Source organism: Sceloporus occidentalis, unplaced genomic scaffold (assembly GCF_023333645.1).
Source record: "Sceloporus occidentalis isolate IW3139 unplaced genomic scaffold, rSceOcc1.0.p SCAF_3, whole genome shotgun sequence".
Classification (NCBI taxonomy): Eukaryota; Metazoa; Chordata; class Lepidosauria; order Squamata; family Phrynosomatidae; genus Sceloporus; species Sceloporus occidentalis.
In genome coordinates, this window is record NW_028316983.1 from 42,083,341 (window position 1) to 42,371,698 (window position 288,358).

At 40.4% G+C, this 288,358-nt stretch overlaps 2 protein-coding genes across 14 annotated transcripts in view; both read right to left on the reverse strand.

Moving 5' to 3' along the window:
• Nucleotides 1–9,666: 9,666 nt before the first annotated feature.
• CHD6 (chromodomain helicase DNA binding protein 6) lies at nucleotides 9,667–167,476 on the reverse strand. Of its 9 annotated transcripts, XM_089514137.1 has the most exons (41): nucleotides 167,389–167,476; nucleotides 151,197–151,341; nucleotides 144,298–144,363; nucleotides 101,430–101,555; nucleotides 100,504–100,559; nucleotides 85,073–85,584; nucleotides 73,183–73,333; nucleotides 70,372–70,521; nucleotides 68,904–68,969; nucleotides 59,791–59,849; nucleotides 59,114–59,231; nucleotides 55,359–55,445; nucleotides 53,837–53,971; nucleotides 53,389–53,510; nucleotides 52,000–52,243; nucleotides 50,667–50,843; nucleotides 49,850–49,993; nucleotides 48,639–48,894; nucleotides 47,914–48,124; nucleotides 44,864–45,059; nucleotides 43,458–43,622; nucleotides 43,102–43,281; nucleotides 42,023–42,133; nucleotides 38,215–38,417; nucleotides 37,598–37,797; nucleotides 34,136–34,295; nucleotides 32,765–32,854; nucleotides 32,384–32,487; nucleotides 31,747–31,876; nucleotides 31,160–31,229; nucleotides 30,769–30,823; nucleotides 30,264–30,483; nucleotides 27,890–28,098; nucleotides 25,764–27,359; nucleotides 24,601–24,749; nucleotides 20,546–20,752; nucleotides 18,902–19,348; nucleotides 15,753–15,935; nucleotides 15,551–15,670; nucleotides 13,446–13,550; nucleotides 9,667–12,729 (listed from the first exon to the last, which is right to left on the reverse strand). In XM_089514137.1, exons 5-41 carry the CDS (start codon nucleotides 100,534–100,536, stop codon nucleotides 11,830–11,832), a joined length of 8,265 nt encoding a protein of 2,754 aa, XP_089370263.1. In that variant the 5' UTR covers nucleotides 100,537–100,559; nucleotides 101,430–101,555; nucleotides 144,298–144,363; nucleotides 151,197–151,341; nucleotides 167,389–167,476; the 3' UTR covers nucleotides 9,667–11,829. The 9 variants fall into 9 exon arrangements, with proteins under 9 accessions (XP_089370263.1, XP_089370268.1, XP_089370264.1 ...); XM_089514142.1 differs by lacking the exons at nucleotides 144,298–144,363; nucleotides 151,197–151,341 and adding an exon at nucleotides 89,614–89,737; XM_089514138.1 differs by lacking the exon at nucleotides 151,197–151,341.
• A 56,267-nt stretch (nucleotides 167,477–223,743) lies between these two features.
• The window catches only part of LOC149315809 (ral GTPase-activating protein subunit beta), a 69,251-nt gene continuing 4,636 nt past the window's right edge, over nucleotides 223,744–288,358 (reverse strand). Inside the window, exons 4-31 of one of the 5 annotated variants that reach the window (XM_089514147.1) lie at nucleotides 288,267–288,358; nucleotides 285,898–286,084; nucleotides 283,376–283,507; nucleotides 282,340–282,518; nucleotides 278,617–278,765; nucleotides 278,268–278,484; nucleotides 267,478–267,513; nucleotides 265,047–265,248; nucleotides 262,575–262,742; nucleotides 260,113–260,227; nucleotides 259,284–259,431; nucleotides 257,200–257,264; nucleotides 256,928–257,060; nucleotides 247,994–248,115; nucleotides 247,089–247,271; nucleotides 243,347–243,498; nucleotides 242,731–242,918; nucleotides 239,368–239,474; nucleotides 237,388–237,540; nucleotides 236,563–236,772; nucleotides 234,730–234,888; nucleotides 233,591–233,756; nucleotides 232,224–232,346; nucleotides 230,685–230,821; nucleotides 229,812–229,920; nucleotides 229,531–229,609; nucleotides 228,730–228,878; nucleotides 223,744–228,060 (exon numbers count right to left, since the gene is read on the reverse strand). The exon at nucleotides 288,267–288,358 is cut by the window's right edge and continues 72 nt beyond it. In XM_089514147.1, coding sequence (XP_089370273.1) covers nucleotides 227,867–228,060; nucleotides 228,730–228,878; nucleotides 229,531–229,609; nucleotides 229,812–229,920; nucleotides 230,685–230,821; nucleotides 232,224–232,346; nucleotides 233,591–233,756; nucleotides 234,730–234,888; nucleotides 236,563–236,772; nucleotides 237,388–237,540; nucleotides 239,368–239,474; nucleotides 242,731–242,918; nucleotides 243,347–243,498; nucleotides 247,089–247,271; nucleotides 247,994–248,115; nucleotides 256,928–257,060; nucleotides 257,200–257,264; nucleotides 259,284–259,431; nucleotides 260,113–260,227; nucleotides 262,575–262,742; nucleotides 265,047–265,248; nucleotides 267,478–267,513; nucleotides 278,268–278,484; nucleotides 278,617–278,765; nucleotides 282,340–282,518; nucleotides 283,376–283,507; nucleotides 285,898–286,084; nucleotides 288,267–288,358 — 4,054 coding nt within the window. In that variant the 3' untranslated portion in view covers nucleotides 223,744–227,866. Of the gene's footprint in view, nucleotides 228,061–228,729; nucleotides 228,879–229,530; nucleotides 229,610–229,811; nucleotides 229,921–230,684; nucleotides 230,822–232,223; nucleotides 232,347–233,590; nucleotides 233,757–234,729; nucleotides 234,889–236,562; nucleotides 236,773–237,387; nucleotides 237,541–239,367; nucleotides 239,475–242,730; nucleotides 242,919–243,346; nucleotides 243,499–247,088; nucleotides 247,272–247,993; nucleotides 248,128–256,927; nucleotides 257,061–257,199; nucleotides 257,265–259,283; nucleotides 259,432–260,112; nucleotides 260,228–262,574; nucleotides 262,743–265,046; nucleotides 265,249–267,477; nucleotides 267,514–278,267; nucleotides 278,485–278,616; nucleotides 278,766–282,339; nucleotides 282,519–283,375; nucleotides 283,508–285,897; nucleotides 286,085–288,266 lie in introns of all 5 variants that reach the window. The other 4 variants (XM_089514146.1, XM_089514145.1, XM_089514150.1 and 1 more) reach the window with 4 other exon arrangements.

Below are 288,358 nucleotides of genomic sequence, written 5' to 3' on the forward strand. Positions count from 1 at the left end.
TATGGAATATTTCCAAGCTGTGGATGCTTGAATCCGTGGATTAAAAAAATCCATGGATAAGGAGGGGCAACTAACTGTATGTACATTATGTGTGTGAGTGTGTGTGTATATATATATATATATATACACACACACATTAAAAAGGAATTAATTACGATATTAAAAGTTATTAAAAGAATAAAACACATTTAATATATATATAATAAACTATATGTATATATATAGAGAGAGATTTATCTTTTTAAAATGTGTTTTATTCTTTTAATAACTATCTTGTTTTAATATTGCAATAATTTAATTCCTTTTTAATGTACAGTCAGCCCTCCTTATCCACAGATTTTGTGTTTATCCACTGATTCAAGCATCCGCGGCTTGAAAATACTCCCCCCCCCCCAAAAAAAAAGTATAAATTTCTAATACCAAACCTTGATTTTGCTGTTTTATATCAGGGACTTATATAAATGCTGTGCCCTTGTATTTCATGGGACTTGAGCATCCAGAGATTTTGGTATCCACAGTGAATCCTGGAACCAAACCCCAGCAGATAACAAGGGCCCACTGTACTTTAGCTATGTTTTTAATTGTACTGCTTTTTTAATGTGAAGCCGCATTGAGTCCCAGTTCTGGGGAAAGAGTGGGATACAAATAAATATAATACACATCATGATCATCATCTCCTTCGTGTGATAAACTATGACACAGTTGGAAGAGGCCCCAAGCAAGGCCATCCAGTGCAACCTCATTCTGCCATGCAGGAAGACAACAGTATAGTGTCTAGATCAAGGGAAGTAATAGTGCCACGCTATTCTGCTCTGGTCAGGCCCCACCTGGAATATTGTGTCCAGTTCTGGGTATTACAGTTTTAAAAGGGTGTGGAGAAACTGGACTGTGTCCAAAGGAGGGCGACTAAAATGGTGAAAGGTCTGGAAACCATGTCCTATGAGGAACAACTTAGGGAGCTGGGGATGTTTAGCCTGGAGAAAAGAAGGGTAAGAGGTGCTATTATAGCCCTGTTTAAATATTTGAAGGGATGTCATGTTGTGGAGGGAGCAAGCTTATTTTCTGCTGCTCCAGAGAACATAACAGAACAATGGATGCAAGCTACAGGAAAAGAGATTCCACCTCAACATTTGGAGGAACTTCCTGACAGTAAGGGTGTCAAGAGTGTAGTGGAGTCTCCTTCCTTGGAGGTCTTTAAGCAGAGACTGAATGGCCATCTGTTGAGGATGCTTTGATTGGGAGTTCCTGCATGGCAGGGGGTGGACTGGATGGTCCTTGCAGTCTCTTCCAACTCTATGATTCTACCCTATTATAGTGCTGATATTCCCTTTACTGCCCTGGCTGCCTGCTGTTGCATTCTGGTTTCTGTAGTTCAGTGAGGCCTAAGAGCTCTCTGGCTGAGAATTCTAAATGCCCCCTCCTTAAACTGCAAGTCCCAGAATGCAACAGGAGGCAGCCAGAGCAATTAAAGTGGAGTAGCAGCGCTATAACCGCGTAGTACTAGTTTGTCAAAGCACCCTCTGTGACAAAACAGCCATCCAGCTTCTGTTTAAAGGAGGAGGCTCCACCACTCTGAGAGCGTGTCTGTTGGGATATAGAGTCACAAGGAAAATGTACAACGTGGGTTTTAATAGTAACCAGGCATTAAAGGGTTAGTGTGATCCATAATGATTAGGCATTTAAACAGGAAGTGGCATCAAAAAGATAGTCAGCAAGTGCTGTAAAGTACAGTGGTACCCCGGGATACGAATTGATCGCGTTACGAAATTTCCGGGGTACGAAAAAGTTAGATTGGAAAAAACTGTTCCGGGTTACGAACTATTTTTCGGGTTACGAAATTCGTTTCGGCGCGTTTCGGCGCGAAATTCAAATGCGAAGCGCGGCTAGCGGCTTTCCAGCGCTAACGGAAAGCCTTTTCGGGTTGCGAAATGTATCGGGTTACGAACGGAGCCGCGGAACGAATTAATTTCGTAACCCGAGGTAGCACTGTACAGAGTGCTGCCAGTCTGAAAAGTCACTCAGGAGGGTGGCTGGGTCCTTTGTGGCACAGAGGGAGAGGCATGGCCTAACAGGCCTCATGGAGCCTTCGCTAGAGTAGTGACGAGAGGGTTGCGACTAGTGTGGATGGTGGGTGGTGTCGATGTATGTATTGTTGTACACAGTGGAACTTCTTCTAAGAATAAAAGCCTCATCTGAGAGACGTTTACAGTGTCTCTTTGCTCATTCAGAAAGGGAGAGGTGTTTCTCCAGCTCACAAGCTGCTGACTACAGTCATGAAGGTGGAAAATCTGATGCCAAGTGTTGACCTGTTGCCTTACTCACTGCACAACATCAAAAGCATTTTAACAGTGTCTTCCACTGTCCAACAGCTCTCCTTGTCAAGAAGTTCCTCCTAATAGTGAGGTGGAATCAAATTAGATTCCATTTTAATTGCCATGACACCATACTACAGAATTTTGGAATTCTCAGGCCATTTTGCAAAGAAAAGGTGCTCAGACATTTGATCAGAACTGTTGGAATCCTAGAATTGGAAGAGACCCCAAGGGCCATCCAGTCCAAGCCCATTCTGCCATGCAGGAAGACACGGTATCAAAGCACCGCTGACAAATGGCCACCCAGCCTCTTGTTTAAAAACCTCCAGAGAAAGGTGGACTTGTTTTAAAAATTTCAACTATTTGGAACTCCATACATCAAACAATTGGGGGGGGGGGGGGAATTTAAACCTAAAATTAAAAATGAAATTGTACTTATTAGGAATGATTAATGAAAATATTGATAAAAAGTAATATATGACAACAGCTGTGTGTGGCTTCGAATCGCACAGAATTGGAAAGGAAAGACTATTGGTTCAATACAGGATTGGCTACTAAAACTCTTAGAGATGACTGAACTAGATAAATTAACATGTCTCTTAAACGATGGAAAAATTAATCATTTTGTGAAAGTATAGGAACAAGTAATATGATATATTAGCAATGTGTGGGGTGGACTGTCAGTTATTGGTTCTATGGATTAATAAAAACAGATTATACAGTACAGTTGGTCCTCTGTTTTCGCAGATCCATTCCGGACCCCCCCCCCCCACGCAAATGGAGGCTCGCGCATATTCAAGCCTCATAGGCTTGAATGGGGCATGGCCTAGGCACACAAAAGTACAAATCTCAGAATTCCATAGCATTGATCCATGGCACTTAAATGAATTCTGCAGTGGACGCTGCAATGCTGTGTGCCTTCAAGTCATTTCTGACATAGGTGATCATGAGGTTTTCTTGGCAAGATTTCTTCAAAAGAGAATTGCCCTTGCCTTCCTCTGAGACTGAAAAGGTGTGACTTGCCCAAGATCACTCAGGCTGCATCTGCACTGCAGAAATAATGCAGTTTGTCACCACTTTAACTGCCATGGCACCATCCCATGGGATCCTGGGGTTGTGGCACTCCCCCTCCCTCTGGCAAAGAATACTAAATATCTCAAAACTACAAATACCAGAACCCCATAGCCTTGAGCCAAGGAAATTAAAATGGTGTCAATTTGCATTATTTCTGCAGTGCAGATGCAGCCCCATTGGGTTTCCATTCCTGAGTGGGGATTCAAACCCTGGTCTAATAAAATGTGACATATGCCTCATGTAGTGTGTTGGGGAACGAGGAGAGGTAGATGCTGTGGTAAATAGTAGATCCAGCGTGGCATAGTGGTTTGAGTGTTGGAATATGACTCCAGAGACTAGGGTTCGAATCCAGGCTTGGCTGTGAAAGCCCACTTGGTGACTTTGGTCAAGTCACACCCTCTCACCCTCAATGGATGGCACTGGCAAAAGCTCTCTGAAAAAACGTGCCAGGAAAACCCAATGACAGGTCCGCCTTAGTGTCACCATAAGCCAGAAAAGACTTGAAGGCAAACAACTAGTAAATAGCAGTTTTGAGCCTGTGTAATAGATGTATGCATGTTGTGTGCCTTCAAATCCAACCTATGGCAACCCTAAGGGGAGACTACAATAGGGTTTTCTTGGCAAGTTTCGCCAGAGGGGTATTACCATTGTCACCCTCTTGAGGGCCAGAGAGTGGGACTTGTCCAAGGCTACCCAGTGGGTTTTCATGGCCAAGAAGGGATTCAAACCTTGGTCTCCAGTCATACAGTTCAACACTCATTTTGTCACACACAATACAAAGAGGAGGGCAAGCAACTGTAGTACTGGCTGACACCACTGTCTCATTTGATGGTCTGCCCCCTCTTCTATATACCAGGGACTGATACCATATTATTGCGTCTGCAGTTTCCTGGACATTCAGACTGGCCCTGGTGAAGAAGCATTTTGAGTAGCATCAGTATAAACAGCCTAATCCAGAGAAAGATTGTCTAAGGCATTAGAAGGAATGGAAAATCAGTTAATTTCTTCATTTCAACAGGAAATTCTGTAACCCTGTCCCCCAGCCTAAGTGTCTTTTTTAAAGTGTTTAGGAATAGCAGCATCAGAGAAGTATAAAATTAATATTTCTTTCAAGGATTTGAATTCTTCACCTACATATGGCAAAGGCCTCCCCATTGTTTGAATAACTGACTCCCCCCCCCCCCCGATTCAATTCAGCATGGTATTAAAATAATGGACACGCACATCCATTAGTCTACATACATCACGGTGATCCAGTTTATGGTGATCCAAAAGGCAAACCTATCATGGGGTTTTCTAGGGCTGAGAGTGTGACTTACCTAAGGTCACCCAGTGGGTTTCCATGGCTAAGCAGGGAACTGAACCCTGATCTCCAGTTGTAGTCCAACATTCAAATCACTAAACCACTATGGCTCTCCAGCCATTGTCTACTAAAATACTTAACCTTTTTGACCCTAGGAAAAATATATAGGTTGTGTCTCCCTTATCCTGAATTCCAAAATCGTTCACCTTTGCTGAAGGTTCAGTGTACATAATTTTGTTTCATGCATAAATTTAAAATGTTATACATAAAATTACTTTCATGCTATGTGTATAAGGTGTACAAACATTTAGACTTGGGTCCTATCTCCAAGATATCTTATGAATATGCAAATATTCCAAAATCTAAAAACATTTGAAATCCAAAACACTTCTGGTCTCAAGCATTTCAGGTAAGGGAGACTCAACCTGTACCACAAGGGCTTTTTAGAGATACCGTGTGCCATCTTGTTTTAACCTGAGCTGAGTGCATAGAGGAGGGTTTCATTCCCGATAAGCTTATACCACTACATAAGCAGCCATGGAGCAACAGGAAGGCAGGACTAGTTTTCAATTCTGTACACTCTTACATATCTTAGGATAGCTACAGTTCATCTTCAGCAGAACCACTGCATGTTCTTTTATACTTTGATTTTTATACTATGCCTTACTGCTCGTATTACGGATCTCACACGCTTTTTGGTTTCACTGTTAGGTTTTTGAAAACTGGCTCTGTGGCACTGTAAATACAGGATGCTTATTTTTGAAATAATCTCCCACCAAGGATTGCTTACATCCAAAAGAAACTCTCACTGGTCATCTGAAGACACCATGGATTTAATTAAACAGATAGGCTTTATGCAAAAAGTGATCAGGCACTAATGAAAGAACTATGATGGGGGCACAATAATATATTTTTGACAGCCTTGGTCTTCAGGGAAATGTGGAATTTCTACACTTTATTTCAAGAGATTTCTGCACCACAGTACCTGATCATCAGTTGCTCTGTTTATTTGTATTTCACTGTGCTCTCCAAACTCTTAATGCACTAACAGCATGTATAAGATAATTCACTTGATTGCTAAACACAATCATGAACACCTGTTTTTAAAGATATATCCAGTGCAGGAACAATTAAGCATCATGTCACTGAACAAATACCATTTCTGAAAGTAGTCATCTCCATGAGAACCTGGTGTAACTTACCTGGAATGTATGAACCAGATTATTATGTGCCCTGGAGATGCCCACAGAAGCTACAGAGCTTGTTTAAAATATTCTGCAGGCTAGGTCCTTGCAGAAAATTTGCTTTAGATTTACCCTAGCCAGGCAGTCAAAATGACAACTAAACCTCATACACATTTTTCTTTCCTCAGTCATGTTTTGTTGCAGAATTTACACAATGAGTAGCATTTTCACTTGAAACGTTAATTCTCCAAAATTCTAGTCACTTGCCATGTGCAGGTTTTGTTTTAACAAACATATGTCAGGACAAAAGCAAATATTATATTTCACTGAGTTATTTTTCCTAGCCAATGTCATATATGGGAACCAAAAAATAAAAAAAAATAAAAAAAAATTCCAGTGCCAATTTCCACTGAACCAAAGTGCAACAAAGCTGAAGGGATGTGCTCTAATTATCATCAGGTTGATCCCCTATGTAGGGATGCTAGAATTCTCACTGAGGTCAGAAAAAATAAGTAGACTCTAACTCTCAACACATTGGAAGCCTCACTGAGGTCAGAAAAGGGCTCTCTGGGCCCGGTGCTATTCAAAATTTTTATCAATGACTTGGATGACAGAATTGGGGACATACTTATCAACTTTGCACATGACACCAAATTAGGAGGAGTAGCTAATACTACAAAGGACAGGATCAAGATTCAAAATGACCTTGATAGATTGGAAAACTGGGCCAAAGCTAACAAAATGAATTTCAACATGGAGAAATGTTAGGTACTGCACTTAGGGCAGAAAAATAAAATGCAGAGATATAGGATTGGGGACACCTGGCTGAACGAGACTACGTGTGAAAGGGATCTAGGAGTCCAAGTAGAGCACAAGTTGAACATGAGTGAACAGTGTGATGCGGCAGCTAAAAAGGCCAATGCTATTTTAGGCTGCATCAATAGAAGTATAGTGTCTAGATCAAGAGAAGTAATAGTGCCACTGTATTCTGCTTTGGTCAGGCCCCACCTGGAATATTGTGTCCAGTTCTGGGCACCACAATTCAAAAAGGACATTGAGAAACTGGAGCGTGTCCAGAGGAGGGTGACTAAAATGGTGAAGGGTCTGGAAACCATGTCCTATGAAGAACGACTTAGGGAGCTGGGGATGTTTAGCCTAGAGAAAAGAAGATTAAGAGGTGATATGATATCCCTGTTTAAATATTTGAGGGGATGTCATATTGAGGAGGGAGCTACAGTGGTACCCCGGGATACGAATGCGCCGCCTTACGAAATTTCCGGGTTACGAAAAAAATCCATTTAAAAACATTTTTCCGGGTTACGAAGGTTATTTCGGGTTACGAAAAAAAATTTGGTGCTTTTCGGTGCGATTTCACACGGAATCGCGGCTTTCGCTATTAGCGCCTACGGGCATTTCGGCTAGCGAAAGTTTCCGGGTTACGAAAGCGGCGGCGGAACGAATTAATTTCGTAACCCGGGGTACCACTGTAGCTTGTTTTCTGTTGCTCCAGAGACTAGGACCCGGAACAATGGATGCAAGCTACAGGAAAAGAGATTCCACTTCAGGAGGAACTTCCTGACAGTAAGGGCTGTTTGACAGTGGAACAAACTCCCTCAGAGTGTAGGGGAGTCTCTTTCTTTCGAGGTCTTTAAGCAGAGGCTGGATAGCCATCTGTCAGGGATGCTTCGATTGAGAGTTCCTGCATGGCAGGGGTTGGGGCTGGATGGCCCTTGTGGTCTCTTCCAACTCTACGATTCTATGACTCTATGATTCTAAAATACCCTCAGCACATTTAGAATTCAGTATCATGTCCCCCAAAATTACTAAATCCTAGCATATTGTCATAGTGCCCTTCTGGAGGAAATTATTTGGTTGTCTGCCTTCTCTTTTATATATACTTTCTCAGGAAATATGATCTATAGATGAAAATTACCCAAAAATTACTGTAACTCTGTGGCATGGTTGTGGATGGACTAAGGAATGCTTTTGTTAAAGAAAAAAAATTATCCAGAAGAGAATGTATTGAGTGTAGAAATAAATTTTCTGAGATTATTTTTCTGTGATGGCAGCAAAGACAATGGTACAGTTCTTGATTTGTGGTACTACAGTTGAATAAAAATTAATACTTAAAATAACAGAGCATGGGCAGCCTAGTAGGATGTCTCTTTCCTATGCTGGCTAATGTCCCTGCTTCTAATCCTTAATCTTGTCCTGCCTCAAAGAAATATTCTCCTACCTCCTGAAATGAAAGGACATTTACCAGAGAAGAGACAATTCACATTGTTGTAAACACTGAGGATGATTGATATATTATATCATTACAATTGTTTCTGGACATTAAAAACTGTTTACAATGTATAAACATCTGTATGCTGAAACAGAATTTCCTAAAAGTTTTATGTTTCAATAGAACACTGCATAGCAAAATATTCTATGTCCAAAGCCTCTAGAATTTAGGTCCTTGTATGCTGGTCAGTCTTTGGCCCCCCAATAATTATGTGAATAGCCTGGAAATTGATGCTGAATTATATTGCTAGTCTATCTGTAAATAAGAGTAGCAAATTTAAGAAATAATGGCATTTGTGGTCACTAGAATATTCACACAAGAGCACAAGGATGACCTCTTAAAGAATGTTAAAGGTAATTTTCAGAAGCCTAATTAATGTTGCAGCAAATATTACATTGATATTCTCAGAGTCTTAAAGACTGCCCTTACATGTTTAATTTTGCTAATTAAATACAGTCCATCCTCCTTATCAACGGACTTACCATCCACAGATTTAGCCATCCATGGACAGCAAGCCCCCATTTTGGTTAATGGCAGTGTGTGCACACAACCACACTAGCAGGTGCGCACACATCATGCTGCCACTACTTTCAATGGGACTTGAGCATGCATGGATTTTCCTATCCACGGGGGCGGGTAGGTCCAGAATGGTCCCCCACAAATACAGAAGTCTGACTGTATGTCAGCAAATTTACCTTATGATGCGTGTAAAGTACTAGATTATTATTGTAACATGAATCTCCTTAAAGAATCTGCTGACTTTGGAGCAGGGAACATTTCTAGCTGTATAACTTGGATTGATTAAAGACAATGGTAGCTAAGTAATATGGAACAGAATGCTATATTTGTTTCCCAGTGTTGGAAAAAAGTAAGACATTAAAAAAAAATTGAAAAGACTATCTGATATTTGGAATGGTTTAAACAGTACTGCAGTTTGGTTTCTTGGAGTATGTAAATACAGTGCAATTATTCAGTCTGCTATCCAGCTCTAAACTGATGCATAGTTTATACAGCAGGGACTTCTTGGGTAAAAGGTATAGTAATAGGGAAAAAGGTAAGCTACAGGCCAAAACAGTGCTCATGCTGAGAAACAGGCAAATCATGTTTAGTTCCAAGTCAAGCAAAACAATCAGAAATATATTTCCTAGAAAAAAGTATTTACATCTTTTGCAAGGCTCTGTGGAAGTTTTAAAAACGCATAGTATAGGCACTAAATTAAAAAATTAAAAATCTAATTTTTAAATCTATTTATCCATGTTTACAAACACAGACAATTTTATTTTAATAGCACAGTTGATGAAGCATCTATGTTTGTGTGTTTATGAATTAAGTGTGAAATTTGCAATTGTTTTTGAAGATGGTTATGGTTTAAAAAGCCATTTATGTCTCACTGTAAATAAGCCATAACAGCTTCATCACTGCCAACGGATCACACATTAAAAGTCAAACAGAATCCTACATATTCAGACATACACACACATGTTAAATAAGAAAGAACAAAGAATATAGAACAAGCTGACAAACTAAATTTCATTCTCAACCCTGTTCCTTACAAGCAAAGCCCTGGCAGGTAATCCTTATTTATATATTACATATAGATTTCAGAGAGAGATCTGCATCCATTCAGAGTAAGGCTTTCAAGATATATGAAGTTTTATAGCATTTGTATTTTAAGGATTTAGGGCAAGTACATGTTCTTCTGCTAAATAAAAAGTTAGTACTTAAGAGGTTCAAAAATATATCAAGTGATTTTTTTTTTACATAAATAAATTATATTGATTTTGGATTTAACAGCTGAAAAAAACCTCTCTGCTTCCACTGGAGGCAAAACTGAACAAAATGTTAAACAGAGATAGCAGCATTTCTAAGAAATCTGTCAACAGCAATACAGTATCTATGCTACAAGGTGGTATTAAACAGGCATATGACATCCATTTATATATCTTTTTTGCAATAATATAGCCAATTGTATAAATCATTGAAACTGATGTGTACCCCAAAAATGAGAATTCACTGCAACATAAGAGACTCATTCTGTGGGTAACAGACTTCTTTGAGATGCTAATTTTAACATGTACATACTTTATAATTCCAAATGTATAAAAGACAATGAAAAACGCATCATAAATAAATAATGCAAACTGAAATAGTTATGTCAAAACATTTGGACCATTTGATAAATTAGCAAAACTGTAACAGAAAAAAGTAAAAAAATACAGTAAATTGTAACAAACCAAATGTGAAACTGAATAATAGTATACACTCCCACACCCCTCTAATGGTCAGCCATTTAAACATCGCACCACAAAGTGTTTTTTTTTTTCAAGTCTCGAACCATGAGTTGCAAATTAGAACAAGCCCAAGTAAACGAAAAATAAAATAGGAGTGGGAATAAAAAAAAATTACATAAGAATTGCTTGTGGAGCATGTTTCAAGACACTGGGCTTTGGAAACCTATTAGTATGTTTTTCAAAAGATCCATTAAAAACATTTACACAAAATATATGCAGAGGCTAGGAAATACCATTTAACAATGAAAGGGATCAAGAGAGATGGAACAAAGAGCAAAAAGGTTTTCACAGTCTAATACTAGAAATGGATGATAAACTCAAGCTTTGAATCAGTCAACACTCTTTGCCAAAGGCCACCTAAAATGAAAAAGCCCATTCTACAGCTTTTTAAATTGTTTTCAAAAACATTTCTCAGAGAAGGACAAGAATTGATAAAATTCAGATCCAGTTCCTACATAAAAAAATTAGAATCCATTATTTGTTCTTCACAAGAAAAAAATTCTTTGTGAAAAATCAATGATATCAAGATGGGAAAAAAAGGTAGTATGAAGCCCCTTCCTGTCAGCTGCACTCCCTCCCCCAAATACTGTCCCCCAAGTCATGCAAGATGTGCGTCAGTATTTCAGCAGGAGCTGGAAATGGCCTAAGAATCAAAGAAGGACAACTGAAATGCACCATCAACATAAAACATAATTTGGTTTTAGAAATATAAAAGTTCAGATAATCTGTCGACTTACAGCAGTCTGTTTCCAAAACATTGTAGTGTGGAGAAAATTATATATCTACTATTAATGCCTTTTAAAAAAGAAATGAATATATGCATTTTCAATCGTTAATTATATACTTTTGTCTATACTACTATTCTAGTAACCATGATAAAATAGGGAAATACTTTAAATCAAAAAATACACATTAGCACTTACTATAACTGTGCTTTTTACCCCAAAATACAAGTTTTTTAAATTCAGTGTCATAGTAAAAACATCTACCCTTTCTTGTGTTTTTCTTTGTTTCCATCATAACAGAAGCACTTTCTTTTACTCAGATTTCCCCCTCTTCAAACAAACAAGCAGTTTGAGAATGACCAAATACTTATTTACTACTGTTTGGGAGAAGAAAGGGAGGAACATCTGGACAAATGAACAAGAATTCTGCACCTTCCCTACTAATGATAGAACAATGCTTATCTCTATGGCAAGACCCTGCAACTATTAACATGCCACCATAGTTTTCTTACTGGAACTTAGGTAGGTTATATTACCTATAGAAACACAGGTTTGTATGAAGGTCAAATGGGGACAAAGGGCAATAACAGATTATTTACGTGATGAGAATTTACAAGCCACAACATTATTGTTTTCAGAAAGAAAGAAATGTTCTAATTGATATCTTTAACTTCTTTTAACTCTTCTTCCTCCTCCTCTGCTGGTACATTGCATTCATTCTCTGCTGACACGTATGATGTTTGTTCTGTACAGTTTTGATTGTTTGCATGTTCCTTGTCAGACAATGAAAGAGTTTCTGGTTCTGGATTTCCTGATTCCCCTTTAGTTTTCTTTCTTTTTCGTTTCTGGTTTTCTACATTTGTTGCTTCTGAGTGTCTGGTTTGCTGAAGGCTTGACAATGCCATGCCAATACCAGGAGAAAGAAACATTGAGGGATAGAGCAATCCAGATGACATTCCTGGAATAAGAAATGGGTTAAAAGCTACAGGACTACTGGTAGTTATTGCAGGTTCAGACTGATCAGAAAACGAACCAGGACTTGACTTATCTTCAGAAATAGTTTCTGGTTTTGCACCTTGGCCACTTTGTTTGTCTTCAGCATCTTTGTCTGCATGTGAAGTACCACTTTTAGCTGTGTTTGCTAATGAAGCTGAAGCAGGTGAAGTACAAGTAGTTGTCACTGATGGGTTGAGAATTCCTCCAACTCCAAACATTTGTGGTACTGCAGCCATTCCTGGCAGCATCATTGGCAACATACTCAGAGTGTTTTTGACATCCTCCCCAGCTGGTACTGCTGCGAATCCAGCTGGAAACCCAACCAGCCCAGTTAAAGGAATGCCTTGCATGCTCCTGATATTCTGAAGTCCTACTAAATCCATTCCAGCAATAAGTCCATTCATGAATAATGGTCCCATTCCAGAAGAAACATCTGCTACTATGCCTGGAGATTTAAACACTTCACTTCTTGGCCTTCTTCCTCTTCTTCGGGGCCCTGCATCTCGGAGTACAGGCTCAGTGAGAATACGATTAAATTTGCTTTCAGGTAAAAAACCCTGAAAATGTAAGGAACAAAACAAAATTCCAAATGTTATTACCATTTTAAAGATTTCAGTCACGTGCATTCTGCTCTGTCAATCCACAGAATCAATTCCCACATCTTATTCTCTGTTACTAAAAATCAAGATGAATGTGGAGTACAACAACAAGAACAACACACAATTTTGTAACAAAATGTGTCCCTGGATTTTGTAGGTAAAGTTGGCACTCCAATTAACCAAATATGTTTGGTCCATTTTAACAAATGTACAGTACTGTCATAATAAACATGTGCACTGAGAAGTATTTCACAAATACAGTAAGACTTCAGAGGAAAGTTGCATATGATAGTGGTTTGAATATCGGATTAGGATTCTGGAGGAGTACTAATCCAGGGGTTCAAATACCCCTGCTCAGAAAAAAAAAACCTCTGGTGACCTTGGGCAAGTCACACACTCTGAACAAATCTTGCCAAGAAAACCCATGACAGAGTCCTTGTAAGTCAGAAATGACACAGCAACAAAAAGCTTCAGGATTTATTCTGAATGATATTTTGCCCAATTGTTCACAGAAATGAAATCTGACTGCTAATTATTAGTCCTACAGTTGTATAATCTAGTTTTGCCACCAGTTCAGTAAAAATCATCTGGAAACAGGATACAGAAGGAATACTTTAAAAAAAAAGGTGGGGGGGGGAGGGAAGATGGTAGAAGAGATTTCTCCAAAAACTTACTGAAAGCTTAACAATGTCAGACCAATCTGCTGCAACTGCATATTCCATGTTTGCGTCAAGCCACCTTGGCAGTTCCTTCAATGCTGGTGCCATGGCTCCTCCTAACTTTAAAATGCAAGTTTAAGGATCACATTGGTTGCAGAAAATACAAAGCTGCATATACATGATTAAAGATCAGGAAGAGTTAAGTTCCACATTTTTTTTTAAACAATGCTTCTAGTCATTTGTATTAAAGATAAAGATGTATGTCATTACGAATTACTTCTCAATAACTATGATCACAATATATGCTCTGAAGAATATGCTACCTTATCCAATACATATCATCAACTTGCTCAGTCTAGTTTATAAAGTACAAAATGTGCACAATAACACTTATTACCCTAAGATCTGCTCAGTTACATCTCCTTTAACATTATTTCAAGATTTAGTCAACAAAGTAGAACAATAGCCAATTCAGCTTGGAGAAAACTATGACGGAAAAACATGTTAAGTTGACAACAGGCAAAAAATAAGAGAGAGTGTGTTTAAGACAGGAGTGGTCAACTATAACTAGTGTGAGGCTCATTTTCAACACTGGCTAATTGCTAAGAGGAGCACTTCTGTTGTTGCTTAAAATTCTTAGGGTTTCTTTTGGGGGGTGGGTGCTAAAATATAGAACAGTTGGCTAGGCTAAATGGAGAGTGGATACCCCCTCTCCTTCCCTTCCCCCATTGTAATATACCATGTTAAGTCTAAATAAATAGATATGGGGCTTATTTCTAATTAAACATGCACAAGAGAGTGCTGGAAGAGGACAAAGGTAAAGGAGAGTGAGTGAGTGAGTGAGTGAGTGAGTGAGTGAGTGAGTGAGAGATTGTTCACTTTTCCTTGGTTTCCTCTCCATACCTGCTTCAGAAGATACATACATCTTCTAAAAGTGCACATCTAAAATAGAATCATTCAGCTAGTCATGTTGGTTTTCTCAGAAGCATCTATCAGAAACTCAAAAGAAGCTCATGCACCATGATCTGTCTCCCTCAGCACATTTAGTAACAGATGAAGTGCCAGCATTACTCAAACCTGGATATCCCCCTCACTGTGGAAAGAGGTGATGGGGAAACTGGAGGAGATGGGGAAACCCCTATACACTGTTGAAATAGGGGGTGGGACATATTTTTCCAACGTGTTGCTTGATCACAGGATTCCTGAAAGTAAAGGCACTTCAGACAATGATCACAACAGGAAAATTCCCTCTGCAGTTAAGAGGAAAGCAGCTGCAGCTGCAAACCTTCTGTAGCAAGATATTGCACCGGAGAATCTTTACCTGCCTTTTTTTATCCTCATGGGCTAAAGTGGATTTAAGAGTGCTGTAAGAAAGGAGTGAGTTATTCTAACCCAGATTTAAATCTTATAAGGAACAGACAGGAAGTTTTTAAATAACACTAAAATTGACTTTAAAAAGTAAAAGCTACAACTTTCCATAGGATGCAACAAGCTGCAGACTTCCAGCTTTTAAAATCAATTTGTCAGTAAGGAAGTTCTAAACTGCCATTTCTGATAACAGATGACAATCCTTTATTACTCATCTATCTGCTTATGAGAAATGTGTGCAGTTTAAAACAACAGGATTGATTTTTTCCCTGTAAGGAGATTTCTTGGTAGGAGAGTAGTTTATGCTCATGTTAGGGGTGAAACAGACGGCCCCAATGGGGCGTCTTGGAGCTGTCCCATTTAAGGCTGGATTGGGGCCATGGCCCCAATCAAGCTAGCTTCTATCCCAAACAGGAGCAGAAAAAATCAGCTCCTATTTGGGGTTGAGAAAAGCCACCCCTTTGCCTCTGGAGCCAGCTTTTCACTGGCTCCAGTGCGTGTGGTGTCTAAATGCCATGTCCCCAAGTCGCCCTGAAGCCATCCAGCGTATAATCACTGGTGCAACTTCTGGGCAACTTGGGGGTGTGACGCATATAAATGCCATGCCCCCAACCCAGCTTGAAGCCAGCTGAAGCTGTCCGTTTGTTCCAGCCCTAACTCAAGTGATGCTTTTTACATATGCACAGTTTGTTTAGAATTAACATAAACAGCAAATTACTTTAAATGCAAGTAGAGTAAATGCTTCTACTTACCCGCCGTCCTGTACTCTTATGGACTACAGGCACTCGCTCCTCTCCTGTGAGAGAATTTATATCCAATTTACTAGGATCCTTACAGCGCTGCCTCCTTTGTTTAGGCTTTTCTGAAAAATTCTGATGAGAGTAAAAGTGAAATATAAGTGGAAGCTAATCCCAAACAGACATATGCAAGATGGTATTTTTTATTTCTACTTACTGTGCCAAAACCAGGGATTTCAAGAGTATAGTCAGACTGCTGTCTTAGCCAGTCCAGAAGACTCTTGTTTGGAACAATGTTCTCTGCCTCAGTATTAGTGGCTGGAACTGTTTGTTGACTTGAGGTAGTAATTGCTGGCTCATCAGGACTGGAATTACTTGGTATGGTTGAGGCTTGATCTTCCTGAATTACACGAGAGAAAGAAAATGGGGAGCCACTTCTGAGTTGTAAAAGGAATACCACATCTTCCAAATAAGATCACTATTACTAGATCACAAATCCTGGCCACATTGCTGCTGGGCAGTACGAAGTCCCAAACTCATCCTTTTTGATCTCTCCTTCCATCACAATGCAATGTAGCAGTTGGCATATTCAGAGTGCATCTTGGATTTAAAACAGACACTCCGTATAAAGCAAAAAATAAAAATAATAAAAAATCATGAAATTTTGCATAGCTGCAGAGAGCTCTAAGGAATCCTATCACTTCACATAAATACCTATGAATCAGAAGCCAAGCTCTACAAGTACTATTTGTTATAATATGTCTAATGTTGTGGAGCTACAAGCTTTCTTCTCTGCTGTTTTTCCTTCCAAAATACAAAAAAGGGCCCTTCTTCTTTAACTTTCTTTCACTTTATTTCCTTCTCTTTCATATCTCTTCCTCTGCAGTGAACCATTTGATGCAGAAATCTATAGGGATATTTTTTCAGACTCCTATATCCAAGGTGCACAAGTCTCTTCCAAATAGGATTGACATATGCCGCCAGTAGGCAGGACTGTCCCGTTTTTTGGGGTACCGGGATGGTCCCGTCCCAGTTGCTGCCAATTCCTGGGTTTGGGCCCGGCCTCTGGGCCCAGCCTGCTCATGCGGGCAGCTGGCCACCCACCTCCTCCTGCATGTGGGCATGCTGCCCACGACACTTGCCCAGGCAGCGGCCAGTGGCAGCTTGCGCGCATGGTTAAAAAAGAGGAGCTCCTCCCCTTGAGGCTGGCTGGCTGGCCAATAGCAGAACAGCGGGGATGGGGCTGTTTTCAGCCCCAGTCTGCCATTAGCCAGCCTCAAGGAGGAGGCGGAGCTTCTCTGTATTTAGTCCTGTGACTGCTGGCAGGGGGTGGGGCTGTTCCAGCTCCAGTCTGCCCCCACTGGCCAGCCAGCCTCAAGAGGAGGAGCTTCTCCGCTATTTAGTCCCCGCGTGGGCCGGCGGCCGACAACCAATGCAGAGGAGGAGGACCACCGAGGGTAGACCTCTGGGCCATGGGTAGGGGTAAGGGCCCTTTCCTGGCACCACATTGCGCCTAGGCCACAGTGGGTTAGGGGAAGGAAGAAAACGGCCCTCTACTTAATTTTTTGATGATGATGATGATGATGATGATGAAAATGTCCTCCATTCTGAGCATGCCTAAGAAACATGCGTTTATATTAATGCTTTTTAAAATTATTACATTTTTTTAAGTTGTTCGCATGCCCTTCATTTAAAAAATATATCCTACATTTGGGGCTAAATTTTGTCCTATATTTTTCCTACTTTTTTTACATTTGTCCCAGTTTGGAGGTTGACAGTTATGGCAACCTTACTTCCAAGGCATGCCACATGGTTCCGACTGTCTCGAGAAGTAATTAAGATCCACACAGCAAACTCTCTTCATCCCTTTCATGCCTTCTCTAGGTCCAGAAACTTCTGATACTTTATGCCAACACAGACCAGATGCTGCTTTCCACCTAGGCCCCAAGAAATTGAGCCCAGCCTTTTGGGGCAAAGAAGAGACTCCCTTCCCCCAACAGCCTAGATGGGTAATTTTAATAATAATAATAATAATAATAATAATAATAATAATAATAATAATTTTTATTTGTATACCGCTTTTCCTGCAGATCAAAGTGGTTCACAACATACAAGCTACATGTCACATGCTATAGCACAAAGCAATACAATACATCAATAGTGACATCAACGATCTCATACAATTGAACAAAAATCCTCAAAAACCATGTACAAAGCAGTCAAAGCCATCAGTTGAGGCCTGTTGTTGCTGGCCTGCCTCTCTCCCCCTCAAGATGGTGGTCGGAATTTTCTCAAACATTAAACCACTGCATGTCCATTTCACCATATCAGCTGCTATCTCTGCAATATTTTTCACTAATGGTCCTCTTGGGGAAATCTGCAGGGCAGCAGCATGGAAAAATCCCTAAACATTCACTAGGCGCTGTAACAAGCTTGTCTCTTCAGAAGCTGCCTTTGGCAAATGGGTCCTTCAGAAGGTCCTCCCTCCCTAGCTTGCCACCAATCTCCCTAAATTTTCCTGATTGAGCTGATAGTCATAACAACCTGTTTTCCTGGGGCTCTCAAGACTAAGAGAGTATGTGAAAAACAGTCCCCAAAATTGTTGATCATAATATTACTCATTCAACAGAAACATACCAAAATGATTGAAATATATAATCACAATTTTATATCAACAACGCAACAGAAAAATAAAGCTCAACAAGTTTACTGAATTTAAATTTAGGTGCACAACCCCATGGCTTCCTATATCAGAAGAAAAAAGTAATTTGCACAAAAAAAGCTAATCCAGAAAAATCAGGGGAGAAAAGCTAGTGCTGATAAATGGAGCCACCCTGCCCCTATGGGAAAAGCATGAAAACAAAAACAAAAAGGCTTATAGAATGCCTCAACTGTGAACTGTAACTACAGTAACTTGCATCCTCAGTTTTTCCTGTAATGGCATCCAGAATTTGGAATACTAACCACATATGTCAAGTGGCTTCAAGTGTTCATTATGACATGCCATTTTTTAAATTTTTAATTTTTTTGCTAGAATTGGGTGTTAGTTCTATATTCCATTTTACTGTATATAAGCTGTTGTTTGCTTCTTTGTTTTTGCTTTTTATTGATATGAACCATTATTAACTACTAATTGTGAAATACTTTTTAATGCTTATTCAAGTGAAATATACTTTAAATAAAATGAAAGAGGTTGAAAGGTTCATTAATGATTGTTTCACTCTTTTCCAAGTGTTACTGCCAACTCTCAATAATTTAAAAATCCAGTAATACAAAATAAAGGACAATAGATTTTGACATACTACTAGGCAATCAAAGAACAACGAGAGAGTAGAGGGACAAGCGAAGGTTGAAGTTAGTACTTACCGACAGCCCAGTCTGGAGACTTCTCTCCTTCAAAAAGATGAGATCTATCCCTTCCACATTTTTTCTCCTACCCCGTCTTCTCCTCATGGCAGCATCATCTCTTCGTAGACTCCCATTGACAATCTGTCCTGTGACAGGATGAATTAACCCTGCCTGAAGAATACCAGATAAATCCATGCCAAGGGAACCTTGCAGGGCATTCACTGTCCCTAGCTTAGGTATACCTGTGCTCAAAGTAAAAGGAGAGCTGGTTGTTGGGGATCCATCAGATACTCTTGAGAGGTCCACTGCTGCATCCCTCCAGCCATTCAGCACTATTGAAGGATGGGGATGGGATGCAACCAATTGTTCAAGGTTTTGTTGCTTCGCATCTGTCTCCATTTCAAATTCATATGGGTGCTGATGTTTGGGCTCATCTTTGACAAAGGTGGGAGCCAGAAAACCTTCCTGTGTTTAAAAACAATACCAGATAGGTGGTTATGATAATATGTCATGACTGAGATTATATAAGACTTATTCTGAATAACTATTCATATTCTGAAGAGACTCTGAATCCAGCACTTATAAAAGGGATATTTTGGCAGGTTACAGTCTGCCGAAAAGCGGCAGCCTGACCCGCCCCTTTCCCCGGTGTATCAGGGCCTCAGCGGCCAGAACAGCAGCCACTGAGGCCCTGATCCGCCGCTTTCCAGACCGCGGGGAAGTGGGAAAAGGCCGCTTCCCCGCAGCCTGGAAAGGGGTGTCCTGAGGACGTCCCTTATGGCCATTTGTAATACGCTTTTGTGTTGCTAAGAGCTACAAATTTTTACTTTCAGCCCAACATAGCTTCTACTTGTTTACTGAAGATGGCTAGCATCCAGCACTGCCATTATCAATTCATAACCTAGAACTAACAATCAGTAACTAGTCAGTATTCAGATATGCTAGAAATGTATGATCATAGCACTATTACCATAATTATAAATACCCCCCCAGAACACACCTTAAACCCGAAGGAGCTGCTCTGAGCAACATAGGTCAGGATGATGAAGGCACAGTGCAAAGATCAGAAACTTCTGCCCATTGCACCATAGCTCAAGGGCTTGAGGAAGCTCATTATGCTGCAACTTTGGGGCAGGAGGGGGAATAGCTGAGTTTCTGAAGTGCTCCACTCACCCTCTATTGCTCAGAGAGGCTCTCTCAAGTTTAAGGTAGGTTCCAGGAGTCAATTCTTTAGGTTATTCATAACACAGTTATTAATGTGATAATGGGCTGACTGCCTTGGAAAAGGTGATAACCTGTCCTAAAGTAGTAGCATCTCAATCAAAGTTAGAATGAATCCTTTCAAAAAGGAACAGGATCAACAACTCTCTGCATTCATATCCTATGCACACACTTCCCATGGCCTAGATCAATGGTTTCCCAACTTTGGTCCTGCAGGTGTTTTAAACCAACTCCAAGGAGACCCAGCAAGTCTAGCCAACAGTCAGCAATACCGGGAACGGAAGTCAAAAACACCTGGTAGACCAGAGTTTGGGAACCACTCTTCTAGTTAAAACCTACAATTTAATTCCTCAGAAAGATTATCATTACTGGCAAACAAACCAAAGCCAGTATTACCATTAACAGCTTTCTACAGTCAGGAAAATATCTATCCAAACTTACCTTTGGAGACTGTGTAGCTGTCCGTCCATTGCTGAAACTGAGTTCAGAAGTTTCGGGCTCAGTGTAGCTGTTCCTATTGCCTGTATTGCTAGCTAATTCAGGAGTAGGCATTGTGCTTTGTACTTCATATGGCTGGCTGGAAGAAGGCCACTTGCCCTTTAAGATGACATGGCAGATGTTCTCTATCCGGTTAATGATCACTCGATCCTACAGAAGAATCAGATATACTTTATCTGGCTGCAAATATCTGCAGTCTCTTACATTGTAGCACTTTGGTGAATTAAAGCTAATAATATTTGGTATTAGGACTCCTACTGTTGGTGACACAAAGGAAGTCAAGGAGTTTGCTATTCTGCCTTAGGATAGCTGTCTTCAGGGATAATGGGCCTCAGTCCTGGGCACGTCAGTTAGAGACAGCTAGGTGTAGAGGATACTTATTAGATTTTCTTTTACAGCTTTTATCCAAGAAAATAATAGGAACAGTTTTTGATATTATTGCTGTACGTATTTTTAAAATCTCTTTGAAGTGGTGAATGTACAGACATAAACCAAAGGAAGAAGCCTAAACATAAATTTATGCAGTATATTCTACTATCACAAAGTGCTTGCCCCTTTGTCTCCATAATAACTCAAAGCTGTTCTTAAATTGCATATACATGAACAAACTAGGGCGGGTTACAGACTGCCCGTTTCCCCACTGTATCGGGGCCTCAGCTGCCAGACCGGCAGCCTCCGAGGCCCTGATCCGCCGCTTTGCAGGCCGCGGGGAAGTGGCAAAAGGCTTATTGCAGGCCCCGGCGACAGCGGGAAGGAGGAGAAAGGGGCCGCTTGGTCCCTTTTTCCTCTGTGTCGCTGGGCGCAGCCATGTAAAGGCTGTGCCCAGCGACACAAACCCCAGAAGGAGCTCCATTTCCGAGCTCCTTCTTACACCGCGGAAAGGGCACTCTAGGCGCCCTCATGTGGCGCAAAGATGTCACGTCCGCGCCGCCTAGTTTGGAGGCGGCGCGGTCATGACGTCGTAATGGCGGCAGCTGTGTGGAACGGCCGCCACCATTTTGTACAGACTCAGTCGTGCTAGGGTTAGGGGCGTCTGGAAGAGATGCCCCTTTCTAACCCTAGCACAGACTGAGTCCGTCCTAGGGTGCCCGTCTGTAACGGGCCTAAGAATAGCTTTAACATCAGTAGTATTCCAGTTGGGTTTTAACTCCTCTCCACAGTTTATCCAACAAGGACTGATACAAACAAGAGAGGGTGTTGTTTCAACCTTGTAACAGAAGTAATTGTTGACTTTTAGTGGGGGGAAAAACCTTCATTAGACCTCCCTAGTAACTATCAGCTAGTCACTAATCTCCTCTTTCTAAGGAAGGTCCTAGAATGAGTGGTGGAAACACAATTCCAGGCTTGCCTGGATGAAACCAATTACCAGGACCATATTCCTGTCTGGGTTCAGGCTTGGGTATGGGATGGAAACAGCTTTAGTTGCCTTGGTACATAACCTACACCAGGAGTTGGACAGGGAGAGTGGGTCCCTATTGGTCCTCTTGGATCATTCTGCGGCATCTGATAGCAATAACTGATATCTGATGGTATTGTTCTGGATTGTCTGGCTGATATGGGACTTGGGAGCATTGCTCTGCAGTGATTCTAGTCTTTATATACAGTACTAAACATTCTCAGAGGGTGGTGCTGGGGGACTGTTATTCAGCCTTTTGGTCATTGGCCAATGGTGCTCCACAAGGGTCAATGCTGTCCCCTATTCTTTTCAACATTTTCATGAAGCTGAGAGAAGTCATCAGAAGCTTTGGAGTTGGGTGTCATCAGTATGCTGATGATACCCAGCTCTATTTCTCCTTTACAATGAATGTCAGAGCAGCTGTGATAATACTGAATTATTGTCTGGATGTAGTAAAGAACTGGATGTGGGTGAACAGACTGAGGTTTAATCCAGAAAAGACAGAAGTGCTGCTGGTCAGTAGGAAAACCAAACTGGGACTGGGATCACAGCCTTTTCTAGATGGGGTTGCACTCCCTCTGAAAGATCAGGTTTATAACTTAGAACCAGCTCTGCTCCTGGAAAGCCAGGCTGCTGCAGTGTCCAGAAGAGCCTTTGCCCAGTTTTGGGTGGTGCACCAGTGGCATTTTTCCTTGGGGAACACAGTTCTGGCCACAATGGTTCATGCCTTAGTTACCTCTTGATTAGGCAACTGTAATGCACTCTGTGTGGCACTGCCCTTGAAAAGTGTTTGGAATTTGCAGCTAGTGCAAAATGCAGCAGCCAGACTGGTTATCAGCCATGCATTTTAGAGACTATATAACACTGGTCTTGCAAGAGTATACTGGCTTCCAATTTACTTCCACGCTCAGTTCAAGGTGATCTACAAAGCCTTAAATGATTTAGCGCCAAGATATCTGAAAGACCACCTCCTCCCATATGAGCCTGCCAGAAATTTTATAATCTTTATATAGAAGGCACTGTTGCACATCTCAACATCTGTGAAGTTAGGTTGGTCTGTACAGAGTTTTCTCTGTAGCACAGCCTCAGCTGTGGAACTCCCTACCCAAAGAAGCTAGGCTGGCTCCATCTCTATCTCAGCCAAAACAATGCTGTTCTGCATAGAATCCAATGTTTCAAACTGCTTTTTTAACTGTTTCAAAACTGGATTATAGTATTGTTTTTAGACTGCTTTTAGAAGGGTGTTTGAATGTATTTTCAAAATGTTCTTACCTTTGTACTGTTTTAACTGGTTATTTGTTATTTGGGATTTGATAACAGGAATAAAATAAATAAATAAATATCAGCTATATGACATCAGGACCCATTTTCTCCCAAATAAGAAAGAAGATAGAATAGGGTAACAATTCAGCTGAAATGTTGTTTGATTACAAGCTCAACACACGAGGCCAATGACTAACAGATAGAACCACTTTTTTCCCCTTCAGGGCAACCTCAAATAGCAGCTTTAAATGTTCAAGCACACTTTTCAGAAGGAAATGTCCAGACTTTTAGTAAGATATAATATGTGAAGTTAACCCCATTGGCATCACACACATAATGAAGATACAGGATAGTTAAATAGATTAACACCCTATTTGAGAAAACATGAGAATAGAATGCAATAAGTATACACAGTGAGCCCGCACCATACAGGGGCTCGTTATAGGCAGCTTTCAGCTTACGGGGAAGCCGCCGGGAGAATGATGCGCGCGCAGCTGCACAGCAACCACAAGCCCCATTATATCTAACAGGGCTTGAGCATACGCACTTTCTGCCTTACGTGGGGGAGGGCAGGGGCGGAATGGATCCCCCGCATAAGGCAAGGGCGGACTGTATAGACAAATATTAAGCTTAGGAAAACTCCAAAGCTGTTTCTAAAATGTTACTAGATAAATCTCTCTTAGAAACAGACATCCGTATTCTACTTCTCACATTATATTGTCAAAGAAACCCAAAGACCTGCCAGGATGTATGTGTGTCTTAAAAAACGAAAAACCAAATTTATATATACTCATATATAAGTCTAGTAAAATAAACTGACCCAGAAATCTGGGTCCACTTATCCACAGGTCAATGTAAGTGACATACTTTAATGCTTATTTTTTTTTAAAAAAAGAACCATTCCCTTCTCTGAGTGGCAAAAGATGTGACCTTAGTTCATCCTGAGACCACTAAAAGAAGCACTGATCCCCTCTACTCTCTCTACCATGCTGCTGGTTCTGAACATTTTGAATGCATAGTTAGGAAAATAGCACAGCCATGATTTACCATAGTTCCCTCCTCATCCATCCAGCCTTTAAGTTGAGTACAAACAGTAATGCCTGCCAGAATTTTGTTAAGTTTTTCTTTGCTTTGTCTTACATACCCTTTGTTACATGCCCCTACATTTTACCATTGAATTATCCACAGGTCATATCAAAATTCATAATTTTGGCCCCCAAACCTCTTATACATGAGGTCAACTTATAGTCGAGTATATACGGTATATTAATAAAACTGCAGTCCCTGCTGAACATCACCCTAACACCCTTATCCATGCATACTTAAGCTACCAAGCCACCTTAGGCCACTCTGAGAAAGAGTAGAGTGTCTTCTCTTGCAAAAGTTGAGCTATGGTGGGTGCCCGGACATCTTGTAGTTCATCGATCTCTCCGTGTACAGGACATATGGAACTTTTACTTTCATCTTCTAAAAATTTCTCAAAGTGATCTAGACACAGTACAAAACAACATACTAATTAAGACCATGAATTATTCTTCTTTTCATCCTATTCTAGCTATCACACGTGTGCCCCCGCCCCTAAAACAATGCACCAGGCTGTCTAGGAGCCCAAATGGAGAAACTTGACTGCCTGAGATTCTTTAGCAATTCTCACATTCTGGAAAGACAAGTTACTACTTTTAAGAGCAAACAGGTATGCACTATTGTATGGACTACTTATGCCAAAAGTTTGAAATGTGACACTTGTATGGATATCCCAAAGCCCATAACTGAAGGATCCTGCAGTGTCACAACATTCATGATAAAAACAAAACAAAAAATAAACCCAAAACCGACTATTTCAACTACTAGGATTTGGTAATCTGTTCTCGCTTGCACCTAGACTTCAGGTAATATAGCTAAGAGCTGATTTGCATACTGAACTAATGCACATTAAAGGACGTAAGGATAACGTGCATCAGTTTTACAAAGTTACAATTTATTAATTGTCATACAGGTATAGGTTGAATATCTCTTATCTGGAATTATGAAATTCAAAATACTACAAAATCCAAAATTGTCCACAAGGGTGGCTGAGACAGTGACATCTTTGCTTTATGATGGTTAAAAAACTTTATTTCATGTACAAAATTATTAAAAATTACCTTCAAGCTATGTGTATAAGATTTATACAAAACATAAATGAATTTCTTGTTTAGGCTTGGATTGTAACTCCAAGGTATCTCATTATGTATATGTAAATATTCCAAAATCCATAACACTTCTGGTCCCAAGCCCTTTGGATAAGGGAGACTCAACCTGAACCTATTTAAAATACAATATTTATCTTACTATCACTAATACAGGTGGTCTTCTTCCCTCATATAAAACTCACTAAATGCATTTTTACAACGTACATGAAGCAATTCTCACTTTGGATTTCTTTGCCATTGTGAACCATAAGATGGCATTTAGATACATGAAATGCTCACTAACAGAAAGCCATTCATTAGCATACTCTACCTTGATTTTGGCTGGTTCCATCTTTGTTCTCTAGATTTTGATTTTCACAATCTTCCTCTTCTCTCTTCATTTCATTCAGAGCAATAGGACTGTGCCCCTTCTCCTCAGTGTCATCTCCCCAAGGGTCTGCTTCAATGCAAACAGGATGTGACTTAAGGATCTCCATCTGAGTCACTGAAGCCTGGTTTTGTGCAGAGTGTTGATAGTGGTGAGGGCAAGTCTGAATCTCCTGCATGGCTGGGATGTGTTCCTCAAGGCTCTCGCATTCAGCTTGATCATCGTCCCCCACCCCAACCTCACTATCACATTTGGATGCAACCTGCTCACTTGAGGTTGACTCAACCAACTCCTTGTTCCTCTCTTCCATGAAGGCATCCAGGGCAGAGAAAATACAGGAACCATGCTTCTGCTCCTCTTGGACACTAGATTCGACTTTGCCACCATCTAGGGTTTTTAAGCAGCCTCTCAAATCTTGTACAGTGTCAGCTGATGCCTCCAGATGATCATCATCTTCCTCATCTTCCTCCTCCTCCTCTTCTTCACTGTGGCTCTGACTCTGCACTGATTTCTCTTCCAAGCCTTTTTCATGCAACATCCCCAAGAATCTCTTTTCAGGATGGACTTTGATATCAAAGTTATGAAGACTAGGGCCATATACTCCTATACTTAGGACCCTTTCCATTCCATTTCTTTCAAATGGGACTGGACCTGGGCTAGCATACTGACTCTGTAAGTGATGAAGTTCATTACATGGTTCCATAGTAAAGCTGTCAGAGAGCTTCGTCTCTTTGACTGAAGGCTCCTTCAGTGGTGCACTTTGATCCTCCATCTGGTCACTGCCAAACTGCAAATGATCCAAGTAGGAGGGTTCTCTTGTGGTCTCAGCATCACAGCTCGATAGATCTTCATCTCCATCTATTTTACTGTCAGCCATTTTGGTAGTATTGCTGCTGATGTCTGTGCAGCTGGGACTGTCACGGGCAAGAGAGCTGTGCTCACTGTTGCAGGCCTTCTCATCATACATCATACACATTAGCGAGTCAGGCAAAGAACTCTCATCATAGTTAAGGGAAATCATACCCTGGATTTTAATGTTTTCACAACTCCCATCCTGAGAAATATTTTCTGTCTGCAAGAGACTGTTGCCTGAATTAATTAGCTTGATACAGCTCTCATTTTCAGGCTCTACACATGCATGCTTACTTTCCACTTGATTGTATGCAGGAGAGCAATATAGTTTAGAATTCCTTTGATGGTGGCAACACAGGTTTTCTGCTCCAAGGACCCCTGTTCTTTTGTGCTGAGCATAGTTTCTGTAGGCATCCAGAAATGATAACTGGGGGTCATTCATGATATAATAGTCTGTGCGGTTTAGACCGTGTTTAGCTGTACCAATTAGCAGATCCCGGTCATGCTTACCACATTCCCACCACACAGGAAGATACAGGCTTGGGCGGCAAAGTTTGAGTCGTTCATGCAGCTGTGGACACCTCAATACCTGTTCACGGACCTTACGTAGGAGCTCAATTCGATACAGTGTCCTTGCAGCACGCTCCTCTGTGATTGGTTCCACATAAACACTAGGATCTACTGGACCTACAGGTAAAGAAAAAAAGACAAAGCTTGGTAAAAACCATGAAGGGCAATAAAGAAGTAGAATGCATTTTGGACTGTAGCAGAAGAGGAGTCAAAGTGTTTGCAAATGTGTTATATTCAGGCATTTAGGATTTAATTAGTTGGTTCCGTGCCAAAACATGTAAGAAGAATGCTGAGAAATGTCCTTGGACAATGTGCACAGTTTTTCACATGGAAGTCTATTCAAGCTTATGAATGGCACTGCCTATGTCACCAAACAACCCACACAAGAGGAATGTATCAAGAGGCCTGGCAGAACCCTAAGAGATGCAAAAGATCTCTAGGGGGGGAAGTCTGAAGTCTAATAAGACTTGGGCAAACCAAATGGCCACTGAACGCTTCCTGCAGTGGAGGAACCAGTATGGGGCAGGGTGAATGGACTGGAGTGGTTTTGAGTCATGAACAAATAGTATTTTCCCCAAAATATTTTGAAGCAGATCCTACTTGTGTTCATATTACAATTTTACAGACTTTGAATGGTTCCCACTCACCATCATCTTTCCAGTGGGGCAAGCGACAGACGTTCCTGCACATTGCAACAAAGCTATGGAAATATTTTTCAAGGCTCTCATCATTTTTTTTCTCCAAGCGTGAAATAGATCGAAACTGGGTCCAGTCAAAGACCTTCTTCTCTGGATCATAAACAACCCCAAATGAGGAGACAGTACGATAGAAATCCGCTTGTTCCCTTCTGGTCCACCTGCAGGATGAACAAGGAATACAGACATAATTAAAAATTTTCTTAATATTTCAAATATCTGTAATTATGCATTTTATTTTTCTGTGTTACAGTCCATTTGTAATACAGTGTACAAAGTCAAACATAATATTGAAAGCAGCCCAGGGCTAGCAACTATGAAGAACCCAGCTTTCCACAGGAGAGTTACTCCAAGTGATACCAGTTTATCAGAGGCTCATTACTACTGAACCAGTTATTAGTCTCCTCCTTCATATACTAACAAGAAGAGCACCTTCTGCCCCTTCATACAGAGAGTTTATAAACAGAAATCATTCCTCATGATTCAGTCCCTTTTCAAAGCACATCGGAGCAGCCACATTATTGGCAATTATACCTTGCTGTTTGTTACATACAAGATTTTTTCTCTGTTCTTTATTTCTTTATTCTATTTTTTACAATTATGGTGTTTTTAATAATTTGCACTGCACTGAAAGCATTGAATGCACTAAATTGTACAGTATTTTGAAGTGCTCCCCCCCATCCCATTATTTAGAAGTTGGATAATCCTAACTTGAAAATTGTTCTTTGGGGCTAGATTTAATAGCTCTCTTTGTTTGTCCTACCAGACATACTTCACAGTCCAGCCACCTTCACAGGTATGGTAGGAGAGAGGAATCACTTCTGTGCTGCTGTCCAAAGGCATATGGCTTGCCTTCAGATATTGGTGTCCACCACTCCACCTCATCTTTCCATGAAGGGAAGGCTAGGCAGTTCAGTAGACATGTGCTACTGGGACACCATGTTTCAGGCAGCAATATATACTTTTCCTGTATGCCATACCTGTTCTAAAGCAAGGGAGATATAATTGATTGTAGTTGTCAACTAATCCCCATCCCTTCTCTCAATTTTGAAGCTGAGGAGGTGGTGGGAATTGTCATGCAGCTAACTAGATGATATCACTCACCTCTTCAGCTTTATATCTGGGAAAGAGGCTCAGTGCTTGGCATACTTTCCAGAGGGCAGAACCACTCACCACATATGACAAGCATATTTATTTAGTCATTTAATTTATATCCTGCCTTTCTCCCAGTGTGCAACCCAGATGGCTCAGTACAGGTTAGAGTACAAGGTAAAACAAATTAGAGCTAAAATGAAATATAAACATTACTTTGGTTATTACTCTATATATTCATGTATAAGTCTGGAAATTCAGGTCCAAAAAATTGGCCCAAAAAAACTGAGTCGACTTATCTACGGGTCAATGTAAATACTGTATCTTAACTCTTATTTAAAAGAAAGAACCATCCCCTGGTGAAAATCAAGAGTATAATCTGTCCTGGAAGCACTGACTCTCTCTACTCTCTCATCCATCCAACCCTAAGAGTAAGCACAGTTATGTCTGCTGGAATTTTGTTACGTTCTTTGACATTGTTTTGCTTTGCTTCATCATTTAATCCTTTGCTACATGCCCCTAAGTTTTACCTTTGACTTATCCACGTCATAACAAAATCCATAATTTTGGCCCCTAAACTTGCCCTCAACTTATACATGAAATCAACTTATAGTCGAGTATATACCGTATATATATATATATATATATATATATGTATATATATATACTGTATATATATATATACTGATGAGTATATACAGTGTATATATATATATATACACACACACACACACACACTGATGACTTATTTATATATACAAATTAAAACACATAGTTATAAATTACCAGCACATAAAAGTTAAGATACAATTAAACCATCATAAAATTTGAAACCAGTTAAATTAAAACATTGATTTAAAGCAGTTTCAAAAGTATTTAAAGCATAACTGTAAAGACTCAAGTACAGCACACCCCATTAAAATATTCTTCTGCAATGGCCTGTGAACAACTAAGAGCATATCCAAACCAAAACATCTTTGTCTGCTGGTAGAAAGACAGCATATCTGTTGAGAGGTCATTCCTTGTCTAGGAGGACTATATTTGGTCTTTGTCTGTGTTGAGTAAGCATCTGAAACCAGAATATGTATTATTTCAGGTAATAATATGGCCTACAAGACTGCAATCAAGAAGACAACAAACAGAACACCTGTTCAAGCACATGTTCTCTGTGGATTTTGACCATTTATGAAAAATTGTACCAACAATATCCAAACAAGCCCGTGTTCCGCATTACCTTTTCTGCATCTCCTTGTTTATAGGATCCATCTCATTGGCTCTCCTAAATATCTCCTCTTGTAGCCAATACCCATGGTTGCAAGGCCCTATGAATTCAGGCCTAGAAGGTAGCTCTTTACGGTTGCAGCGCTGATAGACTGTGACAAGACGCCGTAATCTAGCAGTGAGGGCAGATGATACAGGCCAGCTGGATTTGTCTGCATCCAAGCCATCCTGGGCTTCAAACATCAGCATAGTCATTAGTATTTAATGAAATCTCTGCAGACTACACACACACACTTCTTGATTCACTAAATATTTCCTTGTACTTATAAATGCAGTTTGCCCTCCTTATCCACATATGCAAGCACCCACAAACATTTAAAAAAACTGGCATTTAATTAATTATCTTTTGCAATATATGATTCTAGAAACAGATATTTTATTTTGTTTAGAAGTTATGATTCTAGCCCACAACTTTACCACAACTGTATTTCCTAAAACATCTAGATGTACAGTCTCACCTGCTGCACTGTCATCCTTCTTCTCAGTGACTTCCCCACAAGAATCTGAAGTCTCCTATGAGAAAGGAGGGGGATGCATTATTAACAGAATTTACTTTATGGACACTGACTTCCTTGAAAAAATACAATATATAGAACAAGCCTGATGTATTAGCCCATTTGTACAGACGTTTGAAACAATCACTAAGAAAATAATCTACTTTTCCTTCACTATCGTATGTATTTCAACTAGTTACTACAAGCCCAATTGAACAACACTTTTTATATCTAACACAATCCAAAACCAAACTTCGAGAGATGTGAAACTGACAAGGGTGACACTGGGCTTTTCTCTCTTTGTAAGCTTACTGTTTACCATTTGCAAATGCTTCCTTTTGCAAATCAAACTTACCTGTTGTTCCTCCTGTTTCTGCACTTCATCCAGCTTGTCTGCACTATTCTCTTCTTTATCCATGTTCCCTCTAGAGAAAACAATCCAACAAGAGCTTAGTATGTGGAAGTTTCATAACACAAGTTAATTCCAGCAGAGCTCTCCATACATTCATGTCATAAAAATAGTACAGACTACACTACCTGTGCTGTAAATAAATATACATTACATGTACTATAAATTCCATCTTCACTTTCTACAGACTTAATGCAGAAGTAAAACCCAGCTTTCAAACACCATGTATATGACTGCCTGTGGTTGAATGGAAGCACGCTCATGCATGGTCTCCACTAGTATATGAGAAGAACTGTTCAAGTATATGCCCTTATATTTTATATAAGCCAACCCTCGGCATCTGCGAGTTAAAAGCATCATCATAAATAGCTAATGCCTTTCCAATAAAAGATGTCCTTTGGGCATTGCTTCTATAGTGGCTTGAACATTCAGGAAGGCAGTAATTCCTTTGTTGAAACTTGGACTGTACTTGCCTTGCATGTAATTCTGCTTGTGTAACAGACTGCCCATGCCCCTGCCCAGCATTGGCTTACCTTTCTGGAGCATCCTGCACTCCATCAATGATATTCTGTTCTGCAGACAGCAGCTTCTCATCTGGCATGCCTACTTTCTCAAGGAAGCACAAGGCTGGGTCAGCTCGCATAGCATTGTATCGTTCATAACCTGAAAAAAATCACAATGATCAGTAATTGTCTTTCAAGCATTTAAAGCCACAGCCTCTTCTATAATTCCTGAATGTTCATGTAAACAGCAAGAAATGGTGAAAGGTAGAAGAGATTCCCTTGCTATTTTACATTGCATAGTGATGTTGCTGAAAATGTTAACATCACTATGCCATATAAAAAATTAGATTATAACCTAGTAAGCAAGAATTGTTTCTTTCCTGATATTTTTAAATTGCTCTGTCAACCTTTTTAGGAGAAGAGTGGGATAAAAATGTGCTTAAACAAATGAAGTAGGCAAAATATGTGGACAATGCACCTTCTGCAAAACCAGAGGCGATAAGAACTTTAACTCTACCCCCGTCTACACAGAAAAAACGAGTAATTTAGTTCTGTGCAAAGAAGTTACACTCTGGAAGAAAAAAAAACCCAACAAAGCAAGCAAATTATTTTCATTCCTCATTCCTAGTCATACCCTTATACCAAAGGAATATATGAAATGGAATACCATGTTTGAAAACTCCAATGAGGAGGGATTTGTCTGCATCAGCATTCCACCAATCCACAGGGATCTCCACATAGTCAATGTCTGGCAACAGGACATCCAAATCTCTGGGAAGGACAAGCAGTGATTATATTCCTGGAGGGCCCTGCAGAGGTATTCCATAAACTACAGGATGCATTTTAAAAGGTATTAACACTGATACCACAGAAAGGAAAACGAAGAATAGGTTACAAAGACACACTGATCTCTTTCAAATCTAATTTTGTTTGTGTTGTGTGTGTGCGTGCATGTATTTCAAGCGCTATCACCTTCACATGAGTGGGGGGAAAACACTGTAGCAAAGAGGATTGTCAAGCAAATTTTCAGGATGCTAGTGTAACTTACTTGGCTGGAGTCCCTTCAAAGGCTTTGTCAGCTGCCTCCCCCAGGACTTCAGCTTTCAAGTAGTAGAGCATCCGTACCCGCAACAGCACTCTGACAAAAGAGAAAGTAGCAGATGATTCAAAAAGCAAATGTGAGCTTCCAATATTCCATTCAGATCTACTGAGACATTAAGCAGGTCCACAGGATGTGCTAGTTCTTTTGCCGGCAGTGGGAACTGCCATTACACCCTTTGAAAGCTGATACTACAAGGGTCAAATCTCATTTCTAGGCAGAAACCACTAGAATGCTTGTAGATAAATAAATAGCAGTGATTAAGTAACATGCCATCTCCTATATAAATCTACCCGAATGTCAAGCTAGGGATATATAAAGCCACTGAGAAAGTATGGGATAATAGAAGGGCATGTAAATACAATGCAAATCAAAAGATACCCTAACTGAAGTTATTATCCAACACATGTGCACAGAAAGATAAAGAAAATTCAGACAAGTTATGGAATTTGTGGATGAGATTATATACGGTCAACAACTAAAACAAGTATAATTGTGATTGGGCGGGATACAAATAAATCAGTTGTTGTTATTATTATTATTATTATTATTATTATTATTATTATTATTACCCTGAAATCCAACAAAAAAACAAGACTTGCAAAAAGGCAAACAGCTAACAGAAGAGCACACTTCTTTGCTATGTCCATGCTGACTATTAAAGGCATTTAAGACAGAAGGGAACAGAGGTTTACCATTGTATCTGCTGTGTACTAGAGACAATATAAAAATTTACCAGTTGCTAACTTCACTCAGAAAACCACAAAATCTTGCAAAAAAACCCAAAAACCCAAACAACCAACCCACAAGGCTTTTATTAAATCTGTTCCATACCAGTAAATGACCTGAACTTATCTCAATGACATCTAGATGAATAGAGAAGGTGGTACAAGTTGTAAATTGAGAGAGTAGCAATTTACCCTGCTCCTGGCTTGGGACAATAGGTTTGGGAATAGAATTTCCTTCAGGAATTATTCAGGTTGCAGCGTCTTCCCTGTTTTCCACACAGGGAAAGTGTGGAGAGGGGAGTGAGTTTTTGTCTTGCACGTTCCAGACTTTGCTGTTCTCAATTTTTGTGGCTGTGTGGTAAGAAATGATGCCCCTATCCTGCTCATGAAGATTTTTCAAACTGTAACCTCAACTTGCCCAGCTTCAACACCAGCTCAGAGGTTGAGGGCAGGGGGAAGTTTTGTCTCCTGCTTTCAGTGAAATGAAAGCAGCAGTGGGTGCTAAAAGAATGATTTGCGACATATTTACAGCATAAGTGCACAGCTGTTCACAGTCAATGAACATTACTTGATCAGGCCCCTATTTGCTCACTTGTTGCAATGCTGTTTTAGATGCTTTTTGTAGCTGTCATCATGTAGTACGATTTCAGGATTGCACGTGGTAAGCCAGTCAGCATTCTTGATCTCAGGGAGAAGCATCTGGTTCTTAGTTTTCTTTCCCTTCCTCCCTCTTGGCACTGGGGCTGACAAGCCTGCAACAGCCAAGGGGGAGCACATGAGCAGCACTGCAGGCTCAGGATGGTTCTGTATACTTGTAAATCCACATAGAAAAAGCAATGAACAAATTCTAGATGCTGCCAAGATATGGTGAGGATAAACTCTTCTCCTTGTCTACATACCTAAATAGAGCATATGGAACTAATGACGCCAGGCGAAATAAGGGATAAGGATCCTCTCTCTGTTATGGTTGTGTAGAAGAAGGAATTTCAGCAGCTGTTGCATGTCATCCCAACAGCATCTGCTGAAATTGCACCTTCTACATAAAAATTAAAGAGAAAAAAGCCTTGATGCTTGTTTCACCTGGCAATCCTACATAGCACGCAGGTTGATCAACTGTAACACTAAGGCCCATGTTAAGCACTTTTGATGGCAAAAGGTCAGGTACAAAGGCAGGCTTGTGGATGCTTCTGAAGGGCCCTCCCTATCATGCAACACCGCACAGCCTGTTTGCAGAGATGTCATCTTGTACAATACACAGCCTGGCAGGTTCCTCATCCTGAATTCCAAGAGGTATGTACTCATGTTTCTTGGAAAAAAGTGAGGGATATATGGAACAGTCAGAAACATTTGTTTCTCTGTCCATCAGTAACAACTCAATATCTAAAAACACACCCATCTACCCAGTGAACTCTGTTATTTTCTAAATACCCTTCAAAATAAAAAAAATGAATCCCTTACCCTATATACAAATCTATTCCTTTGTGGTGGACCCCTTTTATGCCAATTCACATGTGTTATACATCTATGCTCCGCAATTCAGATAGGTTGTATACCTATGCTCTCAAAAGATGGTACCAACTAAATGCCCTGAAGGTTTTCCTCATTCACGGTATTGAAAGCTGTTAAGAGATCAGAAGAAGCAAAAGAAGCATACTGTACTTCCTATATCAAATTCCTAATATAGGCCATCCACCATCAAGTCAACCACAGCGGTTCCAGTTTCAAAACTGGGACTGAACCCAGACTACAAAGGTTTTCATCTGATTAGCCTAATCCAATACTGCCTGGAGTTGATTTGCTACCACTAGCTCTAACACCTTACTCAAAATAGCCCATATATATATATATATATATATATATTTAAAAAGAGTCCAAAAAGAGTGTTTAAGTTGCAGCCTTACAACCTCTGGATCATCTAGTAGAACATGAACACAGCCCTTAACCTGGAAAGTATTACCTATCTTCACTACCCATATGGCAACACCCCCCCCCAGCTCTATTAATTAGCAAGAATAGGCATGAATTCTGGAAGCAATAGATTGGCTTCTGTCCTTCAAACAACCTGACCACATTGTCAGACTGTATAAACTTAAATATATTCCTCAAAGTAGGACAGGAAGACATCTAGATCACAGCCAGAGAAGTTATTCTAAGAAGTCAGAATGGAAGCAATTAATTTTACTAGCAAAGTATTTTTCAAACTCTTTATAGCAGATTGCTGACAGGCAATCCCACTGGGCAGATATTGAGCTAACATAATGACAATTGTGAAGTATAATTTTCTTTATCATGATCACCACCATGGAGTTCTCCTTAAAAAACAGGGATGGGAAAGTAAAATAGACTGGGTTCGAACATTCAAGCCTTCTATAATCCAAACAACATCATAGAATGTGTCCATGCCATCTGATATGGCTGATCCTGCTGTATGTGGGTCTCCCCCAGGGCAGAAAGCATACATTCTGCAAATAATGACCACAGGAGCATTCCTGCAGCCACTGCTTTGGTGAGGGGATGAGCATAATCAGCTTCCTCCATTGGGAAAGACAATCATGGGTAGCCACCCAACCCTATGATTCAAGCACCAGCTGCAAGAGCATTCTTGCTGGTGGTGCTCAGGTCTGAGTTGCTGCACACTCCCCTTGCTTCTTTTTCTGCCAGAACAAATCACTTTCAGCTGGCATTCCTGTAAATGATAGATACGTTTCTGCTGGATCACCACTCTATGTGAAGAAAGAAACGAAAGGTAATCCACTCTCTGTCAGCTGCTCCTTTCTCATTCAGGGAAGCAGCAGGAGGAACTATGGGCTGTCTTCTAAAGCACAATAGCAACAGCAATAGCAGCTTCATTTATATACCACTTCCTACTGCACTAAGCAGTCTTCTAAGTGGTGTACAACTGTAAGTTAATTGCCCCCAACAAGCTGGGTACTCATTTTAGCAACCTTGGAAGGATGCTAGGCTGAGTTGACCCTGAGCCCCCGGCTGGGATTGTACCTCACAACCTTATGATTTGTGAGTGAGTAGCTGCAGTGCCAGCATTTAACCACTGTGCTACCATGGCTCTTTAAGCTGAGAGAATGGGAGATATTTCTTATTATTATCTGCAATCACAGTTTGGACCTAACCACAAAGACCCAAGAAGAAATGGTGCTTTGGGAAGGAGAAGAGATCAACAGGAAACCTCTGGCAGGCCAAATTCTGACCTTCCATGAGTCTATAGGCCCACAGGTTGGAAGGCCCCTCCTCATCTTATAACACTGTCAAATTTGTCTCACATTTTCTCCATCGTTACTTTAACTATTTTCTTTGCTGTTTTACTGTCCCACATGTTCCAAAACATCAAGGAGTCAAGATATATCTATGGCGAATGAGTTATTAGGAGCAAATTTATCAACCACCAAGACATTTCCTGATTCCAGAGGTCACACCAAAAAAACAATCAGTGCTGCTGGCAGGGACATTCCCCAGAACATCTGGGAATCTATCAAGATCCATTAGTCTCCAAAGGTGGATCATCTCAACAGACTCATTTCCACAGCCTTAAAAATATTAGGAGTCTTGGTAAATCTAAACCCTACCAGGTCCATGAAAACTGAATACTCCAATCCCCAATCCCCACCCATTGTGTTGATACCTGGGTAAACACCAAATTAAAAGGTATCCTTCAGAATATGTTGGGTGAGATATTGAGATATGACCCCAGTTGACATGGAGATATGAAATCCAGAGCAACTTAAGGCAAGGGAGGTTCAGCCTGACTGTTGAAATTCCTCTGGGTAGAAGAAGTCAATATGCCTTGCCAAGACTATCTCCACCAGTTCAGACAGGGATAACTATTACTGAACTGATCAGAGATCTTTCCCAAGTTCCCTGTTCTGGAGCAACTATATATTCATAGATGAGATTTTATCACCCTTTCTTTACTACCATGTTTGTCTCATCATAGAGTTGTCCGCTCAACATCTGATTCAATTATTGCTTTAATGGCATATAAGACAAAGCAGCAGCTTACAATCCAATGAAAAGCACAGAAAAAATGAGTCTGTTGTACCTGAATGGTTCTGCAGGGCCTGGTTCTGTCCATCCTTTGTTGGAGTAATCAAATCCCATATAAAACTCTTAATCTTCTCATCTCCCCTATAATGTCTGACACAGTAGACCAAGAGTGCTCGACAGATCATTTCCATATCTTTTTCATTGAGATGCCATTTAAACCGCCCATGGTTCAAGATGTCCTTCCAGCGCCCCCAGCTTGAAAAACAAACATATACCCATATGCTAATAAGGAATCTTGAAATTTATCCTCCATTTTCATAAGTTACACTTTTACCTGCAATGCTTCAATGGAGATTGCTATGCCTCAAGGGAAGAAACCCACAAAAGGGAAGCTAGAGACATGAAAATGGGCAGGTGAAAACAAGCAACTAAAGAGTGAAAGGGGCTGTTCTATCATAGAAGTAATGATTCTTCCCACAACTTACCCTCTAACTGTAACAGATAATACCACTGGAGAAGGTTAGACAATTAATCTGATGTTAACACTCCAAAGATTGCTAGGAAAAAAGATCCTGACTTCTAGCAAATGACAAAACCTTTGGAAAAAAACACCTTGTTTTCCTATTTAATACTAGTCTGAACATCCAAGGAAGGCACAACAAAAGGACACACCCAAATATAAGTAGGTTCTTCTCCACACGGAAACATTCTGCCCGTAAGTAACGACGTGTTCTTTCATTGAGACGCCGTGAGCGTGTGGGCCGCTCATCAGAATCACTGTCTAGCTCAGAGAACTCCATAAGTTCATCTTCCTCAAAGGAATTGTAGTGTTTCGTCTGTTTTCTAACACGGGGTCTGTCAATCACTAGGCTCTCCTGTAGGTTTAACAAAAAACAAACACAAAACAGAACTTTTTGTTCCTATACCCACAATCTGAGATAGTCAGCTTTTCTCTTTTTTCCTATATAGGTGCTGAATTAATTTCATAGTTACGGATAAAAGGGCTCCATTATGAGAGTGGACTCCAACTGTTGGTCCTCCAGATGTTTTGGATTTCAATTTTCAGAAGCCCAGCCAGCATGGCCTAAGGTCAGGAATTCTGGGAGTTGAATTCCAAAATATCTGAAGGGCCAAAGATGGCAAACCCATAACATTATGACATCCTTCTATGGACAATAAATATAATGAGCAGATTTGTAACAATCATCAGATATCAAAATTACTTAGCATTCATAAAATACATTTATTAGCTTTGAGAATTAATGTGTTTGTTTTATCTGGTGGATCTCAAATACCTTTGCAGTGTTTACTAGATCCCAAGGTATGTATTAATTTTACAATTTTATATGAAAGGTGATTTCTGAGCTGTATGTTATATGAACATGGTATGCATTTGTTCTTAGTTTTGATTTTTAAAAAGCATTCAGTTTAAATAGGTTATTGGCATTCAAGCTTCATCTGACCTTAGAGTATTGCTTCAAAGCTAAGAGAAACCGAGAGTCAAATTGAAACTGATTGTAGGGACACTAATCACTGTGTCCATATACCATCCAGTTTTCATGCAGATAACAGGTGACACAATGAGAAGAGGCTGAAAACTAGATTCTGAGAACTGAGAGATTGAAAATGAACTCTTAAAATCATAAATCTATAGATTTTTTTCAGAGGTAAACACCAATATATTCTTTCTTTAAAACAACAACAAAGAGCCCACTCATTTCACTGCTAGAATGCCCATTAGTTGGTATATCTATTTATAAGAGCTTGCCACACATAAATATAAAGACTTTGCTAAAACTCGCACTTTCCTGTTTGTCACAGTGATTTCTGATTCTTTCTATGAAAGAAGAGAATCTTTTCATAGTTTAGTTTTTTGCTTTGATCCTGTCTTTCCCCAACACAAAATTCATGTGAGGATTTTGCTGTCGTTGTGTGCCTTCAAGTCATTTCTGATTTATGGCAACCCTAAGGTGACCCTATCATGGGGTTTTCTTGGCACGATTTGTCCATAGGGGGATTGCCTTTGCCTTCTTCCGAAGCTGGAAGAGTATGACTTCCATAAGGTCACTCAGTGGGTTTTCTTTGTCAAGCAGGGATTCAAAACCTGGTCTTCAGAGTCTTAATCCAGTGCTCACACCACTATACCACACTGGCTGTGTGTAAGGATTTACCTCACTCTGTATATGTTAACCTCACTCTCACAGCAGCAAAATAATAATAAAAACCCACTGTGACTTTTTGCTTAACACTCTCACTTGTGCTGCTCTCTAAGCTCTTTCTGCAATGTTAAGCCTGTTGCTACTGCATGAGCTGGAGTTTTAGAAGGCAGGACCCCAAGGGTATATGCCAAGGCAAACATCACACATCTGTTTTCTCCAGAGCAGAACAAACCAGCTGTTTGATTGAACGAGCAGGCACTGGAAGAGGAGATGTAAGGGGCCACATATGATGTCTTTTTCTTACAGGTATATAAACTGTTTAGTTGTCTTCCCTTCCCACAAAATATGCAGCATTGACATTCTTCGTTTTCAGTGCTCCTGGCTAGAAAGACTGTGCATATGCTAAAACTGCCTGAAACCTCAGTTTCACTGTCAATGGCAAAGAAAAGCTCACATATTTAGACATGAAATAGAGGAAGGGAAATTCTTTGCTTACAATGGAAGCAACTGCTTTTTAAGTAAATACAGAAGGATAGGAAAATGGGAAAGAGGGAATTTTCTTGGGGATGCAACAGTCTTGCCTCTGGCAGGGCACAGATTGTGAAGGTGAGAATAAATTTAGTTGATAGAACTCATGCCACTATCAAAGCAGAACAATGCAGTGAAAGGCTGCCAATATCCTGAGGCAGAATCAGTGACTTTATTTTGCCCTGGCTCAGTTCAAAGGGACTAGTTCCTTTCATTCCCTGCTCTTCTGGAAAAGCTGCAGCTGTTGACTTGAGCTTCAAGACACAAAGTGTGAACGTTCACTACCCAAATGTTAAAAATAAACTTGGATTAATTTATTAATAGTTAATTCCTCAGAGCTGTTTCCGAATTTTAAATAAAACCTGAAAGTGGTAGTATTACTACCCCAAGTGGTAAATGTCTGTTAAAAAATTAACAAAACTTAAAAGAAGTATTATCTTGTTGCAATAATGAGGTTTCCCCCTGGATCCTGCTGTTTGCATTGGCTTATGCCAGTTTTTCACTTTAAAAATAAGAATGTTGAAGAAATCAGCAAATGAAAAAGAGGGAGGAAAAGACAGTAGGACAGTTTTTAAAGGAAAAACAGTTAATTATGTACTTGAATTTACATTTACACAGTGTCAGTTGATTTGATTTGACAGCAGAAAATATCTAAATTGCTAAGTGTGGAAGCTAAAGATAAATTGCATCTGATGCTTAATGTAGAGACTGGTTTAAATTGAAAAAGGTACTGAATGATCAGTTGTTAAAACTGTACCAGTTTCATTCAGAATGTTAATACCAACTTCAAGCACTGTGTTTCTGTCTTGCTATGTCTCTTGAAGTAGTTACATTTACTTGATTTTAAAACCCATTATTTCTCCTACTGAAATTCATGAACTTAAACTGGATTTCTTAAGTTAAAAATACACAGGAAAATTGAGGACTCTTCTGCACAAGCCCCATTCTCACAGCAGTCACACTAGTTTAAAAAAAATGTAACATACTGCTTTTGCGGCAGCCATCACTGCAGCTCTCTCCATAATGTAACTGGGGCTGCTGTCCCCATCACACCATCTTCCTCACCTCTCCCTTAACCCTGCCTTATGCCCTACCAGCATGGCTTTAGCTGTTTTTTGTTTTGTCACACAGTTCTGAAGCTTTAAGTCTTAAAAAGATTGAGGAGGAGCAGGAAAAAATAATAAAGGTAACCAGGGTACTTGGAGTAGCAAGGGGACAGGGGAAGGAGGAGACACTGATGCCATGTGACTTGCAATTGTGCAACTGCTCTGGGAGCGGGATTTTACACCTGGGAACTTGCACGACTGCCAAGTCATTCACAGGTTTCCCCCATCAATGAAAAGGGATGGGTTGGAGACAGGGCAGCTATGGGTTAGGTTGTGTAGGTTCTGTGAAGCTGGGTCCAGTGAAGGCTGGAAGCAGCTGAAGCTAAGCCAGTGCAGAGTTCTTCAGTTTGTCAAATGAGAAACTGCTGCCATTCCTGTGTAAGACCAGTACAAACATATAATAAATAAAACATTCAAGGGCTGTGTTATGTTCTTGGAGCTGTATCTGATTCAGTTTCCAAAGGTCAAACTCAGGCAGCAGAATTTAGCTTCTAAGATGCTTCAGGAAGTACAAGAACAAGAATTCATGTACAAGAGATTCTCACACAATCTGCATCTAGTTCTTATACTATAGTTACAATCCTTAATTCTAACACAGAAGTGAACAGAGCTAGCTCTAAACAGCTAAGTATGCATATAACTCAATACATTATATTTTTATTTCCAGAATAGTAACATTATGATTACCTTTTCATTCTTTGCATCTGTATCCAGCTCTGCTATTTTTGCCCATTTCTGCCAGAAGTTTGGATCATCTAAGGAAATGTCAGTTCTGTTTCCAGAAGCAACAAAGCTGGCCTGTAAGTACAATGAAAGGTAACAGACTGCACGTCACACAGCAGAACAAGTAGCCATGCAATTCTTATGCAAGGCCCCAATAATGCGCTTTATTTGCTATTAAAACCAAAGTACAATAAAAAAATTGACAGGTGAATTAGAAAGCAGGAATGGGGAACACTGTTTGAGTTTATGTTAGTACAGTACTTTTTAATTTAATGCAGGTTGGTATTTTTTAACTCCCACCTAAGGTGGAAAACTGTGTTGGGCCTGTGGCCAATTCTGAGCCCTAGAATTCTCTAAGAATGGTACAGACTGTCAAAAATACTAAATAAATAAATAAATAAATAAATAAATAAATAAAATTTTAAAAAAAGAAAAGAAGGCAGAACAACAAAATGGCCACAAATCTATTTTTGGTTTTGAAAACAATGGCGCAGTTCAGATGGCGCTAAAGCACCATGCTGGCACTGTACTAGGGTTAAGGGACCACGCAGCAACCACTTTTTGCGTTTTCTTTTTCTTCCACAGGGAAGTCGCGTGGTTTGGCGGCTGCAGCTTCCCTGTGCGGGGGAGGGGGAGCCACTGCCACTCCAGACATCAAGTCAGGTATGTACCGGGCCAACGTTTGGGAGTGAGAGGGATTGCACCTTCTTTGAAAGGTGTACTGGCTTTCTTGAAGTCTTCCAGAAGAAGTAATTCATTATTTTGGGAATGTAGAAAAGAGCAATCTCAGGAGAGATTACGAGCCACTGAAATAGTCTTGGCAGCCACATAACTTGGTGTACCATGGCAAAAATAAATACTTGTCAAAAAAGAGAGGCTTTATACAAAACAATGACGAACAAGAGCTGGGAAATTTTGCCACCTTGTTCTGTTCAAAAGTATGTTTTCTTTTGCCTGTACCCTATTCATGGAAAGAAAAAAATGCATTCCGCACCCTGGTGCTTAACTAGTTTCATTCCCATCACCTGACAAAACATGCCAACCTTAGAAAATGTGGAGCCCTTCCCTTCAGTCTGGATAGTGATGGTCTGGGTTCTGCGCTGCAGGATTTGGTCAATATCCTCCTCACAGAACTTGGAGCCTTCATCTTCTTCATCCATCAGAGCTCCATAAGCTCCTTTGCGTAGTAAGTCTTCAAGTTCCATCTTGGAGAGCTGCTGTACCTTCCAGAGACAGACAGACAGACACACCCTGAGCCTGGCTGCAGAACAGAAAAAACAAAGGGCAGGAACTCTGGCAACTTCTGGAAGGAAGTTGCCATGGAAGTCTATGGACAGGAAGATGAATGAAAACCAGTGGAGAGTCCAAGTTCCCGACTCCACAAGGTCCTCACTCTTACCCCGTTGGTGCTCCCTTTGCGGTTAATGTCCTGCAGTACAGCTTTGTCTAAGCCTAGTTTCAAGCTGGCTTTGTCAAACATCTCTCGTTCATAGGAATTCCTAGTGATGAGGCGATAGACCTTTACCGCTTTACTTTGTCCTATTCGATGACAGCGAGCTTGAGCCTGCAGGAGAAAGACATCACTCAAAACAGAGTTGACAAAATGAGATGGAAAGAGGGGATGAGATGTAGCTTCCATTGACAGGTGAAGTGCAGATCACAGGCCATAGGTGGCCTCCTAGAACATTTCCACATAAGTGGGGGGGGGGGGGGGGGGGAATGAATCCTTAAAATGCTGAATCATAGCCCTTCACATGTCTCTAGGAACAAAATTTGCCTTCCAAATATTATTTTGTCTCCCAAGCCCCCACGTTTTCACCCAAAATAGGCAAGGGGGGTTGCATTTAGAAAGGTCAGTGCCTGGTGGTAGGCAATTTGCCTTTTTAAAAAGTACTTACTTCTAGAGTTCACAGGGGATAAACTGAAATCCGCAAACATCCATGAGAAGGTAAAAATGGAGCCTGTACCTCCAGACATTACCCATTCCTTCCATCCTTGAACAGATTCATCTCATAGACCCAATCAATGAAGGATGAGCTAGTAAATACTGTTGCCAAGTGTCCCTTATTATGAGGGATGTCCCTTATTTGAGGGGCAGAATGCCTGTCCATTATAAGACTGGTAGGTGCCCCATACCATAAAGGATGCCCCTATCTGAAAGCCGGAGCCCCTTTTCTTCCATATAGACTGAATGAGGCTAAAGAAATCCCATTATTTTGGATGTGGGCCCTGCATAGAGACTGAAAGGTGTATATTATGTAATTTATAAATGTGGACAAATTCTGTGTACTGTATATATGGAGAAACTGGGTACAAAAATAATTAACTAGGAGACTAGCATATCAGAATGTATGAATTTCACATTTCTTCCAATGTACGTTGTACACATTTAACCCTACGCATACATTTCTCTACATATTTTCCCCAATGCGTGCATTTGCATACACACACACACACACATATAGGGAGAAATGTGTACAGAATTTGTGTACAAAGAAAAAAGTATACAAAAAGATATGCACTGGAGAAATTGTGCACAAAAAATACAAATGTTAACTTTTTTTTACTAAAAACAAATTTGTACACTGATGCAAATGCACAACGAAATAAACCTGTTAAAAACTCCCACAAAAGTTAAAAAAGCAAACCAATTATAGAAAACCTAAAATTTGTTCAAATGTAACCCTATGTCAGAACAAATGCATTCATATTTTACATAGCTGAATTCCCTCAGAAAGAACTAAATTTTAAGCTTTAGTCAGTCCATTGTACCACCCATTTTTGTTCCAAGGTTAATCACAGTACCTGAAGATCATTCTGTGGATTCCAGTCAGAGTCGAAGATGATGCAAGTGTCAGCTGCAGTAAGATTGATACCCAATCCCCCTGCCCGTGTACACAGCAGGAAGACAAAGCGGTCTGAATCTGGCTTGCAGAAGCGATCAATGGCAGCTTGACGTAAATTTCCACGAACCCGTCCATCTATGCGCTCATACGTGTATCTGTGTAAACAGAAGATCACCAGATATAGAATTTACAGAAACAAGAATACCTACAGAGCTGTAGAATTAAAAGATATACCCATGTTAGTCTGCAGAATCAATATGTAAAGAGATCTTGTAGCATTTTTGAGACTAACTGAAAGAAAGAAGTTGGAAGCATGAGCTTTCATAGACTTTGGCCTACCTCCTCAGATGCATCTGAGGAGGTAAAGTGAACTCTACAAAAGCTCATGCTGCCAACTTCTTTCTTTCAAACAGTCTCAAAGATGCTACAGAACTGTAGGAATATCTACAGAACTAGGACCTTCTGCTTCCAATTGTGACTAACACAGCAAAAGAGCTGTGGTAGTAATGATAAACTAAGCTTAAACACTAAACTTATTCTAGTGCTTAATGGCACTAATCATGACATAATCATCTTTTTCATATTGCAAGCCAGGTATTATCTCTTGATTTATCTGCATAATGCTGTATATATATATCACACTTTTTCAGGGTGGTTTACAAGACAGTATTTCTTAACCTCAGCCTAATATCTATAATATAAGAAAAATACTACCGACCTTTCATAAGGTCGTCACAAAGGTCATTGTAATTTACTGATTCTGTGCTTCAAAGATATGCTCAGGACCCAGGAAATGCCCTGATACCAGCAAATGTTCCTTCCATACATATCAAGACCACCACCTTCCTTTGCAATTCCCTAAGAGACCAGCAAAAGTAATGTCTTCAAAATTAATCCCTGGTCTTCAATACCTTCAGAGTTCCCTATTTTTCTCCAGGTTATTGCAAGGTTTGGCAGTTACAGAATTACATGTTTTCTGAGCCACTACAAAACGTGGAAGAGTTTTAGAACAATCTCATCTACAACAACATCCAGAATTGGTACATCAGCACAAAAAAGTACAGTTCTGAAGAGTAAACTGGCAATTCTAGTTGTTCCACAAACTGCAAGCTGTTCATTTCCCAAAGCCAGAATCCCACTCTCTTTGAGAAAATATCAATTTTCAAAAAGTAGTTCTGCCACCAGATTGCAAAGAGTTGGAAAAAATATTTCAATTCTATCAATATTTAGCCACAAGTTCTACGTAGGTTTCATTCCAGGTCCCAGAATCAGGTTTCTAAGCTGACAGGAAACCTGATGATCAGGATTTTCTGCTGTACCACACTGTAACTTGTGATGCTCCTTCTAGCACTTCTGGGTGCTGGAGGTGATACAAGATGGACAGCGTTGTCTCATCATCCCTCATCACTGGTCATGTTGATTAGAATTACTGGGAATTCCTGCCCAATAAATATGGAGGGCCCACACCAATAACAAAAGCATCAGTATTGCTCCTCTGTCAAGGAGGCAGTTTTAAGGTAAAACTAGCTGATCTACATAGAGATAACAGTCCACACGATAAAGAATTAACAAACTGCAAAAGGGAACACTACTGAAGCCATCTACGCTCACAATGAGGAAGAACCTTTGTACAGACAGAGTGAATTGGCACAATTTTAAGTGTATAGCAGCAAAAACAAGGGAGTTGAGTCTGAAAGACTAACCAATATATTATGGCACAACCTTTCATGAATTACAGCCTGCTTCACCAAAACGAACTGTAGTCCAAGAAAGCTTATTCCATAATGAAGCCAGAAATGTGGCACACAGCTCTTTGTTTTAGATCAACAATGGACAACATGCTTCTTGTGACCTGTATGCACACACACCATCTGTGCAGCCCTGAATCCCCTTGCCAAGAGATGTGTCACAGGGAGATGATACACCTTATTTTAAAGAAGAATTGCATATCTGCAATTCTCCAGGAAATCAGGCTTCCCTTTAAAAGAAGACGTATGTTTTATTTTCAGCAGAAAAATAAAATAAAATAAAAATAGAATTTTTTTTTTAACCTTATGTGTCAAATTTTAGTAGTACTTAAAAATGGGGACTGCAGTCTGCAGAAGTTTCCAAAAAGAGAACTGTTCCCAGGACTCACCTAAGTGGTTGGATCCCATTTTATAATGACCTAGGAATTAGAGGGATTTTTCTTAATTGGAAATAGCTGCCTTATACCAGGCCAAGACTGAAAGGGGGGAAGGCCTTCTTAGTAGCTGCTCCCAGTCTTTGGAAATCTCTTGCTAGGGAGGCCAGGATGTCTCCTTCCTTCCGTTGGTCAATGAAACAATCTTGTGTTACCAGGCTTTTCAACACTGAATGGGATGAGCTTTTAATGATGTGCTGTTCTGTTTTATGGTTGGAACTGTTTTTAATGAATTTTAATATTATAACATTACAAGTTACTGTATTTAATTGATTTTTATATAATTTTAATATTTATACTTTGATTGAGGTTTTTGTATAGTTTTTTTACCTGTACAGTTTTTAAATGTGTTGTTAGTCCCATTATTGGGGAAAAGGCAGGATATAAAATCATCATCATTCACATTCTTACTCTTTTTGAGCAGAGAGGACAGGGACTAAATGTGGGACTATCTGGATGCAAGGCATCCTATCATTCTTCTATGGACCCTGCACTCGACAGACACAAAAATGTCTGCTGACTTGCATAGTATTGAGTTGGGACCTAATGATTCATATACAAAGAAAAGGCTAGATGCACTGAAAGTGGTATGCAGCAGCTTTCACAACACAGCCCTTCACTTCCCCCCTCAAAAGTTAAAAAGAAAAGGTGAAAAAGAGTGTGCAGACTGGAAGGGAACCTGAGGAGACAAGAAAAAGCTAAGAAGAAAATGCTGCCTATGGATGCACAGGAAGGTAACATCCATCCTATCAATGTAGCAAGCTCTGGAAGAACATCACTCATCTAGGTGATGCTCTCTGTGGTGAAAGCTCCTGGACTGTACTGACCGCCTCTGGATGAGATAATCCTCCAGGATATCAAGGCAGCGCACCATCTGGGAGAAGATCAGCACTTTGTGACCACCTGCAATCAGCTTCGGCAGCAGCTTATCAATCAACACCAGCTTGCCTGCTGCCTGGATCATTGCTTGAAGCTGAAAGTCAAGAGCATCTGGGCTGTGTGCTTTACGGAAATCCTCCAGGATCTTCTCTTCTGCCCCTGGCCCAAAAAGAGAGAAAACATTTCACTGGGTGTTCAAGTTGTGTAAACAACATTCACAGTATTCCTGTTATTACCATCTCTAGCCACAAACAGCATTTGGTACTGCTTTTTATTGAAGTTTGATAGAAAGTTCAAGGTATAATTCTCAGCCCTCCAGAAATGAAAATAAATGCTTTCCATGTGGATACTCAATCTGACATACTTTTCAAATAAACTTGCCTGAGTGCATATATATGCACGCGCGCGCACATACACACACACAGTATTTCTGGAAATCATAGTCACTGTCTGATAAGTGTGTCAGTGCTGCCAGACTGACTGCACAGATACTAATAAAGTTGTCATGATCCCAGTCATACTGAACACCTCATTTATGAAAAGCGATGAACTTTCTGCACAAAGGAGAGACGCTTTTCATCCCACATCTATTTCCCATAGATGGGAGAGAGAAAATTGCAGTGATGTCACTTTTCTCTCACAGAGTCAAGGGTGCTTCCAGCCTGCCTCTTACCATTGATGAGGTAGGGGTGGTTGCAGCACTTGCGCAGTTCCATCATGGTGTTGATAAGGTTAGGCATGTTGTGCTGGTTGGCACCCTTGGACAGAAAGCTGAAATTCTTCTCCAGGATGGCCCGATAGTATTTTTTCTGGATGTTGGTCAGCTCTACCTCAATGATGGTCTCCTGTTTGGGTGCCAGATTCTTCTCCACATCATCCTTCAACCGTCGCAGCATCATGGGTTTCAAGAGGGACTGGAGCTTCTTTACCTGTTGAGATGAGAAGAAAGACTATGGTTACAGGGTCTCTGAGGCCTATGAGCTCAGCTGAGACAGTGGTTCTGGAAATTCACCTAGAAAGAACCAATATGTTCATGAATGCCAGGCCCAGCATGCTCCTGAAATAAATTACTGTCCAGAACTCAGGCTTGCAAATTGTAAAAAAACCATATAAGAACAAATCACCATACTACCATACTACCTTTTCCTTTTCTTTATCTTGAGCAGAAAAACCTGCACATATCACTGATGTGCAATGGTACCCTTATATGGGGGAGAAAGAAGGCATATACATGGTTAGATGGTTCTATGATTACTTATTTTTTTTGTAATTGCTGGTGAGTAAAAAAAATAGTAACAAGTAAATAAGGTATACATGCAATGAAAAGAAAAGGCTTCCAGTATGATTGAGTATGGTGATTTGTTGGACACATTTTAAACATACAATGTGTAATTGATGAGAGGTACAATATTTCCACAAAAGAGGTGAGGATATGTTGATATGTTGCATGCATGTGTAAGTTTACACATATATGCAGAGATACTTTGAAGAAGTATGTTCCATTCAAGAATAACAGAAGAGAATAGAAAAGCAACCACTAGAGATCTGCCTTACCCAAGGAAATAAGGAGTGAACAACAACTTGGACAATTCTCTGCTTTGCAACATGTTAGTTTAATTTTATATCATTTTGCCCGTTCACAAACAAACATAATGGTAAGCTGGCACCTAAGAACATCTAGCTACTTATGTTTTATTTTGGATGGATTCAGCATTTCAATATATTCATTCTTAAAAATAAGTTTCCATAGTTTGCTTCTTCTAATGCAGAATGCATCATTAAGCCACTACTAATTCCACCTTAACTGCTTTTCTAAGTACTTTAATTTCTAAGCCCAAGATCAACAAACCAGGCAAGACCCGGTACTGAAACTCTTCCTATTACCTGTTCCTCTGTCTTGAGGTCCCCAAACTCCTCTAAGAAGGCTGTCTCAGATGGGAATTGCTGTGGTTCCAAGAAGTTCAGAAGACTAAAGAGTTCTTCCACTGAGTTCTGCAGAGGTGTCCCAGTTAGCAGTACTTTGTGTTCCTATTTACCATGCAGGGACAGATTAAAACAGAACATTTGTAAGACAACATGGTAAACTAGATATTTCTCCAGCATTTTTCCTTGCAGTGTTTTTGCTCTGGAAAACAGAAAGCTGGTTACGAGTTACTCTGTCAGTCAACGTGCCTGCTTTTAGCTCTGGAGGAAGACAGCTTCTGACTGACCATTCTCATATCTTTATAGTCATAGCCATTACTATTGCCATCGAGAGGTACACAAACCTAACTTTCCCAAGACAGATGGCTCCAAACCATCTTCCTACAAGAAATATTCCAATGTTTGAAGCTGTTTGCTGTAAAAGCACTCGAGGCCATAAGTTTTGACTGATACTATGATTCTTCTAAGGGTACAACTTAAAACATTGTACAGAAAAGTTATGCTGGGCTTGCTTCTTCTACATTTCTAACTTCATGTGGAAGTTAACACAATAGTAGCTAGACAACAATTAGCAATACCGATAACTAGGAAACAATGGCACAACGTACTGCAGTGGAACAGTGTCCTGGATACAAACTACAGCAATACATTCAAATACAGAAATGTACACTTACACCCATAATTTGCATACTGGTCAGTATCCATCATGCATTCCTGTTATCTGCAAGGTCAGATTACCACGCAGCTCAAAAGGGTAACACAATGAGGAAATTCTCACCAGACACATGAGTTTCAATCCTTCCAGCAATTTGCAGTTTCTGTTCTTTAACCGATGGGCCTCATCAATGACTACACAGCGCCACTGGATCTTCTTCAGCTCTGGGCAGTCAGCCAGGATCATCTCAAAAGTGGTGATAACTACATGGAACTTGAAGACCCCAGGAAGTGGGTTGCCCTAAGCATACCAGAACAAGAGATAGGAATTTACAGCAACAGTTACAGCTGATCAGTTAAGATTACTTCTTTTGCAGCTCTTGCCCACTTTAACATAGTTTCTAACTATCATGACTTGATTTCTGTAATGCACTCTACATGGGGCTACCCTTGTGCCTAGTCCGGAAGCTTCAACTTGTCCAAAATATGGCAGGCAGATTAGTCACAAGGACAGCTAAAGGTGACCACATTATTCCCATCTTAAAATGTCTTCACTGACTACCTATCAGTTTCCAGGCACAGTACAAGGCGTTGGTTATGACCTTTAAAGCCCTACATGGCTTGGGTCCAACCTATTTGCGGGATCGCCTCTTTCCATACAATCCACCCAACACATTTAGGTCCTCTGGGAAGAACCTCTTACAACCAATAAAGACCAGGTTGGATGTGGTTACCCAGAGGACCTTTTCATCTGCCACTCCCAAACTATGGAATAGCCTGTTGGAGGAGATCCAGAACATTTTAAAAAGCTGTCAAGACAAATGTCTTCCGATAGGCCTTCCCTGAGTAATCCACCCGGTCTCCCATGGACACAGACCATTACAGAAAATGCCCAAAATTGTCCACCACTCTGTCTGACTGGTTTGATTGCATGATTATTTTAATTTTAATTGTTTTAATGATATTTTAACTATGGTATAGTTGGGGAGAGGGGAAGAGAATGGATTATAATGTATGATGTATTTTATACTGTATTTTATTTGATGTAAGCTGCCTCAATCCTGTGGGAGAGACTGGGTAAAAATAAAATTTTATTATTTATTATTATATAAAAGAACCACTCTCAAAACTCTACAAATATGGATTTGTTGATTCCCATGTATGGCTGAGACCATGGGGGCTACATCACAGTACTACTAACACTAGTAGCTTCCTCCTTACCTAGGACATTCAGCAGCAGCCTGTACCCAACTTATCTCCACTATCTCTAGAGAACTCACTAGTATAGAAAAGGCACTACTCAAGGCTGTCTTAATGCACAGCTATGATAGTGGGACAAGCAGCCCTTGCCAGCAAAGCTTCTCTCCCAGGTTTCCAGGAGGCTGAGCTCAACTCTTTGCTTTCCAGCTTCTAAACAAGCAACAGCCATTGGCTTAAGGCCAGAGAATATTACAAACCTGTGCATCCCGGTAAACCATCTCATACTGATGGATCATCTGGCGGCTTATTTGGCTACCATGGTATACAATGGCATTCATCTCTGTCCATGTTCGAAATTCCCGTTCCCAGTTTGTAATGGTTGAGAGGGGGGCAATGATGAGGAATGGACCCCGAAGACCCATCAGGTAAATCTCAGAGAGGAATGTAATGGACTGGATCGTTTTCCCCAAACCCATTTCATCAGCCAGAATGCAGTTCTTCCTGTAGAAATACCATGAGTAGGCATTACAAACCTAGAAAGCACTCCACTGGCTAAGAAGTTCTGCAAATTGTACCTGTTTGCTTTTGTTTTTTTTAATTTTTATTTATTTCACTTCCACAAAGAACATTAAATCAACAACAACAATAAAATGTTTAAAAAGGCTTAGAATATGAGTTAACATATAAGGGATGCTAAACAGGAAATTCCAGTAGGGTAGTTATCCAGGTGGCATTGTATGATTAGGATGAATACAGAAGTTCATTGGGGAAGCCTCTCACAATGGTTTATGGCAGGGGTAGGCAACTTATTTGAGCCGGGGGCCGGGTTGCTGTCCCTCAGACAACTGGGGGGCTGAAGCCAAAAAATAAATAATTAAATAATTTAAAAAATAAATAAATATATAAATAAACCAGGACAAATGTAGGACAACATTTTCAAATGGAGGGCACTTTTTTTTTTTTAAATGGAGGACACACAAAAAAAATTGATTTTTTAAAAAATGTTAATATAAATTCATGTTTCTGGGGCTTCTATAGACAATTGCCCCCCAAAGGCCCCGGCAGCAATCGGCAGCAGGACCAGGCTGGGGCCGGTCCCAAGGCCTCACTGGGCCGCATCCGGCCCGCGGACCGCAGGTTGCCTATCCCTGGTTTATGGGGAGAGACTTTCTACTTTCACAAGCAGAAAGTCTCTCCCCATATACCAGCAATTCCTGATGGTGGTCTGGGCAAATGTGAGGTAGCAGTAACATCAATATAATGGGTTACCTAGACAAGAAATTTTTATCCATTTGGCTCTTTTCCTAATTTGTCTAGTTTGAAATAGTATTGTTTGTTCCTAGTCTTCATATTTATGTGTCAGGTTGTACGTGCTACATGTCAACAATGCATCAGATACATCTACCACTAGATTAACTTCCTCTATTGCCTATTTGCAACACTACACATTTCTCCAAATTACTTATATAAGTTATAAGCACATTTGCACTAGACATCCTGCTACTGACTAGAAAGGCAAACCAACTGCATTCCCAAACCCCAGCTCTACTTTTGCAGCTTCTGAAAACTGTAACAGTGGTCTAGGAAAAAACATTTGTTTATTGGTCAAATGCACTGAAGGTGCCTCTGTTCTATCTGCAACTCACCTGTTATACCAGTTAAAAAGAAGCCAATTCATTCCCTCCAGCTGGTATTCTCGCAGTTGATTATTGTTCTTATAGTCACGTGATTTCACTAGCTTTTGCCAGGTTTCAGAGGCTGGGCGCTCCTGGAAGGAAAACCAGAATGGTGACTAGTGTAAAGACTAAATTTCCTGTGGTCAAATTATCTCCAAAATTGACTGCAACTGCTGACCAGCTCATCCTTATGGCTGCTTCACATTCCACAGCAAGGTACATTTTATGTATATGTACCCCTGTGAAAGGAAGACAAGAAGCCTTAGTAACATGACTGATCACAGGGATGAATGACCTCAAAATAGCATCAGGAAAAGACTCAGGTAACAACACCACTGTAAGAGAGAATAAGTGATCAATTCACTTTTAAATACTTTCCCCCTTCCTCTTAGGAAAGTGACGTTCTCCTTATTCTCACCAATGATTTGATCTCTGGTAGTATTTGCAGAGCTTCAAATTCTTTGATTTTTCCAGGATCAACATCTTCCTCCAGCTCCCAAGTGCTTTCCTCATAAGGCAATGAGCACCACTTCACCAGGTAGTGTGTCACCTCCTGCATTCCAGGAAAAACAATGGAGATACAATAAGAGGTCACAAAAGAAGTGACAAAGAGCAAGTGACAAAAAACTCCCTGGGGAAAACATGTACAGTTTGTACACAGACTAAGAAATCAGTTAACCTATGCAAGCTAAAGCACGTAAAAATCTGCTACATAGAATCACAGCGTTGGGAGAGACCACAAGGCTCATTCAGTCCAACTCCCTGCCATGCAGGAACACAAAAAATCAAAGCACCCCTGACAGATAGCCATCCAGTCTCTGTTTAAAGACCTCCAAAGAAGGAGACTCTGCCATATTCCAAGGGAATAAGTTTCACTGTTGAACAGCTCTTACTGTCAGGAGGTTCTTCCTAATGTTAAGGTGGAATTGCTTTTCCTGTAGTTTGAGTCCACTGCTCCAGATCCTATTCTCTGGATATGGACATGGATACGGGAAGGGAATTTGGCTGGAGCAGAATGGAGTTGCACCCAAAGCAATCTAACTCTGATGAAGATCAATAAATAACACAACAAAATCTGAAAAACACGTAGGTCTTTGTATAAAACACATATCTTCACTTCAGAGAGCAGAGGATAGCTATCAGCCAACAGGTGGCTCATCTGTACCTGGCTGTGGATGATAACTTGGGGCATCCTTAATTATTTTTTCCTGGCTTGGCATTCTTTGATCTAGTCATCTTTTCAATTTTCCCAATTCCTCTACTCAAGTATGGATAGATTAAAAGGGTGGCTAGACGCAGCCATCAGAAGCTGCCTGAAGAATTTCTACTTCAGACAGTCATGCTCACCAAGGCCCTCTAAGAGAGGGAAGGCCCTACCAGAGGATAATCTGTACAGGGGAGTGATCTGCCACCAAACTTCTGCCCTTTCCATGAACAATTATGTGTAGTTCTCAAATGTCTTTCCTGCTCCTGTGATGGGCCTCCATACCCCTGCAGGACTTGAGGCCTAATTCGCAGTACTTACATATATCAAGAACAATTTATTTTTAACCTATTTATTTAATATCAGGAACCCAATTCTTCATCTCTAACTACAGAAAAAACTTGTCAACATAGACTCAGTGCTGGACTTAGACAATCACTCCATTTAATTCCTTTTTTTTTCTGGCAATACGCTTGATGTGTCAGCAGAACAAACAGCATGGCCTTATGCAATTACCAGGCTGTAACACACCTGGCAACTCACAGACAGTTGGTGGGTGGGGAAAACTGTATTTCTGCATTTTGCTAAATATATCCCTCTACTTCCTGTTCTATGGTTTGCAATGAAAACAGAGGGACTGGGGAACTATGAATGGCAAATAGCAATCATGCTGAGAATAATGTACATGCACATTAATGGCACTGCATCAGTAAAGAAGAGGACCAGCAGCATCTACCTCTCCAGTGTCCGAGTCCTTTGTGTGAGCTACCTCCAATATTCTATCAACCTCCACATAGTCTGGATTGAACAGATCTTCATCAGGCTAGCAGAACAGAAAATAAATTGATAAAGACACATTAAAAATTATATTGTGATGTACTGAAGACTAATACATATTATATGGCATAACATTTTGTGGGCTACAGCTCACTCCATGGAATTGTCAAAAGAGGTTTCTTTTTTTAATGACAGTGATCAATGACAACCCCACAAATCTAAATGTGTCACCTTCCAATGTAAGAATTTCCAAAAGGCTCCCATGTCAGTCTGCTGCATCAAAGAACAGAGTCTTGTGGCACCATAAAAACTAACAAATGTTATTTAATGCCAAATTTTGTAGACTGCTACTCACTTGATCAGATACCTATGGAATTCTACTCTACACTGCTAAATTTGGTGCTTTACACTGTAACAATTTCTAGTAATGAAGCGTAATATGCATTATCTTACAGGTAGGGAATGGGGGAAGATGCCTCATCAGATAGCCTACAGTCCATGAATGCTTATGCCAACTATAATTTGCCAGAGTCTTTAAGATGCCATAAAACTCATTGCTATTTTTGCTCAGTGGCATCATCAGGGTTGGCATTACCCAATGTAGTAACTCATGGTGGCTGTATCCACACAGCAGAAATAATCCAGTTTGACACCACTTTAACTACCATGTCTCAGTGCTATGGAATTCTGGGAATTCGGACTTCTTTGTCAGAGAGCTTTGGTGCCACAACAAATTGCAGTTCCTAGAATTCCGTAGCACTGACTCACAGCAATTAGAGTGGTGTCAAACTGAATTGTTTCTGCAGAGCAGATGGAGTCAGTGCCATCCCCCATTGATCTCCTCCCATACCACACCATATAGAATCCTTAGAAATGTTTTTGTACTAATGTTACTCATAAATCCTAACTGCCATACATCACTGAATATAGAGGCAATAATTGTGACACAACTGCCAAAATTAAAATTACACCTTTCAATTGCAGTATCATAAGCACAGCCTAAATGTATTTGTATTTACATAATACCATTTGATCAAAGTGAATATTTAGTAAGATGTGATGTTTTTTAAAAAAATTAAACGAATAATTAAAAAAAAAAAAACTCTTGAAGCCTCTTCCTTCTCCACCCAGTGAACCTTGCCTTCTCCTAAGACTTTCTCTTCTGCTGAACCCCAGGGTTTTAAAGGAATGTGATTGAACACCACAGCCCATTTCTGCCAAAAGCAGACATTTGGGGAGCAGTGGTGTCACCCTCACTTAGGGTGTCACCCAGTGCTGCCTACACCCCCCTCACACCCACAGTAATACCCCTGTTATTGCTGCAGGAAACTAACCACCCTCGAAAGAGGTACCTGAAAACAGGCTGGGAACTGATGAATATCCAGAAAGACTAAAACTGGCTACTAGCTAAAAAGGAGGAGAAGGAGGAGGAGCTACTAGCTGAAAAATGCTAGAAGGCATGTTAGCATGTTCTCTCTCACAGTTTCTGGTGGAAACGCCAAAGTGTTTGGCAACAAAAGCATTGGCAGAATGTTTTCCTTTAAGTCTTTCAGCTGCCAATTTTGGTGCATGATCCACGATGCTGGCAAATGGAAGTGTGCAGCTGAGAGACATAAAAGTAGAATTTTGCCCAAGCCTCTTAGTGTTCATGATGGGCAGGAGAAGAGTCAAAAAGTCATTGCCTGCATCTGGTATATAGAGATGTGAACATTCATGGGGTGGGAGTGGGGGAGGGACTCATCAAAGGCTTCTTTTCCTCAGTTCCACAATTACTTCCTTTTCCGAGGTAAAATTAAAAGTGGAAAAATAGAAAGACACCACAATTTCACTACCACCTGATCTTTTCTGGTTTTTCTCAGCTTCAAGGCTGCACATTCCAAGAACAATAAAGGCACATAAATTTAAATGGGGGAGAGGTGTTCTTTGGAATCTGGAGCTATGTAGGGATTAGGATGGGAAAGACGAATGCCATTAGACTTTGAACATAAGATGCTCTTAATACGAACTCTCTCTGGGTTTCAGTACTTCAATTTCAAGCAAGGTCTGTCTCCCTTCAAAGTGAATGCTGCATTCATCCATATACCAGCACCTGAAGTGGAGATTTTTGTATATACCTCTCTCTAATATACACTTTTTTGCAAGCAGTTTTCATTTGTATAATTCTGGTACATACAGTATTCTCTCAATATACGCATTTCTGAGTACTATGCACTGTTCCTATATATGCACTTCTGTAAATATATTTGTTCCGATACCTGAATCACAAAGTTTAGAGAAGTACAAATACAAAAAAAAGGGATATTCACATTCAGTTATAGGAAGTGTAGATTCTGTAATTTCTTATCAAAATGCAAACTAAACAAAGTTCTCCCCCATTCCCAGGTGCAATGAATCAACTTCCTACGCTTGATTTAGGAGAAATTAATCCTCTCCCATCCTAGTTCCATAATATATGCCTCAGGTATGTCATTTTATTAAAATATGCTAAAGAGGAGCATCCAAAATCTTATTTCAGAACATAAATTTGCACTACCTTGGGTCCTGGCAATATGATATCACAGAGAATGTGGCCATGTTCTCCCTTGTGCCAAATGTGACAAGTCTGTATTTTTATCAAAAAGGCTACTCACACATATTACTCTTTACAAGTTACTACAGCTCATGGATCATATGGGGGAGAATCCCTCAAATTTAAGGTGCCCCCCCCCCCCATGAACCATCTGTTCAAGTTATGAATGAAATCTTGGGGCAACAACTCATTTCCAGAATGAAGCTTTGGAAGTGTAAATGCTTACACAGTAAGTATTAAATCATTAAATGAAAGTAATTTAGCATTAAACCATAAAAACTAATACAATGATTTGTTGCTCAATTCATTGACAGGTTTTGTTTTTAAAAAAACAAACATTTAAATTTAGTAATGGATCAGTTTAAAATTACCATAATCAGAAACAAAAACTGTTCCTCACAAATACATGGCAGGTACCAATTAAATTTTAAAAATTCAAAATTGCTATTGAAATTTGTCATGAATTTATTTCTAAGCTCTGGTTCATACTATCAGCAACATTTGTCCTTGTCTGTGCTTCTTCTTTCTCCACTTCAGGTGCTGATATATGGATGAATGCAGCAGTGTGATTGTTTAACAGCAGTATCTCATTTAAAAATAAAAAAGCCAAGTGCTTCTGTATGAAAGAATATGGAACTTAGAGACAGAACTGGCTTTCTTACTAGAAGGCTGGTGGAGAGGACATCACTCTGTCAAGAAGAGAAGCAGCTGCTCATCCTAGACTACAGAGAGAATGAGGTTCTACCAAAATCATTTCACATTTGTGCCAAAAACCTGTACAAAGAGCTGAAAATACTATGGATTTATGGCCACAGTTAGAAAGCAATTTCAATTTCATATTGCCCTGATTTACACCCACCAGGGATGCACCGAGAAAGCTGCAGGTAATAAGCCTGTCAGGAGAACAATAAATTCATATTACATTTGATATTAAATGAGACCAATCTCCAAACAAAGCTTATACACATGTACATGAACAAGATGCCTACTAAAACTCCAGCCATTCATGGAACCCTTCTCTGTGACAGACATTCCTGCTTCAGAAGATAGTAGTGATCCTGCATGCATGCATATAACCACTAACGCTGGAAAAAGTGACCCCAGATAAAGTCTTGACAAAGTGGCCCCATGAGCTCTTTGCTTACCTCAGTGAAAATGTGCTTCATCTGGGCTTGCTTATTGCGGAAGCGTTTAATCTTCTGGGCAATGCGTGGGTCTTTCTCCAGCTCTTCCATTGTGGCCCATTTACAGTGCAAGTAAGAACTGTGAATTTACAAAGAATTATTAACTAAATAAACTAATCCTGTCTCCCCAAAAATAATAAGGGAAAGGGCACTTCAGACATCACCAGGCAGGACCAGAATTTGAAATAGCCAAACCAGAAACAGAAGGAAGAAAAAGAATACTATTTAGTGTTATACTTGTTTCTGATGGCAGTAATGACCAGAGCTTGGAAACATTACTTTCCAAACTACAGTTCTCAGAATCCAAGCCAGCATTGTCAATTCTCAGCACTGTGACCCAAAAAAGTTACATTTCCAATGTCTAGAGAAGAATCAAGATGACCCATGCAGTTGAAGGGAAGTTCAGGCAAACTATAAATATGGAATGAGGTTCCTGGCATCAGCTTTTTCACCCAAGCAAGATCAACACCACAGGACAATTAACTCTTGAAGCTGGGAAATTAAAAGACAGGAACAGAAAGGGGACATGTTCTTGGTAGTTGTTCCCTCAAAACAGATGCACGGAAGAAAGGGTGGATGGATGAAATAATGTGTGTTCTAGACAAAAAACAGCCCCATAGTAAGAAAAATATACGTACAAATTGCGGTATTTTACGTAGAATTCCTCCTGTTCATGAGTTTCTGCTCCAGGGAAAGTCTAGAACAATGGCAAGTACTCAGTAAGGAACATTTGCACACAAGCAAGGGCAACACAGTCAGTATGATCTCACCTGAACTGGGCTTTGACTTAACATAAGAGATTGCTCCTGGATATTGGATATTCTTGCTCAATTAGCAAGAAAAGCAGGAGTGGACAGCCTACAAGGGGTATGTTAAATAAATAAATGAATAGCAAAACAGATAGGATTTGTGTTCTATACTATGTTTTCCCCATGTTCACCAGGCTAACCAACATTTGTCAGTTCTCCACTCAGTACTACAGTCGGCCCTTCTTATACATTGATTTTTTATACACGGATTCAAGCATACACAGTTTGAAAATGTTCCAAAAAAGTATAAATTTACCTTGGTTTTCCATTTTTTATAAGGAACACCAATTTGCTATGTCATTATATTTAATGGGACTTGAGCATACACGGATTTTGTTATACACGGGGGATCTTGGAACCAAACCCCAGCGTATAACAAGGGTCCACTGTAACTGTATGTAAACCCCTTGACAAATCTTTGTCAGCCTAGACACAGCAATCAAAGGTTTTAGAATTTATGAGCTAAGCTCCTCAAACAGGTGGTTATCTTCAAGATAATACTAACATCAAAATATAAATACAGGGTTCTATAATCTCACACGAACATATTGTTTTGCCATGGAGCAAGTTTTCTGGTTGGTGTGAGGGGAGCCAGGCTCTGGGGGGTACAATGTACTTGAATGAGGAGGCAGAGATAAATAGCTGCACATTAAAATGGCTGCATACCCACCTCCTGCTTCAGCTCAGAGATGAAAGGCAGAGCTGCATAGATTTCCCTCTCTGTCACTGTCATACTCTGAAAATGTCACACTCACAAGATGCAAAGCCTCAGGAAGCTGATGCATCTCTGCCTCCTCATTCAGCTCCAGCCTTAAGACCTGCCTCTGTCCAATACTACCTGAATGCAGAGCATCCTTTAAGCACAGAAGCAGAGCTTGGATTGAAGGGTAAAGGTACTGATCACACCTGAACTAAGTGCTCTGCAGTCCACTATAGCTGCAAAGCTTCACTACCTTCTTGACCACTAAGCTGTTAAAGGGAGGGACTGCTTTCTACTATCCCTCCTCAGCCCCAAGCTTAAGTCTGGAAAGAAGAGCAGACTGTTGTTGTCCCCCTCCCCCCGGCGCATCCCTTTCTGCTTCATTTGAGACTTAGCAAACACTGTCCTTTGGGGGAAGAGAAGTTCTAGCAACAACAAATTTTAGTTGGGCAATAAAAGAGTGCCAAACTTTGCTACCCTTGAACAAATAGCTGACTAAAACCATAATGGAAAGCCTAAATCTCTTGAAAACTTTTTAAAGAATAAAATTAAAAACTACAAGTTTTGCAGAAAGGATCACAATGGTAAAAGTATCTTCTCTCTCCCCCCATTATATACTCAACTACCAAAACTGACATTGATGTTTTATAAAGCCTGCCATGCACCACTCCTTCTCCACATTGTGTAGTTACCCTGTGAAAATGGAATTGTTGCTCTGGTAAGATATTTTTCTTCTTTACACACACTCTCTAAAACCTTCACCAGTTGCTACTACTATTAATAGTTTATTGTTGCTGTTGTATGCCTTCAAGTTATTTCTGAATTATGGTGAGCCTAAGGAGAGCCTACCACACGGATTTTTTGGCGAAATTTATTCAGAGGTAGTTTGCCTTTGTCTTCCTGTAAGGCTGAGAAAGTATGAATTTCCACAGTCACTCAGTGGGCTTCCAGGGCCAAGAGGGGATTCAAAACCTGGTCTCCAGAGATGGAGCCCAACACTCAAACCAGTACACCACACTGGCCTTCCCATTAATGGTACTGAATATTTATTTAAGGCAAATTATATACAAAACAAAGAAATGACAGAACTCTAGCCCATAGATTAAATAACATGAAGCAGATGCTTGCAGATTTACATTATAGGAAAGATGGAGAAGCTGTAACCCTGAACTACAGCTCCCAGCATCCCTGGCCACTGATCATGCTGATTAGGCCTTATGGGAAACGGAACGTTGGACCTACATGAGAGACGTCCCTTTCCAGCAGAGAAGGTCCGAGCATCCTGACTTCAGGTGGCTCCGCCCACATGGCTCCTGATAGGCAGGTAGAAAACAAAGACGACAATAGGGGCCCGAGCCCCGCCCCTTTGGGTGGAGCTACCCCAGAAACCCCAGTCGATTACAAGCTGAGGAGAAGACTTGTCCAACTGTATAGAGAAAAACAGAAAAGGTCACCCACCCGCGCCAGTAGGCAAGTTAGGGTGGGGAGGATGCTCGGACCTTCTCTGCTGGAAAGGGACGTCTCTCAGGTAGGTCCAACGTTCCGTTTCCCAGCAGAGAAGGGGCGAGCATCCTGACTTCGGGATGTAGAAAAGCAGGCCAAATACTAGGGCGAGCCGGCTGGCGCGGGGGGCAAATCTGGCACCACCTGCTGTAACACCCTCCGGCCAAAGGCCGCCTCGGCTGACTGGAAAAGATCAAGCTTGTAGTGCCTGACGAAGGTGGAAGGGGACTTCCAAGTGGCTGCTCTGCAAATCTCGGCCAGCAGGGCATCGGTGGCCAACGCCGCAGAGGTAGCTGCACTCCTGGTTGAGTACGCTGTGATACCCCCTGGCGGTGGTAGGTTCAACGCTTTGTAGCAGAGGACAATTCATTCTCTAATCCACCTGGCCAGGGTTGAGACTGACACCTTTTTACCCTTAGAATTAGGTCTAAAGGAGACGAACAGGGCCTCTGATTTCCTGAAGGTGGTCGTCCTCTTAAGGTAGATCTTTATGGCCCTGCGGACGTCGAGAGTATGCCAGATCTTCTCCAAGTCTCTGGAGGGTCGCGGGCAGAAGGAAGGGAGCACAACGTCCTGGGATGTGTGGAAGACAGAGTTGACCTTAGGGACGAAGGTCGGGTCGGGTCTCAGGAGGACTGAGTCTGCCCTGAAGATGCACAATTCTTTGCGGACTGATAGGGTGCCTATCTTGGAGACTCGCCTTGGCGAGGTGAGTGCCATCAACATCAATGTCTTGAGGGTTAGAAACTTGAGGGGCACCTCTCTCAAAGGCTCAAAGGGGTGACCTGTCAAAGCCTTAAGGATTTTGTGCAGCTGCCAGGAAGGGAACCAATGTTTGGTTGGAGGTGCCCTGTTGGCGACCCCCTTGAGCAATCTGCGGATATGGGGGTGTAGAGCTATCCTTGCCACGTTGTCATGGGGAAGGATGGAGGTGATAGCTGCCACCTGTCTCCTTATGGTATTTGGTCGCAGACCCTGGAGAAATCCGTCTTGGAGAAACTGAAGGACCGTAGAGACTGAAAAGTTGATGAAATCCTTGTGTTTGCGTTTACACCATCTTTTAAATGCCCTGAAGGTGTACTCGTAAATTCTCAGGGTGGACTGACGCCTGGATGCCAGTATGGATTCCACCACCTCTGGAGTGTAGCCGTAGCCCATCAGCATGTGGCGTTCAATTTCCAGGCGTGAAGCAGAAGCCAGGTTGGGTCTGGATGGTGGATCTGTCCCTGGGCTAGGAGGTCTGACCTGGCAGGTAGGGGGAAACTCTGGGTTGCCATGCTGAGGATTTCGGAGAACCAGGGGTGCCGGGCCATGCTGGGGCCACTAGTAAGACCTGAGCTCGGGTCCTGCGAATTCTGGACAGCAGTTGTGCGAGTAGCGGGGTTGGCGGGAACGCGTAGAGGAGCCCCTCCGGCCATGGGCAGTTGAGGGCGTCTATGTCTTCAGCCCCTTCCGTTCGGAACCTGGAGAAGAACCTGGGTGTCTTGGCATTGGATGGGGAGGCAAAGAGGTCCAGTATTGGCTTGCCAAATCTGTCTGTTATGGCCTGAAATATCTCTGGATGTAGGCTCCGCTCTCCTGGTCTATGTCCGTCCGGCTTAGCCAGTTGGCTTTGGAGTTTAGGGATCCTTGAAGGTGTTCGGCCTCCAGAGCTGTGAGGTTGGCCTCGGTCCAGCTCAGAAGGGACTGAGCTTCGACCATCAGGGACTGGGACCTGGTCCCTCCCTGACAATTGACGTGAGCCTTTGCTGTGATGTTGTCCGTTCTTATGAGCACAGGTCTGTGACGAACCCTCTGCTTGAAGGCCTGAAGAGCTAGGTGAATCGCTCGCAATTCCAGCCAGTTGATGCTGTGGGCCTGCTCCCCTTGGCTCCAGCAGCCTTCGGCTAACTCCGTCCCACAGACAGCCCCACATCCGCGGAGACTGGCGTCCGTAGTTATCTGGACCTTGGGGGGTTTCCAGATCAGGAGGCTGCGGTGAATTGGTTCGGACGTCCACCAACGAAAGGATTGTCGCACTTCGCTGGAGAGATGAATCATCTTGGGCCTCTTGAGGGCAATGGCTCGCTGGTGGGGCAGGAGAAGCCACTGCAATGGCCTGGCATGGAATCTCGCCCACGGCAGACACGGGATGGCCGCAATCATGAGGCCCTGGAGGTGAGCCAGGAGTTGGAGGCTGGCTCGCGGGACTGAGAGGGCCTTCGAAATGGCTTCGTGAAGAGCTCGGATCCGGTCCGGAGGTAATCGTACCATTCCCAACTGAGTGTCTATGAGGGCTCCCAGGTGGTGGATCTGCTGGTCTGGGACTAGGGTGCTCTTTTCCAAATTTACCAGGAATCCGTGTTTTTGCAGGGATGTGAGGACCTGGTTGGTGTCGAGGAGTCCCTGACTTCTGGAAGCTGACCGGATCAGCAGGTCATCGAGGTAGGGGTAGACTTGGAGCCGGAGCCTCCTCCAATGGGCAACCAATGCTACCATGCCTTTGGTAAAGACCCTGGAAGCTGAGGCTGAGGGGAGCGCACGGTATTGGAAATGTCGGTTGCCATATCTGAAGCGGAGGAAACGACGCAAGGAAGGGTGAATCAAAATGTGTAGATAGGCATCCTGTAAGTCCAGCGAAGAAAGAAACTCCCCGGGTTGGAGGCTGTCTAGAATGGTCTTCAGCGCCTCCATCCTGAATCTTTTCTTGAAAATGAATCGGTTGACGCCCCTCAGATTCAAGATGGCCCTCCAAGAACCGATCTTCTTGGGTACAAGGAAGAGGGTGGAGTAGCACCCCTGGCCTTTTTCTTCTGTGGGCACCGGCTCGATGGCGTGAATGGCCAGTAGGCGGTCAATGGCTTCCAGCAAGAGGCGGTATTTGTGAGGGTCGGCCGATCTGGGAGAAGGCGAAAACATGTCGTCGGGCTTGTGATGGAACTGTATCTTGTAGCCCTGATGGATGGTGTCTATAACCCACCTGTCTGAGGTGGATCCCTCCCAGATGTGGCCGAACTCCCGAAGCCTGCCCCCTACTGGAGGGACCCCGTCATTGCGAGGCATTTTTGCTGGGCTGCTTGGATCCTCCGCCGTCCTTGGCTGGAAAGGAGGACTTGCCCTGCTTGGGGAACTTGGAGTCTCCCCATCTGGACCTGTTGGGTCTGGACTCTCTGGCTCAAAAGGATTGGGAGTTGGGGGGGGGGGGTAGAAGGACTGAGCAGAACGAAAGGAAGAGCGGTATCTATACTGTCTCTTGTCGTCTCTTTTCTTAGCTGAGGGAAGAGACCTTTTCTTATCTTTGCCCTCTACCAGCACTGGATCTAAGGACTCCCCGAAAAGTTTGGACCCAAGGAAGGGTGTAAAGGCTAGGTTCTGCTTGGATCTGGAGTCAACACTCCAGTTTTTAAGCCAGAACTGTCTGCGAACTGCTACGGCTGAGGCCTGGGCTCTGGCGCACTGTTGGATAGTATCCAGGGTGCCATCAGCTGCAAAGGCTGCGGCCTTGGTCAATTTATTGATGGTTTGTCTGACCTTGGTGTTAGGATTGGGTAGGAGGTCTAGGAGTTGGCGGGACCACTGTAGGCTGGCATGCATCACCATAGAGACTGTGGTGGCTGCCCTAATGGCTATGGACATGGCTTCGTGGGCCTTCTTGAGCGCCCCTTCAGCCCTTCTGTCCTCTGGGTTACGGAGGGCGTCCTCACCATCCCTACTGAACACGGCGGACGAAACAAGCGCCGAGACGGGAGCGTCAACCAATGGGACTTTGAGCTTCTCCATGACTGTTGGCTGGAGAATGTAGTGTTTACGGATCACGCTATGGTTGGACCTGGAAGAGGCAGGTCTGGCCCATTCGTCTTGGACAATCTGCATGATGTTGAGGGGGCATGGGATTTGTTGGACGGACGAGGAGGAGACTGGGAACAGATCTTCGCTCATCCTGGGGAGATCAGAATCTGCGGGGATGGGCTGCCCTGGGGGCAAGGAAATGCCCAGGGTCTTGGTTGTTTTTCTAATGAGTGGGGCATAGTCCTCTGGCTTGAATAGGCAGGAAGAAACCTGGAGGTCCGCATTGTCATCTCCCTCATCCTGTGACAACTCGCCCTCCTCCGCCTCAGAGGCTGAGGATTCCTGGGTACATACAGAGACCTCTTCATCCGAAGAGTGGGAAGAGCGGGGGCGTTTGCGGGAAGAGTCCCTGGCAAACTTGGGCCGTTTGGATGGAGGCCGATAAGAGACCTCAGAGTCGGAGAAGGAGCAGGCTTCATCCTCCTCTGCCCCCGAGCTATGGGGCAACTCTAGAGGGACTGGTTGGCTGGTTGAGGCCTCTGATGGCCTGTTGCCACTAGATGGCACTGCGGCGTCTCCGTTGCGCCCCGCTCGCCCCCCGCGCTGGCTGTGCTCCTTAGTGGAGCGGGTCTCCTGGAAGGTGGTGGAGGAATCTCCCCCGCCCCCCCCGGAAAGGCCTCCCTCGGTCATGGCCCCTACGGCTTGTCTGTGGGGGAGGGCGTCCCGAAGCTGGCGGTGTCCCTGGTCAGCCGCGCGGCCCAGATGGCATCACCCGTCAGGGCCTGCGCGGCCAAGATGGCGGTGCCCATTGGAGGCCGCGTGGCTAAGATGGTGGCGCCCAGCGGAGGCCACATGGCCAAGATGGCGGCGCCCATCTGTGGCTGCATGGCCAAGGTGGTAGCGCCCATGGGTAGCCGCATGGCCAAGATGGCCGACTTCCAGGTCATCCAGAAGTGGGCGGGTCGACCCGGGGCAAGATGGCCGCCTCCATAGGCGGCCGGCATGAAGCCTGGGCCACTTTGCCAGTCGTCCCCGGCTCCCGGCATCCCCCACCCTCCAAGAAAAAGGGGCCCTGGCCACATCAGGAAGGGGGACCCCCCCGCAAACGGCATGCCTCCCCATGTGGGAGGCGCACAGGCAGGGTCGCTGTCTCCCCGGGAGACCCCGCGGAGGTGCGGGGCTTCCCTGGTGAGGAGGGACCTGAACCACCGCCGCATCTGCAGCGGTGGGGGGCCACTTACATCCTCCTCGCAGTCCTCCGGTGTCTCTGGTGAGGGCTCTCACTCTTCTGACCGTGGCCGGGTCATTTGGGGGGCCCTGGCTCCGTCAGCGGGAGGGAGGGTGGGCTCCTCCGGCCGCTGCGGGCGCGCCTCTGCCGTCGTTGGTGTGGGGGAAGCCGCTCGGTCAGCAGCTGGCAAAGCCGGGGCTGGCCTGGGCTGGGCGGAGGCTAGCTCCCCTAAGGCCCACTCGTCCTCGCTGGTCAAGGCTGGTCCAGCCATTGGTACAAAGAAGGGGGGGAGAAGGAAAAAACAGAGAAGAGCTTTTTTTTAAGGCAGAGGAAGGAGAGAGAGAGAGAGAGAGAGAGAGAGAGAGAGAGAGAGAGAGAGCCAGGCGAGTTTAGGGGAGCTTAGAAGGAGAAAGCTTAGGAGAGAAGGGAAAATCCGTCCTACCAGGAGCGAGGCAGGAAGAAGACTGGGGTTTCTGGGGTAGCTCCGCCCACAGGGGCGGGGCTAGGGCCCCTATTGTCTTCTTTGTTTTCTACCTGCCTATCAGGAGCCATGTGGGCGGAGCCACCCGAAGTCAGGATGCTCGCCCCTTCTCTGCTGGGAAATGAAGCCTAAAAATTCTGGTGATCCACACACCTGGATCCTTGCACTGATGAAAAAATTCTGTCACTCAGAAGATCATACAGCAAGCACCTTTTTGCTGCCCACACAGCGAACTCCCTTAACTTCCTCTCCCCATTCCCAGCATTCCACTAGAGATGTGAAGTATAGCAATCACAATAGCAGCTTCATTTGTATAACACTTAAGCAGTCTCTAAGCGGTTTACAACTGTAAGCTAATTGCCCCCAACAAGGTGGATATTCATTTTAGCGACCCTAGAAATATGTAAGCCTGAGTCAAGCAAGCCTGAGCCCTGGCTGGTACAGAACTCACCACCTTATGGTTTGTGAGTGAGTGGCTGCAGTGCACTGCCAGGGCTCTGTGTATATTAGAGTATACTTTTTAATATTAAAGTATACTTTTTAATATTCACATTCTCAACAACAGCAGCAACAAAAAGGAGACTAGTTGTAAGATGCTTTGGGGGTTCACCGTGGGAAATTCATTCACATAAAAATGCACATGGCTTTCCTATTTGAGGCAGAAAATGTGTGTTTTGTGCAAAATTGGCATGAAGACATTTCCACAAAACAGTGTGTATGTTTTTTGCATGTATTTTTTGGGCAAAGAACAGTATTTTGCAAAGAGTATTGTAAGACCTTACAATTAAAACTAACATTGTACAAAATACATAGTAAATTTTCTGCCCCAAAATATGTTTTCTGTATAGGAAAACTATGCCTATTTTTTTCACAAATGTATCTTCCCCAGTGAAGTTTGAAGTACAGCTAGTGCTCAAAAATTGTATTCTCACAGTGCAGGGGAGAAATAGCTTAAATTAATTTTTGTTAGCTGTAGGAAAAATTATAAGCAAAGATTTACATCCTTATACCATGGCAATCAAAACTCTGTTCTGGAGGATTTCCTGTCCTTCCAAAACAGTGACTGAAGGTGCAACGGGGCTTAGCAGGCGAGATTTGTTAACAGTTTTCTTCCATCAGCACACAGACCCAGCTGAATCCTGGTCAGATTCTCCCCTCTTGTCTTTTAGTATAAAAACGTAAGAGCCTAACTAATCATTATAAACAGTTTCCTCACTTACTGCAGCCTTTGGTTAAGGCTCAAAAGACAAGACAGTACTTACCTCCTTCTGCACCATTCTGGAGGCAAGGATTTTCTCAATGATGTTGGCATCATCCTCAGGAGGCTCCTGTGGATCCCAAGACAAGACAAAGAGTGATCATCTATCTTGGTATAACAACAGTATCAATATTGTCTCAAATATCATTCAAAGTCTCTCTTAGAATTAAGAAACCCCAGAGTAATCCTGACTTCTGCCTTTACGAAATCTTAAAGGGAAAAAAGAATACAAGGCAGTCATGCTCCAGATTAAATATTCCCCCTAGTACACAGAAACAGCCATTGACTGCATTCACACAAAACAACAGGTAACAAGCAAGTATGAGGGGACAGTGTACCCAGGAACATACCATGGTAGAAAAGCTTAATATTACCTTCAGGACTGTAAGGTCTGTCTCTCCTCTAATAACCTTACAGTCAGCTTACAGATCTTGATATGTCAACAAAGAGATTCAGACACAACATTATGTCTTCTCAGACTGGTAATTTCCTGGTTATTTTAGCCATTTCCCCTTGCAGAATGGGCTAAGAGGGAATGAATGGTCAACATGAATACTTGCTTGCGGCCAGTGTTTTACAACATGAATGCAACCACTGTGTGGTAATAGGGAATTACAGCCTATGTGAGTTCCCTAGTAAATACACCTGTAAAACATACATGTTTACAAATATATTCTTGTTATATCAGTTCTAATGTTTTGTTCTATCTACCTGTTAAAAAAAAATTAAGTAATGTGTGAGAGCAATATTCAGTATTAATGGAAACAAAAGGAAATTAAAAACTGTTAATAGTTTACATGTTTCTGTTACCTGTATATCTAGAATATACAGTCAGCCCTCCCCATAGGCTTTGAGCTTATGCGGAAGGCAAACCCCAGCAGAAATAATGGGGCGTGGACATGCAACACGCGCCCGCATGCCGCTGCTAGCACACACCCCATTATTTTTTATGGGGCTTGAGCATATGCTCTTTTCCCCATACGCAAGGGGGGTCCAGAATGGATCCCCCACATATGAGGAGAGCGGACCATATAATTTTAGGAAATTATAACTTTCCCAGGCAGCATGGCCAACAATTAGGGATTATCCAAAAACATGGGAAGGTGCCAGGTTGTCCACTCCTGATAAAGCTATTGACTTCTCCTCTGATCATGCACTTATTCTATCTTAAAAATTAGAGTTTTCCTGACAGTTTTCAATTCTATTTCACCACATTCAAAAGGCCCTTGTCTGGTAAACATAACTGGACACACTTGCTTGCTCATGAAATCTAAGTTGGCAAAACAAATGGACTCAGCCACAGCATCATCATATATGCAATTCTCTTCCAAGCTTTTGAAAATATCCATCCATATCTTGATGTAAGTCATGTAGCTACTGCTTTTTTCCTCCACCTAAACCAGTGTTTTCACTACCAAATTTCCAAGAGGGAACCTTTGTTTTACCACTACAACCGATGACTACAGTTATACCTCTGCCTGCCAGGCCAAGGTAGATGCAGAGAGTGCAGAAGCCCTGCCAGCTCCCAGTACAGCTATTGTTTCACCATCATCATCCACCACCTTGAAATCCAGGTCTTCATTGTACTTCCTGCGCTTCACCTGACGGCCAGAACGGCGCTTCTGCATATAAAACACAAGGTCAAATAAGATTCCTTGTCTGAGGTTTAACATCAGCAAAGCTAATACAAAAAGAGGTACACTGCTCAACATTTGGTCAATAGGCTTCCAGGCCTTGCAAAACAAAAGCATGGATGGGAGGAGCTCAGCAGAATGATACTGACAAATGCTCGTAAGTATGTCACACTTTTGATCACCCTAGGCCAAAAGTAAACCTCCTAAAGCCCATCACTCTAGCCCCAGATGTGAGACTGGAAAGGCAAACCATATAGATCACAGATTCACATCTACAGAAAGTGCAAATAAATCTCAAATAGTTTTTTGTGGGTTTTTTGGGCTATGTGGCCATGTTCTAGAAGAGTTTCTTCTTGACGTTTCACCAGCATCTGTGGCTGGCATCTTCAGATAATGCTTGCCTGGAAAAAGTTGGGTGTATATATACTGTGTGAGCCTGGGAATGCAGGAGTGATTTGCATGTGTATTGTTCTGTTGCTGATGGCAGGCTTCAGGCTGAGAGGCTAATGCAATACTAATCATCTTTTGCATTAGCCTCTCAGCCTGAGGCCTGCCATCAGCAACAGAACAATACACATGCAAATCACTCCTGAATTCCCAAGTTCACACAGTATATATATATACCCAACTTTTTCCAGGCAAGCTAGCCTCAGATGCTGGCAAAACGTCAGGAGGAAACTCTTCTAGAACATGGCCACATAGCCCGAAAAACCCACAAAAAACTATGAATTCCAGCCATGAAAGCCTTCAACTTCCAATCTCAAATAGCACATAAAAAACAAATCAAAGCCCAGTCAGGTCACAAGCCAGGTAAAGAATATGAATCTGGGTGGAAAGAATCCATTCTTACTCTTGAGCTTAAAGAATTATTTTGAAAAAGTAACTTATTAGTGTTTAAAATGACTGCACAGTAGTGTTACAGACTGTTCATTTTCTTCATGTACGTGTTATGCTTCCTATTTAAAAAAAACTATCAAATCACTGGTAATTTTGTTATTACCTTTGCTTCCAAATTCTAATTTTGTCAAATCTCATCTTGGTCAACTCATCTTGACCCTAATACTTCCCCATCCAGCCCCTGAGACAGTATTGGACTGCAATTCTAAGCAGCCCTAGCCAATGACAAGAAATAAAGTCAGCCCTCCATATCCACAGATTTAACCATCCATAGCTTGAAAAGATTTCCCCCTCCTCCCGACAATATATTTTTAAAAAACAAACCTTGATTTTACCATTTTATTTAAGGAACACCATTTTATTATGCCACTGTATATAAGAAGACTGGAGCAGCCACAACTATTGGTATCCATGGGGGGGGGGGGTCTTAGAACCAAACCCCACTGAATACCAAGGGCCTATTCACAAAATCTAGTGAATCACGTGATTCCCACCTTTGGCCCAGCTCTTAGTTCCCAGACATGTTAATTAAATTCCTTGGCAGCACTATGGGGAATGAAAGGGAGAGAAAGGCTCATACTAAGTATTGCATGTCTGAATTCTGTGCAGCAAGACGTATCTTTTTTCCAGAAAATCCCTTCACTACATTTATTTCTTCTGGAGTTCCCTAGGAACAAGCCATCACTTTTATCATGCTGAAATACTCTCCAAGCAAACTCTCTGTTTAGCTCACTAATTCCTTTTAGACAGTACTCTTCCCACCAACTGAATCCTTGATTTAAATGTCCCAGAAAATTATCCCTAACTGGTTTTAGATCCTCTTGCCCTCAAACCTTTCTGATCTATGTCAGTGCACTCAGGAACTTGTTCACATATAAACAGGTATGTCTTATGATTTCCAACTGGTTCATTACTTGGCCTTTATGATCTCACAACTGTGCTGCTGAAATGAAATGCTTTAGGTCAACATGAAGATATATGAATGCTTCATCTGTGATGGCTTGTTTAGCTACATGTGTGTCATCAATGGCTGAAATGATGATCAAGTGGTGAACATGCAAATGTGAACATGCCTCAAGTCCTCTTTGGTGAGATTCTAAATAGTTGCTGTCCAACTCCATACCAGTCCTTTAATTACTTCACCCTTAACATTTTTCATCTACCTCAAAAGTGGGGAACTTGCAGCCCAGAGGCTACAACTCTCAGCTCCCATAACCATTGGCCCCACTGCCTGGAATTGATGGATGTTCAAATCCAACAACCCCTGGAAGGCAACAGCTCCCCCATGTTCTATCTATATGGGACATTTGCATTCCCTAGCAAGATTCCATACAGGGAAGTGCTTCAAGTGCATGGGAAATGAAAAGAGAACTTTCTATTCCTGATATTTTTTGGCTATGCTATATAAGCTCTTCAACTATCTACGTCACTCCCACCTGTAAAAAAATATAACTGACTGCAGCAATGAGGAGGGGTTGTGTAAATATGAAAATGAAGCCTTTCAATGTGAATGTGTGCAGGCTGTTACCTTCCTGCACTTATGATTTTATTCTCAAGCTGCCATTCAGATTGATCCTTGAAAAGGCTCCCAACATACAAAATTCATTGTAAAAGAGGAGATCCACAACCAATGAATGGAATAGCAACTGGCTGCATACTGACAAAATCATATATGGCTTGTAGTAATAGTACATGTCCCTCTATTTTAAGAGGGATCTTCTTGTACCCACAGAGTGAGAGGTCCAAGCATACCTGGCTATCAGCTGATTCAGCAGACTCCTCAGGGCTCTGCCCAGACATTGAAAGAAGACTTTGATCTAGTTCTAGGCTGTCCACTGGAGTGTCACTTTTCCTTTTCCCTTTTTTCTTCTTCTCAACAGGAGTTGGTCCTTGCTCCATGCTGCTGATACAAATGGGAAGCATCAGAAGAATATCAGAGCACATATGACAGCAAGTGGGCTCAGCATGTAACCCTTTGATTAGTGCTTCTGACTGAAATGCCTCCCTTTGTGTCATTGTTCCTCCAAGAGCACTATGTCTCTTGCTGTCAACAGCCAGGATCCAAAGGAGCTTACACAACCCACAATTCTTGAGGGCCTCTTCACACAATCATTTCTTATTCTTCCCAAAAATGCAATTCTGAAGGCCAAGGTGATTACTCTCCTCTCTACAGAACAATATTCAGAGATATGCATGGGATGCAGTTGGAAGAGAAAACTGTAATATAAACACTCAAGGATTGAGAGAACTTGGATCTCAAGGGAAGCATCTCTTTTTTTGTCTTGGTAATGGAACTTTTTTTTCCTAGAGTACCCACATGGTCAGAAGGAGGGGCCAGCCTGCATGAATGTTTCTTCAACAACACTTGAACTGAGAACAGTAATTTTTTTAAATGCAGGTTTGTGACTAACATCATAATTTTCTACTGTATGTTTTTTAACATCTTTGCTTGATGAAGAAACTAGTGAGCTTCAAAAGCTCATAACATCTATTTTGTGTATTTGTTTGGCCAATAAAGGTATCACTGTTTTGTAGATTTTGGGTTTTATTGAATTTAAGGCATGTCCACTTTGGATCTTGGCAACCATTCTTTTAATATAATTATGATAATTATAGATGTGTCATTTCTGGTTCCTGGTAGACAAAGGCAGTGAAAGAGAGTCAAAACTTTTTTCACAGGCACAAAAGATGGAAGCTGTGATGGATGCATTGACATGAACTGCTTTCCTTGAAGCACATCAGACCCATAATGGGCCCTGATCAAGTATCGCTAGCATACCACATGGAGGTTATTTGAATTCACAATTGCTTTCTACCATTTAATGGGAGAGCTTTCAGTTATTGCTAATCCTAAACATTCATCACACATGTCATGAGTTCATAAGAATTCATGCTATTCTAACTGATAATATTAAAAACATTTGGAGGCAATTTCTTTTCTCTCATGCCCCTGTTATCCTTAACTAAACTTCATTAACACATTGGCGCAAGGGCCTTTGTAAAGCACCATGCACTGATGGTGCTATATAAATAATAACAGCATCAGCAATTAGTCATCGCCATGATCCTTAGAATATGAGCCGCTGGAGAAGTGAGTTTCTTATTACCTTCAAAACCACTAATGTATGTCATGATCTACCATTTAAAATAAGAGTGAAGGTTTTCATTCAGTAGCATAACACTAGAAGCTGTGTATCTTATACAAACATTAAAACATAGGCCAGAATCAAATGTGGTTTTTTCACTGGGTTTCCTTGCTTCAACTAAAACAAGTGACATCTTGCATGCTGTAGACCTTCCCCTCCCCCAGACAATATAAAAATCTAATCCAGAGAATGGTTAAACTATAGTTTTTTGTGGGGTTTTCGGGCTATGTGGCCATGTTCTAGTAGAGTTTCTTTCTGACGTTTCGCCAGCATCTGTGGCTGGCATCTTCAGAGAAATGGTGAAACTCTTTGGGTATTTTGGCACCATGGAGATGTACAGGAATGAAAGACCCAAAACTGCAAACATGGGATAACACTGCTGGATCTTGGCCATAGGATTTGTGCATTTTTTTTAAAATAAGCAAGGTATAAATTAATTTTGAAGGCTAAAATAGATAGATTGGCCCTCTTTTAAATGAAAAACTGGAGAAAGAACAGAATCAGATGAGGCCTTGACAGAAGTAATACAAGCTAAAGGTTACAGGCTGAATTAGTTCCATCTTAAGAAGGCCATAAAGCTCTAGCTAAAGATATCAGTACCACTTTACATCCAGCTCTGCCTGGTCCCCACCGAACGGCAGGACTGCTAGGCTAGCAAACACAGAAGGATGTCACAGCCTGGATTTACCTTTTACCCCAGATCAAATCTGGGTCAATATTTTAATCAGAGCTGACCAGCTGGCAGCCTGAAACCCTTTTACTGTACTTAGTGTTCCCAGAAGACCAAATAAAATGCTAATCAAGGTATGATTATTTTTTTTAAAAAAAGAAAAGTGCCCAGAGTTTTACTCATAAGGAATCTCCCCCCCACCCAATAGTTCCAATTTTATGTTACATCTCTTTTTGGTTTTGCATACAATGCCACAACTAATAGCCAACTACTCAGAAAAGCAAATGAAACACTATGTGTTTTCTATAACTTTTTATTATATACTCTCTCATGCAAAAGGACCATGGCCAATTTGTCTCTTGAGGAGATCTGTGGGAGGTAAAATTGTTCCTCAGTCTTGTCACCCATACAATTATCTCTTCATACTCATGGTATCTGTTCCATAGTTGTATGATGCCTCTTCTCCTAGTTGGGCCCCAAGAGAATCAGGCTGTGTAAGATGTAAAACACATCTAGCCCATATTCCATTGTCTGCAGGTTCTGAAAACACAGTTCTGAGAACACATAATTTTCCATCCCTGTTGTATATCACAAATCTCCTAAGGGTACACACAGAAGCAAAATCTCCAATGAAGGCTGTCTGGCTTGAGGTTTCTTCTCCACTCTGTAATGGAAAATAGTCGGGCACAGATTACTTGACTGAATTACCTAGGTCCCACTACAACAGACTTTCTGTAATAGTTCCAATAACATAGAACATGAAACAATTCCATTTCCCCCCTGCTGATCAGAGCTGCAGCACAAGCTCTCTATATAAAATTGGTTGCAAAAATCACCCCTCTCATCCTTCCAATCCAACTGGATATACAGTAGTATGTTTCTTTTCCCCTTATGCAGCCTATTTCAGTCCTGGTTGCTCGGAAATTGTGCTAGCCTTCTGGTGAAGGTGAATCAAAGATCCAGAATAAGTTTTGTTAAAGTATAGGTTCGGGTGTTTGGGCTTGGAAAGAATGGATTTCACTACTAATAAATAACAAAAATGAAATTAAAGAAACTTCTGCATGGAAATATAGCACTTAAATGTCATGGAATGGTTTAGAAGTAAAGCAAAACCACAGTTTGTCATGATATCTGAACCAACAGCATTCAGTAAATGTCACCAATTCAAGATCTAGAACAAGCTGGTTTGTTAACTTCACATACATACATAGCTTTTTTACAGTCATAAACCACCCTCACTTGCAAATCTTTGGTCATACTGATTGAAAATCTATGGTGTGAGATGAAGCACTGTTCTTGAAAGCCACTGTTAGACATAATGTTAGGGGGAGGGAGACGAAAAGGAAACTAGTTCTGAATCGTGATATACAAATGATGGTTGTTTTTGTTGCTGTGTGCCTTCAAGTCATTTCCAACTTATGGCAACCCTTAGGTGAATCTATCATGGGGTCTTCTTGACAAGATTTGTTCAAAGGAAGTTTGCCATTGCCTTCTCCTGAGGCTAAGAGTGTGACTTTCCCAAGGTCATCCAGTGAGTTTCAAGACCAAGCTGGGAACTGAATCCTGATCTCCAGAGTTGCAGTCCAACACTCAAACCACTATGCCACATGGAAATCATGGTATGGAATCTAAACTGATACAAACCATGGCTTCACATTACATCTCCACAAGCCCATCATGTTTGCTTCAGCCATGATTAAGTGTTGTGTCTTAATACCTAAACAATGGTAAGGATCGGCATCAACACATGAGGAAAAATGGTTTGAAAAGAATGGTTTGTTCTAATTGTGGTTAAGCACAGTATCTGCACTAACAAACCACACTTCAATTTCTAATTTCTATAGTCTTTCTATTTCCAAGGTAGCAAAGATGTTTTGCAGGCATTTCCCTGTCCACACACCCCAGAGAGCAGGTTCAACTAAGCAAGTTACACATAGTGTAACTTTTAAAATTACCTGTAACCCAACTACAAACCACCTTGGCTGGGGATTCTGGGAACTGCAGTACAAGTTCTGTTTCACTGTGCATTTGGGAGCTTAATATGGATTCAGAGCAACAAATAATTAACCAACAAATAAGGGTCAACACCAACAAATCAAAATGTATATATTAGCACTTAAAAAACAAAGGAACAAGCAAAAGCAACTAATTTCTATGGAACCATCTCATGTTCAAAATGGCGACAAGTCATACTACAAGAAGCTCTTCTATAGAATTCAGTGTTCAAAGGAATAAGTTGGGGGGAATGGGTGGGAAAAGGTGACAATATTACATGACAGGCAGTTGGTCTGGCACAGTTGGGTTTTCTTCAAAGGGAAACAAGGCTAAACAAGAATTATGTTAATTGGATTACAAACTGTCTGGCCTCAATGGCAATATCAGGTTATACCTCCTCTCACTCTAGGAACAGGATAGCAAAGGATGGCTGAAAACCATTTCCAACAAGGTACAAAAAACGTAATCTAACATGGAAATACAGCAATGATTGCACAGCACATTCCTATCTTGGTTCTGGAAGGAGAACCTTGCAGGTGCCAATGTTTTCAAAACTGTTGCTACAATAAGACAGTACATATAGTGCACGTATTAATAAAAAAGTTGAGCCTCTCTTTCCTAAAATGTTGGGACCAGAATTGTTTGGGATTTTTCGGATACTAGAATATTTGCATATACATCATGAGGTATCTTGAAGATAAGGACCCAAGTATGAACATGAAATTAATTTGTGTTTCATATACACCTTATACACATAACCTGAAGGTAATTTTATACATAGTATTTTTTAACAATTTAATGCATGAAACAAAGGGCCCGAACAAAAAGACCAAAATAAAGCTGCTTTGGGTCAATTTGGAGGTCTGCTGTTTAAATGACACAGGCCTCTTAAGAGGCCGGAAGCTGGAATGTAACTTTGGCGTGGCTTCCGGACTCTTAGGATGCATGCATCATTTAAACAGCATACCTCCAAAGTGACCTAAAGTAGCTTTATTTTGGCTTGTCTGTTTGGGCCCAAAGTCTGTGTACACTGAACCATCAGAAAGCAAAGGTGTTACTATCTCAGTCACCCATGTGGACAATTTTGGATTTTGAAATGTTTCAGATTTTAAAATTCCAGAAAAGGGATACTCAACCTGTAATACAGTAAGCAAATGGATCTTGCAGCATCCTTGAGATTAAGGCCCTGTTCAGCCTGGCCATTAAGGCTGGCCTGGGGGTGGAGTTGGGGGCATTGCCCCGATTCCCCCCTCAGGATGCCAGGACGCCATACATCACTCCACACAGTGTGTGGCATCATGGCGCTCCTCCTGCTCTGCGTCCATACAACACAGCACTGAAGGAGCACTGTATAGCCACAGTGCTGCAGCTATGGCACCCTTTCCAGGACACAAAAAGGAGCCGCTTTTTGCGCTCTCAAAAGGCCAGATTAGGGCCGTGGCATGTGGTTACTGTGGCCCTGATCTAGCTGAAGAAGGGGCGGCTGGAGGCTGCCCCTTCTGGGCTGTTTGTACAACCCCTAACTGAAAGATAGAAGTGGGTAGCATGAGCTTTTGTAGACTTGAGCCTACTTTCTCAGATCCATCGTCTATCTTTTAGTTAGTCTCAAAGATGCTGCAAGATCTCTTTGCATAATGATTCTCCTGACTAACACAACTATGTCTTTGAATTGTAATACAGTGTGTGTATGTGCGCGCGCACGTGTGTGTGTGTTTGAATGAGTCCAATATTATACAGAATAGCATAAGCAACATTTCATTCAGTGTGTCTACTCATTATTCATTATTTATCAGTTTGCTCTCTGCAAATTGTATCTGCAGTGGTGCTGCATCGTCTTCCATTTGGTTGCTAAATAGATACTAGAAGTCTTCAAAACACTCTTATTTTGGACAATGACGATATCTGTGATCCACTGGTTATTTTTTTCTACTTTTGCTCAGTTCATTCTCATTTTTTACCCTCTGTCCTATTATATAAGCTTTTAAAAGACTGGGGAAATTATTATTCTCAGCTCCCATCATGGCTTGAGAGCTGCACCAAATGAAGAAGACAGGAATAGTAGTTTATCAACATCTGGAGGGATAAGGGTTCCTCATATTTGAGACAGGCCTATTATATTATATTATATTATATTATATTATATTATATTATATTATATTATATTATATTATATTTAATAATAAAATTTATTTATATCCCGCCCCATCTGCACTCAGGCAATTGGGGCGGCTTACAGCATTAAAATTTACATATCATATCCCCCAACCCTCTCTCCCTTAAAATACAATTAAAACATGTTTTAAAAGATCAATAACAATTTCAACCATAAATAAATAAAAACAAACAAACAACAATGGACAGGCAAACAGCAGCTGGATCAGTCCATTACTTTCTCTTTTTGGTGGCCAGGCGTCTATTCAGGAAAGGCCTGCCGGAATATCCTGTTTTTCTCCCATGTGGGACCCAAATCAATTTACACTGTACATTGAAACAAATCCGCTAAAACTATCTGTAATACAAGGTTTTTTTAAAAAAAAAGCATTAAACACCAGTCCACTTAAAACCATCAATTTCAAATAGTTAAAAATACATTAAAACTTATTACAGATTAAAACCAGCACACCCATTGCACTAGCCCAACAAGTTAAAAGATTAAGGCTTGTTTAAATAAGAAAGTCTTTGCTAGCCAGCAAAAAGAGAATAGAGAAGAGACCAACCGAGCTTACCTTGGAAAAGAATACCATAACTTCAGGGCACCCACTGAGAAGGTCTTTTCTCAAGTCCTCACCAGACATACTGGACTGAGAGAAAGCCTGCTCTCAAAGGTCTTAAAACTTGGGTAGGCTCATATGGAAAGTTATACTATTTTCAGATAGTCTTTACCTAAGCCACTTCAAGCTTTATAGGTCATAACCAGCACTTTGAATTCTGCCTGAAAATGGACTTGATACTCAAGTGCAAAACACACTGCTAAATAATCCCGTTTCACACATATTTAACTGCCCTTGCTCAGAGCTAGTGAATCCTAGGAATTGTAGTTTGTTGTGGCACCAGAGCTCTATGACAAACAAGGTTAAATGTCTCACCAAACTACAATTCCGAAAACTCCTTAGCACTGAGCCAGGGCAGTTAATGCGGTCTCAAACTGGATTATTTCTGGGGTGTGTTTTGGACCCTAGTGAAATTGTTTCAGCATGGCAGTTTTATACACTCCCTATAACCAGCAAGGCTCTTCTTACGATTTGGAAAAATATCTTGTTCTAACAAAAAGACTGAGCTAGCAGGGCATATTGGTCTTAGTGTTGGATTAGGACTCTAGGAAACCAGGATTCAAATCCCCACTCAGCCATGGAAACCTGCTGGGTGATCATGGGCAAGTCAGGGGACAGCAACAGAAAACCCCTCAGGAAAAAATCTTGCCAAGAAAACTCGGTTATAGGTTCACATTAGTGACACCATAAGTCAAACACAACTTGAAGGCACACAACAACAAGACAGAGATTATTGGTGTACTGAATTCATTGACTGCATAGTTATTCTTAGCATTGTTAACAATGAATTCAGTGCAACAGCAGATGGAGAATATACTAAAAGACACCTTCCAGTATGCTTGTGTCACCTCTGTGTCATCTATCCAGCCTTTAGTACGAACACAGACATGCCTGCTGGAATTTTGTTAATTATTTGGTATTGTTTTCTGTTGCTTCATCCTTTAGATCGTTTGTTCATACCTCTAAGTTTTACCCTCGACTTAATTTTGGTCCCAAAACCTGCCCTCAATTTATACATGAAGTCAACTTACAGTTGAGTATACACAATAGTATATTTACAGAACCCAATGCACAGGTATACAAAGCAGGTCCAGGGGCACAGTAGGTTAGCTAGCATAATCCAGATCCCCCTGTGCTTGCTGAATTTAATGTTCAGATAGGGATTTTGTAAATTAAAGGTGTAATTTCATTTTTTTAAAAATCTATGTATGACTGACATGACCAAGCTAAGTGTCTCTATCCCCCCCCCCCCCTTTGCTTTAATCCCTCCTTGATATGACATCAACTGAAGGCACATAATCTTCTGTGAGATTCATTTAGGATACTCTATTTACAAGAAATTTAAAGAGCTTTTTTGTTATAATTCATGGAGTTGACTAAAAGCCCTGGAGTGCTAAGCAAAGCCAGTGTTAGAGTAGCCAGTGCTTTATGAATATGCACATTATGTATTTACTCCCTCCCCACCATTAGAAAATAGTGACCAAATACAGAACCAGAGAAAGATCATGTTAAAATTCCTACAGTTTCTAATATTAGAGACCACAAATTTCAAACAAACATCTTTCCCAACTTAAACACTGCTGCATTTCATGCTAAATAATCAGAGGACAGTAATATTCTTTCCTTAACAACAATATTCATCTCTCACATATTAATCTCAGCAAAGCACACTCAGACACCATATAGATTTACCTCTGCTGATTTAGGCTGCATCTGCAGTGCAGAAATAATGCAGTTTGACATTGCTTTAATTGTCATGGTTCAATGCTATGAAATCCTGGGATTTGTAGTTTAGTGGGGCATCAGTGCTCTTTGACAGAGAAAGGTAAATCTCTCACAAAGCTACAAATCACAGAATTCCACAGCATTGAGCGATGAAAATTAAAGCAGTGGTAAACTGCATTATTTATGCAATGCAGATGAAGTCTTAAATGTATTGGATACAAATATAACCAGTCCAGAAACAGAAGAGTTGCACCAGAAATACCAGAAAAAGCAGGAACAAGATATCCGCAGATAATACAGAAAATTGATTTTGAACACGTTGAACTTTGCTCAAGAGTATTTTTTGCCATGCCTTTCATCCAAAGAGGATAATCTTTCTTTGTCTACTAAGTCTTCCTTTGACTACACTAGGTCTTCATGCCTCATCTTTATGAGAAATTGCTAAGATGTACTCAAAAGTAACTTCCCAAACAGCTTTTTGGGGCAGATGTGAACTGACTACATGCCTATGATTCAACTGGAAGCTCTCAATGCACTTTAGTACCAATTCCCCAGGCATTAATTTTGCAGTCACAATTAACAACTATTCCATTCATGAATGTTTGGTGCTAACTGTGATCAGAAATAATTTAGAAGAGATTATGCCACGATTAGCAACCGCCTAGAGAATTTGCAGCAATTGCCCCATTTGCATGTATCTTGTACTATGTCACTTTAGAATGAATGTTCATTACCAATCTACTTTCCAAAACATGTTATGAACCAACCAGTGGGCTTGAATCCGGGTTTCTGAAAGTGGCAGCATAAATAATTATCAATTTTTCACCAGTTGTCCACTGGTCCACAGGCAGCAGCACAGCATATGGCAATGACAACTTTCATCAAGATGTATTCAGTTTTAAAACTCTTCTTCCCTCTTTGTGTACTTATTCCTTCATTATCATCACCCCACCTGAGTGAGCATTTCTCTCCACCAATGTACATTTAAAATTGCTATTGCTTAGCATCATGAAAACAGACAAAAATGTGTCCAGTTCTGGGCACCACAATTCAAAAAGGACATTGAGAAACTGGAGCATGTCCAAAGGAGGGCAACTAAAATGGTGAAGGGTCTGGAAACCATGTCCTATATGAGCAACGACTTAGGGAGCTGGGGATGTTTAGCCTGGAGAAAAGGTTAAGAGATGATATGATAGCTCTGTTTAAATATTTGAAGGGATGTCATATTCAGGAGGGAGCAAGCTTGTTTTCTGCTGTTCCAGAGACTAGGACCCGGAACAATGGATGCAAGCTACAGGAAAAGAGATTCCACCTCAACATTAGGAGGAACTTCCTGACAGTAAGGGCTGTTTGACAGTGGAACACACTCCCTTGGAGTGTGGTGAAGTCTCCTTCTTTGGAGGTCTTTAAGCAGAGGCTGGATGGTCATCTGTCAGGTATGCTTTGACTGAGATTTCCTGCATGGCAGGGGGTTGGACTGGATGGCCCTTGTGGTCTCTTCCTACTCTACGATTCTATGTATATCTGGTGAGTCATTTATATCTCCTCCTCCTCTAAAGACATCTGGAGCCTATAAACCAGACTTCTCAATTCTGCCCAGGGTTTATGGTAGCTGTTGTCCAATACAACTGGAGAACACCAAGTTGAGGAAAGCTGTAATATATGGTACCTGGTGTGTCATTTTCTGATCTTAATAAGAAATCTACAGGGAACAATGAAAAGGCAGGACTAATCAGGCCAAGTAGTTGTTGCTGGTGTAGACTGTAGCCTTTGCACCTGGATTCTTAAAGCAAGTAAAATGCTTTGTGCCACTAGGTACACACCTTTTCCCAAATTAAGGGAATCTCACTCAAGAGAGGTGAGTTTTTCTCTTCAGAACTTGTTAATTAAAGAAACTAAATCAGGCAACAAAGAGGCATGGGAAATGCTTTCCACTAGTGCAAAGCCATGCAGCTGCAGAAAGTGTGAGTGTGTGTCTGTATGTGCCTTTAAGCCATCTGTGGACTTATGACAATTCCATGAATTTCACGAGGTTTTCTTAGGCAAAGTATGCTCAGACGTGGACTGCCTGTTCCGTTCTCTGAAATACAGCCTACAGCACTTGGTGCAGAATAGTTAGGTCCATGTATGGGATCAAGAGAAACCAGGTCACATATCACTATGACTGTATATGATGGAATTCCAAGCAGGAAATATTTAATTTAATTCAATTCAACATCAAAACAACACACATATTAAACACCCATGCCTCCAGGGAAATAGGGGATTGTGTTAATTTTACACTAGAGTGAAATGGATACCACAAGTCACTGAATATTGATAAATATGATTAATATTCCTAAAATAATTGCAAGTTCAGTGAAACCCCAAATGCAGATATACTTTTCATATGCAGAATCTCTGCAAAATCTAGAGAACAAGGATATCAGAAAGATTCCCCAAAACTAAATGCTTTCTCAATTGTAGATTTTCATTCCTGTGCCAAACCAGCAGGATGAATGTATTCTTCAAGAGCACTAAATTCTTCCTTCTCTATATACACCTCCTCAACTGTCATCTTGGCCTCAGAGGGAGAGATCAGGCAGACCCAGCAACATCAGGGACTGACTGAAGGAAGAGGCCCCTCCCTCCTCAACTGTCATCTCGGCCTCAGAGGGAGCCATCAGGCAGACCAGCAACATCTTGGACTGCCTGAAGGAAGAGGCCCCTCCCTCCTCAACTGTCATCTCGGCCTCAGAGGGAGCCATCAGGCAGACCAGCAACATCTTGGACTGCCTGAAGGAAGAGGCCCCTCCCTCCTCAACTGTCATCTCGGCCTCAGAGGGAGCCATCAGGAAGACCCAGCAACATCAGGGACTGCCTGAAGGAAGAGGCCCCTCCCTCCTCAACTGTCATCTCGGCCTCAGAGGGAGCCAGCAGGCAGACCAGCAACATCTTGGACTGCCTGAAGGATGAGACTTCTCCCTCCTTTAACTGTATTTTTATTGTATTAACGATTTTACTGTACACCGCTATGATCATCGCGGAATAGCGGTCTATAAATAAAACATATTATTATTATTATTATTATTATACATGGGACATTCTCCAGTACTTAAGAAAATTCAGGGAAAGGCTTTAGGGAAAGAATATACCAGTTACATTTAACATATACAATAGTACAATTTGGTTTAAGGATATTCCATTCAGTGCTGCTTTGGGGTGGTCTCTCCCCTGTGGAAACACAGCTGTAATGTTATTTTCCGAGAAATGTCCCACAGCATTAGTCACAAAGCAAAGCAGTGTGCCTGATATACAAGGAAGCAAAAAGTCAAGCAAAGATTAGGATTACCAACCTGGCCTTCTTGGGCTTGGCTTTGGGAGGAGAGTTGCTTTTCTTCTCTTTAGGCTCCTTTGGGACTTTGGGCTCCCGTGGCTTCCTGGGTTTTTTGCCCCCCTCCTGTTTGGGCTCCTTGGGCTTTTTGGGCTCCTTGGGCTTTTTGGGTTCTTTTGGTTCCTTAGGTTCTCTCTTCCTCTTTGGTTTTGCTTCCTTCCCACCACCTGGCTCTTGCTGCCCTGGTTCTTTTTTCTTCCGTTTCTTCTTCACCCCAGTGCCCCCATCCCCATCGTCCTGCATCCCATTATGGGAGGTCACCATTGTCTGCAGAATCTCATTGGGGACTTCTGCAGGTACCACATCCTGCTGGTCCTTCTGGGCCAGGCTCACACTGGCCAAGTCAGAGATTGTCACCAGGTCATGGAAATCATCCTGATCTATGTTGTCAGCAAATGGGGACTGTGGCTTGCATTCGAAGTTGAGAGAGGCATCAGACATTGGGGAATGACTCAATACTTTAAAATTTGGCAGCTAAAATGAGAGAACAGAAAGAAGTATCATCACATATGTACACATAAATGTGTCTAATTAAGATGGGTTGATGAACATTATTTGATAACAAAGATGAATATTCTGTCTGGCTTGTATGACTATTGAATGGAAAATAATGCATACAGTGGTGCCCCGGGTTACGAAATTAATTCGTTCCGCTGTCAATTTCGTAACCCGAAAGGCTTTCGCAAGCCGAATTCCCATAGGCGCTAATGGGGAAAAGCCGCGATTCCGTGTGAAATCGCGCCGAAAAGCACCAAAAGTTTTTTCGTAACCCGAAAAAACTTTCGTAACCCGGAACAATGTTTTCCAATGGGATTTTTTCGTATCCCGAAAATTTCGTAACCTGGGTATTTCGTATCCCGAGGTACCACTGTACTTATTATTTTGAAAAGGACAACAAAATGTTTCACTGGACTTATTCAGTCAGTAAATCCACAATTATTTCAAAGGTATTGGAATATCTACCATGTTACTTCTTCCAACACTATGACTTTTCCCTGTGCCATAAATTGTGTATTACCCATAACATATGCATGGTGGTGGCGGCCATCTTCTACTACCTCTAGACATTTCATTAGCAAACAGATAAATATAGATGTCAGGCCAAAAGAAATAGATAAAAGACACTGGCAAACAATTTCTCTTTCCCATAAATATCTGTTGTTGACCCATCAATTGAAACCTCCCAATTTGCTGTAATGCTAGTCAGAGGAGAAGAAAAACAAAGATGCAACAATATAATAAACTCCCTCCTCAACTGTCATCTCCTCCCTCCTCAACTGTCATCTTGGCCTCAGAGGGAGCGATCAGGCAGACCCAGCAACATCAGGGACTGCCTGAAGGAAGAGGCCCCTCCCTCCTAAACTGTCATCTTGGCCTCAGAGGGAGCCATCAGGCAGACCCAGAAACATCAGGGACTGCCTGAAGGAAGAGGCCCCTCCCTCCTCAACTGTCATCTCGGCCTCAGAGGGAGTCATCAGGCAGACCCAGAAACATCAGGGACTGCCTGAAGGAAGAGGCCCCTCCCTCCTCAACTGTCATCTCGGCCTCAGAGGGAGCCATCAGGCAGACCCAGCAACATCTTGGACTGCCTGAAGGAAGAGGCCCCTCCCTCCTCAACTGTCATCTCGGCCTCAGAGGGAGCCATCAGGCAGACCCAGCAACATCTTGGACTGCCTGAAGGAAGAGGCCCCTCCCTCCTCAACTGTCATCTCGGCCTCAGAGGGAGTCATCAGGCAGACCCAGCAACATCAGGGACAGCCTGAAGGAAGAGGCCCCTCCCTCCTCAACTGTCATCTCAGCCTCAGAGGGAGTCATCAGGCAGACCCAGCAACATCAGGGACTGCCTGAAGGAAGAGGCCCCTCCCTCCTAAACTGACATCTTGGCCTCAGAGGGAGTGATCAGGCAGACCCAGCAACATCAGGGACTGCCTGAAGGAAGAGGCCCCTCCCTCCTCAACTGTCATCTCGGCCTCAGAGGGAGTCATCAGGCAGACCCAGAAACATCAGGGACTGCCTGAAGGAAGAGGCCCCTCCCTCCTCAACTGTCATCTCGGCCTCAGAGGGAACCATCAGGCAGACCCAGCAACATCTTGGACTGCCTGAAGGAAGAGGCTCCTCCCTCTTTAACTGTCATCTCGGCCTCAGAGGGAGCCATCAGGCAGACCCAGCAACATCAGGGACTGCCTGAAGGAAGAGGCCCCTCCTTCCTCAACTGTCATCTCAGCCTCAGAGGGAGCCATCAGGCAGACCCAGAAACATCAGGGACTGCCTGAAGGAAGAGGCCCCTCCCTCCTAAACTGACATCTTGGCCTCAGAGGGAGCCATCAGGCAGACCCAGAAACATCAGGGACTGCCTGAAGGAAGAGGCCCCTCCCTCCTCAACTGTCATCTCGGCCTCAGAGGGAGCCATCAGGCAGACCCAGCAACATCTTGGACTGCCTGAAGGAAGAGGCCCCTCCCTCCTCAACTGTCATCTCAGCCTCAGAGGGAGGCATCAGGCAGACCCAGCAACATCAGGGACTGCCTGAAGGAAGAGGCCCCTCCCTCCTAAACTGACATCTTGGCCTCAGAGGGAGTGATCAGGCAGACCCAGCAACATCAGGGACTGCCTGAAGGAAGAGGCCCCTCCCTCCTAAACTGTCATCTTGGCCTCAGAGGGAGAGATCAGGCAGACCCAGCAATATCAGGGACTGCCTGAAGGAAGAGGCCCCTCCCTCCTCAACTGTCATCTCGGCCTCAGAGGGAGTCATCAGGCAGACCCAGAAACATCAGGGACTGCCTGAAGGAAGAGGCCCCTCCCTCCTCAACTGTCATCTCGGCCTCAGAGGGAACCATCAGGCAGACCCAGCAACATCTTGGACTGCCTGAAGGAAGAGGCTCCTCCCTCTTTAACTGTCATCTCGGCCTCAGAGGGAGCCATCAGGCAGACCCAGCAACATCAGGGACTGCCTGAAGGAAGAGGCCCCTCCTTCCTCAACTGTCATCTCAGCCTCAGAGGGAGCCATCAGGCAGACCCAGAAACATCAGGGACTGCCTGAAGGAAGAGGCCCCTCCCTCCGCAACTGTCATCTCGGCCTCAGAGGGAGCCATCAGGCAGACCCAGCAACATCAGGGACTGCCTGAAGGACGAGACTTCTCCCTCCTTTAACTGTATTTTGTATTGTATTACGATTTTACTGTACACCGCTATGATCATCGCGGAATAGCGGTCTATAAATAAAACATATTATTATTATTATTATTATTATTATTATTATTATTATTATGTACCAGTGCTGAAATATGTACACAAAGTATTACATATTAGGTAGGTTTTGTAAAATGCATTCTGGTGCTCTGTACATTGAGACTTGAGGGATAGTCTACTTTCTGCCAGTTTCCCATAACTGGTGCATCATAACTGGCCAAACTGATGCTTGAAGTAGAGTTGTGATCAGCTCATTTAGAAAGTGGGGAAAGCTGTCATCCTTGTTTGGATTTTTTTTTTTATTTGGTAAAGACACTGTCTAATGATGCAGATGTAAAAGCAAAAGGTGTACATGAAAATGCAGATTAAAAACTAGGGGAAAATATCAGACATTTACCCATAGGAACATTTATAATTTCAAGGAGAAATCAGAGGAATTTTCAAATGAAATAACATGGTTACTAAAATTACAAAAGATAGTCTGAATCTATAAGACATAGGCAAAATCAAAGATTAGCTGATTCAAGCATTAAATGTTTAGCCTCATAGCAGCGGTGGCAGAAACTATAATGAAGGGAGCTCCAACATCAACACAGATACGGACTTTTCTTCAATTAAACATTTCAGCTATGAATTGGAAGAATGCATGTATTACTGCAGATTGAGGATGATTACTGAGAGGACAATCATCCTTAGTCTGCAGTAAAACATTCAGTCTTCCAATTCATAGTTTAAAATATGAGGAAGAAAGCCCAGGAAAGTTGTTCCTTTAATATGAGGAGACTCCTTTACTCAGTTAGGACATGAAGGGGACTAATGCTGGTCACACCTCTAATTTTGATTGCCATGTGACAATTGGGAGGGATGCGGTGGCTCAAGTGGTGAAGACGCTGACTCTGTTGAGTGCAAGATCATCAGGTTGGCAATTCAAGGCCCAGGTGCCAAATGATGGGGTGAGCTCCCATCACTAGTCCCAGCTTCTGCCAACCTAGCAGTATGAAAGCACTCAAATGCTAGTAGATAAACAGGTATTGCTACGGTGGAAAGGTAAACAGCATTCTGTGCAATCATGCTGGCCACATGATCACAAAGTAGTCTCTGACAACGCTGGCTCTTCGGCTTAGTAACGGAGATGAACACTACCCGCTATGGTCAGAAAAGACTTGACAATCTTGTCAATGGAGAATACCTTTACTTTTACTTTTTATGACAATTGTCACTTATGATACTAATATGTGAACTCTTCTCTCATGTCATGCTAAAAGCAATCTTTCCCAGCCTTGGGGGTTGAAATGATACACCATAACACTTTTCACCTCTGTCCTTTGGCCATGATGGGTGAAGCTGCTGGAAACAGTAGTCAAAAAACAACTGATAACCCAGGATTAGGCCAGGTTCCACCAAAGGGAACTCAAAGCTGGTTCATGCTTACAGTAGATCCTATGGAAACAGGATGAGGCTGTCAGTGGGCTTTTACAGACATATATATTTTGCACAAACACGATCCTGTCTGCTACCATCATTTCTTACTTCTACTTTAGTACCAGCTGTAATTATACTGCACTTTCTATATACTCTAGAACCCTCAGACGAGGAACACCAAATCTTAACAAGCCATGAAAAGATCCATGAGCATACACACATACATGAAACAAATGTCATTATTTTTCTTGTTTTTTTCTATTAGGCATTGGGATACTTTGCCATGACAGAATCAGTGTAGTGTGTTTTCTGGACTGCTGATATGAATATGGGCAACCAAATAACTTTTTAGCTAAGAACCACACTAGATGGTCTTAATATGTCATCTTCTGTCTGTTAAAGCTGCCAAAGAGGACTGTTGTAGGGACAAAACAGATAATCTTGTGCACTTAACCATGAGCTCCTCATGAGAAGAGAAGGATGTAAACTTGATAAACTAGCTTTCTATTTGGAAAAACTAAGCCAATGGCATGTTAGCACATCTGTCACTGCTACTGCAGCATTTAATAACTAATTACGAACAGGTATAAGCTATCAGAGACCTATGCACAAAATCTGGAGATATGAATTCTACACCTAACAATCTGAACACTTCATGAAGAAAATGCCCATGGCAAGGATTAAATTTGATATTTTATGTTTACCTGAAAACAATCATTATTTTCTTCTTTCATTTACATTTACAGTACATCATATGTAAATCGACAGGTAGAAGCAATTTAAGCCCTGCACAAACCTCAAAAACGAACACGATTTGTTACACCATTAAAATGAGACTGAAGGAACTATATGGCATAATATACATGTGCTACAGCATCAGTGGAACAGTTAATTATCTTAATTATCACAGTTATTGGTCTTAAATGTTCAAATGAATAATAGCTATGTTTGGAATAAGCAGTTGCTCCACTTTTGTAATAAAAAATCTGCAAATAAGTTTGTAAAATGCAACTCCAACTTAAAAATAAAAATAAGAGAAATAAAGTATGATATTTCCCTTAAACCAACATTATAAACCATATTTCTGCATGGAAAAAAGCTATCTATTGGAGCTTATCTTTGGCTTCTGTATTTGTATAACTCCAGTGACATCTTTGTTTGTATTGATTTACTAGTTCTCTTTGGCTTGGGTAATGTTATTTCTTTAGCTAATTTGTGTGTATTTATTTACTATTATAATAGAACAAATGTTTGAATAGAGGTTTTTAATAGCACAGTCTGATCAGGCTTTCTCAAAAGGAAGTCCTAGTGAATTCAATGGAATTCACTCTGTGGCTGGGTTGTATGTGCTTGTGTGTTTTTAGATAGATAGACAGACAGACAGACTTTAAACCAAAATAAACAACATGTCAGTTTCTAAATATTCTAAAACTTAAAGATTGTTTTACTTTACAAAAATTACATAAAATATTATAAAGATGTGAGAAACTGACTGTATTAATAAATTTATTGTGAAAATAGCACTTTAATTTAAATTATATGGTTTTTTAAAAAAAATAAATAAAACACTGAAGAACTTTTGGGAAGTCACTGCTTGTTCCATCTTGTTCCAAGCATGCATACTTCTATAAGAGGCAAGTGGAATAATTTTATGGGAACTGGTTCTAACCAAAAATCACAACAGCTGACATTTGCTGCATCTGTGCTCACATTTAAGCACAATCACTATAATGATTCTTTAGTGATCATATGCTTTGCAGTCTCCTCATAACCTGAACAGCTCAGGCCCCCTATTGGGAAGAATAAATAAAAATGTTGGGATTAGAATTATAATGATAATAATACCATAAATGCATAACTATTTAAACGTATAGTTCTTAGCATCAACTACAGCTTCTAATTACACTAACATGTACTGTTCTCTTGATATATACCGCTGGCACCCTGTTCAGTAATTAGAAGCTTGACTTATAATTATTCCAGTTCACGTTTATGGTAGTTGCATGATAGCAACAAACAAAAGGGCCCAAAAAACTTACCTATGAAGCTTCATAGCCCCCACCAACAAAGCCATTTTGAGGAGCTGGACAGCAGGGCTGTGAATAATGAGGTGTCCAGCCCTCTCCTAGTCGCAGGGCACGCTTAGATTAACATCTATAACAGAATGCCAACAGGAACCTTCAAGGGTCTCTGCATCTCCCTGAGCACCTTGTGACCTGGGATGCATCTGCACTGCAGGAAAAAATGCAGTTTGACACTGCTTTAACTGACATGGTTCAACATTATGGAATTCTGGGATTTGCACTTTTGTGAGATACTTACAGCTCTGGTGCTCCATCAAACCATAAATCCCAGAATTTCACTGCATTGAGTCATGGCATTTAAAGTGGAGTCAAACTGCATTATTTCTGCAGTGCAAATGCAGTCCAGAAGAGGGCTGGGTATATCATTACTCACTGCCCCACTCTCCAGCACCTCCCAAATGGTTGTGATGGTTACAATCCCTAAACAACAACTAAACCCAACATGCACTGCTGGGCTACAATTAAAAGTACTGGCAAATGTAATATCAGAGCCATTGGCAATAATCTTTGAGAACTCCTGGAGAACAGGAGAAGTCCCAGCAAACTGGAGGAGGGCAAATGTTGTCCCCATCTTCAAAAAGGGAAAAAAGAGGATCCCAACAATTATTGTCCAGTTAGTCTGACATCAATATCAGGAAAGATTCTAGAGCAGATCATTAAACAGAGAGTCTGTGAACATCTAGAAGGCAATTCCATAATCACAAAAAGTCAACATGGGTTTCAGAGAAACAAGTCATGCCAGACAAATCTAATCTCTTTTTTTGATAAAATTACCAGCTTCATAGATGAAGGAAATGCTGTGGATATAGTATCTTGATTTCAGTATGGCCTTTGACAAGGTTCAACATGACATCCTAGCAAACAAGCTAGTGAAGTGTGGGCTTGACAAAGTAACTGTTACATGGATTTGTAATTGGTTGACTGGCCGAACCCAAAGAGTGCTCAACAATGACTCCATCCTGGAGAGAAGTGACCAGTGAGCTCCCACAGGGCTCTTTCTTGGGCCCAGTGCTATTCAACATCTTTATCAATGACTTGGATGACAGAATTGGGGACATACTTATCAAATTTGCAGATGACACCAAACTAGGAGGAGTAGCTAATACCCCAGAGGACAGGATCAAAATTCAAAATGACCTTAATAGATTAGAAAGCTGGGCCAAAGCTAACAAAATGAATTTCAGCCCGGAGAAATGTAAGGTACTGCACTTAGGGCGGAAAAATGAAATGCACAGATATAGGATGGGCGACACCTGGCTGAACAAGACTACATGTGAAAGGGATCTGGGAGTCCAAGTAGACCACAAGTTGAACATGAGTCAACAGTGTGACGCGGCAGCTAACAAGGCCAATGCAAGTTTAGGCTGCATCAATAGAAATATATTGTCTAGATCAAGGGAAGTAATAGTGCCACTCTATTCTGCTCTGGTCAGGCTCCACCTGGAATATTGTTTCCAGTTCTGGGCACCACAATTTAAAAAGGATATTGAGAAACTGGAGCGTGTCCAAGGGAGAGTGACTAAAATGGTGAAGGGTCTGGAAACAATACCCTATGAGAAACAACTTGGAGAGCTGGGGATGTTTAGCTTTGAGAAGAGAAGGTTAAGAGGTGATATGATAGCCCTGTTTAAATATTTGAAGGGATGTCATACTGAGGAGGGAGCAAGCTTGTTTTCTGCTGCTCCAGAGACTAGGACCCGGAACAATGGATGCAAGCTACAGGAAAAGACGAAGGCTTTCATGGCCAGCATCCATAGTTTTTTGTGGGTTTTTTGGGCTATGTGGCCACGTTCTAGCAGAGTTTCTGGTCCAGCCAGAAAAATCAGCAGTAGCAGAACATGCCACAAACCATCCTGGGAATAAAATACTGTTTGAAAACACTGAAGTTCTGGACTGTGCCAACCACTACCATGTCAGAATGTACAGGGAAGCCATTGAAGTCCACAAACACCTGGACAATTTCAACCGGAAAGAAGAAACCCTTGAAGTGAACAAAATTTGGCTACCAGTCCTGAGGAATAGCAAAATAAGAACTCAGCAAATGCAAATGGGAAACCATTCAGAGTCAGGGGCTTTCCCAGCAGATAATGACCACCAATTAGCAGATATTAATCCTCTTTTGCATTTGCCTGCCAGCCTGAGGCCGGCCATTAACACAGAACAATACACATGCAAATCACTCTTGCATTCACAGTATATATACAACCAACTTTTTCCAGGCAAAGCATTCTCTGAAGATTCCAGCCACAGATGCTGGCAAAACGTCAGAAAGAAACTCTGCTAGAACATGGCCACGTAGCCCGAAAAACCCACAAAAAACTACAGGAAAAGAGATTCCACTTCAGTATTAGGAGGAACTTCCTGACAGTAAGGGCTGTTCGACAGTGGAACACACTCCCTCGGAGTGTGGTGGAGTCTCCCTCCTTGGAGGTTTTTAAACAGAGGCTGGATGGCCAACTGTTGAGGACGCTTTGATTGAGATTTCTTGCATGGCAGGGGGTTGGACTGGATGGCCCTTGTGGTCTCTTCCAACTCTATTATTCTATGATTCTACAAGGAAACTGTGGTCAGGGCTATCCCTGTAACTAATCAGGGTGAAGGAAATTCCTCAGAAGGGCAGAATCATAGAATGAGAGTTGGAAGAGACCACAAGGGCCATCCAATTCAACCTCCTGCCATGTTTCACAAAACTACAGTTCCCAGAATTCCTTAGCATTGAGCTAGGTCAGTCAAAGCGGTCTCAAACTGAATTATTTCTGCAATGTGTTTTGGACCTGAATGCCTCCTGATATTCATTCCTCCCCCCCCCCCAAAAAAAATCTGCAAATATTTCCAAGCCCATTACAAAATACCACTATAGTGATCATCATCTAGGCTATTGATCATCATTCATAGGAGATTCAGGATGGCAGCAGGCCAGTTTGGAGGGTACAGGACAGGAAATGTGGAGGGAAATATAAAGAGAGGAAAGCTGCATGTTAGATAGATGGACTCTATTAAGGAGGTCACGGGTATGAGTTTGCAGGAACTAAGCAGAGCAGTGGAGGAGAGGGAGTCATGGAGATGCCTCATCCACAGGATCACCATGGGTTGTGGTCGACTTCAGGGCAGTTAACAACAACAAATCCTAGCCATGCTATTTAGACAAATTTCCAGTGTAATCTGTAATTTGGATTTGAGTATTTGATTTCACATTATTGGTACTTGATGCTTTATTAGGAAGAACTACACTATGGAGAAAAAAACATCCAACACTTCACAGCTGTATAAAGCATTGTCCTTCTGATCCCTTGCACGTTATGTTGGCTTATTCTGTGCATACAACCTAGAGGCTTTTCTGCAACAGTTCCAAAATTAGAGGACAGCCCCCATTATTTCAAAGGCTCCAGAATAAAATGGATTTTTTTCAGTCCCAGAGGAATAACAAGTTTTGCTAGCCTAAATGCTCTTCCCTTTCTCCCACCCATCCCCCAAGTATGAAGTTCTCAGGTTAATCAACAACTGAAGAAAAACCAGTCAAACAAGAGTGCCTCTTTGCTCCCTGGAAAAAGAAAGGGAGCTGAGTGTGGAAGCAAAAACCTTTCAGGCAACTCAGATACTATGAAAGGCAGAGTCTGGGACAATGGTTCCTCTGTGTAATATTACCTCTCTTGCAGCACAAAACTTTGAAATTCTTTCAAATACATCTCACATTAAATCAAGAACATTCAACTGAACAGCTCCTTCAGGAAAAAAATAAAATAAAAAGCTTCTCTTCCAACCAGAATGTCCATGAAGAAATCACATAGGGCCAGAGAACTATTTTGGCTGTTGTAAAGACTGACTGACTGACTAAATAAATAAATAAATATCATTATTTCTCCACTCACTCCCTGTAAGACTCTGGAACTTGTCCTTTCTTCTTCCAGGACATAACCTTTCAGGTGGATTAATTCATAATCCATCAACAATATCTGCTCCAAACAGCCTCACTGGAAATTATTAATACAGGGAAGGAAGTGATGTCAATTTCAGTTCTATCCCAGGCTCCACTGGCACTTATATTATAGATAAAATGAAAACAGACCTCTGTAGTAAAGCATAAATCTTAGTATCCCAGCTCTATAGGAAAAGGCAAGAATATACCAAGAGGATCAGGATAGCTTCACCAGGGCTAAAGAAAATAAGTCTACTGATCAGAGCAAAGGCTCATCTTTAAGTTATGCTCTTCCCACAGCAACCAAGTTCCTATGGGAAGCCCTTGAGCAGGATATAAGTCTTATAACATTCTCTTGCTTATGTTTCCCAGGAATGCTATACTGGAAATAATATACATGACTAGTAGCCACTAATAGTCTTAACAGCTATGAACTTACTAAACCCTCTTTAATGACTATCCAATTTGTGGCAATGAATCCCAATTTTTAATTATGCACTATGCAAAGAAATGACCCTTTATCTAAATCCCATACCATTTCGTTTTAGTAGATGATCCCAGGTTTGCAATTTATGAGAAAATATGGAAGTATTTCTTCTTATCCATTTTCTCCACATCACACATAATTTTACACCTCTATTATGTCCCTTTCTCACCTTTTTAAAAACTAATGAGCCTCAAAAGTAACACTTCCTTGTAGGTGAGGTGTTCCTGCGTTCCTATAATTTGGTTTTCTCCTTTCTGCACCTTCTCCAGTTCCACAATATTATTTTTGGAGATGTGGCAAATTGAACTGAGAGTTGGAGGTCAAAATTCTATATCCCTACTGGAATAATTATACAGGAGGAAAAAAAGGAGGATGGTGATAACAACAAAGCAATAAGAAAAAGACAGCAGTGGCAAAAAGAGAGAGAAAAGGGCTGTGGGACTGCCAATTTTCCTCCTCCTCCCCCCCCCCCCCCCCAATATTGCCTTGGCTTCTAGGACGTCTGTGACCTACCTAGGCTTTTAAGATACAGGCAGCTTTGAGAATGCCATCTTTCTGTACCCATCACTGTTCCTTTTGTTATTTCCATATGCATGTATAGTGAATGCCAAACCACACAAGTAATATATCATGGTATGTGTTGCATAGGATCCTGGTGTCGGTGATTATCATTCAAAGAGAAATGGAATGTGCTGGAAATGCACAGCCAATGCACACATTAGTATGAGATGGGTGGATCAAGCCATTTCATGTAGGAATTAGCAAAGTTCAAATACTTCAAACATCCTCAATGCAAATACCAGTTTTTGACTAGTATAACTCAAAAAGACAAAAAAATGGGGGAACATCCAATTAAATCCATGACAGAAAAAGAAGACACATCTTAAGATGCTGGAAAGATGGGCTTCTGTTAATTAATTAAAGACCATATTCCAGCATCTTGAAATGTGTCTCTTTTTCTTATAAATTGGTTAGTATTATGTATGCTTCTCTCTCAATAATAATGCTTTTCTTTCTCTCACTCTAGAAATGGAAGAAAGAATCAGGTGAGCAATTTGAGTCGGATGGGCAAAAAAGATTTAAAAAAATTTCTTGCCTACATTCTCTGGCATATTTGGAAGACAACAGACAAAAAAAAACCCCTTTCTCTCTCATCACAACTGGCCTTGGAAATATCCAAAAGCAGCTATAACTTGGGTTGCTTCCATGTATCCCTGGAGCACAGAGGGAAATCAGAAATGAATGTGACCTCTCTTCCAATTTCCAACTCAAGTGAAAGGCAATGCATAATTGCATACAGAGCACCAGAAGTGCCCAGGAATGGTGAGACTATTGGCTGATTATAGGCATCTCAAAGACCACAAACCCTTCCCAAATGATTCTTTCCTTTCCAGCACAAAGGAAGAGATATGTTCCCATTTCTTAGTTTTCTGTACTATGTGTCTCTCATTTTATACTAGCCAGACAGACATCAAAATCAAAGATGTGGTTGCCTACGGCCTCTGCATTTATAGACCTTTATGCAAATACATCAATTGCTTCAACACCCTCCCCAACTGTAGCACACATAGGAAAAATAAGGACGATAATAAATCAGTTCTATACTTTTGTTACAGGAAGAAAAAATGTCACATTGTATCAGATTCTGCCTCATTTAGCTGGATGCAAATTGAAATAAAATCAAAGACCTGAGGTCTAGGACACACATATATAAACAAGTAATAAACAACTTTTCAACTTTTTCACTTTTTGTATGTTTTTAATTGTATTTTTCTTTTAAATTGTGAGCCACTTTGAGATCCAATTTTTGAGGAAAAGTGGGACATACATAAATATAATAAATCTGTTGCGTTGTTGTTGTTAAAAGATTCCTTGTTCCTGACTTAACTATATATCTTGCTATTTTTATAACTGCAATGTAATGTGGCCTTATAGATTTTCATGCCTGCCAACCTTCTTCTCTACACACACACTTTGACATCCCAAGCAATACAGCTTGTAAAAGGGCAAAATTGCATTGAATTGCAAATTGTGGAAAATGGAGTTGAGTGGGAGGAGCGAAAAGACTAAAGCAGCCAACAGCAGCTTCAAAAAGAACAAACAAAAGTTGGCTAGCTAGGAGATGGCTAAGTGTATTCTACTCTCTGGAGACAAACAGTGGAGTATGGTGAAAACTACAATGAAAGAGGTAATTTTACAAGCAGGATAAACAGATGAAAAAGCACGAAATAAATTTTTTTTTTATTTCAGCTGTAGTTTAAATCCAGTTCCAGAAATGAGGAGAACTGCTAAGCAATGTTGCTTTAAACTTTGTTTCCAAGAAAACTCAGAAGGACAGATTTATTCCTTTATAAGAAGCTCACTCTAAAAGTTCCCATTAGAAAGAGGACAGAGCACAAATGAGTACAGAGCACATTGGTTTATGCTAAGCTTCTGAACATATTTCTCCTAAGGAACTGAAGCGTTCATATATAAAAGCAGGGTTCTTTTTATCACACAGGCCACAGTCAGATTTGCCCAGTACACATGCAGAAAATACAATGGCTGCAGCTTCATCAATCTCTCAGGCATAATTATTTGGTGTGCAGCACCAGCATATCAAAAGGAGCAGCAGATCCAGATATGCAGAGGAAGGAAAAGGAGTTCTTTCTAGAACCATCAACAGACTGAAGCATTTGCACTTACAGTTTTTGCCTTTTAAGTAACTGATTATATTTAAGTTCAGATACTGTATATACTTGACTATGTCAAAAAATTTATGCTCAAAAACTGACCTTAAAATCCTGAGTTGACTTATATACAGGTCAGTACAGTAATACTGCTTAAAAAGGTCCTGAAAGAAGCACCACCACTCTACTCTTCATGCCTGTGCAGTGATTTTAGAAAGAGTTGCTAAGGCAGGTGCGTGTGTGTATTTGTGCATGTGTGTGAAAGAGGTGATTCTAATGTTAAAACCTTCTCTCTCCCTCCTCCTCCGGATCTCTCTGACCATCAAACACACCATTTCCCTCCAGTTCCTTCACAATCCGATGTTAAATTTATCCATAGGTCATATCAAAATCCATGATTTTGGTCCTAAAACCTTCCTTCAGCTTATACACAAGGTCAACATAAGGTACATTAACATCAATATGGGAAATGTGTGATATGAAGAAAATGTAAGTTATTATTAGCAGCTAAGTAGCACTTTGAAATATTTCTTGCTATAATATTCATGACAACTTTGTAAAGAGAATACATTATTGACCCCATACTGCAGATGGATGTCCTGAGGTTTAGAGGAAATTACTTGCCTATGGCCACCTACTCAGTTCATGACAGAGGTAAAATCTGAACCAGGTAGCAGCTTCCTTATTCATAGCTCAGTCTAACAATGCCACTCGAACATATGTCTACTCGAAAGTATGCTCCACTGCGTTCAAGACTTAATCTCAGGTAAGTGAACACAGAATGGCATGGTTAGCCAAAGTCACTAGGCTACTCTAATTAGCTGAGATGTTCATGATAATTCATTTTTAAATTCCCCAATATTCTATGACAAAACAGAACCATAGGTGCTTTTTTTAAAAAAAACCTGCACTTACTGTACACTGAAAATAAAATTTGCTCTGGACTATTACTTCACCCGTGTAGCCCTAGCTCCGTCTGGTTAAAAAAGCACTATTCTCATCCATCTTCTCTTGAACTATATTTCCTATCAACTCCAGCCAGCATGGCCATGATGGAAATGTAAGTAAGCCAGCCAAAGATTATGCCAGCTAGCGATAATCAGTGGATAGTTCAACATACCTAAATGGCATCAAGTTGGGAAAGGCCGTTTTAGGCTCCAATCTGCTTTTCCTGGTTTTGCATCTATGCCTCATTTTTTATGTTGCAGTAACTCTTAAGAATTAAATGGTACTACAGCTGGGTTAGACTATGCATCATTCATGTGATGTTCCAAATGTTGAACTGCAACTCCCAGCAGTCCTAGGCAGGAAAAAGCATGAAGAATGCTGTTAATTCCAGTTCAACAACATTTGGAGGGACACACAATTCCCATCCCTGAATGAGAGCTAACAACATAGATAGATAGATAGATAGATAGATAGATAGATAGATAGATAGATAGATAGATAGAGTGAAGACTAGCAATTATGTTCCCAAAAGGAACTAATGTTGTTATGTATGTTTCATTCACCACTCAGCAAACAATCCAATTTCTACAACTCAAAAGAGAGATAATGGAGCTGCCCTGATGAGCCACACTGGACAAGGAGTGCAAGCAACAATTTACTATAAAAGTAGAGTTACCAACCTGTTTTTCTTTCTTCTGTATTTTCATTATCATCAACTTTGGGATGTATATTATTTCTGTAAAACACAAGATGAAAAACTCAAGGGGAAAAAAATTAAATACACAAAGTCCATTTGGAAAGTATTTCAATATAAAGCCCTATTTGAAAACATGAGATGCCACCATAAGACCAAAAAAAAAAACAAAACAAAACAAAACAAAACAAAACAAAACAAAACTCAAGAATGAAGAGCCTCTGGAGTGTAAATAACAAGGACTCCTGTGGCAGACCTAACAAATGTATGGTGGAATGAATTCTCAATTTATTTATTAGCCTTTAAGACAGCAAATGGGGAACATATTGCCATGACAATTCACCTTTAAGTAAACTGTAGATGTGGAAGCACAGCTATTTGGGGTCATGGTGGTGTTTTTGGCAGTCTGAGCAGCCTCCAAAGGACCCAAGAGGTGGAAACATGGTCCCTGTTCCTGATTCAGTTGCCTATACTGAAGAGATCTACAACTGCTTCACTCTATGCTACCTGAACACATATCTTAGTTTTTATCATCTGAATAGTAGGGGAGAAACAAAACAGAAAGCACAAATGTTGTAACTACCAAAATAAAGTGCATTATTTAGACATAAGAACAATGTTAAGAACTAGAGTAGCCGGATCACAGTCTATTAAACTGGAATGAGTATTTTAAAGGTGTAGACTAGCCCTTTGTTAATCTGTAATGTGTATAATAGCCTTGAAATCCAAAGCAATAGTCTCAGGGCTAAAAGAAACAAATGAAAGCATTCTGCTAATTAATAATACCCCTTCCCACGGAAAATTTATACTGTGCAGAAATGAGAAAAGATGCTCCTAGTAATACAAAATAGCAATGACTGGGGACTACTTCCCACCTTCTTATGCTCACACTCTGAAACAAAATGCACTTACCTTCTCCAGGAGCAATACATTGCCTTTTCTTATAAGGAAGAGAGGAATGAAGAAACTTGTTCAGTTAAAATGGATAGGAAGAAGGTGTTTATTCTACAGCTGAGGCTTTGTCCTCATGTCAGTATCCTGGGAGGAAAAGGCAGAGACATACAAGAGAGAAGAACAGTCAGTACAATAGCAGATTTAAGAAAGGAAATAGCACCTGTTAAGGAAGAAATTGCCACATGTGACAGCATGGTATAGTGGTTGGTCAGGGCTATAGTGATCCTGTTCCAAAGCCCCACTTAGCCATGAGGCTCACTGGGTGACCTGGTCTAGTCACTACCTCTCAGGCTAACCTACTTCATCAGGCTCCCATAAGGACCAACTGGAAGTGAGCAGAATCACATATGCTCCTTAGAGGAAAGAATCTAAATGTAATAAATACACAAATCATAGGAGAACTAACACACTGATTACTCACTTTAGAGCTTTGTTGTGTTCTAAGCAAACCTTAATTGACTTGTATTTTATAGATGTGATAGTTCTGTTTAAGGGAACACACTAGCCTAGCCCTCTCTATAATCACTTTTATCATGCAAAAAGCAGCCAGGTTGAACTAGAGAACCTCTTGTATGCATTGAGGCTCTCCTGTCTGTTATGTATCCTGATTTTCCAGGGCTCTGGATTGCATGGATATGCATATGGGAGGCTCTCTGATTCAGACATGTTGCTTTCCACATGAGCAAAGCAAGCAGAGAGCAAATGGGAGTTTCTCTGATACTTTACTTTAAGTTCACTTTCGTGCAATGCAGGACAACTGTTACTATTAACAGTTCACTATTGGGCAGGTCTAGTGGCCAGTTTTCTTTTCTGTGCATTTCCAGGGCTTGTTAAGAAACAAAGTCTAGAAGTCCCTTTCTGGTTTTATAAAATGGGTATTTTTGTTATCTTAAAGATTAGAGTAGACCTCTGTGATCTTTTTTTAAAGGGTGAATTGGTGCTCTTGGAGGCTTTCAGGTGAGAAAACACACCATTTTCTGCCAGAAAAAGGGTGGTCCAGGGTGAATCAAGCACAAAAACAAATCTGGGATTGCATGCAACCCCAGGGCCAAACTCCCCCCTCCCCTTTAAACAATTAGCAGTAAAGTATTGCAGAGATGCATACATAGTACTTTACATTAACAGTGCCTACACATCACCATCCAACAATTAACCACATGCTAGCTTTATTATGTATTATAAAACAAGGACAGACAAGTCAAACCTAGACTCCTTGAGATTAAATGATATTATATGCTAAATATTGCAAGCAACTGTCCTATAGCCCTACCCACACTTCATTGTGTTGCTGAGCAAACCCTCCTTTGTCAAGAGCAGTGATGTGAAAATCTGCAGGTTTGGTTTTGTTTCCATTTTATTTCTTGGATTTCTGTCAGCTTTCTTGTCCAAGTTTCATATTGGGATTGAAGCCTCTTTCTTTTTTCTCTTTTGTGAAAATTTGTGTATATTTCAGAATGTGAAGTTCCCAATATACACATTTATTTTCCATATTCTTCCCACTGACATAATGAGCATTTGCATCCACTTTCAAATAGATGCACTTTAATCATGCACACTTACTGGGGTATAATTCAAAAAGAAAGAAAGAAAAGAAAAGAAAAGAAATTTGAACCCTCACAATTTCCTCCCAATGATGGAAAATGTGCTTTTTGTTAATAGTCTTCAAAATCCCCAATTAGATGAATTCATCAAAATGCTCAGGTAAAGCAATTTTTCTCCATCTTTAGCCATAAGTCTCAGTCCTGGGGATAAAGTTTCTAGTCTAGGAAACATTCTGCCTTCTCAGCCTTATTACCTAAATGAAAAATACAATCCAGTATTAGCTCAATTCAGTGTCTCAGGTACTGAAATAAGTACACTTTGCAGTGCAGGTAAAAAAAAACAGAGCTCTTCAGACTACATCACAGCTTCACAAGATATAACTCTATATAGGTACATCAACAGAGTTTGGAGACTGCTTAATCAACAGGCTCCCATAGATAGAATGCTTCATGACAGCAAAACCAGAAAACCTAGGCAGCAGAGACCTGGAATTTAAACTTTCTGTCAGCCAGCCTGGGAAACTGTTGAAGGGTGGGTGAGATTTCTGTTATATTAATACAAATAAAAATTATCTCAGTATGCAGATGATAAGAACATTGTCTCCAAACCTCCAAAGAATTCTTAAAACCAAGCTCAGCACTTTGCATAGGCTGAGATTCTGTTCCCATGAGCAATGAAGTGATCGTTTGTGTCTTTTGCTTTCTTTGCTCCGAACACCGTTACTGTCACATAGAACCTCTTTAGCTAGGAGGCAAAAGCCATCTGATAAAGAACACCACAAGCATCAACACACAGCAACAAGGACAAGCTGGATAACAAGCAGCAGGATAGTTAAACACAGCATGCTGGGAATTTTCTGCAGGTCAAATTGTACCATGCATACATAATGTGGGATTCATTAGTGCCATCCTAATTCGCAGGAGGGAGGATTCATCATGAAAATAATTTTCCAGAAAAAGCCAAAGAAAGGTGGAGTCAGAGAAGGCAGGGGAGCACATCTGGAACAAGAATATCATTGCCGTGTCTTGCTAGAATAAATGCAATAGGCAACCTCTCCAACATTCTAAAATATCTGTCTGCACGCCTGTCTATTGCCTTATTTATACCTGACCTTGGCTTACAAGATAAAAGGAAATACAAGTAAAACCACATGTAGCTAAAATCTATTAGTTCCCAAAAGCCTGCTGGAATAGAAATCTGCCAAAAATGGGGAGCAAGGGAGCCAGCCTTGCCTCGATAGAAAGAGAAGAGTCTGAAAACACCCATGGAGAAAAACAGGACCTTCCCCCATGCTCCCACCAGCTTCCTGTGAGGGTGGTGGGATGGAGAGAGGCCTCTCCCCTGAGAGGTAACAGTCCTTCAGATAAAGTTTTTTCTGGATGTACAGAACAATACACCGATTAACATGCAATCACTTCCTTTCAACCAACAGTATATATACCCCACTCTCTTCCATGCCAGCATTCTCTGAAGATGCAAGCCACAGCTGCTGGAAAAACATCACAAATAAACTCTTCTAGAACATGGCCTCACAGCCCCCCCAAAACACAAATAACTATAGATACTGTTCGTGAAAGCCTTTGACTTCACAGTCCTTCAGATAGCTTGGACCTGGGACCTATAGGGTTTTATAGATCATAATCATCATTTTGAATTATGCTGGAAATAGACTGGAAGCTATTGGAACTATTGTAACAAAGGAGTTGCGATTCCCTGTAGCCAGCCCTGGTAACAATACTGGAGTTTCTGAATACTGTTCAAGGATAGCCCTACGCAGAGTGAATTACAATAATCCAAACAGCATGTAAAAAAGGATGGTGTCATTCACATAAATCCTCAGCATCCAGGTTAAGGGATGAGTCCAGGTATACACCCAAACTGTGAAGAAAATGTAAGACAACGTATAAATCAAGTTTCTGCAAGGCCATCAAACAGCCAAAGGAAAGCAAGAGCCCATAGGCACAAGAAGCTGCAGCTAAACATTATGTGAAGGACTTGCATCTTCCAGTACTTTAAAGTCTTAAGAGACTCCAACTTGCTGCTTCCATTAGATTAAAAGGCAGATTTGGACCATGAGGCATTGCTTTGATTGAGAGTTTCTGCATGGCAGGGATTGGACTGGATGGCCCTTGTGGTCTCTTCCAACTCTATGATTGTATGATTCAAAAGAGTTCAAGTTTACCTTCATTACAGCAAGGATAAAGAACTCTACCTGAACAACAGATTTTTAATGCCATCAAAAAAGCTCTTTCTTTTACTACTACAAAAGAGCAGAAAAAGTGAAAAACAGGATTTGCATGCTGCAGAGGTTTGAAAGGTCAATCTTGGCTTCCTTGATCTTTTGGTAGGCCACATCCAGATGCCCAGCAGGGACCAGAAGTGGCATTTCAGCTAACCAGAACTCACTTTTAGAATTGTTTTGAAGATGGGGGCCAAAAGAGTGTTTAGATGAGAAAATGATTCCCTTGGGTACCTATTTTTTAGTTGAAAAATGCTTTGAACAACTAAAATGGCTTCTGGAATGGACAGGGGCCACATGGGCACTCTTCAAGGGCTGCATAGCGCCATAAGCTCCATGATTCCCACCCCTGGTCAAGCTGCTAACTCTAACTACTAATCTCAACTGAATTAGAACTAGACAATCAATGGGACTTACATTAGTGTCAATTTACGAAGTTCTACTCAATTCAGTGGGGGTTAAGGGTGAAGGACCCCCATGAATGTAGAAAAAAATGCAAAGAAAAAAACACTATTATTTTTAACTAAGACAAAATCTCTCTAGGAATCTCTAGATCCTCTGGTGCTACTCTATGGCTAACATCTGCCAGAAGTTGATCACAGAATCATACTGGAGGACCCACAAATGCCTAGAGAAATGTTTTCTATAGGAACCTCTAGGTTCTCCAGCACAACTCTATGGTCAACTTCTGGCAAAGTTGCACTGGAGGACCTAGAGATTCCTAGAGAGAATATATTAATCAAAACCACAAATAATCAAATCTGCAAAAATAAAATCCACAAATATGGAGGGCCAACTGTATCTGGGACTAATAACTGGATTTAGCACTTAATTCTTTATTAACTTTATTAACTGTGGTTTATTACAAATTAATAAACCACAGTGTTTGATGGGTAAGAGAACAGTGTGTATGTTTTACCTGGCTGAAAGAAAACAGAGACAGATCACTGAGATACCTGAGGGAGTTTCTCTTCCTCACATATATACCTGCCTGAGAACGAATGTCTGTTGGGGAAGCCTTCCCTTCTCTGTGTCCCACTTGAGGAAGCAGTACAGTGTGGAAGGAGATGCGGGAGGGTCTTCTTTCCTGTGGCATCCTGGCTAGGGAATATTCTCCCCTCAGAGAAACCAATACTGCTTTTACTAAAAAGCCATCCAATTGGTTTCCAGTCGGTAATGGCGTCATGCTGAGAAGTATCTGAATGTGTTAGCGAGGGGACAACTTGGGAAATGTGGCAACTAAACCATTGGTCATTCAACAGACAGTCTAAAATTATCCCCCTGGCACAGGGGATTCAGAGAGGGCCTGACAGAGGTTCAGTTCCTGCTCTCTGAGTTGTTAAACTTTGGTGACCCAAGAACACCACGATAGAAGAAGGCAGAGGGACAGAGGGAATCAGAGGGCAAACCATGGCTGCTGCATTGCATCTACCGCTTGTTCAGACAGTGAAGCCTTCGGGGCCTAAATGAGTTTATTAATTTGCACAAGTGCAAATAGGGATTGTTTTAATTTTTTAAAACTGGTTTTAAATTGTCTGGTTTTACGTGATAAACTATTAAATATATATTTTTTGTCTTTTGGGATTATTGTTATTCTTATCTAGTGTCTTAAGCTGATTTCACTGTACACTAGCCTGAGATACTCTGATATAGGGCAAGATATAATGATTTTCATAAAGATAACTGACAGACTGTTATATATCATGCATTGGATGGTTTCCCCAAACCTGAAATTTCCCCATGTTTTGGACTATAAATCCCACCATCCCCAGCCAAAAAAAGAACAGTGAGGTTTCAAGCCATCTGGAAATTGCTAACTTAGAGAAGGCATCTTACAGTATAAAAAGAGCCAATTTAAATGAGCAACAACAAATAGACCACTAGGGAGCAGGGATGTCAGCCACAGTAATAATAATAAATAAAATAAAACTTTAATTTATATCCCGCTTTTTGTTTCCACAATCAAAGCGGCGTACAACCTTTAAAAAAATACAATATATACAATTCCCCCCTTAAAAAAGGATTAAACAATTCCATCTATTAAAATTACAGACAATAAAAATCTAAAAACAGTAACTAATAACATTGACGAGAATCTTGTTAAGAGCACTATGCCAGTGTAGGCAGTATCAGCGGGCGGAAAAGAGCCACCATGAAGAAAGTAAAGCATTGGTGAAAGGTGGCAATCCATCATCTGTTTAAAATCCTCCAGTGAAAGACGGTCCACTACCCTTGAAGGCAACCTGTTCCTCTGTTGAACGGCTTTTACCATCAGGAAGAGAGTTTAATTCCCCATTTGGCCATGTAAACCCACTGAGTGACCTTGGGCAAGTCACACTCTTAGCCCCAGAAAACCCCTTGATATGGCCTTAGGTCACCATAAGTCAGAAATGACTCGAAGGCATGCCACAACAACAAAGTTTTTTCCTAATTATTACTTAGCATCTTCATTTATATACTCTGAATTTAATTATTTGAACCCTTTTGCAAGACAATTCTGCAAGATAAATACCGTATACCCAACTCCATAGAGCATAATTTCCACACTCCTGACTATCTTGATTGCTCTCCACTGGATAAGCTTCAACTTGTCAAAAAAAAAATTCTTAAGTGTAGGTCTGCAAAACATTTCTAGGTGAGGTATAACCAAAGCAGAACATAGTGGTACTGTTACTTTCCTTAATAAGGAAGTTATACCTCTGTCGATACAGCCTGGAATTGCACTGGCTTTTTTTGTACTACAGTACACTTCTCCTTGTAGCCTATCAAGACACTGCATATTTTTCACAGGCTCTGCTATAATTAATGTAAAGCATGAAAAAGAAATTCCCTAAAGATAAAGGTAAAGGTTTCCCCTTTGACATGATTATCTCCGTGTTCAACTGTAAGGGGTGGTGCTCATCTCCATTACTAAACCAAGGGAACCTGTGGTCATGACTAAACGCCCAGGCACATGGAACACTGTAAACTTCCCACGGAAGTAGTAGCTAATGATATTAGTTTGGGGGATTTTTAGGTAAATTCTGTACTCACTGAATTAGGCTTTCTGTTCCAACATTCCAAGCTCTTCACAGACCCAAAGTGTGTCTGTTTCTACTGTAAGTGGGAACCCATGAGGCTATGAGTATCAACATGGTATGCTAATCATCCACCCTCACCCAATTTCCCCATGAAATGCTGGTATACCACAGCTCCCAAACTCAGCCTTTGGGTACCTCCACAAACATGAGCAACACAAGTCTTCCCAATACTATTTTCTTCCAAAATGTACATGTACAGTACTTAAAACATATTTAGTAGCCTAGGCAGAAGATTTGTATGACTATAACTCTGCAAAGTTGGCAACAGCTTGTACCCATCTTCACAACAATACTTTATAAGTCCCATTTGACAACCTGTAGTTAAGCAATTAGCAACCTGTAGTAACACAAGAAAGGATGATTCTCAGACAATAGCTATTACAATACATGGTTATTGTTAGAAATATATTTGCAACCTCCTTAAGACAGTTGTAAGCATCCAAGGCTTTACAGTGCTTCTTCTTCCTTGCAAACTTCCTAGCTTTCCAATTTTACATTCATCTGAAAACCTCCACACTTTAACAATCAGATATACCAAGATCTCTACTTTTGTATTTATTAAATATCTATAGAGTAAAATCTACATGTTCAATTTCATATGAGGCTTCCTAGTTTTCTAACTGGGCTATGTCCTTTGTGGAGATAAGCAACTTCTCACTAGTGAATTACAGTACTTAAGTGCTCTGTTTGATTTTATGTTATTGTTATGATTAGAAATGGCCAAGATTTATTTTAACTCACAGATGTTTTATATTTATGGTAACACAAAATATAGACATTTCTTATTATCTCTTAAAATGCAAAATCCTCTTCAACTCAAAAATAAGAATACAAATGTATTCCCAAAATAGCCAAAAATAAACATTTTCTAACAGGTGGGGCTATCATACTGGGCAAGCGAATCACTACTCAAGCAGTGTAAGGTGACAGCCCTTCTACTAGAGCTGTTGATGAGCAGTATTTGCCTGTTACCCTGCTCTCTTTGATTTATTTTCATTTTCCCAAGCGTGACACATTCTTCCAACAAGGCTGAGGCAAAATCAAGTTCCAATTATGCATCCTTTCCATCTGGATTCTCTGGGGAATTCTCAGAGACATATAACACATACAGGAGAAAAGCTGTTACTGAATCCACAAAATCCACTTCAATCTACTTTAAAACAGAGATTATTCATACTGGCTTCAAGCCACATAGTGACACAGTAAAAAATGCAATGATCACAAATGCTCCACTGTACAGCTGGGGCCAAGTTACACTAGCCTGCTGTCAAATTTGTCTTGGAAACCCTAAAACGGCTCTTACTATTGCCTCCTTTTCACCTAGGAAGAAATACAGTACTCATATATACAGAGACCAAAACAGCAGGAAAAAACAAACAAAAGATGCACTAGTAAATTCTGCACTGCAGCTAGAATCACACTAATGCTGCAGAAACCCTCCTAGCACTACCAGATTTTGTGTTTGCAACTACATACCACAATGGACACCAAGGCATTTTAGATTTGGAAAAATGTAGCAAGAGATTTAGGTGCAGTATGATGAACCCCATCAGTTACCATGGATTGTAAGTGCTAAAACTTCACGTCCTTCTTAAGATGTCGTATAACATCTACCACTGCAATTGTAAAACAGAATGAAAGTACAGATTAGGCTGGCATAAAGACTAGCTTTTTGGTTTTGTCTTGCAAATAAAACAATGCCTTCTGCTTGTTTATACTTGATAAAGATTTCCCACAAAAAATCTCCAGATCTAGATTAAGATACAGCCACTCACACCTCTGGATTTGTGTCCAGTATTATATGATCACATACATTTTAGAAATAAAAACTTGTAACAGAGGTGAAACATGCAACAGTGGTGATCCTTCCTAAGGTGCTATAGCGATCCACAAATTGAATGAAATACATGTGATGGACAAAGTTCAAATTTATATGCAATGTTATTCTAAGTTAAAAGGGCAAACTTGAAAAACAGGGATGCAGAAGACTAAAAATCATGTTGCAATTAGCAGACAGCATATTCACGTGGGCAATCCACAACTAGGTGACTCTGCTGGGTCACATGAGAGACAGCAGCATGTTTGCAATAATGGGCCAGCCGTACATATGGTTCCTCCAAAAAGCAAACAATTCCTTCTAGCTAGAGGCAATTTAAAGCACACAATTGTTCTTAAACCAGATTAAAAACCAAAGTGGGAAGGGAAGACTGGTTTGAAAGTTTGCACAATGTAGATATTAAATACCTCTATGTGCTTCAGGGCCAGGAATGGGCAACCAGAGAAGATGTGGGGGTAGCACCTAATTTTTATCATAGATCTAAATCCAAGCAAGCCAAACTTACTTACTATTTTTCCTCAAAACCATACATGACTGGAGGATTTTGGCTGTTTTTCTAAGAATACAATTTGGGGCTCTTAAAAAACACAGGGCAACCCCAAATAGCCTGGAGATCTCTGAGGGTGCAATTCTCCATTTCTGGTGCTCAAAAAAGCATTTCTGACATTTGGTCCAGGAGGGACAGAATTGGGAGCATACTTATCAAATTTGCAGATGACACCAAATTAGGAGGAATAGCTAATACCCCAGAGGACAGGACCAAGATTCAAAATGACCTGAATAGTCTAGAAAGCTGGGCCACAGCTAACAAAATGAAATTCAACACGGAGAAATGTAAGGTATTGCACTTAGGGCGGAAAAATAAAATGCACAAATATAGGATGGGGGACACCTGGCTGAATGAAACTACGTTTGAAAGGGATCTAGGAGTCCAAGTAGACCACAAGTTGAACATGAGTGAACAGTGTGATGCGGCAGCTAAAAAGGCCAATGCAATTTTAGGCTGCATCAATAAAAGTATAGTGTCTAGATCAAGAGAAGTAATAGTGCCACTCTATTCTGCTTTGGTCAGGCCCCACCTAGAATATTGTGTCCAGTTCTGGGCACCACAATTCAGAAAGGACATTGAGAAACTGGAGCGTGTCCAAAGGAGGGCGACAAAAATGGTGAAGGGTCTGGAAACCATGTCCTATGAGGAACGACTCAGGTAGCTGGGGATGTTTAGCCTGGAGAAAAGAAGGTTAAGAGGTGATATGATAGCGCTATTTAAATATTTGAAGGGATGTCATATTGAGGAGGGAACAAGCTTGTTTTCTTCTGCTCTAGAGAACAGAACCCAGAACAATGGATGCAAGCTACAGGAAAAGAGATTCCACCTCAACTTTAGGAGGAACTTCCTGACAGTAAGGGCTGTTCGACAGTGGAATGCACTCCCTCGCAGGGTGATAGAGTCTCCTTCCTTGGAGGTCTTTAAACAGAGGCTGGATGGCCATCTGTCAGGGATGCTTTGATTTGGATTTCCTGCATGGCAGGGGGTTGGACTGGATGGCCCTAGTGGTCTCTTCCAACTCTACGATTCTATGATTCTATGATTCTAGGGATCCAGGGACTGCCCAGAAATTCATTGGAGGCCACATATGGCTCACAAGATGCACAATTCCCATTCCTGCCTTAGGTAAAATCCTAAGTTTCCAAGTTATCTTCAAATATATAAGACTTTCCCGTTTTCTCAGAAGTAAGTGGTCCTGGCAGTCATTGAATACTGTAGAATCAAAGAATCTTTGTGTTGGAAGAGACCACACGAGGCACCTAGTTCAAGCCCATGCCTTGAAGGAATACACAACTGAAGCACTCCTTAAAGATACCCATCCAACCTCTCTTTAAAGACTTCCAAAAATGGAGAGTCCACCATACAAGGCAATCTATTACACTATCTAACAATTCTTACAGTAAAAGAAAAAAAAATCCTAATGTTTAGGTGAGCTCTCTTTTCCTTTTTTTTTTAAAAAGAAATTTATTGAAAATTAAAAACACACAACAACAATAACAGAGGTATCTCGGTACAAACTCACTAGTCTTTGTATCAAGTTGTACATCAAGAAGAAGTTGGACAGAGCAAAGATCAGAAAGGGTTACATAACCCAAGGGGGAGGGTGTATATGTACAGATATATATACATATATATATATTTACGTGTTGGAGAAGTGGGTCTTTCTCTATTCCCCTAAAGTTTAGATGTTATATCCTATCTTCTTTCTTAGTGTTTTTGTTTCCCCTTTACCTCTTATCTTCCCTTATATCCCTTCTTGTTCCTTCTGTTTTAATTGAACTCCTTCCTGCTGTGACCTTCTACTTTTTCCATCCTCTCCTTAGATCCCTTCTTCTCTTCCTCCCTACTAATTACCTTCACACTTCCTCTTCTCTCTTTTCTTTACTACATACACTCACCTTCCAACACCTACCTTACCTTCATTCATTCATTCTTCCTCTTCCCTCTTCCACTCCTCCACTATTTCTCATCCCATTCTTACCAGACTTCTCTCTCTGATCCTATTGGGTATAATTGTTTTTATTTTCCACCCTTTTGAACTTACTTCAAATTTGTGGTATCGTTATTATTTTCCTTTCAAAGGTCCATCCACAATGATAGTATGCTTTCTAAATCTTCCCTTTCTGCTTATTCTTGATCTTACTGCTATCTATTTATTGATCCTATACGTAATTCTTTTTAAACCCACCTAATATCTTTGTTATTTTAGGTCGTCGAGATTTTTCGTTACATCTTAACTCTCCAACTCTTATGCTCTAGTAGAAATGATATGCGTGCTCTACTATTTTATTTATTACTATTATTTACAAAAGCTAATTGTTGCTATCTTTCCCCATTCCTTGTTCAAACTTTCTAAAACTTTGGCCCATTCTTCATTTACTTCCTCTAGAGATTGATTTCTAAGCAATTGTGTCATTTTATCCATTTCTATTGCATCGTAAACTTTCATTAGCCAATCTTTTTTGCTTGGAATCTTTTTCCCTTTCCATTTTTCCGTTAGAGCCAATCTCACCATTGATATTAGATAATACAAAACCTTCCCATGTCTTCTGTCTACATCCTCTTCCCACATGTTTAATAGAAAAGTTTCAGGGAGAAATTTGATTTTTGTCGGTAGAATCAGGTTTATCGTCTCATATACCTTTTTCCAGAAATTCTTAACTAATTTGCATGACCAGAGGCAATGATATAAAGTTCCAGGTTCTTTTTGACATTTCCAGCATAAATTGTTTGTTGATTTATAAATCTTGGATATCTTTTCTGGCGTTAGATACCAACGGAAAAAGGTTTTATAGTAGCTTTCTCTCAAATTATATGAAGCCGAGTATTTTCATCTCTTTTTCCACACCGCTTCCCATCTATCTAAATTCAGAGGGTAACCAATATTTTTAGCCCATTGTATCATATTTTCTTTTATTACTTCCTCTTCTTGCTGCCAACCAAGCAATAATTTGTAAAATTCTGATATCCATTTTGGGTTTTCTTTTACTATTATTTTCCCAAATTCGTTTGGTTCAACCTCAAAATTTGCTATTTTGGAATCCGCTTTGAATCTTTCTCTTATCTGCCAATATCTAAACCAATCTAGTTCTATTCCTTCCTCAAAGAGTTCTTTTTGTGTTTTAAATTCTACGTTTTCTTTTTTGTCTTTTTTTAGTAACTTTGAATATGTTAGCCAATCTGTTTTTTGTCTGGTTTCTGATCTTTGAATAGCTTCCTGGGGGGAAAACCAATTGGGGAATTTTGCCATAATTCTAAATTTATATTTATTCCACGTTTTAAGTAGTGACCTTCTGATGTGGTGTAAATTAAAATCTTTATTTGCTTTTGTTTTCTTGTAACCCAAATATGCATGCCATCCAAATATTAGTTTGTCTTCCTCAATCTCTAATAGTTCTTCGTCTTTTAGCAAAATCCATTCTTTGATCCACATTAAACTGCAAGCTTCGAAATATAGTTTTAAATTTGGTAGGCCTAATCCACCTCTCTCTATTGAGTCTTGCAAGATTTTTAACTTAATTCTAGGTCTCTTTTTTTGCCAAATAAAATTACTTAAATCTCTTTGCCAATTTTTGAAAAAATTGTCTTTGATTACAATTGGGAGTGTTTGGAATAGATATAAAATTTTCGGGAGAACCATCATTTTTATTGCTGCTATTTTCCCCATGAATGATAAATTATATTTTCTCCATTTCTCCAATTTCAATTAATAATAATAATAATAATTTTATTATTTTTATACCGCCCTTCCATAGATCAGGGCGGTTCACAGCAAATATCAATAAAACAATTAAGAATACATAAAAACACCCCTCTCTCACTGACCCCTCCCCCCTGGTAAAAAGCCACCACAGCGGCAAGATAGTCCTCCGCAGTTCTGGGGAGCTTCTTCCCAGGTGACATGGGGGGGGGCAGCGGCAGAAGTAGTCCTCCACCAGCTCTCAGGCAGTCCCCGATGTTGCTGGGTCTGCCTGATGGCTCCCTCTGAGGCCGAGATGACAGTTGAAGAGGGAGGGGCCTCTTCCTTCAGGCAGTCCCCGATGTTGCTGGGTCTGCCTGATGGCTCCCTCTGAGGCCGAGATGACAGTTGAAGAGGGAGGGGCCTCTTCCTTCAGGCAGTCCCCGATGTTGCTGGGTCTGCCTGATGGCTCCCTCTGAGGCCGAGATGACAGTTGAAGAGGGAGGGGCCTCTTCCTTCAGGCAGTCCCTGATGTTGCTGGGTCTGCCTGATGGCTCCCTCTGAGGCCGAGATGACAGTTGAAGAGGGAGGGGCCTCTTCCTTCAGGCAGACCCCGATGTTGCTGGGTCTGCCTGATGGCTCCCTCTGAGGCCGAGATGACAGTTGAGGAGGGAGGGGCCTCTTCCTTCAGGCAGACCTTGATGTTGCTGGGTCTGCCTGATGGCTCCCTCTGAGGCCGAGATGACAGTTGAAGAGGGAGGGGCCTCTTCCTTCAGGCAGTCCCCGATGTTGCTGGGTCTGCCTGATGGCTCCCTCTGAGGCCGAGATGACAGTTGAGGAGGGAGGGGCCTCTTCCTTCAGGCAGACCTTGATGTTGCTGGGTCTGCCTGATGGCTCCCTCCAATTTAATTTAATTTCTTTCCATACTTTTTTATAATTAATGTCGAATAGTTCATTCAGATTGCTAGAAATTGTTATTCCTAAATATTTTGGTTTTTTTTCTATTTTAATCTTTAGCATATCTGATAATTTCCTTTCTTTTTCTAGAGACATGTTTTTAGTTAATATCGTGGATTTATCTTTATTTAGCTTACAGCCTGTTATTTCTCCAAATTCTTCAACTTTTTTTACTAATTCTAATGCGCTTTTACATGGGTCATTTAAAAAAATTACCAGATCATCAGCGAAAGCCCTTACTTTGTATTCATATTTTTTTATTTTTAAGCCTTGAATGTGATCATTATTCTTGATCCTTTTGATCAATCTTTCAATTGTAAGTATAAATAGTAACGGGGAGAGAGGGCAGCCCTGTCGCGTACCTCTGTTGATTTTGATGAAATTGGATTTTTCGCCATTCACTATGATTTTTGCTTTTTGGTCTTTATATATTTCTCTGATCCATCCTATAAATTTGGTGCCTAATTCCAATTTCCCTAAAATTTCAAAAAGTGTCTCCCAACAAACTGTGTCAAATGCTTTTTCTAGATCTAATAATAATAAGCCTAATTCTCTTTCGTTGTGTTTTTCATAGAATTCCAATATATTTAATACTAATCTTGTGTTTTCTCTTATTTGCCTTTGGGGGAGGAATCCTTTCTGATCCTTATCTATACTATCCTTTAGAAAAAATTTTAATCTGGTTGCCAAGATTGATGAAAAAATTTTGTAATCAATGTTCAATAGCGAGATTGGCCTATAGTTTTTGACTTCCTTGGTATCTTTACCTTCCTTTGGGATTAGTATTATATCAGCTTCTTTCCATGTTTCAGGAATTCCCTCTCTCAATATCGAATTTAACATATCTTGTAATGGGCCACATAATACATCCTTGAACGTTTTGTAATATTGTACCGTATAACCATCAGGTCCTGGAGATTTCCCGTTTTTCAGTTTATCAATTGCTGTCATAACTTCCATGAAGCTAATTGGTTTGTTTAAATTTTCAAATTGGTTCTTGTCTGGTTTTATATATTCATCTCCACTGTCTGCTAAGTATTTTTGTATATCTCTTACATCTATTACTTGTTTTTGATATATCTTCGAAAAAAATTGAACAAACCCATTTTTTATTTCTTCTTGTTTGGTTACCGTTTTACCTTCTATTTTTAATTCAACTATTGTTTTCTTATTTTGCTTTTTCCTTAACAATTCTGCCATTCCTTTGCTAATTTTATTAGCATGTTTGAAATTCTTCTGTTTTCAAATTTTTAGCTTTTTGCTAATTTCCAATGTGTCTTTATTCATTTTTTGTTTTTTTAGTAAGTGGATCTCTTCCAATAATTTGGGATCTCCCAGGTGCGTTTCTAATTCTTTTTCCTTCATTGCTATTAATTTAGATATCTCCTGTTCTTTATCTTTTTCTTTTTTATTCAAATAAGCTTCTTGACTAATTAAAAAACCCCTCACCACAGCTTTCCCGGCATTTTTTAACTTTATGTCTTGGGTAGTATTTTCTTTAAAGTAATTAATTATTACCTCTTTTGTTTTTTTTAATAACTTCCTTGTTTTGAATTGTAGAATCTTTCAATCTCCAATTCTTTGTTCTAATCTTTTGGGTGAGAGTTACTATTACAGGGTTATGGTCTGAGATTAATCTTGAATGTGTTTCTACTAATTTAATCATGTTACATAAGGATGTTGGTACCCAAATCATATCAATACGAGATAAAGATTAGTGTCTATTTGAATAGAATGTAAATCCCTTTTCCTTTTTTCTGCCTAAGCTCCAAACATCTTTTAAGTAATAATTATTTATTAAATCAAAGAAGGATTGAGGGAGTATACCTTGGTTATTTTTTAATACTTTTGTAGATTTTTTATCTAGAGAAGGTTCTACAACTCCGTTGAAGTCTCCCATGATTATTATTTTATCGTATTTCAGTTTTTCTATTTCATTGTGTAACTTATAATAGAAGAGTCCTTTTTTATCTTGGGGGCAATATATTCCTAATATTAAATAGTTTTCGTCATTCACATTAGCTTCCACACCTACGTAATGTCCCGCAGGGTCGTTTAGAACTTCTTTTGAGTGGATATGATTTTTGATATAAATTGCCACTCCTTTCTTTCTGTTCTTAGCTGCCGAAATGTAATCTTTCCCTAGGTCTTTGAATCTTATGAGTCTTTTTTCAGTACATTTAATGTGGGTTTCTTGTATACATGTGATATCACAGTTTAATTTTCCTAAATAATGGATTACCTTTTTCCTCTTATTTGGTGAATTTAATTCTTTTACGTTCCAGGTTATTAATTTCATGCAACAATTTTATGGATTACCTTTTATAATCACCAAATATTAATGGGTTTTCAATCAAAATTTAATGGTTAAAAAAGAAAGTACCAAAGAGTTTATTTAACTTTCTTCACAATTCGTTGTCTTTTAAATCTTTATTCCACCTCTCTCAATTCTTCTCTACTTTCTCTTTCTTCAGGTGTATTCCTCTTTTCTTCCTCCTCTTCTTGCCTCCTCTCTCCTTCCTCCCCATTCCCTGTTTCTGGTAGTGGTCCTGAGAGGTCATCGTTTTCTTCCCTCTCGTTTCTTTCTTTCCTCTCTCCTGGTGATGTTCTTTTCGTCATTTCTTTTTTAAATTCTTTCCAAAAATTTCCGGCTTTTTCTAGCAAATTTAAGTTATATCTTTTTTGGTTCCATGTTAAGGATAATCCTTCCAGCTCTTCCCATCTAAATGGTATTTTGTACCTCTTCAATTGTTCTGTCAAAAATTGATAATCTTTCCGCCTTCTTAACACCTCCGCCGGGATATCCTTGAACACCTGGATCTCCGTCCCTCGTATCACAAATCTTGTTTTGAAATTTTTCTGGAGAAATGCGTCTTTTGTCTGCTTTCTTACCCAGTACAACACCACGTCTCTTGGTAGCTTCTTGGTTCTTGCTGTGTTCGAATTTATCCTATACATCCTGTCGATTTCTCCACACATTTGTTGTATCGGCATATCGAGGTATTTTGCTAAGTAGGGAGTCAAGAGGTCGTAGAAGTTTTCATGAGCTTGTTCCGGGAGGCCTCTTAATTTGATACATTTTTCCCTCTGTTTGATTTCTAATCTCAGGATAGCATCTTGGTCTTCTTGTTGATATTTATTTAAATCTTCTATCTTCTCTTCCATTTTCTTTGTTTTTTGATCCAGTTTCTCCATATTTCCTGTTATTTTTTCGATGTCTTTGTTAAGCTTGTCCAGATCTTGTCTTATTCTACTGGCCTCATATTTCAGTTCTTTCTTTGTTTCTTCTCTCGATTCTCTGATTTCACGTCTTGTTTCTTCTTTTGAATCCCAGATCTCATTCTTGAGTTCCATGTGTAGTCTTTTCATTTCCTCTAGTAATCCTGAATTTGAGTCAGCATTAGACAATCTTCTTTGACTAGACATTGCTGCTGCTTGTTGTTGTCTTTCTTTTTCTCTTCTAGTCATGGCCATTTTGTTTCTTATAGGGGATAGTCCTTATCTTGTATCTTCTATCTATAGTTACTTTCTTTGACTCCTTTAATCTTTAGTGTTTTATTTTCCCTTTGTAATCTGCTGAGGTTATATTACTACGATCAATTCTCACTAAATGATTTAAAATGTTAATTATAGTAATAAATGCTGTTATTTAATACTATCACTGTGGAAATGGACCTTCCTCTAGTTCTTTTATTCGTAAATTAGTGTATCTACTTCTTTAGTTTAATATAGAAGATAGTAGTCTACAATTAGATAACTGACTGTTTCTACAATTCCACCTCTAGCGTTAAGTTAAAAAAAGAAAATTTCAATCCTGGACTATTTGCCTCGGTGATTTGTGGCTATTTTGTTCGATATTCACTCTTCCTCTTAACTTTTATAAGACACGGGAAAAATAGTTAACTCAATCAACCCCCTTTTAAATCGCCCTTTCCCTAATCGACGTTAAGTAGAAGAGTACAAAAAGAAAGGAAAATGTCAGTTATCTAATAGCCAAATGGCTAGTAGTACTCACTAGAAAGACAATTAAGTAGTTTAAACTTAATAGTAATATAGTTACACTCCTCTATCTCTCACTTATCAGTAAATTGACACAGTGTCCACAACAATTTCTAGCCCTTCTCAGGATAGTTACTGGGGGGGGGGGGGGGGGAGAGAAGGAGAGAGAATCAGCAGATATTTTTTAAAAAAAAGGAGGGGGAAAGAGAGAGAAAGAAAGAGAAAAAAAAACAAAGGAAAGGAGAAAGGGGCAAAACAGTCCCTTTATATGTACCCACGCCCCCCTTCTCTGCCAAGAACTGTTCAAATTATTCCACAGCACCTATGCTGTTAAACTAAAGCTGTCTCAGAGGATATATACGTGATTTCCACAATAGTTAGGTTGTTTGTCCAATTAATATTGTTGTAATGTTACTTGGAAAAAAAAAAGCCCAAGCTGCTTTTCTTTGCTGTAGCACTGTATAGCCCAGAGGGTTAGATGCCCTACAGGTTTGTTATTTAATTTAGCTAGAGAGAGTTTAAGTGTAATTTCAGTAGATACAATGTTGCCAATAAGCTATCCAACAAAGAGGCTAAACATTCACAATGTTAATGTTGTAGAGTCTGGTGAAAAGTTGAGCATATAGTTAAATAGTTGCAGTTTTATATTTTCCCCTTTTGATGGGATGTTGGAGAGACTGTATGCTATGTAAATAGAAGACAAATGCTTTCTTCCTCTTATGTCTTACTCCCCACAACGGATCTCCGCGGCATCAGGCTCCTGCAGCGTTTCCAAACACATGTGTCAAGTCCTGCCTTGAGTATATTTCCAGCTCCTTTGCAACACAATCCAATTCAATCCTTATTAACAACAGCCAGCAGGGCGCTGCAAATTGGATTCCTGCGTTTCCAAATGTTCTATTTTTCTCTCCCCCAATCCAGAAATAAAAAGCCCCGAATAGTACTTAATAATCCCAAGGGAAAATATTGCCCAATTCCTCCAACGTCAAGATGGCTGTCGGGATGTTTCCCATTAAATCAATTCTTTCCAGCTGGATGCCTAGTAGAGCAGTGTTTTCCTCAAAGAGAGAAGAAGAAAATATAATACAGGGAAGTAAAGTCCACTCTTAATTCATCTTTTGTAGAGGGCAGGGGGAATTGAAGTAGCTCAAACAGAGCTCTTAGAATCCCTGCCAAGACACAGCCAAGCGTGGGGAGGGGGGGAGAAACCGCTTTCCCAAAAGAATCAGTTTGAGCAGAGGCTCCGTTCTCCCTCTCTCCGTCTCCTCGCGGCGTCTATTGGTTTGGAGAGTTTGTAATGCCGTATTAGGATTTAAAGAAAAGGGTTGGATCCCCACAGAATCAGAGTCACTAAGTAAAGATGCGGAATTGTGTCTCAAAGGCAGTGACGGCAGTGCTTCTGCCGCGCCGTGGCTGCACAATCCCGGTACTGGCTGGCTCAGACCTCCATTTCTCTTTGAGTCCCCTTACCGGCCGATTTCCTTGCCGCTTCCTGGGACGTTTTATAGTTGCAGAGGTAACGCTGAGCCCCTCTTCTTCTCCCCTTTCTGGGGAGCTCCTTAAATTGCTTCTCGCGTAGTAAGCTTACTTTTTAACCTGGGATCTGCAAGTCTCCTCCCGGAGTGGTATTGAGAGGAGGCTTCTCGCACCCGCCGTAGCACCGGAAGTCCCTCTCTTTTCCAATTTGAATCCACTGGTTTGTGTTCTAGTTTCTCGAGCAGCAAACAAACAAACAAACAAAAAACCCTGGAAAATGCCTCACTTGTTCCATCTTCTACATGGCATCTCTTCAGATAATTAAAGATGACAATCATGTCACCTCACAGTCTTCTCCAAGCTAAACATATGTAGCTCCTCAAGTCACTCCTCATAGGGCTTGATTTCAAGACCTTTGATTTATCTTGGTCACCCTTCTCTGGACATGTCAATATCCTTCTTGACTGCCATGCCCGGAACTGGACACAGTATTCCAGATGAGACTGACCAAACCAGAACAGAGTGGCACTACTACTTCCCTTGATCAGGACACTAAATTCCTGTCCATGCAGCCCAGAATTGCACTGACTTTTTGGCTTGCAGCATCATGCTGTTGACTCATGTTTAGTTTGTGATCTATTAAGACCTTCAGATGCTTTTCACATCTACTGCTTCCAAGCCAGATGTCTCATCTACTGCTCTGAAGCCACAAGACAAGGAAGTTCAATTCTATCATCTGTTTCACTTAAGGGTAGAGCTGATACAATTGTGGATATCCCATTTCACAAATATTGATCGGAATTTGGTGAAGAAGAATTAGAGGTGATTTATTACTTTAATATTCCACTTTTCCTCCAAAGAATTCAAGACTGTGGGGCTCTTCCCCACACTTCAACCTATAGTAATTTTATAACGATCTCTGGTTGTTGGCAGCATGAACTTCCGTAGACTTTAGTCTACTTCCTCAGATGCATTTAGTGAAGTGGATTGCATCTGAGGAAGTAGACTGAAGTCTACAAAAGCTCATGCTGCCAACTTCTTTCTTTCAGATAGTCTCAAAGGTGCTACAAGATCTCTCAACATACTGATTTTACAGACTAATGCAGCTATATCTTTGAATTCTCGTTGTTGGTAGGTTTAGGCTAAGAAATAGGGACAGGCCCAACTTCATCCAGCAGATCTTCCAACTCTTAACCAAACACTCTTTAAAAAAAATTACACCACACTGGCTCTCAATATCAACTGGCTTCCATGATCTAAACCCATTCAAAAGAAGCAAGAGCTTGAGATGAAGCCCTTGCCAACATGACTTCCGTCTGCCCATCCTTCATTGTATTGCTTTCATTACCAAAAAAACACATGTCAGGACAGCTTCAAAGAGTCTGGCAAAAAGTGTCCCTCACTGTCTCGCTTGTGGACAATTTTCTTTTCAAAACTTTCACATTTTACATATGTTAAAAGAAAAACTGTTTTCCAGTATTATAATAGTTTGGTTTTCCAAAATACTTTATCTTTTTTCTCTTTGATAAAATAGTAGTAGAGAGACAGCATGGAGTAGTATTTGAGCATTAAAACTACAACTCTGGAGATCAGGCTTCGATTCACCACTCAACTATGGAAATCCATTCGATGACCTTGGATGAGTTACACACTCTCAGCTTCAATAAATCCTGTGCCATGGTCACTTTAGGATCACCATAAGCTGACTTGAAAGCATGCAACAAATACTGTATATAGTGCTATCAATGTACATGGGTGATTTATGAAGTAACAATAAAAAGACAGGTTCCTACTCTGAGAAACATATAGTCTAAAACTGTAAATTAAGAGGCAACAGAAGGAAGAGAGGTAAAAGATAGTTCAAAGTAAGAAGCAAACAGAGAGACACAGACACACAACTCTACTAACCAACTCAAACTAAGGACATCAAGAATCTCTTCTTGTTACTTATCTAAAACCTGTTTCTCCACTGAATGAACAAATAGAGGCTTTGGAAGAGAATGCATCAGCTTACATGCATTGCATATATCGTATATACTTGACTATAAGTCGAGAAATTTATGCCCCAAAATTGCCCCTAAAATCTTGGGTAGACTTACAGAAGAGTCAATGCAGCAGTAGTGTTTAGAAAGGTCTTATAGCAAGCAAGCCTGACGCCCCAATCTCCATTGAATTCCTCCCCCTCCAGTCCATTTGCAAACCTTTGCATCCTATCGGAAAAAACTCCCCTTTGAAAAGCACTTGCCTGGTCCGTTTGCAAACCTTTGCTTCCCTGGTTCATTTGCAAGCCTTTCCTTCCCTGGTCCCTTTGCAAGCCTTTGCATCCTATGGGGAAAACTCCCCATTGAAAAGCACTTGCCTGGTCTGTTTTGCAAGCCTTTGCTTCCTGTGGAAACAACTCTTCATTTAAATCCGCTTGCTTCCTAGAGGTCCAGAGAAGCAGACGGAGGGACGGAAGTGGTATTTCCCCCTTTCCATCCTTCGTTATGGCCCCTTAAGTTTTGACCCTGAAACCTCCCCTTGACTTATACATGAGGTTGACTTATACACGCATATATACGGTAAATCTGTTTTGAAGAAAGTAGAACATCATTTTGTTTGGGTATCCCTGCATGGCAGGGGGTTGGACTACATGGCCCTTGTGATCTTTTTCAACTCTATGATTGTATTATTTTTAATACAAAGTGCAATATATGTACTATAATGTTTATCTGAAAATAATATTTTGCACTGGACACTTTTCTGAGTGATGGAAGATTATGTTTATACTGTACTCTTTTCATTTGGTGAACTGTCTCAGCTGCTTTGAAATTCTTTGGATTTCAAAAAATACAATAACTTTTGCTTCCTTCTGCATACACCATTGTTGTTTTTACTTAGTCTGACACTTTTTCAACTGCTTTTTGGCTCAATGTGCCCTAGATGCCACACACACTCTCTCTCTCTCTTCTGCATCTCATTGCACATCTGCAATGCTTCCAATTAGCACAATGGTGTTGTGAGACTCAAGTGTTAGATGTTTCCTTAAGGGACCAGCTTCTGAATAACTAGTGATTTTTAAAAATAAAAAGGCATTTAAAACCAGAAGATAGAACTTTTTTAAAAAGTAAAGTCATTTATAAAATATAATTTTCATTCACCAGAGGCTAAACTTGCAAAAAGGTGTAGGTCAATAACTCTCATGTGCCAAGATACAGCCAGATTCTCAACTGTTCTCTTGGGATTCCCTTCTGTCAGTCTCTCTCATACACGCCCACAGAAAACTTTAAGGCTAATAACCACAATGGATACAAACCAAGTAGCAAAAGGTATTGTAAAAGAATACACAGTACAGTACAGTACAGTGGTACCCCGGGATACGAATGCGCCGCCTTACGAAATTTCCGGGTTACGAAAAAAATCCATTGAAAAAAACATTTCCGGGTTACGAAGGTTATTTCGGGTTACGAACAAAAATTTGGTGCTTTTCGGCGCGATTTCACACGGAATCGCGGCTTTCGCTATTAGCGCCTATGGGCTTTTCGGCTAGCGAAAGTTTCCGGGTTACGAAAGCGGCGACGGAACGAATTAATTTCGTAACCCGGGGTACCACTGTACACAGAATGAGTCTCTTGGTTCATTTAGAGCAGCACCATTTATGCTTACTGGGAATAAATTACAGTACCCAAGACTCAGGTGGAGGTCTTTTTCAGTCTTACTGAGATGCTTTGAAACAAAACAAAACAAAACAAAACAGAAAGACAGGAGTTGGCAGGGTCTGCAGAGATCTATGGTTTTCCATACCACGTACCTTGAAGGGTGAACAATCTACACATACATAAACATTTTCCATCTGTTCAAAAACTAGCATATCAGGCCCAAATGTTATCATGATTAGAGAAAAGCCATAGACTATACTGTATATCAAATAGGTTCAAAGGCTGGAATAAAATTAAGCAACAGCGTTTGGGCTGAAATTCTATTCAGAATCCTTTTCCAGTCTTACTGAGATGCTTTCAAACAAAACAAAACAAAAAGATAGGAGTTGGCAGCTAACTCTTGAAGTCATCTTAATATCAATCACAATAGCTGTAAACACTATTTTTACAGGCTGCAAATTTAGTCAAGCCCATAAAACTGTTGACTTTACTTTATAGCAACAATTTTAATGCCAATTCATGGGCTCACAAATGCATGCCATCCAATCACTGGAGAGCAGCCTACCTTTTGAACTGCACCAAAGCATACTCATTTTCCTCAAGTGCCATGGTGCCCTTTCAAAACAGAGTACCTACTGGTGATAATATTCAAATATCATATTCTTGACCCTTTCTCAGCCATCTTTCTGCAAAAACACTCGGTTCACCACCAGGTATGGAGTGAAAGTTACACTTCAGAAACATGCATTGCACTAGGGAAAGGAGGTCCTTCATATTTCCTGGGCCCATGCTACAAAGGGCCTTAGAGAGCATAGCCAGCAATTTGCAGTTTCCAATCTGTTGGCCACTGTTTTGTTTTCCATATTTGTTGACATATGTTGGCTAGCACTAGAGTTGATACTATCAGTGTGGATTGTAGCAGTTTGATTGGAATATCATCTGTTCCCAGTGATGTATTTTTCCCAATTTCTCATTCTGCAGCTTCCACCTCACTTTTTAGAATTTGGAATTTAGAATTTTAGAATTTAGAATATATAAATTTAATATATGCTGGATAAATTGATTTTACCCTATTTCTGCTAATGTTATGGTAGCTATTTCAGAAATGGAGAGCTAGCATGATGTAGTGGTTTGAACAATGGACTATGATTCTGGAGAACAAGGTTCAAATCCCTTCTTGGTCATAGAAACCCACTGGGTGATCTTAGGCAAGCCACACTCTCTCAGCCTCAGAGGAAGGAAAAGGCAAATATGCTCTGAACAAATCTTACCAAGAAAACCATGTGATAGGTCCGCCTTAGAGTTGCCATGAGTCGGAAATGGCTTGAAGGCACACAACAATAACAATGGCAGAAGTGGCTTATTGGGGATGGGATGAAGATCACATGTGTATTTAGCCATTTTTGTGCTCTCGTTGGATCCTTTCTGCAGCATTGAATTTGCTATTCTGATAGCAAAACTCAGAGAGCTTTAAGCAAGGCATGGTTGCCTTAGGTAACAGATTCCATTTGATCTCGAAAGCTAAGTAGGATCTGCTCTGGTTAGTACTTGGATAGAAGACTGCCAACAAGTACCTGTGCTGTTGGCTATATTTCAAAGTAAGGAAGTGGTAAAACTACTTCCTTCCCTAAGAAGACCCTATGAAAAAAGCTCATGGGGTTGCCATAAGTCTCACAGTCACACATACACACACAGACTCCTTGTGTACCTTGTTTTCAAGTAGAATTGTGTTCCCAGAAATACAGTTCTGTTTGTTTAAAAGGCATGTGTTAAGCATGCATCTTGTTTTACAGGGAAAACTGTGAGGAATTGGTTGCTGCCACATTGGTGGCAGCAGATTCAATGATGATAACAGGTGAGGTGCCATCTCCAGTGGATTTAAGGGATGCCAATGTGGTTAGTGTACCAGTTGCCCACCCATGTCTGGCCAACTGTCTGGTATCTTTTATTCCCAATTATATTTAATATTTACTTATTGAACTTAATGTGATATTTCAGAAAATAAGTACAACTACAAAAACAGAAGCAGCAATGGCTACTATGTATTTAGCTTCGTGCTGAAACTGAAATTGTAATGTAGGTTTTGAGCAAAGTGATTGAAAATTGAAGAGTGTAAAACAGAAGATCTCAGTGAAAATACACAGGAGCCACCATGGCATGTGCTTTTACGTCAGATCCCATTATAGGACATAGGAAAAATTACAGGCAGGGCTGAGCAATTTAAGACTTCTTAAAATGTACATAGGAGGCAACAGGAAGCCAGTGTGGACTCTGGCGTGTTAATGTAATGTGGTTCCAGTAATAGATGTCTTAGGAATGCTGCTGCCATGTTCTGAAGGGTTTGAAGAATCTTGGTTCGATCACTGTTAGTGGTGGAGACTTTGGTCCAAAACACACTGTAGAAATAATCTGGTTTGAGACTGCTTTAATTGCCTTGGCTCATGCTAGGGAATCTTGGGAATTATAGTTTATTGTGGAACCAGAGCTGAGAAGGCTAAAGGTCTCACAAAACTACAGTTCCCAGAAATCCCTAGTGTTGAGCCAGGGCAGTTAAAATGGTCTCATACTGGATTATTTCTGCAGTGTGCTTTGGACCCTTCTAGCATCCTCAAAGCACTGTCTTATTATACACAGCTCAAGGGTGGGGAATCTTCCTGATCCAATCACATAGAAGTTGGTGGATGTTGGCTGTGTGGAAGCACTTTGAGGGTGTGCAATGAACCTGTCTATTCATTAGGGTCATCTTTTGGAAGCCCTCCAAAGTTCTCCTTGAATCGCTTATGCTTAAATTGGGAACAAAAAGCAGACACTTTCAGCAGCTGTAACCATCTTCTTCATCATCATCACCATCATCATCAATTTACAATCATAGACCATAATAGCAGCTATAATCAAGCTTTGGTCACTAGTTGGTTTATTTATAATTATATAGTTCTTTTTACTGATCATGCTAATCGTTTAAAGACTTTTTGTCTTATGAAGCTGCTGTAACAATGGCTGTTGGCTTATGTTATTCTTTTTAACTTTTATTTTAAGAGTGTGATTCGTTTTTATGATTGATGAGCCACCTCACAGCTTTTTGGAAAGGCAGACTGGAAATGCACAAACACCAAATTAACAAAATTACATGAATGTGAATTATGCATATATGGGAGCATGGGATTTGGGAGTTTATGATGTATTTCCAGTGCTGCCCAAGGTGTTAAAAAACATGACAAGCCTAGGTCTACATAAGCAACAGGAACCTGGCCAGGTTAGTGCTTTACTGGAAACCTATCGGTGTAGTCATGACAGAGGAGACTCTTGGTGAGCTACAGGACCATTAATTAATGTATATGACAAGAAGCACTGCCACATATCCTCTGCTTTTATCAAATGCCCTTCTCAGATTCTCTAAAGTAAGCAGAGATCACAGATAGAGCACCCCCAGTCTGCAAAGAAAGCCAGTCTTATCAGTTTCTGTTCACTGCAAGGGCTCAGCTGGATACATCTTGGCCAGCAAAAAATGGCTGCAGCTTGAAAGCAAGGTATCTGTGGTGCAATCCAGTGGGAACTCAAACAACAGCATTCCTGTGGTCTGAAGGGGAGTGGGAGGGGTTTTCTGTGAAAGAGGCAGCCAGCCATGCCAGGCAATTTCCTCAGAGGAATGTCTCCTCTCCTCCCCTTCCCTGGAATTTGCTAAGATGCTTCAGAAGAGAGGGGGACAGGTGCATTTTGCAGTAATGAAAGAGAGAATTCAGTGCCTTCAAATATGAGGGAATGAAACCTTCCCTCCACAGCATTCTGCAGCAAGTTCTGTTTATGTCTATGCTGGAGCTGCTGGGCTTGTGTGTGTGTGTATGTGTTTGCTGAAACTCCAGCACAGCACGGCACAACAAGAAAGCAGCTCTACTATGTTCTTACTTCACTGCCTCACAATTCACAGAATCACCACATATCTGACAAAGGCATAGGATGTGGCCCAAGTATCCAAAAAAGCCAGCATGCCTCATATTCTCTACAGTCCCTTCCTCCACACCCCATCTTCCACACAACATTGTTGGGGTGCAAGAGGTATGATGCAATTTGTGCCAATTCAAAAACATAGGAACAGCCACTCAGTAAGATGACTGACACACTGCACTAACACACAGCCTGACTGCACAATGAAATATCTTGGCCCAAAGGGAATGTGATCTGGGGCAGTGTGCCTATGTGTACACTGCCCCTTAATGTGAATTGGGTGGGATAGCAGCAACAAGATAATATAAATTCAGCGTAAAAGGAAGCAAAATATTTTCACATGTATATTCTTTGCAAGACTAATTTAAAGTTAATGATTAAAATTTTAAAACAAAGATGTGCATACAAAGTTTGTTTTTTTAATACTTCTGGATTTGCCAATTTTGGGGACAGAGGAGGAAGGAACTATACACAAAGCTACCAACTACCAAGGATTCTTTCTTTGTGGCAATGGGAGGCCTACCTCTATATCTTAAAAAAAAAATTTGGGGGGGGGGGGAGTACAAAGAAAACTAACATCCCCAGGAAGCTGAATTCTACATGTTTTACTTTTTGTGGGGAATAACCAGAGTAATGGATTCAGAAAAACTGCCAAGCCTATGACAGAAGTTAAGAAGGTTAAAAAAATGTTGAAATAGGGATGGCTTTAGCCCAGTGGTCCCCAAACTGTGCCCTTTAAGAGATGTTGGACTTCAGCCAACAGCCTCAGCCATGTTGGCCAATAGTCTGGGATTCTGGGAGCTGAAGTCCAAAATCCCTTAAAGAGCACAGTCTGGAGACGACTGCTTTAGCCCATCAAACACAACATATTTTCTCTTACTCTGTCTCTCTCTCATAACCTGCTTTGAGCTCATGTTATACAACATGCTGCAAATCAATAAGGATATAAAGAAATGCATATGTTTATGGACAGTTCATGAAAAATTATTAACTGCTCTCAAAGAAACGGGCAGGCAGGCCACAATATTTTATTGTCCTGATGTACTCAGGACGAGAGGCCACCATCGGGACTGAAAACATAATGGTTTCCAATCTGCAAAGGGATCAGGACATAAGTAGTACAGTTTGTAGTGGTTTCAGTGTTGGACTACAACTCTGGAGACTGGGGTTTGAGTGCCTGCTTGGCCATAAAATCTGCTGGATGATCCTGGGCAAGTTGCATGCTCTCAGCCTCAGGGGAAGGCAATGGCAAACCTCCTCTGAACAACTCTTGCCAAGAAAACCCTATGATAAATTGACCTTGGGATTGCCATAAATTGGAAACAATTTGAATGCACACATCAACAGCAGAGGTAGAAGGCAGTAGGAAAAGAGGAAGACTGCATGACAAGTGGATAAACTCAATCAAGAAAGTCGTGGCCCTGAGTTTGGAAAATCTTAGCAGGGCTGTTGATGACAGAGTGAAATGGATGGCAATTAACAACAACAAATGCTTATAGGGTTCATCCTCTTCACAGTCATTAGAGAGCAAAATATGGCATTTTTAACACTTGCCAATCATCTATGGAAAAGCGTCCACGCTTTCTTGTTTCTGTGCTACAGTATTTCACTTAAACTATGCATCAGAAAAGAAGCCTCATCATTAATTCCTTAGTCAGAGTCATTACAATCCTGAAAAGATAAACTAAGCTGACTCATCCTCTGCATATATGTACTCACACCTCTTTGTCAGCTCAACTGTGTACAAATAACCATTAAAAGTTACCAGAAAAAGAGAAAAAAGAAATACACAGAGCAGAATAACATTTTTTTTCCATAAAAGTAAAGAAACCACAGTGAATCCAAGCCTGTTAGACACCTACCCTTCAAGGCTACAAAAAAGAGCCTTGCAGCGCTCTCCCTCCGCCTCCGCTTGCAGCATCGGGGAGCCGCAGGCTTTAAACGGCACGGCTCCCAGACGCTGCAGAGAAGGAGCGCGGAAATCGCGCTCCTTCTCAGGCCCTGGAAGAGGCGCCGCAAGTGCCAAAGGGTGCACTCGCGGCATCACTTCCGGGGCGCCATGTGCAGACGCAGAGCGTCCGTTACGTCAAAATGGTGGCGCCCATATGAACAGGGCACCGCCATTTTGTACGGACTGAGTCCGTGATAGGGCAAGGGGCGTCTAGAAGAGACGCCCCTTTTCCAAACTGGGACATCCTCAGGACGTCCCTAATGGCGGTTTGTAACCCGCCATAGAGATCTTATACACGCAGCTAACTAGGGGAACAGAAGAGGGCCTTTCAAATTGCTGGAGCAGTCCTCTGCAAAAATAAGCCAGCAAACAGACAAGACCACTAGGGAATGTGTTAATATCCACCAGCTTTCCCATCAGCACTGTTATCAAAGGGAGTGAACTGGATAGCTTGTTTAACTTCTTAGTAAGTTTTATTAATGGTTCATTTTGCATGTAAGTGTATTTATTATTGTGTATGAGAGTTTGGAAGATGCCTTGAAAGGAATTTTGCCATGAAATTATTTATCTACCTATTTGTACAGATGGACGGATGAACAGATGGACAGGCAGACAAGAAATCAAATGCAATAGTGGGTACACCAATGATTATTAGACTACAACTTTCATAATCCCTAACCATTGGCTATGCTGCCAAGTGTTTATGAAGGCTATAGTGCAAAGCACTGGAAGGGACCAGGTTGCCATCCCTGATCTAAAGTGATCAGCAGAGTATGATCGTCGTTATTAATTTCAAGCAAATGAAATCGGTTGATCAAGGCTGCAGAAGTCTCCACATGCAAGAGAAACTTCCCACTTGAGAAGGTTTCACTAAAAACTAGAAGAAAAGCAGAGGCAGCTGCTTGTTGTAAGAGAAGTCTGGAGAGGCAAAGAAGAGTGACAGAAAATGCAACTTACAGGCAGAACATTAGGCAGGATTGAAGACTGGCCTTGGTTGCTCTCACTAGAGCAGGTCTGCACAATATATGGACCATGGTCTGCCTCTGGCCTGTCAAAGGATTTTCGGTAGCCCGCAAGGATGTGCTACAACCTCCCATGGTAGCTAGCTAGGTAGCTGCTAACAACCAGCCAATCTCTCCAGTAAGGCTCCTCAAGCTTCCTCTCCAGCCCAGCTTTCTCCTGAGGAGAGGGCTGGGCTGTGGAGGAAGAGGACAGGCAAATGTTTGCCCTCCAAGACTCTTCCATTGCTTCACCTTCTGCCAAGTAGAACCCCAGGCAGATGAGGAGGAGGAGAACAGGTGAATGCTTGCCCCTAGGCTCCTCCACTGCTCATTTTTCTCATGAGGTGAGGGCTGGGCAGAGGGATGAGTAGAGGAGGAGGAGGTCTGAATTAATATCAATATTATTAATCACTGATTATTAATTAATTAATTGATAATTAAAACCTATTTGGCCTATTATAATATTGGCCCTTAGCTACAGCCAAGTTGTGAAGGTCCACACTAGAGGGTATTCCTCAAAGGTTTGTACCATTCCTGCCTATCAGAGAGAGAAGGAGGAGCAACCCATTTCAGGATGTTCAGCCTATTCCACAGCTGGGGAATGTTACCATAGTATCGTACATAGTTCATACGAAAAGCAGCAGAGATTCAGGATACCCATAACATACAGGTATGCCTAATACAGTAGGGGAAATATAGTTCCATCTCTCTCTTTTTCTCACTTGAAACTATCAAGTTCTGTTTGTTACAGGACAATTCTGTTTGTTATAAGACAATGTTACAAGACTTTTTTTGTCCCTTGAAATTAAACTTTCAAAAATCATATAATTTATGGCAGTTTTCTTGCCTCTTGAATAATGTGAATGACTGGGAGAATTTGAACAAAGAATATTGATATGAACAAATAGGAAAGCTATAGCTTTTCCTAGAGAGAGAAATGCATTGATTCACCATTCAACAGTGGACTCAAGTGTGTCTATTTTAGTTGGAGCTTGGGCAAATTACACACTCTTGGCCTTAAGAGAAAGGAAATGACAAACCTCCTCTGAACTAATATAGCCAAGAAAACCCCATGATAGGTTTTTGCCTTAGAGCAGCGGTTCTCAACCTGTGGGTCACGACCCCTTTAGGGGTCGAATTACCCTTTCACAGGGGTTGCCTAAGACCATCGGAAAACATATATTTCTGATGGCCTTAGGAACCAAGACACCGCTCCTCTATGGATGGGGGTCACCACAATGTGAGGAACTATATTAAAGGGTTGCAGCATTAGGAAGGTTGAGAACCACTGCCTTAGAGTCACCATAAATTGGAAATGACTTGAAGGTACACAACACAACCAAGAAAAATTCAAGATAGTGTCTCCCAACATGAATCTGTGATCCAACACTGGAATTCACATTCCTTCACAAAAGATTTGTGCATCAGAATTCAATCCACAGTTCTCTCTTTGAGGGATACTGGATGCCTATATTATTCTGAACTGCTAGGTCATACTGAAGGTGGCAAGATCCCAGATTTTGGATGACATTATTCCTGGAACAATTTAAATTAACAACATCATTAGGATCAGTTTAGAAGAGAGGTGCACTTATACTTGACTGATTGATTGATTGATTGATTGATTGATTGAATTCATATCTTGCCTTTCTCCTAGGATAGAATCCAAGGTGGCTTAAAGGAATTTAAAACAAGATTAAGTTAAATTTTAACTTTATAAAAGTTAAAACAAGACTTAAATAGCAATATTATTTTTAAAACCAAAGTTAAAATACATTTAAAACATAATTATTAATTAAAGTTTTAAAAAATACATTGCACCACTTCATGCACACTTTGCAGTTCTTGTATGCCTTCAAGGTGTGTGTGTGTGTGTGTGTGTGTGTATATATATATATATATATATATATATATATATATATAAGTTGTTTCTCACTTATGGCGACTCTAAGACAAACCTATTGTGGGATTTTTCTGGCAAGATTTGTTCAGAAAAGGCTTGGCATTACCTTCCTTTGAGGCTGAGAGCATGATTTGCTCAAGATCATTCAGTGGGTTTTATAGTCAAGATGGGAATAGAATTTGATTTCCAGAACTGTAGTCCAACTCTCCAACCAATACAACATATTGGCTCTACTGTATATAATTTAAATTTCAAAGGCTTGACTGAATAAAAAGATCTTCACTTGCAAGCAGAAAGAAAGCAGGAATAGAGCCAGCTACACCTCCTGTGGAAGGGGGTTCCACAGACTGCAAAAGTAGCAACAGAGAAAGCTCTCCCCTGTGTCAACACCCAAGAGAAAGCCCTCCCCCACAAATCTTAAAACTTGAGCTGGCTCATACAGTGGACCCTTGGTATCTACGGACTTGCTATCTATGGATTTGAGCATCCGCAGATGCCTGCACGTGGCCATGCCGCCATTAGAGACAACCCCACTGTCCCCGGTGGTGGCACATGCACACAGCTGCATCACAATTAGGACAACGGAACTTCACCTGAAGTCCCATTGTCCCTAATGGCAGTGTGGCCACGAGCATAGACTGCCACTGGGGACAATGCAGGCTTGAGCATCCGTGAATTTTGGTATACATGGGGGGGGGAACGGTGTCTGGAAAAATCTCACGTGGATACTGAGGTCCCACTGTATAGAGAAATAGTCTTTTAGTCTGGATTCAAACTGTGTAGGGTTTTAAGGTCATAATCAGCACTTTGAATTCTTCCAAATTCAAAGATTAGTAGCCAGTCGTGTGCCTTCATGTCCCTTCCAACTTATGGTGACCCTAAGGAGAACCTATCATGGGGTTTTCTTGGCAAGATTTGTTCAACGGAAGTTTGCCATTGCCTTCCTCTGAGGCTGAGAGCATGTGACTTGCCCACGGTCACCCACTGGGCTTCATGGCTGAGCTGGAAATCAAACCCTGGTCTCCGGAGTCATTGTCCAACACTCAAACCACTACACTACACTGTCTTGTCCAAAAACAATACTTATCCTTAAAATAATATAGACTTTAAAGAAATAAGATAAGTAATACCTGCATTATTTGCATACTAAATATCCAGATCACCGCAGCCTGCTCAGATCACCTCAGATCTATTTCCCCCCGCCCCCCCTTGGAACGGAATTTCATTTCTGGTTTTTTCTTTTTTTTTAATGTAATTTTCTCAACATGAAGCTATATAAAAGATAAAGAAAGGGCTGTTTGATGTGAAGAAGACAGACAGCCCAACACAATTCTGTAAGAGAACTTTAAATGTGTCAGAGACTGGTGCATTAGTGATTAATGGTTCAGAAAAATCAATAGGACCCAACGGCTTAGCCTGTTGCTCATGGAGAGGAAAATTCCACTGGGGCTTATCAATGGGAGTAACAAGGCCAGAATACAACCAGCTGAGTATTCTGTCTCACAGGGAGTCTCATGAATACAGAAGAAAATAGAGGAGGGAAGCTCAACTGCTACCAGGACTGAGAACAGGAACTAGCCATATATATTCAACTATAAGTCAAACTCATGTATAAATCAAGGTCAGGTTTTGTTCCGGTCCAAGATGGCGAGGTGAAAAGCCGCAAGCCACAGCTGCGTGTGGCAAGCAGTGCCTTCCGAGGTGTTTTTGGCAAAATTAATGCCAGAGAATTCTTCCTGAGAAGGAGGATTCGGATGGGCCCATGGGGTTCTTTACAGAACTCTGATTAGCGCCCTAGAAGGGGAGTTTTCCACCCTCTAAGGGGCAGCGGTCAGAGGAGCGGATAAGGACGCGGGCAACCCGCTGCCTTGGAAAGGGAGCCTGAGATCGGCTCTAACCTCACCGTTCTGGCAGTACTGATTGATTAGAAGATAAGCCCCCAAAAGGGGGGAAAGAGAGCCGATATCTGTAACAACCTTTGCAAAAATAACAACGCTGAGTGTGAGGAAAACCGAGGTGAGATAAATTAAATTTGAGGAAGTTCCACAAGTCAAAGCAAAAACGGACGGAGAAAGAAATTGGTGAAAGAGAGGGTTGAGAGACGGGTGAGGGAGAAGAAGGAAGACACTTGAGAAGCGGAGGCAAAGAGGAGAGAGAAAGTTAACAATAGTAAAGCCTTGAGAGGTGGTAGCTGGAAGAAGTAGACGGGGAAGCGGCGGACCTGGAGGAGAGACGGACGGGGAAGCGGCGGACCTGGAGGAGAAGCGGACGGGGAAGCGGCGGACCTGGAGGAGAAGCAGACGGGGGAAGCGGCGGACTTGGAGGAGAAGCAGACGGGGAAGCGGTTGTGTCTAGAGGAGGTGTTTCGGAGGAGAAGCAGATGGGAAAGAGGGGGAAACTGTGATAAGAAAAGGATTGATAAAAGGAGAAAGGTGGAGTGAAGAGAAGTTTTTCTTCTGTGTGATATAGCTATAGTAGTGAAAAGTGGAAGTTTGTAATTGCTAGAAAGAAAACCCAGAGCAAATCAACAGTAGGGAGTTTTATAGTTTCTTTGGCCAGCAACAAACAAACAAAAAACTATTGGGCTTCTGGATTTAAAGTAAAGGTTGTAAAAGGGAGCACCTGCGGGGAAAAGGAGGACTTGGCGTTTTCAAGGTCGCGCTCCACGTGGAATTCCAGAAGAGGAGAGGGAGGGAAGTGAGCTAATAGAAGGAAGTGAGCTCCTTGCTTTAACAAAGAGAGCAGGCTAGTAAGAGGGTAGTATAGCAGTGAAGAAACCAACCTCTACTGCCACCCAGTGGAAAAAGAGCAAATTACATATTCTTGTGAAAGTGTATGGTTAAATCAATGTTAAAGTTAACCTTGAAGGGGTCTTTTGTAGAAGTCTGGCTTGGGTCTAAAATAGAGCAATTAAGTAACGGTATAATGGAAAGAATAGGTGTTAGGACAAGAGACATGGAGAGAAAGTTTCAACAACAGGAACTTAAACAAATACAAGCACAGGGAAGGAGAACCTCATTGGAACCAAAAAGTTCAGACAGCAAAATTTTGGAAGCAATTCAACAAATAGAAAAAAATATAAGACAAGAAATAAAAGATTCGAGGGATGAACTAAGAAGGGACTTTAAATTGGAGATTGATGATTTGAAGGACACTTTAAAAGGAGTGACAAGAAATGTGAAACTTTTGGACAATAAAGTTAAGCAATTAGAAACCAAAACGGAAAAGATAGATAATGTAACCAAAACTCTTTCACAAACATTAGAGCAAGAAAAGAATTTTGTCAGAATGAAAGAAATTAAAGATAAACGGAAATGTATTAAGATAAGAATGGTGAAGGAGAGACAAAATGAAAACCTATATGAAGAGATTATACCAGCTTTAGCCAAATTAATAGATTGCTCTAAAGAATATCTAGACATGGACGTGGACAAAATGTTTCGCGTCAGCTCAGTGGCTGCTAGAACCAGAAACCTACCACGCAACATAGTGGTTTATTTCACTAGGGAAAGGATCAAAGACCAAATAATACAAGCCAGCTACAAAAAGAAATTAATAATTGACGGGATGGAAATCATGTTGTTTAAAGATGTCCCCGGAGAGGTGCTGCGCAGGAGAAAGGAATACACCACACTCACAAGGATGCTTCAAAAGAAAAATATCCGACATCGTTGGGAACCAATAGAAGGTGTTTCCTTTATTTGGAAACAAAAACAAGTGAAAATTGATACGATTGAAAAAGCAAAATCTTTTTTCCACAGGTGGTTCAGAGAAGAGGAAAGAGGAGAAGAGGAAGAGGGAAAAAGAGCTCAGAAGGAGGACGTAAAAAAGAAAGAAGAAGAAGACAGGCGACACAAGGAAAGAGAAGAAGCAAAAGCAGAACAGAATCTAAAAGAAGATAAGGAGAAACGGAGTGAAATGGAAAGAAACTTAAGGGAGGAAGTACTGCTCGGAGCAGTGGGAGGTCTCCTTTTGGAAGAGGACAATATTGAAGATTTGATAAGGGAAGCAGAAAGAAGACTATCGGAAGAGAAAGAAACAGAAGAAAAAAGTCAAAGAGAGGGAGAAGAAGCAGAGGAAGAGAGGGGAAGCGGAATTACACTCTCATAAAGAGAAACAAAAAGTTTGAAAGAAACTACAATATATAATGAAATTATTTTCGTGGAACGTAAAAGGAATGAACTCCCCCTATAAAAGGAAAAAGGTTTTCCACACATTAGAAAAAGGTAAATATGATATATCTTGTATCCAAGAGACGAGAATTAGGAAAAATGAAGAAAAGTATTTGAGGAATCCCAAATTAGGACAATCTTTCATTGCCGCAGGAGACAGGAAGAAAAATGGAGTAGCATTTTTTGTCAAAAAAGAAATTAAGGCTAAAGAAATCTTGAGTGATGAAGAAGGGAGATTTATAGCAATTGAAATATGGTGGGAGGGGAAGCAAATTTTAATTGTGGGAATCTACGGCCCAATTGGGAACAAGTCAAAGTTTTTTAAAAGCTTGGCAAGGAAATTAAAAAATTTAAAATATGATCAGCATATACTCATGGGGGACTGGAATGGGGTGGTGGACCCCTTGATGGACAGAATTTCCCATAAAAAAATTGATGTTAAACAAGGGAGACTTCCCCAGAGTGCTTCTGATTTATTGGAAGCATTAACATTAATTGATCCCTGGAGGAAATCCCATGGAATGAGCAAGGAATTTACTTTTTACTCCCACCCTCATAATTCTGCTTCTAGGATTGATTATTTTTTTGTTTCTAAAGAACTATGGACAAGTGTTAAAAAAGTGGAAATTAAAATAAATAAAATTTCAGACCATAACCCAATTTACTTAGAACTTGAATTTGCAAGAAGGGAGATCTCTTGGAGGTTGAGTGATTATTTAATCAAAGATGAAACAATTATGCAACAAACGAAAGAACAACTCAGGTTTTTCTTTAAGGAAAATATGACGGAAGACGTAAATTTCAACACGATTTGGGACACCTCAAAAGCAGTGATTAGGGGATTCTTACTGAAAAAAAGTAGTGAGAGGAGGAAAAAACAAAACAAATTAATTAAGGAGATATCTGAGAAAATACAAGAGAAAGAGTTGGCCAGAATTAAAGAACCGCAAAATGGGAAAATTCAAAAAGAAATATTTCTCTTAAAGAAGCAGTTAGATCAGATAACCACAGATGAGGTTGTTAAAAAATTAAAGTATACTAAACAGAAATATTTTGAGTTTGGGAATAAAGCTGGAAAACTCTTGCCATATAAAGTTAAGAAGATGAGAGAGGGGGAAATGATTACGGAATTGTAAGATGAATTTGGTGTCCATACAGAACAAGCTAAACTTAAGCAAATTATCCAAAATTTCTATAAGAATTTATATCAAGATAATAAATGGAATGATGAACAGACGAAAAAATGGGAAAGCTTTGGAGTAAAATCAATTGGACTAAAATAGAAAATGAAGACAAGGATATACTTAATAGAGAAATTACTAAGCAGGAAATAAGGGAGGCAATTAAAAGAGGTAAAAATGGGAAGTCACCTGGTCCTGACGGGTACAGAATGTTATACTACAAACTATTTGTGGAAGAAATTATCGACCCCCTACATAAATTGTTTAATGAAATCAAAGATAATGGGATACCGAATTCATGGAAAGAAGCAAATATTGTATTGATACCCAAGGAAAACAAAAATTTGGCTGATCCCCAAAATTATCAACCTATCTCACTTTTAAATGCGGACTATAAAATATTTGCCAGTATTCTAGCGGAAAGATTAAAATTAGTTTTAAAGAATTGGATTAATGAGGATCAGAACGGTTTCCTCCCAGGTAGGCATGCCAAACATAACATTAGAATAATAATTGATATTATTGAACGCTATGACAAAAATCCGGGAGTAGACATGGCCCTGTTGTTCCTAGATGCAGAAAAGGCTTTTGACAACATTAATTGGCAATATATGATTGAATTGATGTGCAAATTAGAATTAGGAAACAATTGGATTAAATGGATAGAGAAAATCTACACAGAGCAAAGGGCAAAAGCTATTGTCAATGGAAGTAAAAGTGAATATTTTAAAATAGAAAAAGGAACCAGGCAGGGATGTCCTCTATCACTGCTACTTTTCATAATGTGTATCAAATACTGTGTAATCTTATAAGAGAAGAAGAAGAGATACATGGAACCCGAATAAAAGGTAAGGAATTCAAGATAATGGCATACGCAGATGATTTGGTGGTGGTGGTGGTGGAGGACCCCCTGCGCAGTGCGGAGAAAATACTACAAATTTTGGAAGAATTTGGAGAATGTGCCGGTTTTAGGATCAACAGGGCCAAGTCCGCGCTGATTACGTGTAACATGAGGAAGGCAAATCAAACACAACTGCAAGAAAAATTGGGAATACAAATTTTAAAAAAAGTCAAATATTTAGGAATTTACATTACCAAGAAAAATATTTGATAATAATTATAAGAAAATTTGGCAAGAAATAAAAAAGGAGTTAGAAAAATGGTCTTTATTGCAAATATCTCTATTAGGTAAAATCGCAATTATTAAAATGGGAGTACTTCCGAAACTATTATTTCTATTTCAAAATTTGCCAATTGTAATTAATGATAAAATTTTTAATTATTGGAAAAACGATATAATCAAATTTATCTGGGTGGGTAAGAAATCAAGAATTAATTGGAAATCATTATCAGGTGCTAAAGAAAGAGGGGGATTTGGCCTTCCGGACTTCAAATTATATTATCATGCTTGTAACCTGGATTGGCTTGTTGATTGGATAATTTTAGAAAAAGAAAATTTGTTAAATCTGGAAGGTTTTAATAAAATTTATGGTTGGCATGCCTACCTGTGGTATGGAAAGTTAGAATGTAATAAGCAATTCGAAGATCACATTGTGAGAAGGTCTTTGTTAAGGGTTTGGGAAATTTATAAAGGGAAAATATACAGAAGTATAGCAGACTGGGTGTCACCACATGAGGCTTTTTAAAGAAATACAAAACTTGAGAGTAAAGGATGGATAAGATATAAAGAAATTCTGAAGCTAAAAGGAAGTGAAAAGATAATGAAATCCAAAGAAGAATTAGAAAAAGAAGGGATTAAATTGCAGTGGTTCCCCTATCGCCAACTATGGGCAAGATTTAAGATGGATAGTAAACAATTTGGAATCGGTCCGGATGATACTGAATTGGGGGAGATCATTAAAAACAAAGACAAGAGAGGGAGAATATCTAGACTTTATAAAATGAGTTTGATGCTGGAATTGGAAACTGACCAAATTAAACATTGTATGATAAAGTGGGCAGGGGATATAGGACACCCAATTAGTTTAGAAAAATGGGAAAGGGCATGGGGTAAAGATATTAAATTTTCAACATGTGTAGATATAAAAGAGAACCTGATGAAAATGATACACCGCTGGTACCTAACTCCCTCAAGATTGGGGAAAATATATAAAAACAGCAAGGCAGAATGTTGGAAATGTAAGAGGGGGCTCAGTAATTTTTTCCACATGTGGTGGCTTTGCCCTAAAATAAAATAAAAATTGGAATTTGGTATGTAGGACTATCCAAAATATCTACAGAATTAAAATCAACCTCGAACCCAAACTTTTCCTTCTAAACATAGCCAACAATCAGGACGTCAGGAAACACCTCAAGCAAGTCTTATACCTGCTCACTACTGCCAGAATATCAACTGCACAATTCTGGCGTACGGATGAAATCCCAACAATTGATAACTGGCTGCAAAAATCTTTCAATATTATAGAAATGGACAAAATAACAATGGAATTAAAGGAAGAAGTTCAAGAAGCAAAACAAACTTGGGACCCCTTTCTGGAATACTGCAAAAAAAGATGGCGCCTCTTAAAGAAATAAAGAACTCCCCCTATAGTTAATGATGAGGATGGTTTCTGAGACTTTCTCTCCCCCCTCTTGTATCTACATTCATATTTATATTTATAGTTATATATATATATATAAGACTATAAGATGTTAAAATTGAAAATCAGGGGCTTTCAAAGTGTAATATAAAAGCATTTAGATATGCGGGGTTGGTTGCAATGTAAAAAATACTAATCAATAGAGGTTCGAAGAGAAGTAGTGCTATTAATAAATTATCAGTTTAACTGTGAATGTAGAAGAATTAGGGTGGGGGTGGGGGGAATGTGTCGTAAGGTTTAAGTAGGTAAAAGAATGACGCAAATATTGGGGTTTTTTTTTTCCTTTTCTTTTATTTATTGTTGTATGGTTTCTCAATAAAGATGATTTAAAAAAAAAATCAAGGTCAGGTTTTGGGGCCAAAATTATGGATTTTGCCATGACCCGTAGACAGGTCAAGGGTAAAACTTGGGAGGCTCTTTCAGTCTGTGTATGTGTGTGTAAAGCAACAAAGACTCTCACTTAGGCTTTTTGCTTCATTGTTTCAGCCAAAAATGTAAGGCAGGAGAGGGACTCTTAAACAAACAGCAAAATCAATCAATCACCTCTTTCTACTTGGCTCTTTCTTGCTAAACTCCTCTCTGCAAGGCATAGGGAATGTTTTGTCCCAAGAGCGATGCTATGGACTTCGGGTGTAGTAAGGCCTCTGGCTCTCAGGAACACAGCCTGAACAAAAGACTTGTCCACAAAAACATGAAACTGATCTCCTTTTTCTCAATAGTCCTTCTTAAATACCTTGCTCTCTCTTCTTGGTGGGTTTTATCTTTCTTCTTCTGTGGACTTTGTTTTTCTTCTGTGGACTTAACTTTCTCCTTCTGTGGACTTATCTTTGTCAAAGTAAAATACTCTCTCCAGGTCTGACTTGGCTGAAATCTTACTACACAACTGAAACTAGCTAGAGGGAGACAGTATAAGACCCTGGGATTTCCCACAATCCTTGTCTTTCTTAAAGCTGTAGATCTCTATTTTCCCTCCCAAACTGATATACAGAAAGCCTAATTTAATCTCAACTAAATATATGTCTCAAGAGCATCAAAGATGCTCTGGAGGCATGACAGGGAAATCTGAAAGAGCTGCTATCACATTACCATAGTGATCCGTAAATAAGTGGACCAGAGATTATGGGGTCAATTTTTGGGCATAAATTTTTAGATTTATAGATGAGCATATATGGTAGCAACAAGTATATTGCCAAGTCCTCTTTAATGATCCTGGAAATGCTCAGGACAAGATCAGTTGCCTCCAGTCAAGTGCTTAGAATATAAATCTTTCTTCTCACAGCCTATGTTTTATTTTGTAGCATTACCTGACTTGGCTTTTACAGTGGGCCCGCTGTATTGGTGGGCTAGTCATCTATGGATTGGAATCCCATGGATCACCCTGCCCCATATTAGTCAATGGCATCGCATGCCCATGGGCAAGCTGACATGGATGTGCACATATTGCCACCTACTGACTAATGTGGGATTGAGCTCTTGTGTTTTTCCCCATCCACAAGGTGCCCCGGAACTGAACCCCTGCAGATGGGAAGGGCCCGCTGTATTCACTGGAAATAATTAGCAAACACCCCAAAATGAGAATGTACTAAAGCTTAACTAATAACGCATAATGTACATAAAGTCAAGATGTCCATAGACAGCCCTGGTTTTCTCCCTCATATTACTGTTTTCATACCATTTTTCTGCTAGTGATCAACCTCTCCCAATACCTCTTTTCACAATACCACTTGCACAGAGTATGTAACAATTTCCCCTTAAATGAACTTAGCTCTGCTGCATTTTAATCAGTTAAAACAGGAGTCAGGCTCCAAATCATACTGCAGGTCACAACCAGACTGTGTGATTGCTTTCAGTTTAACTAGATTTTCAGTGGACACAATTAGAACTGAAACCGCTACAGGAAGATTTGTAGTTTTCACCCTTTACTATTTTCAGTAGTATCCAAAAGAAGTCTTCTCCATGAACTCAAATCGTCCCAGACACAAGGATGAATATCCTGGAGAAAGGGGGGGGGGATTTTTGTCAAGATCATAGAAAGGGGGGGAAAGACAATCTCTTCACTGTGCAAAGTAACATGAAACATGACTAAACTTTCTTTACCCACCAAAGCTGCTATTTAAAAGAAGTAAAACCCTATGCACACTAAATATTATCACAAATTTTGCATATCATCTAATGTGTCCCTGAGAAGGTAGATTAATAAGTACTACAAAAGGACTGTAACAGCAAAAGGAAGAAAGTCACAACAGTATCCCCTCAAACACAGAGATTTAAGCAAAAACTTTATGCAAAGCAATGTTGTGGCTGCATTTCCAATTCTGATTACCCACTACTCTCACAAAGCTGGAAAAGGTGCACAAAACGGCCATTGAAACAACAAGTTTCTACACATGGAAAGGTGAAAAGCATTAGAGGCTTTTTGATTTAGCTATAAAGTTATGCAGTGTGTTGAGAAAGTGGATTGGGGGGAATTCTTCTCACAGGATGCTAGACTTAGGTCATCCAATGATATTGACTGGCAGTTCAAGGCAGGCAACGAAGAAACACAGCTTCACACATTATGTAACTAGTTCACATAACTAATTCTCACAAGATACAAGGATAGACAGTAGGCTAGATGCCTTTAAAATGGGATTAGCAAAGTTTTAAAGGAGCACTTTTCAATGTGGCATGCTCTATTTGTGGCATGCTACATCATACCCACTAAGCACAATGTTGGCGAATAATTCAAAGACATACCTGTGTTAGGCCATTAAATTATGTTCACCTCAATCAAAATCAACCTACACCAACATGCAAAGAGCAGCAGCCACCAAAATTTCCATGGAATACAACTACTTGTGATAGTTCAAGAACATATACATACACACACACACACACACGTGTATACTTTGAGTTTAAGCCTGCGGGGTCCATACTAATATAAACAAATCCAGAAGGGAATACTTTACACATTGTGATTTTCAGTCGTATTTCACATGACTCATGAAAGCATGAAAAATCAAACATATTATTAATATTTTGCTATAAATCCACAATCCTTCGATATATGACAATGTGATCTATATTTATAAAGACTGACCTTGAAATCTAGTTAAAGATGTTCTCTCTACCTCCTGAGTACTGTATAAGAAGGAAAAATGCCGCCCTGGATATAAAAAGTCATTAAAGTTTGATGAAGGCTCATTGAGTCAGCATATTTTTAAACATTATTCAAGCAATATAATAAATTACAATAAGTTTAAGGTTTAACACAGGTTGATATGGTGTTAATTTCAAACAGACTTTTGAAGCATTGTCATTTTTCTTGATTAAAAAATTAATCTGCACTTTTAAAACAAAATTATTCTATGATTTATTTACTTTTCAGTTGTACTGGGAAACCCTGCACATAATTTGACAAGCTTTACTGTACAAGCTCCGTAGTTCTTCCACAGGTCCCATTCACTTCACTGAAATTCTTCAGACAAATCCTGCTTCTTTTATATTTTGGAAAACTTAGATATTACAGTGTTAGAAATTCTAATAACATCTTAATAGAGGTGGGATACAGACCGCCCAAAAAGGGCGATCTGCCACCAACTCCATTTCCGCCAGCAGGAAGCCCCAGCTGCCAAACAGCAAGGCTTCCCAGTGGCGGAAAAAGAACCCTCAAAAAGTCGGTTCTTTTTGCGTCACAAGCGCAACGGGACATGTGGACGCTACACATCCGTCGCGTCAAAATGGCAGCGCCCATGTAGACAGGGTGCAGCCATTTTGACGTACTGAGTACATACTAGGGTTAGAGAGCATCTGAAAAGGACGCTCTCAGGCAACCCTAGCACGTACTCAGTACGTGCTTTTTGGCCCATCTGGACAGGGCCATAGATCAGTATTTCAAATGTCTTTTAATGGTTATTATAATTTACTATTCAATTTTCCCTTTATTCGTTGCATTATATGTTATTGGGAAAGAAATTCATTTTTAAAAATATCTGAAAGGTGGAGGAGGAAAAGCATGCCCCAAACTCCATTGCCCAGAATAACAAACACAAAAGAGTAAACATTACTCATTAGCTCTGCAAGGGGGTGGTGGGATTATCAGTTGCTACACTTCTCTGCAAAACAACCACTGTCACACCCAGATTACTCCATCCCCTGATATAAATTATTCCAGTGGTTTTCAAACTTTTTACCCTTGTGACCCCCTAAGTGCAGACCCCCTCCTGCTTGACGTAGTGTATAAATAAAACCATTTTCTTTATTTAGTGAGCGTATTTTCATTTGTATTTGTGTATACTCTTATTTTAACATTTTATAAGGATATAACGGCTTTATTTAAGTAAATTCGACACATGTATAATTTTACACATTAAACACATAGCTATTTTCTGGCTTGTTTTTATCTCACTTCAGGTGATGAACTTCTGGTTCATAAGATTCATCTGGTACTCTTGTGTGTAGAGAACTGTTATAACTTCTTTTCTTTTTTTTTTTCTTTTTTTTAAATGTCAAACAATATACAGTGGACTCCTGTTATCCACTGGGGTTTGGTTCCAACATCCCCCGTGTATTAACAAAATCCATGTATGCTCATGTCCCATTAAATATAATGACATAGCAAAATGGTGTCCCTTATAAAAAATGAAAAATCACGGTTTGATATTTGAAATTTATACTTTTTTTGAATATTTTCAAACCTTAGATGCTTGAATCTGTGTATAAAAAATCCGTGAATAAGAAGGGCCAACTGTAGTCCTCTCTACATCTACTCAGAAGTAAGTTCCATATAAATTCATGACTAGTCTTAGTTTTAAAAAGAGAACCATTTACAGACAGCAACAAAAACTTGGGTTCATATTGTGGATTGTTAGCAGAAGTGAGTTTGCACATCACAAGTCAAATTTCAACAAACTATATCATGGCTTGTCAAAATGTGTAAACACAGTCAATGTGCTCTACTTTGCAAAAGAAATATGTTGGTTTGCATGGTAGCAATTATTGTTGTAGTTGTTGTTGCTGTTGTGTGCCTTTCAACTTATGGTGACTCCCAAGGTGAACTTATCACAGGGATTTCTTGGCAAAATTTGTTCAGAGGGGATTTGCCTTTGCCTTCCTCCAAAGCTGAGAGAATGTGATTTGTTCAAATGTAAGTAAAACATCTGGTTGTACACAAAACAAAGCAAAAGCTGTTATACTTTGTGAAATCCAAAGAGTTACCTATTCTCAAAACAGCTGAGAAAATTCACAAAAATGAAAAGAGCACAAAAATAATTTTTATCTCTCAGAAAAGTGTCCAAAACAATGGACAGCTCAGTGTTCCATAGTAAAGGCTTAACAAAACATTATCTTTAGATAGACATTATAGTACATGTATTACAGTATATGTAAAAATGTTTTTCTTTCTTCAAAATGCATAAAATGCATGTAGCTGATGCAAAGTCTTTCTCTTACAAAAAGTCTTTCTATTTGCTCAGAGGAAATTCAGGTTTAGGTATGAAACAAGAAGAGATTTGTGATGTGAGGTCCAAAACACATTGCAGAAATAATCCAGTTTGAGCTTTAACTGCACTGGCTCAATGCTAGGGAGAGCCAGTGTGGGGGATAGTTTTTAATTCTGGGAACTGTAGTTTTGTAAGACATTTAGCCTTCTCTGTCAGAAAGCTCTGGTACCACAATAAACTACAATTTCCAGGAATCTTTGGCCCCATACAGACAGGCCGAAATAGAGCTGCTTTGGGTCACTTAGGAGGTATGCTGTTTAAATGACACAGGTATCTTAAGAGGCCAAAAGCTGCGACAAAGCTGTGCTCCAATCTCTAGGACTGGAGCGTGGCTTTGGTGCGGCTTCTGGCCTCTTAGGACGCATGCATCATTTAAACAGCATACCTCTAAAGCAGTGCTTCTCAATTATTTTCTGTCATGCCCCCCCTAGGAAGAAGAAAACATTTTGTGCCCCCCGCGCGACTGTAAATAGTATCATTTGTCTATAAACTTGTTATAAGTACTGTATCCTTATGGAGCCTCGCCCCCCCCCCGAGGGGCGCGCCCCAGTATTTGAGAAGTACTGCTCTAAAGTGACCAGAAGCAGCTTTATTTTGGCCTGTCCGTATGGGGCCTTTAGCACTGAGCCAGGGCAGTTAAACCTCTCTCAAACTGGATTATTTTGGACCTCATTGATTTGAGTTGGCTGGTAGAGTTGTGTGTCTGTTTGCTTCTTCTTTTGAACTACCTTTTCCCGCTATTCCTTCTGTTGGCTCTCAATTTGTGTCCAGTTTTAGACTGTAAGCTTCTCAAAGCAGGAATATGTCATTTTATTTTTACTTCATAAACCACCACATACAGTAATGGTACTATATTATCAAAGAGAAAAAGAAAATATTTTGGAAAACCAAAACATTATAATTTTGGAAAGTATTTTTTCTTTCAAAATACTTAATATGTGAAATATTATAAAAGAAAAATTCCCAGAAGTTAGACAGTGAAGGGCATATCTGGCAAAAATGTTGTAAACTGTACTGGTTTATTACTGTGCATCATTCCCTTGGGGTTTTTTGTTTGTTTGTTTGTTTTTTGTTTGTTTGTGTTGATAATGAAAGCAATACAGTGAACAATGAGCAGATGGAAGCCATGTTGGCAAGGTCTGCATCCCAAGCCCTTCCTTCTTTTGAATGGGTTTAGATCATGGCAGCCAGTTTGATATTGAGAGCCAGTGTGGTGTAGTTTTTAAGCGTGTTGAGTAGCAGTAAGATCTGATTTTCAAGTACAGTGCACCCACGCTATAGGCAGGCGCCTGATACGCGGCTTCCTGCTTATGCGGAAGCTGTGCGACGGAAGAATGAATGGCACGCGCACTCTCCCGTGCCGCGAGCACAAGCCCCATTCAATCGAGTGAGACTTGAGCTTACGCATTATTTGGATTATGGGGGGGGTCCAGAATGGATCCCCCGCGTAAGCCAAGGGACCACTGTACTCACTTAAGTGGGAAGCTTGCTAGATCAAGTTGGGCCTGCCCCTGCTTCTCAGCCTAAACCTATCAACCAGGGGTTGTTATAAATGGGTTCTCCACATCTGCATTAGCTCTACCCCTGATGAAACAGAAGGACTACGGGATTGGCCTTCCTTGTTTTATGGCAGTGGGACAGCAGACCCATGATAAGCTTAAGCAAAGGATGGGTTCCACATGGCTTATCATGGCATGAAATTCACAAAAACAGGATGGGTGACATCTGGCTTGAAAGCAGTAGCTGTAAAAAGGGAAAGGATCTTAGCATGATTTCCAGAAAGTTAAGTCATCTTGGCCACACTTCTCTGGCCACGTTCCAGTTTGTCATTATCCTTCTTGAACTGTCATCTCAGAACTGGAAGCAGTATTCTAGGTGAGACTGTCCAAACCAGAAGAGAGTGGCACTGATACTTCCATTGATCAGGACACTAAACCCCTATTGATGCAGCCCAGAATCGCATTGACTTTTTGGCTTTCAGCATCATGCTGTTGTCTCACATTTAGCTTGTGGTCTAAGACCTTAAAATTCTTTTCACATCTACTGCTTTCAAGACTTGTGTCATCCATCCCATTTTTGAGAATTTCATGCCATGATAAGTCAATATCCTTGAATTGTGGTGCCCAGAAGTGAATGAAGTATTCCAGGTGAGGTCTGACCAAAGCAGAACAGTGTGGTACTATTACTTGCTTCTGAGAAGATATACTGTATAAAGGATTGTACTAATGAGGAGTGGGGTTTTTTTAAGTTATAGCAGTTCTGTACATACAAGTGTGGTCCCTTCTGTGCCTCTCTTGCTTAACTGCCAATTTTATTTATTTTTACACATACTGTATGTATGTATACATTCTGCCCTTTCATTTGTATAAACTGCATTGTGAGAGTTCAACTGTCACATGTTTAATATGATTTAGAAACAATCAGCTATTAATTAACCCCTAACATTCCACTTTCTACTAAGAAACAGTGAAAATGATTGAACAAAGAGTAAGACTAAGAACTACACATGTACACATGTGTTCCACTGCGACTCTCATTTGATTGAGTAAAACCTGACCTGGAAATACTCAAGTTTTTATACAGCCAACTGTTTCTTTAACAATGCCAGATTCTTATGTTTATATCCTGTTACCTTAAAAATGTGAGTCAACCAACCTCAGAGAACCTATGGTGTTGGGAGGAACCCAAACTTTTATCTAGTCCAACTCCTCCCAGTAAAAATAGCTACCAACCACTAAAGTGTCCCTGAGAAGCAGGAATCAAACCTACTTGAAAACCTCTGATGAAGGTGAGACAACCACTCTCTAAGGCCATCTGTTCCCCAGCTGAACAGCTCTTACCATCAGGAAGATCTTACAAATGGTCACTTGGAATCTTATTTCATATATTCTGAATCCACTTGACCAATTTTGCATGAACCCCTTCAGATATTTCTACAAGCTAATATTTCTACTATTCTTCATAGGGCTTAGTTTCCGTATTCTTAATTATATTGGCTTAACTCCTCTGAATATGCTCCATCTTATGGATATTGTTCTCAAACTTTAATGTCCAGAACTTGACACAGTGCTCTAGATATGATACAAACAGAATAGAATGATACTGTTAATCCTCTTGATAAGGACACAGTACTTCTGTTGAGGCAGCCTAGAACTGCATTGCTCTTTGTTTTTATTTTTGTTTTTTGCCACCACAGTACAGTGTTTTGTAGTCTCCTAAGACCTTACATCCTTTTCATGTGTTCTATCAACTCAGTCACCATACATCCTATATTTGTGTATCTGATTTTCTTCTGCCTAATTAGTATGATCTGTTGTTGTGTTGCCTTTAAGGTGTTTCCAACTTATGGTGACCCTATCACAGAGTTTTCTTGGCAAGTTTTTTCACTTTTCTTTAAGATCATCCCCTATCCTGATTTTTGCCTTCAGTCATATTAGCTGTCCCTCCAAGTTTAATTTCATCTGTAAAGCTGAAAAGAATATCCTTGATTTCTTCATTCAAGTAATTTATAAAAATGCTGAACAACACTGAACCCTGGACAGAGCTGTATGTCAATTCTACCCAATGGTGAGCAATGTTTGGGTCCAGCTTGTCAACCAGCTACAAATCTACCTAACAGAAGCACTGCCTTTTCCATATTTTAACCAGCCTATCTATAACATCATGGAGACCCTTGTCGAAAGCCTTACTGAAATAAACATATACTATATTATATCCACAGCATCTCCATGACATACCAATCTTGAAACTTTACCAAAACAGAGAGATAACATTAGTCTAAGCATCACTTCGAATCATGGAATCACTGAGTCAGAAGAGATCACAAGGGCCATCCAGTCCAATCCCCTGCCATGCAGGAACTCACAATCAAAGCCACCCCTGACAGATGGCCACCCAGCCTCTGTTTAAAAACCTCCAAGGAAGGAGACTCCATCACATTCCGAGGCAGCGTATTCCACTTGTCAAACAGCTATTACCATCAAGAAGTTATTTCAGAAACACTGTTTATGGGAAACCCATACTGTCTCCTTCTTAATTCCACCATTCCTTTTTGGTGCTCACAGGCTAATTGTTTAATGACAATTATATTCCTTAGTTCCACAACTGTCAGATATTTTGTTTTACAAATCCCATCTGCCAAATATAGCATGTATATAGCACATATAGCAGGAAGAAAAAGAAGCCAAACTGTTCTTCTTGATATGTTAGCTTTTTATATATTTACATATCAAAATATGTTAGCATTGTATATATATGTTGTGTGTGTGTGCATATGTGTGTGTGTGTGTGTGTTAACTTTTTATATATATATTTTTATATCTTTTCCATGGATAAAATCAATCACTAATTCTTAAACATTCCTAAACGTTACAGTCTCAAAAACCTGTGTCATGTCAAGGTTTATTTGCTGAAGGCATTCAACTGACTATATTACTGTTTAAAAGAAAAGTTCTGCAGTTACCACTGTTATATTGCATTAGTATAGAAACACCAGCACCTGTTTCTAGGAAGAGGTGAGCATACTCCACTAGCAAAACACATGCTTTTCATGCAGACAGTCCCAGATTGGAGTCCTTGGCATCTCTAATGCCAATCAAAGTAGATGATGTTGTAAAATAAAATGCTGTAACTCACGAGCCTCCCTAAGGCCAAAATAAAAGAGGACTGTCAGCACTGTCTCTTGTCAGCCCCCAAAAGAAAACTGAACAGGAAGGCTGTAATGGTCCCACAGGATGCTTTTAAGGTCTCAATAGCACACAAAAGTACAGAAACAATTATGTCTAAATAATCTTCAGCAGTACCTCCAAGTAGAATTATGGAAGTTATGTTAGAATCTGTGAGCTGAAAGGATGATATTTCAGGCCTTTAGAACACACCGCCATGACACTGTCAAAATACCTCAAATGAAGAAAAAGCTAGGAACGCTTTGTTTTCATAACAATGGCCCAGATCCTACATGCTCGAGTGCAGAGTAAGACTTCTGCATGCGGATCTGGGAGAGAGATGGGATATAAATAAAATAAAAATAAACTCTGCAACAAGCCTGCTGTCACCATCCCCAGGCCTCACCATTGTGCTGTGATGTGTGTGTGTGTGTCCCCAGCTATTCCATTTCAGAGTGGAGAGAATCAGAGAAACCTCTGGGTAGTTCCCCACAGCCAGATGATGGCATCTTCTGTTGAGATCTGCTCAGGTCCTCTGAAGGTATCAGCAGAAATCATCGTTTTTATCTGGTTACAAAGACATTGCTACAGATGTGTCTCCAATCATTTCTGTTCTCCAGTATCAATGGAACAGAAATGGGGGAGGAGCTATCAAAGCAGAATGGTGACTTCTAATGGTGCCTTGGATTTTGTGGAGAGAGTATCAACCTCCCAAACTTAAAACAAAATAGTAGTCGTTTGTCACTAACAGGATGCTGGCCATGAACTGGCTTTTATGGGATCCTGGGAAAGAGATGGCTGGACAAGATGGATGGACAGATAGCAAAGAACCTCCAAGTCACCCATACATTTCCCAAACCATAGGCCTATGGCACATAGAGTAAGTCTTTGTTCTCTAAAAATATCTGCTTAAAACACACACACTGCTCTGAACACCTGCTCAATGAAAGCCCAATATGGAACTGTCCAGTCTGGGGGAGTGGTTGCTTAGTCCCTGCAAGATATTCAGACATGCCTGGAAATTTAGACTGGCTAGTTGCCATCCCTTCTGTTTCAAAGATTTTTTTCCTGTTAAAATCCTTCTACAGTGTTATAGTACTTGCGTTTAGTTGGAATACAGTGGCATATATAGCTAAATCCACCTGCTTAGAAACAAATACATTTTCCTCCTGTATTTATATTAAAAGAAATAACTTCTATTACAACTACTAGACCGCATACTGAAGGTCAAAAGCACTGATTTACAACACTACTGTATACACCCACATTGTTTTGGTCATGCAAACACTGAATTGTACTACTACAGCATCTTAATATGACTCCCAGTAGAAGCACCCAGTCTTGTGCTTACTGTCAAAGATGTTCAAAGCAAGGATTAACCCAACTTGCATCATCTACTGGTGCTGCGGGGGGGTGGGGGGGGAGGTCTTAGGATCTCACATGAAGGTACTTAAGTCTTGCTCTTGTTGTGTCAGTGTTAATTACAGATGTAGCTGTCACCATAAAGGTAAAGAACTAACTTCAGTTGAAAAGAGTGAGACAGATCAAACCCACTGAGACAATTCATCAACTCCTACCACATCCCCAATGGAATGAGAGGGATTACACAAGATCATTGCTGTGCCCTTGCATGGATCCTGATCGTTACTAGTTCCTCCATCAGGAACTTCAGGTTTCCTTTCTTTAGGATCATTTGGCCCTATCACTTGCCAACACACACAGGGTACACACAAACCCTTTATAAAATTATTGCTAAAACCCTGAGGTTGAAATTACACACACATCACAATCAGGCATAAAGTAGGATGCATGGAGATCTGCTTTTTAAAGCAAAGAGGGCATGCCTTTAAGGAAAAGTAGAATCCTCTCCATGCTATCATCCTGAAGTCAAGCTTCCTTCCAGTACCAGAGATGGTTTGATACAGAGGATAAAAGATCTTTAATAGTAGATAAGAGGTAGAACACTGCTGAAATGTAAGCAGTGCAGGGATTAATTCTCCCTACTATCATGTCATTTTTACTTTAAAGAACTGAACCTCCTCACCTCATGTGCTTGACCAAATGCTGCCATCATGTGTATTTTGAGTCTTAAGGAGTACTATAGAACACAAATGCCCCAAGCTAATGGTTATTACATCTGTTATTTTTTTTTAATAAAAGCAACCTTCTTGATAAAACATGATAGGCCAAAGAAAACATTTTACTTTGCATTGAACCTGTAAATTCTCTGACTTGTATGAAGATATAAACGGAAAATATGAAAAGTCAAAAAAATTCTTGGCATAGCTTTTAATAAATTAAAAACAGTTAAGAACCAGTCATAATGATAAAGCATCTTAGAGCACATAACATAAAAATGCCCATGCAAATACTATAAGGTGCACTATAAAACTATAAAAATATAATGGCAGACAGGAAATGTTCTAAATATATGTTTACTAACACAGTAGGAAAATTCAATCAGAGAAGTGGAAAGAACTATACTGAGCACTATACCAGACTGAGTACATTACTTCTCCATTTACATTATAAATGACTTACACTAGAATCAGACCATTTTAAATCTGTTGTATCAACATCTGTTTCCCATCCTTCCTTCAATGAAATGAGATTACATGAGGTTATCTCAGCAACTTTGCTGATTTGGACTCTCCCAAGGCCACCAATTAAACTTGACAAGAAATTTCAAACCAGATCCACATGAAACATTCTACTACAAAGTATAGTAAAGATAGGCAAAAAGCAGATCAGTATTTACTGAATGATTTCAAGTACAACATGGTTTATGTTAAACAACTGGGTTTAACAGCAATAATTAAAAAACACTCCCAATAACACCAGATTCACATTTCTTCCAGTGTCACATTTGGCTATTTATAAAGATATATTAAAATGATAAAAGATCTGGTTTATTGTACTATTCTATCTTTGTTTGAATTGAAGCTCAAGTTTGACTAAATAATTGTATCAAAATACTTTTTAACTAGGAGGAGCAATATGATGTTTGAAAAATTTAATAACTTCCCCCCCTCATACACACACACTTTCTCCAACAATCAAAAACATGTTGGTTTGTATTACTGGAAAAGTAACATTCAGTTTCCAAAGGCTTTGCTTTTTCAATGCTTCTCCCTCCCCTTCACATACCTCCAAATAAAGGTGTTGAGATGAAAGAAACCTTAGAGGGAGCCCCGGGACTGAATTTTAGTGTGAGAGGACTTGAAATTCAGTTATGACACTAAAAGCAAAGTCTTCAGGTAAGCATGTGCTCAGAAGAGTTCTCATAATTAATTCCAAGTATATGTCCTTACCCCTTCTACTGTATTGTACCTGACTATTGTGGGGTAACTTAAGTTTCCGAAGGCTTCTGCCTTTTTAAAGGAAACAAAAAATATCTAAATATAAAAATACCAAAGCCAAGCCTGTTAGGGTCTAGCTTTAAAACAGCAAAGTAGCAGAACTGTGCTCTTGTCCAACTATGCTTCCCAAGAACTGAGACTGACTCAAAAACAACAAACACATAGCTTGTAGTTTAAAACAAAAGTTTACTAATGGCTTTAATCTATATTTACATAAAACCTATATCCTAATCTAGCTAGTGAATAGTTCAAGCAAAAGAAATATTTATCTCACCATCTTTCCAAAGAAAATTGAGAGAGCAGGAAGATGGAAACACAACAGCTCAGTTGAAAGTATTTTGAGAGAGTGTCAGTTAGTCCCAAAGGGGGAGTGGCCTAAATCACATGGTTAGTTTGGGACAGAGAGGAGAAAGTTTACATGCAGGAATTCCCTATCTATCTAAGGAGGGGGGAAAGAGAATGCAAAAATCTTCCAACAACTATACTTCATATGCTCTCAGCCTCAGGTGAAGGCAATGGCAAATGTCCTCTGAACAAATCTTGCAAAGAAAGTCTTATGACAGGGTCGCCTTTGAGTTGCCATTAGTCAGAAATGACTTGAAGGCACACAACAACAACAACAACAAACTTAATGGATTCTGAGATACTAGCGAAAAGCAAAGTATATCCCCTAAGTCTCATGTCTATACACCACTGCAAAATATCTGGTAAATTCTTCAGCAGATATAAATAGCATGATCTCAGGAAGATCACCATCAATATTTAACTGGAATATTCAGCTATGTGTAGCAAGAATGTGTAATAGTGTCTCTAACATATGCCTGGTATTTGCAGCACAATACATAAGAAAAAGAAAGAGATTTTTTTTTAATGCAAACATTTAATGGTCATAGTATTCTCCAGAAATATGTCGAGCTAGAATATAGTGGCATACTTCTAAGCCATACATACCTCGATTATATACTGCATGACAAGACAACAAAATCAAATGGAGAAACTGCTTGCCAATTTTATGAGGCCATCTTGGTTACTATTTGCATTGGAGATCTTTTAAAAGATCTGCTTACACTGCTCAGGACCACTTCAAGTAAGATTTCTTATACTGAGAATATATCCAAGCAACATTCACTTTCAGAGTATCAAACTTAGTTATTTTTAGTTCAGTGGTTATTGATGCATCATTTTTATATCTATACCTCTTTAAAGTATTTTGGCAGATGGGAAGGATATTATTATGGAAATAAATAAATAGGAGAACATGCAAAATAATTAACATTATTTACATATTGAAAAATCCCAACTGAGTGAGGCCTCTTAGCATGTGCACACACCTTATGCATCTCCAGAAAGAAATATGTGCAACCCACACACACAATTTACATGTGGTCTACATGCTTTTTTTGCTATACAGACTGCACTCATACAACTGAGTTAATGTAAAGGAAGTATTTTCAACATAACAGAACAAAAGTGGGAAACTATTTTCAGCCTATGGGCTGGATTTATTTTCAGCAAAGTCAATGGGGGCCATATTCCCATGGTTGGTGAAGTCATAAACACCTGTATATGTTAGCTTAAAATTTTTACGGCCATGAACTAATTTTAGAACAGGCATTTCAAAATTTCAGAATTGGGGGAAAGGTATGTACAAAAGCTGGGAAACCAATAAATGAACGTGTCATGGAGGAAAGGCTTAACCATCTGGGGAAGCACAGAAGGACAGACTGGGAATCCCAGCGAAGTTAGATTTGGTCCCATGGCCCAAGCTTCTCCACTCCTGCTATAGAACCACATAAATCAGAGCCAATATACCTGTAATCTTCTAGCTATTACTGGGCTGCAATGTCTCATGAGGATCTAGCAGCCTGACCAATGATTCAGGACACCAGAGATCCCATCTGAATTTGGATGTTAAGCAGGGACAGCTCTGGTTAGCACTTGGATGGTAGACTACTAACTAATAAGAGGTGCTATAGGCTATATTTCAGAGGAAGGAACTGGCAAAACCACCTCTGAGTATTCCTCGCCTTAGCAAACCCTATGAAATTCACGAGGTTGTCATGAGTTGACAGGTGACTTGAAGGCACATATACACACACAAGTGAGCCAAAGAGCTGAGTCCACATTCTATTCCCCACTAAGCCATGCAACTCACTGGGTGAACTTGGGGTACTCTCTCTGCCTCAGCTTGACCTACCTCACAGGTCTATTGCAAAGATAAAGAAGAGAAGAAGAAAGCCATAAACAGTTGGCCCTCCCCATTTGCGGCTTTAACTTTTCCGGATTTGATTATTTGCGGTTTTAATTAATATGTTCTCTCTAAGGAATCGCTTAAGTCCTCAAGCGTAATTCTACAGCAAGTTGACTACAGAGTTCTGCTGGAGAACCTAGAATTTCCCAGAGAAAACACTGCTATAGGCAGTTGTAGGTCCTCCAGCATGATTCTACTATGATCAGCTTCTGGCAGATGTGGACCACAGAGCTGCACTGGAGAATCTGGAGATTCCTAGAGAGGTGTTCTCTCAGGTAAAAAGAAAAGTGGGTTTTTTAATTTGCAGTTTTTCCATATTCACAGGGTCCTTCACTCCTAACCCCAGTGAATGTGAAGGGAACACTTTACGTTGCCTTGAACTCACTGAAGGAAAAGTAGGATATAAATGTAAAAAGGTAAAGGTATTCCTCTTTGACAAGGGTGTCAAGTTGTGAAATAAATAAGATATCTGGAAGGGCAAGTTCCCTGTCTCTAATATAAATGCTAAACAATATATTACTACAATTCTAGATGCAGAGAATTATCATCTTCGAAATGGTTCTCAGAAAGTAACTATAAATGAACTTCTTTTGGTATGTTAAATTAATACAATTTAGAAATAATTACCAAAATTTTCAAACTCTCCAATGACAGATAACAGAACTACATAATCAATCCAATCCAAAACACTATTTTGGACAACAGGAACTAATTTGTGTATGCAGTACCATGCACACTTGCTCAAAGTAGGCCCCACACTGTTCACTGGGGCTTATTCTACATAAGTGGATATAAAACGTCAATCTCAATCATATTAACTATTGTTTTGTTGAAGTGCAAAAATGCTGTTTCAGAGATGCAAAAGAATTGTGGTTCCTTTCCTTAGCATATCAATACTTCATAAATTTACTGATCTCTTTGCAAGTAAAGTTCAAGATGAAGCATATAATACACATAGCAAAAATGTCAATACACAAACACTAAAAAAGATACAAAACTAATAAATAATGAAATAACTAAAACTAGAACAAAAACAAAAACTGAAACCACTAGAACAGACATCTCCACTGTCATTTAGTAGCCAAGGAAACCTCCTGCACAGACTAATGTTGTCACCTGAGGCAGAAAGCAAGCAAGAAAAAGGCTTGAAGGTTATCTTTAAGCAGGAAATTCAAGAGGTTGGAACCTTTTGTTCAACAACCTAATCAATCCAACATCAACATCAAAGTCCTTTCCTGAAAATTATTTTTAAACCAGCAAAAAACATTAATTTATAGGTGAGACATCAAGAAGATGACAACAACAAGGTAGAAAAAGAGGAACTGAATAATAATTTTTAAATTCTCCTTACTCAGTAGAGTTGGAACCAAAACATGATGCCACACAGCCCTACAAAAATAACTCAAAAGATGAGAAATTTTATTTTGACTAAACCACTGGAATTATTTTTGCAACATATTACTAAAGGAAAGAGATAATGTCTTTATTGTAGTATTTCAGTGATCAAGTTATAGCATTCTCTAGTTAACATACTTGTCTATAACATGTCGAAACAAGGCACAGTGGCAAATGTCTAAGCTACACATACCTTAATTATACACTCCATGACATGACAACAAATAAATATATTTTAAACCGCACAGGTCTAAGCTAGATTGCTTACCAGCCAAAAACACAAATCAGCCCATAGTATCTTATTAATTTGCATCTGAAAGCTGTTAAATTATTGGAAGGTTGGTCAACATATGCAAATTCCACTAATTCAATGCATCCGTTTTAATTGTGCCAAGTAAAATGATTGAGACTGAAGGTGAAGAGACAATTAACACTGGAATAGTTTTTTATGGGTTTTTTGGGCCATGTGGCCATATTCTGGAAGAGTTTATTCCTGATGTTTCGCCTGCATCTGTGACTGGCATCTTCAGAGAAGATGCCAGCCACAGATGCAGGCAAAAGATCAGGAATAAACTCTTCTAGAATAGCCACATAGGCCCTATCAAGTCCGGTGCTTTGCGTCAGCCTGGATGCATGCTAGGGTTGCCTCAGGGCGTCCTTTACAGATCCCCCCCACCCTAACATGTAGCTGTGGTGGCATAATGGCGGTGCCCTGTATACACGGGCGCTGCCATTATGTCATGGTCACACCATGTCCAAACAGAGTGGCGCGGGCGTGACGTGTTCGCGCAGCGTCAGGCTACTTGTGGCGGCCTAACAGTGGTACCAGAAGGCGCTCCGAAATGCCTCGTTCTTGCGGCACCTAGATTGCTGCGGAAACGGCGCCAAGGAGAAAGGGGCTGAGCGGCCCCTTTCTCCTCTGGCTCTGGCTCCCAGGGTGTCCTAGGCCCAAAGCCCCAAGGACACCCCTTTTCGGGACCCGGGGTCCCGAAAAGCACCGGATTAGGGTCTCTGGGCTGCCGCTGTGACTGCCCTGGTCCCAATACATGGCGCAAATGGGCGGTCTGAATCCGGCCATAGTCTGAAAAACCCACAAAAAATATGGATGCCGGCCATGAAAGCCTTCAACAAGACTCTGGAAGTCACTCTGGATATGCTGTCTTGCCAAACTAAAGCTATATGCCATACTATACACTATCCTGATAATCTGAAGATCAAAGTACTGTTGAGGTTTTAAAATATTGTTTCCTTTGTAAAATTAATGATTAAAAAGGAAACAATATTTTAAAACCTCAATTATGACATTCTGTTATCATCAAAAACTTAACTCCATGTCCCTTTGCCATCAGAAGTTCATTTTGGCCAGAAAAGAAATGAGATAGAGGCTGCATCTGCATTCCAAACTAATGCAGTTTGACACTGCTTTAACTGGCATGGCTCAATGCTATAGAATTCTGGGATTTGAATTTTGGTGAAATATTTGGCCTACTTTGTCTGAGAGTTCTGGTGCCACGACAAACTACAAATCCCAGGATTCCATAGCACTGAACCATGGCAGTTAAAGTGGTGTCAAACTGCATTATTTCTGCAATGCAGATGCAGCCTATGCTCACTAGAGGGGAAAAAGAAATACTGATGGCTTAGCTGGAAGTTTATTCATTAATATACTTATTTTGAGTCTAATCACTTGCTCTATTTATTAAATTCCTCATAAAATAAATTATCTAAGTATGGAAGAAGTTTAGAACACAGAAATACAATCAAAGTCAGAATAAAACATTGAAATCTAGAACACCATTTAACTCATATAAACAAAAACCAACATAATGGAATATGAAAGGGAACAAGAACAAAAACTACCAGGAGTTGTACAGTTCAAACCACACCACAGCAACTAACATAAGACATCTTCAGAAGCCTGGGAGAAAACAATGTCTTAACTCAATGCCAAAAGAAGAGCAATGTAGAAACTAGGCAGGCTTCCCAAGGGAAAGTATTCAGCAATCTAAAACCTTCCTTCACAAGGGAAAATAAGTATTTTCAACTGAGTCTGCTCTCTGCCTTTCTATTTTAGTGTGCATAGAGAATATTTGTTAGTAAGCTACAAACTGGACATTCAAACATACACAGAGGAAAAAATCAGCACTTGATTTTATTAATTGTGCAAACTGACCATGCAGCCTCAATCCTATAGATGTTTTTCTTTGTACAGTTGTCCTTTCCTTTTCGTGGAGTCCGTGGTCTCACCCTTTGTGGGAGGGACAAAATGGTGGCGTGCACCATTACTTTCAATAGGACTCAGATATTTGCAAGTCACCATTTTTGCGGGGGGAGGGAGGGGGGCTTCCGGAATAAATCCCTTTGAATTAAGAGGGGCTACGGTAATTGGCTCTTGTTTCCAAAGCCATACTTTGCAAATTCTGAGGAATGCAGCTCTTGTAGACATTCATATTTTGCAATGATACTGTGAATTGGTTAATTAAGCAAGAATGCACCAACGACAGTATTTCCAAAATAAAACATTAATTTAGAAACTAATTGCTAGTAAAGAATAGATATGAATGCCTTTCTGCTTTCCAAAGAAAATGTTCAGATAATAAGATGGATACACGCAAGTGAATGAAGTTTTATAACAAAATCTCACACCAGTAATGGACATTCCTCCATCACCAACCATCACTGGAGTGAAGCACTTTAAAGATATAAGGTGCAAGCAACAGCCCACAGAGATCAGTTCTGTTACCAAAGGTCTCTCAGACACAAACTCTGGGGGTAGTGAACATTGCAATTCCTATTTAATCCCATCACATCACTTCAGCTTCCCCCTACACTGGAATACAGCTTGTGCAATGTTACTAAACCTACCCATTGGGGCACTTAATAAAAAAGTCAGAACTAGCATTGTTCTTCTTTTTGGGGTTTTTTTAAATAATTATATCTGTAAAATACACTTACATACAATAAAAAAATCACAGTCATTGTCATATCTTAAATCGTTATCATATTCAAATTATTCACTTCCAAAGTACCCTTAAAAATAAAACATCTTAGAGTCTCGTATTAATGTTGTCTTATTCTACTTGGTCTCTTTATTACTGCTCTCTTTCTAAAGCAAATAGATAGCATTTAACTCACATTTTTAACTACTTTAACTTAGATTTTAACTTCTTTTTGTTAGTTATTTAATCAATTTATATTCTTTACATCCATCTTACACTCAATTCCACAAATGACTGCAAAATTCAGTTATGGGTAACCACTCTCTTCTTTTGGGACACTGTACAGTTAAAATGACAACAGCATAGTTTTATAAAAAAAAATGCAAGCAACATCATGTGACTGTGATTCTGTACACAATTATCTCTGTAAACCCATCTGAACATAGTTGGACTTGCTACTCAATAAACATGCAGAACTGCACTACATGTCAGTCATTCACAGAAAATGACAATTTAGAATCAAAGAATTTTAAATGAACGACAGTCTGGAAGTATGCTCTGTAAGTAAATGTCACATTAATAAAAGAAGAAATTTCTGTTTCTGAAAAATGTGTGCAGATAATTTTTTTAAAAAATCTAAAATTTATGACATAACAATCCTATTCAGCATATGTGCCTCCAATATCAGAATAAAATTCCTATAATGCCACCAGAGCTTACAAAGTTACACTAGACCAGTGGTTCCCAACCTGTGGGTCGGGACCCCTTTGGGGGTCAAACGATCCTTTCACAGGGGTCACCTAAGACCATCAGAAAACACATATTTGCATGTAGCAATGAAAACAATTTTATGGTTGGGGGTCACCACAACATGAGGAACTGTATTAAAGGGTTGTAGCATTAGGAAGGTTGAGAACCACTGCACTAGACTTATAGTCTGATGCAATCAACAGTCAATATGCAGTTGGCACGACTGAAGTCTAATTCTCATCTAGCTGGTAAATTTGCATCTGAGCTATCCAGGTGTAGTCATGTTGGCCATATAGCAAGATAGAGTATCATCCAAAATCCACAAAACAGTTATACCTTTTGGAACAACCAAAATACACATTATACATGTTGCAAGCTTTCAAAGCACCACTGGCCTCCTGATCAGGCAAAAGTGTTTAAAATGATACAGGAGAGAGAAAGAAAGAAAGAAAGAAAGAAAGAAAGAAAGAAAGAAAGAAATTTAACAATGTTAAGTCATAGCCCTGCATTTGATCAAAATGTAGTGGTTGTTGCCTTCAATTCAAGACAAACTGGATCTCAAAGGCAGTAGCTTCTTGTCTAGCTAATGGAATTGAAAGTTTATTTCTTGGACTGAATCTTCTAGTACCCACATGGCCACAAGGAGGAGGGGCTCACCTGCATGAATACCTTTCCATACCATCTGAAAAGAGGACAACAACCACTACATCTTCACCAAACACAGGGGTATGAGTTACATCGTCAATTTTTCTCTCTTTCTTTCTTTCTCTCTTTTTTTCTTTCTTTCTCTCTCTCTTTCTTTCTTTCTTTCTTTCTTTCTTTCTTTCTCTTGTATGATTTTTAACACCTTTGCCTGATGTAGAAGTTAGTGGAGCTTGGAAAGCTTGCAATATGTATAATGTGCATTTTGGTAGGCCCAATAAAATTAAAGGTTTTGTGGATTTTGGATTACACCATACAATGCTAAATGGTTCACCATAAAAAAGAATGCCACCACAGAGAAGAACAGATGTCACCAAAAATAATTTTGCAAGGCACAAAGTTTACAATCATCAACCATACAAGATTAGTCCCAATCTAGGAAACAAATCATAAGGCAATGAAAGAAACCATAAGGAAGGGATAAAGAATCTGCAATCTTATTGTTGGACTACCGTTGTTAGACGACAATTCCAATTATTCCTCACTAATGGTTTTGCCATCTAGGATTAAGGGAACTACAGTCCAGCAATGTCAGGAAGATCACATGTTCCACACACTCATACTATACTACACAAGCTAGTATAGTGCGCCCGCGCAATGTGCGAATGCGTTTTACACAGCTTCCAGCGTATGAGGAAGCCGCTTGGGGAGGGAAACAATGGTGTGTGCACCTGCAGCGCATGCGCGGCTCTCCGCCACATGCATGTGCCCCATTATATCCTATGGGGCTCAAGCATAGGCAGATTTTCCCTTATGCGTGAGGATCCGGAATGGATTCCTGCATAAGGAGAGGGCCCACTGTAAATATTTATTTTATTTTTTTACCTATTTATTCCATCTTTCTTCCAAGCAGTTCAAAGCTGCACATATATTACAGTAATATCATCTATTTACAACAATGCTGTGAAGCATGTTAAGCTGAAATGGTGACTGGGCCAGCCAAAGACTTCATGCATTACACCACACACACTGCATCTCAATGTGATTATTAGTCTCACCAAGAGCTGACAAAAAATGTGAAATGTCTCATCAGTCTCAGATCAGTTACCAACTTTATTTAAAGTTAAGAACAATTGTCAGAAAGGTAAATCAATACAGAGCAAAATGCCTCTTATTGATTTTAAAAAATAGCAACCACATATCCTTTATTTTTCACCCTTACATGCTGTTTGCAAGTGTGCAGGTTTCCTTCTGACTCCTTATAGCATTTAGACCAAGAATCTTATTGATCAATACAGTACTAAGAAATCTATTCCGATTACCAGTAAAAGTCACTGGAACAAGTCATAAAGAATTCCCTAAAGAAATCAAAATGAAGAGGATTAAAGCTTGGTAATGTGACTATACATTCACAGGTAGACAACAGCAACAGAGTGAATGAGATGTGACTCTAATGTGACTTGCCATGCCTTTTCTATTGTGACTACCACTGCAAAGTCACAAAAGATCTGTGTCTGCTCTGCTCACAGCAAGAGAGGAGGAAAGGATCAGATGGCAGGGATAATAATTTTGTCCACAGCTGCTTTTACGGCACAGAAAGCCTTCCTCATTAATTGCTTTCATTAGCAGGTTTCATTTGTGGTTTATAATCAGTTCAGGGATAGAAGCGGCTCTGAAATGCCCTCGGTCAAAGAGCCCAGGGAGATTATATTTTAGATTTCAAATTAACAAGTTGTTTTATTAGCTGCAGCGTGACAACACAAAACTGTAGTATAAACTGACAATTTGGTACAATACTGAAGAAAGTATAAAATGCCATCAAAATCAACACTGTCAGTGTATCATTTTGATATGATTGAAAATGTACCACAGTAGCTTTTCATATCTGTAGTCTTTTCTAATATTTCAGATATTGCTACTAATAATAGCCCATATAAGTGTGTGTGTGTGTAATCATTCTGTTGTATACAAATTTGATACTCCATGTGAGATCCAAAAAGCTTATTCAGAAACCATTCAAATAAGGATTGTTTTGACACACATCACACTCTGCTACATCCACACTTTATTACTGCTCCACCGGAGCAATGCACACAGTCTTCCAGTTCCATACAACGCCATCCACAGTGCCATACATGCTGTGTGCTGCTTTCATAAACTCTGGGATGCTTACAAAACATGTCTCATAACTCACAACATATTACACTGGGAGGGTGTCCCAGCCACCCAGGGTGAGACCTGTTCTGTTGCTCTAGAAATCTCAGAAGACACTGAGGTCCAAAACACACTGTAGAAATAATCCCGTTTGAGACAACTTTAACTGCCCTGGCTGAGTGCTAGAGAATCCTGGGAATTGTAGTTTATTGTGGCACCAGAGCTCTCTGACAGAGAAGGCTAAATCGCAGAATCACAGAATCATAGTTGGAAGAGACCCCAAGGGCCATCCAGTCCAACTTCCTGCCATGTTTCACAAAACTACAGTTCCCAGAATTGCTTAGCACTGAGCCAAAGCAGTTAAAGCAGTCTCAAACTGGATTATTTCTGCAGTGTGTTTTGGACCAGAGTGCCTCCTGATATTCATTCCCACCCCCCAAAAAAATCTGCAAATATTTCCAATCCCATTACAAAATACCACTAGGCTAGTGCTTATCATCCAGGCTACTGATCATCATTCATAGGCGATTCAAATCCAGAGCAACCAGATGTCCTAAATGAGGACAAGGCACCGAAAAATATAGGGCCATCATACATGACAGGACAAAATAAAAGCTTAAGAACACCCAAATAAATATAAAGCTATACTTCTTTAGTCATGCTCAAAATTAGAGGACATTTTAACATTCCTCCTGGACAGAAGGTAAGGCATGCATGTTCTGGAAAAGGAGGACATCTGGTTATCCTGTTCAAATCCTCCTGGCCAGCATACACAAAGCAGTGAAGGTAGGAGTGGAAAGATGGATTGGGTTTCCAACTCTCTCTCCATCGATGCTAATCTCTCTCTCTCTCTTTCTTCCTAGCCCCCGAATTGCACCAAACTTGGTCATGGTTGCAGGAATGCACATGACTCACGGATTGTGTATTGTGAATAGATCTGCAATAGAGGCAGGTGGGCTGGACTGGCTGAGTGTGTCTGTGTCTCTGTGTGTGTGTGAGTGGTGCCTTGCGGGAAGAGAGAGGAGGGCAGAGGAGAGAAAGCAAACTGCAGTGCGTGGGACTGGGCCCAGGAGATGGACGGCGCATCCTCTTTTCTGGCTACTCAGGCCAACAATGGGCAGGCGCTGGGAACTTTTGGGGGCCAGAGGCAGGGTGACCGCCAAGGAGGACAAGGCATGACAAAATGGAGGGCCTGCGATGAGAAAATGGAGGACATGACCAAATGAAACCTGAAAAAGCACTCAAAGAAATACACATTTATAAATATAAAATACTATTGCTAAATTAACGCTTCCTAGTCCTGCCCAAAATGGAGGGTGCATTTGAATTCCTCCTGGACAGAAGGAGGCTGAGGTGTAGGGCAGGTCCTGGAAAGGAGGACCTCTTGGGCACCCTGCTCTCGCTGCAAAATTTGTTCAGAAGGTGAAGTCGAAGGCTTTCATGGCCAGCATCCATAGTTTCTTGTGGGTTTTTTGGGGCTCTGTGGCCATGTTCTAGAAGAGTTTATTCCTGACGTTTCACCTGCATCAGAGAAGATGCCAGCCACAGATGCAGCCGAAATGCCAGGAATAAACTCTTCTAGAGCCCCAAAAAACCCACAAAAGGCTATTGTTCGGAAGGGTTTTTTGCTCTCTTTTTTGCCTTCCTCTGAGGCTGAGAGAGTGTGATTTGCCCAAGCCAGGGTGACCAGATGTCCTCCTCACCACCAAAGAGGACAAGGCACCAAAATGTAGGACCTTCAAGGGGGAAAAAACCTGGATGAGATGGCCAAATAAAGCTGGAAACACTGACATAAAATATAAATCCGTGTCTGTTAAGTTTTGCACAAAATGGAGGATGTTTCCTGGGAAAGGAGGGCATGTCTGGTCACTCGGGGGGGGGGGTTGCCTCTGAGGCCGAGAGAGTGTCACTTGCCCAAGGCAAGGTGACCAGACCAAGGAGGACAAGCCACCACCAAATGGAGGACCTTCATGGGGGAAATGGAGGACGTGACCAATTCAAAGCTAGACTATATAGGGGCTTCTTTGGCTGCATCCACACTGGAGAGATAACCCGTTTTGGCACCGCTTTTAAGCATCCTGGCTCAAGGCTATGGAATTCTGGGAGTTGGAAGGGCCCGACAACAAACTCCAACTCCCAGAATTCCATAGCCATGAGTCAGACAGAGTTAAAGCGGTGCCAAACTGGGTTATTTCTCCAGTGTGGAAGCAGCCAAAGAAGCCCCTATATATATGCCTAGCTTTGATTTGGCCATGTCCTCCATTGTCCTCCATCCTCCTCCCATCAAGGGCAGCTCTCCCAAGGACAGAGCCTTCCCATCGCCATGACAGTCTCTGCGAGGGAAGCCCGGCAAAGCAGCAGCAGCAGCAGCAGCAGCAGCAGCCCCTTCCTCCTCCTCCTCCTCCTCCTCCGACTCCATTCATCGCTCCCTTCCTCAGGCGCGGCCTAGCCGTCCTTTGCCAACCCTGCCCTCGATTAGCCGCCGCCGCCGCCGCCTCCGCGGCAATTAAAGAACAAAGTTGGGAGCCGAACTTACCTAAAATGGCTCCTGCAGCAGCCAAAACACAAACAGCTATTATTTGGTGGAAGTTTAAGCCCAGACACCCTCCGCAAGCACAGCCTAGCCTAAGGCCCCGCCCCCCGCCACGCCGGGAATGGACGGCCGCGCGCGCACCGGCCCTCGCCATTGGACGGACGGGACGTCACTCAAGCGCGGGCCGCCGCTGTTCTAAAGTTTGGCTGCGGCGCGCGCTCCTCTCTCTCTCTCTCTCTCTCTCTGTCTGTCTCCATTGTGCTCCCTCTGTTTGCAGGGATGCCAGGGAGGCCGGGATTGGAAGGGGCGGGGACCGGGCCAGGGATAAAACAACAGCCAACACACATAAAACCCAACAGTAATTCCTTGCGCTTTCTTATTATTCTGCGCACTGCAGAAATAACCCGCTTTGGCGCTGCTTTAAATGCCACGGCTCCCTGCTGTGGGATTCTGGGAGTTGTAGTTGGTTGTGGCACCAGAGCAGAGCTCTGTGGTACAGAACTGTGGTACTGTGGTACAGAGCCATGGCACATTACTGTGGTACGAAACTGATACAGTGGTACATTACTGTGGTGCAGAGCTGTGGTACTGTGGTGCAGAATTGGTACTCCGGTACACAGCTGTGTTACAGAACTGTGGTAAATTACTGTAGTACAGAACTATGGCACTGTGGTACATTGTTGTGGTATAGAGCTATAGGACTGTGGTACAGAACTGGCACAGAGCTGTGGTGCTGCATTACAGAACTGTGGTACATTACTGTACATTACAACCGACTACCATTCCCATAATTCCATAGCATGGAGCCGTGGCAGTTAAAGCAGTACCAAACTGGGTTATTTCTGCACTATGGATGCAGTTACCTCAGGCAACTCTACAGGTAACTTTCTAAAGGCTTGCAACAAGGGCCAAGAAGCTATTTCTCTCACACACAATGACACAAATCTTCCAATCCAGGGTTTGGGATTTTTGTTACATACTTAAACCAACCTTAAAAGAAAAGAAGGAGGGAGGGGAGAAGAGGAAAAGGAGGAGGGTAGACTTCTCCCCCTTTGCATTCCACGTCTTTGCTGGATTTTCATTTCCCGGATGTGAGATTTCCTGCATTTAAAGCCCAGTGTCTGGAGGTGGAAGACGCAACCTCTGAGGAGGAGGATGCAATGCATCCTTTCCTGTCTGGGAAGAGGGGGAGATGCATAGTACACCGAGGGATGTCAAGTTTCCTTAGGCAAAAAGGCCCAGGGCCAGAGGTGACCAGATGTCCTAACTGCAAAGGAGGCACCACAAAATGTTGGGCTTTCAAGAGAAAAATGGAGGACATGAAAGTTAAAAACACCATATAAATCTTAACATTCATGCTTCTTTGTTCGGCTCAAAATGGAGGATGTTTTGGAATTCCTCCTGGAGAGAAAATAAAAGTTGAAAACAATCCTATCAATGCAAATTCATGCTTCTTAGGCTCAAAGTGGAGTACATTTTGGAATTCCTCAGCTGAAGTGTCGGACATGTCCTGGAAAAGGAGGTCTGGTTACTCTGTACTAACCATAAAGGAGGACAAGGCATTGGGAAATGTAGGACATTCAAGAAAATGGAGGATGTGACGAAATCAAAGTTTAAAACACTGATATAAATCATGCTACTTAGGCTGGAATGTAGGACATGTCCTGGAAAAGGAGGATGTCTGTCTACATTACATTCAGACAGTGATATGAGAATGCTACTTTTAGGTAAATATGACCAAACTGATAGGGCATGAATGGAAGAAAATCATGCCAAACATCTGTAGACAGAGTAGTCATTGGATTTCTTCACTACATGGCCATGTTCAGTTTGACCCACATTTACAACAGAGACTGCTCTGCACAGCTTAGTTGCTGCAGCACAAACACAGGGGAACTTATTTGTTGGAAGTACGCCTTCCTTGAAGCAATCGCACAACCATCTCCTTTGTGTGCTAAGAGTGGGGGGATTCACTCACTGGTAAGAGAGCCAGCATGGCATAGTAGTTTGAGTGTTGGACTACAACTATGGAGACCAGGGTTTTATTTCCAGCTCGGCTACGAAACCCACTGGGTGATCCTGGGCAAGTCACACGCTCTCAGCCTCAAGGAAAGGCAATGGCAAGCCTCCTCTGAACAAATCTTGCCAAGAAAACCCCATTGTAGGATAACCTTAGGTTTGGTATTAAGTCCAAAATGACTTGAAGGCACAAAGCAACAACACAGCATACAGTATTTATTTTATATGAAGTTTCAGATTCAATCTCTGCTGTCTGTAAAAGGTTCTGAGGCAACAGAACCTGGAAAAATATGGATGGTGACTGCGAATAGGGCTCCAGGATTGCATCGCCCAGACCCCTCTTCTCCAGATCAGTCGACATGAAGAAATCTCAGGGCAAGAGCCCCGCTTTGAACAGGTGCTGTTAGAGACTGACTGCTATACATTTTCCATGGGGTACACTTGGCCACTTAATCTCTTCCCTCATCCCTCTCTTAATGGCTTCATCCACACAGCAGAAATAATCCGGTTTGACACCACTTTAACTGCCATGGCTCAATGCTATGGAATTCTGGGAATGAATTCCATAGCTTTGAGCCATGGCAGTTAAAGTGGTGTCAAACCACACTATTTCTGCAGTTCAGATGAAGCCAATAATTCTCAAAACACGACCAGTACCAGGATTGAACACGAAGTTGTTGGCATAAGGAAATATTGAGCTGTCTTTGTATTCACTGCTTCACAAGTCACTGAAAATTGGATTGCAGAATTGCTGCTTTTTGTGTTACCAACTTCCCCACCATTGTCTAAAAGGTTGAAGCTGTAGTACAGTTTCCTTCCTTGGTCTGAGGTGCTGTTGCTTGACCTGGAAACAAGCGTCTTTCTTCAATTCTGGTTAGGCATGTGATTCTTTTTATTTATTTATTATTTTCTTTTCTTTATATGCCACCTTGTATTGTACTCCAATTACTGAGTGACAAAATAAGTGCTTGCAAAGGTCTTTAAAACAACTGGGAAAGGCTTGGACATTTTTGTTCTATGCTGACCTTGGAAACGATTGTGTGGTTGAACAAGTCCGATATATTGTCAAAAGCAGTGTTTGGATAAAAATATCTTTCTTCAATTCTGGTTAGGCACTTGAATCCATATATATATATATATATATATATATATATATGCGCCACCTTGTATTATACTACAATTACTGTGTAAGTGCTTGCAAAGGTCTTTAAAATGACTGGGAAAGGCTTGGACATTTTGACCTTGGAAACAATTTATTGGTTGAACAAGTCCAGTATATTGTCAAAAGCAGTGTTTGGAAATGGGTTAAAAACAGAGCTTGGAAAATAAGTGGCAGCTTCCATGTCAGTTGAGTGGCAAATGTGTTGTTGTTGTTGTTGTTGTTGTTGTTGTTGTTGTTGTTGTTAACTTTTATTTATAAATTTACACAGCGCTGTACATACAATCTAGTTCTAGTGTTTAGTCTGAAATGTAAAGGAGCTATCAAAAAAGATAAATCCTACATCCAAAACAGATTAAGCATACTGGACAGGCCCTTTACAGTTTGGATTAAAATCCAGAGTGGCTTCAGTTTCCACTGACACAGGAACTACCACCTGCCACTGGGAGACAGTTTCATTTTTCTGTTCAAAGCAAACCATATTTTGGAATTCCCAAATTTTTTGGACTACTGTTCTCAGTGCAGAGCTTGGAAAAATGGATTTCCAACCAGATAATTTATTAAACATGTATTATTATTCACTAAGAGAACGTGTAGTACCTTTGAGACTAACTGAAAGAGAGAAGATGGTGGCACGAGCCTTCATAGACTTAAGTCTACTTCCTTGGATGCAAGGGGTAGACTCAAGTTTACAAAAGCTCATGCTACCAATTTCTCTCTTTCAGTTAGTCTCAAAGGTACTTCAAGTTCCCTTTGCATACTGATTTTCCAGACTAACACAGCTATGGCTTTGAAGTGTATTGCTGTTGTTTTATTTGAATGCCACCTTAAGGCAATTGACATTGACCATATGAGGAGGAAATTCCAGAGACACATTCTACCCCCTCTAGCAATAGCAATAGGAATAAATCAAATAAAAATGACACTCAAAATCAGATGTGTAAACCAGTCTTCTTAATTTGACTAACCCCATGGATTTAAATCCTATAGAGAGTTGCTAATTTTGGTAATCAAGACAGTCCTTCCACACAAATCTACAGTGGTCCTTCCACATTCGCTGGACTTAGAGTTGAAGGACCTCTGTGAATGTGGAAAAAACACAAATAAAAAAACAAAATTTCTTTATTTAAGAAAACACTTCTCTAGGAATCTTCAGGTCCTCCCCAGTGCAACTCTATGGTCAACATCTGCCAGAAGTTGATCACAGAATCTTGCTGGAGGACCTACAAATGCATAGAGAAGTGTTTGCTCTAGGAACTTCTAAGTTCTCCAGCAACTCTATGGTCAATTTCTAGCAGAATTGCACTGGAGGACCTAGAGATTCCTAGATAGAACATATTAATGAAAACCACAAATAAATCTGCAAAAGTCAAAGCCACAAATGTGGAAGACCATTTAACTTGGATTCTTAGCATACTAACCAAGTCCATTGGTTCTCAACATTATAGAGGAATCCAAGTTCTAAGTACATCTGCAGTTTTGCCAAAGCCACCATTCACGATATGTCTGATGCTGTACTTGTATAAGTAAGGTCCTTACTCCAGATCTGTGAAACTGATAAAGGTTGTAACTGGGTTTCTCAACATACGGTATACTGATATCTACACAAATATGATAGAACAATCATAGTTTGGTGGTAGACATTAGACTTTCCTATTTGCATAATCTGCATTCCCTTTTCTCAGTAGCCTATTACAGTAATTCCTTTTTCTCTTTTACAACTACAGTCACCCCTCCTAACTCACGGGTCTGAGACCTGTGACCTTGATTATGTGTGGAGGGGCAACCTCCATTGTTTCTAATGGTGCATGTGCCTTAGCCACACCCTGTTCAAGCCTATGAGGTTTGAATACGCGTGAGCCTCCGTTTTTGCAGGGCGGTCGAACAGATCTTGTCATGGCCAGCCAACAGCAGGTCTCGGAGGATGAGGAGGAGGATGGGGCTCCTCCAGAGCAAGAAGTAATTGAGGCTACACCAGGTACTCATCCTGCTTTACCAGAATCCAGCCCTGATCTCCCAGCCTCAGAGGAGGAGGCTCAGCCAGGTCCTAGTGCTGATGGAATTCTTCTGGTGGCACAGCAGCCTAGTGGTGACTCTGGGGAGGAACCAGGCCTGGAGGTTCCCTCCTTTAGACAACGCAGGGCTGAGAGCGCTGGCAGACACAGGTCCAGGAGGATTGCTGAGAGACAATTGGCAAACAAGCCTCAGCTGGCACCGAGGAGAGAATCTCCTACTTAATGAGCAGCGAGACACCAACTCAGTGCCAGAGTTTATTGCATGATCCTTTGGTGTGACTGCTGCCTGCACTGGCTCCCTGTATCTTGACTCCTTGTTGCTTTGATTCTTGACTTTGGAACGGACTGGACTATTGCTACCTTCTGGCTGACCTGACCCTGGACTGGACTGACTATTGTGATCTCTGTTATCCTGACTTTGGCTTGGCTTTCGGTTTGCTTGTTCACTCTCTTCCTGCAAGGTTTGTGGACTACTTCTAGCTTCATAGTTAATTGCCTTCCTTATCGGCGTGTGTCTGTGTATGCTGGCCACAGTCCAGGACACTCCTGCACAAATGGAGGGCCAACTGTATTCTCAGTAAGAACACACACTACTTATTTTTATCATATCCTGTTCTGTGCTCCCATTTACTTGATGTAATTCTAAAACCATCTCCATAGCGTCGCACTATAATTTCCTTCGACTTCTGCCATTCAAGCCACCTTGTTCAGTGCTCCATCATCTAATCTTTCCATTTTAGACTTGGTAGTCAAATGTCTGGACTCTGGAATAACTGATGAGCTGAGTTACAGTATACCTTCTGCAAACTTTCTTACCAAACATTAAATGCCTTCAGTCCCTGTCACGTAGATCCATTTTACATCTTTCAAGTTTGTATCCATTGCAATGACTATATTCCATGGAAGCCATATGTCATGTGTGGATTTGTCTAGGAAGAATTTTACAGTCCTTTTATACTGAAGAAGTATCTTTCATTGTGGAGGTCCAAAATATAGTTAATACGGCCTATGTGCTATCTACTTAATGACTTTAGCAATCCTATCAGTGCAAAATCGACTCTTAGAAGAACAGTGCAGCAAATAATATCATAAGGATACAAAATGAAGGTATAATTTAGGAAATCAGCTTTATAAAACACATAAGAGACGTCTCATTCCTTCCTGAGTTTCCTGAAGAAAACCTCTTTTATAGGCCAGAAAGTACTGCTGATTCCTCATGGACTGTAGTGTAGAAAAAGGGCCATAGCTCAGCAGCAAACCACATGGATAATCTATAAGAGGTCTCTAAACTAAATGCTTAGACTGCAGGTCCTTGGCTCTCCTGCAAATCTTGGGGAGCCATGCCCATCAGAGCAGATAGTGCTGAGCTATATGAAAAACAGGCTTGAGTTTCATATGTCCACATATAGGAGGGATAGGCAACACAGGGCCCCACAAAGCTGCTTTTGCAGTCCCTCTCCCAGCCTTCCATAGCACAGTACCACAATTTGACAGCAATTTAGTTTAGGAATATGTAAAGCAACCAACAGGCCATATATATCTCCCCTCTAGATGTTTGTGCAGTTCCTGGAGTCCCTGCCACCAAGTCTGGATAGTGCTAAGGTTTTTAGAAAGCATTGCTCAGATCATGGGCTATCAGTATGAGTAACTAGATTAATAGTTTTCGAACATTTCTCTTCAAATAATACCTTCCAGATTGATTCATTTTTAGAGGACACCTTGCATGTGAGCTGCAGAGGCAAATGCACTGCAACATACTGTTATGCACTCCCCACTTCTTCAAGTGCCAAAAATGTTCCAGAGGCAGTGCTTATTCTGGCTCTTTGGAGGAATTACAGACATCTGGTGGAGACCTGGGAGTATTTTTTATAATACATGAGTTTATTTTCAAATACACAAGTTGAGCATATATGGAGATAAACAGCATAACACTAATACAAGTGGCAAACCCACTGCTGTGCATTAGTTTACTAGAGAGGTAATCCAAAAAAGTTCTTTCCAGTGCCCCAAAATTATAAATAGTAGTAATAAATAAAATGTTTATTTGTACCCTGCTTTTCTGTAATAAAACAATCAAAGTTGGATGTTTTAACATAGTTAAAACATTCAACATACAGTACTTAATACATATAATGTTTAAAACATCACCCCTTAAAAAAGAATGAAACAAGTAACAATTAAAATTAATTTTTAAAATAAAGTATTAACAACAGCATAAGCGATGGGTAGCGTGGTAACATATTACATGGTGTGAGGAAGTAATCATTCTGTGGCCAAGTGCTTTTATTCAGGAAAGGTCTGCCGGAAGAGATCCATCTTGACAGCTTTTTTACAGTCTGGGAGCAGTTGCCGAAAAGGTCCTCTGGGAGGTTGCAGTTAATCTGGTCTTTAAAGGCTGCAACAAATTCCTCTCAGAGGACCTGAGTGTGCAGGGCAGATTGTATGGAAGCAGGTGATCCCTTAAATAGGTTGGACCCAAGCCATGTAGGGCTTTAAAAGTGATAACCAACACCTTGTACTATACCCAGAAACCAATAGGCAGCCAGTGGAGTGATTTCAATACTGGTGTTACATGGTCCCTCCTAGTTTTCCCAGTGATCAACCTGGCTGCCATATTCTGTACTAACTGAAGTTTCCGAGTTAAGCACAAGGATAGCATTGCAGAAATTGAGTTGTGAGGTTACCAGTGCATGTACTACAGTTTCGAGGTCTCCCAGTTCCAGGAAAGGGCACAGCTGGCGTATCAGCTGAAGCTGATAACAGACACTCTTGACCGTTGCATTTACCTGATTTATCATCTGGAGGGATGGATCAAGAAACACTCTGACTGCAAACACAGTCCTTTGAGGAGAGTGTGACCCCTCTAGGACTGGAGGTTGCAACCCAATGCCTGGTTTAGGGGCCTCTACTGCGAGTATTTCCATTTTGTCTGGATTCAGCTTGAGTTTGTTTTTCCTCATCCAGTCCCTTACCGCCTCAATACACTGACTGAGGGAAGAAATGTAATCTGTCCTTGAGGCTGCTGACTGAGACTGAGGCCTCATTCCCACTCACACATTTGCCCTGGATGGAACTGGGCAGATCCAGATCCCCCCCTCTCGAATCTCTCCGGAAACAAGTGCCCACTATCTTTTACCTTGATCAGTGTAATTTACCCATCTGAAGTTCACATTTGCGATACCGGTTTAAAATTGAGGCTCTTTTGCTGTCAATCAAATTCACCGCTTTCGTCAAAGGTGACATTTCCTACAGCCATTGGCCAATGGAATGGGTGCTTTCCCTCCTCTTTTAAAAGAAAAAAAACTGGCGGCAGTGTAGTTTTTTGTGGGTTTTTCAGGCTATGTGGCCATGTTCTAGAAGACTTTCTTCCTGACGTTTCACCAGCATCTGTGGCTGGCATCTTCAGAATATGTGGCAGCGTGTGCGCATATTCTGTCAAATTTAAAAACCTCCATGTGTGTGTGTGTGTTGTGTCTATTTGGGTCATTATGCATTATGGCAACCCTAAAACGACCACATCCTGGGATTTTCTTGGCAAGATTAGTTCTGAGAAGATTTGCCATTGCTTTTCCCCTGAGGCTGAGAGAATGTGACTCCCCCAAAGACATGAGTTTCCCCAGCCTCCCCTTCACTTCCAGCCCAATACTACAGCCCTTGCCTCCCCCCCATGCCATGCCATCCTGTTCCTGTCACAACAACAACAACAACAATTCCTCACCCCAGAATGCCATCTCTGCATCCTCTTGCTTTTTTTCCTCCTTGCGACCCCAGAATACACACACATACATATGTAGCACAAGCATTCACATATTGTATCAATTTGCCAAATTGAAAGAGAAACATTTGTAACATTTGCATTGTAGCATTCGCATATTACACAAATAATAATAATAATAATAATAAAAAAGCCTCTTGCAAAGTGAGGTGCCATGTCTGGAGCAAGCAGAAAGGGAAATGTAGCACAAGCAGACACATTATATCAAAATGTATCACCCTGTAGAAAAAGCATTCGCATAGTCTGTCAAAAATAAAAATACAAAAAAAGAGAGAAAAAGCTGCCTGTGAGAGGGAGGCTTGTTCCGTTCTTTGCTCTCCTTCTGACCTAATTCCCTCCCCTGAACTTGACCCTTTGCCCTGCTCCTTCCCCCCCTCCTCCTTCACCCTGATTCTGCCCTCCATGGCACCCTTCCTCCAGCTCCTTCCTCCTCCTCCACCCCGATGAAGGGAAGGCATGTTCTGCCCTCTGCCCTCCCTCTGCCCTAAATTCCTCCCCTGAACTTGACCCGATCATGACCGGGGTGAAGTTCATATTTGCCGGACCCAGTTTTTCTGAAAAGATAGGCCTAAAAGTCCACTTTCAAAAGACCCGTGCCAAGGGGCATTTGCCCCTGAACAGGTGTGAAAGCCTCGATTTCACTTGTGGAAGGATTGGGGCCAATATGAACTTCCTGTGGTTAATCCGGTTTCTGAACTGGGGTAAAAGGTAGTCTGAATGGCCCCATAGAGAAATATATTTGGGTGTCATTAGCGTACTGATAACCCCCCGCCCCATGTCTACCAGCAATTTCATATATATGTTGAATAGCATCGGGGATAGAATGGTGCCCAGTTAAGCTTGTTTTTTGAGGAGCAACTGTCCCCAAGCATCACCCTTGGAATCTGCCCGAGAGAAAGGAATAGAATCATTGCAATGCAATGCCTCCAATTAGCTCTCTTCCTACCTACCTTCCTGTTTCCTTTTCTTGCTGCCATTGCATACTGTTTCTTTTTCTTTTCCCCTTTTTTATACTAGGGTTGGGCAAAGTGTGGCTGAATCTGAATGTGACCCTAGGGCTGTTTTTGCAGCCCACAGACCCATCAGATTCCTCAAACAATCTTTTCTCTGTCTATAAAGGTGAAATTTCTAGGAGTAACAATTCACATTTTTAAAATTGCAGGGGTCCCCTGCATTGCAGACATTTGAAAAATACCTTCTCCTGCACCACTTTCAGTTTTGTTTTCTGATTGTTTGTAGTTTTTGCAGACCCCATAAGGTGCCAGGAGCAGAAAGTCCCCCTCCCTGCTTTTCACTCAGGTCTAAAGTTACATCACCCTTGGCTTAAGGAAGGAGAGACATGCTCCCTGTTCCCGGTAGGTTCCCTATTCAGCATGCTCAGAGATGTTCTTTCCTAGCTATTCCAAGTAATCAGCAAAAATCACATTAATGAAAAGAAAGGAAGAGAAAGCCAGATTTGACATAACAACATATTCCAGTTGTCCAAAATGACTGGAAATTATCTTTGTTTTCTGTCACTTTTCCCAATTTATCTTATGGGGAAATGTTTTTTAAAATTTATCATTTGTCTTTCTGAGACTCTGGAACTTCATGCCAAGAGGTGCTAAACTGTGTCCCTTTTTAATGTCCTCCACAAAAGTCTCCTCCAAACAGTTCTAAAGAAGCATGAGTTCTCACGATAGAGCGCCTTCGGTTTTGCTGGACATCACCTGTTGTCTTCACTGCCGTATCTATTCTTTCCATTCTTTGCAGTAATTTCTTGGATCTGTACTTGGCCTCTTCTGTGGAGGAGGGGAGATGGTTTGCTGAAATGATCCTATAATTTGAAGGGCAAATTTTCTCATTTTTAAAATAAAATCTTAGCATTATAGTGTTGCAGTGCAAAAATCTATTTTGTTTTACTATGTCTTGAAATCAAAAAGAAATATCCACTTGAGGATGGGAATTGACTGGTTATAACTGGTGCTGGTATTTACCAGAAAACAGCTCAGAACAACAGAAATGCTGTTGGGATACTAAAACAACAACAACAAACCCCCCAAGAACTACAGTAACGCATAGCACAATCTCCCAACACATTTGCCCCTCCTAGAAGAGCCTGAAGAATCTTTTCACACTATGGAGATTATCAGACGGGGGGAAAGGGGGGAAGAAAAGGGAATAATCCCAGCTAAATCAGCGATTGCGCAGCAGATTTTCAGACGTCACAGTCACCCAGGACTTCTCTCAGGAAGAACAAGGAATGCTCAAATCATTAATGGGGAAATTCCATGAATGACTTCTCAATAGCAGAAATTAAGCCCAATTGCAAGAGTGCAAAAGTTAATTGGGCTTTATTTGGAAGCAACAAGGGATACACAGAATGCATTGCGGTGGAGGCAATCTATTCTCCTTGCTAGGATTAGTTTTGCAGTGAATTTCAATCTTCTTTTGAGGTATGGGGCACAATTTTGTTTACACTGGATTAAAATAATGTGGTGAAGTAATACATTTTATTTTGTTGTCTTTTATTCTATGTGAGGCGGAAATATGATTTCAAGACATGAGCTATAGCTCCAAAAATATGCATGTCCGGAACAATGAATTCCAATGTACTAACGATTCATTCATGGATATGTGAGAAACACAATCGTGATATTATATGGTAATGTCGCAATAATTGCACAATTCCATGACTGTGCAAAAATACCAAATACTATAGCACTATTGTTGCATTAGCTTTTATTACCGTGATTATTGCTGAATTGGTCCTGGTGTGATAATCTCCTACAAACTGCAATGGTGTCATCCTATGAAATCTTGGGATTTGCAGTTGAGGGATCTTAAGAATTCTCTGCCAGAGAGCTCTAGTGCCTCCCCCAAACTACAAACTGTATGTAGCCATGGCAGTTGAAGTGGAATCATAGTGGTATAGCTATGTAATGTGAAAGGGCCTGAAGACATTTATATTTAAACAGGCATTCAAGCTAGTTTGCCACTGAAAGGGGTTTTATCAGTCTAGTGCAATTTTTTACTTTTTATTGCTGTGTATTAAATTATGTTTTCAATTTATTTGCTAGTATCTTTGAATTTAAAAAATCTGGTTTTATACTTATGCTTAACTGTTCATAGGCACCATGAGCCCTATGTTGGACAGAAATTTAATAACTAATAAACAAACAAATGGAGTAGAGTTCTTCAGGTTTCAGTCCCTTTCCCTGTGGTTCTAGATGTTCAATACCACATTAGTGTTTTAGCTACCCTTCCATCTTTTCATAATTGCCTGTCTAGTTAGTAAATAATGTTAAATATGCTTGAACTACAGTTCCATAAATGTGTTGTATGTTCTTTCAAACATTTTACCTGCTAGATTAGAGAGATAGATAATAATAATAATAATAATTTGTTTTATTTATATACCGCTATTCCAAAGATCATAGCGGTGAACAGCAAGTAAGCTAATTTGCCCCCAACAGTCTGGGTACTCATTTTAGCGATGAAAATATTATGCTACATTACACAAAGAAAACATGCAGAAATAAGCCTAACAATACAAAATCAAGCTACAGTGTCCAAAACATCTGAGAATCAAAGCATAGGAAAATAAACAAATTGAGCAAAGCCAGTTTTTCTATTTGTCAGTCTGTGCCTTGCGTTGGTTTTTTTTAAAAAAAGTATGTTGGGTTTTTGGGGAGTGCCATTTCCCATATAATTTCAAACCATTTAGTTATGAAGATTTGTGCAGACTTTCAGATGGGGGTAATACAAGTTTTTTTGTGGGTTTTTCAGGCTATGTGGCCATGCTCTAGAAGAGTTTCTTCCTGACGTTTTGCCAGCATCTGTGGTTCTAGAACATGGCCACATAGCCCGAAAAACCCACAAAAAACTATGGATGCTGGCCATGAAAGCCTTCGACTTCACAGTGATACAAGTTGTTGCTATTACTGAAAGGTTTACTAATAATTTTACATCATGTGAATCAGCTTAATCAATGATGTAAAATATCGAAATTGTAATAGGATATGTGTAAACTGGTATTCTGTTAATTCAGTAATTTTATCTAACCACAAACCTTAATGTTGTGTAATATTTGGATGTACACCAAAAAATTGAGTATGTTCAGCAGGGGAAAATAGAAGGAATGTTCTTATTTTAACAAAATAAAAGTATCATGATCAGTTCACCAATATATCATCAGAATGCAATGTAAGACAGGCCATTACAGAACATATAAATATAGCTTACAACAGTTGAGGAAAAAAAGAGAAGGAGGGATCAAATTGTTTTCACTCTAAGGGCTCTTACTGTTGCTGAACTATTGCTTTTCTACAATCAGGCAGAATCAGAATTATAAAAGTTAGACTTAATACAGTTCTGCATTTCTCATTAAAAATCCTGTATTTTGCCAACCAAACTTATTTTTCATTTAGTTCAGGTCTCAAGCAAACCTTCTCCAGGACCTTTAGTTAATATATCCCACTCCTGTGCCTAACCAATTACTGTAGTATATTCCTCTTTTTATTATTCTTTTGAAAAAACAGTTTTGGCTTCTAGTTTTTCTCTTTTCAGTTAGTTCCTGCCTCTTAATCTGGGTGGCCTCAATTTAACTTCTCTTTGAATCAGACAAATCCTGTTCTGCAGAGAGAAATTACGACTTTATTTTTTGCAGTCACTGCAATTGCTAATTAGCTTTTTTCCAAATTGCTAATTGTAGGAGATTGCCCTTTTAGTCTGTCTACTGTGACTCAACTAGGGGTGTATCCACACTGCAGAAATAAGGCAGTTTGACACCACTTTAACTGCCATGACTCTATCCTACAGAATCCTGGGATTTTTAGTTTGGTGAGGCACCACTAGAGCGCTTTGATAGATGAGGCTGAGTACTGCACCAAACTACAAATCCCAGAATTCCATAGGAAGTCAGCTGTCCCAGCCCAGGATTTCCTCTGCCCCATCTCGGATTAGCCCCTTTTCACTTGCTGCCCATCACTCCTGGAACCTTCTTCCCTCACAAGCAAGGGCCATCACTTCTTTAACCAGCTTCAAAACAGAGTTGAAGACCATCCTGTTCAGAGAAGCGTTCTATGCCATAGGCAGGTTTACTCTTTTATATTTGTTGTTTTTATGTACAGCGCTGTGCAAATCTACAGCGCTATATAAATAACAACAACAACAATAATAATAATAAATGACACTTAAAGAGGCATCAAAAACTGCTCTATTTCTACAATGTGAAAGAACTGTAGAGCTCTCTGACAAGATTCAAGAAATCGCACAAGTTCTGGAAAGATAGCTTGAAAAACCATTGGAATAGATAATGAAGAAATCTTTAGCAACAGTGTAGAAGAGGTAAGGCTTGCAAGATTAAAAGGCTGGCTCTTTTTGATTAGCAGGGACAGTTACACTGTCTAGCCCTCCTCAGATTTCACTGTTCCCTTTGATTCTAGCTGTACTTGTCACAGTTACTTTGGAGCAGAGGTATGAATATACTCAGCAACAATATATTTGCCATGGGATATTCCCGTTGCATACGAAGCAGTGGCATCACTAGAGTTGCTGTCAGCCAGTGCGGTAACTCATGGTGCCCCTTCCACCCCCATTGACCACCTCCCATTATTGCACCATATAGAATCTTTAGTAATGTTTTTTGTACTAAAGTTACTCATAAATCATAATTCCTATATAACCACTGAATATAATCACAATAGTTGTGACATAAACTACTAGAAAAATTAAAATTATACCTTTAAATTACAGTATCATATGCACAGCCTGAATATGCTTACATACACTTAGTATCATGTGATTAAAGTGAAAATTTGGTAAGATGTGATGTTTTAAAGGAAATCTTTTAAAGAATTAAAAGTTTTTTAAAATGTTAAAGTGTAAAAAAAAGTTTTTAAAAATTTAAATTTTAATCAAAAAAGCAACCCTGAAGTTTCTCCTTTCTCCTCCTACTGATCCTTGCCCCATTCACACCATTCCCAGCATTTTAGAGGGATACAGGTGATCACTAAAGCTTGTTTCTGCCAAAGGGCAAATGTTTGGGAAGCAGTGGTGCCACACACACCCTAGGGATGTTACCTGGTGCAGCGCACGCACACCCTTAGTGAGCCCCCTGGTGCAAAGTACAACTGTGGTCTTGTATGAGCTCTTAAAATATAGTAGCTTTATAAAAGAACTGGTGGAGATCATGGCCTAAACCTCATTGTTAGTCTACGAGGCTGTGTAGACCAGCCATTAAGGCCAGCCTGGGGGTGGAATCGGGGCGTGGTATCCATACGATGCATGCCCTGACTCCGCCCCATGGCAGCATGATGCCACGTGCCACTCCACATGGCGTGCAGCGTCATGGAGCTCCTCTGGCACTGCGTTTATATGACACAGCACAAAAGGAGTGCCTTAAAGCTGTGGCACCACAGCTATCACACCGTTTTGAGGGCACAAAAAGGAGTTGCTTTTTACAGCTCCTTTTTGCACCCTGGAAAGGCCAGATTGGGGCTGCAGCATGTGGTTGCCAGGGCCTCAATCCAGTGCAGCTGGAGGCGGCTGCAGGGCACCCCTTAGGGGTGGTCTGCACAGCCTCTACATTGTTAGTGTAAACCGGTGATGCCAAAACTCTGGCATTCCAGGTATTTTGGACTTCAGCTCCCAGAATCCCAGACCCTGGTGGTGCAGTGGTTAAATGTCTGTACTGTTGCCACTCACTCACAAACTGCAAGGTTGCGAGTTCAATACCAGCCAAGGGCTCAAATTCCACTCAGGCTTGCTTCCTTCTGAGGTCGCTAAAATAAGTACCAAACTTGTTTGGGGAATTAGCTCACACATTGTAAACCATTTAGGGAGTGCTTAAGTGCAGTGATAAGTGGTATAGAAATGTACTTGCTATTGCTATTGCTATTGGCCAAGATGGCTGAGGTTTCTGGGAGCTGAAGTCCAAAACACCTGGCGGCCCAGAGTTGGGAGTCACTGGTAGAGTCTGATATTCACAAGTGTTGATTTACCAAATTATCATTGATTCTGGGGTTTACTGTAGATGGGACTAACAGTTGACTATAAGCCAGATAATGCTAGATCAACAACAGAACAATACACATATTAACATGGAAATCTCTTCTCCCTACCCAGGGTCACACAGTATACACACACACCACTCCCTTCCATGTCAGCATTCTCTGAAGATGCCAACCACAGATAATGGCAAAACATCAGGAAGGAACTCTTCTAGAACATGGCCACATAGCCCGAAAAACCCACAAAAACAATGCTACTGATTGTTTCCCAGTGCTGAAGGGGGGAAAAGTCTAAGAAATCATGAGGTGGTATTCTTATGCTGTCTGGAGACCTGTTGCCTTCTTAATTTTAATCTCTTTTACAATCTTGAGCCTCTTCGACCAAAGTCCAACATACTAACCATTACACTGTCCTTTGCAGCTCTCTATTCTATGCCTTCCAGCTGACCCTAATAAACTGGGCATTATGCTAATCATATATGGTGCTGCTTATCACAGGGATATGGATCAACACACAGCTGTCTGCATTTTTCAACTATACTTGTGGGTGTGGCAGTGAAGACTGTCACAATGATCTCCAATGTTCAACATTTATGACTGTGTTTTTGATGGAGTAACTTTATTAGGGACAGCTGGAGATTATCTACAATAACACTAACTGCAATTTTATTATCAAAGCTCCCCAGAGACTTAGTTTTCTGTCTGGAACAAATCAAAAACATAATGAAGATGCAATCTTGGGGTTTTGTAAATAGCCCAAACAATGATAAATATAATAAATCTTCCCATGTCTGACACTGCATTTAGCATGTTTCATCATAGGGCAATTTTTAACAGCTGTACTGTAAAAAATGTAAAAATATGACTCTGCCATAGATGTTCATCCAGCATCCGTAATCTAAGATGGGTCAATCATGCTGCTGTTGCTTAGACAGTAAAAGCAACCATAACTTGTGACAAAAGATCAAGTTCTAGCTGATATTCTTCAGTATTATTAAAGCACAATGGAAATATAGTATCACAGCATTCCTCCTACCTATGGGGAGAAACTAGTTAAGAAAAAAATTGATTAAATTGGCAAGTATAGCCCTATAGATCTTTTCCTGACTGACAGTTCCTCACTCCCAATAATCACTGTATACTGAAATTCATTGTAAAGTAAGGGTCCTATTGGCAAGAGCAATAAAGAAAGTGCCCTGCGGTCCATTATTCCGGAGATCATATAGTGACCTGCATCCAGGGTTATTCAGAGCACAATACTTCCATTAAGAAATCACAGTACTTTTGGGGAACTTTGTTATGTCATGCCTTTTAGACGGGTTGCCTACATATCTTAAAAATAATTGTTTCTCAGAGAAGGGCATACAGTTCCATTTTTATAGGTATCCCACAAAAACATATGGAAATTGCCTATAGATTATTCAAAATTTGAGCCTCATGTTTTTCTAGAAAAATATCAAAGGTGATATGGCTACACTTACTGGGGGGGAGGGAGTTGAATGGCGAAGTACGCATTACCAAAAAGAAAGGTCCTGGTTTGGATTTTGTGGCTGGGGGAGGTTGGGGTAGCCAGCCAGCGTTGGCTCTCTTTCTGAAGTGAAATCACAAAAAAGAAAGACTCCTCCTGAACATCTGTACCTCTCTGCTACTATGGTACCCTAGTTAACATGTGTTGTTTTTTCCAGAATATGAAGTGAGATTCTCAGCTTCAGAAATTTCTGCAATCAGATTTCAAATTAGTATGTCAAGGATCTAAGCAATGTACAAAGCTTAAAATCATATCTGTTAAGATACATTGTGTATATTTTACCATATAATTTTGTTTTGTCCTTTTTAATAATAATAATAATAAAAATTTTATTTATATACCGCTTTTCTAAAAATCAAAGCGGTTAACAGCATATACATATACAATATAAAAACCATCAAAATACAAAACATCATAAACAACCAATTACAACAATAAAACCACATCTCATGCCAGCTCAACAATGCTGACGAGGGGGGGAGCACATCGGGAGTCAGGAGTCAGGGGTATGCCTGCTCAAAAAGGTGTGTTTTTAACCCCTTCTTAAATTGGTTCAGTGAGGTGGCCGGGCGGAGCATATTGGGAAGCGAGTTCCAGAGGTTGGGGGCCGAGGTAGAAAAGGTGGTAGTAACTAATCTGACCTCCGGAACTCTTAACAGTTGCTTCCCGGTTGATCTGAGTGTGCGGGGCGGATTGTACGGAGAGAGGCGGTCCTCCAACTACCCTGGGCCCAAGCCATTTAGGGCTTTATAGGTAATAACCAACACCTTGTATTGCGCCCGGAAGCGAATAGGCAGCCAGTGAAGGTCTTTAAGGACCGGTGTTATGTGGCTGGTCCTAGGTGTATTAGTGACCAGTCTTGCCGCCATATTCTGCACCAGTTGCAGCTTCCGAGTATGGTACAAGGGTTGCCCCATGTAGAGCGCATTGCAGAAGTCCAAACGAGAGGTTACCAGAGCGTGTACTACCGTTTCAAGGTCCCCCCGGCCCAGGTAGGGACGCAGCTGGCGTATCAGCCTAAGCTGATAACAGGTGCTCCTGACCGTCGCATCCACCTGAGATGTAAGGTGGAGCGACGAATCAAGGAGCACCCCCAGACTGCGTACTGAGTCCTTCACGGGAAGCGTGATCCCGTTCAGGACAGGTGGAACCACCGCCATTCCTGGACCAGGGGAACCTATCACGAGTACTTCCGTTTTCTCTGGATTCAAGCTGAGTCTGTTTTCCCTCATCCAGCCCTTTACCGACTCCAGACAGGCAACGAGAGGAGAGATGCCATCTTTGGTCACTGAATCAGTCGGAGACATAGAGAAGACTATTTGGGTGTCATCAGCGTACTGATAACCCTGCGCCCCATGCCTCCGGATGATCTCTCCCAGCGGTTTCATGTAAATGTTAAAGAGCATGGGGGACAGAATGGCTCCTTGAGGGACCCCAGATGTAAGGGCCCTCTTTTCGGAGCACACGTCCCCCAGCTGCACCACCTGGAACCTCCCAGAGAGATAGGATCGGAACCACTGGAGCGCAGTGCCTCCGATTCCCAGCTCCACTAGGTGCTCCAGAAGGATACCATGGTCAATGGTATCAAAAGCCGCTGAGATGTCCAAGAGCACTAACAGGGACACGCTACCCCTGTCCATGCCCAGACGGAGATCATTGACCAGGGAGACCATAGCAGTCTCAACCCCGTAACCTGCCCGAAAGCCGGTTTGAAATGGGTCTAGATAATCTGTTTCATCCAAGATCGATTGAAGCTGGATTGCAACTGCCCTCACAATCACCTTCCCCAAAAATGGCAATAGCGATACTGGCCGATAATTATTATGCATCAGGGGGTCAAGGGAGGGCTTTTTTAGCAAGGGTTTTACAATGGCCAATTTTAAGCTAGATGGAAATTGCCCATCCCTCAATGATGTATTAATTATACGGTGTAACATGGAAGTTACTACTGTTCCCCCCTGAGCCGCTAGCCATGAGGGACAGGGATCGAGGGAGCAAGTTGTCTTCCTAACACTTCTAAGGATCTTGTCCACATCATCGGTATCTACAGACTCAAAGTGATCCAGTATAATCGAGTCCACGGAGGCTCTGGATGCCTCTACCCTGGTTTCTGCACTAATACTGGCGTCAAGACCTTCCCTTATCCGAGAGGTTTTATCCGCGAAGAAGTTGTTAAATTGGTCACAGCAGGCCTTAGATGGTTCTAAAATAGGGTTCAGGGCAGGGGGGAGCCGAGTAAGCTCCCTCACTACCCTGAACAGCTCTGCTGGACGCGACTCCGCGGACGCGATACGTGCACCAAAGAACGAGTTCTTTGCTGCATCTATCGCCTCTCCGTAGTCCTCCAAAAGACGGTCTAGGAGAACCTTGTCGGGTAAGCGCTGGTGTGCCCGCCAGTCACGCTCTAGCCGTCGCAGCACCCGCTTACTTGCCCGGAGATCTTCCGTGTACCAGGGCTTCTTTTTGGAAGCAGGCCTAAGAGGGCGCTTGGGAGCGATACTGTGTATAGCCCTGGAGAGATCGGTGTCCCAGATGTTAGTCAGGGCATCAACAGAATCGCCGTCATTCCCAACCATATACCCCTCTAGGGTTTCCTGGAACCTTTTGGGTTCCATCAGCCTTCGAGGGTGGACCATTCTAATGGGTCCGCCACCCCCGGGAGGGATCTGGGTAGATACCTTGATTTTTGCCTCCACCAGGAAATGATCCGTCCATGACACGGTGGAAATATTAGTTATTTCTGCCCACGGAATTTCCATTTTAAATTTATATTTATTTCTATGTTTTATTTCTATGTTTTATGCATTGGGCTTTTTCCATAATAAAGCAGCCATCTATCAAGCATTTTGAGACGTGTCTCAATTTTGTCCTATGGGTTCTATTAGGTGCTCTCCACATTTTGTCTCTCTTGTGCCTTCTCAATGGCTATTTAATGGACAAGGAATGGCAGGGATGACCATGTACCTGCCAAGTGTGTTTCTGCAGCTGGACACACAAATGCAACATCCTTCTCCTAGACCTCTGGGAGGTCCAGAAAGATGTCTTCTTCTTCATCCTTGCAGTTGCAGAAAGATAGTTGGATGTTGCCTAGACACTCCCTGGACCCAAGGATCATCAGAGCGGCAGGTTGCATGGACAGGATATCATTGCAGAAACAAACTTAACAAATATACAGCTATAAAAGAAACTCCTGTAGACAGTTAAGGATTCTTAGGATTTTATCATACATAGCTTTTAAACCACCATTAAATTTAAAAAATAGTTCCTTTGCTGATACTTATCACACAGCGTCATCTCAGTCTCGTCGCTGCCTTGCTCTCAAGGTGTTGTTAGAGCACATTATTATTATTATTATTATTATTATTATGCTTTATTTATATAGCGCTGTAGATTTACACAGTGCTGTACATACAAACAATAAAATGGATAAAGTAAACCTGCCCATGGCGTACAATCTTAGAAATAATAGCATAAAACATATAAATAATACATAACAATACAGGATAGGGTTCGATAAAGTAAAGCAGGCAACAAATTAAAAATGTCAAATAACAAATAATAGTTACACAATGCCTGGGAACGCTTCTCTGAACAGGATGGTCTTCAACTCCGTTTTGAAACTGGTTAAAGAACATCTTGTAATTGATGGGGAAAACCTGTCAAGAAGCTCCCAAATGTGCTGCTGTAGCATTAGTCATAGAATCATAGAATTGGGGGGGAAACTGCAAGGGCCATGAAGGAATACACAATAAAGCACCCCCGGCAGATGGCCATCCCGCCTCTGTTTAAAAAAGCCTCAAGGAGGAGATTCCACCACTCTCCAGGCAGCATATTCCACTGTAAAACAGGTCTTACTGTCAGGAAGTATTTCCTAATATGAAGGTGGGATCTCTTTTCTTGTAGTTTGAATCAATTGCTCCAAGTCCTAATCTCTGGAGCTGCAGAAAACAAACTTGCTTGATCTTCAGTATGACATCCTTTCAAATATTTAAACAATCTTCAGGTGTCTCTACTATTTTGTTTTTTTCGAACAATCAACCTCACAAGTCTTCTAAAGAAAACTCTTACTTTCTAGAAAAAATTGAGGCTTGAGAGATGTAAATTTTGTCCATAGAAACCCAAGGCCACTGGCTTCTTGGATGTATGGAACCAACAGTTTGTTTCTTTGGAACTAGGCTCCCGTGTAAGAATTTTAAGACTTGAAAAGGTAGAATGTTTAGTAGAATGTTTGTGAATCTAGGCTGTTGTGTTTAAAAGTTGTTACTTTCTAAGAGGAAAAGAAAGACTTTTCTCACTCTCTACAAGCCAAGTGAACAACTCGTAATGCATCACATTTCAGATATATTTTTGTTCAGATGGCTAGAAAACATTAAAAAGACTGCGTATGTTTTACAACAGAATATTACACTTAGCGGAATATGTTGATAACTCTATTCCCAGATTACTTTAACAGAGACCCTATGAGCGTGATGTCTGTTTTTACCTGTATATGATTCGGAGTTCATTTTAGGTGCTTTATAAAAAAAAATACAATTGTTACAGTAACGATTACAGCATGCATCTTGATAGATGAGTTTCCACTGGCAGTTATAAAGAGTGAAAATATTAACATCGTCATATTGATTTTTTTTTCATTCTCAAGAATAAATTTCTAGTGTAACATCCTTTTAGAAGTATAATGGTTATTTAAACAACCAAAATATGATGTTTCAGACATCTGGTATGATATCAGTAAGTCCAACAATAACAAAATGTATCAAGTCTGAATTCATTGGAAATGAATTGTTAAACAAACAAACAAACAAGCAAACACCAACCTCAAATGTTATTGCAGCAATGTCAGCCTGCTTCTGTGAAAGCTGTGTATGTTTCAGGTCATGCCCAACATATGCAGCTCCCAACAGTGGCAGATCATGATGCCAATATCAGTGAAGCCATGCCAGATTTCAACTTTGACTTTGAAGGAGCTGTCCGAGGTGCTGAAGCATATCCCCAGAATAGTTTTAACAACTTGGACAACTCCTTTAAAGCAAGCAGATTCACCACCCATTTAATATTTGATGCACCACCAGCCTGCAGTCCAGTCCAGTCCAGTCTTCGGGGTGATTCTGCCCTTAATATTCTAAGGTTAAGAGCACTGGAGAAGCAGGCAAGAGTAAAGGGGAAGACTTTTGTAACCAGGCCCTCAGTCTTCTCTTGGTCCTTGGTCTACAATTCCCTAAGAATTCAACTCCTATGATACTTGTGACATCCATGTGACAGGCATACCATAAACCATTTGATGCCTCAGAGCTCACAGAATAACAAAGTATTGTTATTTAATCCTTTTTTTAAAACTTTTGTATAAACAATATTTTAATTGTATGTTGTTTTTAAATGCTGTAGGCTGCCTTTGGTCTTGCATAAGGAGGAAGGAAAGATATAAACTGCATCAATAAATAAATGAATAAATAAATAGAGTCACTATCTATACTCTTAGTCAACACTGAAGATCTAACATTACATTTAATTAGAATAAAATTTAACAGTCTGTATTATACTTTTTTGGTAAATAAGCAAGTACATAAACATATCAAAACACTGAGCACAGTCTCCAATTTGATTTTGGCTTTAGAATGGTACTGCCCCTATATATATTCCAGAAGACTTGAAAATGGGTTGAGTTTATCATTTTGCATGTTGACAGAAGCCTCCCCCCATCCCTGAATTAATACAGCATTCATCATTCACCAGTAGACTGCTGGGAAATAACAAATGCAATGCTCGTTTGGGCAGAAACTCTGGGGATTTGAGATATCAAATTAATATTCAACACACACATTTCTGAAGTCAGTACAGATGTCTAAAGCTTCCCTCTCAAATATGCATCTCTGCCTGATTTTACAGCCTTATTTGTGTCCCTTGCTCTGCATACCATACATTCAAGAATTGTGGCAGCCTTCAGAGAGGCTGTATATGGCAATGCCATCTTGCTTCACTGGTAAGGAGGAATTCTCAAACTTTGTTGTGGCAACTCTTTAGAGTCCTCAACATTAAACAACTAGGGAGTTCAGATTGCCATTGTAGGCAGGGAAAAGTAGGATGTTGTCTTTAAAGATAATGACTTTGGCCAAAGTTTGCCTCCAACACAGACATAGTTAGATATAGATATATAGATATCTCCATGACATACTGAAGTGCCCAGTCATGCTGCATGTGGTATTGGCTGCCAGCTGAGATTCAAGTTCACTTACAGGAGAGTATGTACTACTGAATACAACTGAACTTCATTCTGAAGTTCACATAGACGTTAGTGAAAATGTGATAAATTCTTTTATGAGCAACTGGTTTGTTACCCATGCTGCTTCATATAAATTTTGGTATAAATGATAGCCCTTAATGACCCCTAGATGAACTCTAGTAGCCTGTCCACCATTGCCAGCAAGGCATGAGGACATGCACACACACCGCTGAGGGGCACCCACATCATCATATCTAGGGAGTTGCATAAGAGGATTATCATAGGACCAGGAAGAGCAAATGTTTGCCTTGCCTAAGGCTCTTGCCCCCTCCCAGGTCTGTTGTCCGAGCAGCTTAAGACCACTAAGACAATCAGACAGGGACATCCAGGTGAAAAGAAAGTAATTAAACACCTTTGTTCTCACCATCAAGCACCTTTGCCAGAAGCAAGATTTTGCCTATAAATACTCCCAGATTTGCCTGTTCACTGGGCCAGTCTGGATTTCTGGGGGAAGCTATGTCCCTTTGAATCCTGGCTCCTGGCCAGTCATTCCATGGCTGAGCCTCATGCCATCCTCATCATATTCCATTTGGATTCCTGGAGGGAGTCTACATTCTGGTACGTATCACCCCAGTGATGCCTAAAATCCTATTCCATGCTAACTCCTGCTTTTCCTGAGCCTTGAATGCATGTGTGTGTATGTGCAATGAATGTATTTCCCATATTTCAATAAATTAGACATCTAGTTATTAAAGTCTGTCTCAGCTCTATTTATTGGGATCCCCTGGTCTACTCTGTATACACAACGGGAGACGATTCTGCAAGGGCCGTCGTAGCAGGCCCTCCTCTGGCAATATTTGAGTTAATAACAATAATAATAAAATTTCCCTAAACGGACCCTTGGCCACAGGTTCACCCTTGCACTGATCTAAATACAGTCTTGTTATAATCAGTCTTAATTCCACCAGGCAGGCTGGGTTTCTTTAGGTTCAAGCACAAGGATTGTCCTATAACAGCCAGGGACATTATATGTTCCTTGTAACATTCTGCTGAAGAACATTGGGAAGAAAGAAATCATATTGTCAATTATGACTGGCAACAGAGGCCCTCCATGGCATGATTTTTTCCTAATTGTACTGGGGGGAATTCCTGTGACCCTTTCACAATCACACACAATTATAGTGCTATGATTCCATTTTAATTGCCATGGCACCAACCTAGACAGTCTTGGGGCCTTGTGTTTGGGGAGCCACTAGAGCTCTCTGGGTAAGAATTCTAAATGCCACTCCCTAAAAATCTGCTGTGACAAGGAGAAGGACTTTGGGAAGACAGAGGAGGGTTGTCCCGGAAAAGGAGAGGCTCCAACACCGGGAATGGAGAGCCCTGATGGGTGACTACAAGGACCGGAAGGAGAGAGGCTCCGAGAGGCGGCTCCTAAAGGGGAGGGGCTGGGAGATAAAAGAGGAAAGGGCATGGTGCACATATGGAGGAGGGTGTGAGCGGAAGAGAGGACAGTGAGGCGGTTGCATGAAGGGAGAAAGGAGGGTGTTCTGTCAAGACTGGGGCCTTGGCCAGGAGGGGAGTTCTTCACCGGTGAGAGAGTGGAGGTCCCAAAGCTGTGAGGAACCCGGGGGAAGAAATTTTCCTACCGGAGTTCTCCCACCTACACTCTTCACCACCAAGTTTGTCCGAGAGAGGTTTGAGGCTGGGATATTGGTCACGGGGAGCATTTCATTGGGACCTTCAGGGAAGGTACTGGCCTGCCGAAGAGGAGGACCTGTAGGACTCCCTAATCACTAAGGGTCTAGGTGAAGTAACCAAGGACCTGAGCCCTTTGAAGTAACAGGGACTCAACTGTTGTATTAATAGTTAAATTAAAAGTTCATTAGCATTACTTTTTGGTTGTTTGGAATTATACACCATCATGGACCCCTCCAAGAAACCTGGAGCTGGAGGAGTCCCCTGTGGCCCCGCTATATCTGCAAACTCCACTATTCTCTAGTGCTCTCCTAGCCAGGCATTAACCATGCCCAACACTGCTTAGCTTTCAAAATCAGATGAGGTTGCAGTGTTCAGAGTAGTATGGTGTTTTATAAGCTAGACAGGATAGTCTCAGATTCTGCAAATTTAATAATCCAATTTGAATATGGTTCTAAATAAGGTATTTGTTGTACAATTGCTTTACCTCAAATCCTGAATTTAACTGGAGAGGGGAAAGTCTAAACAATTGAGTCTTTCTTGTAAAGCCTTTGTGTTTTCTCTTCACTTTTTAAGAATATCCCATTAAGGACAACAAAATTGAATAGCCACAGTGCCTTTTAACCACAGAGTGCCTCCATTTGAATGAACCTAGGAGTTGCTGACCACCTCAGTTTGTTGTTGTTCTTAACAACCTTTGAGATATTTTGACTGATGGTCATCCAGTGAGTGAGACACCTTCAAGACCCCTTTGTACTCAACTGCTCTGCTCAGGCCGCACAGGCTCAGGGCTATGGCTTCCTTGATTGAATCTATCCATCTAGTATGTGGTCTTCCTCTCTTTCTACTACCCCTTCACCTTTCCTAGGTTTATGGTCTTGTCTTCTCATGATGTGTCCAGAGTATGATAGTCTCAATTTAGTCATTGTGGCTTCCAGGGAGAGTTTACTCTTGATCTGTTCAGGGACCCATTTATCTGTCATTTTTTGCTGTCCACAGTATCCTCAGCACCCTTCTCCAGCACCACAACACAAATGAGTTGATTCTCCTTCTGTCAGCCTTGTTTATTGTCCAGGTCTCACATCCATACATGATGGTGGGAAATATGATTGCTTGGACCAGTCTAACTTTAGTGCTCAGTTTTATGTATTTGCACTTTAGGATCTTGTCTGGTTCCTTCATAGCTGCCCTTTCCACTCCTAGTCTTCTGATTTCTTGACTTCAATCTTGATTCTGATCAATGATTGTTCCAAGGTATGGGGATTATTTAATTTTTTTATTTCTTCATTATCTACATTGAATTTATGTAAAATTTCTGTGGTCATTATTTTTGTTTTACTTAATGGTCAACAATAAGTTTGCCTTAGCATTTTCTTCTTTGACTTTTAGTCATTGTTCTAAGTTTTTGTTGTTTTCAGCTAGTAGTATGCTGTTGTCTGCATATCTTAGATTGCTGATAAGTCTTCTTTCAATTTTCTTCCTCTGAGTCTAAACTTGCACTGCGCATCATGTTTTTTGCACACAAGTTAAACAAGTAGGGTGATAGAATACAGACTCGTCTGAACCCTTAGCCAATTGGGAACTGTTCTGTTTCTCCCTATTCTAACGGTAGCCTTTTGTCCTGAGTATAGATTTCGTATCAGGGAAATCAGATGTAGTGGCACCAATTTACTTATCTAAATAAGCCTGTTTTAAAGGCTGAATTGTTCTGGAACCTGAAATAAATAAAATAGATAAAATGTGTAAGTCCTTTATCTGCCCTGGTTCTCTCACCATTTAGCTTCAGTGGATGATCTCAGGTTCTAGGTGTTATGAGAGAGAGAGAAGAAAGCTTCTCCCTACCTACTTTCTCAGCACTAGGCATAGTTTTACACCGCTATCATGTCTTTTCTTAGTTATATTTTTTGCCAAGCTAAACAGCCCGAAACATGTCAGTTGCTTCAGTCCCTTTATCTTTTTGATTGCCCTTTTCTGCATGTTTACAGCTCTACAAAATTATTTGTTAGTTGCATTACACACAGCTGCACACCAAGCAAAAGTCTTCCCTCCAGAGGAAATTGATATTAAAGATCGCACCTACTGGTAAAACAGAGACAGGGATTGTATGGCCCTCCAGATGTTGTCAAATTGCAGCTATGAGGTTTATTCTTCATTGGCAATTCCCAGATTTTTTCATCATTTGCCAGAATGACACATTATTCTCACCCTTGGTCTCCAAAATCGATGGCAAAGAATTCACATTATTGTTGTCTATTCAGGAAAAGTGGTTTATGAACATGGCTGTTGTTAAAAGGCACTTTTAAATTTCTAACAGCAGTTACAGCTGACAACCAAATTTTGAGAAATCAATAGAATTTTCAGCACGAATTTTAATTAAAGCTACAAATATAAGCATCTTTTCTGTATCTAAATCCATGTCAAATGCAAAGACATTTCTTTTCGGGAATTTTTAATAAGATAAACTCCTACTCTTAAAATCTGTTTTGCCCTTTCGCTTTACTTTGCTTTTTTGGAGTCCCTCCCGCCTGTTCATTATATCTCTGCTTGGCCACAGTTTGAGCTGATCACAGGCAGAAGGCTTGCAGTGGTCCTGAAACTGTGCTCTTTAAGGGATTTTCAACTTCAGTTCCCCGACTATTGGCCAACATGGCTGAGGCTTCTGGGAGCTGAAGTCCAAAATCTCTTAACAGGCAAAGTTTGGCGACCATTGTGCTAGCTAGAGTGAAGAGGGACAAAGAAAGAGGCTTTAGATCCTGGATAGTACAAACCTATGGAGAGTTGTGTTGTTGGCCTGGACCAGTGGTTCCCAAACTTTGGTCCTCCAGATGTTTTTGACTTCAGCTCCCAGAATTCCTGACTGTTGGCCAAGCTAACTGGAGCTTCTGGGAGTTGAAATCCAAAACACCTGGAGGACCAAAGTGTGGGGATCATTGGTCTAGACTTTTCATTGACTGAAACATTACAGCCTCCACATACTATACTCATGCCTAGTTCTGCAGTGTAATCAGTCTGGCTGCAAACAAGGAGGCTATATATTATTTATTTATTTGACCACTTTGATATATATCCTGCCTTTCTCCCAAAACTGGGACTTAGGGTAGCTCACAGCAACATGAAAAACTGGTACAGATTAATCACAGAATTATAATGTTGAAACACAATTAAACAACTTCTGCGATTAAAATACCAGTGTTCCCCCCTCCAAAAGAACAGTAGTCACCCATTAAAAGCAGCTTTCTCAGCTGCTAGTCAGACACCAGAAGCTCACCTGAATAGAAAGGTTTTTGCCTGACAGTAGTAGAACAATTGGAGGGGGCTTGCTTAGTATTTCCTATAGAGTGCTACACCATACAAACAGCCGCCAGGAAGGCAATATGAGTGACTTGTCATAACTAAAAGTCACAAGTAGGCATATTGTCCATTAATTTGCCTAATCTCATTTTAACTCTGTCTAAACTACTGTTATCAATGACACATCTTGTGTCACGAAACTTGTTTGTTAATTGTGTGCTGTATGAGGAACTACATTTTTCTTCTGTCTTTAACCTCCTGATAGTAAGCTTCATTCATTGTTTCCTTAAATTAAACAGGCATGAAAGGAGAAAACGTGCTTGCTATGCTCTTCCTCCATACCTGTATACTTTTTAAACCTCTTACTGCGTTCCCCCCAATATTTTTCTTTCCCCACCTTTTTTGTTGTTGGTGAACTAAAAAGCCTCACATATTGTTCCTTGTAAGAATAGTACTCCAACCCCAAGCGTGATTCGCATCTCTTTTCTACACCTTTTCCATTGCTACAATATCATTTTTTGAGCAGGGATGGTAGTGACTAGAATTGTATAAAGGATTTATCCAAATGAGCCACACTACAAATGTTGTAGTTCTATTTCCATACCCTTTTCTAATTCTCCAAAGCATTATATTTACCTGTTTCACAGCGGCTGAAAACTGGGGGTACTTCTAAACAAAGCTTTTAGTGTGCAATTGCTATGCCTGATTCATGGAATGTTACAGTGGATCCAGGTGACATCTTCTTCCATTTGTAACCTTTCTGTGCTTTCCCACAGCTTCTTCCCTCATTTTTTGTTGAACAGAAATTGTGTTCAGAAGGAAAAGACAAAATAGCTGCACAATGTCTTTTGATTAATACTGCTAGGGGCTCCTGCCTGGTTGCACCTGGCTCAGTGTTCTCAGTGAACTATCTCTAAGGACTCTTTCCCTGTCAGTCATATTTGCATTTGTCACATATGATGGGAGATTGCCCAGAACTGTCTTCACAGGAATTGCATTAGGTAGGAAATATGTATGCTCCATATCCTTCACAGTTAGCATTTTGTTTTGCTTGGGCTGGGGGTGGCAATGCCTTGTTACAGATATTCCTTTTTTGCCACATTTTTTAAAGTGATATTTTTATTTATTAAATTTAAACAAGAAGGAGAAAGAAGATTTACGTGTACAGCAGTTTGCACTACCACATTATCAAATTATTATAAAGAAAATAACTATTTGAGGAGGAAAAGCACAGGAAATATATACAAGCATACAGCCAAATAACACATTTCTCACTCTATATATAATGATCACCTTGCTAGTTAATGTAGTCATGTTGACAGTCCTTTAATTCACTCCTCTTACCACTCCTGACAACCAGATTTAAACTGTTAGCTGTTTTTATACAGGACATTCCAGTCTTTGTAGCAGTCTTGGAAGGACAAAGTCACATGTATGCATTGACATTTCTTCAGCAGCCAGAAACAGCAGCTGCCTCCCAGCACCTTCCCTAGAAGAATTTGGTGGAAATTGGGTGGGAGGAGAACATTTTACCTCCCCTTTTTATTTTCTGCTGATCTCAGAGTCCAGATGTTCTTTTGTTAAAAACAGTGAGGAACCTTTATATACCAAGAATTCATTAAGCAATTGCTGCTTTTTTTTTAAGGACAAAACCCAAGTAACAAGAGTATAATTTTGCACCTTTTTCTTGCTGAAGTCAGGGATGACACAAAGGGAGCAAATCTGTTTATCTTCTACCTGGACTGATTTGCTTATGGAGAAAAGAGACTTTTTGTGTCTGTATGAGAGAAAGAGACAATAGCACAATTACATTTCTTACCTGTGGGATGAGATGGCACTCTACTTGAAGATAATGCAGGAATAGCAGAATCCAAGATACACTTACGCACATTCAGAGCCTTATTGAACCATGGCATCATAGCACCATAGCAATGCATTAGTCCCACTATTGCTTCAGCATTAACCCACAACATCATTGCACTTCTGTTGTTCTCCCATGGGAGACCAGTTCAAAAGCATTTCTTGTTACACTCTGACACAAAAAAAATTCTATTAATGACTTCCTTTCCCATTTCTGTTGTGCTACAATTTCGTGTGCTAAAGTTCAGTTGCACTTTTATGCTGATTTTGGATAGTCAGTGGGCTTGCTTTGGGTAAGGAAACATCAGTCTATCTCCACTGATCAGGGAAGAAGGAGAAGGGGTGGAAATTTCAATTTATTTTCCTTTCAATTGGCAAAGTAAAAGAGAAACTTTTAAACTTTTTTCCCATAGAAAAAAACCCATTACTCACAACTGCTTACCATGCCTACTGGGTCTTGTCAGAGAAGCCAAAACTCTGCTCACTGCCCTCCCCTGTGCCCCCCCAACTCTTTTTTCTCGCCCTGTTCTGGAGTCTCTTTCTCTCTCCAAAGATTGGTGGACTACAGTTTCTGCCATCCTTGATTATAGGTCATAAACTTTGGTGATGATAGAAATGTACTTGCTATTGCTATTTCTATTGCAATGATGAAAGTAGAACCCAACAACACCTGGAGGACCTCACTTTCCCCATTTTTGAAGCAGGCACTTGTACGTTAACATACCCTAGATTCCATTTTGATTACAGGGTCAATTTATATAAGACGACAATTATAGGATCCTTTCTATTTTGGCTTGCTGACATTGTTTTTCCTGAGAAATATGTCCCTGTCTGATTTATAAAACCTGAGCCTGTCATGTGACTCTGGAGTTTGCTGTACCTGCAGCTTTGGAATTGCCTGCATGCTCAGGTAAAATGTTTTCTTGTGTCTGTAGTAAGATTAGATTGCTAGAAGGAAGTGTACGCCATAGAACTGTAGGAAGCTGGGACACTACCATCTCTCAGCTTTCCAGAACATCTGGTCTTAACCGTAGGTGATGGCAAGATACCTTGGCTCATCCCCAAGGTTGATTACTTATGAAGATCTGGGACACTTCAGCCAGTCGCAAGGTGTTGCTTGTGATACAGGCATGACCCACTGCTGATGGAATATGCACCTGGCAACACAACTGAATGAAGATGCCTGAATCCAAACAAGAGAAGCAGGTGCAGAAGCAAGAAGACCTGCTGTTTGGTCATTTGCATCTAATTGGCTGCCAGGATACTGTATCAACCTGGTGACGGGACTGATTGGATAAACTACATTCTTGGCTTAGAGCAGCAGGTGCTGAAGAAAAAGCTTTCTTGCTGGCCATCTGGATTATAAATTGGTTGCTGGATATAGCGTTCTCTGAAATTCTAGATTTAAAGAAGGGGAAAATGCTATTTAGGTTCTCACAAACATTCAGAGGGCCTAAAGGGAATTGCTTAATTTCCATATTTGAGTTAGAGATTTTTCATGTTATTTTTTTTACTGGCAGAAACAAAGACACAGGGAAATTAAAACATATGCCATGGGATATTTCCAGATCCCTGAAAACAGTTATTTTAAAGTGTATTTATATAGGTTATAGATTGTGCATATTTTAACATCTCTTATAAATATCTATTTTCTGTGGGCACCACTGCCATCTTGTTCACAGTTTTCTATGGCAACATGGCTGATAATTTTTTTAATAAATATGCAAGCTGGTTATGGTTTGGGTGTTAAAACAGAACCATTGAAATAAAAGAGATGACTTTATCTTGATTACATAAGAAATATTGACTTTATGGTTGTGCAGAAAGCCCCAAAGGGGCAGCCTTCAGCCACCCTTTTTATGACCAGACCGGGGCCCTGGCAACCACATGCCATGGCCCCAATCTGAACTTTACAGGGCCCTGGAAAGGGCACTATAGCCGTGGCGCTGCAGTTTTATGCCACTCCTTCGGCACTCCATCGTACAGATGCAGCACCAGAGGAGCACTGTGATGCCACACGCCGTGCAGTGCAGAATGTGATGTCACACAGCCCTGACTCCATCTCCAACCCAGCCTTTAAGGCCGGTCTGCACTGGGCCTAACTCTTCCTCTCCCACAAAAAAAAAGAAAGGCAAACAAGAGTGAAAAATACTGCAAATAAATTTATATTTAAAACAAAGATAAATATAAAAAAGACAATGAAAATATCAGTAATGTAAATTTTTTTCACTCAAGTTATTCTAAGACTGTTCAATGATAACAACGTTCAGTATTGTTGGCTTTTTATGGTATATTAAAGGAGGCTGTACACTATCAGAAAAGTAGCTGCACTTGACATGGATAGACCCAATCAAGAAAGCCAGAGTCCTGAGCCTGCAAGACTTGAGAAAAGATATTGACAACAGGTTGTCTTAGAGATGTCTCATTCATAGGATTGCCATAGGTCAAGATTGACTTGGAGGCACTTAACAATTTTTCAAGCACAAGTCTTGTAGATTAGCTATGGTCTGAGTTGAGTAAGGATTCTGTAAATAAGAATTACATCTCACTCTCCCCCCTTTATTTGAAGATCAAAATGAAGGGTTGTATCCAGTCATGGTACTGCACTAGTGCAAAGTTATTTTCATACAAAACAGGGTACACAGTTTTTTTTTTATGTACCCTGCCTACTGCTGCTCATTGTTTTGGACAGTTCCCCTGCATTGAGGGGATTGGGGATTGGTGTCCTGTCTTATGTGGCCAGGATCACTTTCTGCTCAAACAAAGTCACCACCATACTATTTTAAATCTGAATTGACATTTGTCATTTGATCATGTCTGTGAACTAAACCTTAGGTTTATTTGGTTATGGGTGTGGAGGGGGGCTGGTTAATTTGCCCAGAGTAGTTTAACCCAAAGTCATCTGTAAAATGTTAAATACTTCTGGACATTTTCTTTAATAGGGAAGAATTTATAAGATATTTCTTTTCTTGGCACAATCTTCACAAAAAACTATGGTGCTATCTACTGGCAATGCTCAATACTGCATAATATAATGAAACTCTGCATTCTAATAGTGATGTTGTTACCAGATGAGTCTCTTAAAGAGCCAGGAAAATTCTACAATGCATATATACTCCTCCTAGTTAACTGCTTTTGGCTGAATAATATTGACTAGTAACTTTCAGTACAACACATCTAATCCCTTCAAAACATTTTGAAACATATGAAGCAAGTCCTCTTCTGCATTTCATATAATGAATTTGTGGATGCTAATGTACCTTTGGCTTTGAAAAATATAAGAAAACCATAACCAGTCTGGCTGCCATGTTTTGTACCAACTGAAGTTTCCAAACATGATACGAGGGTAGCCCCATGTAGAGTGCATTACAGAAGTCCAAGCGAGAGGTGACCAGTGTGTCTACTACTGTTTCAAGGTCCCTGGGCTCCAGGAAGGGGCTCAGTTGGCATATCAGCCAAAGCTGATAACACGTGTTCTTGACTGTCGCATTCACCTGAGCTGTCAGCTGGAGCGACGAGTCAAGGAGCACCCCCAAGCTGTGGACAGAGTCCTTCAGGGGAAGTGTGACCCCATCCAGAACTGGCTGACATAACTCCATTCCCGGCGGGATCGGGGTTCCTATAGCAAGTATCTCCGTCTTACGTGGATTCAGCTTGAGTCGTTTTTCCCTCATCCAGTCCATTACCGCCCCAAGACAGGCATTCAGATGAGAGATGCTGTCCTTAGTCACTGCATCAGTACAAGACATAGAGAAGAATACAGTGGTCACTTGGCTTATGCGGGGAATCCATTCCAGACTCCCCCTGCGTAAGCCGAAAAATGTGCACGCTCAAGTCCCATTCAATTGAATGGGGCTCATGCTCACGGCGCAGGAGAGCGCACGTGCCCATGGGCACATGCGCCATTCATTCTCCCGTTGCACAGCTTCCACATAAGCAGGGAGCCACATATGAAATAGCGAATTCACATGAATGCGTTCTGGCCCCACTTTCTTTTCATTTGAAATAAAGCGAAATTCCTCCTGTGTGATAAACTCCCTAGATCATAAATAAATATCTATAGAATTTTCCATGGTTTTTGTTTACTTATGCAAGGCTTACCTATCCTGGTTGTTTAGTTTCATATGTGCATACTGTTAGTTTTGAGTAAAAACTTTGGTGAAACATAGTGAACTGCTCTTCCTTTCCCCCCCTTTCCCCCTCTTTTTTGGTGGTATAGCACCTACCCATATTCTTTCTATATTGTTCTACCACTAGTGCCAAATTTTCTATTAAAGAAGTAATATCCAGGAAAACATCTGCTTTGTTAACTGAGGTATACCTGTATATTAAGGCGGCGAAAATAATCTTATTTCTTTTAAACCAATAAGAATGAATACTTTTGGAAAAGAGCAAAGAAGAGTCCTCAGTACTGTCTCACATTCCATTATTACCCACCCAAAGAATGGAAGAGACAGAATCCCTGATTAATAATGTAAAATAGCCGACTTCCAAAAATTCATACTACCAGTGGGACGTTACCAATAACCACTTCAATATTACTCCAGAGTGTGAAGCTCACAGTCTTTTTTGATATCTCTGTGAGAGATGGTGGCAGGGGGGAAGGTGGAGAGAGAGAGAGAGAGACATGCAGCATTCTGGTGCCCTGTTTCCTCCTGCTATTTATAGAAGCAGTCGTCAGTATTGTAGACAAGCCGATTCACTAGAGGTCCAGCTATCTCAGCATATATGCCTCTCAGTATGTGCTGTGTTCATTTCTTGTACTTTGTTTCTGCACAAGGCCTGCCTCATTAAAAAATAAGACTATCTCTTGCCAAGTGAGTATCTTATGCATGCAGCTTGCCTGTGTCACTCCTTACTATCAATCAGTCCATTGGCTAATTTGTCTCTTTCCGACAGCCTCCCATAGGAAGAACCTTCTGAGTTGCATGTAGCATCTTAGTGTGTAAATGCAGCTCAGAGGAAATGATGTTGATGTCCTGGGAATAACAATTCCTGCTCTTGGAGTTATCTGTAAGCCAGGCTATCTGCTTTGACTTCTAAATAGTTCAAAATCCCATGTTTGTGCAGTAGGTCAGAATTTGCAGGAACTTCTTCTAAACAGATGCACCCCAGGGAAACATTACTGGAATCCCTGTTCAACACTTTCTGCTTAAGTTGCTTCGGACTGTAAGTGGGGGAAAGCGTTGCTAGAATGGCAATGGCAAGAAATATTTTGGCTTTTTAAAAAAAGTATTATAAATGTTATAATGTCATGGCACAATTTAAGCAGCATTCCTCTCTCTCTCTCTCTCTCTCTCTCTCTCTCTCTCTCTCTCTCTCACACACACACACACACTTGTAGTCAGCAAAGCATTGTGGAGTTAAACAAAGTAGATGTTTTCCTGGGCATTACTTCTTTAACAGAAAATGTGGTACCAGAGGTAGAAATAACATGGAAAGAATAGGGATGGGTTCCTGCACTGCAAAAGAAGAAGAAGAGCAATTCAACATGTTTCACATGAGCATATTATTAGTCATTTCACATGTGCATATTATTAGTTTTGATTAATAGTATGCACATGTGAAATGAAACAACCAGGTCAAGGAATTATTATTATATTTATTATATTTGATTATATCCTGCCTTTTCCCCAAAACTGGGACTCAGGGTGGCTTACAAGATTAAAAACAGTACAGTTATTAACCTTTATAAAACATAGAAAAGTGTTAGATTAATAAAACAATTAAATTATTGAAGGGAAAGCTTGCATAAGTAAAGAAAAACATTTTGAACCTTTTAGAGACCACTTGAAGGCTTCTTCAAAAATGCATCTAGGGATGACCTTATTTCACCAACCTTCACTTTTCTTGCAATTTCCACTTTGATGACTACACTTAACAGGCTGGGAGTAGTAGGTTTATTTCTTCTCTCTCTGTTTTACTATTCACATATGCGCAGTAAGAGATTCTGGAGGCAGCTGTTCTTTAGCTTGCCTTTTGGATGCAGGCACTCACTGGGACAGCTGGCTAAAAGGGAATCCTCCTTTTCCTCAGCTCAAACTTTGTTGATGACATTGGTTACTATGGACACAATACTGCAATCCAGCACAGAAAAAAATTTTCTAGCCTTCCTTCAGCATCCTCCCAATGCTAAAATGCTAAAAAAAAAATATTCCAGCTAAACTGAGGATGTAAAGGAAAAGCAATAAGCGTATAAGTATAATAAGCCTCTGCAAAAAGAAGCTTCACTCTCTGACTTTTGTTAAATGATGTATGGCTGTACTCCTAATTAAAAGTGGACTCAGGGCTAATGTAAACATTTAAAATACTCCTCATTCCAGTTTAACAGAATGTGATTGGGCCACACACAAAGGAGTCCAAACTTTTTGTGGGCGGAGGGGAACCCCTTAAACTTTGCAGGGGGGAAACTTTGTGGTTTTTACCAGAGTGTCCACTGAAATCTGCAGAAATCTGCATTATTGCACATGTGGCTGTCTGTCTGCTTCACATGCATTCAGATGGCTGCATATTTTTGGAAGGGGTGTGTGAATATATGTGAATAGATGTGAATTTGAGCAAGAAAGTGAAAATAATTACCTGTCAATGTGAATATGTGGAAATAGTACACTTATGTGTAGCCTAGCCCTCAGTCAAGGAAGCCACAGCCCTGAGTCTGCAAGGCCCGAGCATGTTGATAGCAAGGTGTATTAGAGAGCTCTCATTTATAGGGTTGCCATAAGACGAAGTCAGCTCAGTGGTACTCAACAACTTCCTATTGACTGAATGGGGTTCAGTAATGTGTACATATGACAATGTACTGGAGGTGAGAGAGCCAGCATGATGTAATGGTTTGAGTGTTGAACTACGACTCTGAAGAGCAGAGTTTGAGTCCCTGTTCAGCCATAGAACCTACTGATTTATCTTGTGCAAGTCACATTCTCTCAGCCTCAGATCAAGGCTGGGAGAACCCTCTTCTAACAAATTTTGAAAAGAAAACCTCTTTATAGGTTCACTTTAGAATCACCATAAGGCAGAAATGACTTGAAGGCACATAACAACAACTAAAAGCAAAGTAAGGAATTTTCTCACTTTGAGTGGTTGCTACTGAAAAAACAGAATCCCTAAATTAACAGTTTTGCTTGCTTGCTGGCCTGCCTACTTGCCTTCTTTCCTTCCTTTTTTGTTTTGTTTCCTATTACCAGAATTAACCCTTGTTTCATTTGATGTGCATTACAAAGCAACATTTCAGATTACAATGGAGGTTTTTCAATGCATTTTCCCTATCACGAAAATCTGTATTAATATGAGTAAGCCTTGAGCAGCTGAATTGCTATTATTTATAATGAGTAATAGAACTACTGCCTAATTACAAGAAATTAAATTACTCAGCAAGAGCAATTTTAGTCCAGCGATTGAATGTGAATTGCTGAAATGAATAATATTACTCTTCATATTAAACTAAATACCTAATATCTAGCAAGTTAGTTTTATTGTTAATGAGGCACGTTGTAATCCAATTATCTCCAGAATGACTGGATAACAGAAAGCCTATTGACAAGAATTAACTTTGAATTGGCATAATGCCTTAAACACTGAGAAAGTGATTACTTTATGTTTTAAATTCCATAGAAATTCATTTGTAACAGTCCTGTACATGATATATTTACAGAGCTTGAAAAAGTTACTTTTTGTTACTACTGCTCCTAGAATCCCCAACCTATTGGTGCCATACATAGGTCAGGGTTTCCTGAAAGATGTACTCCAAAAAATAAACTTGTCCAAGCTCTGTATTTTAGCTGCACAAATATAGAAATCATTAGCTTTGTATTATAGCATGCCTCATTACAGTTAGGCATTTGACAAAGGAGGCTCAAGTGCAGAAAAATGTATGCCCCATGGTTTTATGTGGTCACTTAATTGGTGCCTGCCTGCATGTATTTATTTGTTGTAATTTTATTCTACCATTCCTTCCATGCAGCTCAAGAAAGAGGCTCATTTGGGAATTTGGAAAAATAGTTTTCCAAGCTGCTTCCCAACAGGCAGGTTCATTATATGCAGTCTATGGGGTTGTTCCCACTTAAGATTTGAAACGATTTAAAATACAACGTTTTTAATAAAATCGATTCAAAATAACACTGTTCTTATCCCGCTATCCGAATCGCTTTGTTCATCGTTCCCATCTGGTTATTTAAATCGAAGTTTTTACCTGCAAGCGTTCCTACTTGGCATGAAATCGGTGTTTAAATAAAGCGATTCTTCTCCTCCATACCTTATTTGGAGCTGTCAATCAATAGCACGTCAGAATGACGTAACGTTAATCCGGAATATTTGGAAGCGATTTATCTTTTGGCATCGTTTCCATTTCATTGACTGTTTGTGAATTTAGCGAATTTAGGAAAGCGAATTTAGGAAACCCAAGCTCTTTCCAGAGGAACTATGGGATAGGTTTTGCATGACAGCATCCCCTCTTCATGTCTCCCAAAAGACAGCCAGGGAGAATCCCTTCAGAGAGCACAGAGATCAATGGGGGAGGCTTCTGGCAAAGCGAATTTAAGAAACCCAAGCTCTTTCCAGAGGAACTATGGGATAGGTTTTGTATGACAGCATCCCCTCTTCATGTCTCCCAAAAGACAGCCAGGGAGAATCCCTTCAGAGAGCACAGAGATCAATGGGGGAGGCTTCTGGCAAAGCGAATTTAAGAAACCCAAGCTCTTTCCAGAGGAACTATGGGATAGGTTTTCTATGACAGCATCCCCTCTTCATGTCTCCCAAAAGACAGCCAGGGAGAATCCCTTCAGAGAGCACAGAGATCAATGGGGGAGGCTTCTGGCAAAGCAAATTTAAGAAACCCAAGCTCTTTCCAGAGGAACTATGGGATAGGTTTTCCATGACAGCATCCCCTCTTCATGTCTCCCAAAAGACAGCCAGGGAGAATCCCTTCAGAGAGCACAGAGATCAATGGGGGAGGCTTCTGGCAAAGCGAATTTAAGAAACCCAAGCTCTTTCCAGAGGAACTATGGGATAGGTTTTCTATGACAGCATCCCCTCTTCATGTCTCCCAAAAGACAGCCAGGGAGAATCCCTTCAGAGAGCACAGAGATCAATGGGGGAGGCTTCTGGCAAAGCAAATTTAAGAAACCCAAGCTCTTTCCAGAGGAACTATGGGATAGGTTTTCTATGACAGCATCCCCTCTTCATGTCTCCCAAAAGACAGCCAGGGAGAATCCCTTCAGAGAGCACAGAGATCAATGGGGGAGGCTTCTGGCAAAGCGAATTTAAGAAACCCAAGCTCTTTCCAGAGGAACTATGGGATAGGTTTTCTATGACAGCATCCCCTCTTCATGTCTCCCAAAAGACAGCCAGGGAGAATCCCTTCAGAGAGCACAGAGATCAATGGGGGAGGCTTCTGGCAAAGCAAATTTAAGAAACCCAAGCTCTTTCCAGAGGAACTATGGGATAGGTTTTCCATGACAGCATCCCCTCTTCATGTCTCCCAAAAGACAGCCAGGGAGAATCCCTTCAGAGAGCACAGAGATCAATGGGGGAGGCTGCTGGAAAAGCAGGGAGGGAGCACTCTTCCCAAAGATTCTCTTTCCAGGGTTGGAGGAGAAGGCAGATTCCGTTTGAGAAAGGGAGGGAGAAAGGCTCTATCCCCCCCCCCCCCATTGATCAGAGCCCTTCCCTGCCTGGGCGAGATCAGATGCCTCCTCGCGAGGAGCCTTCCCTTCCCTGCCTGGGCGAGATCAGATGCCTCCTCGCGAGGAGCCTTCCCTTCCCTGTCTGGGCGAGATCAGAGGCAGGGAATGCCTCTTGGAGAGGAGCCTTCCCTTCCTGCCTCTCCTCCGTTAGAAATGGGCTCTCCCCACACAGAGGGGTGAGGGAAGCAAAAATGGCGACAGCCATGACAGATGGGGACAGAAAGGGCAACTCCCCCAAGGCCAGCCCCATCGCAGTCCGCTCCTCCCATCCATCTAACACGATTCAAAGGCTGTCGTTCCTATTTAAATACTCCGGTTCCTAACTCGAATCAATGGAAAAACGTAGGTCAGACCCTAGTGTTTTTTTAACACGCGTTAAATGAGGAAAGCTCGATTTAAATTTCTATCCCGCTCTACAATTCGATTTGTAGTGGGGACGATTGCGGGTTGCTCTAGAACCGTTCTAGGTTTAAATCGGATCCTAATAGGAACGCCACTCCTTGGATTCGATTCAGAACGCGGGGTTTCACCTAGTGGGAACAACCCCTAGGACTACATCCACACTGCAGAAATAATACAGGTTGACACCATTTTAACTGTGATGGCTCTATCCTATGGAATTCTACAAATTGCAGTTTTGTGAGACATTTAGCCTGACTCTGCCAGACAGCTCTGGTGCCATAGCAAACTGCAGTTCCTAGACTTCCATAGCATTGAGCCATGGCAGTTAAAAAGTGGTATCAAACTGGATCATTTCTGCAGTGCAGGCACAGACCAGGGCATGCACCTCCAGTGAGGCCCATCAGTGCTTGCAGACCAGGCAGCTGGGTTTCAAATCCCCTTTTTAATTCTTCTCATGCCTGGATTTAGAGCATGAGTAGGCAAATTGTGGCCCATATGAAGCCTCAAGGCATTTTTGAAGCCCCAATACTCCCACCACTACTAAAACTGCTCTGGGATCATCCAAGGACTTTTTGCTGTATTTAAGGCCTGTTACAGACTGCCAAAATAAAGCTGCTTCGGGTCTCTTTGGAGGTATGCTTTTTAAATGATGCATGCATCCTAAGAATCTGGAAGCTGCCGCAAAGCTGCACTCCAGTGCTTAGGAATGGTGTCTGGCTTTGGTGCGACCTCCGGACTCTTAGGACCCATGCATCATTTAAACAGCATACCTCCAAAGAGACCCGAAGCAGCTTTATTTTGGCAGTCTGTAACAGGCCTAAGGAAGATACCCTCAGGAATTTTAGGCCCAGGAGAGGCCTTTTTAAAATTGAGAAATAAACTAGAGCCCCCAAACATGACAAAATTCCCTTTCAAAATCCTTAGAGGCCATAAGGGACATTTGAGGTTTAATAGTACAATGGGCCCTAAGCATCCGCTGAAGTTGATTCAAGGACACCTGCTCCCCAGATACCAAAATCTGTGGATGCTCAAGTCACATTATATACTGTATAATGATGTATTAATATGGTGTCCCTTATATAAAATGTCAGAATCAAGATTTGCATTTTGGGGTGTTTTTTTTTTGTGTGTGTGTGTGTGAATATTTTCAAAACATGGTTGGTTCAATCCATGGATACAGAGGGCTGACATTTTAAAAAATGGGAGGGAAGACATGATGGGGAGAAAGAGAGAGATGCAGCTCTTTGACATCCTATTGCATACTCTCCAACACTCCTGATTTAGGAGAGACAGTCCTGATTTATTCTGTTATTTCACTTTTTCAGCTGCATTTAGAGGCTGCATCCACACTCTGCTCCGCTCTGGGCCCCACAACAAACTCCAGCTCCCAGAATTCCATAGCCTTGAGCCAGGGCAGTTAACGTGGTGCCAAACCGGATTATTTCTCCAATGTAGATACAGCCAAAATGTCCCAGTTTCATCCCCCCCCCCCCCCCCGTACATATTTCTCCCTATACTCTCAGTTCACTGCAGTTGCTGCAAAGTGCAAAATCTTGCCTTTCCCAGCAGGATCAGCCAAAAGCAAACTGCTGCAGCTTTTTCTGTCTTGTGTGTTCTTCCTCATTAGTAACTTTTGCAAATTTTGACACTCTCTGATGTTGCTAGGCTAAACTAGGTTTTCATATGTAAAATGTCAGAGGGTATGCCATGTGTGTATGCCTAAGATAGTCTTCCATCTCTGTCAGTTGTCCACCCCTGTCCTAGAGCAGACTGTATTGGACACTTGAGAGTGTTGTATAAAACTACTGGCAACTCCAATGCACACTTAGGCTGCTACCATACTGGAGAATTAATGCAGTTTGACACTACTTAACTATCATGGTTCCATCCTGCAATTTGTAGTTTGTTGTGGCAGCACAGGTCTCTGACAAAGAAGGCTAGATATCTCACAAACTACAAACACCAGAATTCCATAGCATTGAGCTAGGGCAATTAAAGCAGTGTCTGCTAAGTGAGCCTGAAGGGATCCTTCACCATAAGAGGATGTCCAGCAGAAGGCACTTTGCCCAGCTGCTTACTCAAATTTGGAGCAACATTTGATGGCACTGATAAAGCCAAGATCTCCTTTTGCACGTCCTTTTGCATATCCTGAGGAGAGTTCTTAAATGGCTTCACAAAAACAACTTATACATGGGGCCATTCATACTGCATAATTTTAGCACTTGGATTCCACTTTAACTCTCATGGCTGCATGCTAAAGGATCCTGGGATTTGTAGTTTCGTGCATTACTTAGAATTCTCTGCCACAGAGGTCTCGTGGCTCACCATACTACAAAACCCAGAATTCCATGAGATGGAACCATGGGAATTAAAGTGGTATCAAAGCACTATAACTGTGTAGAGTAAACAAACCCTTGGTAACATATTCTAATATTTAAAAGCCTATTTCCAGATACAGGCATCATACATTTTAGGAGCCTGCAAATGACTTCTAAATGCTCTCCAAATGTAAATAATAATAATAACATCACCGTTACTGAAGGCAAGTGTTTCAAAACTGTATACCTGTTCTCCGTGAGGGCTGTCAAAACAAGATGTAAACTAAACAATTAGGGCAGATGATATGCTAAACAAGCAGTTTGATTCCAGACATACAAAGACAGGATGCTGTATGGATGTGCCATCCATTAATATGAGATCAGTTACCATATATTCAGTGAGAAGTCCATCATTACAAATGAGAGCTGGGCTTTTTGTTGGGGGGGTGGATTGGTTTTCTCTCTCTTTTTTTCACAAACACCCTTCTGCTTCTCTGCATGGTACAGGTTTTTTTTTTTAACGAGACAACCAATAATCACATCTCTTTTGAGATCTGCAGCTTGGTAAGCTTTGCAAAGCATTAATTCAGCCTAGCAACATCTCCCACAGGGAAAGCAAGACCACACATACAGTGGAAATGCAGCAATGAGAAACTAGCTCTCTTGGAATAGTTCCAGCTCTTAGCTCGGCTAAACACAAGCGCATTGAGGAGGGGGAAGGGGAGTGCTTAAAATATGGCAAAATGTCTGTGTTTAAAGCCTCTCCCACTAGACAATAGTGAGTACCCTGAATGCAGACTGCTACATGAGACTGGGCAGAGGCAGGGGCAAGAGTAGGGCCTGGCACACTTAGGCAACTGCAAGAGCCCCAAGACCTATTTGCTAATGCTTGCCCTGGAGCCCCTCTGCAATTTCTCCCCTCTGATCTGATACTATGCCTGTCTTCCCCTACCTGTTGCCCTCCAGATGTTTTGAACAACTCACATCAGCCCCAGACAGTATGACAAGTGATCATGGATGGTGAAGCTCTGGAAATCATCAGATAGAAAAAGGGTGGGCACCAGGTAGGGGAAGACAGGTGGCTGAATCTAGCACAGCACCCCCAAATTAGCATCTCCTGTGGGGCACTGAAAGAAAATAAATGGATGACTAGATCCAGAAAAACATAGATTGCTTGGAGATGGACTCCTGAGCTGAACATATGACTTTAACCCTAAGGGTATATCAGTCTCAATGAATCAATATGCAAAACTTGGCTCCAATTGTTGGATCACAGGAATGTAATTGGATCTCTCAAGACTGAGTATTGTCCTGCCCTCCTTCCTTATAGCATGTATTGTGGCAATTAACCAATTACACTAAATTCACTTTTAAAACCCTCTACAATGGGCCCTTGGTATCCCCTGAGGTTTGGTGCCAGGTCACCCCGTGGATACCAAAATCTATGGATGAATATCCATAGATTTTAGTATCCACGGAGTGTCGTGGTGGGCCCAACACCTCGGTGGCATTGGCTCAGCGCATGATAGGAGGGAATGTGCCCAGTTCCCCTTCCTGCCTCATGCTGAGTAGATAGGTGTGTAGCATTGAGGTGCGTGTCACCCTTTTGGCCCTGCCCCCAGAAGCCCCACCCCTGCAGCGGATAAACCCCAGGATGTGTGACCCCACTGATTACTGACTTAATGGAACAGCATAATTTAATATCTTTCTTCTGGCAAGGAGAGCATTATAGTCAAAGAACAGGCATAACCAACTTGTTTCTTTACTCGTTCTTTCCCCTTTTCTCCCTTTTCTCTTCTCTTTTCCATATTTTCTTTTTTCCATGTCTCTCTCCACCTTCTCCCCATCTTTCTGTCTATCAGTACCTCGATAGACAAATTTTGTGGAGAGAAGGCTGGGAAGAGATTACAATTGTAATGAATACAAAGTAATATCAGTAGCATACAGTCAAGGTTAGGCCATATTAAGGTGCAGCAAGACAATTCGGAAGAGGAAAGCAAAAGAGAGCGAGATCATAAAGCAAAGCTGTATTCTCTTCCATCTTCTTGAATACTGTCTCTTGACTTTTCTTAATACACAAATGCAAGAATCAGCATAATGAGGGGTAGGAGAAACAACAATAGAGAAATAGCAGGATAAGTCCTGTCAAAAGGCCAGCTAAACAAGAAAATGATCGTGTCTAGACAAAACAAGGTAAACTGAAGAAATGTAGGTCACCTTGTAATTAGTTTTCCAATACTTAATTCAGGAATGGTGTCTAAGGCAGAGTACCAGATGGGGCCAGGTGCAGTTTCTCAGATGCCTTCAGCGTGTCCTCAGGTATACCCCAGAAGCATGAGACATTACAGTCTAAAGTCCTGGAAACATTTCCTGCTTCCACACAAGGTCTTCCATATTTAAGCATCTATCCAGCAGGCAACTTTTGGCTGTTGTTATGTATGAATGTAGATCAGCTGGAAAGGCTACAGAGGAAGCAATGAAGAAGGCAAGCTGCAAAGAGAAAAACCCTATGAGGAAGATACAAGTGGGCCTTGATTTACATCAGGACTGCTCTTCTGAACTGGTGAGAGCCAGTTAGTTCCATAGGGAATCATCAGAGACCAGGGGAATCTATGTTCCAACAGATCTAGAGTAGCCACAACGTTAGCTGTTTTACTTAACCAGCAACCAATTTAAAGGGTGTGGGGGGCGGGGGGGATCAGAACTTATCTTTTCCACATGAGATGAATGAACAGATGCTGATCATGATGGGGGTGGGCAGCTTGCTGTTAAATTATTGCTCCTCTTCAGAGGAGCACACAGCCAGAAAGCAACTGGTAAAACTGGGTTTTTGATGTGACTTCTCCAGCAGGCTTCCCAGGTGGAGAAAGCATATCAAGAAAAAGAGAGCCAGCACATCTCCTGCTGTGCCCTTTCCATCAAGCTTAAAGTGAATAAAGCAGGCTCCACTTGTTCATCCCTAGAGTAAGCAAGCAGAGGAAACACTTTCCAGCCATATCAAAATGCCAGAATTCCGTTTTTTCTTTTTCTTTCCTTAAGCTCCCGCTCTTCTATGCAGGCAAAGGAAACCCCATCCTTCCAGCCAGGTTAAGACTGTAGTTGCTTTCTCCCTATCCCCACTCCCTCAATATGGCCAGATAAAAGTAACCCAATCACTTTTTCTTACAGCTCAAAGCTCAGGCCAAAACTCCAAACTGCCTCACTCTTGCTTCACTTTCATAATTCTCTTACTTCTTCCTCTTTACTTGCCTCCATTTCTTAGCTGCACAAATGGACTAGAACTACACATTATGGGTGAGACCTTCATTTGTTTATTTATTTGTTCTCAATGTGAAATGTCACAAATTGGGTCCATGTCCAAGAAATTGGAGAAAAGAAGAGTGATGAGAAGACATGAAGATGATCTTCAAATACTTGAAGGGCTGTGATGCAGAAAAGGAAAAAGGAAACCCCAGAAACTTATAACAACATAAGCTTGACAAAACAAAACAAAAATTGACAAGAATAAAAACAAAAACATAGGCATAAGCATATAAAGTCAATTGTTTAAAAAGACTTAAAAAAACACTTTGGCCTGATACAGACAGGCCAAAATAAAGCTGCTTCGAGTCACTTTGGAGGTATGGTGTTTCAATGATGCATGTGTCCTAAGAGTTCAGAAGCCGCACCAAGGACACACTCTAGTCCTAAGGACTGGAGTGCAGCTTTGGTGCAGCTTCCAGACTCTTAGGATACATGCATCATTGAAACACCATACCTCCAAAGTGACTCGAAGCAGCTTTATTTTGGCCTGTCTGTATAGGGCCATTATATTTGAAAGAAGAAGCATAACTTCACTCAGCAGCAACCTTAGCCCAAACTGAAAGCCTTTTGAAAAAAAGAGGGGGGGAAATCTTAGTATTTAAAAACATTGTTAGGACTAGGTCTAAATCTACAGCACTATATAAATAAATAAATAAATAAATAAATAAATAATAATAATAATAATAATAATAGAATCATAGAGCTGGAAGAGACCACAGGGGCCATCCAGTCCAACCCCCTGCCATGCAGGAAATCCAATCAAAGCATCCCCAACAGATGGCCATCTAGCCTCTGCTTAAAGACCTCCAAGGAAGGAGACTCCACTACACTCCGACGGAGTTTGTTCCACTGTTGAACAGCCCTTACTGTCAGGAATCTCTTTTCCTGCAGTTTGCACCCATTGCTTCGGGTCCTAGTCTCTGGAGCAGCAGAAAACAAGCTTGCTCCCTCCTCAATATGACATCCCTTCAAATATTTGAACAGGGCTATCATATCACCTCTTAATCTTCTCTTCTCCAGGCTAAACATCCCAGGCTCCCTAAGTCGTTCCTTGTAGGGCATGGTTTCCAGACCTTTCACCATTTTAGTCGCCCTCCTTTGGACATGCTCCAGTTTCTCAATGTCCTTTTTTAATTGTGGTGCCCAGAACTGGACACAATATTCCAGGTGGGGCCTGACCAGAGCAGAATATAGTGGCACTATGACTTCCCTTGATCTAGACACTATACTTTTATTGATGCAGCCTAAAATCGCATTGGCCTTGTTAGCTGCCACATTGCACTGTTGACTCATGTTCAACTTATGGTCTACTTGGACTCCTAGATCCCTTTCACACGTAGTTTCATTCAGCCAGGTGTCACCCATCCTATATCTGTGCTTTTCATTTTTCCGCCCTAAGTGCAATACCTTACATTTCTCCATGTTGAATTTCATTTTGTTAGCTATGGCCCAGTTTTCTAGTCTATTCAGGTCATTTTGAATCTTGATCCTGTCCTCTGGGGTATTAGCTATTCCCCCTAATTTGGTGTCATCTGCAAATTTGATAAGTATGCCCCCAATTTTGTCCTCCAAGTCATTGATAAAGATGTTGAATAGCACTGGGCCCAGGACAGAGCCCTGTGGGACCCCATTGGTTACTTCTCTCCAGGATGAAAAGGAGCCATTGTTGAGCACCCTTTGGGTTCGGCCGGTCAACCAATTACAGATCCATTTAACAGTTCCTTTGTCTAGCCCACATTTTACAAGCTTGTTTGCAAGAATATCATGGGGAACTTTGTCAAAGGCCTTACTGAACTCAAGATATACTACATCCACAGCATTCCCTTCATCTACCAAGCTGGTAATTTTATCAAAAAAAGAGATCAGGTTTGTCTGGCATGATTTCTTTCTCTGAAACCTGTGTTGACTTTTTGTGATTATGTGCTTTCTAGATGTTCACAGACTTTTTGTTTAATTATCTGCTCTAGAATCTTTCCTGGTATTTTTAATAATAATAATAATAAGTGGGCTTTCTTAGTGAAGGAATTCACCTTTTTCCTTATAAATGCACTTTTGTAGTCATGTTGTATGGCATCTAGAATGGCTTTCCTTGAAATCTGATCAACTATGATTCATACAATTAACTTAATCATTAATAGATAATGGTTAACATAATAGTTCCGGTATCTTCACAGCAATTACTTAAAAGCCACCAATGTCTCTAGGGATCTTCCCATATGAGCCTACCCAGAATCTGAGGTCTTAGCAGAGATCTTGTTCTATGTCCCACCATCATAAGAGGCTTATCTGGTGCAGCCTGAGCTGCATTCATGAGAAGTCAGCCAATCTCCATCCTTGCTGAACCTCTGGCAAGTGGTCAAAACAATATTATTCTGTGTGGCCTTTGTTTTTTAAAATTGATATTTTTTTAACTATTCAATTATTGTACAAACACAATCCTGGTTTTGAAAGGGATCAACCAATATGATGGATGGATGGATGGATGGATGGATGGAGGGATGGATGGATGGATGGATGGATATATAGAGTGAGTGCCTCACAAGCTATAAAGTTATAAGTAATAACAGATCAAACTGAATTATAAAAAGACTAATAAAATTAATTTTTCTCATATTCCATGTATTAACAACTCCTATTTTTAATGTTAGGAAAGTGTACAGCCTTGGTTATACGTTTTCAGTTTTGTGGAATGAGCTTAATTTGGATTAATAATCATTATTAATACATAACTCAGTTTTTGCAGCCAATGTTTTGTTTTTAAATTGAGGAATCTTTGCTATGTTAACGAATAAAAATCATATTTTAAACTATCATAATATTTCTTTATTTTCATAGAAAAATGACATAATAAAGGATAATTAGCAGCATGTGCACCAGCTCAACTACTCAATTTCCTCAGATTAGATAATTAATTATTGTAGTGAAATGCATCATTAAGGCTAATTTTAGAAAATCCAGCAGCTGCAAGGTCATAGTGGTAACAATTTCAATGTGTAATTGGGGGAAAGAACATGAAAGCAAGTCACATAATTTTTTATTAGATAATAATAATGAATCAGGGCCACATATGTAGTGAACACTCTAAAGAGAAAGAAAATTAACTGTATAATTTAATAATGTTAGTAAATAGATCTCAGACACAGAAATGAACAGTCTCTTTTCTGCAGTGGTTCTCTTGAGTCAGTAATTTACCACGTTTGCAAAGCCTGGCTTACTTTTTTTGCATTACAGCTCCCAGAATCCACAGTTAGAACAGCAGATAATTATGAAGCTGGCTGGTGGTTTTTGAAACTTGCTCTCCAAGAATGTCAATTTACAAAGCTCTGTTTAGAACAATACAAACTTAGACCTGGTGTTCATAGGTTAATACAGCATACTTTAAGAACAGTGATGTTTCAGTTCTACTTCACTGTAGCTAAATTGATTTTTTTCCCCCTATGGTACTGGGGAGTTACCGAGATCTCAATTCTAGTAATGTACATTAACTTTGAAATGGAACACATTTCAACTTAATTCCATACTATATCAGTCAGTTCCTAATATTTGACAATTATTACATAATAATTCTGTCACATTAAGGCTTGAAAGAGGGGTCTTCTAGGAATGCTGCAAGCATGCAAAAGTCTCTAACAAGGTTGAGACCAAGCTAAAGACTGTTATGTGCCATGTTTTATCCCTTCCACCAAAGAGTCTTATGGGGACAGTCCTTTGGCTTGCAATCTAAAACATCTCTGTCTCCCTAGTTGCTCAGGCCAGGCATACTGCTGATTCAAGGTTTTTGGCCTCTGGGACCTCTGTTTTTTTTTATCTTGGTGGCACTGAGCATCTCACAGTTGGGGTGCCTGGTTCCACACTGATGCCCAGAAGGAGCAGTGGGTGGCTTCTATTTCAGGAAGATGGTGAGTTGGCTCTGAGTTTTAATGCAGATGAAAGGTGGTAAAACCTGTGACCAAAACAGGTTCAGCACCTTGGATAGCTCTTTTAGTGTTTTGACTAAAACCCAGAGCAAATTTACCACCCCACTGCCATGGAAGCCACCAGGTGCCACTGGTACTCAGCTTATTCCATTTCTGTAACTCGCTATAGCTGTTTTATGTTTGAAAATATCTTTGTAAAATACAAATGAAGGCTTTAAGAGGAGGCCAATATTTAAATTCTATGATTCTAAACCTTGCTAGAGCATGCTGCTCTGATGGCTGCAAAATGCACAGCAAGGGCTTCCCTTCTCAGCTCCATTGTGTAATCCCTTGACTAATTTTGACATTGATACAGTTCTACAGGAAATAATATATTAGTACGTTTCTGGGATAGGACTGTTGGGGAGTATTTTCCTTTGATGAGTTAAAAAACACACACAACCCTTCCAGAACAAAAAGGATTTCCTATTAAAATATTTTCAATGTTGGTTTTTTTGGTCAAGGCAGCAACAGAAACACAAACAAAAACAAGCAAGTGAGCAAAGAAGTTCAGAGATCTTTTTATCTGATTGTGGTTGCTTAGCAACAACTTCCTTGGTTTCCATGTGTTCCTGTCACATGACCTCTGGTGCCATGGAAACGACTCCCTTGATATCCATGTGCTCAGCATGTGTATTCCACTTTGCCGCTGGCTCTTGGAGAGAAAGAGGCCGTGATGCGGCATGCATGCGACAATTGCAGGAAGAATCAGACAGTGAGGAAAGAGCCATTTTCTTGGAAACTGGCTAGCCAAGCACCAATTCAACGTAGGGTTCTCAACGTAGGCTGCATCCATACTGCAGAAATAATCTGGTTTGACACCACTTTAACTCAAATGGCTCAAATGCTATGGAATTCTGGGAGTGGTAGTTTGTTGTGGCATCAGAGGGAGCATCTTGTTAATGACATTCACATATTTCCCATTGTGACACATTTCCCATTGTGCATTAAATACATTCTGTTGACAACAGCAGAAGTGGAGCTGTGCATACAGAAAAGTTGCACATGCAGATTGAACCACTCATTGAGATGCATTAAAAATAAATTAAAATGTGTCGCTGTACTATATGGGGGTTACCTGGGTTTGGTGTAGTTTATCTCTGCAAGCAAATATGCTATGCTGAAGGATGTTGGATTGCAGTCACTGTCTGGCATTCAGTTAGTTTTTTTCAGCCCCCCTCTCATTGAATCATAGAGTTGGAAGAGACTGCAAGGGCCATCCAGTCCAACCCCCTGCTATGCAGGAACTCTCAGTCAAAACATACCCAACAGATGGCCATCCAGCTTCTGTTGAAAGACCTCCAAAGAAGGAGATTCCTTCACTCTCTGAGGGAGTGTGTACCATTGTCTTACTGTCAGGAATCATAGAACTGGAGGAAACCCCAAGGTCTATCCAGTCCAACCCCTGCCATGCAGGAACTCACAATCAAAGGACCCCAGCAGGTGGCCATCTAGCCTCTGTTTAAAGCCCTCCAAAAGAGGAGTCTCCACTAGCCACAGAATAGCCATGGGGGGCAGTCTGCATGTATTGAGTGGGCAGATGTACATTAACGTAGTTCTGCATATGGATGTATTGCATTGTGCAGTGCCATATAGGATCTTGGCCAATGTTGTATTTATTGATGTCAGATGTTTTTCTCTACTCCCCGCCACACATTCAGTACATAAACCAGTTTTTCTTTGCTTAAAATACTATAGTTTCATGTGTTATTCCTCACTGACCACATCCTTTGATCAAACCATGTCTCTCAGCCACACATCTTACTAATTCACCTGGATGGAATGGCGCCATAACTATTACCATTACATTCAGTGAAAGATGGGAATTATGATTTATGAGTAAATTAGTAAAAAAAAATTACTAAGGATTCTGTATGGGTGTGGTATGGGAAAAGTTCAATGAGGTGGTGGTGACACCATGAATGCTGTACCAGGTGACACCAACCCTAGTGACGCCACTGCCTGGGTGTCCTTATTTTCACTTGTGAACTGTAGGAGGGTATGCTACTTTTATGTGGATTTTGCTACCAAATGTGACTGAAGGAATTAAAATGTCCTGTCCTGGTGCAGGAGGATTTAAGGTGCCTCACAGAATTGTGTCAGTCAAAACATTGTTCATAATATCTATTTCCTGAGAGCCCTCGATGCCATAGCCACCTGAATTCCTTCAACCAAAAATAACATTCAGATTTTGCTTCAGCCAAATAAACATCAAAATGTTATTAAGTAAATTAGTATAAGCCTTGCTCAATTAAACTCCCAATTATATCACCAGCATGTTGGCTGTGTCTAAATTTATATTAAACATTATTCAGAGGAACCAGATGGTAGCACTCTAGGCATTCTTGCTAATTCCTGAAGCCCAGATATTAGCCTGAATAGAAATCTTAGTAGAGGTATATCACTAAGCAGTTCTAATGTTTCAGATTTTCTGATAGAATGACATTAATCTGCTTTGCCATGGAATGAGATTAACTATGATGCAAAGTAAAAGTCAATTAAAAACTGTTTTGTGGGAGGCAGTGAAGAAGTTTAGCTCAGTGGAAAAGCACTTGTTCTAGAATAAAAAGCTCCAGCTCCAGGTATCTCTAGTTAGGACCAGGAAAGTTTTCTGTCCTAAATCATGATGAGTAATTACCACTTAGTACAGACAACCTCCCATACTGCCTGGGCAATTCAGGAAGACAACATCCAGAAGATACTTTTTCCAGGTTCTGGGTCTTAATCTAAATTTGTGATGTGTGTTTCATGCACATAACCTTAGCTTAAGACCCAGAACCTGGAAAAAAAAATTTTTTTTTAAATTTTATCTTCCCAAATTGTCCAGGTAGTATGTGAAGTTGTCTCTACTAAATGGTAATTACCAGTTGACATCCTACAATTCTATGATTCGATCTAATTCTAAGGAATTGATCCTCAGAAACCACCTTAAACTTGTGATAGCTACTCTATGGGACAGAAATCTGCAGCACATGTGAGTAGAGTATTTCAGAATGATGCTCCTATAGAATCATAGAGTTGAAAGAGACCACATGGTCATCCAAATCAAACCCTGCCATGCAGGAATACACAATCAAAGCACCCGTGCCAGATGGCCATCCAGCCTCTGTTCAAAGACCTCCAAGGAGGGAAATTCCACCACTTTCCAAGGGAGTGTGTCGAATAGCTCTTACTGTCAAAAGTTCGTCCTAATGTTTAGGTGGAATCTCTTTTCCTGTAGCTTCCATCCGTTGTTCCAGGTCCTGTTCTCTGGAGCAGCAGAAAACAAGCTTGCTCCATCCTGAATATGACGTCCCTTCAAATACTTAAAAAGAGCTAACATATCAACTCCCCATCTCCCTAAGTTGTTCCTCATAGGACATGGTTTCCAGACCCTTCACCATTTTAGTCACCCTCCTTTGGACACGCTCCAGTTTCTCAATGTCCTTTTTGAATTGTAGTGCCCAGAACTGGACACAATACTGTATTCCAGGTGGGGCCTGACCAGAGCAGAATAGAGTGGCACTATTCTCTTGATCTAGACACTATACTTTTATTGATGCAGCCTAAAATCACATTGGCCTTGTTAGCTGCCACATCACACTATTGACTCATGTTCAACTTGTGGTCTACTTGGACTCTCAGATCCCTTTTACATGTAGTTTCCTTCAACCAGGTGTCCCCCATCCTATATCTGTGCTTTTCATTTTTCCGCCCTAAGTGCAGCACCTTACATTTTGTTGAATTTCATTTTGTTAGCTTTGCCCCAGCTTTCTAGTCTGTTCAGGTCATTCTGAATGTTGATCCTGTCCTTTGGGGTATTAGCTACTCCTCCTAGTTTGGATCATCTGCAAATTTGATAAGTATGCCCCCTATTCTGTCATCCAAGTCATTAATAAAGATGTTGAATAGCACTGGCCACTTCTCTCCAGGATGAAAAGGAGCCATTGTTGAGCACCCTTTGGGTTCGGCCGGTTACAAATCCATGTAAGTTACCTTGTCTAGCCCACATTTTAGAAGCTTGTTTGCAAGAATGTCATAGGGTTGCCATAAGCAGAAGTTGACTTCATGGCAGTTAACAGCAGAAGAGAAGACAAAACAGGATGTGCAGGCTACTTGTGGAAACATCTTGCTGTTTGAGCTGCTCAGGCAAACTACAAGAGATCTAGTGTCCCACAAAGTTGTGTTCATAATGGCATGTCTCTGCAAAGGACTAAAAAACAGTGCTGCATAATAAGCCTATCCCCCAGTTATCTTTTCATGTGATATCCTGTATATTATTCCCCATTCCAACACCTGGTAGAATTTAATTGCATCTGTCTCTATTTAGAGTGGATCATAGCTATTTTTAAAAACACAGTTGTAAAAGTAGGCAGAAAGTGTTAAAGAAACAAGCAGCAGAGAATAATGGATAGATAGCCAAATGTCAAGAGAGCTGTACAGACATTCACAAAGTGAGACACGAGCCAGGCTGTGTCCATCCATCTCAGTAGACAGAAATCAAAAGCCTGGCTCCAAAGAGAGCTGTCTCAGAAAGTAACCTAAAAATGTAACAAAGCATTTGTGGTGAAACATACATCGTCATCATCATCGTCATCATCATCCCTCTTTACATTAAACAAGACAGGCAAATCTGTGAGAAATTTCAAAGAAAAAATATTGTCAGCCAAAGTAATCACTACAGTAACTATTTGCCACAGTAACTAGCAGGAGTGATGACAGGAAGGGTTAAAGGGGTTGGCTGCTGCAGCAAGCAAAAAACAGGAGCAAAATTGTTAATTGTTATTTTCTCCCGCCTCGATCCATGGGGAGAGGCAGAAAACAAACAAACAAACAAAACATATAATGGATTAAATTATTATTATTATTAAACTCCACCTTAGCATAAGGCAGCTTCCCACAGCAAAGCAAAGAGCAAGCAATTTATAGAGTACTAACAAGACCCCAGTTTCAATTTTGCCTGTGAATGAGCTTACGGAATAGCTTTCAGCAAATCACTAGTTCTTCGTCGGGGCCAATGCAGAATTTACATGATTGGTGGGAAGCATGTGGCTCTCCTAATGCTGGGAGCTGGATTAGAAAATCCTGGAGAGTTGCATGACTTTCATATCTAACCTATATTGGTAATATAGACAGGCAATACAGAAATGCCTTTACACCAAAATTCACAGCTTTGTTGTAGAGGTTATTAATAATGTAGTCCTGTAATATATGCAAGCAGCACAATTACTAGTATGTTAAAAAACAGGACAGTGGATGCAAACTCTCACAGCAGTGTCTTGTTTCAGCTATTCCCTAATTTTGTGCTATCAGCTGTACATGAAATCACTTCCAGTGAAATTGCTCAGTCTCCTTTCTATAAGAATGTACAATTCTTCCTAACAAAAATAGTCACACCTCAGTTAACAAAAACTCTGATAAAGCTTCTTTTAACATCTTTTTATGAGAGCCAACTCCAGCCCAGACTTTCTTGTCTTCTTCTGTCTTGTCTTGAAGGTCTGGGTTTTTCCCCCAGCACTGGCAATGGGAGGATGGTGGAGGGCAGGAGGAAGACCAACTTGCAATGTTGGGTTGCAGCAGCCTGTCTTTAGTAAACAACACAATAAAGCTTGACCTTGAGAAGAATGGGATTCTACTGTAGTTTTTTGTGCTTATGTACAACAAGAAAGGTAAAGAGTTGCCTCCAGAATCACTTAGTGAACATGTGTGAAGAGCAGAGCAGAAAGGGAAAAGCAGATCAGCTTACCTCATCAGCTCCCTGGCATGTCAAAAAAAGCACAGATCTATTAAGTTTTGCCACCAAAATGGAAATCATAAGAATGGAGGCTGTTGAAACAAAAAGGTCATCTCAGGATGCATTTTAGAAGAACTTTTCAAATGATCTCTAGAAAATTTAAAAGGGTTTTGTTTATTTATTCAAGGCTTACCTGACCTGGTTGTTTAGTTTCACATGAGTATATTGTTAGTTTTGAATAAAAAGTCTGCTGAAACACCTTCAACCACCCTTCCTTTTTGTGGCATTGGAACCAAACTCTATCCTTACCATTTTATTTCTACCTCTGCTACCAAAGCTTCTGTTAGAGAAGCAAAGCCCAGGATAAAACTTACTTTGTTAACTAAGGTAGACCTGTATGAGCTCATAAACCGAGAACCACCAGCTTAATACAGAAGAATAACTTTAAAATTTATTTGACTAATTGTGTTACATTCAGTATCTGATGTGTTTCTTCTGGACAAAGAGTTGGCATAAATACAAACAAGCCTTTGTGCCTTCCCTAAATAAGAGATAAAAGTACTAGAGACAGAGAAACATAGCTTCACATCTTTGTATTTACAGTCTGCCTTTACAATTTAGTGCTAGGAATATTTACAGAAAATACAGTAAGAACAAAAAGATCATGTCTTGGCAACATACAGAACTTTATACACAATTGTACATGATTTTAAGCACAGGGTATATAGCCATCTCCTTCCAAGCACACCTGCAAGAACCCAGTTGTCCTTCAGAGAGACTTTCTTAGAACTATGTAACCATCACTGAGCCAATTATATTTCTTCCCTATTCTTGTTGGATTGTAGTCCTGTAATCTCCTTGGCTAAATATTCTGAACTCTACTTGACACCTGTATTCCTCCCTGCCAGGAAGTGACTATGGATAATGGGGAACCCAATCCTTAAGGCAGGCCTATCAGTTCCTTCTGCGGTAAATAGGGCTAGTATCAAGGACTGGAAGTAAAGTTTCCTACAGTTGCTTTACAGTTCTCTGCATACAAAATAGCTACGTTCCCTCACATGATTGCCTTCAACTTACTTCCCGTTTGATTTTTTTTTTTTAAAAAATTGGTTTACATTTGAAATATTCTTGAAGGATTTGCTTAAGAAAGGTGCTTTTTATTTCTTAAATGGAAACTCTTTATTATAAAGATACTAAAATGGACACTTGTCATATCATACTGCTGAAAAGATGGCATTTTGCTTTCTCAGTTTATTATCAGCATCATGCTCTTTTAAGAGGATTGCAAGCATAACGATTTTATGATAGAGATTAGATAAATGTTTGTAGCCCTATTGTATCTCTTCAAGAGACTAAGGTGAAAGCAAACAATACATAGCAATAAAAACAGCCAAATAAAATAGAGGAATAATCAAAATAAATGGTTGGAAACAAGTCTTGTTCTACAAACTTGCTGGAAATTTAAACATTACCCTGATGCTTCTTCTATGCCAGCCTTCTCCAACCTGGTGTCCACTACAACTTTCATCATCCTAGACTGCACTGGCAGTGGCCATACTGTCTTGAGATGCAAGGACTTAACAGTGCAACACGTTTGGAAGATACCAGGCTGAGGAAGGATGCTTTATGTCTTGAGTCTCATTAAACCTAGTAAGAACCAAGTTTTAAATGCAACTGTGCTTAGAGAGGCTTAGACAAAACATTTTATTGCAATCAAGTCAGTCAACAGCTCTGCACAGGTGACACAAAGTTATCAGTGCATTTGGAAGCCTTCTCTTTTACATACATACAAAACAGACAACCAGCATCTGTACAAAAAAATCACATCATATACAACACCTGGGAGAACACAGTGAAAGCGAGCCCTTACACATGTTCATTAACTGCTCTGTGCTGTTTGGAAAGATCACTGCTCTATTTCCCCCTCCTAGCATTTTTATGAGTATAGTCAAAAGTTGTAATGCATGCAAACTGGAGGTTCATTTCTGAGTCCACTTGTGTGCTGGTAAGTACATATTTGAAGTCAGGGTAACTTACCACATGTGAGTGGATTCAGAACATCACACCTGATTTAGGACTTTTTGAAATATAGATTAAATTAAGACTGCTTCAAGCAAAGTATAATGTCCAGTCAAGTCCTGGGGATACAGATGTACATAATGGAAAGGAACACCTGGAGGAAAAGAAATCTACACAAACACTTCTTCAGCTATCATGGCAGTTTGACAAATTGAATTTTTTCTTAATGAAGAGCAGATCTTTACAGTTGAAAGGATATAACTAAAGGCAATTTATTTGAAGTCTTGAATAACAAATTTGGCCATGCCTCTAGTCCAGCTCAAAAGCCACTGTAGATTTAAGAAATCTCCTTCCTATCTGTTTAATTTAAAAAGCCGGTTTGGCAGGTCACTACATAAACTAATGGCTTTACCTAGAGTATATATGTGGTTTCAACAATTACAGCTATATTAGCAGTTTTTTTGTATGCAGACAGTCAACTGCTGAACCGTGTTTATTACACAGTTTGCGTGACACATGTGCATTTGTCATACCATTTAATCCAGGGACTAAATGTGACAAGTCATATTACAGATCTGAATGGTCCCTATGAGAGTGCACAGACATGTTAATACTATAAACATACAGTATCAAACAGAAGATGCTATAAAATGTCAGTACATCCTGGATCCTCAGGGATAGCACTAATTCTTATCTAAACCTGTGCATTAATTAAGATCAACCAAATATATCCTATTTTTAGAGTGCTTTTATAAAAGCTTCATATTTGCAAAATAGTGACATTTGGACCTACATGCTGACAGTCACGAACATGCTAGATCAGTGTCAAGCACCACAGTTCAAGTTTGATTTTCTTTCAGAAACCTGAGGCCTTTTAGGATGTTTTTAAGGGTAATTTTTCTCTCCAAAACGGCCAAACAAAAAGTATCACTATGAGAAAAAACATATGCAGTTAGACTTTCTGAAACACGTATTGATGGGAAGATTAGCTGGTAGCACAGATGCTCATTGGAAATCTATGTTGTGGCTAAATTTCCTTCACAAATTGCTCCACACCAGGCCCCACTTGCTTTTAATAATCCAACCATTCCTGTATATGTTAATGGTAAAAGTTCTGTTAAAATAATGATATTCTGCTCTATGCTTAAATAACACTAAATAAAACTCAAGTCATCTAAGTATTTATTAAAAACCAGAACTAGATGTTAACATGACTGTCACCATCAAAAACTGCACCTTTGCATCTATTTCTATTCTGCTCTCTAGTAACATTCTGTAATACAAAACACAGTAGCCAATGTAATAAGAGACCATGGAAATGCGAAGGCATATTACCTCATGTTTTATGTTGAGTGCAGGGGAAGTGAGAGGTAACAATTCCAGCTGTTTTGACCAAGAAACCACAAATCTCTTTTAATATCTACTTTAGACTGATGCATTGCCAATTAGTGACAGTACAAATTAGGAATAAAACTATTTCATTGACAGGGCATAAACTTAGCAGATAATTTCAAGTACAAACTTTATGTCCTGCCATCTGCTTGCACAGTTCTTCCCATCCACTGACCTTAGCTAAACCATGGTCTGCCAAGTGTTGTATTCAAATTAGATGTTTACCTCTTTAGAATAAATGGATGAAATGTGGGACCAGTAAGGGAGTTTACTCCTTTAAAGAATTTTGCATCTTAAATACTTTTTATTCAGTTTTCATAGTGGTTCTTTCTGCAACTGGACTGTCATCATTACATGAAAAGATGGGACATATTCCACCACACCCAATTTATAAATGTTCTGCTCCTTTCTCTAAAATGAGTGGATAGATGGGACATCACTACATAGGCATACAACTATGTCCCAAAATGGCAAGTAATGCAAGATAAACCTCTGCTCTCCTGCCTCCTCTACCAACAGCTCGGGGTATTTACTCTTGGCAGACCAGCAGCAGCAGATAGAGCGTGGCAGAATCCTACAAAGGTAAACCAACTTTGAGCTGAAGTCTCACTGGACACACATCTTGGGCCTGGAGACAAAGAGAAACAAGAGCCAAATGGAAGCCACTGGCTTAAGACTAAACAAAATGGTATCAGACTTGTTTACAAATGGGAAAGAAAGCTAGACAGATATTCACACAATATATTTGTTTCATGAGATTTGAATAATTTGCTTCTCAGTTTTCTAGACACCAGGTACAGAACTTCAGGTGTTAATTCTCTGGTCAGAATCAGGTATTTTGGGGGGAAACACTGAGATGTGTAGTTAATTCCCTCTCTCCACCGCATATTCCCTTGATCATTTCTTACTAAATAAAAAATGGTGCCAAAAGCTTGTATCTGCAGCAGTGATGGCATGAAGGTGTACTCAAAAAGGTTTCTGGGCAGGAGGCTAGAGTGTGTCCTCATTGCTCCCTTGCAACAGAAGCAGAAGTCATGCTCAGGTTGTGGTAACTTTATACAGGAGTTCCAAGATAAGGAAGGTATTTTTTTCATTACTGTAGAAACCAAGTTCTGATCTAATTGTTTAGGGTACATGTTGTTTAAGGATTGCAATTGTTGAGTCCAACCTCCTGGAAAAGAGAAGTATAAAACTCTGGCTCCAGCTGTTTGTTCCTGTATTTATTGACAATGTCAGCTATTTTCTGTTTTCGACGGACATGAGGGGGATTGTATGAATCACTTTCCAGCCTTTTTCTTCGACAAATATTTATTACTGTTTGTCTCACTAAGAAGCCTTAAATGGAAAAAAAAGAAGAATAATGTTAATACTGCTTATTCTTTCTAGGAAGTTTTTTAAAAAGGCTACTTGAGGTCAAGGGAACAAAGTCTTCTTTTCATTTTGAAGTCTAGGGCACTTATATGGGGTCTGAATTTTTCAAAGTTGTCCACCTCAGAGAATTATTTTAAAAGTATTGAAATCCTCCCTAACACTTTAAAGGATTTACTAGGGGGATACAACTGGCTATAGAAGATACTACTCAATCTTGGTGGTACAAGATTGGTTACCCCATCTTTTTCTGCTCCTATGAAAACTACTTTCTCAAGCACTTAGAAGGAAGACTGCAGTGGGTATATAATCAGCATTTCTGTCATTCCTCTACCTGCCATCCATGGTACCTTCTTTACATTAGCACACTTGCTGGGAGCCTCAAAGAAAGCCTCTTTAGATTGCCTCTTTCATTGGAAAGTTCCCTGATGAAACTTTTTGTGGCAAGGGAAAGAAGGTACATTCCTTTCCTTTCCAGACAGATATGTACCACAGTTGGAAAAAATAAGATTTCTGGACTACCACCCCCAGAATCCTCCAGGCAGCATGGTCAGTTGTACAGAACCTCTGTCATTCATTACACTCACAGCCTAATTGTGGTAAGTTGATTATCACTTGTTAATTCTAAATACCTACCTAAAGCTCTCCTACTAACTATCATCCCATCCACCAGTGGGATGACCATGCTGAATTTTCCAGTAGCTCCTTGCACTTTTACCCTGAATAATCCAGTGTTTAGGGGATGGATGAAAACCACTGGAACTTCTTTTTCAGGAGTAGTGGACCTTCAATACAAAAAAGTCAACAAAGTCAGTGAATATTTAAATATAATAATACAGCAAACACTTTGGGTAGACTTTATTTTTCAAAATTAAAAAGAAAACATCAGTTTAAATGTTACATTTCTAACCACCAACAGAAAAGGACAAACCTATGGCAATGTCATAACAATGGTGATGGCTACACAGAAGATACGCAGGCTGGAACTTAATGAATCCAAAAGTAAATGGAAAGCTGGAAAGGACCAGAAGTAAGCCATAAATTAGAGAGATGATGTGATGCTCAGCCACAAACATAAAGGAATCCCAAAAGAAAATTAACAATAACAGATTCATGAATCTTGGGGTAATGATACATAATCATGGTCATAACAGTTTCCTGGGTCTACCCCATGAGTAAAGCATGCCTGCAATACTTGAAAGTAAAATGTCTGCGCAGTTAAGTTATTCCAAGGTTATCACACTGTGTCACAGAAATATCCACCATCACTGAAGTCCCTCTCAAAGCTGCTAGGGCTAAAATCCACAAGCAAGCAAGCTTACATGTAGTGTGTAAGCATACTACTTCCAAGAGTAAAGTAAATAGCAAAAGGTAATGTGTAGCCCACACTTAGAAGTGACCTATAAACAGTAAAATGGAAAAATAAGTGAACCATACCTTAATGAAGTGCTGCTATTTGTTGTAGTTTCTACTCCAGTACTTGTCTCTGAAACCAAGTCAGACAGCGGGAAGTTCTCTGCAACACAAGGACATTGACAATAGGTTAAATTGTCAAGTATCCTTTCTTTTCAGACCCCAAGAACAGTTACAAGAAAACCCACATAACTAGAAACAAAGTCAAATTAAATTACTAGTATTTAAGTCTAAAGGTAACAGAATTTGACACAAAGCCACTTTCTACCATCCAATCCTTCCAACCACAAATGAAGTTCACATACCTATATCATCATAACGCTCAACCCAAACCACATACACCTTGGTTTCAGGTCCCAGTGGGGGAACAGCACGACCCTGTGGCAACTTCTTTGATTTGGAAGTTGGACTGAGCTGTGCAGACAAAACAAACCAAGAATAAGCATTTGCTAAGTAATAAAAAAAGTGTGCATTGTGTGCACTGTACCACATGCACAATGTTGATTAATTCATTCAATTTATACCGTACCCTTCTCCTGTATGGGACTGATGTATACTTGGTTGGGAAAAGTTCCCCAAATACATGATTATCCTCCCAGTGTAGTACTAGTGTGGTGGAATGTACTTCCATTGTCCTCCGCACTAAAGGCATTGCAGTGGAAACAGGTTCCAAAGAGTATCTCAGCACTTGCAGGGTTCAGGGGGAGTAAAATGTGGGACTGTACTGGGCCTACTTCTTCTGAGCTTTCCGGTTGCACCAGGAAAAGTCCAGCACTGGACCATGTCACAGGTGTTCCAATAAATGAGATAATCCTACTATAAAACCTTTAAAAAAACAACCTTGAGTGAAGGAAATGAACAGTATGTAAATAAATGTCTCTATTGGGCTTAACAACTAAAGTCCTTAGTTAATGCAGGTCATGAAATACTTATTCCTAAAAAAGGATTCTGATTTCTAAATTAAATATTTTTACAATTAAATATGTTTACAATTAGTCTGCCACACAATCATTTAATCACAGTAGCTGGTTACCCTGGTATTGTTTATAGTAAGCCGCTCAGAGAACTTCATGTTATACAGCAGCATACAAATTGTGAAAATAAAATAAATGACTAAACAAGACCACTACATGCATATGAAGTACAGCCTGCCATTTATAAACATAGAATGAACTTGCCCTCTGAGAAGAGCTGAGATTGTCTGTATGATTGGGGAAGAGCTCAAGTGTCAGTGCCGGCTGTTTTAGTATTCCAGGTAGGAGATCCATACTGGTGTCACTTTCCTGGTCTGAGACATTGCTTTCCAGTGAGTCTGCTAAAAGGCAAAAGGGAGAAGATTCTTACATTCAAGAAATGCATAACCTGCAGCACATGCTTTGTATGCAGAAGGTCTCGCATTCAATCCCTGGCATCTCTGTGCAGATGGCAAAATTCTTGGCTGAAACGTCAGAGATCTGCTGCCATTCAGGTGTCAACAATAATGGACCAGTGGTCCAACTCAGTATAAGGAAGTTTCCTATGTTCTTACATCAGTGTATTTCCTTGACCAGTGGCTAATCAACAGCTAAACATTAATCATTGTCATTAGGATTCTTCAGTTTTCCCAGGTCCATATTTCCTCAATGTCTATTTCGAATTTATGTAGGTCCTCCATGGTCATTATTTTTGTTTTCTCTATGTTCAGCAGCAGGCCTACCTTCCTTGAACTTCCTTAGTAATTGTTCCAAGTCAAGGATGTTTTCTGCTATTAATATTGTGTCATCCACATATCTTAGATTGTTGATGTTCCTTTATCATATCTTCACTCTTCCTTCTTCTGAGTCTAGCCCTGCTCTTCGTATATTGTCTGTATACAACTTGAACAAGTATGGTGATAACAGGCAGCCTTGCCTGACTCTTTTGCCTACTGAGAAGCATTCTGTTTCTCCATATTCTGTTCTGACAGTGGCCTCCTGTCTTTATACATTTCTCAGCAGAACTATCTTGTGTGTTGACACTTCCATGTCTTTGAGAGAATTCCATAGCTTTTCATGATCAATATAGTCAAAGGCTTTGCTATATTCTATAAAGCACGTTTTGATTTTCTTTTGGAATTATTTTTCACACACCATTAGCCATTGGATGTTTGCAATGTAGTCTCTAATGCTTCTTCCTTTGCTGAACCCTGCTTGTACCACTGAGATTTCTCTCCCCATACTTTAAAGGAAAAAGTTTCCCCTTCAACAATTTTGTCTAGTCGTGTCTGACTGTAGGGGGCAGTGCTCATCTCCATTACTAAGCCGAAGAGCCAGCGTTGTCAGAGACTAGTATGTAGTCATGTGACCAACATGATTGCATGGAACACTGTTACCTTCCCAACAAAGTAGTACCTATTTATCTACTTTTACATGCTTTTGATCTGCTACATTGACAGAAGCTGGGATTAGTGGCAGGAGTGCACTCCATCAATGGCATTTGGGTCTCAAACTGCTGACCTTGTGATCATCAGAGTCTTAACTGCTAAGCCACAACATTAATTACGCAGCAGGTGATCACTTAATATGAGAGATGAGTACATTTTTTATAAAACATAGGCTGCAGAAATATGCATAGAAAACTGAAATATTTGTGACATCTCTGAAGTCTGTGTGTGTGTACAGAAAGTGAATTCATCAGGTGATACACTGCAAAATAGGAGTGGATGCATACAGAAGCAAAAGCACAAAGAGCATACTTACTTAAGGACTCTACAGGTGAGGGAACAACAAAAGCTATTTCTGTAAGAGCATCTGCATAATATAGTGCTTTCTTCTGCCCATTGAAAATACTTGCTCCAATGTCTTCTGAAGAGATTATTTCATCTGAGAACAAAGTAAACAAAAGTGAAAGGAAAGAACCTGATGTACTTGATAACAAAACAGAGCTTGCAAAGTTCTATTTTACAGGTAATACACTGTATAACTAATTAAGAAACCCACCTACTTGAAGGGTAACTCAATACTGTTAACACTGCCAGGGGTTTTAAATGCCACATACTTCTGTGTGTCTGTCCATGCAATCTTGCTACTTTTAGTTTCTTTTTAGGAAACAATCTATCTTAAAAATAATGGTATAAATGTGAAAAGTTCCCCTAAAAATACCGCCAAAGGCATATTTTAGCTTCCACTAAAAGTAATAAAAAAGTAATGAGTTAATATTACTCACTGTATAAGGAAAGGGTAACAATAAAACGTAATGAGAAAATATTATTCACTGTATGAGAAAACGGTATGTACTTGCATAAATGCACTGTTTTTCTAAACCTGTCATTCCCACAAGTAAAATGTCACTGGCAATGTCATGGCTTAGTAAAGCATTCCTTTCAAGCTCTGCGACAGGATCTATATTTCCCAAGTTTTTTGAACTCCTTCGCTTTTATAAACTTAGTATTAACTTCTAGGCCAGAATTCCAAAACCATGCATGCAGTGTGTGCATGATCACTTACTGTTGTATCAAAGGACCTGAGATTAAGTATAATAATGCCAACACAGGCATCAAAAGAGGATTAGTGCAGGATCTCTCTGGCCATCTCTACCAAAAATCCATAGAAAAGGAGGCATTATAATAAAAGTGGACAACTGCTGGAGACTAGGTGGTTGCATTAGCCATCCCAACAGACCTTGGAGAATTGAATTGCACTACCACACCACACACCCTTTTTTTTAAAAAAAGGTTTTCTTCTGTCTAAAACAGTCCAGGGACCCCAAAAGTTGCAAAAATAATCCTCATTCCCCTAGAGGGCATTTGAGAACAATTTTTCGGCCCTGAATGGGTACTGCACTATAAAAACAATTCAACAACTTGAGGCTCTTTCTTTCAAAATTACACTGAGATGATAGTGCACTGAATGCACATGCCTCTTATCCCCTCCTTTACAGATTAGCTAGTGTTCATTTCATGGGCCATTTTAACCACTAAGCTCTTGGAGCAGAGGACCTACTTCAAAATTGGAGAATCTGCAAGGGCTAACCCTCAATTTTATCCCTTTGTGGAACAATATGATCAAGAGCATGTTAATGACAGAAAATATTAAAGCAGAGAAAGCTCTGCATAAACACTTCTCACCTTGCTCTGATCCCTCATCATCACAGAAGCTGTTAATGGACCAGCTAGTTGAAACATGCCCTGTCCAACCAGGATGTTTTCCCACATCAACTGACCAGCCAAGAGAGAGCAAGAACTCTAGGAAGTGTGGCTGAACATTTCTGGAAGACTCTACATTCTTCAAAATCTGAAAGCAAGGAAGGCAACAAGACAGGAAAAGAAAAGCATTGCAGAAAGAACAGGAAGTTAGATCAGTAATTCCTTATTAAAGTCACTTCAAAAAAATTGAATGTGCTGTCACATGTGCTGTCCTGATGTACAAAGCTTTCTAGTAAGCGCATCAAAAAATAATAGGATCTGACTATACTGTACAAACAGTTTGTCAACCATGAGTATCCGTCAAAATGTGTATGGCACCTATTCAAACAGAAAGAGAACCAAATGGTCTGGTTCAGGTATAATGATCATGCACTTATTGGACCAAAAATGACACTTGTGTTTTTTCACCATTTCCATGACCTGTTTCAGCACTGGTATCATGCTTTATTAAACATTTCTCATAAAAATAAAACTAAGAAACCATGGTTTTAAGTTTACCAACCAGGATCAGCTTCTAGCCTGCATGTGACAAAGCAGACTGCAGCCCACATAAACATATTTTTTTTAAAAAACTTGTTAATCTTCAAAATGCCAGATTTTAGTTGTTTCTGCCCCAACTTACCCCTGAAAAAAATCCTAGTATGACATAATTTGTTTCCAAGCACACATAAACTACTTTCCCAGCTTAGATACCATGTGACACACTGGTCTGATAAAATCAGTATGGTATTGCATCTTTCCTGAAGAAGGAGTACATGGGTACATGATTTGTTTTCAGTATGTTACAACTGAACTGTACTAATGTGTTGCTAGATTTAAAAGTTCAAAAGCACTCTTCTTAAAATAAAGTTTCTTGCTGTTAATGTAGTAAAGATATAACCAGGTGAGAGCACAACCTAGTAAAGCTTTAGAGGCCAAGGGAATTGCAGGATGGCACGTCTTTCACTAGCCACTGAAAAGAATTTAAGGTCTTTTATCATTCCTTATTCTACCCCAAAATTGGTAGAATCAGAGTAACTTAAACAAGAATAATAAATATCGCAAACGAGCACATCACTTACTTCTTGGCTTGTTTTTTGGCCTGCCTTCATGTAGAATATGAAAACAGTATCAAAAGGACGACATGGTAACAAATCCAAGTAACCAATGTCATCAAAAAACCCAGGCAGAGAAGAATCAAGTGCAATCAGGTGAGGAGGTAGTCTGCTGTTAGCAGGTTCCTAAGCAAACAAAGAAGCAATACAAGTTTTGTGTTAGTATTCCATGATTTTTATAAAAGCTCTGTTTATAGTATGATGAGTTACTTAGATTTCTTAATATGCAATGAATTTGATAAATGAGATGCATGCATTAATACTAGCTGATTGCTGACATGAGGAGTCTCAGATTGTGGTTTGAAATTACATGGTGCAGTAATCTTCTTGAAACTACGTGGATGCCTGGATGAGAAACCATCTAGGAATCTTTATCAGTATACACTGTCTTGAGTTGCATGACAGAACATGAGAGAACAGAGCTGATGAATAAATACTGCAAATGAATAAATCACACAGAACAGTCACATTTCTCTTACTGCATTCCAGGAAGATTAAGCTAACATGTATAAACTGTTTTAACTACGTGCTTTTTAAGCAGGTTTGTTTAATTAATTTTTGACTTTTATAAAATAAGATTTCAGCTGAAGTTTGTTTTAAATTATTATAAGCTGCTTTGAGTCCCATACCAGAAAAAAGGTGTGATAGAAGTCCATTAAACACACAAATAGTCCACCCTTGCTTTACGCGGGGATCCATTCTGGACCCCCCCGCGTAAAGCTAATACCACGCGTGCTCAAGCCCCATTTAACTGAATGGAGCTCATACATGCGGCGGCGTGCGCACACCCCACTGAACATGAAGGGATGTGCTGCCCCTTGCACCCCACATGGCTTTCAGCATATGCTGAAAACCACGTATGCCGCGGGCGCACTGTGCATATAAATTAGGCTAATAAAAATGTGTAGGCCGAAGCATTGTGCAGTAGGGGTTTGTGGGTGGGGTTATAGTTCATGTAGCAGAAAAAGTATTCTTTCAAATCTTGAGTCTAAGTGTTACATAAAAATATTATCAACCAAAAAGGATGGGAGCTATTTGATAGTTTGCTTCTTCTGCATTTACAGATACAATAATAATGTTGTCGTCTTTGCAGATTATTTTAAAAATACATTTGGAGTTTTCATTTAGCATCTGGAAGTGTTATTCAAACACAGGGCCAGCTTCAGGTTTTTTAAAGGCCTTGGGCAAGACAACCTCTAAGATCCCCCTTTCTCAGTCACTCCGCTTTCACACCACCATTGCAGGCAGCTGCTGAGGCTCATTCTCTTATTGTTGCTGCCACTTGCTTGCTTATCAGACAAAGAACCAGTGAGCAAGCAGTGGGTCAAAACAGAAGGAAGGTGAACAAATAAGCTGTAATGGTGAAGAGGAGAACCAAGGTCTGGTTTCTTATCAGTGGTTCTCTGGTGGGATGAGGGTCCACAGCATATGCCCAACCATGTCTACACAGCCTTGTTCAAAAAAGTGATCCAGAAAAAAACTCACTACTGCACTAACATAATGAAAGTAACAGCAGTATAGAACAATAAAAAGGACCTTATTTTCAAATGTGATGTCTGAACTCTCTACCACATACATATCCATTTTCTGAAATATATATTAAGGTAGTTTTACATCCATATAGGCAAGTGGCCTCAAAGTGGATAAGCTCTTTATGAAACTAATTTTTATGACATTGTTTTATTATTCTGTTTTATCATAAAGCCCTGCTTAATGTAGACTGTAAGTATTGGAACCAACATTAAATAATAGTTGGATTGACTTCAGTCATGTGTACAATATCAGATGAAGGTCAGTCACCTTCAGTGCTTCTAGTGACAGAAATCCAAAGTGAGAGAGGAAGAGGCGGGCTGTCTGAAACTCCTGTGCAGGAGATGGTGGCTTACAGTCCGTGACTGGATCAGGAAAATTCTTCTTTCTCCAGTCTTCTTCCATCTGCTGATCTATAGACTTCTCATAAAGAACTTGCTGATCCATACCATTTCTCAGTTTCTCATGCCGCTCCTCCAGCTGAAATATATTTAACACCCTCATTTTAGACATCAAAAACTGCTGAATCTAATAGCAGCCTAAGAAGAATAGTAGCAGCAACTCTGATAAGTTAAACAGCATCAAACCTGAATGCCAGAAAAAGGTGTAGCTATTTGTCCAGCTTTCTACCTAATAAAATTCTGACCACTGTTGTTCATCAACTGCTAGATTACAAAAGATAAAAGCACCTGCTGTTCCACACCTGCACTGTGACAGTCCTGAATCAATGCCTGGTACCAATGAACAGCTGCTATTAGTGTTAAATGAATGGACTGACCAACCAACCTTTCACCTACACAGGATATGGGAGGAATAAAAACAATAGGATAGTCCATTGTAATCTGGCACTAACTTTCTTCAAAACATCTGCTCCAGCAATACCTGACTTCATTTGTATGTCTAGCACAGAGGAAGAAAGTCAAAGATGAGACTGCTCCAACACAAAGTAAATCAGGCCTGTTCTTTTTCTGAAATGCAGAAACTGGTAAAGCAGTAAACATCACTAGAATAAATGTCCCTAGACCTCAATGAAATGTTACAAATTTTACTTGAATAAAACACAGAAAATAAACCAAAACACTATAAACCTCTTACTTCCTCAGTAACTATTTCATGCAAGTCTGGGATGCTTAGGTCTGCTTTCACGAAAGGAATCTTGTCTACTTCCTCTGGAAATGGACGGTGCTTCACACTATATTTGAGACCAACATCATTTTTAGGTGCAGGGCGAGGCTCTGGAACAAACATCTATTTCAAGAAATGGAAAAAAAACTTATTTTAAATGTGTCAAATGCTACACAGTAATACAGAAGGAATAATCTAATGGTGAAGCAGATCTCAGGGTGGTGTGTGGTATGATGTGAATAAGGAACAGAAATTCTTCCAAAAGATTACTAAATCAACACTTGAATAATCATTTATAGCAGTTTCCTTAATGGTTTACTTCATTCTAAATTAAAGACCTTGCTTTGAGTTTGGTAGTCTCTGCATTGACCCAAACTTCAAGTTTATTCCATCAAAAGGAGGAGATCAAACTAGAATAGATTAAAAACTATAGACATAGAGGAAGTTCTGATTAGATGTTGCATAGATCATAATAAAATATAATTTACAGCTTATATTCTACCTCTCTGGGGAAATTCAAAGCAAACAAATAACACTTAAAATAACATTAAAACCCTAAAATCTATCAAGTTTATACAAGCAGCATTATACAAGCAGCAATAGGAACTAACACATTCAACAGGTTTAGCACAACTGGCTACATAGAACAGTCAGGGCCTGATTAGTCTTTGTTTGCAGAGCATTCCAAAGATGTGGGCAACCACTAAAAAGGTTGTATCTTGTGGCTGCGTGCCTAGTTCCCTGAGAACGGAGAACTAAATCTAGAGCCCTAGATGACGACCTAGGGAGAAACATATGGGAATAGATCTGTAAGTAAGCAAATTGTCCAGCCATTTAGCTTGGTTAATACTAGTACCTTTTTCTGAGCCTATAAACAATCTGGCAGCCAGTAGCATAACATTGACAAAATGTCTAGTTTCCATCAACAATCTAATTGCTGCATTTTGTCCAACCTTAGTGTCACAATGCTTTTCAAGGCGAGCCAGACATAAATATATATGCATTTCTTCAAGTATGCACATAGGTATTCTTATGTTTGTACATACCTTCAAACATGGACGTTAAAAGCTCTAATATAACAGCAGCTTTAAGAGATCCTGTGGCAGCTATATGGCTTGTCTATACTCTTGTTTTACAGCAATATAATTAGTTCTTCCAAAATAATATAAGCAACATCACAACAAATACTGACAGATTTTAAGGAATGTTATGAAATCTTTTGGAACAAGGATGAGTGATACTCCCACATGCATCCCACATGCATTTGAATATTCATAATAGAAAAGCTAAGGCAATGAGAAAGATTTTGCTTTAGCCTGTATCAGCTTGATGTTTTTTGGCACAACACAGCCCTAAACTCAACAATATGACAATTACTACACAAAAACTCCAGCGCATGCTGTCAGTCGAGTTACTGCACACCATCTTGGTGAGGTTTGTAGAAAAGCAGTATATAAGAGGTGTAGCATCAGAAGAGAAATAGAATCCTTATTCAGACCTTTTCAGTGAATAAAATTATGGTGTGCCCTCCCTATCGGCAGGCTTCCAATCCGCAAATCTGACTGCCCACGGGTCACCACAGCCCAAATTATTCAAGAGTGGTGACATGAACGAGCACACATTGAAGTGTGTGCATTCACATCATTACTATTGAATAATATGAGCCACAATCATCTGGTTTTTAGCATCCATGGGAGAGAAATCAAACACTCGCCAATACAAAAGGTCTACTGTACAGTCTTCTTCATTGCACAGTTGCAAAAGATGCAAAACTGGAATCGCCAATGCTGCAGTAAGTCTGACTGAAAACAAAAATAAAAGGGTACTACAATGAGTAACTCAGTACATCAAGGATAATATAATATTACCGCTTCTCTGGACATCTGAGAGCTGTTTGGAAATGCATGTGTAACACAGCAAGTTATTTTCATGCTGAGCTTTGATAAAGACCTTTTGATTTGCTTTGGCTCCTCTTGGCAAAAGGCAAAGTTGCTGGGCCCATGCATGCCTTCCAGACATCCCACGAATCAGAATTGTGACTGAAGGGAAAAAATCATCTGAAGAAGAAACACAACTGAATGAACCATCTCTTATCATATTAATACTAAGAAATTAAACAAGAAACTGAGCAAATTAATACAAAAGGTATATCCTATTATCAGCAGATTTGCAATGTCAATGAACAAGTTGAATCTGCAAATAAGAATATAAGTGGCTATACAGATGGGCAGCATGCAGTGGCCCCTTTTCATCCCAGATCGGTGCCACAGCAACCACATGCAGCAACACTGATCCAGTCCCTGAAAGGAGGAAAAAGAAGCTGCGAAAAGTGGCTTCCTTTTAGCTCCCTGGAAGGGGTGTGATAGGCACACTATGATGACACCCCTTTGGCGCTGTGCCGTTTGGGTGCTGCACCAGAGATGCGTCATCATGACGCATGCCGTCTAGAAGGGTGCATACCAAAATGGCGCTTGGGCGTTGTTGTTAGGGCTTGGAGCGTGTGGATGCTCAGCCCTCAGCCCGCCCACAGGCCGGTCTGTATAGCCCTTAAGTCTGCCATTTCTGTACAGAAGAATGCAGTTGGTCAGACATGATTTGTGTTTAAGACATTAGGAAGGGATCCAGAGGTGGGATTGATGAACTGGCCCACAGTATCCTCAAATACCCTATAGAGATTTATCTGATACATTGTACAGTATTTTTCTATGAACTCAGTATTTTCCTATATTTGTACATACCCATGGATCCAAACAGTGTTTTACTAGTTTGAATGCTTACAGTATAACTCAAGTGTTATGCTCCTTGGTTAAATCAATTCAAATCTACTAAGAGTCCTGATAACATAGTACCTAAGGTTGATATAAACCAAAAGTGAAGAAATTTTGAAATAGCTTCACATTTCCAGGAGCAATTCTTTATTACAGCCTGTACAACTCCTCAGCAGAGTTTGACAATGACATATAGCTTGCAGACAATACAGTTGGCCCTCTGTCTTCATGGGGGATGCATTCCGGACCCCCACACGAAAACGGAGGCTCACGTATATCCAAGCCCCATAAGCTTGAATGGGATGCATGTGTGTAAGCGTGTGCAGAGCGCGAGCTGTGGGGGGGGTGCCCCATTGGAGAATACGGAGGTTGCCCCTCTGTGAGTATTCAAGGTCGCGGATCCCAGATCCACACGTTAGGAGGGGCGACTGTATGTGGCTTTTCCAGTTACAAACATGAAATGGACGCTAATGGATTTGTGACTTCAATGTGCATCGTAAGTTGAAGCTACTGTTACTATATAGCTGCCCTCAATATTGTATGCATTACGCTTATGTTTACTGTGCATTATGCTTATGTTCTTGTATTGTACGCATGTGAATAAGTTATATGTCACTGTCTATAAGCTATGGTTGAATTGTGTTGAGACTTCTGTTATTCTGTGTTCTGTATAAATTTTTTCAAAATATCATTTTCATATTTACTTTTTTGGTGGATTGTTTGAATCCCCACTTTTTTTCTTTGTTAGGTGTTTTGTTTGATTGAGATCCTGTTTGATTGTTATGTTAGAAATTCACAAGCAGGCCATGAGTGTAAGTGCAACCATCTCCTTACATTCCCCAGCCATGGGTATTCAGATGCATATTGCCTTTTGATACTGCAGTAATACATAGCAGTCATCACAAATAGTAGCCACTGATAGCCTTCTCCTCCAAAATGTTGTTAAATTCCTTCTCTTTCACTAAGCTCCTAAGGCTGCAACCCTACATCTTCTTACTTTCAAGTGAATTCCAAACCTCAAAAGACCTCCTTTTGAGCAGACTGATACAAGGCTGCACTGTAAATTATCTTATTCAGTTATCCTGCCTACTACATAGTAGTAATACTCATGCATCCTATGGGACTGCATAAATAACATCAATAAGTCTGCCTTGCTTATATAATTTATTCTGGCAGCAAAACAAAAATTGTAGCTACTGTACACTTTTACTGACAGCTTGGCTTAAAGATGAGAAATAAAGAGCAGTGGTTTGGCAACATTCAATATGAACATCATTTCAGCTTTTGCTTAAAAAAAACCCCAAAAGCCAATGCTAAAACTTGCATTTGAAAGTTTTCAGTGGTTCTCTCAATTATATATCTCTCCATTTTAGCTGTATAGTCACATTTATTTACATTTTAATTGTGGAATGATCTTTTCAGAGACTCATTTTGTCCTGTCCTGTTGGCTTTTACATGGAAAAGTAAACTTATTCTTAGTTTTTGGTGGGTTTTTCAGGTTCTGTGGCCATGTTCTAGAAGAGTTTGTTTCTGATGTTTTGCCAGCATCAGGAGCTGGCATCTTCAGAGAATGCTGGCATGGAAGTGAGTGGGGTATATACAGTATGCCCTTGTCTTATGCAGGGGAGCCGTTCCGGACCTCGAAACGTCAGGAATGAACTCTTCTATAACATGGCCACATAACCTGACCCCCACCCCCCCAAAAAAAACCCCATGGATCCTGGCCACGAAAGCCTTTGACTTCACATTAAACTCATTTTGTTTCAGAGTTTCCTCAAGAGCAGGGGTAGGCAACCTGCGGCCCGCGGGCCGAATGCGGCCCGGCAAGGCCTTGGGACTGGCCCCAGCCCGGTCCTGCCGCCGATTGCCGCCAGAGCCTTTGGCCTATCAGAAGGAGGCAGGCAAGGGAGGGCAAGCGGCGGGCAAGGGGGGCAATTGTCTATAGAAGCCTCCGAAACATGCATTTATATTAACATCTTTTAAAAATCAGCAATTTTTTTGGCGTGACCTCCATTTTTTTAAAAAAATGTGCCCTCCATTTGAAAATTTTGCCCTACATTTGTCCCGGGTTATTTATTTATTTAATTTTTAAAAATTTATTTATTTATTGGCTTCGGCCCCCCAGTTGTCTGAGGGACAGCAACCCGGCCCCCGGCTCAAAAAGGTTGCCTACCCCTGCTCAAGAGTTTTAAAAGTTGTTTACTCATGGTATTTTATTGGTTCTGAGTTATGTTGTGGCTGTAGCATAGCTGGGCATTAGTCTATATTGTATTAATATTAATAAAATATTTTACGTTTTTTGCTGAAAACTGCCTAGTAGCCCCTGGCAAGTAGAAAGTCGAGGTATGACTGTTTTAAATAATATAAATTAAAAGAATAACTGACTAGATATTAATATGTAGAGACCAGTGATTCCATTTTCAACAAAATTCTATCTAGAAGGGACATAAATATTTTAAGTGTGCAAAACACAACATACCACTCCTGCTGTTGTTCTGATTCTGACACACACTGGCTTGAGAAAGCACAAAATCGATTTACTCACTTTGCTCATTCCCAAGAGGCTGCTCCAACATTGCAAGGATGACACTGTTGTCCAGGACAAAGTAGCGGAAACTGTATTTGTTTATAGAAGGCAGACGGGAATATTTAATTAAAGTGATCTCATTCACTAAGCTGCAAGGGGAGGCAGGACCACTGGGTGAAGGAAAAGCTCCAAGTATTTGCATGATGCTACAAGCCAAGAGAATAATGGCTTAGTCAAAATACGCACAGCAGAAAAATCCATTTTTACAGTGCTGGAGATAGGAACAGTTGGCTCAATGGCAACTCTGTCCCATGATCTAGTGCTATAAGTAGTTATATATAAAATTCCTAACATACATAACCGAACAAGCGAGGCTTTATAAAAAATGCAGAAACAGAAAATTCTGGCTTGGATAGAAAATACTTGAAAGAAAATAGACAAAAACATTAATTTCTTCAAAGAAAAGTTCCTATTACTACTAAACCATAACCAAAACTAGCATGCCGAGCAAATTGGCTAAGGAGAATTTGAACTGCTAGGTAAAAAAGTTTGGCTATCACTGTTCTGAACTAAACATTTTCTGAGCATCTATTCAATGCCAGATAACTGAATTATTTGCACTAATTCCCCATACCATGTGAGGGTAGCTTCAGCTGCATCCTTCACCCTCATAGAAGCAGGATTTGGCTCCTTGTCACCTTTGTACTTGATCTCTTGTTCACTACTTCTGGATTTACTTCCTGAGATGCCCAGTTCCACAATCTCCAACACTTCTTTTAAACAGTCCTAGAGGGAAAGAACCATACCATGCAACTGTTTGTTAATTTCCTGCAACAACATATATAATCAGTGGTCCCAAAACTGTGCTCTTTAAGGGATTTTGGACTTCAACTCCCAAATCCCAGATTACTGGCCAACTATTGGCTTCTTGGAGCTGAAGTCCAAAATCTCTTAAAGGGCACAGTTTGGGGACCGCTGGTTTAATCAAAGAAATGGAATGCCTGAAGTCACTGAAATAACTTCCCACTACACACAAGTTATTTTTGGGCAAGCTTTACCAGTTAGGCTTCCAAGACATTCCACCTAGCCTCTATTAAATATAACCATATATTTCACAGACTATTCTTCCACTGAAACTGTCATGTTTATTTGCAATGTGCTGCCTACCATTAGCTTATTAGACTACTTGCCATTAGGGTAGAGTAGAGCCCAGGCAACTGGTTCACGAACTTCACTGCTAATAAATAAAACAAAGAACAGACTGATTAATTAAAAATTGTGGTGATTTATAGGGCCTAAACAGACAGGCCAAAATAAAGCTGCTTGAAGTCATTTTGGAGGTATGATGTTTAAATGACGCGCACATCTTAAGAGGCCAGAAGCTACGCCAAAGCTGTGCTCCAGTCCTTAGGGTGGGAGCATGGTTTTGCCGTGGCCTCTGACCTCTTAGGACGCATGCATCATTTCAATTTCATACTTCCAATGTGACCCGAAGCAGCTTTATTTTGGCCTGTCTGTTCAGGTCCAAAGACACTCTTGCCTCAAACCCTCAGGTCCAGGAGAAGAAAAGACACCAGAATGTGCAACAGTGGTACTGGGCATAAGTATCTAAGTCTGCATCAGGCTCACACCACCTCCAATTGCACACTGTTGCTGTTGTTAACTGCCATCAAGTTGACTCTGATAGATGGTGATCTATGAACGAGAACGTTCCAAGTCACCCTCTCATCGACAGCCCTGCTCAGGTCTTGCAGACTCTGGGCTGTGGCTTCCTTGGTTTGAGTCCATCCATTGGTAAAGTAGTCTTCCTCTTTTCCTAATGCCTTCTAACCTGCCAGGCACCGTTCTCTTTCCCAGTGAGTCATCTATTCTCATTATATTTCCAAAGTAAAACAGTCTCAGTTTTGTCATCTTGGCTTCTCGGGAGGGTTCAGGTTTCATTTGCTCTAGGACCCATTTATTTGTCTTTTTGGCAGTTCAGGGTATCCACAGAACTCTTCTCCAACACCACATTTCAAATGAGCTGATTCTTTTTCTATCAGCTTTCTTCACTGTCCAGGCTTCACAACTGTACATTGAAACTGGAAATAAAATGGCATGAACAATCCTGACTTTGGTATTCAATGATACAGCTTTACTCCTAAGGAACATGGTCTAGTTCCTTCATAGCTGCCCTTTCAATTCATAGTCTTCTTTTGATTTCTTAACTGCAGTCTCCATTCTGATTAATGGTTAACCCAAGGTATGAAAAATATTGAACTATTCAATGTCTTAATCATCTACTTTAAAGTTATGTAATTTATTTGTGGTCATTACAATGGGCTGGAGTTTGGTTCCAGGACACTCTGTAGATATCAAAATCTATAGATGCTCAACTCTCATTATATACAATGGTGCAGTAAAATTGTGTCCTTTATATAAAACAACAAAATCAAGATTTGCTTTTTGGAATACTTTTTGAATATTCTCATTCTATGGAAGGCTGACTCCATCGATGCAGAATTTTTAGATCTGGAGGTACAACTGTATTTTCCTTTTCTTAATGTTCAATTGTAAACTCTGTAAGATGATTGTGAAGAAATCATAAGCCATTTAAATAAAGAAACTGAAGAGAAAAGACTAGGAGACATTACTTATCTGGGATACAAATAGAAAGAGAGGAAGACAGAAGCTATCTCCTCAGTCAAGTACAAAAGATTTGCGACCCTGTAGAACACTTAAGATTCAAGGAGGCCAACTGAGTGGCAACATCTATGGGAGCTTCTACCAATTAATAATCAATATAGAAATGCTATAGGAAAGCTGTTATACCTAGCTGCCATGAGACCAGATATTTTCTCAGCAGTTAGAATTCTTTGTATTAAAGGACTGGAATGTAGTGAAAAGAGCGGGCAGATATTTAAAGGCATTGCACATGTAAAGTTAAAGCTGCAAGCCACCAGCAGTCCCAGACTAGTAGTTTACACAGATGAAGACTGGGTCGAAGACACTACAGATTGCAAATCTATCAATGGGAACCTGCTCTTCTATAGAGGTGGAGCAGTTAGCTGGTCAAGCAAGGAACAAAATATTGTTACATTCTCTCTCTTCTACTGAAGCAGAATATGCATCAGCTGCTCAAGAATGCAAAGAACCTATGTGGCTATGTCAGTTGCTAGAGGAACAGCTGAGCCAAAGCCTATAGAGCTTCTAGACGATAATCAAAGCTGCATAAAACTCTCACAGATGGAGAGTGTCAATTTGCACACTAAGTACACTGAAGTGAAATATCACCTGTTGAGAGATCTGCAATAGAAGGGGCTTACTGAGATGAAGTATTTCTTCTATTGCATCAGAAAAAATGACTGCAAACATTCTTACCAAGCCAATTCCTAGAGACCACTTCCAATTCCTGAGAAAGATGAGAAGGGGTGTTGGAAGTGAAGAGGCATCAACGTATGTATATAGTAATTAGGGACAGAGGGAGCTCTAGAGTGCATGCTTGCCCTTTTGTTTTCACCTGTTTCACTGATCTATGTACAGTACTCAAATCTTCTCTGCTTCCTGCCTGCTTGCAGAGGTCACCTCCCCCTTCTTGCAGAAGTTAGGGCCTTAACAGATGACGCCACCCCTTTAAGCACAGAATTGGGGCTGCAGCAACTGCACATTATGGTCCCAATCCAGCTTTTTTCTGGAGCAAAAAGAAACGGCAAAATGTCACTCCTTTTTGCACCAGAAAAGGGGTGGCTTTTCGTTTTGTGGGAGGAAGAAAAACCCAACAGGAAAGGAAAACAGGAGTCCCATCTTCGGGAGAAGAAAAGCCACAGAGATTCTGGAAACATGCGGCGTATAAACACTGCACCACCGGAGTGCCACAACATCCACCGTATGGGTGAGTGGCAGGCATGATGCCAGCTTGGGGGCATGCGTCATTTAAATCCCATGCCCCCATGCCTCCCCCAAGCCAAGGTATTATGCTAGTCTGCTTTGCCTCTTAGTCTTCTATGGCCTTTTGTCTGAGAAAGGAGCATCCATGTGCTGCAGATCCATAACAAATGCTAGCTAAAATCCACACATTTAGAGGCTCTTCTACTAAAATATAGATAATATTCTTTTGTGTATCTTCTTTTCTATTCCATGTGGATTTCCTGAAACAATAAATGTAAACTTTTTTTTTTAATCTCACAAGAGCATCCTGAGTATTTCTCTTCTATTTCTTTTCTACCACAAGCTCAAATGGCACTGGCTATGCTACGTCCTGCTTGATATAGATACCAAATATTCCATCGGGAACACCTTCCAAGCTGATGAAATTGCTTGTCACAGTAAATTTTTAAACATTCCGTGGAAAAGTAATTCAGTTTCCAGTAGTTGGAAAACAGTGAAGTTTCACTCACCTTTTCATCAAGCATGTCTGGATGTTCAGTAAGCCAGACACAGAGACATTGAAATGCTGCCACTATCATGGAGTGAAGATCTCTGGAATGGAGAGGGGCTGGACGGCTACACTGGTACACGATGTAAGAGCAGACAGAACTAATTGCTCTCTTCCTGTCTGAAGAATCAACACCAACCTTCACCTGAAGTGAGCAATACAGACAGATGTTGAAGTTGAAGCTTCAGAAAGTCACCTCCCTCCCCATTATGCTTTGTTGTCTGCAGCTACAAGCTCAAAAGAAAAAGAAGGAGCTTCATATGAGAATATAAAACTGAAATGATGTTACATGATAGAAAAAGACATAAAAGAATTCTTGATTTCGGCCTTCTTCTATCTACTTTACCTATACGGTTTCAAAGATCTTCCTGTCTTTTATCCATTTTACTTTAGAGATGTAAACAAGTGTGTGGTTTGAGTGCTGAACTTTGACTGTGGAGATCAATTGTTCAATTCCCCATTTGCCCATAAAAACCCACTGGATTATCTTTGGTAAATCACACACTCTCAGCCCCAGAACACCCTGTGATAAGATTCGCCTCAGGGTTGCATAAATCAGAAATGACTTGAAGGCATACAACAACAAAACATGCTACTCTGTTTAATTGTTTAACCAGTATAATTTCCTTTCCAACAGAGAAGAAAATATTCCTTTAAAAGAGTGGGAAAATATCGCACTCTTTAAGGGAGTGATGGTTCCTCAGGAAGGAACAACTTATTTTGCCAGTTCTTGACAGATATTCCCCAAGGAGAAGGAAAAGATCTCCATGATATCAATAGGAAAAAAATTCTGGCTGGAAAAGCCTGAACCCAAATCCCATAATCTAACTGACAGAGTCTCTGGAAGCGTGTCTGCCTGATACTCACCTTTGCCAAACCAGAAAGAAGTTCTAATGCAGCCAGTGAGATGCTCATTTCCTGTCTCCACTGTGCGTTGAGCCTTTGTGTTACCAAATGAATGCTGCGAATCAGGAGTCCAGCTGCTGTATCTGTATGAAGAGCTAGGATATAAACCCCAATACCACACACCACGGGGAGGGAAAACAACTAAGCATTAGTAACAATCAGCAAAGCAGTCCATCAGGCAGAAGCTAAAGCAGCCACAATGCACACACAAAACAAAATACACATGTTTAGGAAGTAACACATTCAACAGTTCACATATGCAAACAACAACAAAGCCCCACTAGGGTTTTAAGAGCCTGCATCATATAGTAGTTTGAGTGTTGAACTAGTGTTAGACATCATCTAGTGGTTCTAGTGTTGGACTAGGACTCCTAGAGATCAAGATTCAAATCCCTGCTCAGCCATGAAAATCCAATGGCTGACCTTGGGCATGTTACATTCTCTCAGCCTCAGGGGAAGGGAATGGCAATCCTCCACTGAACAAATCTTGCCAAGAAAACCCAGTGGCAAGGTTGCCTTAGGGTAGCCATTAGCTGGAAAAAATGTGAAGGAAAAACAACTGGGTGTTTATTGGATAACGTACGTACTGATCCAAATTATTTCAGTAGATCTTGATATGCTTATACTAGAGACATTTCCCAAACATTGATTTTCAGATGTCTCAATCACTTTTAGCTATGTCTTTTAAACTATAAGAATAAGTGCAGGGGGAAGTCTATTATTTATGATTGTAAGCCATTTTGGAAATCTTATTCAGCTGAAAAAAGGAATATTGTTCTTTGAACAAATAAACACACAGTAAGAGATAATTAACCAGTTTTTGTGTGTTAAGTGCACCACAACCTTTTTGCTAAATACTAGTTTCCACAAAGATTGTAAACCTCTAATTTTGGAAAGCCCAACTGAGGTTTCCAATGCTGAATCTAAGTTGTTTGGTATCAGTTTTAGATGATGTAGCCTTGACAAAATGCTTGAGGCAACATGTCCAACTAAGTTCTCGCTTGCTCTTTATGGCTGATTAAAACTAGCTGAAAGGGGCATGGATGAATGGGTGCAGAGGTGGTAAAGGCTTCTATATCACTAGAGATGTCAGATCTAGCTAAGATGATATAGGCTTTTAATGCATTCCGTTTGAATTTCTGTAATGTATTCTACATTGCCTTCGGGCTGTCTTGGGAAACTGTTTGGAAACTTTAGTGGATCCAAAATGTGGCAGCCAGACAGCTCACCAGGGCTGGTTAGAGGGGGAATCACATAATTCAGTAATTTCACTGGCTACCAATCCATTTCTAGGCAGAATTCAAAGTGCTAGTTATGGCCTATACAAGACCCACATAGTATAGGTGCAGGCTATCTGAAATCTCCCAAAATGATCTTCTTGGTCCTACCATTGTCATAGGCATGAGGCTTTTCAGTGGCTGCTCTCAATGGCTGTAGAATTTGCTCCCATGCTAGGCTTGGTTGGCACTCTCTCTGCTCTTGTCAATGGCAGGCAAAAAACTGTTTACCATATATACTTGACTATAAGTCAAGAAATGTATGCCCCAAAATTGACCCAAAAATTTTGGGTAGGTTTATATAAGGGTCAATACATCAGTAGTGTTTAGAAAAGTGTTTAGCAAGCAAGCAAGCCTGATGCCCCAATCTCCATTGAACAGCAGTTCTTTTCCCTCTCCAGTCCCTTTTGCAAGCCTTTGCTTCTTATCGGAAAAACTCCCCATTTAAAAACACTTGCTTCTATCTCTGCTTCATTTTGCAAGCCCTGGCTTCCTATGGAAAAACCTCTCGATTTAAATCCACTTGCTTCTCTCTCTGGTTTGTTTTACAAGTCCTGGCTTTCTATGGCAAAAACTCCCCATTTGAATGCACTAGCTTCTTTCTCTAGTCCATTTTGCAAGTCCTGGCTTCCTATAAAAATACCCTCCCCATTTAAATCCATTTGCTTTGCTCTCTGGTCCCTTTTGCAAGATCTGGCTTCCTATCAAAAAAAACCTCTCAAGTTAAAACCATCTCTCTAGTCCCTTTTGCAAGTCCTTGCTTCCTATGGAAAAAACTCTCCATTTAAAACCACCTGCTTCTGTCACCAGTCCTTTTTGCAAGACCTTGCTTCCTATGGAAACAACTCTCTATTTAAATCCACTTGCTTCCTTTCTCAATCCGAGGTTAAAACCTCTCCTCCAGCACCTGGGAATCGGTTGGGAGAGGTCCAGAGGAGAAGGAGGGACGGAAATGGTATTTCCCCCTTTCCATCCTTCCTTATAGCCCCCTAGGTTTTACCTGCAGTTTATCCATGGGTCATATCAAAATCCAGGATTTTGACCCTGAAACCTTCCCTCGACTTATACATGAGGTCGACTTGTACACGAGTGTAATAATAATAATATAATAATATGTTTTATTTTTATACCGCTTTTCCGAGGTGATCAAAGCGGTTCACAAAAATTAACAAATCATAAAAACAATTCACAAAACCCAATAAAAATCAACAACGTGCAATAAAGACAAGCAAGATGGTGGTCGGGAAGAGGGCTTGTCTTCTTAGCAGGCGGAGGCCTGTTGTTGCTGGCCTGCTTCTCTCCCCCTCAAGATGGCGGTCGGGAAGAGGGCTTGTCTTCTTAGCAGGCGGAGGCCTGTTGTTGCTGGCCTGCTTCTCTCCCCCTCAAGATGGCGGTCGGGAGGAGGGCTTGTCTTCTTAGCAGGCGGAGGCCTGTTGTTGCTGGCCTGCTTCTCTCCCCCTCAAGATGGCGGTCGGGAAGAGGGCTTGTCTTCTTAGCAGGCGGAGGCCTGTTGTTGCTGGCCTGCTTCTCTCCCCCTCATGTATACAGTATGTAGACTAGTCTTTGACTTAATTGACTGAGGCAGAATGGTCTTTTGCTCTGATGTTTTAAATGTATTTTAACCCCTTTAAATTAATGTGTTAATAAGATTGTTTATTTAACGGTTTTTTAATTTTTCTATCAATCATTTTTTAACTGTCCTTTCATTTAATTCATATTATAAGATGCCTTAGCTCTCATACCAGGAGAAAGGCAGGATATAAAATGAATGAGCAAATAAACACAATACACATTAATGTGAGTAAGTGTGGCTTGCTGTACTTAAAGAGGCAGTAATGTGGCCTCTCCTAGCAAATTTCACTTTATAGTCCAGGAGCCTTGACAGTTACTGTCTAATTGCACACATTCTTTTTGTGGGGGAAGGTCCTTGTGAGTGTTGTAAGGATGTCTTTGCAGGTAATTTGACAGATATCAGTTTATCTAGACCAGTACTAAAAGTGGTAATCTGTAGATCAGTGACAGTCCCTGAGCTATCTCCTTCTGGTCCTAGGAAGGCTTCCAAAAAGAACTGCAGCCAATGGGCACATTAAAGTTCCATTCACTGGTATATTGGAGAGAAATGCTTGTCAGATACCTTAAGAAGCACTGATGACTATACACATTTCAGGTTTGGCTTCAGAAATGAATTGGCCTTTGTCAGCCTGATGGCTTTTGTTGTGTGTGTGTGTGTGTGTGTGTGTGAGAGAGAGAGAGAGAGAGAGAGAAACTAGGGAACACAATTGCTCTTGCTTGATCTTTCAACAGCTTTTGATGCCATCACCTATGGTAACAGTAAAAGAATAAACTGTGGCTAAATGATGATGAGGGAGTCCCATGTCTGAGGAACAAGTGGATTACCTGTTCTGGACAGAATGATACTCCCTGTGATGGATAAATCTGCAGCCAGGGGCTTTGTCTGGATCCCTCTTTGTAACTGGAGGCCCAAGCGGCTTCAGTAGTATGAGGTGCCTCTTATCAGCTTTGCTAGTATGCCAGTTATGGCCATGGACCAGGACATCTTGACCACAGTGGTCCAAGACCTGAGTAACCTCAAGGCTGAACTGTTTGCAGTGCACTCTACGTAGGGCTGCCATTGAGGGTGGTCCAAAATTGCACTGGGTGCAGAATGCTTCAGCAATGCTTAAGTGGGACAACATACCAGCAGCACATAGTCTTTGTTGACAGAACTTCACTGGTTGCCTATTTGCTACCAAGCTAGGTTTAAGTTCTGTTGCTAATTTTTAAAGCCTCAACAACCTGGGACATGATTACCTAAGACGCTAAAAGGTAAGGGTTTCCCCTTTGACAAGGTTGTCAAGTTGTGTCTGACTGTAGGGGCTGGTGCTCATCTCTGCTAGTAAGCAGAAGAAACAGTGTTGTTAAAGACAACTCTGTGATCATGTGGCTTAGCATAGAATGCTGTTACCCTCCCACTAAAGTGGTTCCTATTTATCTCCTTGCACTTTTACATGCTTTCAAATGGCTAGGTTGGCAGAAGCTGGGACTAGTGATGGGAGCTCACTTCATCATGGCGCTTGGGCCTTGAACTGTTGACCTGCCAATCTTGCAATCGTCAAGACTTAACCACTGAGCCACCTAAGACACTACAGTGTGCCCTTGCTATCTGGGGTGGGGTGGTGGTGGGGGGAATCCGTTCCCCCAGACAACAAAAAACATGGGACCTTGAGTCCCATTCTTTTCAATGGGCACATGCTCCTGCTTGCGCCACCACATGCACATCCATTAAAAAAGCCAGGGCTTACTGTCCACGGAAGCTCAAACTGCAGATGGCAAGCCCACAGTTGGCAAAGGTGCACTGTACCTTCTACTTAAGACTAATATCTATTTATGGTCTACATAAAAAGTATTATGTTAATTTGTGTATCGTATATACATATATTGTTTTGCTGATGTACACTAATTTGGAATTTTTGGATCCAAATGGTATATAAATATAGGTAAACCAAAAATAAATAAGTGTTGAGTATTTAAACTGTGCATTTGTATTTTTAGTTCTGCCCTCTCATATCTGTAAAACTTTCCATCTTTAGGAGTGAGACACTTCAGATACCATTATGAATTCTTTTAAAATCTTCCTACCCCATCCAACTATTTTTCAGTTACAGCATGATACCTAGTTAAGTCCATTTAATCTTTTCAGTTAGAAAAAAAATCTTGTTTTTAGTTACTGATATTCAAATTCTTGTAGAAGTTGGGAACCAAAAAGTTTTCCACACCTCAGTATGACCTTTATGCATAATGTATTGTTGTGCCCCCAATTGTTTTTCCTATGTTGATCCAGCAAGTTTTGCCAGTTACGCCACCATACAACTTTTGCTGTTTGTGAGGAGAACCTTTTCAGTGTGGCAGAGTAAATTTAACACTGGATTACAGTACTACTAATCTTCTTCAGTTTTTGACAATCCCTCTGTACTCAGTTTGATAACTCAGATTTCTTATGAAAACACATTTTGTATGAGTTTAAATGAAAAATTTAGCACCTGAAATTTGTATATGAATATTTATATAAAAATAGTTGATCTCATTTTTCACTTAACTTCTGATGCAATTCAAGGTGCTGGTGTTGACCTACAAAGCCATATGACTTAGGGGCAAGATATCTGAGAAGCTGCCTCCTCCCATATGAGCCTGCCAGATCTTCAGAGGAGGAGGCTCTGCTGTATGTCCCAACACCTCATGAGGTTAGGTTGGTGGGTATACGCAACAGAGCTTTCTCTCTAACAACACCTTAACTATGAACTCTAGCCAAGGAAGTTAGGCTGGCCCTGCTTCTTTTAAGTTTCCAGCAGGCAACCCAAGCAGTGCTCTTTTGTATGACATGCAATATTTAAAAATTTTTTTTTAAAAACTGTTTTAAAATTGGATTCTAGGATTTTTTAAAAAAATGTGTTTAGGAGTTTTAAAGAGTATTTTTAAAATCTTTGTGTTGTTTTAATTGGCATTTATTTGTTCATTGTCTCAGAAGCCCTTGTAGGCAATACAGAAATACTTTAAATAAATAACATAATAAATACATAAACAAACTGCCTATAATAGATAACTGCACAGTTAATACATTTAACAGTTTTCATTTTGGTGTTTAGTCAATTGCACTGTGTTACTGCATTTAGATGCAAAATGTAGGTGGCAGGTCAGGATTTTTAAATTTCAATTTTTCCTAAGTGTTACAAGATCCTAGGGACATCTTTGACTTAGGAATATAATGCTGCTGTCTTATTACTATGATCTTTTGTTAGTGTTTTATTATTTGATATTATGTGGTTATTATTTTTATATCGTTGTAAACTTTCTTGAAGACTATGAGTACCGTTGGCCCCACATCCACTGGTTTTCCTTTCACAGATTTGATGATTCGTGAACTTGATTACTATGTTCTCTCTAGGAATCTCTTAAGTCCTCCATCATGATTCTGTGGTCAGCTACTGGAAAAAGTTGACCACAGAGTCACACTGGAGGACATAGAGATTCCTAGAGAAGAGTTTTCTCAGGTTAAAATATATAGCATAAGTAGTTTCTATTTATATTGATGGTTTTTCCACTTGCACGAGGGAGCTGTGCCCCTAATCCCATGAATGGGGGAATAGGCAACAGCAGTAGCCTCAAGCCCACTTAAAAACAAACTAGAAAGCTTGAAAGCTCTTCCAAAGCTGAAAAAAATTGTGTTAAAGGTTGACTAGTGCAGATCATAGAAATGTCTGCATACGAAGTCTTTGTAGCTCATATTTTGTATTAAAGAAAAAAGATCCATGTAATGTTTGAATTGTACATATCAGAATTGCTTGCATGCTGTCTTAGCTTAGTTTTATTTTTATTCTGGTTCTTAAGAGGCGGCAGCAACTGAGGTTAGTTTAAATATGTAAGCAGCAGAGGCAGCTTCTTGGATGTAGGAAACTGGGAGAGCCAGATGAGGTTGTAACCCAGTGAAGGGGTGGGAAATTTTTTTAGTACATGCTGCTTGTTTTCTGGTTTTATTTTTAGTTTTAAACTTTGCATATAGGCCTGTATTGTGTCTTCTTCCCTCTTATTGTGAAAGATTATTGTTTGAGGCATCCATTTGTTCAGTTAAACTGCTGGTAATGCTCATGTGCTATGTTCTTTGGTTTATTGCTCAGAGGTCTGCTAAAGAACATTCACAATATACTCCAGACAATATATAATATACCATAAAGCTGTAACATCTCAGTGTGAAATTGGTAAGTATGAAAACAAAAGCATTTCTATTGAACAAGGATGTTCCAAGTTAAATTCACTAGCTAAAGAAATACATTTAAACAGCTATAAGAGAAGTCAGTACATTCACCAACTCCTGAAGGTAATTCTAAATACTCAAATACTGATGCAGGCCACTGCTTTTTGAACATATTTGCAACACAAACAAAGCACACCCAATTTCAAGAACATTCTGATTAATATAAATGAAAGCTGCCAACAGAATGACAAACAGTTTGCAAAATTCTGGATCTCTCAGACCAACACTAGAAAAAGGGACAGACTCAGTTAACACTCTATAATTAGCCTCCATAAAGTATAAGCATGTAAAGCACATGAAACTCTAGACAAAAAAACAAGAAACTGGAACACAACACAGCATATTAAGTTGTATTCCTCCCTCTCAGATAAAATGAGGCCAACGTGCTCTGACACTGGAGCAGCTGAAAAATGAAAGCCACAGAGACAACACCATCTTAGAGAAACCAACTATATACTTTATGCACTTGGCAGTACCTTGAAGGCTGTTTTAAGTACAGGACACAATAAAGATTTTACCAAAAGAAATTTGGAACACAACGCTGTAACAAGTTTAAAGTATTACAGCTCTCCTTGCAAAACCATCACTACCCAAGACCCCCTTTCCTAACTAGCCCATCTGTAGGTCCTCTGAACAGAGATCATAAAATATTTGCTTGTTTGTTTGTTTATTATTTACTTCATTTCTATGCTGCCTTTCTCCCAGAAAAGGACCCAAGGTGGCTTACAAACTCTTTGTTCAGTCACACAGCATATCATAAAAGGCCTGGGTTTGTCAAATGGAAAAAACCAACTGGTTTCTTTATTGCAAGGAGCAAACTGAGGGCAAAAAAAATATTGAAAACGTAAGACAGTGCTCATGTGCTTCCTCAACAAGTTACACATGGTTAACTTCATCCATAAAACCTGCTGGATGGTTGGCAAATGAACAGGTTAGAGCAGTAAAGTCTGTCGGTTCCACAGTCCTGATAGCTAAACAGAAGAAAGTATTTTCTGTGCTTTGGAAGGTTAACAGTAGTGAGTAGATGCTAGGCTCATCTTGTGACAAGGCCCCCAAGAAGTCAAAACATTCAAGACCATACCTCTTGGCTGCATACCATGCTGCTAATTGTTAATCGCTTTGGGAAAATTATGGGTGTTCTGTACAGGCCTCTCTAGGAAGAACACCAAGCAGGGCTGGAAACGTTTGGGGCACACCTCTGTCCTGCAGATTTGATAGGGTCCTTTTTTCTGCTATCCCTGCTTTGCCTCCTTATCAGTTTTCATTCTTCGGCTGACCATTCCCTCTCTCCCATTTGAGCCAGTATGCTATTTTCTATCCAATTTTTCTCCTTTAACTCTTTTAAAATGAGTTCCCTCTCCCCTTTATAATATACTCTTTCTTTCAACACTACTCTCATTTTCATTTCTTTTTATTGCTAACTCTGATTGTCTATAACTGATCTACTGGAATTCTGACCCAGCACCTCCAGATAGCTCAGGCTGCTGGTCATTATTGGGAATTGCAGGGCTTATGAGTGTGCTGATTTTTTGCTTGCGCCAACTGACGCTACCTAATCTCCACCAGCCTTAATCACTGACCATCTTCAATCTATGATCACCATCAGAATTGTGATTTTGATCATTCACTGCAAAACTAAAACATTACCCCCTCATATTTATATTAAGATCTACACAGTACCCAAAGTCTTTCAACTGAAAATCTCTTGTCAAAACAGAAGGTTCTGGGGGTTTGGTTTGTTTTTTAAATAAAAATGGAATCTGTGACCTAGGGTACCTTTGAAAATATTTAAGAAGTACAATTGCTTACCATAATCCCTTAGGAGAGCTTGTGCTGGTCTTTCACTGTCAGGAGTAGTTGGCTCTGTGCTTCCTCCACTTGCCGTACTAATGCCACTGTTTGTGCGGCTGTGGCTTTTTGAAACAGTATTCTCACCTCCATTCTGTTAAGTCAGAGGACAGGCTTGAATGTCACTAGAATTAGCATTTTCTCTCATAACTCAGACAGGTATGAATGGGATAACTTGCTATAACAAAACAAGGAGCCCAGCACCCCTTCTCAAAGTAAGTAAAGAATCTTACTGTCTCCATCTGGCAACCAGTGGCTTCTAGAAGTGCTGAGTCTTGCACAATGTTCAACATTGCACCTGCAGAATCAAAAATACATAGACTTTACATCTGAAATTTGTTACGTTAAAATATATAGATCAAGTAATTTTCAGGAATAGGTTAGGAAAAATGCATGAACAACTAACATTAGGATAAAAGCCATTGTCAGTGTTCACACTTAATTCAGTTCCATGTCTGCTTGCTTTCAACTAGGTTCCACTAATTTCAATATTAGTTTAGTTAAAAGTGCCTCTTTTCACAGCTGAAATATATTTGAACTCCCCTTAGGCATGAATGACCCTCATATGAAAATGTGCGAGAGAGTACAAACATTGTATTATCATTCTCATTAACTGTGTCTTAAAAACAATTTGCTATGAAAGCAAACAAGGCACATTCCAAAAGCTCAGATATTTTATGTACTAATTCTATGAAGACTTTTACAGGGGTTAAGTGAGGAAGCTTCTAGAATACAAGTGGCTCCTGCAATACAGGATGTTCAAGATTCCAGACAAACACATGTCCTCTCCCAGGACAGTCCATTCTGTCTCTTCTCCCCAATATTGTACTTTACCCCACCAACAATTGGTCAGCAATCCATTGCTACTGAACATGCTCAGTCCTTATAAGAATATTTTGAGGGGCTCCATGCACATATTTGGTTCCTGATTTTTTTTGGGGGGGGGGGGCTAAAATTCAAGGTATTCCCAAACCTGGTGACATCTCTCCCTCTTTTATGTTGATGCTATTTTTGCTAAATAAGCATTAGCTCAAGCTTTGGTGTATAAGAAACAGTAGGGGCTGTATACTGTTTGTGCACTTTAGGAATTAACATACTAGCATTTCTCTCATAAACATTATACATCAGAACCAAAATGGAACTTCCACACTTGCCAGCCAAATATTTTACAGAAGACTGGGGAAAAATAATTTCAATACAAACAGTAAAACAGAAAGATGAAATAGGATTTTGTTGCTCTGAAAAACTTTCTGCCACCATAGCATGCCTGAATCTGAAGAATAGTGGCAATCAGCTCAACAGTAGGATGCTTGCAAAATGTTCCCGGAATTCAGGAATAGGATGTTTGCCACATTTTACAGAATTTTATAAAATGCTAAGACAATCATCCTTTTAAAAAATGCACAGTCTATATCTCTTTAGTGTTTCTTTTTCTTTACATGATAATGACAAGGATGTTCATCATGCCAAACAGCAGCAACCATTGCCAAAATGCCTTTTTGTTTGTTTGTTTAGGAAATAGGGACATCTGATAAACAAATAATATTATGCTTACACCCAATATATTATACTTTATAATTCTTTTTCAGAAATAGTGACCAATTCATCACTATGAATTGGGAAAAAAGAGACAAAAAATCAGAGCAGGCTATTTCACAAATTTACTCGCTATCCCTAGTTGGAAAAAATGCAGAGGACTTTTCAGATAGCACAGCCTTCACATGTACACACACACATACACCAGGGACGAGATCTCCAAATGTCGTTGGACTGCAACTTCCATGAGTCCTAGTTAGTTTAGCTAATGATGAGGAATGCTGGAAGCTGTTGTACAATTATATCTGGAGGGCCATACAGTGCCGACTCCTGTTGTAAAGAGTTATCATATCACATAGCTCTAAGCTCTTTAAGGCTGAAGGGTGGGGTATAAATACCATAAATAAATAAATAAATGGTGCTACAATATAGCTCTTGCTCAATCTGGGTAACTCCTTTGTAATGGAGAGAAGCCATTCACTGCCTGTCTGCATCAAAACCATTCTCTCGACTTCCTTCTAAATATCTTTTGCATCCTGTATCTGCCTTTTTGTCAAGTCCATGTTTTGTCCCACCCTGATAGTATTTCACTGATACTATCAACCATGTAAACAACACTGATGGCTTGAAGTTTATTTATGCTATAACCTCTACCTACTGCCACTTGTAGTCTTTTCCGTTCTGAGAAACTGAGCTGTCAGTATTTAGGCACTTCCTATTATAAACCCTGAACTACCAAGGGCAAGCAGTTTCAAAAGTGAGAACAAACAAAAAAAGCAACCTAGTATCATCTGAGTGTTGTTGGGATCTGTTTCTGTCTGCAGTGCTCCTATTAGTATATTCACAAGCCTCAGCTTCAAAGAAAGGAAAGTTACTGGTTTATCATATGATGAACTGTCGTCATTGCTGAATTTTCCTTCCAGAACAACCTGAAAAATAAACACAGTTTTTATTATCTATAGTAATAGAAATTAGAAACTAGTAGAAGCAGTATGTCTTTCTTCTACAACTGTAACAGGTATCTGATATACTTATGTATCAATTTTTTAATTAACCCTTACCAGCACCCTGGGAAGGGAAGAAATTGGCACAGAAAGAAAACTAAATGAAGCCAGTAAACAGAACATAAAACTGACCTTGATGTACCTTCAGCAAAATAAAAACAGCAAACCAGTGATGTGTAACTAACTTATCACTTAATGAAAAGCGAACCAGTTGATGCCCCACATAAACAGATATTTAGACTTTTAAAATTTGCTGTTACAAAGCCTGTGTCATATAGTACACTGCTACCCCCGAACATAAACATACAAATGATCCAGTGTCATGGCAAGAGGACATAACTGTGAGGCATGTGGTTTTCCAATTCTTGATATGTTTTATCCTAAGTATATGTAAACCGATGCAAGAACCAACTGTTGGTAGTATAATAACAAGATTAGTAATAATAATCTGTTTTGTGAATTAAAGTCTCTCTTCTCTATACTCAATTTCATTTTCTATTTTCATTATACCCAAGTGCTCCATCCTAATTGCTGATTTGAAAGTACAACAAATAGAATCAGGTTAAAATTGTACTAAACATATCTGAAAATGATGATGTTGATTACCTCTGATTTTATTGTTCCAAAATGATGGGGAAGTGGCAACAGGGAAAGTAAAATATTGATAGAGGCCCTTCTTAGTTCTGTGGGATTTACATATGTTTTAAACTTTGAGAGTTCCCTGCAAAAAAATAAAAAAAAAATCAGATTTGAAAACATTATTTTGCAATCAACTAATTCTGTTTGAAAGAGAAAAAAATGCATCCTATTACATTAGAAACCCACTTCCATCAAGCCCAGTTTTGGGCACCTATAACAGGAACCAGTCCAATGTCTGCATTGGGGTATTCTGATGTTCTAGTATACCAATACTTCAGGTGTGCAGGCAGACAGCCATAAAACCATTATTCTGCTTCAAACAAAAGGATTTATAGGCGGGTTACAGACCGCCCGTTTGGGGTGGACTGCACCCGCCCCTTTCCCCGGGGTATCGGCACCTCAGTGTTCAGAGCGGCAGCCGCTTAGGCCCCGATCCGCTGCTTTTCAGGCTGCGGGGAAGCGGCAAAAGGCCCCTTCCCCGCAGCCTGGAAAGGGTTGTCCTTGGGGCTTCAAGCCCCAAGGACACCCCGCGGCGGCGGGGAGGAGGAGAAAAGGGCCGCTTGGCCCCTTTCTCCTTTGGTCCGCTGGGTGCAGTCATGTGAAGGCCGTGCCCAGCGGACCAAACCAGGAAGGAGCTCCGAAACGGAGCTCCTTCCTGCTCCGCACTAAGGGCGCACTAAGCGCCCTGGCGCGGAACGACGACGTATAGAGGTGGAACGGCCGCTGCCATTTTGTGTGCGCAGAGCGCGCACTAGGCTTAGCGGGGTGCAGAAGCACCCCCCCTTTCTAACCCTAGTACGCGCTCCGCGCGTACTTTCTGGCCCATTTGTAATGGACCATAATACCTGTCTTTATACTGAAAGTCGAAAAGCAAGGCCTTTAAAATGTGTGCTGAGACTATGGTTGGCAGATTGGACATGAGACAGGGCTCTTGTAACTTTAATCTTGAATGGACTGTGCAGCAAGAGAAGCTACTGTAAAGTTCTGTCAAGGCAATCAAAGGTTCCTCATCTTCCAAACCCCAACCTTCAGCTTTCTCCCTGGTGAAGAGTGGGGAAGAGGGTTTCTGAGGAGTCCTGAGCTATCTTCTTGTCACCAGCAACTTTACCCCCCCCCGACCCCCACTCTCCACTGGCCATGTTGGGAGGTGACAGCTGTAAGTGAAAGTTGGGGTGGCATTAGCCTTTCCCCATACCTAATCTGGCAACTGTAGCTAAAAATAAAACTCCAACTCATAATTGGTACACATTTGAAAGCTTTGTACTTATTACACAGATGGGATAATGTGACTTCTGGAAGAACATTTGAAGCTAATTTGATTCTTAAGACAACCAGTTTGTTTACTTAAAATACAAAGCTTACTGTATGTCCAAGCAAGCAACTTGGCAGAAGGGCAGAAAGTAGAGATAAATAAAACAAAAGCAAAATTAGTTAATTTCTTATGGCCAGATACAGCCTGCCCACACCTCTGATAAAGGGCATTTTTTTTTCTGTAACAATTCAGTTGTGAACGAGTGGAAATGCAGTATTAGTTCAGTTTTCTGCCTATTATAAAATTTCTGCATATAGAAATTATTTTAACCACTAGCCTACTACATTCTATAAAATTATATGCAGGTCTTTGTTATGTATCTTCATGCTGCCTGTGTACCAAATCAACTGTAAAAAAAAAAAAAAATCAACTGTAAAAGAACTTTTAAAAAGAGTTTAAAATATTATTTGACTCCTTTTGTTATTTTCAGTGGCGCAGAACAAAACAGATGTGGATATCACAAATCTACATTTCTGAAAAGCATTTCACACAACATAAATTGTGTGCTGCATGACATCTACGAGCTAAAGGAACTTTACCACTAAAGGAAGATGCTGACAAGTACTCCGTTTCCTTTTTCTAACATGATTCTCTGCTCTAAGTAACTTTCTTTGGTGGGTTACAGACCGCCATTTAGGACGCACTCCATGCGTCCTAGGGTTAGGAAGGGGTGTCCTAGGGTTAGGAAGGGTTGCCCCTTCCTAACCGGCCCTGTTCCCAACACGCGCAGAGTGCGTCCTAAATGGCAGCGCCCATCCACATGGGCGCTGTCATTTTTACATCTTGGATGCACAGCGCCCAGACGTGGCGCACCGTAAGTGACGCTGCGAGGGCGCGCTTTGCCCCTCGTGCACCACTTCCACTTTTTGAAAAGGAGCGCCATTTCAGCGTTCCTTTTTCGCTGCGGCTGGAAGCCTCGCGGTCTGGCCGCTGGGGCTTCCCTCCGCAGTGAATGGCGGCGGCAGCAGACCGCCCGCTTTAGGGTGGTCTGTAACGCACCATAGTAAGTTGCCACCTTGGTCTACATTTTTAATTGTGTAGTCATAGCAGAAAGAGGATTTCTAAAAATATTCAGAAGCTAACAACTAAAACAAATATATGCAATACACATATTTACCTGTCAGGCAAAATAGTTTCAAGTGCTGAAATGAAATAAGGAACTAAGACATCAATCCCTTTCAGGTCACAGCAGAACAATGCAGGAGAGTTCAGAATAATACTAGCCAGAACCGGGTGGCAAATGGAATCTGCTATCTGCAAACCCTGAATTAAAAGCATGTAAAATCTGGCAAAGAAAGACAGATTTAGTGAGTTGTAATAAAGAACCATCTGAACCTAATATCACTGAGATTTGGTTACTAGCAAAGGAAACATTCAGCATTTACATTTAAATATAATAAGGATGTATGTACCGTATCTACCTTTTTAATTACAAAGTAACAGGTTGGACAGCATTAGTGAACAGAGAATGCTCACTGTATCTCAGAGGCAGGGCAGAAATCTTTCTAACATTTTAAAATAGAGTTTTAAAGCTTTGATTACAAATAAATGTTCTCCATGTAGGCTGCTAGAATAAGACAGAGCACATGCATGATAGAAGGGAGAATCCACAAAAGAGAAGACCATAATCTAATGCTCTCTGAGAGTGTGTGGCAGGATCACAGAGATGATTAGATCTGTCTTTGTTTTTACTGACACTACTATTTAATTACATGTATACCACCAGAAGCAAATACACCACTTGAAAATGTTTACAGATCAATAATATGGAATTGTAGCCTAACTATGCTAAAGGCACCAGGCCTTGTCTGATCTTGGAAACTAAGCAGGATCAGTCTTGGTTAGAACTTGGATGGGAGGACACTAACAAATACCAGGTGCTGTAGGCTATATTTCAGACAAAGGAACTGGCAAAACCACCTCTGAGTATTCCTTGCCTAAGAAAACCCTATGAAATGCATGGGAGTCACCATAAGTCAACAGGTGACTCAAAAGCACATACGCACACACAATAGGGAAGAAGTGAAATTTTTAAAAAGCATATTTACATGAAAAAATAAATACCGTATTTACCAGCGTATAAGGCGACTCTTTGAGTCTGCCTTATGCGCCGGTTTTTTACCCCAGAGACAGGCAAATGGCATAGCCACCTCCCTGTCTCTGGGGTCCTTTTTGGGTCCTCTCCCAGCCATCCGGCACTCGCGCCAGCTGGAGGGGGCCTTTCTGGAGGCCTGAAGCAGGATCCGCGGCGACTGGGCTCTCGCTGCCATTTTTTTTCAAAAGGCGGTGGGGAAGTGGCTCCAGAGCCAGCAGGGCCAAGACAAAGAGCCGGCCCCTTACTCCTCGGCGCTGCCGTCACAGCCACCACCACCGATCCTCCAGCGGCTTCAGAAGTCCTCTGCTGAAGCCGCTGGAGGAGCAGAGGATCCCAGGTGGCAGCAGCAGCTTCAGCAGAGGACTTTTGAAGCTGCTGGAGGAGCGGAGGATTCCCAGTGGCGGCAGCAGCAGTGGCAAGGAGTAAGGGGCCGACTCTTTGTCTCGGCCTGGCCGGCTCTGGAGCCGCTTCCCCGCCGCCGCCTTTTGAAAAAAAAATGGCAGCAAGAGCCCAGCCGCCGCAGATCCTGCTTCAGGCCTCCAGAAAGGCCCCCTCCAGCCGGCGCGAGACCCCTGTATAGGAGGCCAGGGATGCTGCCGGCGGGCGACTTGGGGGTCACCTTATACCCCCCGGCACCTTATACGCCGGAAAATACGGTAAATTTCTCATCAGTTTTAAGTGCAGAATTACATGCTACATGGAAGGCAGAGATACTACTAAAATTGTATTATTAAGCAGAGTTTTCTCTTAAGAGTTCTCTACTTCTCCCAGCGTCATGTATGAACATCACAAATATCAGTTGGTGATCATGTTACATGTTATCCTACCTTCAGCAAACAATATCATAAAACAGGGAAACTGCACAATAGAGTATTACGTCAACAATATGATGCCACGTATTAGAGGAGAAAAAGGGAAAGTTCAATATGTATGTGCTGTTTCTAGTAGCCATTTCCATCTACCTGTAACATGCAGTGTTGTTGAACATTTTTAAATATTTCAAATAAAGCATGTCAAATGCATTGGCTGTTCTTAGTCAAACATGCGCATTCCCTCCATAAGTGACATCAAAATATACATATGTGAAAAAAGTGTTATGGGATTCCATGTTTATGTCATACAGAATAAATGCAGATAATGAGACCAGCCATATTACATCCAAACTCTTCTACTGTCAGAGTGTTTAAACATAATTGAGCAGCTGCTCCCTGTGCGCCACTGCTCGTGCACAAACGTAGAGGAAGTCCTGTATTTTATTCAACTTAAAAAAAATTCTAAAACAGTGAAATTCTTCTACCCACCCAATTTTGACTAGTTATTAAATATATAACATGCAAAGTAGCTTAATCATCAAACCCAAATTCACAGAATACTTCCTTATTCATTTAATCAAAATTGGGTATCGGGGGCATGAAGGAACTTTTAGAATTAACACAGATATTTAACTGCATATTCTTCCAAGATTATAGTTTAAAAATCAAATCAGTACTGTACCGGGATAAGTAGGCTGGCAATATATCTTCCCCAGTCTTCTTGCTACAAAATATTCTACAAAGTGTTCCACAGGCCTCTGCTCTGCCTGATTCATAGTTGTCTGAAAATTCGCCTGCATCAAACATGGGATTGGAAGCCATAGTGTCTGCTGACATTTGTGATCCCTTCCGGCGAAATTCCACACTAGCTTGTGTTGCTATAGCTAAAACAAAAAATGAAAAGCACAAAGTTTCATTACATTTGTCAATATGCGGAATAGGCTCATGGGATCCTAGACACAAAGATCAAGTCAAATTTTAGTCATCATAAAAGTCATTAATTTGTTACATTTGGATTGCTGCCTCTGTTTATAAACCGTTTAGGGAATATATGACTATGTCTGCAAGCAATGAGAAGTTATACCCCTTGTGGAGACACATATCAATTGCCTCCTTCAGCGCTCTAGGAGGCATTATTCATGCTGTTCTAGCGGAGGTCTCTGCTTCATTCAAATTTACAGCAATGCACATCAGCAAGAGATCCTTCAATGAAATCTCTACAAACTTTTTTCATATCCATGTCTTTCATTTTCCTAGATTTCTCTACTAGTTATTAATGAGCCCAAAAACTGGTTCTGCCACTTCAGTCATACAAGTTCCTCTTAATTACACAATTATCTCCCTTTATATTTTGTTACTGTTGTGAAGGTATTACTTCTATGTTGCTGAAGCTAAGACTACACTTATACAAGCTCCAGACACAGGAAAATACCAGATTACCAAGAAAAATGTGTTTAAGGAAAGCACTGAGTAGCATATAGAGTGATTAAAATTTATTATGGGTAGCCTTTTGCATTTTTTCTTTAACACCACTTCAAGAACCCTAAAAGGGACAATTGCCAATGAGGAGTAAGCATTCTGAAGGAAAATGGATAAGGATCCAGAGATCCACAAAGAAATACTCCACACATTTGAAACCTTTTCCCTTTTCATCTATGGCTCCACATGCTCTACTGGAGGCCACCTCTTTGGCATACCAGCTGGAGTGGCATTTAATAATAATAATAATAATTTGTTTTATTTATATACCGCTATTCCAAAGATCATAGCGGTGAACAGCAAGTAAGCTAATTAGCAAGTAAGCTAATTTGCCCCCAACAGTCTGGGTACTCATTTTAGCGACCTCGGAAGGATGCAAGCCTGAGTCGAGCTTGGGCCCTTTTGCTGGTCTTGAACTCGCAACCTTGTGGTTTTGAGTGTGGCTGCAGTACAGGCATTTAAGCACTGCGCCACCAGGGCTCCTATATTTACAAGATACAAGAGTGACAGTGGAAAGACAGGAAGATGGAGCTTCCTGTATGCATGTGGAATTATGCCCTGTATCTCTTTGGTGTCAAGGATTAAGGACAAGAACTGATATATCTATTAAATGATACATCAGGGGGCTAAAGGGGTTGGCTCTTTGCTTTCTTTGTCTATATTTCTCTCAGCAGAAGCCAATTTTCATGTGTTTATAATTCTGTGCTGTCACCCTGTACAAACATGCAATTGCTTCATTCTTTCCATCTCTCAGTCAGTAAGAGGGTGCTGACAATAAGAATACTATTTCCCTACAGGTTTGGAAAATTTCCAAGAGACAACAGTTAGGTGCTTAGACATGTCTAGAAAAGGTGAACAGTTTAAGGTTATTATACAGAGACATGTTCACAAAAAGGACAGCTTGATTCCACCAGTACTAAAGTATCTAAATCAACTCAAATCTATGACATTTGATGAATTCTGTACACAAAGGGGAAAGATCATTTGTTGTCTGATCCTAAGCATACTTATTCAGGAGTCTCACTGAGTTAATAAATTTTAACCCCAAATAAGTGCACATAGGATTGAAGCCTAGTCAACTGCAGTCTTACAAACAGAAGCTCTACTTATGTTTTCAATGTTCATTGCAAATTGGATGGATTTACAATTTAGAAAAATTAAGTCAAGGTCAATCATATTTTTAAAACAATAATTTCTTCATTGATTTTTTTCACAGCATAAGCAACTAAACCCAAATCTTTATGCGTCTTCCCATGAGCCATTTTTGTCCTGAATAAGCTATCCAGCAAAATTTAAGAAATTAGAAAAAATACTACATGCAAAATGCATACAAATCAAAACACTAGTTTTGTATAAAATAAGCTTTAAGAAAAAAACACGGTTAGTGCAAAATCCTTAAATTCATGACATGATCACAGACTAGAGTACAGAAAATGATGGGATTGATTCAGGCAGATTAATTTGCTTTTGCCAACAATCTTCCCCATTAAAGAAGCCACACACAGTTACTTTTCCTTCCCATGTAAAGAGCAAAAGCTACAAAGGATGATGATGATACAAATTAAAAAATGAGATTATGCAAAAAAGAAAAGAACATGACTGCAATTAAAGAGAAGCTTCTAGTTCCTACTTACAAGATTTATAAGAAAGAAGAATTTGGATAAAAGATGCTGCAAGATAATAGAAATAAAATGGAAACAAATCAAAGGACAGCAGTAGTTATAAAATACTTTAAAGATGGTGAAACTGTAATAACAAGTTAAGCAGCTTTCAGTTTTTTGAAAAACAGATTAAAAGCTTATGAACTAGCAGGCTTGTTAAACACACAAGAAATCAGCAGTAGGGTCCAAAAATTAGGATTTCATGCAGAACTATCAACAAAAGTTAGAAAAATATACTGCCACAGGGTTAGGTTTGAAAATATAGTACATTCAGATGTTTAGAAATACTGTCCAGCTGGGGCAGAAATTTGCTTTATTTCATGAATCAGCAACTGAAAATCTAGGGGTGGGAAAACATAAAATGTTCTAGTAATGATCTTACCACCGCCTTATAAAATATCCTACATTTGTCTGTTTATTTGCAGTTTCTATAAAGGAAAGTAAAAGATGGCCCAACCTCTCCCTCTAAGTTAAGGAGATGTAAGTAGAAATACAACATTTAGTGTACAAATTTTAACTCATTTGCCATTATTTTGTGGAAAAGTGAAAGGTGGAAGAATGAAATTAATTCTGGAAGCTAACAGTCCATAATGGGGAGTTGAACAGAACACTCTGTTAAAGTAAAAAGAAAACTAGACATCTTGTTTGGCACCCAGGATCACCCTGAAGATCTTCCCCATTATATAGCCAACACGTTCACAGATATGAAGTATGGAGGTACTATTGGTTTTGAATTTAACTTAAACTCAGATATATTGGCTCCATATGCACTGAATCTGCTTCCACATGGATCAGTGCAATCACAGTTGTGTTAAAAATGGCCCCAACTTTTATGGGCGCCAGTACCAACACTTTTTGTGAAACTGCTTTCACAGGTTTTGTTACCATCATAACAACCACACTGCTTACATAAAGTGTGAAGTGGAAGCTGGTCTCTCTGCATTCTATCAAAAGGGCCTCCTGGAAACCTTAGGATAAGCTTCTAAGGAACAAAAAAACAACTGAGGCAAGAATATCCCTTCTCTCTTCAAGGGTTCTGAAATCTGTAGCTGCTATGAAAAGGTGTTTCTGTACATTCCATATTTTCCTTGAGAGAAGATTTTTTTAAAGACTTGCTACTCCTTTTACAGGAAAAAAGGCAATGTTTCATTTACAACCTTTTTAACAGATTGTCAGCAACTGCATGTGCATTCATATATAAAGTTTCCAAAACCTGAAAAAAAGCAGGGAATTTTCCAGTCTATTTTTGCCATGAAGCAAAAAGTATTGCTACATTAACGTGTTTTTTTAAAACTACATGGCACATATATATCCAGATGAGTAGATATGAAGAGTGATGAAATACTGAAGTACTGTACATCCTATAAACAAGTTACTGAAGTTTTCCAGTTTAGCTTGGCAGAAACAAAGCTCAACTCTTCTCACTAAATTAAGTCTACTGGAACAAACTACTGATTCAATCTTAATGAGAGAGGGCAGATGCTAGTGTACACATAAACTAACGGACTTTAAAACTATGAAGCAAAAGAGTCAGGTATTCCTAAGGTCAGAAAAGAAAACCCATAAATCAGAGATGGGTAATACTTTATTAGCATCATCAAAGTGTTGATAAAGCAGCACATAGGTTGTGTGAGATTTTGAGATTTCCAAAATTTTTCAACTGGCATGATACTACAAAAATATAGGAATAAAAAAACAAACCTGTAACCCAAAAATCTGGCCTGGTGGATTGGTCTTTGTGTATAAGCCTGCAGCTGCAAGATGGTTATATTGCAGGCTCAGTAAAGAGAAGAAGGCAGAAGTATCAGCATTCAGTTTATGGGAATACAGAGTTAAATTACTTCTTACTTTCCGCACCAATTGGGGAGTTGGCTGATGCACCAAAAACTACTCCTGGATTCCTAAAATGGTTTAGGGAGTATGGAACAACCTCAACACAGCTGTAGATACTAAGCTCTGAAACACTGCTAGCCACTTCCAAAGTGGTATGTGGCCTGAGCTCAGTAATGGGCTGAATAAGGCAAATATACTACAATAAAATGCAGAAAAAAAATGGAGGTGTTGTTGGTCAGCAGAAAGTATGGTTTAGGCCATGGGATTCAATATGATCTTGATGGGTCTGCTCTCTCCTGGGATAGCTACTGAATCTTCAGGAGGCAGCAGTTCCAAGGAGCATGCTTGTACAGCTACATTTATTACACCAGCTGCAGCTCTCACTCAGTTTGATTGGCAATAACTATTCTTGTCTTGGCACATCATAAAGGCTACTGCAATATACTCTACACGGAGCTGCCCTTGAAGAATGTCCAGAATTGTCAACTGGTACAAAATGCAACAGCTAGGCTGCTAACCAGTGCACAATTCTGTGAGCAAATCACTCCAGTACAAAAAATGTGTGGTGCTGGCCAACTATGTTCTGGGCTCAATTCAAGTTTATGCCTGGCTATCTATGAGAATCCTTGTCTTGGTATGGATCTATTCAGTTATTAGAATTAACAGGAGTGGCCCTTATGAATACACTTCTTCTTTTCAAACATTTAAGAAAGCAGCATTTCCCTATGTCACACAAGATATGGAATGCATTTCCTCTGGAATTGGCACCCACTCTCCCATAGTAGAAAACAGTTACTATGGTTTTCAATACTGATTTTGGTGTTTTATTATTTTTAGACATTTACTGTTATTTTCTTAAACGTTTAAGCTTGTTTCAGAATGGAAGCATAGAATACAGAAATATCTTTTGAAGGGGCATAGTGAGCACATAGCTCGACATGAAAATCTGCTGACAAAAATAAGAAGACGCAAAGCTCCATTTTATCTTAAAAGTTTAAAGAAAGAGGGCTAAATTACTGCAATACCCCCTTAGCAGGAGACCAGTAGATTATTACTCTTAACAATTGAGAGTGAAAAAGAATAGACAGAACTAAATGTTATGAGCTGCCAAATAAGGATCATGAAATGGACTAAAGAAGTAATGCGCCATATGAACCCATGTTCAACAGGTTAGGGCTGTGCATCCTCTTGCTGGACCTGGGAGGGCCCCATCTCCCTCATGCCCCATCGTATTATTTTTTTTAAGTTGAAAAATGCCCTTGTCCTTTCTAGGAACTGGGGACAATTTCTCTGAAATTTCATGAAAAGGATGCACAGCCCTGACCTGGAGAAATTGCCAAGCCTGCCCTAGGAACTCAGCTTTACCACTACCATATTTTCCGGCGTATAAGATGAATGGGTGTATAAGACGACCCCCAACTTTTCTTGTTAAAATATAGAGTTTGGGATATACTCGTCGTATAAGACTACCCCTCTTCCAAATTCAAGGAGGGAGCAGGCCAGTGGCAATAGCGCCGGCTGCAGAGCTCCCTCGTGGCCTCGGTGGAGGCCTGGGTCTCTGCAGAGGCCTGGGAAGGAGGAAGCAGGCCAGCGGCGATTGTGCTGGCTGTGGAGCTCCCTTGCGGCCTCTGCGGAGGCCTGAGCCTGGAAAGGCGGGAGCAGGCTGGGCTTAACCCGGAGTATAAGACGACCCCCAACTTTGGAGAAGATTTTCATGGGTTAAAAAGTCGTCTTATACATCAGAAAATACGGTAAATGAGTAAACCATGGAGTTTAAAGAAGTCATTGGAAAAGTTACTTTTTTGGACTATAACTTCAAAAGTATCTAATTCTGGATAGAGGATTCTGGGATTTGTGCGCCAAACAAGCTTTGCTTCAATATCAGCAACTCAAGGCATCACACAATCTCCTGCAAGGTACAGGTTCTCAAGATTCCAAGCAGCCTATGAAAAGTCAGTGTCCCAAAATAGGGGCTGTAATAGAGCATGGGGGCTCATAGTTGTCTTAAGACAGGCAGAGTGAGCTCACAGTATGGCTGGACTGTGCTTCACAACAGAAACCACCTACAAGGACTCAGAGGGTAGTCATGACAATAAATCTCAAGGACAAACAGAATAACAATACCATTTAAGAGAGGAGAGTAAGAAACACATTGGTCAGGAAACATGGACCAGGCTTTAGGGAGTGCTATGAAGCATTACAAGAAACAAGATGAGAGCCAAATGAATTCTAGATCTGTGAGAATTTGTCCACACTAAGGCTGACAATTTAGAAGACGGAATGAAGGAGAACAAAGGGAACCAACAGTTTGACTTTGAAGAAGGAAAAGGAACCTTAAGATTTCTGGCTAATTGACTGTATTAAAAAAGCTGATTAAGCAATACAAAAGCCAACCTTGTGAGAGGAAGAGGAGTTGGCAGCAAGCTTGTATTTCACATATTCTTATGCTAAAATAAATTAGTCTTAAAGGTGCCACAAGACTCGTTTGCCTTCCCTCTTTTATACTGACACAGACTAACACAGCATTGAAAATCTTCTGCGAAAAGGTATGCAGAATAAAATGGGTACTTTAAGAAGTTTTTCAGCCTTATGATCTGTTTTATGACAACAAAACCAAAGTTCTGTGGCAACCTGGAGACTAACCAATTTATTATGGCATAGGTTTTGGGTTACCTTATGCATCAAATGAAATGAACAGCATCTGTGAATGCCTATAATAATGTAACAGATTTGTTAGCCTTTAAGGCACTACAAGACTCTAGGCGGTTGCTCCTTTTTACTATAGACATCACACAAATCAATTAACTAAAAGGATCATTTTGGCCCAGAAGCCATAAATCCCTGCTTCATGCCATTTATCCAAGAACTTCAATATTTTCTGTACAGGATGCCATAATTTCAATTCATTTTAAAAGTCCTATCAGAAATCTCAATCACAGGAGCTCAATAGTGTAGTTGCATTCAACCAGATATGACTAAAACACTCTTACATACATTCATGACAGCACTACCTTTCTTTCGTAGTGGCACTGCCTGCTCCTGTGAGGCGAGAGGCGATGGTTATGGCAGCAGTGCTTCTGATAGGGGTTCCTATGTCAGATAGGCTTTCACTGAGGAGCCAGGCTAAATGTGCCAAACAGTTACTGGGCAGCAGTAGTAGTGGGGGTGACAGTGGCAGAGGAATTCTCAGAGAAAGTGGCAGTAGCATCATAGCTAAAGTTTATTAGTTCTGCCCAGAGGAAGGCAATATAAAACACTTCAGAAGCCTTCTACCTTGAAAACTCTATGATAAGACAGTCCAAAATGAAGCAAGAGATAGTGTCAGAACTTGAGACTCCCAGATCAGAAGGACTCTGCAAGCTACTGGAGAAAAGCACAGGATACGTATGAGTAGTGCTGTGACTAATGACACAACTGGACTCAAGCTGAAAGAATGTTCAGCTATTGATGCACTCAGAGGTGAAAGGAAAGTCTGTAACCGCACAACACTTATTACGGAACATGGAATATGAGGCAGAAGAGGAGGAAATTGGAAAATTCTACATTGGAGTTCAGGAGGTAGCTGATCACACACCAAAACATGTTACAGACAACTGGAATGCAAAAGTACCAAACAGAGTAGAACCAAACATTATAGGAGAATTTGGCGTAGGATCAAGAAATGACATTTTGTGAAGCCAACAATTTGTTCATCACAAACACATTCTTCAGGCAACTAAAGAGGCAACTGTATACATGGACATCACCTCATGGCCAACAGAGAAATCAGGCTCCATTTTCTCTGAAAAAACAAGACCAGGAGCAGATTCTGGCACAGACCATAAACTGCTAATATAAAACATTAAAGTAAAGTTAAAGAAGAACACCAAATCAATAACTGTCCCAAAATACACAACACCCATGAAGAACACCCCTGTAGACTTTAAAGAAAATTAAAAAATAGATTTACACTATTAAGCCCTATTAACTGGGAGACAGAAGAACTTTGGACTGAAGCCAGGAATACTGTCAGAAAGGAATGCAAAAAGACACATCTGCAGCCAAAAAGAAAGAGAAGCCTCAAGGGATGACAGATGAAACTACTGAAGCAGTTAAAAACAGCAGAGAAGCAAAAGTAAAAGGGGACAGCAATAGGGTCAGAACCCTAAACACAACTATTCAGTGATTTGTGTAAAGGGGCAAGGAGAATTACTATAACTACCAGTGCAGAAAAGTAGAAGACAACAACAAAAGAGAAAGAACATGAGACATCTTCCACAAAAACCCAAATTTCAATGGGAAATTTAAACCAAGATAAGGCAAATACATCTGAGGCAGTTCACTGAAATCTACAAAACCTCATGCTGCCAATTTTTTTCTTTCAGTTACTCTCAAAGGTGCTGCAAGATCTCTCTACCAAGAGAAGGAATGTTCTTCAACCATTGGAGAACACACTATATGATCATGAAGAAATAAAAAGCCGATGGAAACAGCACACTGAAGCACTATTTATTTATCATAGAGATGAAAGGATGACAGATTCATTCACGTAAGAATCATTTGAAGATGAATGTACAATTCTAGAAGGTTAAGTGGAAGGTGCACTTAGAGCACTTGGAAAAAATAAATCACTAGGAATAGATGACATAATAGAGCTGCTTCAATCCACAGAGACAGAATCTAAATAAACAGTTCTAAATAATCAGTCAACATATACCGTATATACTCATCTATAAGTCTAAAAATGTATGCCCAAAAATTGACTCCAACATCCCAGGTTGATTTATTTACAGGTCACTATGGCAATGTGATAGCAGCTCTTTCAGATTTCCCCATGCGGTGCAGAGAGTTTATTTCTCTCTGGAACCAAGCAGAAAGAGTCCTTGATGATTGATTGCTATTGCTTTTTGTTTAAGAGTCCCTCTCCCATTCATGCATTTGGCTGAAATGATGCAAAAAAAGTCTCTCTTGCCATATGCACACATACACACACTAAAGGAGCCTCCAAATTTTACCTTCAACCTATCCATAGGTCATGGCAAAATCCTTAATTGTGGCCTCAAAACCTGACCCTCGACTTATACATGAGGTTGACTTATCGTTGAGTATATACAGTATATGGAAAATAAAACAATTGCACACAGATTGAAAACATTCGATATACATCCTACTCCCCAAACCAGGGATCGCTGTATCCACATGACCACTTCATTATTCTCCCACACAAGCATAATGAGGCTCGAAATTCTACAATGAAGACTTTTATCATATATAGAGTAAGAAATGCTAGATGCCCATGCTGGGTTCAGAAAAGGAAGAGGCACAAGAGATCATACTGCAAACATATACTGGATAATGGAGAACACCAAAGAATTTCAGAAGAAAATAAACTGCTTTAAAGATTTAAGCAAAGCCTTTGATTGTGTAGGTTATAAAAACTATGGATGGTTCTTAAAGGAATTGGTTATCACAGCATTCAGTTGTCCTAATATGTAACTTGCATTCTGTTAGGACAGAATATGGGGAGACAGAGTGGCTTCCAATTGGCCAGGGGATCAAGCAAGGCTTCATTTTATCACCCTATCTCTAACCTGTATGCTGAATGTACCATACATAAAGCAGGATTAGACTTGGAGAAAGAAGATACGAAAATTGGAGGAAGGAACATCAACAATTTAAGATAACCAAATGATACCATACTACAGAAAGTAGCAAAGGCATGAAACAATTACTGAAGAAAGTCAAGGAAGGAAGTGCAAAAGCAGGTTTACAGTTGAACATTAAGAAAACAAAACAAAATTGATGACCACAGATGATGCACATTATATTGAGGTAGACAATGAAAACCCTGAAATAGTCAAAGATTTCCTATACCTTGGATCAGTCATTAATATATCATTAAATACTAAGGTTAGAATTGTCCATGCCATGGTATTTCCAATTTCTATATATGGCTGGAGAGTGAAGACAGCTGATAGGAAGAGAATCAATCCATTTGAGATGTTATGCTGAAGGAGAATTCTGCAGATACTCTGGACTGCCAAAAGGACAAAGAAAAGGGTCCTAGAGCAAATCAGGCCTGCATTCTCCCAAGAAGCAAAGATGGGAGTAAAGTATAAGTGAGACTGTTGTACTTTGGAACATTGTGAAAAGACATGACTCACTAGAAGCAACAATAGCTCAGGAAGGTGAAAAGCAGTAGGAAAAGAGGAAGCCTACATTCCAGACGGATAAACTCCATCAAGAAAACTATAGCCCTGAATTTGCAAAACCTGAGCAGGCCTGTTGATGACAGGGGGACTTAAGAGTAGTCATTCATAGGGTTGTTGTAAGTCAACTTGACAGCAGTTAATAACAGACATTCATACTCAAGTACAAATATCTGGAGTATCTTGAGGTCTTACATTGGGCTTCTATACTCACTTAGCTCCCTGTATCCAGTTCCCCCTACATAAAAGCAGGGCATAAGGGCTGAGATGTTAGGGTGATGCCAGCAAAAATGAAAACCAACCAAACTGTCATGGTTGAACCTGCCAATTATACTTTTGGGTAGCCTACAATCACTAGACCCAATTAGGTGAGACCCACTGAAGCAATTAAATTTACCTAAGTGTTCACGTAACATACTGCAACTGATTCAACAAGTGAACTCTAGTTGGGACTAGCAAATAGACTGAGATCAATATATTTTTGTGCACATAAATATATTTTATATTATATAACATGTTTGCTCAAACAGATAATTCTAACAAATGCAATTTGAGATTTTTCTTTGCTTAGCTAAAGGCCATCAAGTTTTGCAACACTAAAATATTTTTCTAGAATGCTCCTGGGTATACAGCACCATTCAACAGGGCAGACAAGTATTTCCTACATATGTAGGAACAGACTGGCTATAAAATTTTAACAGAAACTACACAAACTTGCTGGTATTATTAATCCCAGCTCCTACCATCAGTCTTTGCTGTCACTAACTGTTTTATTCAAATATAAATGATGCAGAGATTCTTGCAACCAGGAATCAACTCTGACATACTTTGCCAAGTATTATTGTTTCTTATCAGTACAACACAAACATACACATTTCCTGCAGTAAATGCATTTAATCCAAATAGTCAATTTCTACAATCTTAGCTCTAAATATGGAAGCCAGGAAAACAATGAGAAAACAAAACATAAAATTGGTGTGGCTATTAGGAAGATTCAAAAGCTACAAGTTTACAGAACCCTTGAAGGAAATTTGCTATGTGATATTTTTTAAGGACATAAGAAAGAAATTCCACCATCCTATCATGTTCTCAAGCCTGCATACTGGGGGGAAATAGTCTTATCTACATTTTATAGAAATATTTGACCTTAACACAAGAATTGATTTTAACAACTATGCCTCTTATGGCACAATTCAAATACATAGGCATATTAGTCTGGATCAGTATGAAAAGGATAATGGAGCACCTTTGAGACGAAAGAGATTTGCAGCCTGAGGCTACATCATCAGATGCATGGAGTGAAGTGCCTATGGGTGAACACTTATACTCATGAATGAGCATGTGTGTGTGTGTGTGTGTGATTAGTAACAGCAATGCAAAATTGTGCATCTAGTGGTAAAGTGTCAACATCAGCTTTAAGGAAAGTCTTTGGAGACAAGAGGATGGCATATACCACATTAGGTATGAGCAAGTAACTCTAACGTTGTGAGTGATGTGATTTACAGATTAGATGTGCGGGCAGAGTTGGCATCTGGGTTTCTGGCAAAGTCTTGTACCTGTCTCCCAGTCCTTGCTGTGTTTCCTTCTGTAGGTAAATAACTGCTTGGGATTGTGTACAAGACCTTGCCACAAAACCAAATGCCAACTTTGCCCATACAGCGGCTCAGGAAATAACATCGCAGGACCTAATTACATCATCCGCAACATTAGAAGTACCTTCACTTGCTCATCTTTTAAGGTGATATATGCCACCCTCTGTCAACCTTCAGCACTCTACACTGGGCAAAGAGGCCAATCTCTCAGCCAGAGGATAAATGGACATAAATCAGACACTAGGAATGGAAATACACAAAAACCAGTTGCAGAACACTTCAGTCTCCCTGGACATTCCATCTTGTACAGCAGTCATTGAACAAAAAAAAAAAAAAAAAACCTTCAAACCAAGATTGGAAAAAGAAACAGCAGAATTGGGATATATCCACAAACTCCAGTCCATCAACCGCAGGTTGAATAGAAACAAAGGTATCCTGACAAACTACACATAACACTAAACAGCCCAGACTCAGGAAGGCTTTTTTGGCCATTTTATCATAACTCCTTTCTGGTTAGTAGCCAGCATCATACTACAATCCAACAATTCCCTCCACCATTCATATGATTATCTATTAATCTTGCCTTTAGGCAATACTTGTCCTCCCACCTTTGTCCCTAACAACCATCCTTAAAGCTGAACTTGTCACCTCATCACCATACCCACAAATTTTGCATTTATATTACTATTCACACAAACCCCTATTCATTCATAAATATAAATGTTTTCCCATAGGCATTTCACTCCACACATCTAATGAAGTAGATTCAAGCCTTCCTTGGAGGTCTTTAAACAAAGGCTGGATGGCCATCTGTCAGGGATGCTGTGATTGTGATTTCCTGCATGGCAGGGGGTTGGACTGAATGGCCTCTGTGGTCTCTTCCATCTCTACAATTCTAAGATTCCAAGCTACAAAGGTTTATGCTACAAACTTTCTCTCAGTTAGTTTCAAAGGTGCTACAATATCCCTTTGCACATGTCCCTTATGTTAGGGTTAACAGCATAATATTATATAGAGTTAATATAACATTCAATATTAATCATGCTGCTTCATCAGATTTTTATTTTTGTTAGCCACACATGTTAATTTGCAGGTAGCAAATGCCAGCAAACAAAGAAGGCAATGTAAAAATTTAATAGGCAATATTTACCAGTCATACTGCTGTCTCTGTTTAGTCCATTATGAAGCTTACAATGAACAAATGCTGCATCAAATAGCCATGATCCAAAAAGGTTCAAGATACTGTTAACCTTTGGCCTGTGGGGAGCTGGGAGAGGTCTAGGCTCAGAACTGGTCTGGTTTGGACTAGACAGTGGAGAAGTAGAGGATGGCTGGTGTTGAACTTTGGAAGTATGAGCAGTGGTAGCCTGTTTGAATAATGAGAAAAATCACCATCTGATTAGAACTAAAAACAAGTCTTAGACTTAGTCATATTGGATTATGTAAATATCATCAGTATTATATGAAACATATTTGTTTTACTAAACACAGAGGCTTACTGTGCTGTTTTTCATTGTTCCCTTATTCACAGTTACAGCACGATGTCTTCGGTTGTGAGGTGGTGTTGTGTTGACAGCAGTAGTCTGTGGCATGCTCAGTCTGTTTACTGGTGTGGGTGGAGCACTATCTGCTCGAGGTCTTGAAATACCTGAAAAATATAGAGAACTTCAGCATCAAGCCTTTCTGAAATCTCAAGACACTGGGTATTTAAGCAAGATGTTCACATAGCTATTCCTCCCATACCAGCACCAGTGCTTTAAAAAACCTTGCTTTAGAATCTGTTTTCTACTAAGATTGGAAAGTGATAAAGGAAAGCATCAAAGTAACTACATGTAAGATTGCTGGTTACCTTTAAAAGGAGAGAAATATGCATATTTGAACCTAAAAGGGGGAGAGTAAGAGAACAACAGAAAACAAAAAGCCACTTTTTTGGTCATATTAATAGCCACTTTTAATTCACAATGATGTAGCAAACACAGGCTGTAAATATTGAAGATATATATATTTAGTTCAGTATTTGGTCACACATGTATAACACACTGATTATCTATTATGAGTATCTATTATGGTGTAGCAAAAATACTGCAAAAATCAATACCATCTTTGAAGCAAAAAATTATAAAAACCAACACATTATCTCTGAATCAATTATCATATGGGAACGGAACAATAAAGAACTGCTACTTAACCTAGACTAAAATGTATCATCTGTTTAAACAGCTGTTTTTAAATTAATTAAAGTACCTGAACACAGATTTCAACTTCTTTAGGAACTCTTAACTCATTTGCTCCAAGACAAGGATACACACATAAGGATGATTTGTGTCAATAATTATGTAGCAATAGCAACACACACCTCTTGTAGAAAAGATGAGAACAGGGTAAGAGCTAGTGAAGTTTTGCGCTGCTCTACTATCTTTGTGGCAAGCTCTCAAGTTTTTACAGAATCATTGGAGCAATGTTCCCCAAACCATTGAAGTCACTGGCAGTACAATCCTACGCATGTTTGCACTCCTAAGCACTAACACTAACTGAAAGTAAATCATGCTGAATCCAATACGATTGACTTCTAATCATATTGGATTCAGCATGATTTACTCCCAGTAAGTGTGCACAGGATTACAGCCTAGGAGTACTCACTATGCTTGTGCACTCCTCTATATCTCCCTCCCATGTACATTATATCATTCTGTCCTCTTTCCAGACTTAACCAGGTTGGATCTAGAGAAATATGGAAGGAATGGGACTGGTAGAAGCTCATTTTCCCCACATCCCAACTCCCAAAACACACTTCCTCCACCAAAAACTTTCCAGAGAGTCTGAAGAATGGCTAAATAATATAGCTTGTGGTATCAAGGAAGCTGAAAGGATGGTCTAATCCTCAATAGGAAGAGGCACCTTCTACAAACAGAAAAATGGAAATATCATCTTTTTTGTCCCTTTTTCCAGACAGTTCTTTGAAAACAAGATTTAACATGCTACATCTGCTTTTAGGGGAACGTTAATCATGATACATCAGGAACACAATCTTTCAGTAAATCATCTACAATTTCAACTCTCAGACACATGCCACAATTTAAACAGATCTTCTTTCACAGACAATATACCAAGAAGAACAAAATCTTAACCAATGAATAATCAAAGGACAATCAATATATAAGTGTGTGATTGGCAGTACTATTCCATCTGATGTGGTACCACAATTGAAAGTGAACAGTTATCACAACTGAAACTGTGCTATTAGTTCCATCAATATAAAGAAGCAGTATTCTGTTATAAGGAAACATTCATCCAAGAGTTGAGGTTTAATTTTTTATTAAATGTATTCATCCAAGAGTTCAGGTTTAATTTTTTATTAAATGATAATTGTATTATTTCTGCATTATTAATAGAGTTCTCTCTTACTACAACAAAGTTTTAAATATCATTCTTCAAAACATTAGAAGCACGCTATTTAGTTTACTGTATTTTTAGTTATGGTCTATCTCCTTCACAGTCCATTTTCATTTATTGTTAGGTGAACCAGGTGAATAATTATAAAATCGAAGAACTGGAAGGCAATGGCTGATGTACATATCTCAGTCTATTTTAAATTATGAAGAAGGTAGACATACTGCATCTAGTCAATAGCTTTGTTTCTACTTGTTAATAAACAAGGCGGACATACTTGTTTTAATCTTTGGCTTCAAAAGGTTAACGAATTTCAAGAGTATTCTTATGAACTCTTTTAAGTGGTAATTTTGCTTCTCAGTTTGCATCTTTTTTAAGGTTAATGGCAGGGAGCGCTAATGTTTTTGCAAGAAATCAGGAGCTGCACAAAGTGAGACAGGGCTGATACACACAGATGAAGAATCAGAAATTTTACAGTTGTGTAAGAGATATCTTACGGACAAAATTTCAGCAGCAACTATAAGTGCAAAAGCACACTATTATTTGGATTATGCATATATTTTGTCATAACTATGAAAGTTATGCAACAAAGTAATTTAGAGATTACAGGCATGTTTGTTATAGTGAGAGAGACTTATAGCTGCAGAAAGTACTAAGGATTAAAGTTGTTGTGTTTTTCTTTTATTAAACAGACTCTTCTTCATTTGAACATCTATAGTGCATTTAAAAATACATAGCCCACAATTTTGCAAGCAAGCCCATTTTCTTCTTGAAGAGTATGTGAATGCCAACAACAAAAAGGATTCTTAATGTAATGGTTTATTTATTTATTATTTTATTTTATGCCACTTTGATCCCAGAGCAGGACCCAAGGCAGCCTTCACAGAAGGAAATCAATAAAAATTTATGGTGCATTTTTAAAAAACAATTAAAATAGCCACAATTAAATCACAATTATTGAAGAAAATTAAGGATCATTTTAATAGTTATTAGCATGACAGAATACTGCAGCTTTCCAAAATTTGTCCCTACCCCCAACCTCTTTTAAAATCATCACCCATATGCCCAGATTCTTGCCACCCAGAGGAGCGTAACAAGTTGCAGTACCATATTTAGATAATCTTTGACACCCACTGGTAGTAAAGACAGCAACTCCTAGAGAAGGAAAAAATTACATTGCTACTATATTATGCACCACAATTAAAAATGTTACAGAAATGTTGTATCATTCTTCAAAATATGAGAAACACACTATATTGGACACTTCAGCACACTTCAACAAAATGATATGTATAATAGTTATTAAAACATTTATAGTTTCACATAAGAATAGAAATATTTTAATCAAACAAGGAGAAATGCTACTATCCTTTAAGAAAAATATATTATAGTAAAAAGCATAAATCTGACTGCAATGCATTTTGCTGTATGTATTAATAACTCTTCAATAGCAGTCAGCAAGACCAGAAAGTCCTAAACATTACAGGGTCACCCTTGAAAGAGAATACAGGAGGTTTGTGGGCAAGAGCCTAGTGACCTGAGTAAGTCCCATTGCCATAAAAGCTGCTTATATACACTCTGCTTTTGACTCTGGAATCAGATATGCAGGAGGGACAAATAGTACCAGAGCTGGGAGACCAATTTGATCTGGAAACAACCAACTGCCAATTGATACAAATGAACATATTTTAAACACAGACAGTGACAAAGAGAAAATCAAGATCAATACCAGTTCTGCAAGTGGAAAATACATCAATACAGAAAGTTAAAATCCAGTATTTTTTTTTTATGCTGAGGCAAGACATCTTTTCAATTAAAAATGAAAATGTTACCTAGAAATGCGTCCACTAAGCAGCTGATACCACGCATAGCACGAAAGAATATTTGAGGCAGATGTTTAAGGCAGGGATACTGATTCAATTCCTGAGACATTCCACTCACATTTAGAAACTGTTCCTGAAATTTGGGGGTAGAGCTTATAATTGCTGGATTACTCAAATCCACAGGATTACTACAAAAAGGGAAAAAAGATTGTTTAAATCATAATGTATTTGTATATGTAAAAAAACCCTCCAACCTACAATACAACAAATATTTCAAAGAATAGGGCATACTGCTACTTATGATAAAGGTTCCTTTAAAGAAGGGCTGGGAAAAGTGCAATTCTACAGCCACATGAAAGCCCTTGGGGTCCCCAGTGCAGTAAAAAAAAAGGGGGGTGGGACTAGTAGTTTAGAAAGGAAAGTAAAACAGGCCTAGGGACCTCATAAATAGGCCATCCTTGCTTTAAACAAGAACTATGACTTCAGTTGCAGGAAAGCAAAGGGGAAGATTTTTTATAAAGTTAAATTCACTAATTATGACATATTCCATCAAGAATATTAAGTGACAGCGTCACAAGACAGCATGTAGCAGCAGAGGCAAGAAGGCATTAAGATACATACAGTGAAAGAGTTATTAGATGGGTTTAATATGTGAACCTGCTAAGCAGCTGAAGGGGCACAACTGATGGATATGAAGAACAGAAGATTTGTTTGAAGCTGACAATGAAATTTTCAGAGTCCAACTACTCAAGAGTCTACTTTGAGGACAACTGTGTGGTAAGATACAAAAGCTTTGCCTCAAGAAAAATATTTCAGGCATTGGTTTAAAACATTATTTCCAAATAAATACATCTGAAAATAAATGCAAACACATGAAGGTATTAATTCTACTATATTAATGGATATCTGTTACTAACCTACTGGGATCATTCTGTGAATTCATTACAGTTTATTCCAGCAAGTCATGGACCAAGAGAATACATATTATAACAGATTTGTATAAATGTACTGTCAACACTGTATGCCTTTTTCTTGTGTACAGTACCTTAACATATGTAAAAAGCGAAACCAAGTTTGAGCAACACACTCATTATCCATTTCAGGAGGTATCAGACTTCCATCTTCATCAGGAATTTTAAAAGGCGGAAATGACGGTCCATATGTAAAACGTAACAATCTGGAGGACAAGTCAGACTGTCAGTGATTTGTGGCTTTATAAGATTTAACTCTAACTCATCTATATTTAATTATAAGTTATTTTCTGAATAATTCACTTACAAATATGAAGTCACTCAAATGTTAAACACTCCATTTATCCTTCATGAGCGTTTCTATCTCAAAAATGTCAGTGTACACTCTTGGGAATGTGGAGGCCTAGTGGTTAAGACGCCAATTCTGAGGACTTGAAGATCAGAAGATTCACAGTTTGAGGCCTGAGTGATGCATGATGGGGTGAGCTCCTATCACTAGTCCCAGCTTCTGCCAACTTAGCAGTTCGAAAGCATGCAAATTCAAGTAGATATACAGGTATCTACTTTAGTGGGAAGGTATCACTTTGGTGGGAAGGTAGCATTCAGTACAGTCATGCTGGCCATATGACCACTGGCGTAGTCCTTGAACAACGCTCGCTCTTCAGCTTAGTAATGAAGATGAGCACCACCCCCTACAGTTGATTACGATTAGACATTCATGTCAAGGGACTACCTTTACCTTTACCCTCTTGTATTTTCAGACCAAGTACAACTGCCAGATGTTCTTGAAGACTAAGCTAATAAAGAGGATATCCAAACAATGAACTATCAGATTATACAGCTACATGAGAAATACAATGTCTTGCAGAATTTACACACCCCTTTTCCTTACCAACAATTTTGTCCTTTTTCTTGGTAAAACTGCTTGTTTTTCCAGATTCAGACCATTGGTAAAAGACAATTTTCAAGTCTTGTCACAGACTGTCAATCAAACTGAAATTTAGGCTTTAACTAAGATGTAATGGTTCTTGTTTCTAAACCAGTCCAGTCATAGAGCTGGAACAGACCGCAGCTTCAAGTCAGCTTGGAGGCTGGATTCTGGCCGGATTGAGGCAGTGGCGTATGGTTGCCGTGGTCCCAACCTGGCTCTCGCAGGCGTGGCTTGAACAGTCTGTTTTCCCCCTTACTTTGGCTTTGTATTTAAGGCCATTATCCTGCTAGAAAATGAACTTCTACCCCAGGCTCAGGTCCCTTACAAACTGAGGTTTTCTTCTATAATTCCCATGTATTTAGCTTTGTACATCTTATCCTCAATCCTGATCAGTTTCTTAATATCTCCTGACAAAAGGGCAGCCCCACAACATGATGTAGTTTTTCATATTCCAGCTCTGAGTAGTGTTTCTCCACAACCTGATCCTGCATTTGTTTTGGTAGCTTCTTGGCCTTCATCACCCATCACACACCATAGTACATTTTTAGAGTTTTGAAATCGTAGCCTGACAGTCTCAAAGTCAAATTCCATCCAGGATAAGTCAAATGTCATACAGACCCCAATATTGTATACACTCACATCAAAGTAAAATAAGGAATTTTTTAACCTCTAGATTGTACGCCATAGGCAGGCTTTATATATATCCTTGATTTTATTTGGTTTTTGTACAGCGCCATGTACATGTACGGTGCCTTATAAATAATAATAATAATAATAATAATAATAATAATAATAATAATACAATTATGTCTACTCATAATGATCAGTTGCCTAACTAAGGCCTGAAACAAGACAGGCCAAAAGGGCTGCTGTATGTCGGCGTTTGGGGCATAGTGTTTACATGACACATGCCCCAAACGCAGCTGGAAACAGCATCAAGCCTGCCCTAACCCAGAAGAGCCAGGCCAAAAAGGAGCAGAAAAAATGCTCCTTTTCGACAGCCAATTCAGGACCGTGGCGGCCTGGATTGGGGCCAGGCACATGCAGTTGCTGCAGTCCTTCAATTAGGGCAGGAGCAGCCTCTGGCCACTCCTTTTGCACCGTTTGCTTGAGGCCTAAGTATCAAAGACACAGTGGTCTCCTTAGGAATGCAACATTAAATCAGGGTTCAGCATTTCTGAGAATGAGCTACAGCAAACCTTAGGCTAATCTGTTGCCTACACGTCCAGCATAGTTTCTCTCTGATGTATCAGTTTTCTATTTCGGTTTGCAATTCTTTAATATATTACTGGAGGGGAATTCAATCATGGTCACCCTGAACTCCCCCAAAACAGGTATATTACCTAAGTTAAACAGAGGCTGGATGGCCATCTGTTGGGGATTGGAATGGATAGCCCTTGTGGTCCCTTCCAACTCTATTATTCTATGATTCTAAGTGACAGCTGAACCTGAGAACAAGGGCAAGAGTCCATTTTTGATGAGCCACTTTATAGGTGGGGCTGAATTAGAATTTTTATTTCAGAGGAGCAGTGAAACCTATCTTCTGGTTTTACTGGAGCATAAAACTGGCAAGGGTGCTAGAATGTACTAAATATGTCATCGTAAAAGTGGAAAGCTCAGCTATACTATCATACTGAAGCTGGGGGAAAATACCTTTTCACTTACCTAGCAGTAAGGGCACAGATTACTTTGCTCCATTGCTCCACTACTGCAGAATGATGCCTCCAGTTTGCAACCATCTCTTTGGCAGTTTTCCAGTAAGGTGGTGTGGGGAAGCACCGGGAACAGGCTAGTAGCCAAACTTCAAACAACACACCAATCAACTTCTCAGCCAGATTCTCAGCAATACCACCTAGAATAGGAATAAAGCAGATAAATTGTTTAATCCTACCTCCAAAATATGTTTTTAACAAACTTTTGGGGGAATCTTCTTAATCCCTAGAAATCTTTCACGTATTTTTACACTGTAAAACATTAACTGAAAAACACCTCAAACACATATCCAGCTTGACAACTGGAGTTTGTTTACTGTATACTAACACACCCATGATTTCTTTATTTTTTTAAACTGCTGTACTAAAGTAATCAGCTATGTTCAAAACTACATAGCAGGCTACACACACACACACACACTTACAAGTGTCAACTTTAGATTTTTTTGTAAAAGATTGGAAAAATCACTTTAAAATGTGTAGGCAAAGTATATGCTGAGATCATGAAAGAGCAGAGAGAACCCAAGAATCTATAAGCCCAGAAAAAGAGCAGTCAAGGCTCCTGTTGTTCAGTGACTGAGGGTCAAAACAACTGTAACATGGAAGACACTTATCCGATCTCTCAGGTCCAAAACACTATTGCTCTGGCTCAATGCTAGGGAATTCTGGGAACAGTAGTTTTGTGAGACATTTAACCTTCTCTGCCAGAGAGCTCTGGTGCCACAATAAACTACAATTCCCAGGATTCCCTGGGGAGGTTAAAGTGGTCTTAAACTGTGTAATTTCTGCCATGTGTTTTGAACCTCAGTTAATGTTTCTAACTTGAAAACATCTATATAGAGGTCCACTCTACATTCAGTTAAATATTTTGTCTGCCACCTCTTTGTTTTCCCAATTTATATCACCCTCACCAAAGCTGACATTAGTACTACTGTGGGAATGTCTGTTCTACTGTAGTGTAAAATTTAAATAACGTTGAACCTGGAAATTTCTTAACAGTTTTAATTTATATGAAAGTGGGAAATTGTGAAGGTAGTCTAAGCAGTCACATGTCACTTCTTTAAAACTTACAATCATTCTGCTCACCATAGTGAGTGTGATGCTAAAAGCTTTTAAAACTTTGTATTAACCATCTCTGTTGGGGAGGGAATTTCATGGTTGGGCCCGCCTGAACACTCTGTCTTGAGTGGCCACATGCTGAATTTTATAAAACATGGCACCATTAATAGGACATCTCCACTGTATCTAATAGGCAGGTACACACTATGGACAGGATTTTGCTCTAATATAGCAGAGCTCTTTCATTCTGATCCAAAATTACAACACTAACTATTGCTGTAATAAGAATTATTAATAATTATTTTTTAAAATACAAAAACTAAACATCTATAATTTTTTACAGTCTCTTGCCTGTAAAGCCCCTCAATCTCCATCCCTTTAGATAAGCCCCATTCCTCCACCCTTTCCCAAGAGTAATGCAGGTAGAAAGATATCATGGGAGAGCAGAGCTGCCTGATGATGCCTCAAATATAATTTAATTAATAATTTGTTTTATTTATATACCGCTATTCCAAAGATCATAGCGGTGAACAGCAAGTAAGCTAATTAGCAAGTAAGCTAATTTGCCCCCAACAGTCTGGGTACTCATTTTAGCGACCTCGGAAGGATGCAAGCCTGAGTCGAGCTTGGGCCCTTTTGCTGGTCTTGAACTCGCAACCTTGTGGTTTTGAGTGAATGGCTGCAGTACAGGCATTTAACCACTGCGCCACCAGGGCTGCGTCCAAATGCTGCGTCCAAACCTCTATGTCTACTTTTTTCCAACAGAACAGAATTAGTCAGTATACATGTGGTACTACCTGTTTTGGCCCTGCAAGTTCTCTGTGCTCCTTGAGTATACAGCTATCCCCAATTCTAGTGCTAACTAGGCTTGTTGCAATAACAGCTAGAAACTCTCCACCTTGTTCAGGAAGTTCAAAATCGGAAATAAAACCAACCACATCTGTCATATTTGTCAAAGAGAAACATACCATACTAGCCATGGTGAGCAAAATGGCTGAAGCCTGAAAAATCACTACCCAAAGCTTTGTGAATGAAGAAAACAGACAGCAAGGGGAACACCAAGGACTCTGTAAACAACATGGAGATTAATATAGTGGGCACCTTCTTATATGAGTGTAGAAATGGAAATTTAATATTATTTTTCCTAGACAGAACAAAACCTGGAGGATCACCATAACAGTCACACTCAGGCGGAACCTGTCACACTCAGGCGGAAGACACACACTCACAAACAGTAAGGACAGAAAAGGCTAAGCGACAAACCTTGCACTGTTGGAGCTGCCAGTAAGGAATCATTAATTTGCAGTAGAAACAATAATAATACTTCCCATGTTTCTCTAGCCATAGTAGTCGAC

Coding starts and splice junctions, on each gene's coding strand:
- CHD6 (XM_089514136.1), bottom strand. CDS start 100,536: ATGATAATGAAAATACAGAAGAAAGAAAAACAG. Junction 59,232..59,790: donor TACGTAAAATACCGCAATTT/GTACGTATATTT, acceptor GTAAATTCACAG/TTCTTACTTGCACTGTAAAT. Junction 37,798..38,214: donor AAGAACCTACTTATATTTGG/GTGTGTCCTTTT, acceptor TTGTTTTTCAAG/CTGGGGGCGCTGGAAGGACA.